We start from the raw sequence: 288,358 nt of genomic DNA on the forward strand, positions 1-288,358 counted from the left end.
TCTTTTTTTCCTCCTTTTTCCAGTTCCTTTTTCTCTGGGAGACTGTGACTGCCCATCTTGGCAAGGATGCTTGTTCCACTGCTGCTTCTTAGCCTTTATGTGTCCTGGGATATACCCCTTCTGAACCATTCATGGACTTGCAGCTGAGGGACTTCTGCTGGGATCAAGGTGCTGATGGGTCTCAGCTTTGTATTTCCCTGAGCCAGTCCCACTGTCTGCTGTTTTTACTTTTTCCTGATGAGGAAAAATTAATAAAGAAAGCAGAGGCAGACATTGGCAAGGGAAAACCAGTCATTAGGGAAAGGGAACACATGAGAGGCAGCCCATAGTGCTAGTGGGGTGCAAGGGCAGGGGAACGTATGCTTTGGGGAATCATAGAATAGTTAGGGTTGGAAAGGACCCTAAAGATCATGTAGTTCCAAGCCCCCTGCGATGGGCAGAGACATGCTGCCCTAGTCTCCATGCAACCTGGCCTTGAACAACTCCAGGGAGGGAGCATTCGCAACTTCCCTGGGCAATCTGTGCCAGTGCCTCACCACCTTCATCCTGAAGAATTTCTTCCTAATGTCTAATCTAAATCTTCCCCTCTCCAGTTTATACCTGTTCCCCCTCATCCTATCACCACAAGCCTTTATGAATAATCCCTCTCCAGCTCTCTTGTAGGCTCCTTTCAGGTACTAGAAGGTCGTGATAAGATCATCTCAGAGCCTTCTCTTCTCCAGGCTGAACATATCCAACTCTCTCAGCCTGTGTCCATATGGAAGGTGCTCCAGGCCTCTGATCATCTTTGTAGCCCTGCTCTGGACCTGTTCAAACAGTTCTGTATCCTTCTTATGTTGAGGATTCCAGAACTGGACACAGTACTCTAGATGGGGTTTCACAAGAGAGGAATAGAGGGGCAGAATCACCTCCTTCGACCTGCTGGCCATGCTTCTTTTGATGCAGCCCAGGATATGTTTGGCTTTCTGGGCTGCGAGCGCATATTGCTAGCTCATGTCAAGCTTCTCATTGACCAGCAACCCCAAGTTCTTCTCTGCAGGGCAGCTCTCAATCACGTCATCCCCCATCATGTACAGAAATCGGGGATTGCTTCAACCCATGTGTAGGACCTTGCACTTGTCCTTGTTGAACCTCGTGAGCTTCTCACAGGCCCACTTCTCCAGCCTGTCCAGGTTCCTTTGGATGACATCCCGTCCTTCCGGTGTGGCAACAGCACCACTCAGTTTGGTGTCATCTGCAAACTTGCTGAGGGTGCACTCGGTCTCTCTGTCAATATCATTGATGAAGAGATTAAACAGCACCAGTCCCGGTATGGACCCCTGAGGGACACCACTGAATGTACCTGAGAACACAAGAATGCTCTATTTTTTATATTATAAAAGACATGTATAAATTTGTTTTGAAAATACTTTAAAAATCAATGCAGATGGTAAGAAGAAATGATGAGATTTTCAAGATGCTAACAGAAAGTGCTCTGCACAGCAGAGAATACATCTTTTCATATTGTCGTACAGTGCAGAGCCTCTGCGTTGTTCCCACAGGCTACTGCTCTCCCTTTCACTGGTGTCTGCAAGGCCTATAATGACACTAAACAAACCCAAGGATATTCTGAAGCTCAGTGCACTGCACGGTTGTTATCCACACTACTAACATGTGTGGAGCAGACCTAGAAAGAGCTTAATAAAACATTTTGAGTTTTCCAGAACTTGATATTCCTCTGGCAAGGCCTGGAAATATCATGACTAATATTCTTTGGAAATCTCTGATCTGCAAAGGCAGGGTCCATCACAACCAGGAAGCAGAGTAGTATTAACAGCCATTGGAGCATAAAAAACTTTTACAGCTTTCCATGATACATCTAAAGTTTTGTGCATTGCCAAGAATGTAGCTAACACAGAATTACTGATCTGCCTAAAGTTGGGCACAAGTGGAAAAGTTTTGAAGGCTGAAATGCTCTGAAGTAAAAACATTCAGCATATTGACCTAGGTGTCCGGTTATTATTCTGTTTCTCTTACGCTACTGAACATGATATTCTCATGAAAAGAAAACCCTGAATAATATGTTCCACCCTGATTTGGTTTTATTTTACACTGGACTACTGTGGAATGGAATGGAATGGAATGGAATAGACTAGACTAGACTAGACTAGACTAGACTAGACTAGAATAGAATAGAATAGAATATTTCAGTTGTAAGGGACCTACCATGATCATCTAGTCCAACAAAACTGTCTGACTGATTCAGGGCTTAACAAATTGCAGCATGTTGTTAAGGGCGTTGTCCAAATGCCTCTTAAACACTGACTAGCCTTGAGCATCAACCACCTCTATAGAAGACTGTTCCAGTGTTTGACCACACTCTTGCTAAATAACTGCTTACTAATATCCAACCTGAATGTCCCCTAGCACAGCTTTAAACCATTCCCAAAAGTCATAGACTCATAGAATAGTTTGGGTTGGAAGGGACTTTAAAGATCGTCTAGTTCAAACCTCCCTGACATGGGCAGGGACACTTCCCATTGGATCAGGCTGCCCAAGGCCCCATCCAACCTGGCCTTGAACACCTCCAGGGATGGGGCACCCACAACTTCCCCCAGCAACCTGTGCCAGTGTCTCACTACTCTCATGGTGGAGAAATTCTTCCTTATGTCTAGTCTAAATCTGCCCCTCTCCAGTTTATAACCATTTCCCATAGTCCTATCAGTACAAGCCTTTGTAAACAGCCCCTCCACAGCTTTCTTGTAGCCCCTTCAGGTACTGGAGAGTCGCTGTAAGGTCTCCTCAGAGTCTTCTCTTCTCCAGGCTGAACAAACCCAACTCTCTCAGCCTGTCCTCATATGGAAGGTGCTCCAGCCCTCGCATCATCTTTGTAGCCTTCTTCTGGACCTGTTCTAACAGTTCCATATCCTTCTTATGATGAGGAGTCCTGAACTGGACACAATGCTCCAGATGGGGTCTCACAAGAGAGGAATAGAGGGGTGGAATCACCCCCCTCAACCAGCTGGCTGTGCTTCTTTTGATGCAGCCCAGGATATGGTTGGCCATCTGGGCTGCAAGCGCACTTTGCCGTCTTATCACTAGACATCAGGCAGAAGAGATCAGCAACTCCCTCTCCACTTCCCCTCTTCAGGAAGCAGTAGAGATCAATGAGGTCACCCCCTAGATTCCTTCTTTTCAAACTAGACAAACTGGTGACTAGAAACTTTTGAACAATGCTGTTGATAAGTCATTTTTACACTGAAATTCAGCAGACTGACCCAATTGTTTTCTCAACACATTTTCATGGTAATTGGCATATTTCTGTGAAGGATCTCATTGTTAATAAATTGTTTTCAGATAGAAAAGATTCAAGCAGTCAATTAAGAGAACTGGAGGTAAAAAAGTTGCTCTTATCTTAGTGATCTTACTTTAGTTCAGAATCTCCCAGACGTGCTTTTACATACAAACTCATGATACTTAATTTGCATTCCCTGAGCCCCATCCATTTACAAAAAAAAATCCCCAAACCACCCCCACCGTATTACATCTGAACTGCAAAACCGCAACATTCCAGGCAAATCTGAGTGACCATGCAGGCAGCACACTCAGGCACCCTAGGAGTGTATTCCTGCCAAAAGGCCTCTGGAGTGCTCGTATGCTGCACAGTCAACATAAAATCACTTCAAAGGTCACGCAAATAAAATCTTTTCGATTGTTGACAATCAGCTCAATCTAAGACGTGTTATATTTAGTAGTTTTGGCTACTAAACTATGAAAAAGATTGCTGGAAGGGTTTGGTTTTGTTTTTTTTTTAATTCCAGTACATATAAACAGCTTCACTTTGCTGCTGCTGTGGTTAATCATTGTCAGATTGTAGGATTGCCTTGATTGGTTTATATGTATTACATTTCAGTTTTCTAATTCTAAAAGGGTGTTTTATTTATTTGCTTGCCACAAACTATAAACACCTATTAAAAGTGTAGATAAGGAGAACTGTACAAGATAATACCCTGCTATAAAACAGCAGTGAAATAAAACTACATAGATATGCTGTGCCTAGTAAACTAAGCTGATGCCCTAAAATTTCAAGCACAGTAGTTGGGGCAGTTGGGTAAATTAATGCTTTAATCTGCTCAAGCTGCTGTTCAAAAGCTGTGTGTTCAAACCCTGGCCAAGATGAGTCAGGGTAATTTCCCCAGGGACAGGCATCAAGCCTCCAGCATTATAATGAGCCTGCAATTTACAGTATCCTGTGTCAATGAAAGTTTTCCAAAAGACCTAAACCCAGGTATGTCTGCAGGAGCAGGAGGCATATGAAGACTTATAGCTAGGCTGAGCAGCAGCTAAATTTGAAATTAGTTTGCTCTCTCTTCACCGATTCACTGCCTTGTATGGAAATGAGAAGTTATTACTTGGCATTTGCTTGGCTTGATTTGTATGTCTCTTTCTTTTGGCTGTTGGGAAGGCATGGATCTTTAGAACAGTGTGAAGAGCAAAACATAACAAGCTAAGCATTGCAGGGCGTTCCCTCTCTATTGAAGGCCACAGTTTCTGATTTCACATACGTTTTCCAGATCTAGTTTGCTTACCAGCCTTATGTGTTGATCTTTGCAGAAGTTGGAATCCATGTTAGAATCTAAAGAGGCAAGTTTGCATTTCTGAAAGGGAAAAAGAAATCCAGGATCCTGAAGTCAGTGGAAATGCATATGAGCTGAAATCATGGCATTAAAACAACATATATGTCTATAGCTTTTCAGAATTCTCCTTTTTTTTCTATCAATAACAATATGTATTTATTAATCCATGCAATGAATATCAGGGAGATGTTTATTGTCAAATGCAAAACCTGCAAATATACTCATAGATCCCGGCATCTAAAAAGAAACATTTTCACAGATGAACCAATGAAAATATTGATCACTCATTCAGGCTGTGGTATTGAACAGGAAATAAAATGGATTTTGGAGCCTGAGTGTTTTAATTAATTTAACTTATTTTTAAATTGTTCCTCTTCAGTTCAGAAAGGGTCCAGGTTCATGAAAACTGTGCCATTAGTCCAAGAGTTTAAGCTACCATATCTCATTGTCCTCACCATGATCCTCCCTCTGCATGGGTAAATGACACATTGTGTTGGCCACGCCAGCGCACTCCATGGACAAGGGTAATTTGCTTTTCTGTTTCTCATTTGAAGTGTCAAAATGTGAAAGGGTTGTGCATTTCTAAGTGCTCAGCACCCTAGATTAAATGGAGTTCAACATATGATAGAAAGCATTTCAACAGCAAAGAATTAAAAACTGCAAGAGAACAAGCGGTGGTGTGACTAGGAAGAAAATTTTCAAACAAGTAAATATTGTCCCAGGTACAATGTGTGATTTAATGATTAGGCCATTTTATCATATCTGGTAGCGTATTTGTGAGATAGAACAATAGTGCCACATAAAATTGAAAAGTGCGTGTTATAAGGCATAGTCTTCCACAACAGAGAAGAAAATGTGATTGTTGCACATGATGTGTATTGCACTCAGAAAAAAAAATATCATCACCTAGGCCAATACTTTCTTATTTTGCTCACTGACCTGCATCAACTGGGTATGAGGAAAACACACCATTAGAATAAAAGTGCTTCAATGACTGGGTAACTGAACCTGTCAGCATTAAAATGTTCTGCAAAACCTGAATATAAAAAAACCCCAATTTTGCGTCAAGTCAGAATGAGAACAGAACTATTTGAGGTCAACACAAAAAAGCCCTGATTGTGCCTATATCTAACAAATTAAGAAAACCAACTACAATCCCCTTCAAACAGAGGTCAGAACTGGGACCAGAGTTGTTTAACATCTTTGTCACAGACATGGACAGTGAGTGTACCCTCAGCAAGTTTGCTGCTGACACCAGGCTGCATTGTGTGGTTGACACTCTGGAGGCAAGGGATGTCATCCAGACATACCTTGATAGGCTTGAGAGTCTGGCCTGCACAAACCTCATGAAGTTCAACAGGGCCAAGTGCAAAGTCCTTCACCTCAGTCAGGGCAATTTGAAGCATAAATACAGACTGGCTGGAGAATGGATTGAGACTAGCCCTGAAAAGAAAGACTTGGGGATGTTGGTAGATAAGAAGCTCAACACAAGCTAGCAATGTGCACTTGCAGCCCAGAAAGCCAACTGTATCCTGGGCTGCATCAAAACAAGTGTGACCAGCAGGTGGAGAGAAGTGATTCAACCACTCTACTCCTCTCTGGTGAGATCTCACCTAGAGTAGTGTGTTCAGTTCTGGAGTCCTCAGCACAGGAAGGACATGGATGTATTAGAATGAGACCAGGGGAAGGCTACAAAGATGATCAGAGGGTTTGGAGCACCTCCCATATGAGGACCAGGTGAAAGAGTTAGGCTTGTTTAGCCTAGAGAAGACTCTGGCGAGACCTTATAGCAGCCTTCCAGTACTTAAAGGAGACCTACAGGAAAGCTGGGGAGGGACTCTTTATCAGGGATTGTAGTGGTAGGACAACGGGTAATGGTTTTAATCTGAAAGAGTGTAGATTTATATTGGAAATTAGGAGAAACTTTTTACTGTGAGGGTGGTGAGGCACTGGAACAGATTGCCCAGAGAAGTCACGGACTGTCCATTCCTGAAGGTGTTCAAGGCCTGACTGGATGAGGGTTTGAGCAACATGATCTAGTGGAATGTGTCCCTGCCTATGGTGGGGGACGTGGAACTAGATGATCTTTAAGGTCCCTTCCAGCCAAAACCATTCTATGATTCTATGAATACACTTCCCTTCTGAGCTGACACATAGTTGCACATGATGCTGCCAATGTTCAAGCAATTCTGCATATAATTTTCTGAAAGGCTATTGAAGATGTCTGTCATTTTGGCTTTCACATCTTCTACTGACAAAAAATGGGCATCTTTGAGAACTGACTTGATCTTTGGGATCTCTTCACCATAAGCCTGAAAAGTTTTTGGTATGGTTTTCTTCGGCTTCACAGGGAACTTGACATTGTCTCGCTGTTCACTCTTGAACACCGACATTTTCTGACTGAGTGTAAGAAAACATCTATATTTGAACACAGGTCCACTCATACAGAGTGAAGTGAGCAAGCTGAGCCTTGTCTCACTGTGACAGGTTAGAACATATTCTATAACCATCTCTTTGTCTCATTTTTGTTTGTGTTGAACCACATATTCTGTAAACCAAGCTGTTAAAAACATTTTTAGGTCAAGGAAACTGTAAATTTCAATTCCTTTTATTTCAGATATTAATCCGTATATTCCAATATATAAAGTGTAAAATAAAACATATATTTTCATGGTAAAACTCAAAAGCACACGTATCTTGTCATTCACTTTGAAAACAAAATGTTTTTAAAATCAGCACATTCCTCAGAAACTTTTGATCTTGACAGAGCAGCATATCTATTAAAAATTTATAGCCAGAACCAGTATGCAGCCATGCATAGCCAGAATACACATTCAGTTGACTTTGCCTTTTCCCATGTATGTAGATATTTCTCCTTTCTGTAGCATATGTTAATGCTACTTTCTTTAAATTCACAAGTGTTATGTCCCAGTCCTGCCACTTATTATGTATGAATGGGTTATTGCACCTATGTATCCTTTGAAGTCATGCCTGTTTAATAGATTAGTCAAGCATATGTGACAAATAGATTTTCTTTGTGAAACACGTTATCTAATAAATCTTTGATAGATGACAAAATCACTGGTGTATTTCTGGCTGGCTTCAGTCTTCCTCTGAGATCAGAAAAGGAATGTTTTGATAAAATAATCAATCAAATACATAATATTTTTTTCTGTTCAACTTCAATGTTTATTAATGTGTATTAACCGCTATTACCGTAAGGGGTAACAAAAATTCTTTTCCTGGATTTTCAAAAATACTTTCAGCACCAAAGAACTGCATCCATTCAAAACCTTACAAGGATTTTTTTCATGGGAAATGAAAGTGTAATTGCTGTAACATTTACATATTTGGCAACTGCTATGGTGAATTCTTGGAGCTCTAGAAAATGGGTAATGTGAAAGTTCTCAAACAGAACACAACTAGTCATAGGATAAATTAAACTATAAAACTACTTCTCTTGATTTGAAACACAGCAATAAATTCTAAAGCAAAAGGAGAAAAGACATTTTATTCTGTATGTTTTTATGAAATTCACAAAGAGTAGTTTCTATATAGCTACTATGAAAGAGGTTCTGTTAATGTGGTTATAGTCTGTATGTCCTTAATTAGATTAAAAGTTTGTTTCTTTGGGGAATTTTTTTTTTCTCTTTTTTTAATAAAATGTAGAGAGCTGTAAGGAACTTGGAGAAAGGAGTGCAGTACTCCCTTTGAGACTTACAAGTGTCTAGTTTGCAGAAGGTATAAAGAATCAGCAGATCCTCTAAATTGCTAGAAATGGGGAAGCCCTTTCTTCTTCCCAAGTGCATTCAGTTCCACAAGTCCAGACCCAAACTCGTATCACAGTTGTGTGTGTGGATCCTAGAATGAGGGAAGCATAGGTTCTCCTTAGGGTCGTATTCCCTCTTGCTATGCACTGAGTGCTGCAGCATCGTTCCTTCTGTGCACCATATGTGAGCAGTCTGGTGCTGGTTCGTCACCTATTGCTGAGTATATCTCAGAGTTGTGTTTGTAGGGCAAGGGTTGACTGTCTTCAGTTAGTACAGCAAATTTCACTGTGTACATCTAAGCTAGTTGCCCTTTCCATATATCTTGTCCTGGGATACCTGCCTCAAATAAGGAAGATGATTTGCCTCTGCTTACTTAGTTCTACTTCCAATAAAGGAGGTTTGAATTGGCCAGCCAAGAGTTAAGTTGTTGTCAGCATTAGCAAGTAACTCAGTGCAACAGGGACATACCAGGAGACCAAAGTAGCTTTGGTGCTCAGGCCCTAATCCTGACACTGCATGCAGTTCAGGGGTGTTGCTGAGGCTCATGTTTATAGTTCAGAGAAGTCCAGAGGACCAGTCTGGAGTTAGCATGATTGTGTCCCCACTAGGGACTGGAAAGCATTTGGTCTTTGAAGTAGCAGTGGTTCTGATCTCATTTCCCTCTAAAGGAATCCCACTTCCCTCTAAAGGAATCCCACTGTAACTGCTCTGCAAACTAAGCCAATGTGTAGTAAGGGGCTCGATCAAAGTATACACTTTGAAGCCAGGCTACTGCCTGCAAACAAAATTCTGGTGTAGGCATAGCCTTAGCCAACCAAATTTCACATGTTTAAAGTTACATGAAGTAAATTCTGACTAACAAATATGTTAGAACCTTACCTAAATGCCTATTTTCTCATGGATGCATTTTGAGATAATCAAAACTAAAGCAAAAGAGCACCAGCTTTTTTCAGGTATAGGTTCACCGTTTACTGTGGCCTGTTCTTACCATGGTCAACTGAGGGGATCTAGAAGCCACAAAAGGTCGGGGTGGGGGGTGGAAGGGGACGACACACCTTCAGGAGCAGCTGTATTCTTGAGGGTGAAAGAAAAGCAACCAGGAATTGAACTGACCATGCAAAGATGGGGATTTATTAAAAATGCCTCTTTATACTTTAAGCACCTGTTTTCACAAACTGTCTGTCATTTTGTAAATATGTATGGAACACAGGCACTTAATCTGAGGCATGACAGACTCTGAGAAAAAACATGAATTTGAGTCACATAAACCCTTATGCAGTAGTTTTAATTTCTCATCCATCCTTCTCCACTTAAGAAAACATCTTAATGTAATTACAGTGAAGTTGTGAAAATTGTTGGAAGAGATCATTAAGATATTCATCTGTAGTCTTCAATTAGCCAAAGTGTATTTTGTAGCCCTATATTATCAACAACTTTCTTGGAAACTGTGCATACATTTGCGTGTATGCATGCATAGCTGTGTGTAACAGAGCCCTGGATATTAGATTATATCTGCATATCCTCATCTATCTCCTATGGTCTCTGCACCTTTTGAGTAAGATCATGTATCTCTTTCCAGCATAATTTGCAGGGCCGCTGAGGCATAGGGGGACTTTAGTTCCAATTGAATAGTAATTTTTTAATTATAAAAGAAATCTCTGAGCATGATTTCATCTTCTCTAGCAAGCAGATCAGCTATTTATACACACACATACATTTTCCTTTATCTAAAAAATATGCTGTATTGTGGTCTCTGGCTGCGTTGCCCAGCCCAATATTCTTTGAAGCCAAGAAAAAGAAATTCTTTCATTTGGCAGCAGTAGAATCAGGCTCAGACACAAAAAGTAGTAAAAAAAAGGCCTTTCATGTAGAATATCTGGTCTTTCCTAAAGAAAGTAGTGCTAAGTATTTCACAAGAAAGCCTGATCCTGCAATCTAATTTTAGATATGATGTAATAGGAGCATGTACTAAACAACACGAGAGAAGTGGGGGAACTGAGGACAAGGATAAAAGTAATAAGAGCATGCATTTCTCCAGCCTTGTTACTTGTGCATATTGGTAGTGCTGCTGAATGCAAAGATGTAGTTATTGATTTATTTATTTAGTACTTATTTTGTCATACGTACTAATAACCCATAGAGGCTATGCCTGCTGTTGTAAAACTTATTTTCTCTTTTCACAGAATCACAAAATGATCAAGGTTAGAAGGGACCTCCAGAGATCATCTATGCCAACCCTCCTGCTAAGGCAGGTTCACCTAGAGCAGGTTTCAGAAGATCATGTCCAGGTGGCTTTTGAATATCACCAGAGAAGGAGACTCTTTTCTAAAGGACAGTTTCTATACAGATATGATGAACTAGATAGGCATAATATATAAATTCTGCTGAACATTGATCCTGACTTCCTCTATCAGGTCCTGTCAGGCATGTCCCAAACAGCAACATCTGCTATGTGTACATAGCAGGTGGGAAGCAGGAGGCAGAGCATGTCCAAGCCTTTAGGAGAGTCTTTTTCTCCTCTCACTTGCTTGCATTGGCCAAGTCAGTGAAAGATAACAAAAAATCTTTCTACAAATATATAAATAATAAAAGGCGGACTAGGGAGACCATACAGTCCCTATTGGACACAGAAGGAACAACAGTAACAGGGGATGAGGAAAAGGCTGAGGTACTTAATGCCTTCTTTGCCTCAGTCTTTAGTCGTAAGGAGGGTCTTTCCGTCTGTGTACTAACCCAGGAGCTAGAGGAGCATAATGAGGCTCCCATGATCCAAGAGGAGGTGGTCAGAGCCTTGCTAGCCCGACTGGACAGCCACAAGTCTATGGGGCCGGATGGGATTCACCCTAGGGTACTGAAGGAGCTGGCGGATGTGCTGGCCAAACCCCTTTCCATCATCTTCCAACAGTCCTGGAAGACTGGGGAAGTCCCACTGGACTGGAGGCTGGCTGATGTTGTGCCCATCTACAAGAAGGGTCGCAGGGAGGATCCAGGAAACTACAGGCCTGTCAGTCTGACCTCAGTGCCAGGGAAAGTCATGGAACAGGTGATCTTGAGTGCTATCATGAAGCACATGCAAGAGAACCGGGTGATCAGGCCCAGTCAACATGGGTTCACAAAAGGCAGGTCTTGCCAAACTAACCTGATCGCCTTCTATGACAAAGTCACTCGGCTGCTGGATGAGGGAAAGGCTGTGGATGTGGTCTTCCTGGACTTCAGCAAAGCCTTTGACACAGTTTCTCACAGCATTCTGCTTGAGAAACTGTCAGCCTCTGGCCTGGACAGGCGCACACTCTCCTGGGTGGAAAACTGGTTGGATGGCCGGGCCCAGAGAGTGGTGGGAAATGGTGTGAAATCCAGCTGGAGGCCAGTGACAAGTGGGGTTCCGCAGGGCTCAGTGCTGGGTCCAGCCCTGTTCAATGTCTTCATCAATGATCTGGATGAAGGCATCGAGTGCACCCTTAGCAAGTTTGCAGACAACACTAAGCTGGGTGGAAGTGTCAATCTGCTGGATGGTAGGGAGGCTCTGCAAAGGGATCTGAACAGGCTGGACCGCTGGGCAGAGTCCAATGGCATGAGATTTAACAAGGCCAAATGCCGGGTCCTGCACTTGGGGCACAACAACCCTATGCAGTGCTACAGACTAGGAGAAGTCTGTCTAGAAAGCTGCCTGGAGGAGAGGGACCTGGGGGTGTTGGTTGACAACCGACTGAATATGAGCCAGCAGTGTGCCCAGGTGGCCAAGAAGGCCAATGGCATCTTGGCTTGTATCAGAAACGGCGTGACCAGCAGGTCCAGGGAGGTTATCCTCCCTCTGTACTCGGCACTGGTGAGACTGCTCCTCGAATCCTGTGTTCAGTTCTGGGCCTCTCACCATAAGAAGGATGTTGAGGCTCTGGAGAGAGTCCAGAGAAGAGCAACAAAGCTGGTGAAAGGGCTGGAGAACAGGCCTTAAGAGGAGCGGCTGAGAGAGCTGGGGTTGTTTAGCCTGGAGAAGAGGAGGCTGAGGGGAGACCTCATTGCTCTCTACAACTACCTGAAAGGAGGTTGTAGAGAGGAGGGTGATGGCCTCTTCTCCCAAGTGACAGGGGACAGGACAAGAGGGAATGGCCTCAAGCTCCACCAGGGGAGGTTTAGGCTAGATGTTAGGAAAAAATTCTTTACAGAAAGGGTCATTGGGCACTGGAACAGGCTGCCCAGGGAGGTGGTTGAGTCACCTTCCCTGGAGGTGTTTAAGGCACGGGTGGATGAGGTGCTGAGGGATATGGTTTAGTGTTTGATGGAAACGGTTGGACTCGGTGATCCGGTGGGTCTCTTCCAACCTGGTTATTCTGTGATTCTGTGATTCTGTAAATCTGTGATTACATAGCATAGACTTCAGCTTAGTCCTGGAGGTGGTACTGAGAGCAGTGCTTGCAGAGTACCTTGCGATGGGCTTGGCTGTCATGGGCTGGTCAGGAAGCAGATGGGGAAGAAAGATTGCAACCATTTGGGGTTCAACAGTACAGCAGCACTAAAACCCTTAGTGAGCAATAAAAGCACTATTTTCATGGCAGCTCCAAATCTGTTTCCACTCCCTGGGTGAATGACACCAGTTTTTAATTGCAAAATACAGTGGTTCTTTCTTCAAAGGAGCCTGCATTCTCTGCCTGCACTTACAGCAAGTGTGTCCGCTGGGTTAAGGGCTCAGCGTGGTTCTCACAGTCTGGGAGATGCTGCTTTATGCAAAAACGCATGAAACAGCATTCTTTCTTCAAGTGGATTTTGCAGTTCTCTTCAGGCCAAATCAAACATTAATAACATTCATTCAGCATTTCCATATGTAGATATTTTTATCAAACCACATTCTCTTCAACTGTTATTTTTCAGTACTGCTTTTGTCTCTTGCACTTACACATACTTCGCAAAGTAAATAGCAGTGTAGTTTTATGAAATGTTACTGAACATTTATGAGTGTTTTTTAAAGTTTGTGATTTTGTTACTTTTGCCATGTAACATGTTTCAAGCCCTTCACATGTTGCTTTGTTTATAGTAGAAACACTAGATTTTGCTGAGGAGTACATCTACCTATCAAAAAAAAAAGAAGTTGAGGTTTTATTAAATGAGAGTCTTCAGAGGAGTCAGTTGCCTCAGAATAGTTGTGTGCAAGAAAAAAAAGTTTATGTCCATTTTTGTTAATGACCTCATGAGTTTTGCCAGTTAAAACTGAAAGCAAAGAAACCAGGACTGATGCTTAACTGGCAAGAAGCCAGTATATTGAAATTATTAACATATGTTGAAGAACCCATTTGTAACAATTTTTCCATTTAAAAAAAAAAAGTGGCAGCTTAAAACCACTGACAGGACTGTCTTTTCTTTTTTCCTTTCTTTCTCTTCTTCCCTCCCCCCTTCTCCTTTAGTACATGGGACACTTTGGCTCATGTCCAACTGTGCGGTACCAAACTTGTCTCAGAGTTCAGATTAATGCTTTATGCAATTTTAAGCAATCCTCTTGCAGCTGCTGCTCAGGGGAATATTGTAGTGAATGTGTTTGCTCTGAGGAGCTGGTGGCAAAACCACAGATGCAGCAGCCTCCCCTTGCCAAATAACATATGTGGCATGTGCTGCATTCAGGCCATCCTTAGCACTTACCTTACTCTTGAGCAATGCATGGGACACTGTCCCAGCTCGCTGCCATTCAAGCAAAAATTCATCTGTAAAGCAATTAGCTTGTGAGTTTTTTGTCTTGATTGTTCTCTGGCCATGTGCAAGTGAATCTTGTTTCTTGATACCCACAGGCTGGGTTGAGACGTAAGGACATTGGCCCCAGGAAGGTTGCCTTTGTCATTACGCTCTGGGATATGTCACCTCTATGTATTTTGATCTTCTTTCTCAGTCTTGTCTTGTTTTTGTTGTTGTTGGGTTTGGGTTTTTTTCCCACTCCCTCTAGAGACTGTATTGTATGTCCTTTAGGGCAAAGCACTCTCTCTTGCAAAGTTCCCCATCAGATTTTCTTTTCATGTGAAATTCCCGGCACTCTGGGGCTTTTGCACAAATGTAATGGAAGTTTTCTAGACAATTAGTACTCATAGTTAGCTAGGAAAACAAGTCAAGGCCTTTGTAATAGTAGACAGAGTTCCTTTTCATGTAATCTCACTAATGTCAGTGGATTGTACAGGGTGGTACAGTACTGAATTTAGCCCAAAAATCAAAAGACAATTAAGTGCAGCAATCTTGCTGTGCCCTGACTTGGAAAGAAATTACAGGGACTGGGGATGGGAAAATCTTCAGTCATCAGTTCATTGTATGACTTCAGTAGAAAAGGAAAACAGGTGGGGCAGAGTGGAGGGAGAAGACTGAGTGTATGAATGAGGAGAGAAATCCAAATTAGTTCCAGTGTTCGGAGACTGTATGAGGTGCTAGCTCCATTTCCTCTGCAAAACTGGACACTTCGGGTCTCCTCACAGAAAGCTCATTGCTCTGGAGATGGGACAGTGCTTGGGAAATATTTGAGACACTAAAGTTGTTTTCCACTGGAGAAGGAAAAACAAGATAATGATGTGTGGTATTTTTATAATTAGTGGCCTGCATGGGCTTGGTCGACACCTACAAATATAATTTCTGATAGAAAGGAATAGGCCAGGCAGGTGTTTAAAATATACTTAGCACCAAAAAGAATGGAAATCTTTTAAAATGTTTGGACGGTGAGAAGGTGTCTAGATCACAGCATAATCACAGCAATGGCTAACCCAGCCATCCAATATTGTTTAATATTTGCATTGCACCCTGGCCAAGGTGCCAGTCAGATAAAGGAACACCACTGTGCTGAGCCCTGCATGCAGAATTATAGAACATGTATATTATTGGCTGTACACAACTTTTTATTAAAAAGTTGCTGAAAATCAGGTGCATAAATGACAATACAGAAAAAAAGGTGCTTACATAAATCTTTGGAGTACAGGTAGAGGCTGGGTTGAGGATATTTAGAAAAACTGTTGCTTTTTAAAAGGGGTGGGTAAGTCAACTCTGCATTTGTAGGTATGATGCTGTTTACAAGGGCACATGCTTTAGTATCTAAACATAAAAGGTCACCTCTTCACTGTGACTTACTGTGCATATTCAAGCTTAAGCTACATACCTATTAACTTTTAAACTCCTTCTTATTGTTATTTCATAGTTTTATTACTGAACATCTTGTTCTATCTTAATCAAATGTCTAACTTCAGGAGTCAGCTTTTGCAAATTTCATCCATAAGTTGGAAAAATATATTTCCAGGCGCATATGTGTTATCATATATAAATTATATGAAGGTTCTCAGTCTTGCCATCAAAAAGAAAAGGAGGTCACCAATTTGTATCAAACTGGAACAGAATTTTTTTTTTTTTGGATAACGACAAACAGGGAAATGAAATAAAAGGATCGTTTGCATAAACACAAAGATTCCACAAACCAAAGTGAAAAATCTCATCTTCAGATGGGTAAGCTCACTGTTCGATTGCAGTTTAACCTTCATTCATGCTGCACGGAAAAAAACTGGGTTTTGTAGCAACCCAGTTTTTCATTCAAAATTAGTAATGGAATTAAACCTTGCTCAGCCCTCCAAAGCTTTATCTTTTCTGACAATTACTTAGATTCTTTTTCTCACAGATTTGGCTTAGATTTTTATTTTAAGATAAACATGATTGAAATATTGACCTCATTAAAGTCAGTAGCCAAAAGCCCATTGACTGCAATGGAGTCAAAATATTGTGTATGTGGTGAATTACTCAGGAAAATTCTGCTTAGTCATTGTCTGTTCTTGTCTCCTTCAGCTGCTCATGGGAAGTGCAGCACTTAATTCCTAGTACTTGACTTCCAAAGTTAAATTAGTGCAACTGTAAAAAGGAACTCTGTAGACCAGTCTTTTAATTTTCAAGGTAGTTAATTGGATGGAAGTGAAACTGAGACATCATTATTCTGCATTTTACTTTGGCAATTTTTAGCCCCTCTTGTTTTCTTCTTTTACTTGAAAAATGCATAACTTACATGCACAGATTTGCAAATTTCTCTTTTATTCAACTGTTAAAACAGTTTTTCTTAGACTTCTGCATATTACATAAAACTGTTTTTATAACAGTAATTTATTAGGTTAAGTTTGAGAGCTGTTACTGCTCTTTATATAAAAAGACTGGGCTGATTTTGGATCTCTTTAATATGGCTCTTTAGATGTAGAAGCTCTGACATTTGAACTTACTTGGAATGTATGCCCAGTAGCTTGGTAACGTGCAAAATATGCCAAAGCAACACCATTCCCTTCAAAAAAAGGACATTGTGAACTCCTACATTCTTGCACTATGCATAGCCCAAGATGTAAAAATGTCAGGTGAATGTCCATGGAAAAAGTGTCTGATATCTGAAAAGACAGGTTTGTGGCCTTCTGTGCTGAGGCAGGTCTGCAGTGAAAAGGCTGGATGAAACAGGGAAATGATCTGCTAAAAGAAAAGACCGGATTATGTTATACACTTAAAAAGGCTAAGATGAAAATATGTAATCAACTGATACAGATCTAGTGACAAGAAGAAAGCTCATATAAATGCATTTTGCCACCCTTCTACTGGAATCCTCTATGCCAGGTTATGTCCTTTCCACCTCACCTATAGGATATCCTTCAAAAGATATCTCTATGTCTGTCAGCACATAATGCTAGGTCACTAGACCTGTGAAAAATTTCAAACTGATCAGGTTAGGTCTAGCAAGTCATTGGCAAACACTGTGCAATGATCCAGTCTTCCTTCCTTTGCATGTATAATTTTAGGAATAGATTCCTCTCATTGACTCAGATAATTTAGCCTGGTTCCATAACAACTTTATAAACCCAGAATGAGGAGACATTTCCAAATCTTATTTTATTTTTATTGGTAATTGAAGAAAAGCAGCAATGTAATCTGAATTTTCCCCACCATGGCCAAGTCTGAAATGAAATGCTGAGGTGAAAATTCATAATTATATCCAATTATCTGTGGCAACAAAAGTCTTGCTTTGTGTGTCAAGGTAGGTGGTTTGGCATATAAAGCATTCATCCCTCTCTTCATATCCTTCCTATCACGATGGAAGAGTGCTGAGGAAACTATTACTCCTTCAACATCTCTGCGGTCAAGCCCAGTGCAAGACTGTCACAGAAATGAGATATTATCCTGGGGCTGAATGAAAATCCTATCATGATTAGAGCTAACCACATTCCCTTTAATGATGAAGCTGGCATAAGACTTTCCCCCTTCAGGTGTTTCTGCAGTTTTACAGTTCCCAACTTTCCTTTGCCCTCTTCCAGTTGTTTGCAGGGCTGTGCTTTAAAGTTGGACCAGTGAGGTGATATTAGTTCAAAAGAAGCCCTTAATTTTAATGTTTACTGAGCAGTACTTGAATCTAGTCATCCCCTGCTCTTGCATTTTTGAGGGCATCTGTTTGACTCGGATATCAAAGTCATGATGTGCCATCCCTTCCTGTGGTGGAAAGCCATTTCAAAGCTTGCATTGTGCAGGGAGTTGAAAAATGCAAGCGTCTAGCCATTTTTTATGTTGTGTGTCAAATGATTTAATGAGATATTTGTGGGTTACTTTAAATGAGGCTGAATTCTGGCTTGCACTTCTTTGTGGTCTATGTTGTAAATATGGAACCAAGCTCTCCAGAAGTGAAAGTCAGCACTGTGTGGCATGCATGATCTAACACTAGGCTTAAGGCATTTTAACTTTTGCTGAACTCTTCTAACTAACCATTTTAGGGCAAAATTGCTATAAATAATAACATTTGAAAGATGTAAATCAAAGTTGCAAATGTTCACTTTAACCATTCAACCTAACAAGGAATCAACACTGCATACTGTAGCTGAGATGAATATCTAAATTAATAGTAATGCCCCTACAGTTCAGCCTTACAGATCAAGTTGCCTGGCAGGAACTGTAAAGCAAAGTGGAAGACTGAGATAAAATATGAGTGTATTCATTCTCTTTGGCTTCTGAAATTGCTGAAAATACGTAAAGTGATAATGAACTTTATCAGCACTTCCTGCTGTATTTCACAGTCTGTATTTCATTTTTGTGCTATAGTAAGTCTTTTCAGTACCAAATACTTGATTGCTTTCCACTGGTGATTTATTAATTTTTAACGTGGAATTTGGGACTTGACTAATACACTTCACCATATTTTTTTAAGAAGTGAGCTATCCTCTAAAGAAACACAGCAATATTTATCGTAGAAGTTGTCAGGTTTGTTGCCTTTTAAAATCAGAGGTATGGGGTGACATTTGTTTTACAAGACTGAAATTAAATAAATGCTGCATGAAAATACAGCTACTAAAGTGGAAAAACCACAACACATACTGAAAAGGGAGGCCTAATTTACTTTTTTTTAGGTCAGGAAGTCTTTACATTAAATATAATCTTGCAACCTCTGAATTCCTATTGAACAGTTACAGTGAAGAACCAACCTGCATGAATGGGATTATCATAACATTATGGCTTCAGTGCTTCAAATGCTATTATTTCAGACAGAAAAGTCATCAACAATCATGGCATGTAGCAGCAATTTGATTTTTTTTACAGTTTACATGAATAAAAGCTATAGCTTTGTTAATATTTTGTTCAAGTAGGTTGACAGAGCTAATCACATCTCCTAAAGCAGTGTCTTGCCTCCTAGAAGTTGAATACCTCTCCGCCTTCACAGAAAGGTCCTGTCCATATAACTTTGTAATGTACCTGGGATGACTTTTGCTGATTCATTCAGGCTTGTCTTTAAGTCCTAGAGCAGGAAAACAGGCCAAAAACAGGCAGTGCCATTTGGCAGGTCAATTACACAGTACACAAAGATTTGGACTGGGGCAAAAAAAATGTGAGCAAAAGAGTAGGTTCTGAATTCAAAACTGTGAAAAAAAGCCAACCGTTAGGGATTTTCTCATTTGCGCCTTTGATGACTTACAAAGGCTTGTGGCACTGTTTCAAGAAAGCACTTTTGCACATGGTCAGATAAAGAAGGCAAGTCCTCCTCTAATGAGCAAAGAACTCAAGCACGTGCTTAACCGTAACAATGTTAAATGGTTCCACTGAAGTCATGGAATCATTTCATCATTTAGGTAGAAAAAGACCTTTAAGATCATCAACTCCAATGGTAAATCTAACACAGCCAAGTCCACCACTAAACCATGTCCCTAAGTGCCACTTTTCCAGTTCTTTAAATCCAGGGACTGTGATTCAACCAGTTCCCTGGGCAGCCTGTCAAATGAATATAAAATGATTCAGAGCAAGACTTAACTTTAAGTTCATTTTTCATAGATTGATAGCATTTAAGGCCAGGAAGAATGATAATAATCATGTAGCCTGACCTCCTTCATAACACAGGATGAAAGAATTTTGCCAGGTCTTCCCAATATGAAATCCATGCTACTGCCTGAACTGCTAACTGTGCTTTCAGAAAGTCTTTGATTTGGAGACTTCATGGGAGACAGAATCCACTGTCTTCCTAGATAAGATTTTCTTCAGCAGTTAACATCTTTCATTGGAAAGAGCTGTACGCTTGAACATTAATCTGAATTAAGAGATATTCAGCTTTCTTCCATAATGACCTTTTCTGTTAAACTGAAAAGTCAGATTATCTAGTTTTCTTTCTATAGAAGTACCCTCAGGCCATTATTTTATCACTTCTTAATCTGCGCTTCTTCATGACTAAATTAAGATGCTTTTTTTCTCTCACTTCAATTACTGAAGTTGTGTTTGTAGCTGTTTTCTGAATTTTTTTCTAAATTGCTAACATCCTACCTAAATGTGTACATCAGAAATGGACAGAGACAACTCGGTGATGATCTTAATAGTTGTTAATAACTTGCAGTAGTAAAACTCCTTAGTTTCCACCTGGAAGTCTTCTTCAGTAATTACATCCAGCATTTGCTGGCTCAGCTTCTACGTTGCCCTGTAAGTTCTTGCTCTTCTGCTCTCATGGAGTCATGTTGTGCATAACGGCTGTCAACAATTCTGTAAAACTGATCTATATTTTTCATTCTTAATGAAAGGTGTTAATTAACAATCTCCTCTGGTATTTAGCAGTGAGAAAGGTGAAGCCAAATCTACCAATCTACCAGATTGCTGTGCAGCACTTGTATATTTTCATTATTACTCTTAACTACCAATTTTGGTGTCATTTGCAAGGATTTTTTATCTTCCTCTACACCCTTTAAAGTACTGAATCTTATTGAGCCACAAATCTATGCTAGAAATGTGCTGATTAATTAATTTTTTCTTATATATTCACTTATTTTGAGATGCATTACCTATGAAACCGGAGGAAGAAAGAATCATAGAATCATAGAATAACCAGGTTGGAAGAGACCCACCGGATCATCGAGTCCAACCATTCCTATCAAACACTAAACTATGCCCCATAGCACCTTGTCCACCCGTGCCTTAAACACCTCCAGGGAAGGTGACTCAACCACCTCCCTGGGTAGCCTGTTCCAGTGCTCAATGACCCTTTCTGTGAAGAATTTTTTCCTAATGTCCAGCCTAAACCTCCCCTGGCGGAGCTTGAGGCCATTCCCTCTTGTCCTGTCCCCTGTCACTTGGAAGAAGAGGCCAGCACCCTCCTCTCTACAACCTCCTTTCAGGTAGTTGTAGAGAGCAATGAGGTCTCCCCTCAGCCTCCTCTTCTCCAGGCTAAACAACCCCAGCTCTCTCAGCCGTTCCTCTTAAGGCCTGTTCTCCAGCCCCTTCACCAGCTTCGTTGCTCTTCTCTGGACTCGCTCCAGAGCCTCAACATCCTTCTTGTGGTGAGGGGTCCAGAACTGAACACAGGATTCGAGGAGCGGTCTCACCAGTGCCGAGTACAGAGGGAGAATAACCTCTCTGGTCCTGCTGGTCACACCGTTTCTGACACAAGCCAAGATGCCATTGGCCTTCCTGGCCACCTGGGCACACTGCTGGCTCATGTTCAGTCGGCTGTCAACCAACACCCCAGGAATGCTATGCTATTTTGCATAGAAATAGAATTGTTTTGAAAAATAAAGTTCAGTGTAAACCAATGAGCCAACATAGTACACAATGTAAAGTAAAACAGGCCATAAAATGTCTTTCTTATTAATTAATAGTGTTGATGGCAATTTTTTCATCCTGAAGATAGTTATTCATGTGAACTGCTTTAACAGTAACTATTTCCTATGACTTTCATCACATTGTTTTCCACAAGAAAGTGAATTGTGTGATTGTGGGTGAGTTTTCCAGGTTTAGTGACTTGTTAATATCATGGAGTACAGCTCTTAAAAATATGTGAAGATTTGAGAGTCAATTGATTTCACTGCAGATCACTGATTGAAGAGAATGTGACAACATAACAGTGAGAGCTTAATTAACCTTAAGAAATAACTATGTCACACAAGTGGTTAGGTTTTAATTGCCTTTCTTAAATTCGACTATTTCCCAGCTGGCTGCTTTCCCCTTTCTCTTGCTTTCTAAATTTGAACTATCAGGACAAGAAATGAAATGGGTTTTTACATCATGTATGAAAAACAGGATCAAGCCTGAATAACAGAGTTCTATTAATGCAATCATTCTTTAACTGCTGAATCTCACTGGCACTGATATGTGAAGAGTAAAATCTCATTACTGGGTGAGATATTAAGTAGAGTGCCTCCTAAATACAACCCTGACACTTTACAGAAAAGAGTTTTATAGTTCCCCAAGTCACTTGCCTCCTTCCACATTTTCCTTTTCCTCCTTGTGCCTGAGTTTTCAATTTATGAAACAAGAATAATAATCTTACTTTCTTTTATAAATTGCTTTGAGCTCTGTCATGGAAAAGTGCTTTGTCAAAACCAAAGTTATTCTGCAGATCCTCTGTAGCTTCACTCTTTTCAGAGGGTGGGTTTATTTTGGGTGAGGATACCTATGTGGAGACAGGTCACTCCAGCCTGTCTATTGGGCAGCTTCTGAATTCTTCTGTGTATGTACCTCAGATGTGAAGAGGAAAGCTAGTTTAGGAGACTGGCAGATCAGTCTGTAAAAAGAATAAACAAAAGAAGAATAGAAACAGAGAAACGGAGATTTATTTCCCTTTCCAGAAGGTCCAAAGGTGACACCAAGTGACTATGACATGCTTGCTTCATTTTTGTACAAAACTCCCTCCATCTCTAAGCAGCTCTGTTTTCAAATAGCAATTATTGTTCACTGTGGGGGAAGAAAGGGATGTGAAATAGATGAACACTGGAGAGTCACACAATGTCCAGAGAACTTTTTTACAAACTGCAACTTACTAAGCAATAGCTTCATCATAAGCACATAATTCTGAACTCCTTCCCTGCTCTTCCTACAGTCTCCAGAGCTTCAGTGTGCTTCGGGCTTTCTCTTTATTTCTCTCACTTTTTTTTTTTTTCTTTCCAGAAACATATATCATAATATGTTTTCTTTCTTTTTTAATAAAAATATCAAAGGAATACTTATCAACTACTGAGGAGGGAGAGCTGCAGTGCAGTCTATTTTTTAACTAGAGCATGCACCATGCTGTGACACACTCATCCAGGAGCAGGAGAAGATTGATGGCTAGACATGTGGAAAGAACTGCCACTGATTGAAATCAGACAACTGCAAGCTGTGAGGGAGATCCAGGGGAAACCATTTTAACCACAGCAGTGCAGTCATAGCACACATGAACAAAGTCTTTCCTCTGTCTGAAGTCTGCACTACAGGACACAAAGAAACTAGGCAATATAGTGAGGCCAAAGGCAAAATATGAAACTATGACAATTTGGAAGATATATGTGTATGTCTTTATCTATCTCACCTCTGTAAATTATTTCCTTCACCAACAGATAATAGATCACAAATTTCATTCCTCAAGTACCAGTCATCTTCTTACACCCTTCAGATTCTTTTGCAAAGACCAGAAGAAGGGGGCGAGGGGGGAGTGAGGGGTGGGGGGAAGCGGGGTTGTGGAATAGGAAAGCTTTCAAGTAGGAAAAAAAAGAACTGGAAGAGTATGAGAAACCTGATTTTCAGACATGCTGAGCACCCGGAGTGTCAATTACAGTTACTGTGAGCTGGAGCTGTTCACCTCTAAAGACATCAGAGTTCTGCAGAAGAATAATCATGAAGTATTAACTTAATTCCATTTTGGAAACATATCTCTTATTTGCTGGAAAATAGAAGTGAAAAAATGACGGGGAAGAGTGTGTTCCCCAGCACCCATCACTGGGGCTGCCAGGGGGTGGTGGGGGTTATGGGGATGGGTGTTGGTAGCAATTGTGCAGTCATTCACTTGCACCAAGACATTTTTATTTCATTGTGAGTGTCAATTTACAGCCATTAGCTAAGCAGATTGGCCAGGACCTAAATGCCTCCTTTTTATGTGCTTGCAAGTGTCTTATCACTAGATCTCGCTTCCATTATTCAAGTCATGTAAAAAAAAAAAATCAAAAATGGGAAGAAAGGGGGGGAAAAGGAAAGAAAAGACAAGAAAAAAAAGGCTTTAAGTGCATTAGATTTTGTGGCTTGTTTCTGTCCTCTAGCCAGAACAGTCTGAAATAGGTTTTATTGGAAATCATTATGTAAATTCCAGCACTGAGGAGAATATTGATCTTTTGGGCGTAATGGTTACCAGACTGAGGAAAGTAGCAGAGGGGGCTCCAAGTGGGCCGACATAATGTCAGTGACAATTCATTTTTTTTACCAGTTAGGATGCTGGTTTAATATCCTGCAAAAAGCACTTAACGCCAGCCCTTTCATAGCATCTGTCTGGTCCCAGTGGAGGCAGCAGGGGCTGCTCCTGGGGTGGTGGGCTGGCTGGCATGTTGGAGACCTGCTTGGCCAGAGGCTGCTGGTGGAGCCCCAGCATTCCCCTGGTGCCCCACACACAATCACCAGCTGTCCCAACTTTCCAAGGCGCTCCTCAATTTTCTAAATATGTGCCACATAAAAATAAAATTTTGAACAGCAATGCGCTGAGGAGCCCTGTGCCTGCAGTGCATAATTCATTCATAGTGTTGGTAGCCCATTATTCTCACATTCCTCCTGCAGAGATATCAGTTTCATCTCCGGACAAATTTGAATCTGGATAGAGCAGGGAAGTGGTGGTGGTGGTATGGGTCTACTGCTTTCCTCTATTTTTCTCCCACTCTTTCTTGACTGTCCCATTTGTTATATTTGGTTTGTGTTCACAGACATTAGCTGCTTGGAAAGAGCCATATGAGTAAATCCAGATTCTCAAATTCGGTAGCATTTAGGGGAATAAAAATTTGCAACTGTCTATTAGATGCTGAGCCACAGAGAGAAAATGATGGTCTTCTTCCAAAAATAAAACTGCCAGTTGTTGGATGCATCTCTCACCCACCAACTCTCATGGGAAAACATGGCAAATAAATATTTTGTTAATGAGGTTTCTGCTCATCTCCTAAGAAGTGTGATGATTTCTGAAACTTTCTCTGTGTTTTTCATTTCAGTAACCAGAGGCAAAAAACTTTCCACAGATATCAGTGGCATTTAATTAACATCACAGCTTGGACACTTGCCCCACTACTGAAATAAGCTGTGGAGAATGGTTTGTACTGCATTTCATCAAGCCAGCAGCCAGCATGCTGTGAGCACACTCAGAAGGGTACCAACAAAGTACAGCGTAAATTTGGCTCACATCTCCTAGCTCTTTTTTCCCCTTTGAGCCACTTTGAAGCTGCCTTCAAAAAACTGTCAGAGGAAAGCTAATCCATTGCACTGCAGAAACAAAACAACAACAAAAATACTGCCCATATGAAGGAAATTGTGACAGAAGAGCTTTTGAGGGCTAATGAAGGACCTGGCAAAGCAACGTCATCATGGGCTTCTAGTCTGTTTTTTGTATCCAGATCTACTCTTGCTTGCCTTGTGCAGCAAATAAAATCATTTCCCCCCTCAGAAAAAGAATGTTCTCAGCTAAACCTTTTGTATATTTCTTTGAAAAAAACCCCTTCACAGTAACTTAAAATAAATATTAAGTGAACAACTATGTTTAACTAGTAATAGGAAAATCAATAGCAGTGGATCTAAGATATTCGAAGCCCACTTGGACACAGTGCTGGGCAACCAGCTGTAGGTGGCCCTGCTTGAGCAAGGTTGTTGGACCAGGTGATGCCTTCCAATCTCAACCACTGTATGATTCTGTGATTCAGATGAAAGATATGTAAAGTTTTATTTAATTGATATTAATGTGTTTGCACAGAACTGCACATTTCTAACACAGGAGCACTTAAAGGTCAGAGTCAAATGCTAATAAATTGAGACAGACAGACAGATGATTATTGTTATTCCTCTTTTACAGTGCAAGAAGCATGTAAAGACCCAGTGTTAGAATTCATCACATTTAATATTAGCTATCTCAAAGTTAAGCATTTATTCCCAGACAGAGGTCTCAGCTCTTCCATAATCATGTCTACACAAAAATAACAGAGGTTGCTGATGTGGGCCATATCTCTTGCACGGAGTGAACCCCAAGGCAAAGCACTCTCTTCATTCAGGGTTTGTTTTAGAAGAAGCCCCAGAAAAAAAACAGCACCTACACAGAATAGACTATCAGAGACATACAACCATAGGAGATTCAGTTGATGCAGAATCTAGAAAGGGAAATAAAATATTTTCTAGCTCAAGCTTGATGAAGGACACAGCCTAAGGCACTAGCTTAGAGCAGAAATTTGCCTTCTAGATGGTAAATTAGGTGAGATAGGTCTGGGTCTGCATAGCAGGTAGAAATAGAAGTTGAACTGTGTTCCAAATTCTAGTCTGGCAAGACAGACTTTTGCTAACGATGATTCTCCACCATGAATATGTACTGGTTCTTGCTTATAATTTTCCAAAGCATAAATTCAGCAGTTTAACACATTCTTTCCTCTTTTCCCCTTAATTTTATTATTTTTATTTATTTTTTTTGCCTGAAGTCAAGAGGTGTATGGAACTTGTAAATGATACTGTAATCTTGAAAGAATTCATATGTACTTTCCAGGAACAGATATGTTACAGAATCATTACACTATTAGTGTCTATCTGTAGCCTTCTAAAAATCATTACAGCTTTTAAAGAATTCTAATTAGGCATGTCTGAAGTGCCAAATCCAGGTGGATTTTCACCCACTTCCAATAATATGGCTGCTCTGAGCCCTTGCTGAAATAGATCATATCTCTGGAATCTAGCTGTAATGGAGATCAGGTTCTGACTTATCCCATAACCTCCCAAAATAAAGTTAAGTTGCAGGCTTTTTTAAAGCTCTGTGGGGCTTACAGCTGTGTGCCTGTTAACATATCCTCCAGTCATTTTCATTCAGTAGCTAAGAAACAGCATTAAAGCAGAGAGGAGAATGACGAGATGTGCCATTCTTCTCCTCTCTTTCCTGCAACTAATTTTTTAAGACTTTCTGGGTTTGTTTTGTACTAATATGGTACTTACCTGTACACACCTATGGAATATAACTATATTATCAGCATCTGCTTCTCACTTGATGCACTATGGGATCTCAAATCAAAGTGGAAAAAAAATCCCATTTCTATCATAATTTTGAACACAGTCATTCTTTTCTTAACAACTGTTCCAAGATACATGTTTTAAGGTGAGCAAAGTGCCCTTTCCATAATAAGTCCCTGTCATCAATTTATTGAGTACCTGAACCTACATTATGTCAACATATGCTACTATTAAATCTTTCTAATGAGTTAAACTAAAGTGATCTACACAGATCAATTCATTGTAGCCAGCGTGAAATTAGTTCAATGAAACAAGCTCAGTGGTCTTGGTTTTGTACTGATCACATCTCTGCACTCAATGTAAAGAAGAAAAGACCTGATGGAAATACACTATATTATATAGCCATACTAATGTTAAGCTTTCATATTTATATCTCTGCTGCTCAATTTCAAGACTGGACTGTATGTTTACAGTAGCCTTAAATGACTTAACGGGAAGAATACAAGAGGATTGTTTCACAGGGTGCTGGTATAAGGACTCATTGCACTGTACAGATCCACGTTAACGTATACCACCTACTTAATAAGAAGACTCAGACTCTCCTTAGAAAGCAGTAGATAAAAACCCAGATAACATCAAAGTTAATGAGCAGTCTGGGACTGGGATTTCATGCAGTATTTTCCTGATTTCCCAATTCAGCAGATTTCAAACAAAGACAGTAGGATAGCTTTGTAGCTGAAGTAATTCCTTCTTTTTTTCTTTTAAAGGTTCAATTATTTCAAAATCAAAATCACTGCTCATGGGCTTAAACCCAGGCAAATTCTACATACTCTGTTGGTCAGTCACAGTCTGTAGTGTTAGCACGCCCTCATTTAAAAAAGTCTGTGAGTACAAAAGGAGTCAATCAAGATTCATCTGTTAAAATAGGTCCAGAGGAGGGCTACAAAGATTATCAGAGGTCTGGAACACCTTCCATATGAGGACAGCCTGAGACAGTTGGTCTTGTTCAGCCCAGAGAAGAGAAGGCTCCAAGGAGACCTTATCGCGACCTTCTAGTGCCTGAAAGAGGCTACAAGAAAGCTGGAGATGGACTATTCATAAAGGCTTGTGGTGATAGGATGAGGGGGAACAGGTATAAACTGACGAGAGGCAGATTTAGGCTTGATATAAGGAAGAATTTCTTCACCATAAGAGCGGTGAGTCACTGGCACAGGTTGCCCAGGGAAGCTGTGGCTGCCCCATCCCTGGAGGTGTTCAAGGCCAGGTTGGATGGAGCCTTGGGCAGCCTGATCTAGTGGGATGTCCCTACCCATGGCAGGGGGTTTGGAACTAGATGATCTTTAAGGTCCCTTCCAACCCTAAATATTCTATGATTCTATTACTATTATTACTACTACTACTACTTTCATTATTATTAAGAAAAAATAATGTAAAATCTGTGAAGATGTGTGTTCTGCAACCAAGCACATCTATATATAGAAGTTCTCTCAAGCAGACAAAATAACTCAGGGGATTTTTTTTTTAAAGATTGTTACCTGATCTGATTCCACTGTTGCCTTGCCACAAGAGGAAGTGGATGTTGGCAGAAACAACTTCAGTTTCTCAGTTCACCAAGGATTTAGCACTTTAGAAGAAGCTGTAGCAGTTCTTCCCAACCTCCTCCCAAATTCCCTTCCTAGATTTAGAGGACACATGCTTTTAATGCCCCAGTGTCCTAAAAGTGACGATAAATCTGAAAAGTTATTCTCAAAGAGGCAATGAAAATTCATAGTGTATTCATAGATATACTATGAACACATTCATCATTGTTTAATAAATGTGATTCAAAGACAGAAAAAAAAAAGAAGATATCTGTTCCAAATAGTACCGGTCAGGCCACATAACTGCAAATATGGTCATACTTTTTTTTTTTTCTATTTTATAAACTATCCATTATGTTGATATTCACTGGAGGTGAATCTTAAAAATGATATCTTCAATTATGAAAGCATTCAAAGGAATGAGAGCTTATAAAAATTTTTATGTCATAGCAGAACTGCCTAAGAAGTGGCAAAGGCTGCATGATTGCTCACACATGCCATTCAGAGTGCTTTAATGAGGGATCTATAAGTGTTTGGAATCTGTCAAGACACCTGTTTTTGGGTCAAGAATAGATTGGTGAGTCTGGAGACATATGAGCCTTTCCCAAACAATGCTTGCAGGACAAAGTATGGTATAGGAAAATGTCTCTTCTATCATGTGCTGAGATATTAAACTGTGAGAAAAAAAGACAAACTATGGAACTTTTACCTATCTGTATGATCTTAAAATGGCCCTGTAATATACACTGCTTAACCAGGGACACATACCGAATTGTGTCACTTTTGATTTTAGAAAAATGGAGTTATGATTAAAGGCAACAATTATTATAATCATGACCAGACCATCATAAGCTAATGTTCTTGCTTCTGTGCTGTACAAGAGATACATAATGAGCTAACCAACGGTGCAGAGACAATGAGTGCTCTCATCTAGGTCTTTGTGGGCAGCAGGGAAAATGGACTTGCACTGCTGTGAGAATGGCCTGTTTCGTCTGAAAAGCTGAAATATATTCTATGCATCACTGTGCAAAGCAAGACTGGAAACAATTTTGAGGTTACACATTGAGCTGGTGTCCATGCTACCAGGATAAACTGCACAGCCTACAGGACTTCACAGGTTTTACTCTCAGCTCTGTGACTGTGCTACTAACAACCAAAAAGCAGTAAGACTGACAGCAATTGCAACAGGTGAAACAGTTCCCCAGCAATTCTACTAAAAGGAAAGTCTATGTAAGGGCAAGCTAAATAGCATTTCCTGAAGATAAGGCACAAGGGATAATGTACACTTGGTGACATACGACTTGTGTTTTTTCAACTGAAATCAGTAATGATTGTTACGGCTGTAATGTGGTCGCTCTCCTTAGCTCCAAATACTACTAACCATTTGATACAAAAAGGTGAAAGTGGCTGCTAAAATATTATTTTTACTGTCTCTAAATATCCATCTTTGTTATTGCATCTATCACCATGGGACAACCATTAGCTGAATCTGTGGCACTGTATGTATGAACCTTATGAGCAGAGCACTTCAAGATTCCCATTGCTGGATACAAAAGTGGCTTAGCAATTTTTAGAAGATTCATTGTACAGGATCGGACAGTTGGATTTCACTAATGAAGAGTATCAGGATGCAATAACCTAATGGATTTGCTGTGGTTTAAAAGTGTTAGGCAGTGAACTGTGCCAACATGGCAGCTCAGCATGGGAATTTTGCAACATGTTTCTAATGGTTTTGCAAACTAATGAAAAAGGACATTGATGAAGGTTATATTGATTGTCATTTGCACCTGTCCACCTCCTGGTTTCTCCTTTATACTTCAGATTCTTTCAGAATCAACAGCTCCTTTAAATCTAAGAGGAAAATTGAAATAGTGATGAGAGGATAAAACTTACTCAGTTATGAAATTAATATATGAAGGAAATGTTATCTCATTTAGTCTTCCTAGATGCTGTTCCTTCAGTGTTAAGCACCTAGATTCTTATTTTGACTTGCATGTTTTCAGTGGCTTTTTAAAACGTATCAACCCTCTTAAAGTGCAGTGATAGTTCAACAGTGCAAAAGGAATGTTATGTTATAATTCTATTAAGTTGTGTGAGTAGCATTCAAATTCCTACCACTAATGTAATTTCAAGGACTACATATAAGTAATTAACATTGTCAAGGGCCTTATTTTCAAAAATAGATTCTAAATTTGAACCATTATAGTTCATGGATGAAATTGCTTCCTTGCCTCTGAAACAGTAAATCCCAGATCCTGGAAAGCCATTCCATCCACTCGAGCTTTTGAGGTGTATGGCATACCTCTAACTAGCTGCTGCATTTTTCCATATGTGCAAGCTTCCATTCATATAAATCTCATTGCAGTTTGTACTTTCTCCTCACAGAACAGCACAGAATGCTGTGCAGAATGATCTGCTCCTTGGAGGCAAAAAAGAGAACAGAATAAAAAGTTCTTGTGGGTCAGACAGCTCAGCACAGAGAACTACTAAAGATGACAGAGATGAAACCAGCCTAAGGTGACCACCTAAAGTAAGATTCAATATTTGCCAGCTGTAAGAGTCCTCACCTCCCCATACAGAAAGAATGAGGGTCATCCTGGAAAAGACAATCAGCCACCCCAATGCGACTCACCATTCCTTCATCATCATGACACACAGGGGAGTCAAATTGACAGAAATGTGCCATAAGAGGAACATATTTTTGGAAATGCTTTCAATACACGTGATTCCCTTCATAATCCCATGTCTGAACAAATGCAAAAAATGTCTATTTCTTTCCCAAAACTGAAGATTTGCATATGTCCTACTTGTCAATGAAGTATAAAGGATGTCACACAAATATTGGACCCATTTCCAATATGTTTTTGTTGTGTCACACCATAAGAAAAATGTACCATGGCCAAGTATCATTAAGCTGTTGTGTCCAAATATTGCTTGTACACCAGCTCTAGGTCCTCACTGACAAATGTATACAGGCCACAGAAATTGACTGTCCCGTACTGTTTATGGTGTGTCAGCTGTATCACAGAGCACTTCTACTCAGGATAAGGAAGAAGCCTCCTTGAGAGAAAACATTTAGAAAGCGTTGTGCTACCATTGGGGTAGCAATATCAATATACAAAGGCATACTCTGCCACTAAAAGATTGCTGTAAGCATGCTTCCCATCACAAAACTTTTGACTACACTTTTAATGCTTCACACTTTTACCCAGCTTGTGAGATAATATATAAGGAAACTGTTGCACAGATTAGTCTTTTTTACCTGTGGCACAGTCATTAAAGTCTTAAAATCTTTAAAAAAAGTCAGTCAGTGCTGGGCATGTTGTTTCAAAAAGGAACAAGTAGATGAGGTTATAAATGGCAAGCAAAAATAAGTACAGATAGAGGAACGGTTTGCGTAACGAAACTAAAAGTTTATGCCTGTTTGAAAGGAATCATACTGAAGTTTTATAGTGCAATGAATACGGAAAAGAAGTAAATCATAAAAACCTATACATCTATTCATACGAAGGTACACACATGTAAACATTAAAAGGTGCCAAAGGAGAAAAGGACCGATTCTTCCAGCACTAAAAAAGAGTTTTATCATTCTGTTCAGTGGGATTAGAGCTGGTGCTTTTTTTCACCATTACTTTGTGGGATATCTAGTAAAGCATGACTGTACTTACGCTAAAAAAGTGTGTGGTGAAACACACTGTCCTAGCCTGTAACACTTAGTTTATTGAGAAGAGTCAAGTGAAGAAATGACAAAGCACGCACTTTTAGATATTTTACTTCACAGTCCTTGTTTCTTAGAGAAAACTAAATTAGGGTATTTTAAAAGATTGAATTTTTCTTAGAGAAACCTAAATTAAGATATTTTAAAAGATTGAATATTCCATGACATAACAAAAGAAACATAGAGATAAAAAAGTGAAAATGTTGTTTTCCCCAAAAAAATGTCACAAGAAAAGTTCCGTGGGGACAAAAGTGTTAAGTGAAAGTGTGCTATCTTTGAAATGAAGTCCTGAACGAAACAAGAGTTAATCAAAATGGGTTTTCAATAGAAAAAAATAAAAAAAATTACATAGGTTTCAGAAGGGAAATACACAGTTGAGTGAGAAGAGCAGAAGTAATTCACAATTACGTTATATGAGACAAAACTTTTAGTAAGGTGAAATCCTTTACATTGCAGGGTATAATCTGGGTACTAGCTTCTACTCAAAGTTAGGGAGAAATATCTGCCATTGTTTCCTGTACTCCTATTTCTAGTTAGGAAACAGTTGTACCTGGAAATTCCATATGAAATTGATCTGTTTCAGTTTTGAATGGAGAAAACAGATGCAGTAACTAAAAAGTAGTCCTGAAAGAAATCTGCATTCTATTAATACTTCCCTGTCTTGCTCATTCTCTCTAAGTATAAATAAAGACATGTATATCCATATATATATACACACATATAGACATATATGTATTTAGCAAGAGATAGAGAGAGAGATAAAGGGATAGAGAGACCTGTGTCATAGGAACAGATACTAGGTGAGCACAAGCTGTGATTCTGATGTCATGCAAATCCTTGTAAATTCCTCTCACAGAAAAATGAAAGAAAGTGAGTGTCAAAGGCTACACACACACATCTAGAAGAGCAGGGCATATATCATCCTGCTTGTAAAGCATCTATAGGTTGATGTCAAGTTCAAGGCTAGCCTTTTCTCTTTTCCAGATTTCCAGTACCTTGAATTTGAGATAACAAGTGGAGCTTCTGCCCACACGGCTGGAGTTTTAATGCTGTCCAGCACTCTCATTGCTGTCTTGTTGTCTCTGTAAGAAATAATTTTGGGCTAATTCTCATAGGCTCAACCACAAACAGTATAGCAGCTTCAAATAAAGCCCAAGTGTTCCTAACTTATGACACTGCCTCTGCATTGTTAACTCTTTAATAGCATTTAATGGGGAGAAATAAGCCATGATCTACATTTGCAAGTCTTGTAAATGGTAGAACTGTATTTTATTGCAGAGAAGTTCTAACTCAAAACCATCTTGTTTAAATAGTGTAATTTATTTGCCAAATAGCCATTTGACAAATATCATTTTTTCTTCCCCAAATGGCTTCTTCGGCAAGGAATGACCAAAAAAAAGTCGGAAATCATTACATCAATTATACCATCTTGAAGCTACTATAATAAATTGCTACTTCTTTAAAGTGCTTCGTAGAGATTCAAAGAAGAAACCTCAAAGAGTATAATGAATCTTAAAAGTCATGTTCTGAGCTACTTCAGCAGGCATCAGAGTGACAAAAAGGAAAGAGGTTCTGTCCCAAATTAACCTTGATGCAATGTTACCTAAGGATATGTATAAGTCATTCATTTTCTTCTCCCCATCTACTGTTGGGACAGAACGGAAAACATGAGTTGTCACCAAAGAAGGAGATGTCCAGAGGAACCAACATGGGCACGTCATCTAGCACCATGAGATTAAGTAGTCGGATCAAGATCCTGACCAACCATAAAAACATACATGTGTGAAAGGATCCTTTCTATCCAGTGCACAGGCTGATCCACAGCCTATGGAAATCCATCTGGCTTCAACAGGCTTGAAAGCAAGTTCTCATGAATTTCCTAAGACATTGCCTTATAAAGCCTGTCTTGTACGCGAGACTCTTAAGGGAAAGATACCAGGAGATTTGATCAGCAATAGCTCTCATCAGTTTTCCCATCTGCCAAAGCATTCTCAAGTGTGAAATAAAATATCAAGGACTATAGGTTTGGAAAGCTTCCATTGATGTCCTTTTCTAATTTCACTATACACTATATACTTCCCATCATGTGGACTTCCAGGAAAGCAAATCACTATCCTTGGCAACAGCATCATACGGACAGCCTCTTACAAAATGTGAATTAGGTACAACCAGTGAGTACTTTCAGGAGTAAGATAGCACATGGCAAATATTTCTAATTTCCTTTCTCTTATGTAAGTCAGAATAGTTTACTCTAGTTTGCCTTTAAAAGATATTTTGTCTCATAGTCAGAAAAAATCCCTTAGTTTCTATTACTACCCTTCTAGTGTTTTTTTAATCCTGTGGATTTAAAACTTCTTTCTTGTTGTTTTTAAATTGAATTCTTTATGTTTAAGTCTAGTACATTTGGAAGAGATTTTTTTTTAAGACATCTGAATTGACATGTAAGTAAAAAAATAGCTCTGTCTGTTTGTAAATGGGGTCCAGGTTGGAGAAAATGCTCCATTGCCTGCCTATGAACAGAGCTGTGAAAGAATAAAAATAAAGTACTTTCTGGCTCAGCTTTGTAAGTCAAATCTTGGGTGTCTCTCTATTACACACAACACTGCAGCAGAAGAAGGAACAGATTGTCTCTGTGTATTAGAAAGCATTTTCCACCTCATACATCATTGTCATTTTGGTGCTATGATTCTTGAAAGTCAGCTAATCTTCTTCTACATTCACATCAACACAAATAATTTAAAATAATAATTTGAGGTGTTGGGGTTTTTTTTATAATTTGTCTCACTGACAACTCCTCCTGCTTCTCCTTCCCTTTACAATAGATGGATGAAACAGATGTGTCAGTAGTGAGAATTTTTAGCCAAATGCCTTGTTGAGTTCAGCCCAGGTGTCTGCCTAACAACAAGTAGATCATTCCTGGTAGTGGCCTTGGTGTATTAGAAAAGGCTTTACTGTCACCACTTTCCAAGCTGCATTACAAAGCCTTGTAAAATATTACAGCAAATAATAAAAGGACTGCCTTGTACACACCTCAGCTCAGAAGCAGCCATACAAAAGTAAGCAGAATAGCTGAAAAGGGAAGAGGCACTTCAGAGAATCATATTGTCTGAGATTCTTTTAAAACACCAACCAACATCCACGCTTCACTGGCCATGCACAAACTGCTTCTTGTGGAGACAGCTGGAAGAGGAAAGTTGAAATGAGAGTGGCTGCAAGAATAGTAGAGAAACAACTGGTGGCTTAGGACTCTGAAAACAAAAGGTTAGCATCTACCAGATTTATGTAGTCAAACAGAGAACAAAGAGGGAAGGACAGTTCTGTGTGCATGGGGAAAGAGGGATTGAAGAGATGGCAAGAAGGATTGAAGAGATGGCAGTAGGAAGGAAAGAGTATCCCTGTGTTGCTTATAGCTGAGAAAGGAGGTGTATGCTCAGGGGTATGAGTAGCATCGGGTTTGGCAGGCAGGCAAAAATTAACCTGGATGCTTGTGAGCAGAAGGCTAACAGAAGACTTTTGTAACTGGTGAATCAATGATCCCAGCTGGGGAGGTCTAGGCAGTGAAGAGATAGAGGAGGTGACAGAGAGACTCAGCAGCTCTGACAGCGGCAAGTTTTTATCTGTAAAGACTGAAGGAAGGTAAAACAAAGATATGTCACATCAGGCACTCAGTGGATTTATAAAAAGAAGGGAAAAGCACATGAATGAACTCTACTTAAGTAGAGTCCTCTGGGCTATCTGATGCCTAAACACATAGCATCTGATTTCCAGAACCCTGGTGTGTTTTGCTTGGAAAACTTCATGCATTTCTAAATAGCACAAGTTAAAAATGAAAGCTGAAACTCGTGAAGAAACAGCTAATTTGAACCTTTTAGATAAGGGGACAAGCCAAAGAGGGATAAAGGGCCTCACCCTTGGGAGTGCTGAGGTTCCATCACTTTAAAAGGCATGAAGCTTTAAAAGGCATAGTGTCTTTCAGCGTTAGCCTTCTGCCTCTGCTGTTGTAGAACAGCATGGCTCTTTCGTACTTCAGAGCATGACGGAACTCCATCTCATACCTAATGCAGGGATGCCTCATTCAGTTTGTACAGTGTGACCTGAACCGACACCATGGTGATTAGTGAGGTTCATATTATTGAACTCCTCAAGCACACACTGCAGACTGCAGGGTAGTTAGGGAGCATTTGGACTGCACACATCTGTCTATGTGATCAGAACGACCAGTCTATGTTTATGAGATTCTTATAAAACAAAGAATGGTCTTTCTTAGGCCCTGGGGGGCCCTTACCAGCAACATGAAGAGTACTTATTAACCATAAAACCATGTTTAAACTGATAATATTCAATACTCCTGCAGGGGAATGAAAATCATATGGCTTGCTTGGGTAAAGGCAACTCTGTGATACATGACCAACAGACAGATACACATCAGAGACCGTGGCCCCAGACTTGCCAGACATGACTGCTACTCCTATTTTGCTAGACTGGTTGCATCAGAAGTGGCCTCCCTGTGCAGTTTATGCTAAACTTGGGTTCTGAACATGCAGTAAGTTAATTCCCTGACTTCAGGCCTGCAGTACTTCAGTATAGTTGATTTCAAAATCACTTCCATATTTCTATGCAGCCTCCACACATATAATTACAGTTGTGCTGCACCATTAGGGCTGGCCACCTTACATTGGCTCCCCTGTATAGGAGAGGAGGAGGTTTGGTCATCTTGAACAAACACCTATTTTTTTTAATCCTTAGCTTTCAGTGGTAACAACATTGAAACAAAACACTGAGATATTTTTGAAGGTCACACAGAAAAAAACAGGCTTTTCTTCATTAATTTGAGGCACCACTCCCCTTTTTCCCATGTCATCAGAATATTCATTTTTAGCATAGAAAGTTGTGATCATTCAGAGCAGGGTGAGGGGCTGGGGAAAATATGGAGAAGAAGAACTGTTGAACTAGGAGAAAAATGCAAATATGATAAAAGGAAGCCAGAGAGGAAATATGGAGCAAGGAGTTAGATGGAATTATTTCCAAAATCTAAATGCATATGTCTTTATGTCATGTGATTGTCAGTATGTGTTGACACCACCATCAGTATTGTCTCTTTGGGATTCAACATTTGAAAATGTGCCTTGGCTAGAAATGCCACAGATGAGAGTCTTGTATCTGTCTGAGTCTGTATTTATTTCCAAAAGTGATATGAACAGGAAGGCATAAATCTGGGAAGGAAGGTGAAGCAAGGTGGAAAAAATTATTTCACCCATCCCATTTAATTTCTGATTATCATTCCTCTTGTACCTCAAGTGCTTGCTCTGGAGGAAGTCTCATTTTAGTCCTGCTCAATACAAGTAGACCATGGAAGGGACTAAGGACCAAACTACAGAAAAAGGTCATGATTTATCTGTATAAATGGGAACTAGAGAGGAGCCTCAGTAGCCATCCTCCATAAATCTGTATGCAAAATGGTATATCTGGTGCTGGTGAGGGGCTGGAGAACAGGTCTTATTAGGAGCGGCTGAGAGAGTTGGGGTTGTTTAGCCTGGAGAAGAGGAGGCTGAGGGGAGACCTCATTGCTCTCTGTAACTACCTGAAAGGAGGTTGTAGAGAGGAGGGTGCTGGCCTCTTCTCCCAAGTGACAGGGGACAGGACAAGAGGGAATGGCCTCAAGCTCCGCCAGGGGAGGTTTAGGCTGGACATTAGGAAAAAATTCTTCACAGAAAGGGTCATTGGGCACTGGAACAGGCTGCCCAGGGAGTGGTTGATTCACCTTCCCTGGAGGTGTTTAAGGCATGGGTGGATGAGGTGCTAAGGGGCATGGTTTAGTGTTTGATAGGAATGGTTGGACTCGATGATCCGGTGGGTCTCTTCCAACCTGGTTATTCTATGATTCTATCTCTTCATTTTATAAGCTCAGAATCAGAAGTATCATGATATCATTTTACAGAATCTTGGAAAGCTTTGTTATAGACACATCTGTTATAAAATTGTTCTATTTAATTTGAACTAAACTTCACTGGTGGGTTGGCAGTTTCATAGTAGATCTCTCTGGGAGTTTCATCTGACTGACAATTCAAATTTTCTTTCTTCACTGTAGTCACATAAAGGTAGGCTGGGGATAACACCTACAAACTCTCAGCACAGGAAGGGAAATGATAGTGAAACTTACCCTGTTGGATATGACTAATACTGAAGAAGTACAAAATCATGGATATCTGTGAATCTTCCCTGACAAACAAAAATTTAATATACGCCACAATAACAGCATCTCTCTTTTCTGTGAGACCACAATACATGTCACAGTCAGAGTTGGAGGTGGCACATACAGGTTTCATAGCTTATCTGTAGTTTAAAGGGCTATGGAAGGTACAGTACCTTTTAAAATAAAATTAAATTCTTGCTACTTAAGGCACATGTTTATTTAAGTGGAAGAGTGTCTGCACAGTCTGATTATTGCAGTGACTATCAAATATAAAAGTACTATCATTATACAATCTGAGGTCAGATATTGAAAGGAAACCACAGCAGAGATCAGGAGTGGCTGAACTCTTAACAGGTAAGTCATTGACAGCTACAAAAAATATCTAAATAACCCTAGAATATCTCATTTAGATGTCTTTGTGCAACTAGGAGATATCCATTTCAGCCTCTGAAATACTGGTTACTCTTATAGCAAATTTCTGTATCAGACCTTCTTCAAAATGTGGACAATGTCTGCTATTGTGCTGTGACAACACAGACCACACAGGAGGGTGAACCTGTACTTTCTGTTTGTGTAATTGTTAAAAAAAAAAAGAGGCCAGTGGCAGTGAAGCAGCGTAAGTTAAAGCTATGATGGGTGTCAAATAGGAACAAGAGTGTCAAATACAGGAACTGTGACTGCAAGTGAAATCATCTATTAGTAATCACCATAATTAAAAATAGGGTTGGTGATGCAGATTACTCAAGAGAGGCTGCTTTGGTTAATAAAAAAAAAAAAAAAAGAAAGAAAAAGAAAAGAAAAAAGAAATCCCTTTATGCCTAGCTGTGGAGTTCTGCAGTTCAATTTGACAGTGACTGAAGACTGCCCTGCCATTAGCCTTCTATAACCCTAACCACATGCTTCCCCTTCTAGCTCCATCACAAAAATCACAACCAGAATAAGTATTAACTACCTTCTTCCTTCATTCACAGGTGCTGAAAAGAATTCAGTCTGAAAACAGTATACACTTTTCATTTTCCTTGAGCTGCTGAAGCTAGCAACTGAAATGTGTGAATGGGAGATGCCACCAGTGTGGGATCTACTGTACTGCTCCAGGAACAATTAATATGTCCCTTAAAGATTTGTGGAGTTTATTTGGAAGAGATTAAGGCAACCCTAAACCCGCTAATGCATGGTGCTGCTGGCAGAAGCTCTACCCAGCAAGTGTTGGGCTGAGCTTCATCACACTGGAGATCTGAGTTTCGCTGGGGTCACGTGGCTGTGGTGCCGTTGTTAGGGAACATGCTATGAGGTGGGACAGGGTGGCCCCGTGGAGGTACCGGGCCAGTGCATGGCACCACAGGGAGCTCAAGTTGCCCAGGGGTCACGTTGGCACAACACCGCTCCTCATGGTTGGCATTTGTGAGAGAGAAAGGGAACTGGAGAAACATGCACCCCTCAGAAATAATGGAGAAGCCAAATGCACCTTTGCTGCTAGGTTTCTTTTGCATTTCATTTCATTCCAATGACACAGAATTCCAGTGAGTCCTCATCATCCCTGGCTGCTCCTAAAATCTTTTCCACAGACCTACGCTTCCTCTCCAGAGTTAGTTCCACCTCACTTGTGTCCACATGACATGAAAACCCACCTTCCCCAAGGCAGCATTTTCAGACACTCAAAAGGCATTTTCTTTGTGTAAATACCTGATAAAAATAATAAGGATTAATAATTTTATCCCTAAAGCACTCCCCCTGCTGATAGATGCTGAGAGAACTGTATTATGTATTTGAGTATATGATAAACTGTAGGAAAACATAAGAATAGTCACTGAAATCTCTAAGAGGGATAAAATACGACAAAGAAAAGGGACTGAATCCCAAGAAACAAAAAACAAAGAACACGGTATGGAGACATAAATACAGAATAATCATATTAAGAATTTGCTAAGACATAAGAGAAGTTTCTGACATTCCTTAGAAGAAAAAGGGACCTGTCACTTCAGTGCAGAGCAACTTTTCAGCTTAGGTCCACTGCTGGCTGCTGGAGAATGGCATTCCCCAAAATGACAGTGCTTGGTAGAGGTTGCTGCATGTGGAAGGCCCAGTGCATGCTGGGCTAATTCAATTGGTATGAGTCTCAAGGAGAACACCTTGAAGGCTGCCAGGGCACAGACTGTTCCCAGCTCCTAAAAATCTTTCCCTGCCTCCTCAAATCAAGCTGCTTCTTCTCATGAAGGCCATGTAAAACAATCCTGTAGCACACTAACAGCCAGAAATGGAGGCTTGAGCAAGCATGGATGTTGACAGCTCTGAAAAGCAAGGAAAGGAGTGGAGAGCAAGAGAGAGGTGCGGAAGGGGGACTTACTGACAATCATGATAAATGTTTGTGGCTTTTCTTTCACACTTGGAAGTGTAACAAACACCAGGCTAAGCGTTCACAGGTAGGAATTTGGGCAATCTTTATTTAATGTTACACTCCATGTGTAATACTATTGTGTGGCTTTATTATTACAATCTGTTCCTAACTCCCCTCTCTTTGCCCCCGTCCCCTTAACTCCCAGCGCAGTAAGACATTGAAACCATGGATGCCCTGTTTCTACTGAAACCTTTCTCTCAAATCTCTAGAAACAATTGTGCATTTTTAAAGGGCTGCAGAAATAGTCCCAGCAGCGTTGCTGAGAAAACTATCCAGCTTTTATTTTCATAGGAACTATTTTTCATGACACCCAAGAGTAGTTCCTGTTGGCAGTCTTTCCAAAAGATGGAAAAGTGTCATGATGGTAACTCATTGAAAAAAGAAAATAAATCAGAAAGCTTCTCCAGGGCATTAACCACATAATCCATTCCGCACATAGCTCCACATACAAGCAAGCAATTCCGTGGACTGAAGCAGGTCTATGCACATATGTAAATCAAGGCAGAATTCTTCTGTTTGCTGAGATCTGCTTCAGTTCTGGAACACAGTAAGATTCACATGGTTGTGATTCACATTGAATTTGAGCCTCAAATTTGAACACGCCAGCTTGTCATCAAGCTAGCTGCCTTTTCTTTATTTGATTTTTGGCTTTTCCTTCGGCAGTGCAAGCTTCTTATGTTTCAGACATATATACATATTGTGAGGCAGCTCAGCCTGCTGAGCCAGGATCTTTCACCAAGGAAAGAAAAGTGCATTCCTTGATTCTTAGAGAAAGAAGAAAATATTGCTTACTTTCTGAATTACATCCAAACTGTCTGTGACACTTTTTAAATACCATACAGGTAGCGCAATTGGTAATAAATAAAACTATAAATGGCCTTAAAATACACATAGTCTGATAAGCATGTGACCAATACAGCAGTCAATAACATACACTTACTCGATTCTTCAGCTCTAGTTGTCTCGAAGGAATCTGTTCCTGAATCTTCTGTGTTTTAAGTAATGAATTCACTGAGTTTTACAGCATAATTCACATTTCAAGAGAAAAAAACTTATAGAAGCCATGGTTTGATGCTTTTTCAGCTTTGTTTCTCAGATCTTAAGAGGCAACAAAAAAATCCCCAATCCAAAACCTTGACTCTATCACTATGTTTAGCCTTGAGAAGAGGAGGCTGAGGGGAGACCTCATTGCTCTCTATAACTACCTGAAAGGAGGTTGTAGAGAGGAGGGTGATGGCCTCTTCTCCCAAGTAACAGGGGACAGGACAAGAGGGAATGGCCTCAAGCTCCGCCAGGGGAGGTTTAGGCTGGACATTAGGAAAAAATTCTTTACAGAAAGGGTCATTGGGCACTGGAACAGGCTGCCTAGGGAGGTGGTTGATTCACCTTCCCTGGAGGTGTTTAAGGCACGGGTGGACGAGGTGCTAAGGGGCATGGTTTAGTGTTTGATAGGAATGGTTGGACTCGATGATCCGGTGGGTCTCTTCCAACCTGGTTATTCTATGATTCTATGATATTTAAAAGACATACAAACAAACAAGGAATTCATTCATATATTCTCATAAGAAAGTCCAAACAGCTATAATATTTCCACAGTGATCAGTGAGTAGAAAGAATTCTGCATCACTTTTACACATAATCCTGTCACTATGGGCTAAATGCTGTGGCCTAGCTTTGTGATTCAGGCACCGCGCTACACTGTCATGACTGCATGGGTTGAGAAGAAGAGTATGATCACATCTGGAGAACTGGGATTCGAAGCTGAGAAACTTGCGACCATCTGTGATGGCTGTGAAGACATGACCAGTAAAGGAAACCATATTTCTACTTCTTTCCTCACACATACGACAGCCTTGTAGAACTAAATTTCAATTAAGGGATGTGAATGTAACATGTGGCCTTGCTCTATTCAAGAGCTCCATCATCTGCTAGGAAAGCTCACCCAGTTTCCTCCAGGTGGGTTCCCTCCTGCAAACCCGCCCCCCAGATTCATACTGATTATGCAGGATTAGCCCTGGGGACCATTTTGGTGAACGCAACTCACATAATAGGATTCAAACACACATTTTGCTTTTTAAAATCACTGAAAACTTGAGTGAGGAAAACTGAAAATTCCATCATAAAGATTCAAACTGCTTTTCTGCAGAACCCAATTAGATAATCCAAACTCTCTTTCATCTTTTTTGTCTTTTTCTTTTAATTTTGTCTTCCCTTACAGCCCTCTTCATGCTACTTTATAGTAGTCACTGGCTCTGTAGCCCTAGAAAGCAGGACTTTTTATCTGCCTGATGACACTCAACTTTGTATAGAGGAGAACAATAAAGCTGAGGTACTTAATGCCTTCTTTGCTCAGTCTTTAATTGTAAAGAAAGTTGTTCCATCTGTGTACAAACCCAGGAGCTAGAGGAGCATAATGAGGCTCCCATGATCCAAGAGCAGGTAGTCAGAGCCTTGCTAGCCCAACTAGACACCCACAAGTCTATGGGGCCGGATGGGATTCATTCAAGGGTATTGAAGGAGCTGGTGGACGTGCTGGCCAAACCCCTTTCCATCATCTTCCAACAGTCCTGGAAGACTGGGGAAGTCCCACTGGGCTGGAGGCTGGCTGATGTTGTGTCCATCTACAAGAAGGGTTGCAGGGAGGACCCAGGGAACTACAGGCCTGTCAGTCTGACCTCAGTGCCAGGGAAAGTCATGGAGCAGGTGATCTTGAGTGCTATCATGAAGCACATGCAAGAGAACCGGGTGATCAGGCCCAGTCAACATGGGTTCACAAAAGGCAGGTCTTGCCAAACTAACCTGATCGCCTTCTATGACAAAGTCACTCGGCTGCTGGATGAGGGAAAGGCTGTGGATGTGGTCTTCCTGGACTTCAGTAAAGCCTTTGACACAGTTTCTCACAGCGTTCTGCTTGGGAAACTGTCAGCCTCTGGCCTGGACAGGCGCACACTCTCCTGGGTGGAAAACTGGTTGGATGGCCGGGCCCAGAGAGTGGTGGGAAATGGTGTGAAATCCAGCTGGAGGCCAGTGACAAGTGGGGTTCCCCAGGGCTCAGTGCTGGGTCCAGCCCTGTTCAATGTCTTTATCAATGACCTGGATGAAGACATTGAGTGCACCCTTAGCAAGTTTGCTGACAACACTAAGCTGGGTGGAAGCGTCGATCTGCTGGAGGGTAGGGAGGCTCTGCAAAGGGATCTGAACAGGCTGGACCGCTGGGCAGAGTCCAATGGCATGAGGTTTAACAAGGCCAAATGCCGGGTCCTGCACTTGGGGCACAACAACCCTGTGCAGTGCTACAGACTAGGAGAAGTCTGCCTAGAAAGCTGCCTGGAGGAAAGGGACCTGGGGGTGTTGGTTGACAGCCGACTGAACATGAGCCAGCAGTGGCCCAGGTGGCCAAGAAGGCCAATGGCATCTTGGCTTGGATCAGAAACGGCATGACCAGCAGGTCCAGGGAGGTCCTTCTCCCTCTGTACTCGGCACTGGTGAGACCGCTCCTCGAATCCTGTGTTCAGTTCTTGGCCCCTCACCACAAGAAGGATGTTGAATCTCTGGAGCGAGTCCAGAGAAGAGCAACAAAGCTGGTGAGGGGGCTGGAGAACAGGCCTTATGAGGAGCGGCTGAGAGAGCTGGGGTTGTTTAGCCTGGAGAAGAGGAGGCTGAGGGGAGACCTCATTGCTCTCTATAACTACCTGAAAGGAGGTTGTGGAGAGGAGGGTGATGGCCTCTTCTCCCGAGTAACAGCAGGCAGGACAAGAGGGAATGGCCTCAAGCTCTGCCAGGGGAGATTTAGGCTGGACATTAGGAAAAAATTTTTCACAGAAAGGGTCATTGGGCGCTGGAACAGGCTGCCCAGGGAGATGGTTGATTCACTTTTCCTGGAGGTGTTTAAGGCACAGGTGGACGAGGTGCTGAGGGGCATGGTTTAGTGTTTGATAGGAATGGTTTGACTCGATGATCCGGTGGGTCTCTTCCAAACTGCTTATTCTATGATTCTATGATTCTAAACAGTATTTAAGCCCGATGCAGACAGAAGTGCTGTCTGTTATGGACGGGTTATTTGGCTATATCTGATTTAAAAACAGTAAGGCAAACAAGAGTAGGATTTGAACACAGGAAGAGTCAGCAAAAACCACAAATGTCTCACAACTAACCACAGTCACCAGAAAGAACATGAAAAGCAAGTTTTTCCTTGTTTTCCTTTTTGTTTTGCTTTGGGAACTTCACAGACATCAGAGACTGATTTTTCCTGACTAGGAGTATGTGTGCATTCTTTTTTCAAGTGTATGCTTAGGATATTTACGGATACCACTTCCAAATGTAATCATAACAATAAAGATCTTTCTCTGGTATGAAATGCTTGCTTCATTGAAGAAATTCAAAGTAATGCTGGTGATTTTAAAGACAGATTTGGGACCCCTGCCATAGGTCAAACAGCTTTCACATCTATTGGTACTCAGAATCAATAAAGTACACATTTGCACATCTGTTTAAACCACCAAAACAGTCGGTTTGTCTTTTGTTTGATTACTGACTAAGGCTCAAGATGCAGTTAAGGCTCTGTGTTCGAATTATGTTCAAACTGATAATAGTTAAAAGTGTATCTGATGGTAAAGGTTTACAAAGGTGAAAAAAATAAGACACATTTTGGTTGAGCTTGTGCTTCAGGAAGCAGAAATCTGTCATATACTGCCTGGTATATGAGCTTAACTTATTGTTATTCAGTTACAAAGTTCACAGTTTTGGCATCTCTGGCTTTCATTGTGCCTTACAAGCTTACAATACATAGGTTACAGCCTTTCCTGGTAGGCTCTGGAAGCCCTTCCCTGCAAGGAGGCTGTTCATCGTTATATCTCTGGGCAGCCTGGGGTCTCTAACTTTGGTACCTAGAGCTGCCCTTTGAGCAAAACAGAGCACACACTGTTAACTATTTAACTGTTACCCAAATGAAACTCATATATTACAGTCTTACAGTAAAAATAAAACAGAACAACACAGTTTTAATTGCTATTCTACAATAAAATTGTGGCTTATTTATAAGTTGGGATTTTATTACTTACTGCAATTTACATCCACTTTATCTGGAAGTTCACAGCGGGCAACAAATAATTGCTCACAATTTTTTGGTGATTTTTCCATGAAAACATATCTGTGTCCTATAATATGGAAAAGCAATTTATAAGTGAAATTAAACAAGCTTACATGGAAGATTACACAAAATACGTCTGTCTTTGCAAACCATTGAGATATATAAACAACTTGTTAAAAACTGAAAAAGCTAAAGAAAAGGACAAGAGATCTTTTAATGACTAGACATTTTGAGCAGAATTTTTTCTGTCTTTTTGACAGGACGTTACTTCATTCCTAGGAAGATGATCTCAAATGAACACAGAGAATACAGAAATTTCAGCAAGCACTGTCCCTGAGGGGGCTTATGTTAAAGCTTTTTTAAAAAAAAGAAAGGTTGCAAGTGGAGATGTCATTTTAAATAGAATCCAGGCTCTTATTTTTCCATTGCAAAGACTTTTCTTTTCTGTCAAATGAAATTTTAAGATCACCTATGAATTTGCAACTGAACCCTTTACTGCCAAATCTGATTCCAATCCTTAAAAATCTGTTTCTGTAATATGGCCAGCAATGCACTAACTCCTAAAAGGTAGCCAGACATATTGGCAAAAAATATATGTGGTCAATCAACTAAAACTATGTAATAGTTTGGGAACAATCAATCAACCTCCAGAATCTTTAAGACATGTAGTCGCTGTGAGGATATCCCATGAGTGATAGTGATAGTAATACTAATGGCTAAAGTACACAGATTTTTTTTCTTTATTCTTTATTTTCAAAATGCTTCTACACAAGCATAGGCTTTAGTATTAAACAAACATAAATCCACCACAAATAAATTCCAGATAATAATACAAATATAGAGGGACAGTAGGTGTCACTTTGCACCAAGTTATAATAAAATAAGCAGTGCCAAAAATGAGGTTTGTGTCTAAACAGTGGTGTTGTCTTGGTCTGTGCTTATCCATCCAAGGTCTTCGGGACTTAAAGTTGGACTTATGCAAAAATGTAAATAACTGGATGCAATACTGGGACTCTGAAAACTCTCTCTGAATTATTCCTTGAGGCATTGTAGCTGGTAACTTGAAAGACCCCTAAGCACTTGAAAACATTTATTCTTTCTATAAGCAGAAAATGTCTCATTTTTAGCAAGCAAAGCTGAGCTGCTCACTTCCACCTTCACACTTAAGCCTGCCTGGCATCCAGGAAACCTCTGCTAAATTCCTTGAGGGGTTCATTAAAATACATTGCATAAAGTGACTCCTAAAGCACAGCAGTAAGGAACCATAACCCATAAAGCATTGTAGCACTTTCTGTACTTCTTTAGAATAGCTGAAGTAGGACTCCCACCACTCTCATGCTCCTTTCATACCCTAACACAGTGGTATAACAATTGACCAAAGAAATCTGTGACCAAGGTGCAGTTCTTGGCTTTATCTCACAGGATTTTAACCTCTGTTTCCCACTTCCTACCTTGACTCTCTATCCATCAGGTTGCTGGCTTCCACCCTGAGAAAAGTTTATGTATGTGCATTACATTAAAGTCTTCTTGGATAACTTAGTAGAATGAGCGCAGGAATGAAGAGAAATATAAAAGCAGCATCCATGTGGTATCTAATTCACCATGTATTCTACTGAAAATTATGGAATTGCTTTTAATCACCTTAAAAATGTTTTCAGAAATCTATGATCAAAGCAGATGTAAGAACCCTGTCACATGAAATGGAAGCCCACGTTTTTGTACTTAAATTACCGTAGTCCTGTTTAGGTCATCTGAGAGTGAAAAAGTGATTGAGTTTTACAGTTTTGCTGTCCCAGATGCAACTAGCTTACTTTTAAATCTAGAATCCTGATTCTGATGGGGGCTACTTGTTCCATGGGTGACAAACACCTCAGAGATGGTCTTGGCTTGAATTGCCTAGTAATTTTGGGTTTGTTTTCTTTATTGGGATCAAGGGGTATGAGATTGTGCCCTGCAGGCAGATGAACTCATTACTTTTGTAAAAAATCTATAAAGAATGTGTGCCAAATAAGCAGCTTTAATTTAGTCAATAAATGTGACAAGTTAGCATCAGTGTTAATATGATGATTTTTTAAAATCTGCTTAAGATTTTTCAAAAACTACCATGGTCACTGGGATCAAGGTGAGAGTTAGGTAAAGCTACTTGAGGATTTTGGTTTGCTATAGGTTCACTTGCCTCAGAGGTCATGGTTACAAATGTAAAACATTTTCAGGTGATTTTGGCTTGCATTTCCTTGATAAACTTTAATAAAAACCCTCTGAATTAGTCTGCCCTATAAGGCAGTCAGTTAGCATTTTCTATAACCATCTACACTCCTTTTTAATTAAGAAGCAGTTCTTGTTTTCATGTATGTAAAAGCATTTTGTAACCTTTAATATTTTTTTCATTTCTCCTGTACACAGAACATTTGTGATTCCAAGTTATTAACAGAATCTGTGTCTAGACTAAATACTACATTTTAAAGCAAAATATTTCAAAAACAGCTACTTCTCAATTTACATATCCAGGCTTGTTTCCACTGCAGGAGATGATGATGTCATTAACACCTAAACCAGGACAGAAAAATGCCCATTTTTAGGTGTCAGTGACATCATATATAACGCAGGGAGCACATTGCACCCAGAGGTCCTAGGCCCAGTGAGAGAAAGAACTGATGTCAAAACACAACTACTGACTTTAAACATAAACTGTATTCATCTCTACGTTAAAAACCACCCAAGATCTTACTGTGCAGATCTTAAAAAGCTGGGGAAAAAAAAAGGAGGGGAAAAAAAAAGGAGGGGAAAAAAAAAGGAAGGAAAAAAAGGCAAAACAAGATTTTACTGTTCACACAGAAGAGAGTTGAAAATATGTTTAAAATGTATGTTTTGGTATTTTGAAGTGGTTTGCTTCTAACAATAAAACTGCACACTCAGCACTGCTCATGGGATAAGTGTGGTCTGGTGATCTGTATTATGCCAAGACACAAAGCATTTAATATGAGCCTTATATTTTTTGAGGAATGGCAACAGCAAAAGGGAGCTGACATGCAGACAGTGGTGACTTCAGGCTTCTGAAAGTTACGAGATCACTTAGGATCCAATGCTTCCTAAAGTCCCACGTGACATGAAAACATCTGACCCACTAACTAGCTGCAAGACTTTCCCGAATTCTCATCATCTCATCAGCAGATGTACCTTCACAAGCTTTGGTACAGCCCAGTGGATAGTAAATCCCTTCCGGCACAAGTCTTCTGCAGCTCTCACTGGACTGTGCTTTACTTCTGTATCCTGGCTGACTGGTTTATGACTGTTAATAGCTTTGTACAGTGTCTCTTGGGAGGAAAAAACTCAAGGGCTGCTGGTGCATGCAATGGTTAGCTGGGATGGTGTGCCAAGAGGCAAACCAGCAATGACATAAAGCAAAGACCTTTTTTTTTTTTTTACCACTTTTCCATTAATGCATCAGCAGGTCTCTTCTTTTTTACTATATTGCTATTTAAAATGCCTCCAAATTCCTTGTGTCCTCAGGCTTTATATGGGTTTATTCATTCACTATGCATGACCTTTGCAGATCACCACTGCGAGGTCATATTTTCCCAGCAGGGATGTAGCATAACAGTTAAAAACTAAGGATGGTAGTCAATTATTTTCCAAATGCAATGTACATTTTACACATACTTAAATGTTGTGTGATTATGGATGTAAATCCAAACATTTAAGGATGTATATTGTGAATATTCTATCCATTAATCAATATGTATTCTCTGTTTTGTGTGCACATGCATACATACACGCACTTGTAGAGCACACGTATGTTACATGCACATGGGCAGCTACTGCTGTCCCTGTTCAGTTTTATCCTGTCAGGCTCCACTTCCTATTTGTAATGGGAGATGATCTTCTACAGAGATATAGGGCCCTCAAGAGACTAACATCTCTTAATGCAGCCACATCTCTTATTCTTTAAGAGTCCCTGCCCCTCACCCTTATGCCTCACAGTGCTTGAAAATCTTCCTAGTCATAGCTACAAAGGCCAGAACAGACAACGGGTCTTCCAACAGAGACCCAAGTGCTTCACAACAAATAAAGAATGAGGAGAGACAGGGAAGGAGAAGGAAAGTTCTCATGAATCATGAATGGAAAAAGAGTGGCAATAGCATCAGTTGTTGAAGAGCCAGTTATATTCGTGATAGTCTCATCTATTTTATTTAAAGAAGGTAGAGGCAGCCCCTCCATGTCCAGTTCTCAAGTCTGCATATTTCTGTAATCTTTCAACCCACTTCCACAATTTCCTGTAAACATGGATTACTAAACTGGCAACAGACTACAAAAATAAATGTTTTTACAATATGCCCTCTAGATAGCTTTACTGCCATGGAAATAGTTTTGCTGTGACTGTGGGCTGTAGGAGCATAAGTCTGGGAAAACTACATACTTTGTAATGACAAAATCCAGCATATTTTAGCAGAAAATTCTGCTTGTAACCTACAGCAATTTCACCTGTGAAGTGTGCTTATTAAGTTCCTTTCATGACGGCGGGACCTACAATTTATAAATGCTGCAGGTGTGAAGGCATTGTGTGGCACTTATAGGTTAGTGAAAGAACATTGTTATTCATGGCTGAAATATTCCATTTACTCAGTGGAAGAGGAGTAATGTGAGGGGGCGTGGAAAGTGTGAAGTTGATGATAGAAAGACATAAATAGAAACAGACATCTATGGAGCACTTCAGTCATTTCATTGTATTGCTGCTTCAAGCTTTTAAATCTCCCAGTAATGGCCAGGTGCTGGGATTTTTCTTCTAATGATGCAAGCTTGCTATATCTCCTGCCACTAAACTATTTTTAAAAGGTTACCTAATCTTACTTAATTTTTATGGAGTAACAGTGATGGTGCCAGACCATACTAAACCAGGGGCTGCATTTAGTTAGAGACCCAAGTTCCTGTCAATACAGATCCTAGCCTTTTGCTGTCTTTGTAGATGTCTATCCCAGAAAAAAGTAGTACCCCACAGAAATGGGCACTAGGATTTCTTGAGGTTAAAGGCAGGGATTTAGGATTTAGAGCAATTGATGTACATTACTGTTACTGGAGAGTACTACATCTTACCTTTGTCTTCATCCTCTGGACTGTTTTCCATTAGTTATCCCCATTCTAGTTTTAAAGAGCTGACAAGGGACAGTTTGAACACAATGAAATTTTAATGCAATTAACAGACTTAAGAATTTTGTGATAGCTAAAGGTCTTTTTTAAAGGATATACTTAGTTAATGATTTTCACTCTGAAGAAACTTGGATAAACAGTTGAATCTAAGCTAAAGTATTAGTGTGACTATAACATTTTATAGCTAAACCCACCATGTTAACACAGAAGTTAAGGTAACTATCTGGCAGGAACTGTGATTTCAATCTGTATTCTAACAGCATCTCCAAGATCACCTTTCATCTTTATGCCCTTCATTACAGATGCACTGTTTTCCTTGCATGTCTAGATCTTCTACAGATTTTAAGTACGATTAGACTGTGAGCCGCTCTTATTCACATGGGAATATATCCCCAGAAAATTATTATACAAGTGACTGAGAGAAGGCTACATGCTTGGAGATTGGTGGAGGACTTCTGGTGGACAAACGCAGTGTTTGAAACACTGTCAGTGTCTCTGATGCATCAATACTAAGCTGTTTAGATAGAATACATGAACATTTGCTGAATTTTTCATCAGAGCAGCAATGTAAAAAACAAGTAGCAAAAGATGTAGACTCACCATCATCAAGAACAGTGAAATGTGATTTAAAAAAAAAAATATACTTAACCCCTCATATTTCTTTTTTTTTTTTCTAATTTGGCTACAGGAACTTGGGGGTCTCAATTTTTCAGCTCTGAGTGTGCTGACTTTTTAAGTCGGGGGGGGTGGAGTGGTGGGAAGAAGAAAAGGCAAACATTTGTCCTTGTTCCTTTTTAGCTGGAATAAAGGCTGATAGACTGGAGTATTGACACACACCTTCCCATTACCACACCAAAAAAGCATGCCAAAGTAGGTATAGACAAACAACTAGAAGTTCATTAATTTTATGGGTTAGCACTGAAACTGCTTATGAACAGTGATTAACTGTAACATGGAAGATTCCCTTGTTGACCTCTCTTTCATGTTACTGGCAGCTGCTGAGTAGACAGTAATATGACTTTCTGATTAAAAGCATTTAATGGAGAATATTCTATCCCTGTGAAGCTAAGAGAAACTTGAGCAACATCTGAATTCACCTAGAACTGAAAGCAAAAGGGGCCTTGAGTTGGCCAGGGCCCCAACGTATTTTCTACTAGATCATGAAATCTTTACAACTGTCAGAGCCTCAACACCTCATTCACAAGACACAGACATGATTAAGTACCGATTCTGGGAGACTAATACCTCCCATCCAGTTACCAGCCATCCCCCTGCAGAATTTGCAAGATCCTTAGCACTGGTGGGAGCAAATACTGATCAGCTTGCAAGATTTCAGCAAATCATCATCAACAGTGGTGAAGATGGAAGTTAATAGTTGTAATAACAGTAACAACAATAGCACATATATTTGTTTTTTAACATTTTCTTTCTGAGCATTTCAATACATTACAGTAAGTTGCAAGTCTGCATCAAAAGACAAGTGGAAGAGATTTTTTAACTCCCCTCCTCGCCTCCCAATCCCCGCCCCCCCCCATTTCTTTCAGACACACATTACTTCAGGCATTTGTAGAAAGTGTCAAGCAGCTTCTCCACCCACTTTCTCAAAGTGGAGGAGAAATTGCTCTCAAATGTTGGTTATAAACGTGTAATCTGAACTCCAGCCACTCGGCAGGGCTGCAGAAGAATTTACGATGTGCTAAATATTTCCTTTGTTCTTCCCAGTGGAAGCCTGCTGGAGCAATTAGAAAGCAACTGGCTGCACATGTAAACTTTGGCTGTTTTCTAAAGAATTGTTGATAACTGTTAAAAGCCTTCCTAAGCAGAACTTGCTCTGCTAATAGTGCAATACTTTATTTTTAAATGTAATCTATATTAATTCTCCATATATTTTTCTCATCTTCTAATCTTAGTCATGTCCTGTAGGTACCTTACTACTGGGATAGAAAGCAGACACCTTAAAGCACAGCCTCCCAAATCACTCTCTCTTTATTGGACAACTATATAACTTCCACAGGAACAATGTGTTCATGTAAATTATCCAAGCACTACAATAACATTCATTTCCATTTCTGCATTAAAATAAAACAAAATAAAATCCAATGTCAGTCCGGTTTTTCTCACTTTCAATAAAGGAAACAGTCTCCTAAGCCATTCTGCAGCACACTGAGAGCACAAGGCACCAGAGCCTTGAAGTAAGCCTATCATGAAGGAAATTGCCAAGAAATGCACCTCAGGAAGTCTACAGGCTTTGCAAATGGGAAAGATGGCTTTAGGAGATGTCCCCACAACAACATCCATTTGCCCAGCCATGGCTACAGAGAAGGCAACAAGCAAAACAAAGTAGGCAAATTGATAAAGCTGCCGTATGCAGGAGCATGGGCCATGCTGGAGGTGGATCCCACTAGTGACAGGAAGCATCAATAAACAAATGCAGCAAGAAGCAAGATCATTGCTTTTATGGAAATGGAATTTCAGAGTGAAGAATATGTTAGTTATGCTAGGAGAAGCTTTAGCAGGTCATTTGTGGTCCATCTTCTTCAGCACAGGGCTCACATGTAGGTGCTGGCCAGGAGCCAACAGCAGTCCAACAACCTTGCTGCCTGTATTGCCTCTGCAAAAGAGGAAGCCAGAGAGAAAGTTTCCTCTGTGTGCCAGCACCAGGATCCACGGAATTTGGCCTTGAAATTCCTGTGAAGTCCTAACCAATACATGAAAGTCAACTTCTTGATATTTGTGTGCTATTGCTTAGCCCCCTGGCTTCCCTAATCTTTGGTAGGATATGTCATTGTTTTCCTCTGAAGCCTGAGGGAAAAGACAGTTCCCTAGTCAAAAAGAAACAGCCAGCATCCATTGGCATGCCAGCAAAACAGCATCTCTGTCAAGTGGCCTTCAAGGTAAATCACCGGAGTTGAAAGGAAACTTTTGGATACAGGATTTGAGGAGAGCACACTCTCCTCTGTGGTGGCATTTACCTCGTTATACCACCTGGCAATATCTGGAATGAATCTATTTGTTGTCTATACAATGAGGTGTCAAGTGAGTTGGATGTTTCAGGGTTCTGGAACTGGGATACATAGCTTTCTCCTTTGGGTTTGTTGTGTTTGTCCTAGGCCAGAGTGCTAATGAGTGGAAGTCACTGCCATCCTATTGCTTCTCAGTGATGTGTGTTAAACAGGCTTGGTTTAGTCACCCTTTCTTTAAAGGCTCTGCAGACAAACTAAGGATAAAGGCAGACTGAGTAGTCTCTTTCTTCCCTAGTTTTGAGCCTTGCCAGGCAGAGTGGAGATACCCTACAGCCAGCCCTTTAACACCTTCCTGAGGCTTTGGTGAGACGTGTTTCCAAAGCAGATCCAAACTGTGCTGAAGTTGGTGGGATGAATCCAAACTCGTGCTACTGCCTCCTATACTACTACATTTTAAATGTAAGCATGAATGAAGAGACGCCGCAGACCGATCTTTGCATTCACAGCTATATCCATTTACCACAAGAACAAGTCATGTAGTTACTCTGTGCTAAAGGATTGGTTTTGGTATTTTAAACACAATCTTAGCATTTGGCCAACGCCCTCAGCCCCACAGTGTGAATGTTGGGGTGTCCAGGAGTTGGACTTGATGATCTTTGTGGATCCCTTCCAATTCAGGAAATTCTATGAGTCTATGAGTATCCATTCGTTCATTCAGGACAACGACCAGTTTGCTTCAACTGGTCACGTTCTCATCACGTTATCAAGTTGCATGTATTTGGATTTTTAGGCCAAACGAAGAACCTCTGAGAGCAAAACATCACCCGCACCTGTGTAAATACTTAATATTTTTGTGGTTAGTCCCTCAAAGGACCAATTGATTCATCAGGCCAAGACTCCAATCTCCTAAGATGCCTTGAAACACAACGCATCCTCAGCCACCACCTTACATGGAGAATCCTGATGATTCCATCTTTTTGCAGTTTTAGTAGTGAAATGAACAGGAGCTCCCTATTTGTCTCCTTTTGTGCCATCAGCCAAATTTTGTTATGTGTGTCCTGGATTGATTTTAACATTCAGCAGTGTTGCTTACTCTTATATATATAAAGAAAGATACAGCAAGTAATATAGAATCATTAGGTTGGAAAAGACCTTAGCGATCATCAACTCTAACTGTACCTGTCTAGTACTAAATCATGTCCCCAAGCACCTCATCTACCCGCCTTTTAAACACCTCCAGGTATGGTGACTCAACCACCTACCTGGGCAGCCTGTTCCAGTGCTTGATAACCCTTTCTGTGAATAAATTTTTCTTAATGTCCAATCTAAACTTCTCCTGATGCAGCTTGACGCCATTCCCTCTTGTCCTACCATGTATCACTTGGGAGAAGAGACTAACATCCACCTCTTTGCAACCTCCTTTCAGGTAGTTGTAGAGAGCAATAAGGTCTCCCCTCAGCCTCCTCTTCTCCAGGCTAAGCAACACCAGTTCCCCCAGTCGCTCCTCATGAGACTTGTTCTCCAGCCCCTTCACCAGTTTCGTCGTTCTTCTCTGGACATGCTCAAGGACCTCAATGTTTTTCCTATAGTTACGGGCTAAGAACTGAATACAGGATTTGAGGTGTGACCTCATCAGTGCAGAGTACAGGGGCAGAATCACTTCCATGGTCCTGCTGTCTACACCATTTCTGATACAAGCCAAGATGCTGTTGGCCTTCTTGGCCACCTGGGCACACTGCTGGCTCATGTTCAGCCAGCTGTCGACCAACACCCCCAGGTTTTTCTCCTCCAGGCAGCTTTCAAGCCATTCTTCCCCAAGCCTATAGCACCGCATGGGGTTTTTGTGTCCCAAGTGCAGGACTTTGCACTTGGCCTTGTTAAACTTCATGCCATTGGCCTCAGCCCATCGGTCCAGCCCATTCAGATCCTTCTGTATAGTCTCCCTACCCCCTAAAAGACCGACACTTCCTTCCAGTTTAGTGTCATCCACAAATTTGCTAAGGGTGCTCTCGATCCCCTCATCCAGGTCATCGACAAAGATACTGAACAGGACTGGACCATGCACTGAGCCCTGGGGAACATCACTTGTGACCCACCTCCAGCTGGATTTAATTCCATTCACCGCCACTCCTTGGACCTGGCCATCCAGACAGTTTTTAACCCAGCAGAGGGTGCACCTGTCCAGGCCAGTGGTAGCTGGTTTCCCAAGTAGGATACTGTGAGATACTGTGTCAAAGGCTTTACCAAAGTCCAGGTACACTACATCCACAGCCTTTCCTTCATCCATCAAGTGGGTCACCTTGTCATAGAAAGCGATCAGGTTAGTTTGGCAGGACCTGCCTTTTATAAACTCATGCTGAGTGGGCCTGATCATCTGGTTGCCCCGTATGTGCTGTGAGATGGCACCCAAGATAAACTGCTGCATGACCTTCCCTGGTATTGAGGTTGGACTGACAACCCTGTAGTTTCCTGGATGCTCTCTCTGGCCCTTCTTGTAAATGGGCATAACATCTGTCAGCATATGATAGGAAGAAATGGGAACTGGGAACAGGGAACAAAATTCAATGGGAGTTGAAGAGAAATGCAGCCCCTAGCAGTTATGTTCACAGAGTGCAATCAACACAGGGATAAAATGAGATCTACTTTGATGTTCTCGGTGTTCATTTGTTACTTGTTTCTTGGAGATGTATGCGTCTGTCTTTGCTTTATATTGCAGCAGCACTGACATCACACACATTCCCTCACCTTTTTTTCTTGCTTTGACCTACTGAGAGGAACACATTTCTGCAGCCTCTGCCAGTGTAAGAGAATATCACTTGTCGCCCGGATTGTAAGTTTCCATCAGACTGTAGTGGTAAATCTAAATACTAAATTGATTAGTTTTTAGCACTATGTGTTATGGCAGAGCCAACAGGGCCAAAATAAGATTGACTCATTAGGTTCCACAGACATCTTACAATAGTCCTTGCTGCAAAGAGTTTCCAATCCAAATAGAAAAAAGAGACCACAGATGCAAGGGAAAACAGAAGAAAATTGAACAAAGGTAACTCATCTATATTCCAGAAAGAATTCAGACTAACATAATAACTTCTGAGGACATACATTTATAACAAAATATCTAAATAAGATCCTACATTTGGTCTTTTTAGCAGGACTGCATGAAGGTGTTTGAAAGACATCGAGAATAAAAGAAAATAAAATCATAGAATCATAGAATAACCAGGCTGGAAGAGACCCAACGCATCATCGAGTCCAACCATTCCTATCAAACACTAAACCATGCCCCTTAGCACCTCGTCCACCCGTGCCTTAAACACCTCCAGGGAAGGTGACTCAACCACCTCCCTGGGCAGCCTGTTAAATCACTATATTTCATGTTATTTATTGTCTCTTATAAACAGGCTGTCTATATCCTGGCATTTATGTAAGCACTTTCTTACCCAAAGAGTTCAAACAACTACCATTTAGTGCAGCCTTCTCATTCTCCAATGGTATGGATAAACACTGTTCCAAATTACAGTACGTAGCACAGAAACTCAATTGACTGGCTTAGCATCCTCCTAATGAATTCAAGACTTCAGGAGCGAAGATGTGCAGTCTTGATTATTATCTAGGTGACATATACCTTGCATTCTACTGACATATTTTGCAGTTACACAACGTCGGGGTCATCTCACTCAAGTCTTAAAATATGTTTCTGTAGGTTCAGAGGAGCAGGAAGAGTGGATGGAGACAGAAGAGTAAGTCATTTTCTCTCACACAAAAGATAGAGCAGAGAGATGGCAGAAGCAGCACAAGTCAAAATGACAGCAGTGATTTAACAGTTTGTGCGATGAAAGAAATATCCTCCCCATTAGCATGTTGAAGTAGCTTTCATCAAACAAGCCATATGATATATTTTTACCTCACTGACCACTGCACTGACCGATGCATAGAACATTAGCAAGAAACACTGCAATAATGAAATTAAAGTTATCAAAGTGCTGTTAAATTTCACCCACTTGTATATCAGCTACAGTGTCAGTAACTTCTGCCATCAGTCTCTGATTATTTTTATACTTTGTTTGACAGACACTTCTGGAAATGTCTTCTTGTTTTACGTCGTCAGCAGAGCTCCCAGGCTAAGTTCCTTACGTATCTTTCAGTGCTGCTAAGCTGATTGGCATTTACTTGTACCCCCTTCACTATAAGAATCATGGGGTCTGACTTGGCAAGTATTACCTCTTTTTTTTCTTCTTTTTGTTTCTGAACAGAACAGCTGCCCTCCAAACTTAAGCCCATCTGGTCTTATTTGAAAAAGGAAGAAGGAAAATTTAAAATCAGTTTTCACTAATTAGAGGAAAACTGTGTGTAAACAATTGAAAGGTCTTTTAATACTTACAGCCTGACATTTCCACAAAGAGCTTAATTACTTGCATGGGCCTAAAGGGTTATGTTCTTTTTTTAAGTTGCATATGCTCTCTGCCAAATACTAGCTTGGACATGCTGTGAGTGATTTTTGGATCACCAGCAGCTCTTGCTATTTTAGGCTCTGTCACAGCTTGAAGTTGTAATTAATTTTGAGGAACCTGACAATCATAATTATGACAGTCCTGGTTTCTGATAAGGCTCACTTAGCTTTTTCTTTTTGTAGGGAAACCTTTGGGTTTAGTATTAGGAAAAGAATGTCATACTGCAGACTATCACACTGCAATAAATTCCCAGTTTAAAGAATAAGCACCTGCTGTTCAGTTGGGCAGGAAACACTTCTTGTCACACGAAATTTGTCAAGTTTTCATAATTTTTCCCATCATAAATCCTTACATGAAATCAAGATTCTTTGAAGCTGTATAGATAAAATCAGGTAAATAAAAAGCTAGTAAAAAACAACCCGTCATAGTAGTACTGTTTTGGATGCTCAAAATGCATATGAGAGACAATTTCCTTTCCTTTTGTGCCACCCTCTTTATCTGAAAGTGAACAGCTTTAAAGAATAGTCTGCTATTTATTCTGTAAGAAGCCTCTCCTGCTGGAACCATCTAGGTTACACAATGAATAAATAAGTGGAGCAGAGCCTTTAGTTGGTGTTTTTCTCTGTCCAAGTTAGTGTCTGATTAAGTTGCTCTTTGCTATTCTGGGGTTTCTAAAATTTTCTTTTCCTATCACTTCCTTCAGTTTTTCTCTGGTTTTGATCAAGAAATCAAGTTTTGGGCTAGAGAGATACTAAAAATATTGTACCGAAATGGTATGTTCCTATGGAAATCTTCCTTTCCCCTGAATATTTTTGTGTGAGATTAAAAAAAAAAAACTTTTTAAACTTTATCATTTGTTCCCTGAAACTTAAAAACAATTAAATTCTTTCATCACAGATGAAAAAGCATGATGCTTACAACTCCCATTATGGCTTGCCTTCCATCTTCACATCACTGGTAATTTCTAATAACAATAATGGCAGGAGTATTTTTACTTTCAGGGTTTTAGAGACATTGAACTAAAACTCCACTGGACTTGGTAGTAACACAAGTATGCAGTGAAAATAAAATGTTTTCTGGACCTTTGGATGCACTTCTGATGGCTCTGGGAAACAATAACATCTCCCTCAACTGTTTTATGGCCCTTGAAGAGAGAAAAGGCACACTGCATTTGCCTCATACCCCAAACTAAGCACACGCGTCATGCTGTAGTCACTGTTTTCTGAGATTTATCCTCCCTCTTTAGCAGCTCCCATTAATAGCAGAAGGAATTACATGGTTAGGGAAAGGAAGATGTCCCTTCTGACAGAATATTGTTGGGTGTTATTTGTAATACAACACTCAAGGCCAGCTTGTACCTTACAGGTTTTGGCTGATTTAGGGTAGTGCAGGGCCTTGATATAAGTAAGGAAGCAGCTCAAGGAGTTTCTTAGGGCACGTATTCCTAATCCAAGGAGCAACCCAGTTAAGTAAGAGAAGACATGCAGTTCTGTGCCTTCCCCTGCCCTCAGAACAACACTGCTTGTGTACACAAACAGCTTGGTTGGCCCAGTGTCCAAGAAAGTAAGAAAAGTGCTGCCTGCTTTCTCACCTACTCCATGGCAAAAGACTTCTCTCAGGTTCAGCAATTTTACCCTCAGTACAGCAATTTTACCTGCATTCATAGCATCCTTTTGCTTTCCCTTGAGAAAGAAGTACCAGTCATAACCCTTAAGAGATCAAATACAGTCTGCATCACTATTAGTACCAAATTCAGTGTTCTTCCAGGGGTCTTGAGCCCTAAAATCATGCAAGTTAGAGAGGATCTCTTTTTTTTTTTTTTTTTTTGTCATTAATGGAAGTTTCCAGCTTCTCTTTCTTCACCAAGAAGCACCGGTCAGTGTAAGCTAAGTAGGTACTAAATGCCGGGGGAAAAACCCTCAAAAGCAAAGCAGCAATGAAAAGATCACATTACTTTTTATAGTTTTTCTTAATTGTTTCTAAAGAAATTTTGTGATTTTGTTTGCTTGAGTCTATTTTTCCAAGCCCAGAACTGGTAATCCTGGCTAAAAATTTACTAAATCAGAATTAGCCTATGTAAAGCAAGCCACATTTTATTTGGAATGGGTAGGGGACAGCTTGGAACTTGTTCTCTCAAATCTAAAGGTCCAGCTCTTGGATCTAAACATGGATGTGAGAAATTCAGTCACATCTGTGAGGGAATAGATGGCTAATTGCATCTTCCAGGACCTCAGTCTGCACAGAGATTCTCAATCTCTTTCTGAGTTTTTGCCTAATCTCATTTAAATGTTTTATTTTAACATTTCATAACTACCAAAACCTTACTGTTGGATATGCTCAGAAACCATCTTTTTAGAGGACTAAGCAGTTTCATAATTTACTTTTTCTTGAAGCTTGTCAGGATTTGCAAATTAATTGTTGTCTCACTGAGCTCTCAACTGAGCTTTGCTTTGGTAGCCAGTTTTTGAATATCCTTAGCTATTCAAGCCCAGATGTATAGCCACCAAAGAGGTGAGTAGTGATTGGAATATTTATGCAACTTTAGTTCTATCCTTTATCTGCCTATCTCAGATGACAAGGCTATTGGCTGCCCTGAAATACTTAATTCCCTCCTTTTGAAACATCTCTGGTCTTTCAAATGAAGTTGTCACTATTAGTAAGACTGGAATCCAGGGCTTCCTTACTTATGTTGGGTGGCCTTCTGTCTTGTCTTGTTGTAGTCACACTTTCCCTTTCTTTAGACCAGTAATTGAAAATATTCATTTTTATCTCACAACACAGCCTCTGGTCTGGATGTTGTAATATTTTCCTGAGGATGCAAATAAGATACTGAACCTAGAGTGGGGAGTTCTCAAACTATCGAATGACTAATAACAAAGTAGGAATGAGAGGCATGATAGCCATCAGCTCTAACCCTGTACTTCCTTAAATGCCTCCATAGTTATATCAGTTTATTTCACCTATGATTTTTACAGTGTGCACTTGCTTAAGGAGCAAGATAGTGAAGTTTTAGAGAGAGACTTCTGGGTCAAGTTCCGGGTACTTGCCCTGTTCTCCTCTCCCTCCCCACAGCTGCCCAGGTCCACTCAGCGCAATTTGATTTCAGCCTCAAACTACTCCACTTCAGAAAGCCTAATACATGTTCTTCAGTCTCTGAGAAGATACTAGCACACTAAATATCACACACTGTGGATCTTCCTTGCATGTGTTTTGTCAAGTCTAGAGATTCTGCTGTATGCCGTCTCTGAACATCTGTGCAAAGCCTTTGGGAGTACCTCGCCAGTAGCAGTGATAGATATAAGAAAGAAGTTCTTACGCAAACATGGGTCTGAGGGTTAACTTCTCTCTTTGCACTCCCTATATTGCTAGGTTTGGAGATTCCTGAAACACAGGGAATATCACCATCTCCTTGTACGAAGCCTTCAGGAAGGATGAAACAGTGAATACTTGATTATTAAAAAAAGAAAAAAAAAAGAAAAAAGAAAAAAGGAAAAAGGAAAAAGAAAGAAGAAAGAAGGAAAATTAAGAAGAAAGAAGAAAAAAGAGAAAAGGAAAAAGAAAATATACATAAACATCTCACTCCAGGAGGGGAGACTATGAATCCCACTGTCCTGCAGCTAGTGTAAGGCATCTGTGCCCTAGAAAGTACTGACACTTAAGAAACACCATGTCCTCAAGGCTTGCTCCCATCCCTGGTCAGCATACTGGCTGCTGTGAATTCCTCTGGGTGCTGAGACAGGCAGGCAGGCGCATTGCATTTCTACAGCAAGGTGCCTGCCTTACAGGCACTGCCATGGAAGGAACTACAGGGCTAAAGTTTCTTTTTTGGCTTTAGCCCTAGGATGCTTGAGGTTAGACACAGCACTGCTCAGTTTTGCCAAAAACCCCTTTGCAGGCTTAGTATTTAGAGTACAATTTCTCTCCAGATGTGAATGTATAACAGGCGACTTAGGAGGTAATGGCTTAATTGTTCTTAAGCTAGTAACCCTCTGTCCTGATCATTAAAACATTTTATGTACTGGTCAAAGTTTGTACATTGTAGTAGCAATTATATTGAAATAGATAAAATAAACCAGACATAAACTTGGTTGGTTTTTTTCCTTAGTTTTCTTCCCAGACCTGTTGTAATTGGTAAGCAGAGAAAGAATAACAATAATGCTGATCAATAGGGTTATTATTAAGGCATGGAGTGGATTCTGCTCATAGCTCATCACTGAATTCCCATGTGATGTGGGGCAAAGCTCCCAGTGCTCTTTTCTCTTTTTGTAAAGGGAGAATACCACTCCATTTTCTACCTATTTTATGCATGTCTTGTTCTTTGAGAGTTATTGTGTTAGGAATTAAACTTCAGACTTGCCTTGAAAAATCTGCCTTAGATGGTTGTATTGCACATTCTAAACCCAGTTGACATAGAACCAGTCAAAAAGCCTTCCCTCCTCCTAGGAAAGATTCTGCCATCCTACAGCCAGTAATTGGTTATCTTTTTTATCTAAATTATGTTCAGGCAACTTGCAAATAACAGCTTGCGAAGCTGGGGAGAGATGTTAGCCAAGTAAATTACATAAAAGCATTAAAACTAATAACTTTTAAATTTATTTAAATAAATTCAATATTAATAACTAATGCCACCAATAAAACAAAACAGAACAAACCCCCAAACCTTAGTTGTATTAAAGTTTTCATTCTCACAGGAACAGAACCAGAGAGTAAACAATCAAATTACTATTACTCACATTATGACAAACATGCAAGATTTATAGACTTTAAATCTAAAAGGAACAATGAGGGATGATGATGCCAAGAGGACATAAATTATATAATTTCATGTAGCTATAATTCATAATAAATGTTTTTGACCATAGCATCCAGACTTGTTTAGAAAGATATAAGGAGATGGTGAGGTATTATTTCCTGTCAGAATTTGTTTCACTGACAAACACCTCTTACATTTGAAAATATGTTGATTTCAACTTGAATGGCTTTAAATTTTACCCATTTGTTCTTCCCACTGTTTTTTTTCCTTACTAGATGCAATAGGTAACTAGTACTTCTTATTTCTCCCTGTAAAAGTGCCCAGGCACTGAACATTGACAGTATGAAGCACACCAGCAGCGGTCTCCACAAATGCTAAAATCCAATTGGGCTTTCTGCTGTGTACCGGGAAGGAGATCTGTTTCCAACTAGTTCAGACTATGCCAAAGTCCATGGCTCCCACAGAAAATCCCTTGCATGCAGTCAAGAATATCAAAGTAGTTCTAAGATTTGAAAAGCAATTAATCAGGAGGGCAAAAAAGCCACAACTAAATAGGAATTCATATAGTGAATTTTATGAATAAGAAAACATAAAGAACAGAAAAATATCGTAAAATATATGAAATGATTAAGCTCCATTCTCTATTTATTCCTAAAGAAATAAATTATTTTACCATAAGTAATTAAAATTGATCAAGTACCCTCGAATATTTGGGCAGAAAACAAAAAAATTATTCCTAACATAAAGCTGACACAAGAAGGTATCCAGTTTATTCTGTGGATCAATTACTTGTTTCTTTGTAGTTTATGAACTGGGATTACAAAATGTGGGCCTTTAACTCAAATGGGTTCCCAGTGTTTGTGGTTGGAGTACTGTGTGATGCTCATCCATTGAGCAGTTGGTTACTACAGTTTCAGGGTAAGACTGCAACTCCTCCTATGTGGCTGCCTCAAACAGTAAAGGTGTCCAAGCAAGTCTGATATAATGGAGCACTCCAACTTTCCTCACTTCTGCGAGCTAAAGTTAAAGGTCTAACTCAGCAGTTATTTTCTCCATTTATTCAATTAGATTTTTTAACTGACCTTGTTTTTCTTTTATCTCCTTTAGTTTCCAACAAATACACATTTTTCTTCTGCTGGGCCATGTAAGTTTCTACTTTCTGAATCACCTATATATCATATAGTCACAGAATAGCACGGGAGAAGCCCTCTGGTTCCAAGACCCATGTTCTTGACAATCCTGGCTGGCTTTCAGCTATGATTTGCTTCCTATTTACAGCCATGGAGAAGATAAAAGGCTCTGCTCTAGTAGAGATGCACTGCCTAGATGGGACTAAAAAGGGTCTTGACAAAGGCAAATTCCCAAACAGCATCATGGGCCCTCGTTTTCATGTAACATGATGTGCCATGGAGTACCTGAAGAAAAGCCAAGTAGAGTTTATTTCTCATTTTACCTGATGCTGTCTTACTTAGTGCCTAGTCTTTTGTCATTTCTGTAGTCTTGGGACCAGAGTCAGGGCTCAGCCAGCTAACATTAAGAAATTGCCCTACTAAAGCTGCTGCTTTCCAGAGAGAAAAGGTTTGATGTGCAACTGTGTTTATAGGAACACTATTTTGCTGAGCCATGGTTTATCTAGCTAAATGAGGAACTAAATGAACTACTCATTTAGTAGTCCTCACATCAGCAAAAGCCGTGTATTGAGAATTTCCAAAACATATTTAAACACAGAGCAGCAACAAAATATGCAATAAAAATACAACTGTAAAATATCACTAAAAGGACATCTTCTTAAAAAAGAAAAGAACTTGGATATGAACTTAGAATGAGCTTACACTGTTTTATAACTCAGGAATGAAAAAGAAATATATATAGCAATGAATGATCTCTGCATTTGGCCATGAAATCCTACACCATCATAGATGTTTTTTTAACTCCTTTAGTCAACTCAGACAATCCTTCTAGAGGGAAAAATGTGAAGGTCATAAAAAAGTGCATACCAGAATATTACATGTAGGTATTTAGAGCTGAATGAACTAAAGGCTTTCCCACTAGATTCATTTACACTCCAAAGCAGCCCTTCCTAAAATATAGGTCTGTATTATTAAAATATGGCCAGCATTTTGGAGTAAGTCTCTACTACTTTACAGTAGCTAACTCTACAGCACATTTCAACTCCCATTCAAGTGATTCTTTCTATTGACTTTAAGGGGAGACGGATTGAGCCTTTTAGCAGCAGCCTTCTGGCCTCATGTGCACTTATGTAAATCTACCGTTACTGGATTAGGTGACTTCATGGAGTCTCTTCTAGCCTAATTTTCAAGTTTACTTTGTATTAAGGTGGAGTAGTTTAATTCACATTACAACATTTGATTTCTCAAACCTGAAATTTCAGTTATGTAGAGCAAAATTTTATTTGGAAAGTTTTTTATTGGGACTATTTATAAAATTTTAGTTCTTTATTGAAATAGTACTGCATGAAACATAAATTTTATTTCCTATTTGACTCTAGTACTTATTTATATTTTGTTTTACAAGTGTATAGCAATTGAATAGTCTGAGCACCTATAAGAACATTAGATTATCTTTCTAAGCCCATAAATACTAACAATAATTAACAATATTCATCCTGAAGGTTATATCAAATTCAAGCAAGAAAAGTGAATGCTTACTTGAATCTCATTTTGAAAATTAATAAAGAGTTTGAGATAAGGCATTTAAGAGCATTATCTTTTAAAAATTATTTAGACAGAGATTCAAAATAATTTTTTACCTTCACATTGATCTATTTTTAATCTGCTTTAGATATAATAATGAATCCTATTTTATTTTCCTTTGAATGTCAAATTGTATTAAGCAGCACAAACTGTACATATCAGAGACAACATATTAAGACAGAGATGATTGCATCTCATGTTTTGTACCCAGGGCCTGACTGTAATATTTAGTGCCCCCAAGTATAATTTACTCTCTAAAACAGTCATATGTTTTCATCAATGGATTTTGACTATACAAGCAATTTAGGCACTGCTAAAGACAGTTGAACTATCAGTATGAACCAGACTGAGTCTGTTTCAACACTATCTCAAAACTCAGTATTGTGGTGATTCTTTCCATGAAACCTCTTCTGACATTAAAGTCACAAAGTACCACCCAGGTAGAGGCTGAATACCCTGCAGAAGTCAGCAAAGCCAACCTCTGCGGAGCCAGTCCTGTGTGTTTTTTAGCAGAGAACAGTTGTTGCTCAGTGTTTCAGGAGGCCATCTCCTAACATACTGAGTTGGAGCTCAACAGCTACGTCTGCATGAAGCAGAGGCAGAATACAGGCCTAAGCATTACCCAGCCATTGCCAGTACTAGTAAGCTACTTGGCATGGGTTTGACCCACAGTAGCTCACACTTGGGTTACGTCAGGGCACGTCTGGGGAGAATGTGGGCATTCTGGGCTTCGTGGCACCCCTAGGACAGTTGTTTTCTTAGCTGCTTCATTTGGTTGTACTGAAATGTTAACCCAGGGAAGGGACATCAAAACATTTTACTCTTCTACTCCTGTTAGCACCAGCTGCCTCTGCTTTCTGATGTACTTGCTGTAACACATCTGTACAGCTTTTCAGACTGGGCCATTGCAGTTGCTGCTCAATATTGCTTTCCTAAACATTTCTGCTCCTATAAAAGTTGAAGAAGTTTCCTGACAGGCTCTGGTTTTGGTAGTAGGAGGAAAGTATTCAGAAATGATTATAGTACTTAATTTTTAAAGAAAGAGGAAAGGAAAGAGCACAAAGATATTTCTTCTTAAATAAGAAGTGGGCAGAACATGTGATGGGTCCCAGCCAGGTCCTTAATAAAACGAATGATGTTTGTGTTCCCCAGAGGGCTCATGACGCCACTTTGGAGTTTGCAGTCAGCAAGAAGCAGCTCATATTGCACACCGCATGACACTGGAATATGACTAATAAACATCAGGAAGTTCCCAACGGCTGCAAATTTGGCAGCACTGTCTGAATTGGCCTGTCATAATGTTCATGAACTTTGTGAGCATACTTAGGCCCAGTTTCAAGTGGATAGTAGATCCCTCGTTTTTTATTTAAGGCACCTTGCTGTTTAAAAGAACCTGACAACTGAAATAATAGAGGTGTTCCCTGTGAAGCCGGAGGTGCACCAGCTAAGCAACAGGGAGCTGAAACTTGTGCAATGTCTATCTAGTTTAAATAAGGCGACTAACATTCCTCACTAGCATTTGTATACATGAATTTGTATTAGAAATCTAATAAAAAGATTCAAAATGCATCTGGGAACCAGTATTTTAGGTCAGCATCACTTTGTAAATTTTCACAGCTAAGTCACCAACTTCTCAAAAAGATTTTCTAATGGAAATGTTGATAGGTCATTACCTAAGCACAGTGGTGAGAACAGCACTGCTATAGTAAGAATGACCACGAGTCAGTTTAACAAATAATAAAATACTGGTAAGCAGATGAGGACTTAAGCCTATTCATTAGACTCACTTTCTGATGAATTAAAACAGCCTGCCTATTTCTTGTCTATAAACACCACCAGGCAGTGGAAATCTGTCACGGATAAGGCTGGTGTGACAAAGTTTGTTTAGCTCTAGAATACAGTAGTCGGAAAAATGCATGGAAACACATATGGTGACATAGTACCCTTAAGTCCGCAAAGGCAGAAGGAAATTTTCTGGTTAAAAATTCTGATATGTTAAAATAATATTTGTTATCCTACTAAAAATTAGATATCTGTGGGACCAGTTTAGAAACATGGGACTGCTAAGAATATCATTACTAAAAAAGTGAAACCATTGTCTGAAATAGTCTCCGGATGGAGGGTTGTGTGGTGGGAAAATATTTTAATAGGGTTTCCTATTAGTGTGATTGTACTTGAGATGTAACACTGGTATTGAAATACAGTGGAATGTTCACCATGTGCGTCTCTTTAATAGATGGTAAGCACTTCATGGTGATTTTATTTTTAAAACCTTCTCTTTCTGACTTTTGCTCAGTATTGCAATTAATAAGTTTACAGGCTAGTACGGTGCATGCTTACATGACGCATTTATGCTAGAGTGGCAAACATGTTACAGCACTGGATAACCAGATCTGGGGAAGTAAAAGAAAGCCATTAGAGTTTATGATGCTTACAGAGCCAGTGGTAGCTCATGGGATTCAAAGCCAAGGCTACCCTACAGCACACAGCAAAAGACTCTCAGCCTGCAAACCATGATAATTTGTAATTATTTACCCAAGAAAGTATTTGCAGTACTGCTCTGCAAGCAGATAAAATATAGGCAAAATCTGAGAAAAGTAGGAGGTGAAAAGACTTAACTGGCGCATTTTTATTAGTTCCATCTTTCTGTCACTTGCCTATTTTTCATAGTATATAAACTCACAGCAAACATATTCTATTAAAAGATTTATTTCTACAGCAGTGTGTTTACACCCAGTTTTATGTAGAGTGGATTTTTATATAGATAGTGGATTTCTGTACAACATAAGAAATATACACTATGATTTAGCAGTTTTGGTGTTAATGAATGCTAAGATATATGCATGTTACAATATTTAATAGTTCACTACAATAAGATGCCTACAATTTTATGGCTAAACCTTTTTATACTCTTGTACTTTATCCAGCCTTGTGTTAAATACATTTTCCTTGAATGGAAATGGCAAAACTCATAGTTGCCTCAGTGGAGATCTTGGGTTAAACTGTTGCCTACATTTGTTCTTCTTACAAACCCAGTCATTATTGTGGGCTAACTTAAGCACACTTCCATGATAGGCAAAGTGGAGGTCCTTCTTGAGAATGAGGTTCTCCTCAAAGTTGAGGTCCCCTTTGAGAAGATGAAACTGAGGTGTTTCATCATCTTATCTAAGCATTATGTTTGTAAGTGGTCCTCTTCCACTTCGCCTGTACTTAAGATAGCCCACAATAATGATGGGCTTGAGCTCTCTCTCGTGCTTCAGATTATAAACATGCCAGTTGTATAAAAGGACACTAGTTCAGCATTATGCAAACACCATATGTATGCACTTCTGCACTTCTTTGGAAAACACAGAATTTATGCTAAGCTTTGTGTGAGTATAACCTGTTTCTGTCTTACAGAAACAAACCTAGACTGCAGAAATTATTCATGCAGATGTTTTGCCACAGCTCTGGCTTTAGAAACATTTGACTCTGATCACACTATTCATATAATTTGTGGAAGGATCTACAACTATCTATGTTAGCTAAAGGACACAGTAAGTTGGCACCATACATATACTAGTGCATCAATGTCGTGGTCCTATGGTGTTAACATACACCAAGAAGGAAAAAAAAATAGCAATAAAATGAAGATTTAAAAGAAATTTTCTCCTGTGCCAGATTCTGCTGTGCTTCTGTGAGACAGTCTTAAGGAGACTCACTGAAATCTAGGGGACCGTTCACAGAGAAAGGGCTAAAGTAGCTAAAGCTATTTAACCGTCTGGCCTGGGTTTTTGCAGAAGATCAGGCTCTTACTGAGCAGCATCTGCTCATCTTCCAAATGCACAGTCTACTGTCACTTTGTATGGCTTGAGTACACTCTTCTCCAAATAACTGCCAAAAGATGACTGGCCTTCTTGTTGTGGTTATTGGGGCTGTAGCTCCATCCCTCACTCCAGAAAAGTTACCTGACCTCTTCAGACCTCCTCATGGAGGGCCATGAAACTTCAAAAGGGAATACAGAACAGGAGATAATTTTGCATTTGGAATGTTATTCTATAACTCTGAAAATTAGGAAAAAAAAAGATCAAATACTTTGAGAGTGAAAACTTTTACTTATTATGTTCCTCATACTTAAGGTACAGGGACACAGGATTAATACATTTTTAGAGGAGGCATAGCATCTGTTGCAGCTACTGGTGCTAAGGAATTGTTTCACCCTGGGGAAGTACTTTAACTGGTCTATGTTTGTTTTCCTACACCCTTAAAGCTGAAGCCCTGCAGGGAAGTTCTTGGCTTTTCATTAGATGGTCATATAACACCCAATATAACAGAGCCCCGCCCTGGACTGATATGCATTTGATTTCCCAAAGCAAGAATAAATTTGGAAGTGTCTACTGTTTTCACACGGCAGTATTAATCTGAGTTGTATAAATCTCTGTGATACATTTCAAACTTTGAAATGGAAGCTAGAGAAAGATAGCATCATGTTTAGCATCACTTTAGCTGCCTCTGCAGGATAATCCCACTAGCCCTGTGGGGACTTTGCTTGAACACCTTTGCTTATTCTTTCCTTAAAAACCTTTCCTCAGGACTCATGTAATATGTTGCATTGTTCTAATTGATGTGGGCTGTCAGGATTCTTTTCAGAGCTTGTCAGTGCTCCTCTTTAATCAGCCAGAAAGACCACTGCTGAGTGACAGTAGTGTATACTTCCCACAGATTTCCCACCCCCAGCTACTACAGGGCATGAGAGATGGGACCTGAGGGTAGCAATCAGTTTCTGGTTTCCAGAATAACATTGTCAGATGATAACCATCATGAGGTCATAAAGCCTGTATTACAGGTGATGGAAGATGTTGGGTTTTTTTAAATTAGAGACTTCTAATACTGCAAACATACCCTCCTCTCACAGTAATTTTAGCATAACTATAATCAACATGTAGAATGAAACAGCCACTAAACCTGTAGATGTTTGAAAGATTCTTTTCTTTTACATATCTGTGGTTTTCTTCTTCCACTTTTCTTGAATTCTGGCATGTGTATTTTTTCATATATTTAGCATTTACAACCTGCACAAGCACTAGGGCAAATACTAGCTTAGGATTCCTGTGGTGGTGGAATAAGTCTCACTGATAACATTCACCACCTATTTCTATCGTGGACAGAGGATTTGTTAACAGCCTTACTACATGAGGTACATGGGTAACCAAATCTCTGTACCACTGCACGGTCTGTCAAGCTCAGACCTCATACAGTTCTCTGAAAAGGATAATTAATGCTTTATTATCTTGTCTTCTGCAAAATAGTGTCAGAAATATTTATATCCCTTACAAGGGGTAAACTTTACATCACTAATGTATAACTAAATGCCAGGAAAACCTCAAAAACCCGCAGCTTCTTCTTTACAACAATAGTAATTGAATTATTTGACAATGTGAGTGGAAGACGTCAGAATAAAAACTAAAAAAAAAACGGAGAAAAGCACCGGAAAATATATGTCAGTTTCCAAGAGATTAAAATAAGGCAAATGGTGCCTTACTTTTAATGAAATTCAAGTACTATTAAGCCATCTATTACTCTTACTAGAGTGCCTCCAAAGTCAAATCTAACTGTAAATATATATATATAAAATTAAATACAACATGAACAATAAATCTCTCAAGCATTTGTGTGTGAACTGCAGATGTGGTATTTGCAATACAAATATCATACATATTGAGTCACTTCAAACATAACATGATCACAAGGGGAAAAAATACGGGCCAATGTCAACACCTTGTTATCTCAACAGTATAAATGTCACCAAACTCAGCTGTTACAAGAGTGTAAGTCCTTCTTCCATGGGCATTTCTTGCAGATAATAATACCAGCTGCAATTACTGCAGAACCTCAGAAGAATTCAGACCAAGAACTCCCTCCTACTGAAGGCCTTAATTAAATCTGTTCTTCAGGCCTGCTTTTCATCATTAAAACCTCTAACAATTTTAATTTCCAAGTACTTACCAAAATTAAAATTAGAGATTATTTTTCCTTCCTCTAATTTTCATCAAAATATTAGTTAAAAAAACAACCCGCACGTCTACCTATACAGGATAAGAAACTTCTTTTTCAGGTTCTTTTTTCTGATGGAGGAAATCTACCTCCTCTACAGGGAACCAGCTGCATTTATCCTTCCGACCTGTCTTTTAGCTGTATGTTAGGGCAGTCTTGTTTTGCTTTTCCTGATTGTTTGGCATGAGAATAATTGCTGAAACAAACCTCACACTTTCTCTGACACAACCCTTTTTGGTTTATAAGAAAGTATTACTTCAGCAATACCTCTCCCTTCCAGAAATCCTGTTTGATGTTACTATTCACTTATAGCCCTATGTATGATACCAAATGGGACAAGTAAGAAAGTTTCTGGATACCTGAGCAAACTACTTCACTGGCCCTCTGTTAACCTTTCTCTCCTGAAACACTTCCACCGTAATAACACACTTTCTAAACTTTCAAATAGATGTAAAGAAATCTGATATAAGAGTATTCCTGTTTGTCTCCTGGCACTATGATATAAATGCCATTACTATTCATCCTCAGAAGTGAGGGTACTTGGAAGGAATGTGGGAAAACATCTCTGCCACATCATGCAGAAGGTACACTGAACTTGGCAGTGCCCACTCTGCTCCTTGCCAATTATTATCTCTGACTTTGCATAACTAACTGCATATTTACCCAACTAACAGAGCATCTCCTCTTGCTGCCAGGAAAATAAAAACCCCTCTTTTCTGTAAAAAAGAAAAACAGTATTAACAGGATACACAAGGATGAGGACTACTATAAGGATTTTACTATTTGTTTGCAAAGCCTGAGTAAATTGCCCACAAATTATGCAGTCTTCAAAAGCTTAGAGCAGTAGAAGTGTTACTACACATTGCACACCATGTATCCTTCATACTCAGTCTGAAGGTCTTTTATCAACAATCACTCTTGTATAAACAATCCATAGAGAAAACTGACTTATTTTCACTTGTTACTGATGGTCTTTCAAAACTCAGAAGCTGCCTCCTCTTCAATTTCATATCACTGAATTCTTAGGTAATCACCTCATCAATAGTACTCAACAAAAATAATTGTTTCTGGGGCAAACCTCTCCCAAGATTTTAGGCCTTTTAAATTGGTTCCTCTCTCTGCTTCAGAAGTGTGACATATATGCATATATATATACACATACACACACAAATCTCAGAATGTGTATGTGTTTTTATTAAGTCAGAAGGGGAGAAAAGTTTTCCCAGAACAGGATATGGGGCAGAGAAAATGAAACATAGGCTTCTACCTTTTTGATTATGATATACTTTTTTTCTTTTGACGTTAAGTTCAATTTTCAGTTTCATTTACATAGCAGTATAGGTCATTCAAATGCTAATAAGGCATTCACAGCCAATCCCATATGTGCAGTCAAATAATGCAAAAAGTGAACAGGAAGAGAACTTTCTATGTTTTTTAATGAAGATGTGTACCATAGAGCAAGGAGTGGAGAACTACATTAACTAACAGCTTTGTTCTCGTTTGTGGTCCACATCCCTTGTGTCACTTTCCTGCAACCCGTCTTTTTACTGCAATAGCAAGGATGCCCTGAAACCAGAGCTGAAGCAACCACTTGTAGGTCTCAGAACTTAGGAGCTGTGGTAAAACCAACACTGTTTGATTTCAGTTCTTTAAAAAAATTAAACTATTTGTTACTAGGAGAAAAATAATAGAATGTGAGAGGGATGAGAATGGATAGAGGTTCAGGAAAACACATTTATCTTGGAAACCTGCTCTGCCTCCTGTTTTAACCTACTCAGGACTGCTTTGGAGACTATTGTCAAAAGTGCTTTTTTCCTGTCCCAGAACTGCTGATGCCTAACTGCAAACAGAGAAAAAGATTTGCATGTACCATTGCATCAACACTCAGCCACCCACAGCTGGGTGGCTATGACAAGCTCCTTGGCTATGACAAGCTCCTCTCCCCTAAAAACGGAACTGAGGAGGCATGTAATCTTTACATGTCTGATTTAGGAAAATCAGGTGTCTGCTGCCCAGGTAGATCTAAGAGCTCTTAGTTTATCAATATTGTTCAGTTAGCTGAAACAAGGCTTTATGGACTCAAGTAGTTTCACATTAGCATCTTTTTATCTTGCTTATGATTTTGAGTGGATAGTTTCAGAAAGTACACCAAACAGCTGCTTCTCAACTGAAAGTCTGTTCCATTATACATGCAGTCCTGTATAATTACATTAAAAATTTCTGCATGAAAGCTACAGACACACATCAAGGTATATTTCAGTTAATACCAAAATTGAAGTATTTCTTCCCATTGACTTCAACTAGTGGATGACCGTTCTAGAGGAAATGATATTATTATATCTTTTGTGCAGCTTATGTGGGGCTAGCTTGTAGGATGCTGGGGCAGGGACTGTGCCTTTATGTTTACAGAGCGCAAAAAGATCTCCAAGCAGAATATATACATTATGAGTAAATGGTTAAAAGTAACCAAATATAGTAACTATATTAATAACTAATGATACATTACATAAAGAGGCTGGACTCATTGGAAGAATGCAGGAGCCATAAACACTAGCGATTCTTTCAGAATACATTATTTGACAGCCAGAATGGAACAAACTTACCTCTTGCTGATGTCTTTAAGATTTCAATACATAAAGAAAGATTTAATAAAGAGCTTGCCCTTAGGATTAACTCACAGTCATATACAAAACAGATCTCTACAACTGCTGTTTAAATGTCCTTAAAGTAACTTAAACAGTTTATTTCTAATTGATATCTCTGAGATTCAGGATGAGGTCGTTACAGAAACTAACACCTGAAGAGTCTAGTCAGGAATATCCCAACACATGACAACACTGCAATACTTTCTGAAAATGAGGAATAAAGGTCTCTAAGTGCTCTGCCTGGCTTTCTGCCTATTACCATACTTAGAGTGCTGCAACTAAACTACCAGCTTAAAACTATATATGCTTTTGAAGCTGTAATTTACAAGTTCAGAAATGTCTGAAGTCTTTGAATAGAACATTTTAACAGGAGAAAGAAACTTGTACTTCGAAATAAAACAGGTTTTCTGAAAACACTCTTTGACATAATTTTTTGGAACCTCTGCTTTTCATTTTATAGTTTTTCTGTGTTTCCTTCCTCTATTGCACACCACCTGCAAATAAATGAGTGAAACTGCCTGAGCCTCATTTAATCTTATACTAGTAGGCGAATCAAATTCAATCATGCTTCTTGAAGAAACAAAGTTATTTTTGTGTAATGGTAATATATAATGCCATTTGTAGCATCATTTGGCAATCACATTTTAACTTCTACAAAAGATGTGAAAAAGCTCATGACCAATTATTCTTTACTGAATATATTATTATATTATAATGCAATACAGCAACAATATGATGTTACAGTGTAGTAAAAAGTTCTTGGCATGAATCTGGTTTTTATTTTATTGCATAATGAACTCAATCCTGCTGACAACATTGATGAATGCTTTGCCATCAGTTTCACTAGAAACCTCAACATGCCTGATAGCTGACTAACAAACACAAGTACTCACAAACACAGTCCACTTCTGATCAGTGACAGTAAAATTATTATATCAGGTCCTTAGTTTATGCTACGTGTACATGTAAGCCAAAACTATTTTAACAATGCTGGGTTTTATGTACCATAAAAATAGATTTATAGAAATAGTATGGTAGCCATCTTAGAGTTATTCTATGGAAGAATGTTGTACATGGATATAAATAAATAGAGAGACGTCTTAAAAGATGGCTGAAATTCTTACAAGTAATCACAAAATCAGGAAACTACATTTAATGTGAAACAGATTAAAAAGCCAAGTACAAGGGAATTACACTAAGTAGCACAACTAATGTTTAATGAAACAGATTTAGATGTTCACATTTTTATAAACCATCTGAGGATTGCTCTTTATTTTATTTGCCATGAAATGAAATCTAGGAGAAGATTCTACTGCCAGAATAAACACGAATAGATGTAGGGCACACCCTCAGTCCTCCCCTAGTGCCAGAGGCTCTAGAGGTGAGGTAACACCAGCCCTGACATCTCTTCCACCTCTCAGACAACCTGACACAGTGTTGTCTCTGGAACATACCTAAGAGAGACTTTCAGGCTACAGCTGCACTAGGAAATGGTCTGGGGATTGCTCCTCTGCCTTGAGGCCATCTCCCAGAGCAATGTTTCTGTAAGGCTAAAACTTTCATTACCAACTCTCTTATCCTCCAGTACAGGATGGCTGGACCAGACAAAGCACCAGGAATGGTCCTTGGTGCCTACCACACTCTGAACTGCACCAGGGTGCTTTATTAGTAGAACACTAACTGGTGAGAGCAAAACCATGCCAAGAAGCGGGCTAACAGATCTGCATGCTAGGCTCAATCACTGCAGACATAGTTTTTGTACCCCACAGTGACAGCGAAGACATAAGCCATCACAAAAAAAAAAATGCCCCTGCATTTTCTCTAGGTAGGGTACATAGATTACCTAAATGAAATACCATGAAACTCCTCGAAAAATGAAGAAACGGTATCTTGCTAGAGGCTGAGTGGGTCTCTCCCAGGAAGGAAAGGAAGATTCTGCTATAATTGCAGGATGCAAATTAAAATTATCACGCACACCTCATTCTGCCTGCATAGCCAGCTGAAAAACACAGGTTTTCCTTTGCACTTAGCCAGCTTTGTTTCAAGCAAGCTTTAAAGACGAAACCTGCACTAATTTCAGTGGGACGTAGCCTGTGTTTGGGATGCAGAACAGAGCCCTCTCCTGGTAAGCACTGAAGGTAATTGAGGGCACCCCGGCACCGTATTTGGCACTGTCGGCAGCACATATCTATGCGATGAACTATTGAACGTAGGCACTCAAAATAAAATCGTAGAAAAGCTTAGCTATTTGGAGCTATAGAACCTTATGATTGAGGTCAGGTTTTTTTTTGATTTTTAAAAAAATGGAAATCTAAATGATACTGAAATGATGGCACACTTGAAAACTGAAACAGGAAAAAAAGGTTGTATAACACACTCAGAGGCACAGTTGGCACTTCAAGTCCACAATGACTGGCCAGTTGTAACCTGCTTTTGAATCCACAGCTGAACTCTGCATGCTGAATTACTGAAAAGGGTGGGTCACCTTCTTTTTAAACCTGAAATCTGATAACCAGGGCAAAAGTACCTCCATTCATTCTTTCTTTTTATGACTATGAAGCCATGAAGCACCAATAATAACCTCCAGTACACAGATCAACAAACTGTGGCTAATTAACACACTTTTGGATTTCATACTTGAACCTGAAAATAAAGAACTGTATTTCAAAGCCCTGCTTTTGTAAAACAAAATTTACAACAGGTACCCAAGTTAGATGTGACATATGGTTGGCACTTCAGCAAATCATAATAATGAAACGTTGCCAGAATAGTGGCTGTCATTAGATTTTCTCAAAATAACTAAGTATAATCCCTTTGCTTAAACAACAATGCCTACAAAACCTTTTTGTCATTGAGGTGCACTGTAAAAGTACATTGGTTTCATTTCAAAATTCTTTATAAAGATTCTAAAGCCCATATTGTTTGTAGGAACATATGCAAGCATGATTATCTGGAACCATATTACTTATGGCCATAATCTCATTAGATTTCACAAAGTAAGTAGTGTTGAGTCTATAGTATTTGCATGGAAAACCTCCAAGGCAATTCCAAGTTACTGTATGAACTGGTATTTGTGCAGGATAACATTCTTCTCCTGACTCAGCAAAAAGTATGTGAACACAAATGTTGTCATTTATACAAGAGGTAAAATCACGGATATCAAGCACTTACAGTCATTAGACTCAGTGTAGTTTTTGCAAGTGTAGGAGTGCCTGGCCAAATACCCATCTAGATAATTACAACCTGCCTACTTACATTCCTCTGTTGCTTTAAATGGATAAGGTATTATTCTTCTATTCTTGTGTAAAAGTGGATCCTATAGCCCTTCCCTGGGCTCTGTTAAGACTTTTTCTAGCACAACCTTCTCTATGCAGGACTCTATGTGGTCACACAGAATCATTTGTATGACTTGGTATATTGCACTAGATTTTGGATTTCCCACCTTCTGTAATCACTTCCACTGAGCTCACTACTTCGGCCCAAAGGAACTGATTTAACCAAAATCATCATTTAATTCCTACCCGTGAAAGTAATTTACAATAACAGACTTGAAAAATTAGTGTTTGGTTATGAGATCAGTTTCTAGAAGACCTTCTTTGGCACACAAGACCCAGGCCAAATGCTCATTAGTTTTGGGCAAGATCCTACCTACTGTCACCAAAACCAAAAGCAAAATAGCAACGACAGCAAGGCCAGGACTCTTAATGGAAGACCTGCCTTGGGTCTGTACCATGTAAGTAGAGTGCAATTCTCTCATTCCTCCTCAGTCTGAAACGTGTTACATCAAAAAAAGATCATACATAAGCTTTTCAAGTCATCTGTATCTTACATTTTAAGAGAAGGTGCAATGGATGGTTTAAAGCTTGCTTTAAAGTGATGTCTATTCAAACAACCCATGTTACTAGGGGACTCTTCCCCATAATAGGAATTTGCTTCACTGAAGTAAAGTAGGAGGAAAACAGGCTTCAAAACCCCTTCATTATTGTGTTTGAGTATCTCATGTTAGACTGCTGCTGTTCACAAAAGTCCACTTTAAAGGAAGGCGTGTTTAGCATGCCCCCCTACAGAAGGAGCCTGTTAGCAAGATGGGTGCTGGTGTTAGTGTGTTACTCTGCAGCAGGGTTGTCAATTGCAATTATTTCCTGCAAATCTGAGTTTCCCCCCTGCCAGTTACTCTCTAAACTCTCACTTCCAAAAATCACTTCGTATTTCTGGCTTGTCCTACACTATGTCAGTTTGAAGGCTGGCTTTTGGGGGCTTTTTTAAATGTAAGTGTTTTTCTAGCTGTATTTGTGTAGGTCAAAAGAGTTTTCCAAGTCTGTTCTCTTTCTGAGTGGCAACTCTCCCAAGACAGTAAATACAAGGTTTTTATAGACTTGTTTTCATGAAGATTTAGTCATCTTAAGTCTGAAATTATTTAGGAGAAAGATGACGACGTTAGAAAAATTTGTTGAATGCAAATTATGAAATTCAAAGGCAGACAGCTTGAGTAAAGTTATGCTTCAAATAGCATCACCAGATGTAAAGTAAGCAAATAGAAGGCAGGTAGGAAAAAATCTTCACAGATCTGTACTGCTTTTCCTCATTTCATGTGATCCGCTGCTCTCAAAAGCTTTGGACATTCAGTACTTCTGAAAATCAGGATTTTCCTCTTACATCTCTCTCCATCTACAGGGGCTAAATTTTCCCTCCTCTTTTGAATTTTTGGCTCTACACTCTTTGGAGAGTGAAGTTAATTGACAGAAGGACCAGCTGCAGGTGTTTGATCAAGAGCCACCCAATCCACTCAGTGAAATAATACTCAGGAGGTAATAAAAGGTGAAAGGTAACAGCATGAAACGTGACTTGGCCATTAATGATTTTCTTCCACTTACCCACACCAGATAGCAAGGAGGACCAAAGACAGCTGCTGAATTTCCAGGAGAAAGGAGTGTTCAGTTTCAAAGCATGAAAGGACTTTGTCATTATACATACTGAGAGGAAGGAGACAAACACATCCTATAAGAGAGTACAGAAACGGGTCTTGCCATGTAGTGCTTGACCAGTCTCCACGTACTTCTAACCATACCTAAAACCCAGGACTCTTTTACTGCGCGGGTTTATTGTAAAAGAAACTAAAGGACAAGGTGAACCGCCAACTTTGGTGCCTACAACTCGAGAGGGTTAGTGTCGGTCAATTATAGGCTGGCTTGGGACCCGTGTCCTTCTTTGCTCCCATCACCGCTGGCTGTAGCTGCCCGGCACACAAAGGGGAGCGGTGAAGGCGAAGGGTCCAGGCTGGGGGCTGCAGGCTGGGGGCTGCGGGGCAGGACGCCCCCGAGGTGCGCGCTGGCCGGAGCGGGGGCAGCGCCGGCACAAGGCTCCTCTTCGCTCCTCGTCCCTTTTACCTCCCCGCTCCCTGGAACGACTTTTTTTTTTTTTTTTTCCGTGCGGGAGGGGGTTACCTGTTCTTAGCAAAGCCCCGTCCCTCTCCACGGCAAATTTCTACGTGCCTGTGCGCGAGAGGCAACTAGTTGCATTCGCTGAAGTGCGAGGAGTGTTTGGCTTCTCCCGTCCCAGCCTCCTCCTCCATCTACCCCCACCCCCCCGAATCTCCCCTCCCGTTTTGCTCCCAGTTGCGCTTTATTTGTGTGCAGGGAAAGGGGGGAGGGGGGGACACGGGACGGGGCTTGTAGAGGGGATGTCCTGTTTTTGCCGGAGGAACAGTGCGAAAGGGGAACCTCGGCTTGGAGACGGGGCGCGAATAAATAAATAAGGAGCAGCCCTAAAAAAATAAAGGTAGCGGCGTATTCCGGCAGCGAGAAGGTGAGTGTCCCTCCGATTCCCTCGCGTCCCCCTCCCACCCCTTCTGCTCAGAGGTGGAGGAAACCCGTTCCCTGCTGCCTGTGCGTGTGTCCGTGGAGATCGATGGGCGCCCGCGTGTGCTTAGGGTTCGTTTAGCGTTGTTTTCGTGTTGGTCGGATGACAAGAAAACCCCGCAGCTGCAGCAAAACTTAAACGGGACGGGGTAGAAGCAGCGGAGCCGTCCCTCGCGGGGCAGAGCCTGACGCGGGGAATCAACGCCTCGTTTCAAGACGAGGTTTCGCTCCCGGCCCCGCTCCGGTTTAGTTGCAAAAAAAAAAAAACCCAAACCAAACTGGTCTCCGGTCCAGACGGGGTGACTTCTTGCCCGGCCGGCCGGCCTTTCTGCCTCTTCCCAGGTGCCAGCGCTGCCGTGCTGCCCTCGGCCCGGTGCCGGGGGGAGCGCGGGGGTCCCGGGAGCCGCCGCCGGGGCTGCCGGGGGCTGGGGGGGAAGCTGAGACCAAACAAGTTGTTTTTTCTTCCAGCGGCCGAGAGCGGAACGAAAGCAGGGAGCGGGGGTAGCGAGCCCCTTCCCGAAACAGCAGCTCGGGGCGGGCGGGGGCGAGGATGCTGGGCGGAGGGGTCGGTGCCGCCCCTGCTCTGCCCCAGCCGCTCGGGGGGCTCCGTGGCTTTTTCCCTTCTCCCGGCGGCTGGGGCAGCTCCGGGCTTCAGCAGCCGCTTTTCCCGCTGTCCGTGGGGAGCGGGGACACAGCTTCCCGTTGTTTTAGTTCCTCGCCGTTTCCTCTCCCCGAGGGATCCCTTTCTACCCTTCCCCCCCCTCCCCCCCCCCAGTCCCGGCTTGTTTTTATGGTGGTTTAAAGACAAAACGGTGCATTTTCGGGTTGTCCCACCTCGTCCCCGCCGCGCCGGGGGCTGGATGGGGGCGCGGGGGACTTATCGAGCGGTGCGGGGGCTTGTGTTTTGGTTTCAAAACGTTTCCACGTGGGGAAGCCTCTGCCTGCGTTTGCGTGCGTGCGAGCGTCTGTAGGATTAGGATTCTCCGTGTTCAAACCCAGTGGGCTCTTGGCCGTTCCCGGACCTCTCCGGCCGTCATTAAAGACGCTCCCCAGATCGGATAAAACGCAGAAGAACGCCGGCCGGGGTCCGCACGGTGCCGGGCCGCGGGGAGCGCCCCGGGGTCGCAGCCCCCGTTGGTCTCCGCCGAGAAGGGCGAGCGGGAGCCCGCGGCGGCGCCGCTGCCAATCGGTAATTGGCATCTAAAGTTTCATTTACATTTATGAAACCGCCGCTAAGCGCCAAGTAGGTGCGGTGCTGCCTTCCCGTTATCCCGCGGGCAGGGTTTGAAGCGGGGCAGGCGGAGGGGCGCGTTTCTCTCGCCAGGGGCGATGTGAAATAGCTGCTTCTGTACAAAAATCCAGGGAGGCAACGCTGCACCGGACCAGGGAGCACCCTGGCCGAAGCGAGTTTAAGCACGAAGTCATGCTAGAACAGTAAGGAACCGGTATTTAAAGCTTTCTGAATTGTGCTTTCCGTGTTTCGCTTGCTGAGAAGAGAAAGTGGGTCTAAGATAAACTTCAAGAGTTTAGATTTTCTAGTGGGACGCGTCCCAGCCCATCGCAGAGGGGGTGGAACTAAATGATCTTTAAGGTCCCTTCCAACCCAAGCTATTCTGTGACTCTATGATTTACTGAAGTATACAAGGCAAGCATCTTTTCTTTGTGGCAAACATTTTTGTTGGTCTGACCTCAGTGTTTATTTGTTATTTGACGAGTGTACTTGACATTAAAGCTCAGGTTGTATCATTGTTTCGTTTCCTTAACACTCAAAAGGGAAGTTCCCTGAAGTTACTGTGGGTTTGACTTTTTCTCCGAGTATTTCTGGAAGTGCTGCCGAACAACAAATGTTTGCATACCTACAATATGTATCATACTGTGAGTAAAGTGGAAATACAGATTGACATTTCTCTCTCTTCCCTGTGATTCTTGCTGTATGTTTGACGTCTCATATTAGCTGGGCTACATCCAAAATAGCTCTTCTTGCTTTCTTTTGAAAATTCTGATATTTATGTTACCAAATGTTCTTCAATCAAATTTAATAGAAGTGAAAGAGGAGTGTGTTGACTAATCTTTTATGTCTCTTTGTGCAGATAATGGATATGCAGTTTTAAATTATTATGTGCATATGGTTGTAAGTGCTAATAAATTTAGTTGAAGGTTACTCTGGCTGGATTTGTGTTTATTAATGCATTCACAACGCTCTGCAACAGAAATTTATTCTGCTGTATGGACAGTGCCAGTGGGATAGATAAATTCTAAACAAGGAATTGAGAATGAGTAGAAAACCAGTGGGTTCCCAGTTAACTGCAGGTCCCATTTAAAATGTTTCAAGGAAGGCAACTAGAAATACAGCTATAGATAGAATCCTGTTGCATATTTTTAGCCTCTGATGCAAGCTTTGAGAGCTGCTCTTGAAACTTTATGCAACTTTTACCTTTCAGTTCTAGAATAAATTAATGTTAAGCACTGGCGTTTGGCATGGGGAAGTTACCTGTCTGTTTACTTAATGACCTGGTGGTATTGCACAGTGTTCAGTGAAATCTTCCAGTGTTAAAATTTAAACTATGTTTCCCTCTATTATATGAAAGTTAATTCAGAAAGAAGAAATAAATTACTGGAGTTTCTGTCAAATGCTCTAGGACATAGCTACTAATTTTTTTCTCTGTTATCTTTTTCTTTCTTGAAAGTAAGGCTTTTATGAACTCAGGGTAAAACAGGTCTCCCTTTTTATACGGAGAGTTTATTCAACATACTTCTGTATTGCAGCTGCTGATCATATTTCATAGAGCTGTTAAAGCACTTAAAACCTAAAATTAGGTACTGTCTGGTAGTAAATATTTCAAATCACTCCTTGAAGAAATAAATAGCGAAAGGGGCTCTAAAAAAAAGGCGTTTTGAAATATATCATTGAACAAAAGTAATTTTGCTTTAATCATGTTTTGCTTTTACTCAAAATAATGCAATTATGACCTAAATCACTGATTTCCACACTGTGTGCTTTTTTCCTTAAGTTTTCTTAATTTCCTGCACTTATATTATGATCTTATACTGACTTTATTTGATAGCATAACCTGGTACTTTGTTCAAGCTATGTTTACTGCAACAATGCATGTATTAACAGGTATTGAATTAACTTATAGTATACAGGGAGTATTCTTCTGATATTAAGAACTGAAACGCAAGTTCCCGTGCTTCCTCGTATGCATGTTTCTGTATAGCTTTTAATTGCAGAAGGTGTACATATGCTTTCTCCAGATTTAAGATGAGTTAATTTACAGATTAGTATTTTTAATTTGTGGGGGTCTTTTTGTTGTATGGTAATTTTCTATTTATCTTTTAGTTGAACGTGGTAATAGGTTCATTTGCTCATTATCATTAATTTTTAGTATTATCAAGGTTTGCAAGAAGTGTGCAAGTAAGGGCATCAGACCAGCAGACATCTGTCAAGTTTATCAAGTATTTTTAAAGCTTTTTGAAAGTTTGGCACTAAACTGGGCCTGGCAGCAGAAAGAGTCAGATTTCTTTGGTTTTTACTTTGTACTTGAAATCCAATGTTATTTTTGCTGTATAATGTATCTATAATCTTCTTGCCATTTTGCATTAGAAGAGCAGTATTTATGTTGTGCAAGTGGAAGAAGAGTTTTGGTATTTCGCCATCGATTGAGAGTTTTATAAGTGAACTTTTAATATGTGGTATTAACTTACTATGTGCTATTTTTCTTCTTTTTTTTTTTACTATTTAAATATTGTGTAAATGTGTGTCCAACTTAACCTTTTCTGTCATTGAAAAGCACTAATTGATCTTGCTGGCCCTGACATAATAGTATAGTTTGATATTTGAAACCTTTCAGCTTTGGCATGGCCCTTTAATCACCCCTGAGATTTCAGGGCATGGTTCTATTGAAGGCATAAACTGCTACTCTTTTTAAAATGAAATAAAAATTGTTATTAAAAATAAATTATCTTTATGATCTTTTAAAGTCAGTGGATATTTTACCTATTGAAGCCCCAGGCTTTACAGTATACATTAAAAACTTTCTGCTTTACTTGTACGTGTTAGGTGACATCTTAGATGTTGCTGTACAGAAATCAGATTTTTATGAAATAATTTTTTTGGCCAAGTCCACACTTCTGCATTGCAATGTTATTAAATCTGTCATTAAATCAGAAGTGCTTAAAGAAACTTGGACGCACTTTGCAGTGCAAAAGCTCAGATTTGAAGAGTGCTTATCTGTCAAGTAAAGAACAAAATTTATTTGAAAAGGCAGTAAAACTTACATTTTCAGTCCACATTGCAGGTTGTAATACTGCCAGAAGGATTCCTTTTGAGATGCCTGTAATACAGGGCCCTGGTGAAAACTATTTTAAAACAGATTCTTCGTTTTGTCTCTGAGCCTGAGAAACGTATCCAATAGCTGGCCCACCTTTTGTTTTAATGTTAAACAATAAAGTAACTTTGATGATTGATTATCCTATATCAAAATACATCACTTGGTAGTCTCACTCGCAGGATTGTATATAGGCTAGTTGTCAGACTTTTGAGCACAATGTCAAATGCTAATGGCCGTCTGAGGAATATTGAAGTTTAAGCATTTTATTCTCAATTTCTTCATGATAAAAGAAGATTATAATGTGGAGTGATTATCTTCAGAACTTTCTGAGTCCATATACCATTGAGACTTGGATATATTTGGTCTTAAACTATTAGGCTTAGTTACTAGACACTGAACTCTCATTTAGACTTCAATTACTATGAATTTGAAAAGCAGGATTTTTCGGGTTTTCTGTGCTAAATTCCTTTAGGGATCTGTGTCCCTTTCCTGGAATTAAAAAAATAAACAAAATTATGATGATTTTTCATCAAGCCGTTGTCGACTGAACTACAGCAGTGAATAATGTTGCAGTACTCTTTGTAGGGCTGTTTAATTGTGCGTAACTTAAGTGCTGTCTGTGAAGAACCGAGTCTGTCTGGGCTGAGTGAATGCTGTATCTTTACAATACAGTTGCTTCCTATTGTGGCTGGACAATACAATTTGACTAATTTGGAGCAGCAAGTTGCAAGGAAACCTCTCAAGGCAACCTGGAAAATATTTGCATATAGGAGACTAATTTTCGCATAGGTGATAGCTTTTTACTTGTGCATTTAAGTTGATACGTAGTAGATTTTTTTGGGAACTTTAGAATTTATTACTGTTGTGACATGACACAGTATAAATTGACATTGTCAGCAGTATAAAAACTTGCTGCTGCTTTTGTTTTTTTTTTTAATTGGGTAAATGCAACAAGTAATTATTCTACTCTTGATACATATATAATTAAACCAGAAAAACCCATATTAAAATACTGGTCTGATTTACACCACAAAAGTAAAAGAAATACAGAGCTGAGTTTGCAACTTTTCAAATAATTCTCCTCTATGACTGTGTGTATATAGCTATTGAAATCAATGCTGGTGCATGAGGTAATTGGAAACTTAGCTTGATGTTTTGTGCCAGATCCTTAGCTGCTGCAAATTGGAGTAGGAATGTTGAAATTACTGGAGTGGTCTCACATTATGCCAGATGAGTATCTAGTCTTCTATTCTTAGCACAGTCTGTTTTTTGGGGGAGGTATTGCAGAATACTTCATATGTGTGAGATCACATGTACAGAAGGGTGACCCTGCACTACTTAGAAAAAGCAAAGGAGAGTTAAGAATAAAAGACTAGATTATATATTCATCTTTTCTTACATTTTATCTTTTTTCATACTCCTCAGTTTGAATATAATTTTTTTATAGCACTTTATAAATAACCACATGAATGCCTTTTACAGTAATTACATTCCTGAAAAGGGCAATTGTTTATTAGCTATGTACTTCTAATTCTTATTAGGCAACTTTGTTGGTCATAAACATGAATAGTCAGGTGAATGCCAGGCCTATTCAATGTGAAGTCTGTTTACAATGTTAAATCCCACCTGGATGTTCCTTTTTATTTACTGTAGCATGTTCCCAGAGAATCACAGAAAATGAAGTTCACCTTATCCCCAAGTGAGAGCAGCTAAACCAGCCTCTGTACACTCTGGTTTATGTGTCCTGACATCACACTATATGTGAGGTCTTCCTTCCAGCTCCCCTGAGTGTCTCAGCTTAGGCATGGCTTTAGAAAACCAGGCGTAGCTCAGGCCGATTATGCGCATTTTCTCTGCCAAGTTCTAGCAATGCATCTCAGACTCAATCTCATTCCTGTTCTGGTCTTCTTAATGCTCCTGATTAGGGAGCTGGAAACAAATAAGACTGAGTAGTATAGAGGTTTTACAAATGGAATTATTGTATTCTGGGAAAGGGTCTCCAAAATAAAATTTCCAGGTTACCCAAGGCAAGATTTGGAACTGTAGCAGATTTTCCATGTGGAAAGATTAAAATACTTTTCCACTCAGCCACCTATTTTTATGTTTGTTCTAATCTGGTATGATAGAAGGAGCTAGTGTAATGTTCATATTAATTTAGTTCAGTTGATTGTTCTTACAGAGAAGCAGTTTTTGTGTTCAAAGCTCCATCCAAGGGCTGAGCTCACTGTGCATCACTATGGCTGGGAGTCGCCTGTGAGGGGAGAGTTAGGGTCTTCCAGCAAAAATGGCCAGCTGATGTGTTTCCTAATAGTTTCTTGGTAACTATTTAATCTATGATTCAGCTTGTTTTCCAGTTTTCTGAATGAACTGTAGTCTAACTTCTCCATAGTAGTCATATTTCTGGCTTAAGACAAATGAAATGAAAGGAGTCCGTAATAGTGGTGAAACTACCCACCTTTTTGGAGTCTTGCTTAGGTCTGCGTTGATGGCAGTCCAGGATTGGAACTGCAGCTTGAGAGATGCTGTCAGATGAGCCTGACTAAGCCTACAGCAGTTAAGCTGTGAGAAAGAGGGCCATAATTTTGCTCTGTTTTTACGTAGTTTGCTAGGGGTGTTGGTTCGTATAAGCAGTAATAACAGTAATCTACGTGTGACTCATTGCTGTGTGTGACCAACTGTATCTGCAGTTCCTACATCCTTCTGTTCTCTGCAGCAGGGAACGGAAGAGTGTGAAGCGATGGTTTCATGTTTGGTGGCAGGCTTCTTAAGCAGCCCTTTACCCGTCTTCTGTCAGCCACTCATTTAAGCTGGATCTGTTCTTTGCTGTGGTTCACAGACAGCTGTGCTGGCAGCAAGGCAAAGGTCGGAATGAGAGGCAGCACCTGTGCGGCCAAGCCTGGCACCAGCGCTGGAGAAATAGCTGCGGAAACACGGCCTCTGTTACCTAATCTGCCACCTCTATTAACTGAAGTGCAGGATGAAGTCTGTGGTCTTGGTGGAATTTTTCAGAATGAAAACATTGTCTACAAAAGTGATCTCTTGATCTTGAACCAAAAGGGTTTTGTTGATGTGGTGTTTTAAACTAAAACTAAAGTCACTGCAAATAATTTGCAGATACATGTACAATAGGGAAAGATAGAGTACATTTGGAGGGGACAGCTATATATTCACAAAGGAAGACAGGAGTTCAAGTGTGGTAGCAGACGACAGAACTTTTCCAGGTCTGTGCACTGCTATCTAAAACCTGGCCTCACAGGGGACAGGCGGAACGTAACTGCACCACATCATCACCGAGGGCTGCAGGGCTCATGGTGGGCTGTGTTCTTTTACCACTATTTCTGGGGAAAGAATAATTTCTCAGAAGTAGTCATTACTTAGCTATAACTGTAGATAAGTGCTTAATTTATGGCAACTATTTTTTTTTTAGTCTCCAGTGTCACAAAGTATTAACTTGCATGCTACCATGTCCCAAATGTGTGTTGTTCACATATAACACCAAAATATACATGCTATACTACATCATGGGTTTATGAGCACTCAACCGTGCCAAACTAGCGGTATTACTTTTAATGTGAGTACAAGTTTAATTTCTAGAGATAAGAGTAGTGATCTAATAAGTTCTGTAAGGGTTTTGAGTTGATGTGACTTTTTGATTAATAAACTTGAAGGATATGAAGTTAACTTGGCACAAATGAAATCAATTAAATAGCAGACTAAAGCAGCTATTTCAAAAGTACTTTCCAATGAGTCTTTAAAGAAGATACTAGTACAAATAATTTTTCAGGTGCTAGTCATCAAATCAAAAGCTATTTATTATTTTACCTGTGACACAAAGTAAGTTCTATGAGAAGTAATGCATTTGATAGATCTATTGCTGACCTAATAAAAGAGATATTTCTTCTTAGAAACTTTCTTGTACTTCTGTTGTTAGACTGTAGTGCTTACAGTACTGCTACTACAAAGTCTGAGGGAAGAGTAAATAATAAAGAGAGCAGATTGCTAAGAGTGGTCTGGCTCATTGAGCAAACTGGGAGCAAGCAAACAGTATGTGCTTCACTACAAGCCAGTGGTTTATTTAAGAAGGCAACTGGAGGCCATAGCAAGTGATCACAATGGTATCACAGCCAGAAAAGGAGTAGTAATTGAAACAAAGTACCAGGCAGACAGAATTAAGAGAGGTCACGTTTTCTGTGTAGCTAGTACAGGTGCACCTACAACTTGAGAGCTGTGCCTTCTTCCAGCTGTAGAAAGGAAGCTTGGAAAACTGGAGAAATTTGAGATATAAGACCAGAGGAATAATTTAACGATTGGAAAAATTATATTTTCCAGGGGATGAGCACATTTTAGTTTACTAAAGGAGAACGTAGCATAGTTTGATCACAGTGAATAAATACCCTAAACAGAAGAAAGGAAATTTAGTAAAGGATCCATTGTTGAAGCAGTTGTTAAAACTAAAACGTGGGAGTACTTGGTTTTCACAATTTGTGTTACATGTTTAGTGTTGGTTCTCAGTATATGATTTCTATTTTGTCTTCCGTGGAATGGTGAGCTGTTCATGGACTTCACGGCACTTCAGTTGTGTATGGGGGCTGCTGATGGGTCAGGAACTGATATGAGTGCGGACAGCTTTTGTGGAAATCAGCAGGAAAAAAAATGTAGACAACACAGCACTTCTTATATGAGTTCTAGCATTTTCTTTCTGCTGGACAAAGGTGGTACATGGGAATTTTGCTACTTTTTATTCACTGTGTTCTGATGGTTTCAGATTAACTTCAGAGCCCCGGTGCAGCAGCGTTAAGTTTGATGAATAATTGTCCTTCCATTCTGTCAGAAACCACCTGAGCTGTGTGCTGGCAGAATCAGGAGTTCCTTATTCTGGGATGGTTTTTCATTCATATTTTTTTCCCCCATTGTTCAGTAATTCCTTGAGAACTGAACACTTTCTCAAATGCAGTATTTAGGACTTACTGTCAACTTTAATTTAAGAAAAAAGGTTGCACTTCTCTTACCAAACCAGAACCAAAGTACCAATGTTTGGCTTTGGTGGCTTTTCTTCCATATTTTTTTTCTGTCATTTCAATATATTCCATTGAAGAACTGTAGGTGAAACACTTGCAGCGATGGGGATGGCAGCTGCCAGCCAGGAATGGGCAATGACACTGATAGCTGAAAAAGAAGAGCATGTTGCAAGCTTCCTCCTTCATCAGAATGTTTCTAGGAATCTTTGCGAGTATTTGAACTTCGTCAGTAGCTGTCACTGTTTAGTCATAACTGCTGAATACACTCTTCAAGCTGTGGCATGGCTTTTGAAAACAGATAGGACTGTAAGTCATGGGTTTAATTTTAACACGTGGTTGGATTCTTTGGGTTAATTTAACTAGCCTTGTAAAACTGGTGATTGTTTTTACCTTAAGGATGTGCTTATTTTCATGTTCTCCTAAATTAAAAAATGTTAAGTAGGGTTTCTGTTTTAGAAATAAATTTTATTGTTAACTTTATGCTACTTTTGTGTCACAAGGTGATTTTATTTAATGTGAGGAAGGGAAATTTGACATGTTTTTTGGGAGAGAGGAAATAATAAATAATATTTTCAAGTTGTCTGTGTCTCCTTAAGCATTCTGGCTAACAAGCATAGCCTTTTCTTTCTGTTTTCAGTGCCTTGTTTATGAAGAACTGAAATATTTTATTTGGTTTGTTTTCAACTATTTTCTGAAAAAAAAGAGAAGGAAAATGTATCAGAAATTACCCAAAATATGCCGTGTAGTAAAAAACCAAATCCTTCCCCCTGAAAAAATCTAGTTTTTCAAAACATTGAAATGGCCAACTTGTAGGAAAATAAAACTAATTTTTTTTATTAAAATTCTAAAAGAGTATGCTTCAGTCTGTGGTATCCTTATATTAATTTCCCCCAGCCCCTGGGAACCATCTTTCTTTTTGGTAAGGATTGTGTGGATTTTATCAATTGTCAATTTGAGAGCACCACAGTTAATTCTTTATGCAATGAACTTCCCTTTATTTTTAAGGGAACACAGAGGGATTCTAGATTAGATTATTTTTTTACAAATGCAGTACAGAAATAGTCTCAGTATTTGTTCTGTTTATTTCAGGCTGGGATAATCTGTGATTGATTAATCTGGAATGAGTCAGAAGAAGTCTATGTAGCTGCATGTAAGTGAAGAGGTCTACTCACAGTTGGGAAGCCCCAAAGCATCATTGAGTTCACAGCTCTGGTTTCAATCTTAGCAATTTTGCGGCGTATTGTGCAATGTTAGAGTAAGGGAAGAACTGCCGAGTTTATAATTCTGTATTCTGAAATTCCTAAAGCTAATCCTTCTTATTTGTTGCACAGGTGTGGGATGGGAGTGATAGGAAGAGTAGGGGCATCAGTTTTAGCAATATTTGACCACCTGTAGAATTGATACCCAGTTTTGCAAGAGAGATAAATGCTACCCTGAAGTATTATTTTACATAAAGTAAATGAAATACAGTACTTGCAGTTATTTACCATTTGCCAAGAAGTCTTTCTGTTTTCCTGTTTCCCCACTTGTTGTATTGTATGATGATAATAGGACAGCAGGCAGATCTCTTGTCTTGCTGTTTCTTACCTGTTTTACGCACTTAACTGATCCAGAGACCTCATGGTCTGTGTTGCTCTGCTTTTTTGTCTTAATGCATACTTTTGACTGGTACCAAATAGTCTTATGGGAGTGTGACTTGTTTCCAAGTCAAACATATCTGATGCAGAGTGGAAATAATTAATTTTAATTTAATAATTAATTTTAACTTAATTTTTCTTGAAAAAATGTCCAGTAATGTCACACAAGCGATGTCACCCTTCAGGAAATTCACTTCAAGGAAATAAACTGCACTAAGATGACAATTATACAAGTGTTCACCAAAGACCATGTAGAACTTGCAACACTGTGTAACAAATTTATAGTGACTGGCATGAAAGCCAATTATTTGACTTGAATGTTGAGGAGTTTTCAGTGTACTACAATGTTGTGGCATGAATTGTGTCTGTTTTGACTGCTGTATTTAAAGGCTAGCGTGAAATCACATGCTCAGAAAGGAAGACGGAAATAAACTATATCCCAGTTATAGATGTGCAATTTTTCAGGGAAGGGAGAAGTTAAAAGGAAATGATGGTCAGCACAGATGATGAGCACAGAACTACAAAGGACTGATGGGTGTTGAAGAGCCCTTCCCTGTTCTTAACATACATGATAACCCAGTATATCTAGGATTATTCTGTCATCTAGATGTGGAAGTGGCTGAGTGGAGTTACCAGGAAAAAAAATTCATTAAAATTCCAAGAGTATAATTCTAACTGTGGCATCTTTGCATTAGTTCCCTACCCCTCCTTTCCTCCCATCACTAGGCTATGTGTTTCTTATTGATAAAGATCTATCCCTCTTCAGCAGGAATAACCGGCAGACCCTAGTGCGTTTGTGTAATTAAGCTTTGGAGTTATGAATGTCCTGATGATGGAATGGAATACTAGGATGTTACTTCTAATTCCTAATTTGTTGTTGGGGGGTTTTGTGCTATTAGTGTCTGACATGGCACCTTGAAATGTATTTGTTTCAGAAGCATGGTTTCTATATACATTAGAATATATATTGCATAGGCAGTATGTATATATACATATAATATACACAATGTATGTATACACATATAATATATATATGCACTATATATATATGCATATATATACATATGTATATATACTACATATATACACAAAAATATATACAAATATAATATAAATATGCACATATGTGTGTATATATAATATACATTTTATATACACTCAATATACGTATTATATATACCATATACATATTATATATGTATGTGTGTATACATATAATATATGTATTATATACACTCAATATACATATTATATATACTCAATATTAATATCCAGTTTAGATATATGCATGCTCTTATGCGTACATCTCTCGCCATGCTGAATGCTGTGCCAGGGTGAGTGTGCTGAGCAGACCCTGAAGGGTGGCCTGTGTAGCTCCCTCCATCCAGCTGCTACGCTGTCATCCATGTGTTTTGCTGTGAGGGTAAGCACAGAGGAAGCAGCTGGACCCGTTCACTTTTCAGCTTATCCTGGAAATTTGTCCTTTATTCCTTCCCTGTAAATAAGTAGCAGGAAGGTCTGTGGGGTTGCAGTGGCCAGGAAATTTATCAGTGCTCAGTAGCTTGCGGAAGTTACATGAGGTGTTGCATGAACTTCTGGAGTGATCCTAATAATTAGAAATAAGGGATATCCTGTTTTCTGTTCTTGTGCAGTCCATCTGCAAATGCAAACTGATGTAGAAGGTGCTCAGAAGACAAACCCCAGCGAGGATGCTTTCCCTCCACCAGGGGCCGCTGGACCTGCTCAGAGCCCAGATGAGCTGCATGGCCAGGGTGGCAGAGCACCCTGTCCTCTGGGCAGGGACATAGGACCAAGGGCTCTGGGCAGAGAACAAGCTCGGCGTCTGGAGGGCACTAACAGATGGAGGAGTGAGTCCTGAGTGCGTTCCGAAGGGTTCCAGAAAGCTCTAGAACTTCTCTAAGTGGAAAATTCTCACCCTCAGCAAGCTAAAAATGGACCGAAACCAGATTGATCCAAAGAGAGGCAGTTCTAACCTTCTAGATGTGAAGGCCTGGGGAAAAAATATTGGATGAGGAGGAAAGGAAAGATGGGTATTCCTTATTTCCATTAATTCTGTATACTGAAGAGCAATATTTGTTTCCACTATGCAACATGAGTTTTTCAGGGGGCTAATTTCACTCGCCTTGATACCAGGCAGTAGAGAGCACTTACCTCAGCCAAGCCTAAACATGTGTACAAGGTTCCCAAGCCACTTCTACTTCCTGCAAGAATCCTTCTGATCAAAAGGAATCCAAAATTAAAAACTTGAGAGCTAAAAATAATAAAAATTTCTATATGCAGTCTTTCATCCTGCCAATTTTCCTCAGGAAAGAAATATATGTCCCTGACTAGATCATACTGGCTTTTCTTGCTTTTTAGATTATTATGTTTATGGTATTTAAAATGTTAGTCATTTTCTCTCCCTTGAATGTACATTGAGATGATAATGTTTGTTACTGTTTTTTTTCCACTAAAGAATTGTTTCTATTAGGGTTCACTCTCCTTTCAAGAAAACACAGCACCTGTAGAAGAGAAAACACAAAAGCCTATGAAGCTGAAATTAATTAATCATAAGAAATAAATGAAGTAGTAGCTTTTCTGAGATTATATTAAAAGCTGAATTTTCATTTTACCTTACAACATAGGATAAGAATGCTGACGTCTTCTTTTTCTACCAAAACAAGGGCAGACGCTGATGTCCAGTTTCTAGGAAATCCTATAGTTATAATTTCTTTTTTTTTAATTTTGCATTCATATTTTTTTCTTATTGACTTAACTGTTAATATTTCACTTGAGTTTTGAAGAGAGCTGGGTTATAAAGCACCTCAGTGTCATTCCTCATCTGAGGCATAGATCTTTTTTCTTTTCCAAATGTGATACTAGTAAGGTCTGAGAAAACAGTATGTTTTTACTGTGCTGAATACAATTTTCTATTGTAGATATAGGCTAAGTTGAAATTCTAATAAATCAGCATTTGATTAGCTTTTAATATAATTTAGGTGGTATTTTCTCTCTTTCACATGAGACTACAGGTTATATGCAGGCTGTGATCATTTGTTGGTACCTTACTGCTGCACACATTCAGTTGCAGTTACAAGCACTAACTACTTCTGCCATCACAACTTTTTGAAGTAGAGCACTAGAAAACAAGAAATGAGAAAATGAGAAACTTCTCGCTTAATATTTTGACTTTTAACCTGTGACTGTAATAGAAATTAGTTCTTCTTTGTGTTAACCAGAGAAGCACTCTTTCTGTTTATTCTCTAGCCATCTTATGGATGCAATTCAGAATGCAAAAACAATATAGTAAGTTTTGCTGGGATCGTGCAGCTCCTGTACTATACTGCCAGAGCAGTATGCCAGAGCATCAACATGGTATAACATCAATAGTAACAGGTGTTCTTCAGTTGGAAAATAATAAAAACAATCTGACAATGTGCCCAAGGGATTGTCGTGTGAAAAAAAAATCATGGTAGAAAGTGAGGACCAGCCCTCCCAATAATTTCAATTAAGAGGACCAACTCCTAGTGAACCAAGAGAGGATTTTCTTCCTCACCTTTTGGGTTGAAGTGAAAGGGAGGAAAATTTTTGACGGATGGCCAAACTCCTCTTTCTGGTGATGGATTCTTCTTGGAGCTCCCTTTCTCCATCTGGCTGACAGAGGGCCTGGAGCAGCCTCTGAAATACTCCTGAGAAATGTCAGGTGCTTTATGGCTGTTTTTTACCTGTGGATCCCCAAGCTTCATTTTCTGTCTGGAGCTTATGAAAGCTGCAGCACAGAATCTTGTTAGACATCCCATAGAAAATGAAACAGCCTCAGTCAGTTGTTTTATTTCTTGCGATCCTAATATTCTGAAGAAATTATTGCAAAGTGAGAGATCATATTCTTACTGTCTTACATTTTCAGTCATTTACAAACTGGTATACAGCAGATCCACAAGTATTTTTATTTATTTTTTTTAACTTATGGGTGTATCTTTGGGAGGAAACACATGTTTCTCCTCATGGTCAAGTCCTGGAAGTTGCAGTTTAAATTTGATGAAGTGTTTTATTCCCCCAGGTAAAAAAAAAAAAAATAATTAGATTTAAATGCAATTGTTGATGAGGAAAGTCAGGAATCCTCCTAATTAAGACATTTCTTAGGAAGGTAAAATTTTTATCTGGGAGCATAAAACACTTCATCAGTTTTAAAGCCACATCTGCAAGGAATGGATCAAGAGCAGAAACAGGCATTTTTCTTCACTCCGGCATGTCAGTAAGATTAAGACTTTTAACAACAGTTTTAAAAATATTTAAACCCAGTTAGAAACACTTACAATATAATAGGGATAAAAGTGCCCCCCTCCCTCTGTTTCTAATCTAGTTCTCTTGACGGAATAAACTACAAGGTTGAATTGGTAACTGGATTATTGCCTCATAAAACAGCACGAGGTTACTATTATCCTTTAATTTTATATCTTTATTAGGGAGTATGTTGGTCTTATTTAAATCAGTAACTTCTCTTATGTTTTTTTCCCCTCTTTTACAAATTTATAAAACTGAACCTTAAAGGATTTGGTCTAAGTGCCATTATAAAAATCATTGTGTTAGCAGTTGGTTATAATCAGCTACTTTAACTGGGCTCAAAATATAGCAGGATTTAGCTGTTGATATGTATAATAATGATTAAATATTAATTCTGAATTCTGTTTAAAAAAAGCTCTATTTCCAGTAAGAGTGTTTGAATTTTGAAGCAGTCTGAAGATTAACAACAGAGCCCCAGAAACTATTATAATATACCATATTCATGCAAAAGACACACACTGTATCTTTCTGCAAAGATTAAACATGCTTGTCTTTGTCTTACAATTCAGAAAAGTGAGTTCAGAGGTTCATGAAGGTCAGTTTTTTTTAGAAGATGACTAGTACAAATGGCATATTTAATGATGAGTTCCAGTGGATACATCTACCTGAATTTTTGGGACACCACACACATATTGTGGGTGAGTCATATGCAGTTCTTAATAGTAAAACTACTGTTGGACTTACGTGGTCAGGATGTGTTTAAAATATTGATACCCTACTTTTTAAGGCAAAGTGTGACATCCATCTGTTGATGTCAGTGTGCTTTGGTTAAGAATATGATCAATATGGAAAGAAACATGCATATGCATCTGTAGTGGTACAGCACTATAGTTGAGCCAGAAAGTGAGGGATCTGTCACCTTCAATGACCAACAGAGAGAATTAGAGCATTTAATGTTTGAATGCAAGCCAGGTACTGACTTCCAGTCAGTAAACTTGGAAACTAGTTAAACGCTTTGTTCCAAATTTTGTATTTAACTGTTGAGCTCTTGACCATTTCTTTCTGCAGGCAATCTTGCTAATGCAATAGCATGCACACACTTCAAACTCTTAATTAAATTAAAGCAGATTTTGTGCTTAGGTTATTTATGGAATATTTTAGGATCCGTTGTGAAAATTTGCCTTTGTGTTTGGAATTGTCTCCTTTGGCAGGCACTGCCACAGGAAATGCCATGTAAGGCTGCTTTCTGTCAAAAAAAATTGTCCTTGGTAGGCTCCTCTTTGAAATTTACCTGGAGGTTTTTAGAGAAGCCTTTCTATTCCCCTTTTGCCTCCACTGGACAAAGACTGCAGAAGATGTTTACAGACACAAGGGTGTGGGCTCCAGATTGACCAAAAAAACATAGGAGGTTGTTACTGTTTTGGTGAAGGCATCGTGCGTGAAGAAGTCAATGTCTTGAATACCTCTGAAATTGAGAGGAGACTGCAGCCATTTAAAAAAAACAGGAATTACTTTCAGTTTTCTGATCAGGTGAAATCTGTGCAACACAATTTGCTTGTGATTGGTCTTTTCCTAATGCAAGACAAAGGCAAAAATTAATGAAATGTGAATGAAAAGTATTTTTGAAAGTTAGAGGAAAGGGAAGGGAGAAAGGAAGGTGTAACCTGGTGGCAGGAAAAGGGGGAAATAAAGGTAAGACTGAAAGAAAGTAAACTGGGGCTGTAAATGTGCGTGTGTGTATGTTCCAGGAAATACCTAATGCAAAACACAAGGAAATTTTGAGAGTTAGTATTTTGGGGACTAAATGGAGATATGGCAAGTAAGTGGCAATTCACACTAAGAGGGGGCAACAGAAGGTGGTGGGTAGTGATATGCGAGTGCCATGGCTTGTAGCTCCAGTTTCCTTCAAATGTTCTGCAAGTGTCAACAGAACTAAACATTGTTTAACCTCTAATAAGTAATGATTATGTTTATGCAGGTTGGAGGTATCATAAGTGCTTGCTTGTTGGAATTTAAAACCAAGATCCATACTATGTTTATGTTATTGGGCATACTCCCAGGTGATGGTTTCCTGAGGTGCCTTGTTGATAAACAAATCCAGGTTGTTAGGGTTCCTTAATCTATATGTTTACACACTGTTACATATTTTGTTTTCTTTAAAATGTAACACTAGCTTTGATAGATAGTATTATGAGTATTGCATATATGAAATATCCCTGGCACTTGTTTTGTTCTAAATTATGCAGATTTGCATAACTCCAAAGTGTATCTTTTCTGAGAATGCTAATACAATTTGGGGCCTTTATAAATTAAGGTCATTGTAATCATTCATATGCAGAGCTTTTAGAAAATGCAGTTTTCCTATTGAGGATCTCAATATTTGGTGAGAGTTACTCACTCTGCGAGTAAAGGCATAGACATAGTAGATAATTAGGGTAATGTCTGTCATTTAGCACTTTGTAGGGCGCTGGTTGTTATAAACCACTTTGTGTTTTTTATTTAATCCTAAAGGAATTAAATGGACCTTAGAGAGGGGACTGCATGCTGATAATTGCATAATAATCTTTTTCTGCCAGACACTTAATGACCAAGACGTTATCATTAAATGTGCCTAAAGCAGTGTTGTTCGACGTTTCCGTAATCGTCCTTCTAATATGTTTTCCCAAGGGTTATCTTTTATTGTCTACTTAAACAGCTGCCTGTATTAAAAATTTTAGCTTTTTTATTAGTTTGGTTTTGCAACTATTTTTTTCTTGTAGGAGTTGAAGAATTATTACATAACTGTGTTCCTGATTTGCCTGAGAAGTGAAAACCATGGAATAACACATTAATTTTTTTCTCTATCTTTTTTTTTTTTTTTTTTAAATTTAGACTACCGAGCTGTAAATTGAAGGGACGATAATTTCTGCTCTGGGGAAAAAGAAAGGTGAACAACCTCCATGGAAGACTCTCAGGATCTAAGTGAACAGTCAGTAAGTACAAATGGTGCTAAACTGAATGGAATAAGTTTAACTATGTTCAAGTAGTGTTTGAAGGGATTTTACTTGGGATATGACAATTGTAGTAAGATCTTGGCAAAGCTTCTGAGCTTTTAGATTCAAAACTTTTTTCAATCCATACATTAAATGAGAAGTTTTAATGTTCTTTTTTATCCATTGAAGGCAAAAGATCATAGTTGTACAGGATTTTGCAGAACTGAAAGTGTTGGAGGGCTGATAGAGTTAATTGAGGTACACCGGAAGAATAAAATATTAAAATCTTGCACAGTGGTATGTCTTGTTCAAATAATTACATCAAAATTTATATCTGTAGTGGTCTGTTAGTTTTGCTAAAGCAAAAGTAACCAAACATGTGAACAAGAAATTTCATATGGTCGAACTATGGCAAACGACATATGTGAATTGTTTCAAGACTCTTGGATTGCATGGGCACTGTGAGAATTGGCAGTATATCGCCCTGTCCCATGCAAGAGGGAGTTTCCATTTGTCATTGATGAAATAAGTGGTAAAAACAGGATAGACATTTCTTCACCTTTTCTCTTTCTAATTTTTCCTTTCCTTTAAGGATGTGATCTTTAGACTTTCTTGCCTCCAGGCTGCAGTTCTGAGGAGGCAGCATGCTCCAACTAAATTTAAAGTTGATAAGGCTTGCCATCCAAAGTATTGGTTTTAACATCTTAATTTCTAGTAATCACAATACTGGCAGATTTTGTAAGTATCATGGTACCCATGAGCCTTGACTTGGGCTCAGTATGCTAAAGATCAATAAAAGAATTTTGTATTTCTGTTTCTGACATGCTCAGAGAGGTTATCCATGTAGTAAACTAGCTTTAATATATTTTTTTTATAGCAGAGACTTTTATGGGTAACAAAAGTGCAAGAAACTGAGAAGAGTGTGCATGTTTTTTTAAAATGTCATTAATTTTTTTAATAAGGAGTACTTTGCTCCTGACTGGCAGCTACTATCTGAGACTTTATCTTGGACTAAAATTTTATTGCAGATTTAAAATGGTACAGAACTGGAAAGTCTTAACAGTGTCTTAAGTCACCATGGTGGCACTGCTTGGGACAGCTGTGTTTACTTATTTAAACTGTTCCCAACCAAAACTTTAGAGCGTGTAAAAGCTACATGGCTTCATAATTGCGTAAAGTTTTATAAAGGTCATAAAAGATTAAGCAGAAATTCCTCTCTCATAGTCTGTGAAACAATTATTATGTGCAGTAAATATAATATGGTTATTAATAGGAAGTAGATGAACCAGTCTGGCTTAGGCAAAAATGTGGTTTTGTAGTAGTTAAAATATCTTTGTACCACTGGATGCCTGATAAATTCATGCTTTAGTAGACATTTTACTACCTTATCATTTACTACCTTCTTCTTACTTCTTGCTGAACAGTGGCAGAACTTCAACATAACGAATGGGAACAGTCCCCTTTCATTGCTACCTTCAGCCAGGTGTGCACTCAGACTAAGATCTCCCCTAGATGTTGGTCATTGTCCTTGGGAAAGATACGGTGGTGTGAGACCCATCTGCCTAGAGCAAATATTGAACCTTCATTTCCCCACTTCAAAAGCATTTTCATTATTATATCATGGTTCTGTTCCTCTCACAGCCAACTTCAAAAAAATGAAGTACTGTTTCTGGCTTATTTCTTTAAAAGCTACAGGTCAAGACTGTGGTCTAGAGATCCCGAGTAGAGGAGGCTGCACTCCAGCCGAGGCTTTAGTGGTTTAAGCTCCATGCAAGTATCAGATGTATATTCTGCATCCCTTCTGCTTGTACTGCCTTGGTGTTTTGTAGTGGTAAATGTGTTCTGTACTGGGTAGCTCTAGGCAGTTTCTACTCATCATGCAGGATTTCTGGTTCTTGACATGCTCAAGGAGCCTAGGTGCTTCATTTTGGATTCAGAATTTTTTTTCTGGAAGCTGGGTGCGTAAGATTTAGATCATGAAAATTCAAGGACCCTGAGGATCTACACACTGCTGCAAATATTAGATTGTGAGAATAAGTATGAATGCAAGACCTATACTCAACCTTGGGCTGGCATCTTGCCCTGTAAATATTCTATTCCTTGGTTACTTGAAAAGACTACCTCTCTCTTGAGTTGGGTTAGAAGGTGTTTGCTCTTGGATGGTATGTTTGATGGACAGTTGAAGTTGTCAGAACAGAGACAGATTCTTTTATTGAATAAATTTTCCTTTGCAGTCTGTTAGGAGCCTTTCATCCTTGGAAAAGGGGGGCAGGCACAGTTACTTGAGACAGTTAACAAGGTTAATTTTCAAGTTTTGCTTTAAAGAAAAGAATTTATGCTAATTTCTGTGATTAGATCAATCTCCTGAAGTATGATGGACTTTAGTGCAGCTTTTATTATGACAATCTTCTCCATAATTCTAAGATCACTACTACTGTTGTGACTGGAGTTTTTGTTGTCAACTCTGTCTTCAATTCTTTTGAAATACACTAATAAGAAACAATTGGTTCTATGATTCCTGTCCTGAAACTATATCACAGTTGGGCAAAAGTCATTGTTATGAGTAATTCTACATGATCCTTGTTGCCATATAAGAAATAAACTTTTCCACTTCTGTCTCAGAGCAGTGACTCAGCGTGCTGCTTCATGAATCTAAGTGCACCTCTGTTCCTCAAGCTTCAAAAGAATTATGTCTGACTGAATTGAGCAGCTACTGTGTTTTCTAAGATATCAACTTGATTAGATGTAATATATACACGATTTATTGCATTATGTCAGTAATTTATTTTTTTTTCCTGGTTTTATTTCCAGTAAATTCCTTGCCCCGACTACATTTAAAATCCTTATGCAATGGCTGACCAGATGTCAGTCTCCTTGCCTGCTTGTTGCATTACAGACCCTCTCTACTGAGAAGTCTGTTGTGCCCTCTTTCCTCACCTCTCCTAGTCCCATGGGGCAGAGATGGGGGAAGCAAGTCTTGATGTAGATTACATAGTGATAAAGAGTGAGAATCAAAGTAGAGTTTATTATACGTTGATTTTCCGTTCTTTACACACAACTGTGTAGGTAAATAGCTGTATTTTGAAGATCAGCAGGAAAATTATACAAGTTACTGTCTGACATGGAGGAGAGCTGGGATCCAAGAGGTGCAGCTGAGATCCAGCAGGTTTCTGCTGGAATGGAGCAGGCTGAGCTGGGGCTTACCATGGTACTGTACTTCTCGGGGGGGTGGGGGTGTCCTAAAGTGCTCACAACTCTCTTTTTTCATTTCAGTTCAGATGCAGAATATGCTCATCCATCTATGCATAGGAAGGAAATTTTCTGCTTGTTGATAGAAAGGTTCAGTTTATGGTATTCTGAAAAGAAAAGAAGAAAATAGTAAGACATGTATTTCACAGACAGAATAAAATAACTGAACAGCCCTTTTTATGTTTTGGTATGATGTCTGTCACAACAAGTAGCAGGCTGCTACTTATCAAGTAAAAGAATATTTAAAGCCTCATAAATTGGTTTTGCACAGACAAATGTAGCTAGGTGAAAATACAATTTTAATAGTTGTGATTGCCTTAGACTTCATACACATTAAATAAAAAAGTAGAAGACACAATAAAACACTTTAGATTTTGTATTACTCTTATTGCTACCCTTCAATACAAATATGCTGATTTTTACTGAATTCTAAGTAGGAATACTTTTTTCAAAAGATACATTTTAAAAATCCCATTTAGTTTTGAAATGGGAGAGAAGGAAACTTCACAGGTCTGTATTTTTGAAGATGCTAGCAATCAGGAGATGAAAGGTCTTTTAGACTAATCTTGGAGATGGTAAATAAAATAATGACTATTTACCACTTAAATAGTCCTCTATTGTGCCTTGGTATAGCAGATACACACAGGATTTTGAGAAGTAGTTTTGCAATCTATTTTATGTTCTTCTAGTTGTTATTTGCTGTTCAATCTGTATTAGTAGAAGAGAAATAACTTGGCCACAGACTTGCTAGCTTAGTGTTTCAAAGGGTCTTATTAGAAACTGGTGTAATTTCATCCCCTGGCCCTTTTATATAACAGCGTACATATTTAGATTACTTCATTTGAACCTAGAATTAAACAATAGATTGCAGTGCTGTAGGACGGGACACTAGCAGATGTGAGGCTAAGCCTGAATGAACAGGTTTTCTTTTTTGTGACATTTGGACAACCATTCCCATTGTGCCCTGGGTAAGTCATTTGTTTTTCATCAGATTATACCGACTATCATGTCTGTAATTTGGATTTAAGCTGTGCTTGCAGCTGGGCAATCTCTGGCAAACTTTTAAGGCAGTGTCGTTTCCCTGTTTTTTTGTTTTGTTTTAACATGTGAAGGTGTCAGATGTGATCCCCTTGCAGATCAGTTGTCGGCTATAGCTACCACTCTGTGGTATGAGCCCTATGCCTGCGGCATTTCGTCTTCCTCCCTCTGGGGTGGGCAGCCTGCTTGCACCCTGGGAACTTCAGCTGAAGCCCACTAAAATGAAATGGAGAATAGTTTAAACTCGTACTGAATTTTATATGTCAGTCATACTTTAGAAGATTGTTTTGTATTGCAGCATAGCACATGGTGGTTCATATCTCTGTGATATTATTTGTAGCACTTGGAATATTACAGATAATTCATCTTGCAAATTAGCAATGTTGGTTGGAAGAGACCTCTGGAAGTTATCTGTGCTACCTTCTGGTCATGGAATACTAGCTGCATACACAATTATTGCACTGTTAGGAAAGCAATGAACAATATTAAATATCAGTAAGTGAATACTTTCTGAGGAAATTACAACTTTAGCAAGCAAAAAATAGTTACCTTAATAAGTGATTATTTGCCTTTAATGAAAAATGATCACTGAAGAAAAATGCCGTAACTTGAAGTCAGTTGAAGTAAAAGAAAGTCAATGTGTCTTTTCCAAAGTATATTTCAGAACATTTCTGAGAGTTGCTGAGGTATTTTATCACTCCCTTTCTCAGGTATCAGAGAGGTGACTAGCCATAGATGAGCCAAAATTAACACCCTCTTTGAAATATAGTGGATCATTAATAAAGTGTAATACCATAATACCTTGTCTGTAATCTAATAGGAAAGTATAAAAAATTGACAGGGCTGAATCTTTCACCTTCCAACAAATTTGAGGCAGAAACATCACCGTTGTTCTTTCCCTGCTGCAAGAGCTTTAGTTGTGGCATAACAACCTTTGTGAACACACAGATACTGTTTTTCTAATTACTTTGCCTGTGACCGCTTCAGCACTCTTGTAATTTTTATTCCATAATCCACCAGTGATAAAGCCAGTGGTGCTTTTTCCACACTACATTAATGGTTGTGTATGTGTTTTATTTTTCCCATTTACCAAATGGGACAGACAAAATAAGGCAAAACTCAGAAAGAGATAATGTGTTTTGACACATGGAATAAACTGAGCTGATTCATGTTTCATGTGAATTGCATATCACTGAAAAAATACAGTTTGGCATTTGTCAAGTATACAAATGCTTACTGTTGACACACATGTTAACAGAAATGTGCAGTTCTTTCTGTTTTAATTAAAATTATGATGTGAAAGCACTTTTCTTTAAAAGGTAAATAGGCAATCTCTTAAAAAAAAATCCAAGAGAATGAAAGAGAGTAAAATTCATGGCTTGTAACTTTGCAAGATGGGATAAGGAGAGGGGTTGGCAAACAAACAGAAATGTTCCTGTCATCAGTATTGTCACATCTCCTCTGGTTCGGCTCTACATCTATCTCTTGGAAGATGTTACTTAGTTTCAGAGGTTTAAATGGAAAGGCGCATTGTGCGGGCTGTGTTTGATAACAAGGGAAACCAATAAATGAAATATGTTCTGTTGTCACATACTGTCGTTGGAGTGCTGACCAGGACTGACACATAAATGCTATATTGTGTCTTGTGAATGGTATTCCAGGCTCCAGAGAGGCCCTAGACTGGAATTCTAGGGATTAAGCTACTTGGGAAAACTGCTGTTTCCATAAGTTACATCAACTTCCTTCAAAGTAGATACTGCTTTCTGCATGGAGGGCTCTAGGGTTCCCGGAGCATGGAATTCTGTATTAACAGTGATGTTACAGCTCTAATACTATGGGGATATCAAAGTGGACTTATATTATAACAGATAATAACACTAGGGAAAAAAAAAACAAGGAAAAAAGTTTGCAGATACAAAAATGGCTTTTCAGGGCCTGAAAAGTGGGCCAACTTAGACCGTCCTTGGAGCTTTAACAAGGGCTTATTCAGGTTTGTATATATATGCATGTATACATAAGATTTGGAACATATGAACCATACTAATAAAAGGCATTGCCTCTACTGTAGATCTCTGCAGATGGATTTTGCTTGTAAGAAATGATACTTCTTCAAGCATTTAAAATGCCAAATTTGTAAATTTTGTAGTTCTAGTTGATTTTAATACTCTATTTTATCTTAGAATTACTCATGAAATTTCTAAGGATGTCCATGTCAGTCCAATCTGTGAATGCAAAATAAAAATATGATTTTGTTAGGACAGTCATTGTACATCAGGTTAGGCTTCTGATTTTGACAGAGTCCAGTTGATGTTAACATGTCCAGAAATACTTTCTTCTTCAATAAAAAGGAGTCAAGAGTTCTGTAATGCATGCAAAATATTTGACAAAATGACAACGAATCAATCTTCTCTAGCCTTTTCATTTTGTAAGGTTAAAAACCTAGTACTTTCATGTCTATTAAATTACTATACCTACATTTTCATGTGAGAAGTATGGATTACCCTGAATATGTATTTGGTTTATTCACATTTGACTATTGAAAAAAGTCCAGATGCATCAGTGTGATGAAGAATGTGTGGCATATAAGGGATGTGATTAAGCTCACTGAAATCAATGGGATTTCTCATGTGCTCTAAGTCAGGCACGTGCTTAAATACTTTTTTTGGAAAAGACTTGGTAATACAGTACAAAATAGAAGCAATAATTCCAGAAATATTTTATTAGTATGTACTTCTGAGTGATTTGTGGCTATGACTAATATTTATTCAGCATCATATAACAGTCATGGTTTCTTTCTTGTCCCTGAAGTAACTACCTCAGTATCTGAGTGGTTGACTTGCAAGTAAACTCCTGTTAAAAAGGGAAGAATGACAGGCAGAAGTGTTACATTTTTAAATAATAAAATTACTCTAGATAAGGAATCTAATTTCATATTTTATGAAGTAAGTCCTAGACATATTGAGAAAATGCAGTCCCATTAAGCACATGCAGACCCATTAAACCACAGTCACATCCATGTCCTCTTTTATATTGGGTTAGGTCTTCAGAAACTTAGAGGATGAAAAGTTAAGTGTGTTGAAATGTTTTGGCTCCAGTGAATGGAAATAGTTTTCCTGTTTCATAACTTCAGGCAGAACTTGTTCCAGAGAAGAAACTTGTCTTGTTGAAGAAGCAATAAAAAAACTTGTGTTGCTTATTTTCTTATTTATTAATTAATAAAATAATGTGTTTTAATGTTGATTCATCCTCCCTGCTCCTGAAAGCAACACCTGATGACAGATGAGAATATTGTAGCTGTAGCATGCTTTGCAGCAAGCCACATGGACTTCAGCAGTGATTATGCTTTAGTCCAAGAGGTCCACCGGCCCACATATGAAGCAGCATTTCAGCTGAGAGACAAGAGTTTTTTATTGAAGTGTTACTTTTAGAAAGGCAGCTTCTAGGTGAGAAATTAAATTTATCTCAGCAAAGACTAGGGCTGACTGAACAAGCCTTTACTTAAATGTGACAGCAAGCCTACTTTATCATCTCTCTCTCTGTGTATATATATTAACTGCATCACAAAACTGCTTTAGTGGTATTTAAGGAAAAAACAGACCAGAACGTTGTTGAACAGAGCCACTAATAAACTGTTTGTCACAACAGGCCAGAGAAATACTCTGAGAAGGTCTATAGGCCTGTACCTGAAACTGAACAGGTTTGGTTTATTTTTCAGAAAATTTACTTAACCTGGAAAACCTAGGCCACGTATAGTAAAATTTCTGTTGAAACAAGAGGTTTCCCAGGCAGTGGTTTATGCAGGTGCCTTTGGATAAGCCCGAGTCTCAAATGCAGTAGGACTTAATGGTATGTTCTCTTGCTGACACCAGTCAATAATAGAGCTGTATCTGGGCATCTGGGCAATAGGCAGGTAAGATTTTTCTTTTCTGTGTTTGATACTGATACATATTCTAATCTGAAAAGTTCAATATGCTTTCCTGTAGTGGAGAATGTTTTACTTTTTAGCTTGTTTTATTTCAGACATGAAGTAAATGTGATAGTGTGATAATTTTTGAAACAATGGCATTAAAATAATTCTACAACTGAACCCATGGAGTATTTCTATCTTTTCAATGGGATTTACTATCAGAGAGCGCAGTGTGTTCTATACTTAACAGTTATCTTGTTGTCCTGTGTTTTACATCAGCCACTGTTAACTGCGTTTATTTAAACAGCGTGGCAGGTGTTGGTCTTCAGGGACCCTGACCCATAATGGGCATCTGAACTTCACTTGATTGCCTGCTGGTCACCATGGGATGTTTTTAATCTCACTTATTTCAGGGACCAGATTCACTCAGCCTTTACTGCATTAGACACAGCAGTCTCAGTTCTTGGGGCAGTACAGCACGCAGCAAGATGGAACGGTGTATACTGTCAGTCAGATTATATATACAGTGTTCGAACTGTTCAGGAGGTTGAATCCAGCTACAGTTTCCCTTTATATACATTTAATCAGTTTCTTGTACACTAAATCATAGATTAAGTTCTTGTTATCATCTTCCATTATGTATCTTATTTTCTCCTTTTCAAGTGATTCATTACTCAGACTAACCTCAAGTGCCATGAACGTGTTCAATTTATGCTAAGTAACTTTAAGAGCTGCATTTGTTTATTTCTTCCTCTGTACATTCTCTTCCATGTAGTTGTAATGGTTTTTGTAGTGATGCTAGAGCTGTGATGGACTACAGACACTGGAATATCCTGCTTTTTATCCTGTTACCTAACTGCTTGTCTGTCGTATTCTCAAATTCATTAGTGAAGTTAAATAGCTTTGATATCCTGAGTTGTAATGTTTTTTTAGTACTTCAGATTAACCTGTAGCTCTGTAATGTAGCACCTGTATCTAGAAGATTAATAAAAGTGAAATCAATTTTATCCCCTTTTCCCATAGCTTTGAACTTGCAAGGGGCTTCTTATCATCAGTTTACTATTTCAAATAGAATGCATTTACGTGTTTATTAATAAATGTTGAAAATGACAATTCAAACCATACTCTCAGAGCATCACAAGTGAAAACTGTAGGCTTCCAAGGAGGTGATACCATACTGACTTTTGAGCATGACTTGCTTTTAAGGATTCCAGAATTTAATTAATTGAAGAAAATTCTTACATTTTTTTTAAGGTGCTAAATTTGATTTGGAGATAATGGCAAAATTAAATTAGCAGTAAAGAAAGTAGTCTTTGTGAACCATGGTCAGTTACGTGATGCATTGTTGGTTGCTTGTTCATAAACTCTTAGGTTCTTTCCTGCTAGAACTAGAGTTCAACAGTACTTAATTTTGACAAAAGTTAACATTTAGTGGTAAGATTTCCCTGAAGATTCAACATCAGCCTGGACTTTACAGGTTGAAATAATATCTCATTTTAATTTTAATGGGATAGAATTAGCTAACATTTTGAGAATCTTATCCTGAGCTAGTTACTTAAAGTGCATGTAATTTAAACTATTTTAGAATATCACCGTGGTAGCAGATGCATTACAATGATAATGGTACACAGCTACATTCTGATGCTATTGGATGTCTTCTGTTTTGGACATTAACCTTGTAAAGAGTTCTGTTGAAAGTTTTAGTTGAGCTGTGATGAGTAAGACTCTGAATAATTGGCCAACAGGAGATCTGCCAAATATAATCAGGTTTGAAGAAGTGACTCATTTGACTGCAGTTGATAGGTTTGGGAAGCCTACAGACCTGCTTTATATTTTAATCTAAATGACTGTGTATTGATTAAAGAAGACTTAAAATTATTTAGCATATTGGCAGTTTACACATTTTGTAGCCATGCGGCTATAATTAACCTGTTAGTGTTTCTTTTTTATGTCTACAAAGATTGAATACATATATAAAGCTTGATTGCAACATAGTTATTTCTGCATCATGCAGCACTAAAATTCGTAAGTGCTTATGTGAGCGCTTAAAAAACCAGGACAAAAAGAGGTATGTTTAGATCACAGTAATGACTACTTTCATCTTCTGTGGTGCATAGGAAATTCTATATTTTGTCATACAAGGAAATCTTGGTGTGGTCTACATGCTGAAAAATGTGACGATAAAAAGCAGATTATAGTGGTTAATGAGCTTGTAGTACATATTCCGTCACAGATAAATAGAATTCTGATGTTTATGAAGAGCATACTGAGCATCACAAAGACCTCTGTAAAATTTTATGTCTAAATGTACTTAACACTATCTTGCAATAATAGTCAGATTGCTGCAGATATGATGTGATTGTGGATGTGCAAATCATGTTGCAAAATTCACTCTGTTTACCAGTAAGACTGTGGACCTAATGAATAACTGTTACTATCTCAGAGGCGGTGCATTATTCTTTGCTGTATGGGTTCATTTTAACACGAGGAAGGATGCCAGCTAGTTGTAAAAGGGCTGGCGCTTGGCTTCTTTAAAATCACTAGTTACAGAAACCCATCTGCTGTGTCCTGAGAGTGGGAGCTGACCTACTAGCTGTTCTCCATTTCCAGCAGTCTCAAGGGACACTCTGGAGGCCTGTACTAAATACAGGATGCAATGACTAACCAGGAATAATGCAGTATTTTCAAATATGTGAAACTTTTGGTTGAGTGCTTCGTAGTTCTCAAAAATTATACTTGCTGCTAGCGTAGTTTCAGAAAAAGATGAGAGAAAATATCAACATTCACAATCCAATCTAATCAAGAGTGTATTTTTAAAAACATTTGCCATAAAGAATACACTATAAAACTCAGCAAAAGATTAAAAGAAAGAAAGAAAGAAAACGACACAGCTGATAAACCCCACTGGAAATCTCCCCTGTACTATTCTATGGAAGTGGGCATTTCCATTTTTGGAGTTTGACACGTTATTGTCATTAGTAGTAGCCAGTATCCTTTGATCAGACTTTCTTTGTCTTCTTTCAGTTGAGCCATTCTTTGGGTAGTGAGAGGAAGAAAATATAGTAAAGTTTCTTTTTCTTTATGAGTATTTTAAGCTATTGTTCAAATGAAGGGACTCAGTTTGTGAGTTTTGTCTGCGTATGGTTTGCATGGTTTCCTTCCTCTGTCTATGCTGTGCTGGTTACTTTGCCCCTTAGAATGGAAAAAAGTTAACTGGAGCCATCACTGCGTGAGCACTGTAATTTTAAAATTATTTCTAAGCAAGGGTGTGCTGTAACCCCTAGCCAAAACGGAAAACATCAGCGAGGTTCTTTATTCTACTGAAACAGTATGGCAAGTTTAATTTGCTGTAACTTCTTACCATTTCAGTAGCAAGACTTTATTAGCAATGGCATCTGTTAATTGCTCCGAAGGAAAGGATTTCGATGGAGAGATAAGAAACAATGTCTGAAGTGCAGAAGAATGACACAGTTTTGTGTGCAGTATTCTTCTCAGCTTATAGCAAGTGCATTAAGTGTTGCCCATACCCCATTTGTGTATGATAAATATTCTATACCTTGTGCTGTTGAGACACAATGCTGTTTCTTCATGAATTATCTTCAGATATAGAACATGGCTTAGGGGAAAGGTGAACCCTTTTCTCAATTTCTTTTAGCATGTAATACTCATGCCATATGTGATACCTAGCTCACTTCTTTTTGAAAGATTTACATTTTCATTGAGGAAATTTTCAATGTAAAGGATGAATAAGAATGTATACGTTACGGGTGATTTTACACATTTTTAATTCTGAAAGAAAGCGAAAGATGGAAAATTGCAATTTGCATGTATAAATGTCAACTGTGAGGATACTTTTACAAAGTATATAAAGTAATGTAGAAATGCAGCATGGCTGCCTGCTGGGGTCAAGAATACAGTTGAAAGACATAGCTCTTTTACTGTTGGTTTTGTGAAACAACTCTGTTTACATGTTCTATACTTTACAGTGCTGCTGTAACAAAACATTAAAATGCCATAACTGAGTACTCATTAGGGGCACAGACTGGTTAGATTAGATAAAGGAATATCTTTAGCTGCTTTTTTAATTTTTTTTTCCTACCCTTCCCTGTAGTTTATAAGAATCTTGTCTCTTAGGGAAGGGTAGATAGTTTCTCTTGAAATTTGGAGTTCGAAAATGATCTTTATCAGATGCCATAGTACAAAGTAGGCAGCACAGGTTTGCCTGTAAATCTGCCCATAAGAATAATACTTCTATGATGGTGATGAAGATCTATGGAGGAATCTTGTCTCTGCTGTGACTACTGCTATAGTGGTGAAACATTTGCATTTTTGTGTGTTTTGTGAAAACCAAAACGATGTTTTTGCCAATGTCTTCCCTTTCTTGGTCTACAACAAGCTCAGTCCAGTTAGGGGGAAAGACTAAGCTGTCTTCTTATCTAAAAATGTTAGTAATGTCACCTTGTAAGTTTGGATGTGTGACTTTTCCAAAAGAAAATGCCTCCATTTAAATTAGAGAAACACAGTGAGTGAACTACCCAAGGCCAAACTCAGCTGTGCTTGTTGAGTTTGACATCCATAAATTGCATTCTACCTTGACTTCATTCCAAGGACTTCCCATTTGACATCATATTGTACAGACTGTGAGGTTATAATGCCCTGTAAGTCATAAACTTAGTTGTGTCAGTTTAACAAGGAGAAATGAAGAAAAGATCCATCTTAAAAATAACAAGAAATTCTAGCTGCCTTCCAAATGGAAAGACGATGATGGAGTAAATAATTTCTCACTTCTGGAGCTGACAAGACTATGCTGCATCAATAAAAAGGGAACACTAAAATGTATTTTAGTAATAAGGGTGTTGTACAGTATGTAGTATTTGGCACACTCTTGCACTAAAAGGATATGTAACTAGATAGATGCCATGTGGGCTTGCAGCCACTCTTCAGCTTTCTTTGTACTTACACTTTTCTTAGTTGCTTGAAGGAAGCTATTAATTACAGATAATTTTAATAGCAGGATGTACTAGAACAAAGGAGATAACTACTCTGCTTGTTCTACCCAGTGTTCACAGAAGTGACATGTAAAAAAGGGGACACGCCTTTTCAGCGGAAAGGAATGTAAATCACTATGACACAACCAGCATTAAAGGGTTCTATTTGGATCCCTTGCTACAATAAAGACATTGAGGTGCTAGAGTGCATCCAAAGAAGAGCAATGAAGCTAGTGAAGGGTCTAGAGAACAAGTCTTAGGAGCAGCTGAGGGAACTGGGGCTGTTTAGTCAGGAGAAAAGGAGGCTTGGAGGAGACCTTATCACTGTGTACAACTGCCTGACAGGAGGTTATAGAGAGGTGGGTGTTGATCTTTTCTCCCAAGTAACTAGTGATAGGATGAGAGAAAAAGGGCTCAAGTTGTGCCACGGGAGGTTGAGGTTGGATATTTGGAAAAAATTTTTCACTGAAAGGTTTTTCAAACATTTGAACAGGCTGCAAAGGGAAGTGGTAGAGTCACCAGCCCTGGGGGTATTTAAAAGACATGTAGATGTGCCGCTTAGGGTCATGTTTTAGTGGTGAAGATGGTAGTGTTAGGTTTACGATTGGACTTGAGGACCTATTCTAGGCTAAAGCTTTTGTAGGTGATGTAGTAAGAAAGAATGGGAGATACTGCATCTGCTCAAGCCAACCCTCTTTCTATCCCCTTGTACCTTAAGAGAACAGAATAAAGTCATCTATGCAGAAGAAAAAGCTGAATTTCTCTAGCAGTGCATTTAGGCTAGTGGGAATGTTGTGTTTAAATGGTCTACTGTTTTCTTTTTTCCCTGTTCTATACAAGATCACTTTGCTCAAAATATATTTGAGGAAATCTTTTGAGGGAAGGCAATTTTCCCAGAATCTAGTTTATGATAAATAGCAGTCTAAGGTCCATTAGCAGTCTCGTTGTACACCTGCATATCCTGGATCCTGTCTCTAGTTGGTACATTTTGAAAAACATCCAACATCTGTCTTACTACTAAGAGATTTGTAGTATAGTTCCAGCAGATCACGACATCCATTTTCTGCCCTTATAAAGAAACAAGTGCTTGAATTTTGATATTTAGATACTCTAAAGACTTACATGTTATTCAAATGTACAGTCCCCTCTTTTTATAATTATGCATAAATGAGTAAATCTTTACATGTATTGAACATATGCAAAACAAACATTGATAGTTAGCAGAAAATGTGTATTAAGTGGGAAGCATAATTGTTACCATGCCAGCCAAGGTCTCTGTGAGCGTCGTTACACATATAATTGGCCATATATTATGAACGACTTTATACTCTAGTATGGTATTGTTTTATGGTATTATTTATAATAAATAACTAAAATTCTGGGATGTAAAACTATCCTACTTAATATACAATGTACACAATTTGAAATTATTATGTTGTTTTAGAAAGAAATATTATAAACCATTCTCTACCATCAGTTAAAGACCTCCCCCATTCATATGACACTAGACTCTTCTGAATAGTTGTAGTCATCTTTGTTTAAGCTTTATTATTGTACATATTGAATAGAAGACTAGGTGCCTAAGACCAGCATTACTTTTTGGCTTAAGAGTTATTGCTTCCCTGGGACTTTAGTAATTTGCAAACTCTCTTTGAAGAAAAGTGATCATGGATTAAAAACAGGGCCACCACAGTTTTATGGTGGATCCTACCCTTGATTGGAATAATCTGTTCCATTTACATGTAACTTAAATTTGCTTGTATTCCAGGGAAGAACTCATCTGAGGGTTTTGATCTCCCCTTATCACATGCAGAAATACACTTTTCACACTTGCTGTCAGTCTAAATATTTTAATGCGTGAAATTTAGTGGAAATGGTTTTGAAGATTTTTTATTTTAATTAACCAGTTTAAACACCTGTTACATGAAAAAAAATCACTGTTTAAATACTGAAATATGTTAATATTTTAAATACTGAACTTTGATAAGCCAGTAAACACCTGCTAATTCAGCAGAAAATTCTTGACTTCCAAAACAGCAGTAAACAAAGAAACAAAATACAGAGTAACCAAAGCAAACTCTACAGATCCCTCACTATGTTATGCAGTGGGATTAACAGGTGCGTGCACCTTATATGCCAGTGTTTTGTAGTTCATACTGAAAACGTTTGTCACTTGAGCAAATTCAATGTGAGGATCAGATAATATCTAGCACATTTTTTGAGATTTGGTTATACTTGTTTGAGTTATGATGATGTGTGTGTGCACGTGCCCAGCACATATCTATAAATTCCTGCTATGTATGTGCATCACCTAGTAAGAGAAACTGATAGAAAGAAGGAAGAAATTATGGAAAAATAAAATCCAACCCAGCTGATTCTGTAGACTGCAAGTAGTATGGCAGTAGGAGGTTATGAGTTTTGAGGGCTGTGGAAAGAAGCTGCATGAGTTTGTGATTTGATATGCAGTGCCTTAGAGGTCTTTCAATGATTATTGCCTGATGAAAATCAAAGCCTTCAGAAACTGTAAGTCATTCGATGGTAGCAATGCTTTGACTGGTCTACAGAATTTGCCGCCCTCTGGTATTTCTATCCTACTTGTCATGTTGTTGCAACCTGAAAAGAACCTTGCTTCCCTCCCTGAAATACATCTGCAGCCCTGTACAGGTTACAGACCTTTCCATTGCATAGGGTTCGGTTCTTAGTTTATGTATGTTGCCTTCTTGAAAACTATTCCTTTGGTTTAATTGCATGAGATTATGTTTTATTAAGTATAAGTAGAAAATAAGATTTCATTAGCCTGGCTTTTTTTTTTTTTTATCTTTCAAGATTATTTCACAGAATTATGTTTGACAAATCAGCTGATTGCAAAATGTCTTAGTAATGTTGTGACAGTTCATGTAGCTTCTGTCTTGTTAAATCCAGCATTGAAAGTGGCCAGTACTTTACTAAAGTTTCTGCTGATTTCCAGTGTTAATAAAACTAGCTAAGGGATGAAACAGCAGCTTTTAATTTCACTTTCCTATATTAAAATTATAGTTTCTTTGCAGTGAGGGAGATTCAGAATCTAGGCTTTATCATTTTGATCAAAACCCTTATGAGTATGAGAGTATGTTTAAACTTTGTGGTTCTCAGTGGAATGTTCTAGATAGTTCTGCTATTACATGCTTTTAGTTAGCTTAATATTATTTTTAAGTGATAGAAAATCAACATAATCTAGGTGAAAAAAAGTAACCTTTTCTAGCAAAATAATTACTTGACACTAAATAAGGTGTCTGAAATTCCCATACATACATATAATTATCATTCTTAGATTTGCTTTTCTCCAGTGGAGACCACAGGGTTTTCCTACTGGCTGATAATCACATTCAGATATGACAGCATATTAAAACTCAGAATTTTTCAGACCTTGCTAGTGGCTCTTAACCCACCTGGCCCATGTGCGTCCTCAGTCGGCTTCCTGCTTTGCTCAAACCAGCTGCTGGACAATGTTGTTGCTGGTGGCCACCCTCTTTTTCGGCATTGGATTCCTCATGAAGAACTGAAGAATTGAATGGAAGGGAAAACAGAAAACTTTTACTCCGTGGTGCTGCTAGTGAAAAAGAAGGAATGACCTCTTTGAAGCCATCTTCTTGTGCATAATTAACACATACAGAGCACTTTCCTTCCCTGTTTCCTGTTTTTGCTAACTCTAACTAGGTATGTATCAGTAGCTCCAAACCACTGTGACAAATAGCGCACTGGTCACCTGCCATTTATCTCCATTATATCAATATCCCTGAAGATGTCCATCTGCTAGAAAATAAAATAACTCAGAAAAGGGGCACTGTAGAACTTTAGAAGCACTTTTTGCAGTGGACTAGGCATGTGAGATACTAAATGGGTCCTGGGCTATGGTTATACCTGGGTCTCCTTTCAGCCACGCTGTATTTTACAATGGGATATGCTTAGCTGTGCTGTGTTTTAAGCAGTGCATCATATCTTAAAAATACAGAAGTACATAAATGAAAGCTTATGTTATGGAGCTAAGTTCTCAGTTATTTTTACTCCTGCATTTTATGTCTGTTATACCCATTTCCTATGGTACCATGGACTTGATTCAGAAAAGCATATAAGCATGTGCTTAATTAAGTGCTTTCCTGAATAGGTATGTTTTCTGAATTGAGGCCTATAAGAGTGACTGGCATGTGGGCTGTAATCTCCCACCTGGGACATTCTGGTAGTGGATACTAGAAGAAAAACTTTTTTTTTTTTTCTCCTATTCCTGCTTTCTGGAAGTCTCCTCCTGCTCTAGATAATTTCAGCTTTTGATAAGGTGCTTTCATCTCTGAGCTGAGTCAGCATTTATATTTATGGTATTCATCACTTAAATCCCTTTGTTTTGAATAAATGCAGGTTGTAATTGATAGAAAGTATATTTGCATTCTGTGTTAGAAAGCTAGATGCCATGGCAGCTGTTAAATAAATTAAATAACACCTTCTTCTCAATCTGGAAATCACCTTTGTACCCTCGGCTTTTGATATTCAGTGGGGTTTCATTTTTATCTTTGCAGCAAAATTAATTTAGTTATTTTGAAAATCATGTGATCGACTGCCGAAAGTGTGTTCTTTGGCACAGTCCCAGATTCCTGTTCTCTTTTGGAAGTGTTACAGCTGCAATAAATTTGATTTCACCCTTGATAATTCCTCTAATGTCTAGTAATAACGTATTGCTGATTTAGTGTTGTTGTTTTCTCTCCTACTAAAGAAAAAAAAAGGTCACAAATCACAAAATCACAGATTTTATTATATTTACTGTACTTAAGTAGTGTATATACATAAAATTCAAATCCATTTCAGGATTGTTTGGTGACTAGTTTTGGGAGGTTATTCAAATAACATGAATTCTGCAGTACGCAGTTATTTGTCACTTATGAGAATTCTGGTAGGTTCCAGTGTTTCCTTTGAGATCTCTGTTGAGTAGTTAATATAAAAAGTACCATGCACAGGGATCAAGAAGCTTTGTCTCTATATTCATGAAGCAGAAAACATTCTTTATACTTGGCAATGTAATAAAATATTACAAAATGCATATATCAAAAATAGTATTAGGATCAGTGGGAAAAAGTTGGCTTTTTATTTTGGTAAAGTCATTTAACTTGTATTTTTTTGTGAAGCTGTTCTGTAGTCTTTGTGATTAAGCTTATTTCATAGTTGTACTATTTCAAACTGTCTTTCAGTTGCATGATTAATAGCATTTTTAACTATCACATTGCTTTGTCAGACATCTTAGGCTTCTTTTTTCTTGATGAATGCTGCATAACCGTTGCTAAAGCAATTCCCTTAGGACAGAAATTTAGCCTGGGAGTGGAAAGGGAAAATTTAAAAAGGAGAGTGACCAGGATGTCACCCCCAGACTCCTGTGTTCTATGTGATAACATAGAGCATTCTCTGTGAAGGCTGGTAGTACTTGCTGGTTAAACATTACTATCTCTGAGCTTAGTCCCATAAGAATATTTTTGGTGGGTAAGGTGGTTAGCAGCTGTTAACATGTAGGTTTGGACACTGCTTTTCAGCCCTGTGGGAAATAAGTTGTTCAAAGGGTTAACACAAGCACCAGTCTTCCTCCTATGCCCATGTACCACCTCTATGTGGTCATTGACCCTTTCTTTTCATATTTACCTTTGCTAGAAACCACTGTTTATAGCTCATGTTCCTGGCACTAACGAAGGGACTTTGATTTCCTCTGTTTTCATGGTATTTCCACCTGCAGCCTACGTTACAGCTTTTCATGAGGAGGTAACTGTAGAAAAGGTGCAGATTCCCCATACAAGGGAATGTGATGCTGTGATGACGCTTTTGCAACTGTGTGTTCAAGGCCCAAGTAGTACTGAATATGGTGATGATTATAAGACATTATGAATGAAGAAAACCATGAAAAATAATGATTTCCTGTTGGGAAGAAATTTATAATGAGAAGGCAACTCTGCTGCTATTATTTCACCCATTTTTTATTTGCCTCTTCTGTAAGTAGAAAAATAAGGTAAAAGGCATGAAACAAAACTTTCAAGGGCATCTTTCCTTAACTGACCATTCAACCCTTCAAGTTCTGTGAAACCAGAACTTTCCTTTGCTTCATTAACTGCAAAGGAAGATTCTTCTTTTCTCTGTTGTTCAAGGCACATTTTAAATAATTTAATAAGCACAAGTGATTAATGCATTAAGAATTAAAGTAGCTTTAGAATCAGGCTGTGATAATGAAGAAGCCTAGGTTCCCAGCTGAGCAAAAAATGGCAATAGCCTTAACTATTCACCTAACTCATGTAAAACTGGCAAGGGTCTGTTGGAAAGAACCTGACTCAAACCCACATTTTTAGGAAAAAACTTCTGAAAGAACTGTAGTCTTTCCTGAACCGAAATTTCAGGCTGTAAATTCATGCTTACAAAGTGGCCATATTTTTGGCAGCATGTATTTAACTAAGAGATTCTGAAGTAAAAATCTTCTCCCTTATTTTTTAAGTTTCTGGTGTCAACCTAATGTACTTCCATCTTTTCATTAATAAGTTTTTAGTTCCTTCATAGAACAGCAAATGGACAAGTTACAGAAAGACTGTTGATGAAAATGTTTGTTTTATTGTTCAGTGGATGCAAGAAAGATGTATATTTTGAGGGGAAAATATTTACATCGAAATGTAAATGCATTTTTTTTCACTTTATATACAACAGATGATGAATTATGTTCTGCCTGTAAGATAAGGCATCAGAACTAATAAATATCTATTAACTTCTTAGCCTGCTAGTGAATTGCAGTAGTTTGTAAGACTCTATGAGGTTATAATTTGTACTAAGAGAATTTAATATATTTTGCTGAATTGATAAAGCTTCAGGAAAGTCATTCAAAGCTAGATCAGTAAGAAGCCAGTCTATTTTTTGGTGGTGTTCCCATAACTACGTATAGTATAAAATAAAATTGGTTCCAGGAAGCCAGTTAAAGGAAGCAGTAATCAATGTCCTTATTGGATTAAAAGCTCCTAACATAGGTGAAACGAGCTTTTTTTTTTTTTAAATAGACAGAGATTTGAAAGTCCAGGGCAAAATTACGGAAGCAAATCCTATCATTTCTTGCTCCACTCTTTTTGCTCTTCCCCTTCCACCTCTGACCTTTTGAGTTCATGGGTAAACTGGTAGAAAACAGTTGTGTATCTCATTTCTGCCATAGCATTAAGCACCCAACTACACAACCCAGTTTAATTTCTTTTTCCTGGCCGTAGTAGGCCAGAGGGTATGTAGTCTGGCAAGTACAAGAGACATTTGCTAAAGGCTTCTTCAAGAAAGAGAAGAAAGAATAACATTTAACGTTCTCACTAGTATATTATGTTGAAGGCAACAATAAGATTTAGAAAACCACTTATCTGTGTGTTATATATGTGCCTTTATTTTCAACTTCTCTATATTTTTTTTCTGTCTGGGTTCTCTGTCAACCTGGAACATCCATTTTGTTTTGGCTTTTCTTTCCATCCTTGGAATTATATTTTGTCAGAATAGATTGCCTGGTGGAAGAACTGGATATGCCTGCACCATGCAGTTGTGCAAAGTAGGAATACACGGTAGTGTCCATGCTAGTTAACAGAGTAGAAGCATGATGCTGAGCCCAGCCTGGTAAGATCTGTGGAAAAGTAGATACAGTGGGAAAGCAGAGACACTGAGCAGCATCTTTAACCATCAGGTAAACAGTGAGGGAAGTCCCAGAAAATGATGTACTATGTTTTTTTCTATAAAACTACTAATAAAATTATTGATAAAAATATTGAAACCAGAGGAACAGTTAAGAGGGGTATTTTTCCCGTCATATTTTTCAGAGGAATAGGGCCACGGAATCATGGAAAATAAGAACATACCTGACTTTTTGTCCTTTTTAGTTTTGTTTTTTTTTTTTTTTGTGGGTAGTTTTTTCAGCATAGGAATTATAATTTTGATAAGAGGTACGTATCATACCGCTCAAAAGGTAATAGATTACAACAACCATAGCTATCTTGAAGTAAGCTTACCTTTTGGAAATTTTCCATAATAGCGTTAAAATAACATGTTAATTTTTACTATATTATTTGGGGGCTATAGTTTCCCTAGAAATCACAGCTCAAAATAGAAAAGCAGTAAAAGAATGTAGCTTCTATATTATATTCAAATTTTGTATTACAAACTGACATTGTACATTTGTACCCACATAGTCCACATCCCTTTTAAAAGGATATAAACCAGCTCTTTGACTATAATTCTGGAGCAAGTCCAGAGAACAGCAACGAAGCTGGTGAAGGGGCTGGAGAACAGGCCTTATGAGGAACGGCTGAGAGAGCTGGGGTTGTTTAGCCTGGAGAAGAGGAGGCTGAGGGGAGACCTCATTGCTCTCTATAACTACCTGAAAGGAGGTTGTAGAGAGGAGGGTGCTGGCCTCTTCTCCCAAGTGACATGGGACAGGACAAGAGGGAATGGCCTCAAGCTCCGCCAGGGGAGGTTTAGGCTGGACATTAGGAAAAAAATTCTTCACAGAAAGGGTCATTGGGCACTGGAACAGGCTGTTGAGTGAGGTGGTTGATTCACCTTCCCTGGAGGTGTTTAAGGCACGGGTGGAGGAAGTGCTAAGGGGCATGGTTTAGTGTTTGATAGGAATGGTTGGACTCGATGATCCGGTGGGTCTCTTCCAACCTGCTTATTCTATGATTCTATGATAATTTTTCAGATAATCTGCAAGTGTTTGGAAGCAGAGCAAAGCATCTCTTATTGAAGGAGATGACTATTCCTCTTTTCCTCCTGCCCTCTACCCTGTCTGGTGGAGAGTAGGTATCAGAGGCAGGTAAGACATTAAGGAAAAGAGATAAGTTTCTTCCTGGAGAAGTGTATTTTGTAGGTGGTAAGAGAGGGTTAGAATGGATTTATAGAACAAAGGTGTTTATTTCTGTAGTATTTAAAAATAAATTATATATATAGATGCTTTAAAAATTCATACAGATATTCTGTGAATTAGGACAATTTATGTTTATAGAAGCAGTTTTCTAAATTGCACAGTAATCTGGTCATTTACTTTTTTTTTCAAAAAAAAAGAGGAGCAGTTGTATATTTCACAGAGTTTGTATATGACACAAAGCAGAATTTGTGATATTTGCAAGAATACCAAAGATCTACCATTCTGTGATGCTCTGTGGAGATAAGAGGTAAGAGTTGTCAGGTTTTCAACATAAGACATTTCTGGCTTTGTACAGACACAGCGATACAATGTCAAGAAGCATAACAGCCAATAAGCAGGGGGACTGCGGAGTGCAATTTTATATCTTGGCATGTACTACTTCAGTCTCACTCTAGATACTTGTCTCACATTTATGTATTGTCCTCAGCACTAAGTTTTTAACAGTGAAATCTTGCATGACTTTGTGGGACATTGGGAATTAAGACATTTGTGGGCATGTCTGAAGGTGCACAAGTCCATGGGACCTGATGGGATGCATCTGCAGATCCTGAGGGAACTGGTGGATGAAATTGCTAAGCCCTATCCATCATATCTGAGAAGTCATGGTGGTCTGTTGAAATTTCCACTGACTGGAAAAGGGGAAACGTAACTCCCATTTTATAAAAGTTAAAAAGAAAGCCCTAGGGAACTACAAGCCTGTGCCTGCCAAGATCATGGAACAGATCCTCCTGGAATCTCCACTGAGGCACATAGGAAATAAGGAGGTGATTGGTGGCAGTCAGCATGGGTTTACTAAGGACAAATTGTACCTGATGAATTTGGTGGCCTTCTATGATGGAGCTACAGTATTTGTGGATAAGGGAAGAGTAACTGACACCACATATCCGGACTTGTGCAAAGCATTCAACACTGTCCCACATGACATTCTTGTCTCTAAATTGGAAAGACATGGATCTGACAGATGGATCACTGAGTCAGTAAGAAATTGGCTGGATGTTTGCACTCAAAGAATTATGGTCAATGGCTCAGTGTTCAAGTGGAGACCAATGATATGTGGCATTACACATGGGTTGGCATTTGGGCTGTGTTGTTTAATATCTTTGTCACAGACATGGACAGTGGGATTGAGTGCAACCTCAGCAAGTTTGTGGATGACACCAAACAGTGGTATGGTTGACCTGCTGGAGGGAAAGGATGCCATCCAGAGGGACCTTGACAGGCTTAAGAGGCGGGCCTGTGCGAATCTTATGAAGTTCGACAAGGCCAAGTGTGAGGTCCTGCTCCTGGGTCAAGGCAATCCCAAGCACAAATACAGACTGGGTGAAGGATGGATTGAAAGTAGCTCTAAAGAGAATTACTTGGGGGTGCTGGTGGATGAGATCAACATCAGCTGGCAATGTGCGCTCGCAGCCCAGAAAGCCAACTGTATCCTGGGCTGCATCCAAAGAAATATGACCGGCATTTTGAGAGAGGTGACTCTCCCACTGTGCTCTGCCCTCGGGAGACTCTGCCTGGACTACTACATTCAGTTCTGGAGTATTCAGCACAGGAAGGACGTGGATTTGTTAGAGCAGGTCCAGAGGAGGGCCATGAAGAATATCAGAGGGCTGGAGCACCTCCCATACAATGACAGGCTGAGAGAGCTGATTTTGTTTAACCTAGAGAAGAGAAGGCTCCAGGGAGACTTTATAGCAGCCTTCCCATACTTAAAGGGGACCTGCAGGAGTGATGGGGAGGAATTCATTAGCAGGGAGAGTAGTGACAGAAAGAGGGGTAATAGTTTTAAGCAGAAAGTGGGTAGATTTAATTGAGACATTGAGAAGAATTTTTTTACTGTGAGAGTAGTGAGACAGTGGAACAGGTTGCCCAGAGAAGTCATGGATGCCTCATCCCTAGGGGTGTTCAAGGCTGGGTTGGATGAGGCATCAAGCACCCTGACGTAGTGGTAAGTGTCCCTGCCCGTGGCAAAGTGTTTGGAGCTAGATGTTCTTTCAGATCATCAACCCAGAGCATTCTGTTCTATAATTCTGTGTCTGTATGCGTGTCAATCTGAGGGTTTCTTTCATTCCTCTGGGACATGAGAATTGAGCACCTTTTATGTTAAATTTCTTGCTGTGTATCAGACTGAGAGCTTAATGGGGCCAGGCAGCCAAGACACAGAGTGGTGGCTTCCTGGTCTAACTGGCTTCCTGGTCAAACTCAATTTGTCTGTTCAGCATTTCCCACTGGGAAGATGATTACAGCATACTGACTTCCTCGGCACTGCCTCTCTCCCTGCACGCATTGTATGTAGAGCCCCAAAAGTAAATTAGACCCAAGATTCTAGTTAGTTCTAAATACCTACATCTGTTCTTGATACAGCCCTTGGTACCAAGCTCGTGACAGTTTCAGTCACACTTCTGGTTGTTCAGTAAGTTTATCTGGTGATCAAAACAGCCACCAGATTTGACACCCTTAAGTGAGTGCTTACTTGCTTGTTATACAACGGAATCGGGAACAATGATCTTACTTCCACTGAGAGTGGGTCTAGGACATGTCTCCACAGCCAACTCTATGCAGGGAGCACCAAAGCCTACACCTAACCTTAACCTTAACTCTAAAACCTAACCCTAACCCTAACCTTCCCCGTGTAGAGTTGTCCCATGGAGAGCTGTCCCACAGAAAGTTGGCCATGAAGACTTGTCCCTTTCTGATGACGACTTTGTTAGCAGCAGTCCTGTGGCAAATGGTTTGAATGGGTCAGGTGCAGCTTCAACTTTCAAAGTATTCTGTGTGGTTATTTTAATCAAAAATATCAGTACTACAGCTTTTCCATGGTGATGGAGAACTTGCATCTGTCTGTATTTGGAGCCATCTCTGTTGTGAATGGTTGCCTGAAGTGACAACTTTGGCTATGACTTCTCACTGTCTAATACATTCATGTATCATTTGGTGATCATGAACTTCAAAGTATGTGGTACTTTCCATACACTAAACTGTGTTTGAGGAAAGCACTAATATGCAGCAGATTGAGAGCAGGCTGCTGGTCATGCCTTAGGCAAAGGTAGCTGCCTAAAACTTGCACCATCACCCCACAAATGTGCGTATTGGCATGATGTGCTCTTATAATCCAGTTTCATATTTCATTGGTTTTTCCTTGCACTGAAGTGTTTTAAAAAGATCTGTGAGGTTTTGTAGAATATAACCTACCTCTGTAAGATATGCTACACTGGGGAATGTTAGACAAAATGCCTTCCCGCTGTTTTGAGCCTTTTTGCCATGTTATTTCATGTCACTACTTGTCTTCCTTTCTGCTCTTTGTTTTGTTTGCTCTATGGCTTATGAAACAAACTCATTAGCTCTTTCTGGGCTGTTCTAATAGTCCTGATTCCCTAGCAGCTGATATTCCACTGTGGTTTTGGGTTTTTTTTAGTTAATTAGCAAGAGAAAACTTGTATAGCATTATGAAAAGAGTAGTGGGAAGTATGGTTCATCTTCTGTTACCAGTGACATGTCTTCTTCATCTCTCTTTTCTGGTTCTTTTAAATCTTAAGATACTGAATTCAGAAATCCAAAGTAATGTTTTGTTAACCAATCTGAAATATTTTTTTGCAGCTGTCTTAACTGCTTTGTACTACAAAGAAGTATTGCTTAAAATACTAACATGTAGGATCCTCACAAGTGTTGATGTTGGAGTTGTTTTTAACAGATTCAAAGCTGACCTACTGCTGCTTCATCACGACATACACAGACACATATACACCCCTACTTATACTTGGAAGCACCATCTCTAACCTTATCTGAATTATATTTCAGATTGTGTGCCTTGCTTGAGAAAAATTGCTATAAAGCTGTTAAATAATATGGCTTTTCAAGTTAAAACTGAAACCTTGTAAATCTGTGTCATCATCAGCATCTTTTAAAACACGGCACAAATGGTGACATCTGGGAACCAATTCTTCATTTAATTAAATTATCCTGTAATGAAATCTGCCTTAGTGAGATTAATTTTAATTATTAATCAGGAGCTGACATGGCCACAAGGCACCATAAATAATAGATGGAAACTGTGTCTGCTCTGTTTCTAAGAAAGGACCTACTTTAGAAGAGCAGTGTTTTTCGTGGAGCTGTGGTGGTTTTTCTGTGCTGTCATGGTCTCTATTTTGTTGAGTTTGTTTTCTTTTTCAAATGTTAAGGCAGAATATTAGTCCTGTCTCTGTTGTTGAGCAACTGTTGATATTTTACTATTTCATTTCATTTAGTCATTATATAACCAGTCAGCTTCATTATTCCAGGAATAAGTTGTGGGCTTTTTTTCATCTATAGTAGTTAATTATCATAAATCTATTTTAGAAGTAAGTAATGTAGGTATAATTTATTGAGGTTGTGCGCAAAATTTGCAAGACTTTTGGCTGGTCTGTGCTATCATAGCTATGTTTATACGTATACATGTGCTCACAGACGTGCAGCTTCTTCATTGTTATGCTGTAATACCCATCTTCATGTGGATTACATTAGTGTGTATCATGAATGCTCTATTTATAAAGACTTTTGTTGCTTGGCCATAGCATAAGTTTATCTGGGAAGCGTGGCTCATGTAGGAGAAATGATCCTTATGGATACCAGCCACAAATGCTCCATGAGCCTTGTCATGACTGTCTTACATGAGAAGTGAACCCTTTTGCTTTACCTCCAATAACAAACACCATTGCAAAAATGGAACACTTCCCAAAAGCAGACTAGTTCCACAAGGCCAGAGCTATTTGTTCACTGCTCGCAAAGTGATTATTTCTTTGACCTCCTGGGCTGTGCGTTACCTGCCATCTGTATTTGTTTTGAAAGAACTGTCATTTGTTTCGTATCAGCATTCCATTAATATTTGGTTTCTCTTCATTGTCTCTTGTTGAAAAATCATTATACTTCAGAAAGAATGAGAAGACCAAAGTTAGAACAAGAGCTGTTGATGCTGAGGAGTATCAGTAGCACCTGCCACATACAGGATTTCCTTGATAGCAAAGCCCACTTCTGGGCCTCATTAGATGGGGGAGTGAGTAAACACATGGAGACCCCTCTCTTTAAGCTGAGGGAATTCCTTCTTCTGCAGCCATTATGGACTGGACTCAAGATCCTTTTCTTGATATGTTTCCCTTCTGTTGTTTTTTAGTACAATCAGAAGATTTAAATCTGTGATATCATAATCTTACTAATTTCTTAATATATGCGATTATAGTGTGTGCTTGGTATAACATACAATCATAGAATTGTTTGGGTTGGAAGAGACCGTAAAGATCATTGAGTTACAACCCACTGGCCATGATCAGGGCCATCTTTCACTAGATATCTTTCCACAATATATAGTTAAAAATTAACTTTTCATTCAGCAAGTAGCTTAACTCCTCCGAATTCCTCTTAATGTGGTGTAAGGCAAGACAGTAAAGATTTTTCATACCTCACTGTTGTTTTAGAATTCTCTCAAGAGATCAGAGATCTGGCTGATCTGCTCTTCATACATTTCCAAAAGGCATGCAGTGGTGTTCTGCATGGAATGGTTAAGAGCCTTAGGAGGACAGGGTAGGTTCTCACATGGATTAAGTTCTGGTTGGAAGACAGGAAACATTTAAACAGTTAACATTTAAAGATCCCACTATTAGCTGATGAAGTCTTCTGGCTAGTGTCCCTGAGCTAATGTGGTCCAACAACTGCTGCAGGGTTAGAGAGTAGTTTGGTCAAGAATCACTATGCAATTTCCCTGTTTTTACACATTTTGAGCATCTGCTGAAGGTGGGATATTAGGCTCAATGCAGTTTTCTGTTATCTTGAACAGATCTTATGTTCTTATGCAAAGACTTGCAAATGGCTGAGAACCCATTTGCTGCAGTACAGTCATAATTAGCTCTATCACCAAAATAAAAGATGTTGGTGCTTCCCCTTTTATCTTTCATAGAAATGAATATCACGATTTCTGCATCAGCATAGTAACTTCTTGCTATCTGGAGTTTGTTTAGAAAATCAAGATGAATTGTTCACCGTAGAAAAGTTTACATTAACATGGATCATGCCTGAGAAACTTGTTGAGCATAGTGCAATAGTGTGATTTTCCAAAAAGCCTGCAGGGATATCACACAGTCTAGGAATGCAGTGTGACCCATTCTGCTAGCAGGGTGCTAGGATCTGCATTTGCCTCCAAAACATTTGGGATGTGCATGTACCTCCAAACAGAATACCTCATGCCTTACTAAAGGAGCACATTTCACTTAGTTTTGAGCCACGAAGCTCAGAGCTGTAGCTTCTCTGGTGCTGGCCAGTCAGCCCTTGTGTCACTATGTTCTGCTAAATGCAGGAGGTTCCTGCATGTGTTAGCAGCTAGTTTTATTATTCTGTATTTGATGGGTTCCTACGTACATCTTTGCATTACAATCAGACTTCAAATTGGCTTTGCTCTCCAGGAGCTGATCCAAAGCCCACTGATGCTTAGAAGAGTCTTCCAAGTAACTGCTGTGGGCTTTGGAACAAGTGGAGTATTAGAATGGCTGGAAACATTCAAAGAAGAGTCACTATTTCACATACACAACACACACACTTATATGTGTTCAAGGGATTTATTATCCAAGTGCTATAGAGAATATTTTGTTCAACAGCTGCACATAAAAATAATACTATCCAGTCAGAAAAAAAGAAAGATCACTTCTGGCATGGTGGCCTGGCAGATGTTAGGAAGTCTGGTTTTGAGTGTGGGTGTGCACCCACACCAGGGTGCGGATGTGTTTGCAAAGTTGTCTGCTGATCCAATTCATTTATAGCTTTTTGGGAGAATTATTGCAAGATTTCAGTGATCTGTGGATTTATTTTGAAGGTTTTAGTTTTCTGTCCAGCTTCTCCCAGATGCATTCAATAGATGACAGATCTGAGAGTAATACTGGCTAGTTTTTATATATTTAACACTCCATCCTATTCTTTCTTCAAGCACATACTGAGATCTGCACAAATGTTTAATGTCATTGTTAAGTTGCAAAATTAAACCTTGGCCAGTTGGACATGATCAACTTGGAAGAACACAGCTCTGTAGAACTTTCTGGTAGTCTTCTTAGGCAGGACAGGCATAATATTATGCAGTCCCCTAATTACTTTGGCTCAAAGTTAGAACAGTCCCCAGGTCATCAACTTAACCTTTCCTCAGTTTGTTCCCCCTAGTTAGCAGGTGGACATAAACCCTATGTGTTAGGACTTGTCCCTGTATTTTTTTTTTCCATGTTCTGAAGTCCCAGTTGGCTTCTACTGAGTTTAAAATATACCATTTGAAACCATGTTTTCATCAGGCTTATCGTCCTTGCGTACAGATCTGCTTTTGATCTCATTGGGTCTGTGTCTGTTCTATAATTGGTTTGTCCACATTTCCTAATGTATAAATGGATAAGGAGATCTTAGGTGAGATATCTAACTTGCCAAGAAATTGGAATTTGTAAGTTCAGCCAATCTAGATTTCCACCCTCTTTCTGATGTATACACATGAATGTAAATTGGGTTTTGTCAGTTTAATTTACATACCAAAGAGCCAGAAGAAGGTGTAAGTTACTATAAGAGTGGATAGCTAACTTATTAATGTGTGCTCCTTTTAGCTGCATTACCTGTTTATCCTCTCTCCTGCCTGTTCACTCTATCAGCAACACCTTTGTAAGCTCAAACATGTTTAATAATTCAGATTCAGACATAATACATATGGAGATATAATCTACAATTTGTGAATGGGTGTGGATATAAATTTGCCAGTTTTATGATTCTAGATTAACTCATTTCAGTCTTAAGACTTGTCTGCACCCTAGACTGTTCAGAGCATTCTGGATCTGGCCTGTGAGATCTGTAGTAGATTTATTTTTTACTTCACTGGTGAAGGATCAGACCTTCAAATTAACAGTTGTCTTACTCTTGTTTAAAATTTCTTAGCATTAATTCAAGTCATTCTACTTTCCAAGGTTGTCTGGCTTAAGTCAAAATCATTTAAAGCACCAATTATAACCATCATTTGAACCACTCATCAGAAAAAAAGGCCTTTGTCTTGCCTTTTATGAGTATTTTAAAACTATTTTTTCTTTAGAAAATTCGTCATTGTCAGTATAAGCATGAAATATGTACTTGCCTTGCATGACACCAGAAAAACAAGCAAGCGATCTTTAAAGCAATTTTATGGGCTTACTCAGCTTCTGAATATCAGTTTCTATTTTATTCAAATAAGGATACCATATTTCTTACTTTGTAGAAATTTAAATCTGAACTCATTGTATGAGTCAACCTGCAGTTTGGATGCAAATCAAAATTCCACCCAAATGCAGAAAAGCAACATTTGATCTCCTTAATGAAATAAAACAGCGTTAAATAGTTTGAGTATATAAGAAAAATATTTTCATGCATTTGTTAGACAAGAGAATTATTAATCAGTTACCAAGTGAACAAGTCATCACATTGGGAGAGATTTTTCAAAGCTGTGTGGATGTATAAAGATGTTGAAAGGTATATAGAAGGATTTTCAGATGTTGCAAATGAAATTAACTGCTGACTTCTGAGAAAAAATGAGTTTGAATAGAGAATTAAGTTTCCTCTTGCTTGGACACCATTGATGTTCTACGTACCAGAACCCTTCAAAAATTACTTTTAAGTAGTGAAGCTCAGCTTCTATTTTTTCATTTGTTATATGGATTGGAAAAGAGAAAATTTCCTGCTTTTGCATATCTTAATTGAAATCCTTTACATTAGAGGTAGAAAAACATTATTTCCCTTTGCTTAAAAATATGTACATTTTAAATATACAGTGAATACCAATTATTTAATATCAGAAAATACGTATCCTTTACAACGTGGTTCCTCTACCAGTTTTACATATGATAGACACAAGTATTTTGGAATAGTTTGGTACTTTTAATTATTAGTGCTATTCTTTCTAGATACTACAACAGCACGTTAAACAAGCTGTCAAACTGTACCAAGACAATCCTGTAGAAAGATAGTTATATTCACTACCCTTGAATATTTTTGAATGAGTGATATCAGGCCTGCTTTCTTCCTCAGCAGACTTTTCAGTCTTACCCTCGTTGACTTTCAGACCATCTTCTTAAAGTTGGAGGGACACTGAGTCACATGAATCAGCTGATGAATTAACTCTTCATAACTCGGTAACTTTCAAACCTTGCACAACTCAAATGTTGAGGCAAAATCTGAAAGTTGCTTCTGGGTAGCAGGCTGTATGTCGTCAAGACTTGTGAATATCAAAATATCTGATCTTCTAGATTTTTAGTCACAGACTTCACTGCCAGTTCTTTTATGTGGATAAAATTAATTGCTTGCCCTTCTATTTAGTCTAACCAGTGTGATCAGTCCCTGAAAATTCCGTGCTTGAAATGAAACTTCAAAAAACCTGCATTATTTAATGTCCAAATTCCTGTGTGAATTCTAAGAATCTTGTATTTTCTATTTTCTGCCTTTTCACTGTTACCACACCTCCTGTTTATATTCGTTCTTGTTTTTAATTACCCTTGAGTTGAATTAGCTCTCTGGATCTGCTCTCTAAACTTCAAAAAATAATTGCTGTTTAACTTAACTTTTCAAAAATGCTCTTCAGCTGATTTCTTAAATCCCAGAAATCTGTGCAGTATTTTAGTATGAAAATAGCATCCTAATGAAAAACTCCATCTTCCTACTTAAGTTTTAAGGCCCCCTGGTTTCATCTTTATCTGTGCTGGTAAACTAATGAAGTTCATGTGATACAGATTCAGGAAAAGTAAAGTAATTTGTTTCATGCAGTATGAAGCTGCATGATCTTTTCACACAGTGTCAAATGAAACACATGCATTAGTGTTTTCCAAATGATCATGTGCATTCACACATGGTCTTCTGAAACAATCTGTCAGCTCTTTTTTAGATTTGATTTCCTTCATTTTGTCGAGACAGTAGCTGTCTCAAGCTACTTGTCCACCCAGAATTCCTCTTTAAGCTCCTTAGTTTATTCTTAAACTTGGTGTCCCTCCAAGTCCTATTTGTGTTCCTTTCCCAACAACTAACTCTAAGAGTATGTGTCCTTCTGAGCTTGTAAAACTAACCTAGTAATCTGTGGTCATCACTCCCTGTTGGTCTATATGGCAGATCTTATTATAGAAACCAGAACGTCAGATTTTGTTTAACTAAAAACTAAAGTATCAACCTCAAGGTTCCCAATGTTGCGTTTCTTTTTCACTGAAGCAAAATCTTTGGTTATACTACAAAATTCTTTGTCTGTTTAAATATGAAAAAAGGAGAGTTCACTCCATTTCTGCAGGCGTCTAAATTTATGTAGGTATTCAGTGAACAAAAATTCAGATTCATCCTACCTAACTGCAACTCCCTTTTGAAGAACCCAGACTAGAAGTCAACTGATGAAGAGATGTGGCCTCTGGAACAGCAATTTGGGAATTGGTTTGCTGAGTTGCATGTTAGAAGAGTCTCAGGACTGTTCTGCTCCCTGAAGTGGGCTGTTAGACTTTATTATTAACTATTCAGAAAAAAATAGTAGAGTTGTATTGTAGTTCCCTAACTGTGAGTAGAACCCTCTGCTCTAACACCCTCCTTCCCTACTGCTGCTTAAATACATAAGCGCTTGGTACTCTACAGGACAGAATAAGTGTCCTCACACAGAAAACTACATGAGCATACCTAGTGGTCAGTTTTGAGTCTATACTAGTCTTTCTGTGCTGCCACATGAGGAAGGGAGGGAGGAAGAGGGGGAAGGAGGGAAATCCATGCTCTGTGTTCAGTTCTGTTTACTCAACCTGCTATGGATTTGGAAGAATTACAGAATTCAGATACAGGAAATGGAAATTAATAAAGATATTCAAAAGCCCAACCCTCCTTTATGGACTGTGACAAATATTATTGACAGATGAGTTCAGTAATGTATATGCAGTAATCAGTGGGATAGAGATTGTAAGTCAACTGCTGCAATTTAGGGAGTATTAAGAGAAATTGAAATATATTTCAAGCTAATAAAAGGAATATTTTTCTACCAACACATAATAAAGTTTCAGAATTCATTGCCTCTTGAGAACATGGAGGCTAAATGCTTAGGTTTTGTATGACTAAGATTATTTCATGAAAAATGAGACTATCCACAAATACTAAGTAATTTTATTTTGGTCAGGTATGAATTTGCGTATTTCATCTACCAACAAATCTGTATAGAGGCAAGATTGAAATCCCTGTTCTTAAAGCTTGTTCAATAAATTCATGGGATAATGGGGGCACTCTTGCATCTACTCTTCAAACCATCAGCAATGCCTACTTTCATAAATATGTCATTGTATCCTGTATAATCCTACAATATAATCTGGTAATCTAATTTGGAATAGAGACTGAAGGCAGAGATACCGTGGTTGGTATCTTCTGAACTGAGCTCTAAGACAACTCTGGATGGGAGCACTCACCGGGGAAAAACCTCGCAACTATTCCCTCTTCTAATGCTGATTATCTCTGCTCCCCTCTCAAACAGTCACTCTTGTCAGGACTTTACTTGTGACTCTCTTTCTTTCTACATTGCTCTTCTGCACAGGCACAGCCAGACATTTATTTAATTTTTTAAAATACACTTGGGAGGTTCTTTGAAACTTCATTTTATCCCTCAGTGCTTTTAATACAACTCTTGGACACTCGCAGCAGTAACAGAAAGCAGACATATAACAACAGGGTACGAGATGTCCAGATGTGATTGTTTTGATACCAAATCAGCATAACCCCTGCATACGTGGCTTTCCCAATCAGTAATGCTGTGCACTCTGAATGTGTGATACAATTTTTCTTGTAGTGAAATATTTATGCTTTATGATAGATAGGTATTTTACCTACCAGCTTGCATAGTTCTTCTCTCTGTTGCACACCTCAAGATATTTAAAATATTGCTTAGTATTTTCAGATACACCCTTGAACTCTTGCTAAAACTGAAGATATTTGTAGTGGATTCAATACAAGTGGCTATATATATGCTTGAATTGTTTCCAATTTTTGAAGCAATACTTCCATGCACTATGTAATTTTTCTATTAATATCTCAAGGTGTTTGTAGATCTCCAGAAATATGTGTGAGGATTAAGTCTCATTTCTAATTGCGCATATTACAGTGTGATGCCTTTTTCACTGAAAACAGGAAGTATTACAAATCTGGAAAAGAGAAGACACCTGAAATCCTTGGCAGATATGTTAAAACAGTATGCAGATTTATGCGATGATTTACATGTATGCCAAGTGCACACTGTAATTAATCTTATTAAAGCCAGTGAAACAATTCATATGTGAAGAAATAAGCATATGCATATGCTTTTTAATAGGTTATGTTGAATACTCTTATTGGCATAGAAAGAAATACTTTGAAAAAAATACCTTGGTTAAATGTATATCACCAAACCACTTTCTTATATTTTAAAAATTACCAGAATACAGTTGCGTCTGTGTAACAGAGAAGAAAAAGGATTTGTAGGGCCAATGACAAGAATCACTACATTGCCTTCGAAGCTGAGAAAAACTAATTTGATGTACTACAAGGAAATGCCATTAATGTTATTTGTCTATGTTCCATTAGGATTGGGTCTTGGTTCCCAGTTCAGACAGAAATTTTCTTGACCTGCAAAAGTTACCAGGTTCTCTTCAGATTCTTTCATTTTGTGTGCATTTCAGTTCATTTCGTTCTCCACAGAAAAAAACACTGAATCTTCTACCTTTTATTTTCAATCTTGAAAAGTTTGATGAGTGGAAATGATCAGAAGCCCAGTTGATGAAACAGAATGCAAAGTTCCCTATTTAGGCCATAATATAAATTTTTAGAGGGCTTTTTAAGGAAAGTAAATTTATAGATATACAAGAAAATAAAACTCATTATAGGCTTCTGAAATTATTGGTTTTTTGTTACTGATTTTTAATCACTATAACTAATGCCTCATGACAGTGACAGAAATCTGATTTTATTAAAGCTTCTGAATCTTGTTATGAAATACTATGAGTTGTGATCTTTGATTCTTCGTTTTTGTATGCAAGTCTAAATAGCATGCAAACCAACCGATCTGCATTTCTGTACTTGTGTCCAGAAATAGAGATCACTATTTAAACCACGTTAATTCTTCCAAATGCTTGTGCAGACACTGAGAAATCAGTTATGATGATGAAGGATGTTTGCTCTCCAGCACTAGACACTTGTAAGATGATCCACCTTTGAAGTTTCAGTAAAACCTTTGAAACACTATATTTTTGAGTAGGGTGGTGTTGAAATCTGTATCCTGATCCAAATTTTGCTCTTACTTACAACAGTGCAATCCCATTGACTGTAGTGGAATTGCAAATCTTATGAGAAGAAAACCGGATGCAGTGAATTAAAACTTTATACGCAGAAATGCTGGACAAAAAAGTACAGGAAGGGCCAAATTTTGCTACTATGTCATGAATAGTTTTGTAGTGACACTGCAGTAAAGGAGAGTGTTGTCATAAGAGAACATTAATACCATTATATTTCCAGTTGTAAATCTGCCTGCATCCTTCAATACTGAAGGATTCTTTCATATGAAACTATGTAGAAATTTAAGGTGTTTTATAAACTTAAAAAGATCCTGGAGTTTTGGAAGTGATCAGCTTCATACAATGATATTTTGGCAAAACTATATGTGGAAGCCAAAACCCATGTTCTGCTCTTGATTATTGTGGTGCATTCCACACAAAATTGATGAATGCCTCTAGAGACAAGAGTATGCCCCTATGTTATTTTGTGTTGCAGATGACTAAAAACCTACGCTTCAGGATGCAACAGCTTAAAACAGAAGAGTGAATTAAATAAAATTACAAAAGAAGGAGAGTTGCATTTTAGTTAAGCAGTAGGCTGTCACTGGAGGAAAAAGGAATAAAAGCCTATAGTGTAGCGCAGAATAAGGAGTGAGCTGCTGAAAGCTGGATAATTTGGTGATATAGAGATGTCACTTCCTCCCTCTGCAAGGCTGTGAAATTCTTTGTAATTCCCACTGGTAAAGCTGCCAACACCAACAAAGGAAAAAATGGAAACTTCGGTGAAAGTCCTCCTTTGATGAGTAGAACATGTACACTTAAAGGAATAAATGTAGCAGCTCCATGTTTGATAAAAGTTTTTTGTAAGCATTATGGAAAAAGGACAGAGATCTCACCCAAATCAAAAAAGCATATAAGAAATTTAAGAGTAAATTAAATATCTAAGGAATTATTTTAGCAACAGATGCACACCTAAAAATGTGGAATGTTAATTTACATTAACAGTTACAGTGTCATCCTTAATTTTGGGAGAAAGATGGCTGAAGTATGTTTATTTCTGATTGATACCTGAGGTTTTCTGTTAATTAGCTAGCCGTTAGTCACTTTAGATTAAATGATTGAGAGCTGAATAGTTAGTATGGCTCAACAGTACTTTTCAGAGTATGTGCGTTTTATTAACATACCGGTGACTCTAAACATAAATGTAATTGTACAGAAGGATCTATATAAAAGCTTTGTACTAAAAAAAGTAATCTATTAATTTATATTTTGTCCAAAATTATAAAGGACATTTTCAAAGGAGTGTCTCATAATTGTATGAGAATAGCTGTTTTCAGTAAAGACTTAACTGGCCTAGGTAAGCTAAGTATCAGTCTGAAATGTCCATAACTAGACATGGAGAAGCCCAAGAAATTTCATTGCAATATCCTATATAACTCATGTAGGGCATTAATTTTAACTTAAGACTCCCTTTCAAGGGTTTTCTACAGTTAAAAGCATTTCCGTATAAAGTGACTGGCTTCCATAAATTTATGAATTATAAGCTTCATTCACTCACAGCCAGCTCTTTTAATTTAGTTTTGTTTAATGGATTACTGTACAGGCAATTAAAAAGCTTCTGATTTTTTATTTCCTTTTTTTTCTTTTGTAATTTCTTATTTGTAACAGTTTATTTTTAATGCATATGTAAAACATATCATGTTACTTCAAAAAATGGACAATGAAATATTTCTTACATACTTACATATCATCCTTTTAAGGGTAGTGTACTCAGTCAACTTGTTTTGTTAAGCTGTTAACATGATAGTCTAAAAGAAATTATTTGCTAGAAAAGAGTTGTATATGGATGATCTTTTTAAGTGTGAGTCAGCCATTCCTTAATTCCCATGTCTCCTAAGTCGGAACCTAAACACTATCTTTTCCTTCATGCAAAAAACACTTCCTCTACTATGCTAGGCTTGCCTCCAGGCGAAAATAAACAGTGTGAGTCCTAGCACTGTGCCCAGAAAGATCAGGATCTGTGGCTGCTGCTCCCGCTTTTGCCTGCCCCAGCACAAGAGTAGTGCCTTGAAGTGGTTTGCATACCACAGCTTAGGAATCCCTGCTTTGGTTTGTCTTGGGCTTGATATTGCTTTGGCTTTCTGATGAGGCTGTCCATGGTTATTATAGAGGTGTCAGTCAGCTTTCAAAATAAGCAATAAGTTAAAACAATAATAGAGCCCTTGTTTTATATATATAAAAATCTATTATGCCATTCCTCAAACTATCATTTCCGAGTATGTACAATGAACTAGCCATGTGTATACAGAGGGAGGGGGGAGAAGGAGGAGAGCAGGTCCTGTCACAGGAGCAGAGAAAAAGCTGACTCAGTACAAGAGTGTTGTACCCATCTGAAAAAAAAACCCCAAACAACAAAGAGAGATGTAAATGGACAGCATTTTGTTTATTTAGACAGAATGTTAACTACAGTAGGAGGCCTGGCAAAGAGCAGACAGATGCTCAAGAGGTCTTATGAGTGTCTTTGAATGTATAACGGTTAAAATGATGGAAAATGTGGTCTGATGAGTGGAAGTTCAAGTCAAAAACTCCTAACAGTTTGACTTCTTAGTTCCATTGCAGCTTTCAAGGGCTGTTTAAAATACTTAAACTCCTTCCCAACTTTCACATAACTGTAATTCTCCCCTGCACTTTATTTAAATAAGCTTTTTATTTCATCATAGAATAAACCTGGAAGATTATACTAGAATTGACTCTCTAGATCCATAAGAAAAACTAGACTTTTAAGCTCTCAGTGTTGAGATATTTGTGCCTAGCACTAAGCAGCGACACACTACTCAGCTTGATTGGAGCCCTAGAAAATGTGGTAATAAAACCAGGTAATAATTAGTGGGGGCTTGAATTATGTTTACCTTGAATACCTTTGAAAGATAAGGCGTTACATGACAACTTCCCTTTAGGAGCAACAATACGAAAACTCTTTTCACAGAATTTGTACCTTGAACTTAACATGCAAAGTTGAGGAATTTATTTTGCTATTGTATATGGGAATTAATATCAGAGACACTTAAAATGCCTGGTAAATGAAACATAAATCAGTACTGTTTGGAGAAGATTTCAGTTCTGGGCCCCTCACCACAAAAAGGATGTTGAGGCTCTGGAGCGAGTCCAGAGAAGAGCAACAAAGCTGGTGAAGGGGCTGGAGAGCAGGTCTTAGGAGGAGCGGCTGAGAGAGCTGGGGTTGTTTAGCCTGGAGAACAGAAGGCTGAGGGGAGACTTCATTGCTCTCTACAACTACCTGAAAGGAGGTTGTAGAAAGGAGGGTGCTGGCCTCTTCTCCCAGGTGACACAAGACAGGACAAGAGGGAATGGCCTCAAGCTCCGCCAGGGGAGGTTTAGGCTGGACATTAGGAAAAAATTCTTCACAGAAAGGGTCATTGGGCACTGGAACAGGCTGCCCAGGGAGGTGGTTGATTCACTTTCCCTGGAGGCGTTTAAGGCACGGGTGGACGAGGTGCTAAGGGGCATGGTTTAGTGTTTGATAGGAATGGTTGGACTCGATGATCCAGTGGGTCTCTTCCAACCTGGTTATTCTATGATTCTATCATTCTATGTGGAAGAAATGGAGAAGGAGATTTTGAGGCAGAAATTACGGTGTTGCCCATTGTGACAATTTTATTGGCTTTTTATGGCATTAATATTTCAAGGTGAAGGCTTAATATTTCAAATTAAAGACATGAAGATGTATACTTGCATTTTACAGAGTTACATGTAAGGCTGCAGAAATAAACTGCATAATTTGAGTGTTGAGAAAACACAGTGACTTAAGAACACCTCAAAACTTTTTAAAAAATTCTGATGTTTTAGAAGTCTATCAGGAATGTGATTCATAAATATCTATAGGTTATTGATGATATTAACTTACATTTGCAATGTCTAATTGTTATTTATGCTTATAAACTCCTTCAGTTATCACTGTTTGAGATCCTGATATATTCAGAGGGCTGTTTTTTCCTTTGACCTCAGAATTTAGCTAGCTTCCATCTGGTTTTGAATTTTTTTTAGATTTAATAGAACATATTTAAGGTTTTGGTAGCAGTTTCAGGAATAAAGACAGTGCACACCCTGAAATCCTGCTGTCGTCTGCTGTTTTGTTGTTCTCTGTATCTGAGATCTGCCCTCGCTGACAAGAATAAGAGGAGGGAAGGTGATTGGGGCTGTGATGAAACCATGGTCTTTGCTCTAAGGAGCTGCTGGCTGGTGAGTGCTCAGGCAGAACATAACACAGTGTTAGTAGTGGCTGGAGAGTCTAGTAAATGCACTACTGATGATAGACAGAAGTGTTATAATAGTAATAGTTTCATTCGTCTCACTCTCCTGATTTTACAGACAAGTCATGGAGCACACGGGCAATCATGGCATGAAATTAAAAGGATTGTTTGTCTTCCTGTAAGATCTATGCAATTGCCACAGATACAGCTCAGAGTAAACAAACCAATAATCATTATGAGACAACAAACCAATTTCAGAGAGGGTTGTGAATATAAATTTCTTGAAGAAGCACAGCACTTTGGATCTGGGAATTTATTCTTTCTTGCAGCTTGTAAAAAAGCAAAAAAAAAAAGCTTCAGGCAGTTGAGTGAGTGAGTTTTTTGTAAAAGCTTCGTTGGTTGCTCCACTGTAGCAGCCTGAGTAAAAGTTGACACCCCAGAGCCTGCCGTAACCCACCAGAGCCTGTCAGCCAGCCAGGGAAATGCCAAGAGGCCCCGAGGAGGGGAGAGTCGGGGCTGGCACAGTCCTCTTGATCAAAGCACCTTCAAACCCTCTTTGAATGCAAGATCAGAGTCCACTAAAGTATTTCTTTGGCATTGAATTTGATCTCCACTTATGAAACTGTTGACCAACCTGAAATCTCACAGGCAGCCTTTTCTCAAAAATTGTCTCTACTTCTTGCACTATTGTTTTTATTACTGTATTGCTTGAAAAACATATTGACTCAAAATGTGGAGTGGTTGTGTGGTGGCTCTCACAATGTATTAGACAAGGTTGCTCAACAACACTAAAACCTTCTGCTACTGTGTGTTTTTCCCTCTAATATACCTGGAGAAGTACTTCACATAATATAATGAAAGCTGAGGAATAGTAAAAAAAGGTAACTGCAAAAATGTATTCAAGAGAAGCATATGTTCCCATTGGTATCTTAAAAAGATACTACTGTTTATATAAACAGGGCATTTTCCTTCCCTCCAGTTTCTCCACCTGGAAGAAAAAGGGGAAAACCAGGTAGAGGAATCTTTCATACCTCCACTACTATTTTTATTAGTCTGCAAAGCTGTGGATATAGAAGTAACTGTAGCTTATGTGGTCCTACATATTTTGCTAGTTTGTGACACTACTTAAAATATAAAGGCATACTGGTAAGCTTTCGTTTTTGCATGGTATTTTCTGTAGTGCAGGAGAACAGAGAGCAACAATATATAAAGCAAACTGTAGAAAAGGAAAATGAATATCTGAAGTAATTTCCACTACTGTGGCTGTAAACCAAACACGTTTGGTTACAGAACTAATGAAGAAATGCAAAATGTTTAGTATTTCATGCTTTCATATTTTCTCAAATGAGTACAATTTTTATTCACTAATGTCTGCTATTCTCCTTTCTGTCACATTTATGTCCTTAGGACTGTGGTGTAAATAAAGGGCATGAAGAAACTTGTGATTTATTTGTCTGTAGAAAACATCTTGGTAATCTCAATTTGCAGACAGAGCTGATCATCAGTTACAAGGATGCTGATACAGTGATTTTCCCTCTCAGCCTGAGAAAGGAGCTTGTGCTGCTTATGCCATTATTTTCTCAGAGAGTCTCTTGACACTAGTGCTATGGGCACAGAATTCTGGCATAGACTTTTTTTTTTTTAATCACTAATATGCAATAAACACCTTTAAATGTGTATGGGACTCTACTTTGCCTCCAGGTGGCCAGGCCTGGCAAATGATAAAACCATCTTGTTCTGCTGGGAGGAAGGAGGAAGGCTGATGGTAACTTATTTGGTCCTTGCATTCTTGGGAGCAGAGAAGTATTATTCTGTGGCAGAAGGCAGCAGAACAGAAGTGAAGCGATGGCAGGGTGTGGCAATTGAGTCTGCTCTGGTTTGGAGCCACTGAGTGAAGACCTTCTGACATATTGTTTTCAGCAGTTAAGAATGAGGTTATGCCCAATACCAATATCACAAACAACAGCTGAAATCTGATTAGGCTCTTCCCAGCACTTCATATATGCTCCAATGGGTTTTCATTGTCAAAGAGGCCTTTATTATGCCACATAATGCAGTAAAATGAGGATTACTTGGATTTCAGTTCATGAGATAATAGCACCTGACAGGCACCTATTTACGGAAGTATACTGTACGCCCAAGCACACTTTTTAAATAAAAATTAAATGAGATTTCACATGAAAAAAAATGGTACTTCAACTTCATAAGTAGGCTTAAATATATTAAAAGAAAAGGCATTAAGGAAGCTGGATGGATGTATTTATTAGTGGCCCCTACAGTCCTGACAGCCCATTCTAATAATAGTGTGGGACCTGTGAAATGATGGCACAAATATTCTAATCTGAACTGACATGGCTTTCTAGCCCAGTTCATCGGTCATGTTTTATTAGCTTTAACAGGGCCAAGCTGCTATCTGTCATTTTGATGCGGTAGTGGTGACAAAACCTGGTGCTGAAAATGTGCTGCAGGTGTAACTTTCACTCAAAGAGCATTTCTGAGCAGCAGAAGTTTGTGTTTGCATGGGGAGAGAGTGCCATCTTCAGTTTCACATCTCCACATGAAACAAGTCTGAACTTCCTAGAACTGTTCAATAGCTAGAAGTGAGGAAAAAAGGATTAGTCAAAATTTGGAAACAGTTCTCAATTCTTATTTTTATGAAACTTTAGACTTATGAAGAAGAATGCTAAATATAATGTTCTTGTCGTCTTTTTAAGATATAGTTAATTTAGATGTGTCTGTTGTGATGAGTAATTTCCAGTAGAGGAGAGAAATGTGAGGCTGGGCTTTGTGCTTTTTGGTTTGCAGTGTTACATGAAGTAAATAACAATTGCCAGTTGGATTGCAAACCCCTAGTAACCAGTAGCATATTGTATGCATAAAAAACAAGAGCTAGCAGACTGTACGCTGCTGCATATTTGCAGTGTTTTGTAAAAGCCATCAATTCTATGTATTCTTCAGCTCAGAACTGAATTGGTGTTTGCTTTGGGGTCCTGGCACTTGACCCTTGTTTTTCTTGGCTCTGTGTCATTTTGCAGCAGAGCTTGAGGACACTCATCTCTTATTTCCAGCATGTTAACATACTGAAGTAAATACTATCTGGCACAAGCACATGCATTATTCTTTGGAGGAGTATTTGTAAAAGTTTTAAAGTCCAGATCAAACAATGGCAACCATCTTCCTTCCTCCTGAGTTTCTTTTATTCACAAGATTATTCACAAGATTTATTCACAAGAATATTGCTGGCAAAATTCTCCCTTCGATCTTTAAAAAGACTTTATTTTGTCTGCATTCGCAGATGAAGTTGGTGCCCATAAGCCTCAGTATTACTTGCAGAATATATGCTCAGGTACATCTTTTCTGTATATTTTAACACTTAATGGGACTTTGCACAATAAGGAGCAGATGTGTCATAGCGACAGCAGGCGAGTAGGGACCAGGAAGGTGGTTTCACTAAAAGAGCCTTGGGATAAATGCAGCACATTAGATACCCACTGAAAGACAGGAGCTGTTGATGGGGTGACCTCTGAATACAAGTCATCTTACTATAAACAGAAGGGTGTGGAAAGCCATTGGACAGAGCCAAGCTTGTTTACTATCCAGATCTCCTGTTAGTTAACTCAAGTAACCGGACTGTGCAAGGCTCATTCTGACAGTCCAAGGAAGAACAAAGTGTCTTCAGTGCTTCCAAGTTTAAAAAGTCCTAGGTGACCGATGTGAAAGATTTTTGGTCTTGAAAATCTGTTTGCACACTTTAACTGCTGAACAGTGGAAGTTAATTAGTGCTAAACGTATCAGATACTCTTTTTTTTGTTGTTTTGTTTTGTCCTGGAAACTGACTTTGCACATTTGGGGAATCATTTTCCGTTCTTCAGAGGCCACAGAGGTAAGGTTCTGATGGATTTTAATTTGTGATATTGTTGCAAGTCTAGTGATAAAATGGGAAATATAAGTGGGTATTCATTGCACAGTCAGATTCTATTATGAAAAAGAAATGTTGAGTTTGTTTCTGTAGTAGCAGTTTCAAAATTGTTTTTACAACAATATATTTGTTTGTAGGGGCTTTAAAGGAGTTTAGGTAAGTCATAGGACTGAATTTGTCATCTTTTGGGATCAGTTTTTTCTTGAGACGGGAGTTTATTTGTTAACTGCTGTGAGAAATGAAATGTGGCATTCAGTAATATACTGTGAATGTCACATTTTGTCAAATTTGTGAGCAGTTTGTTGGAATGTTTTTCAGTCCATCATTGTGAGAGGCACTTAAAGGCTAGTATGCTGAGACTGGTGTCTAGATTCAAATTAATTAACTCTAAACTGCAAAAACTTTGGTTACAAATATAATTAGTTTAATTTGCTAATTCTTCATTCGAGTCCATTTAGTCTGTTTCTAAGCTGATTAGATGTAAGTTTGCAGCAAATAATGCGGCAACGTAATTACACTAAAGCGTCAGTCCTACCCCCTCAAAGTTCACTTTAACTTTTTCAGTAATGTTACCTGTCAGTTGGCACTAAGAGTTTGTATTTGAATCTTACTTCATTTTAAGTTTGTTTCAAACTGCTTAATGCATTTTGTTATTGCGCGGATCATTTTTTGAGGATAAATTTAAACCTTTCAACGAGTCTGTATACGCCTGCTGCTTTGGGGTCCACATAACACGCAAGTGCAACCGTGCTGCTTGTTATGCAGCATTCAGAGGGCCACGATGGGAGCTGGCATAATGATTACTGCGTCTTAGATGTCCATTTCATTCAATGAAATGCTGAAGGGGTTTACTCTGGGAGTAGTGTTTTGTTGTCCTAGTAACGCAAAAAAAGTCCCTGGTCTGGTTCATCTGTAAACAGCGATTTACTACTATAGGAAACCTTAATGTGTACAGGACCTGGTTGGAAGGAAGGTATGATAAATTATTACAGCAAAAAAGTTCTTCGGTTTTGTGCCTGGGGTCTGGCGAGCAGCAAGCAGCAGGATCCAGTTACGCTTCTTTTCTTGGACTGTTCACTGCTTTCTGAAATACATTTCAGCTAAGCAGCTTTTAACTATCTCCTTGCCTTTTGTGACATAATTTCTTTATCTTTTAAAGTAAATGAAATGTAAATTTGAAAAAGATTTGTAAAATAAGTAATATTTTTAATTCCTGAGTTAAATATATAGTTCTTGCCAAAGCATTTTTCCAAGATGATTTTAGGTTTATTAACAGGCTTAGTTTAGCTTGTGAAGTGGTGCAGCAAATCAAGTAGCATCAACCTTTTATGTGGGTACTGACAAGCAAAAGAACTTGAATTTGTCTTTGAGGAAATATCTGTATGTTTGTGTGATCGTGCAAGCAAGTATACGCATGTTAGAGTGTGTATACAGGGAAGCTAGTTCATCTATTACAGGAATGAGAAGTCAAGGTTATTTTCTTCACTTAAACAGATTGTGGTTTGATAGTGTCCGCGTATGCTGTAAAATAGAGGGAGCAAGTGAAAAAACATACTGCATACTGTCTTGTTCACATGCTTCCCTAAGTAAGAATTTGATAATCTTTTTAAATTTGAATTTTAAAATTTATTTAGTAAATGTTATTTACAAGGGATTAAAATTTAAACATGATATAATATTTCAGTGTTTTTAAATAAAAGGAGAGCATGACTGTATTACATTTATATATGATAAGTGTGTCAGTAGTTGGTAGAATTTAATGCTCTGTTAATATGCTACTTATTAGCTTTTTTTGTTCTATGAATTCAATTTTCAATTGTGCTGCTGGAAAAATATAAAAAAATTCTCTGCAATAGAAAATTTTTGTAACAAAAAATATATCCTAGGATAACATGTGGTTTATTTCTCTACTCTATGCAATTGTTAAACTGCCCTGAATTAATACACAATTAGACAGCATTCAATTAGAAATAAAGATCTGAAGAAAATGTGAAGATTTTTTTAAAAATTAGTTACAAAAATTATCCTGTTTTATCCCCAAAAGAATACACTTAAAAATAGATATTGAAGAACCTGGATTGAATTAAAAAGCATGATTATTTTGTTGTTTATGCTAGATTGAACAAACAGTAGTAGTCAGTATCCTAGAACAGCAGAATTTATGTGTTATTTTAGCTAGAGTAAATTGAAGATTTGCTTCCTAAATATTAAAGCAAAAATTCTCTATGTGTTCTTGTAGTAAATCTGTAACTTTACAATTATAAAACTGTGGCAGATCATCATAACTTTCGAGAGTAAAATCATCTGAAGTGTTTTCACATAAACAGAGGTTTTATATATATTAGATATATTTATTTGCACACATGCACGAAAACACATTCTTGTGTGGTTGCACACATGTTTAAACAATTTTTATTAAGGATTTTCCTCTGGATAAAATAAATTATCTCATAATTAGATTTTTGCTGTACTTCAAGTATTTGTACTGCTATTCCAGGTGAGTTCTGCACTCTAATTGGAGTCGCAGCTAAGAACCAAATATGCATGTTGCTCTGAACACTCAAAATGTTAGCTCCACTGAAGCACAGTTTAACTTGATTGATACTTGGATTTTAAAGCAAATAAGGACTAATTTTTGCCTGTGGCAAAACATCTTTGAAGTTTCATGCCTGTGCTGAGGTTGGATTAGTTAAGCAGTAGGACTGGGGCTGGGACTGTGACCCTGTTGTGCTTGGCAGGTTGTGATAAATGGGGGAGTCTTTCTTAACCTTGTGGCCAAAACATTCCAGGATCAGGTTGGGGAGACAGGAGAGAAGGGAGGGGGGTCGAAAGATGCAGGAGACTTGGCATGGTAAAGCTGGAGACAAAGGACACTTGCCAGTTTGTCTGAAACAGGGTCAAACATGTAGATTCTTGTGGGAGAAAGTATGGCAGATGCGTCGCAATATACTTTATTGTTATTTCTGACCGTTGACCTTACTGGATGAAATTAATCCTTCACTGTGAAGATGTCTCCTTTTATTTTTGTTTCGATTGCTTTCAGAGCTTAGAGAATCATGTTGTTACATTTTCCAAAGCGAAGAAGAGGTTTTTTTATTTAATGTTTGAAATGTGTGTATAAAACCATCCAAAATATATTGGAAGAACTTCTTATTCCAAGTCTGCTGGTTAAAGAATTTATTGAAGGATTGCAAAAAAATAAAAAAGAAAACAGTATGAATTTGAAAAGAAAAAATCCACTCAGTTAATTAATTGCTTCTGGAAAGCTAGTTCAACTGTTTCGTTTATAGAACATTTTTAAAAGTAAAACATACTTTAAAATATATAAAAATTATATATTTTAGTATAGCAGTATTAGTAAAACATCTGAAAAATTATTTGGGAATGGAAAGTAGTATACTGAGATAATCCAGTCAAATTTTCAAACATGAAAAAAGAGGCAAAATTGACTTGCATGTGAGCTGAAATGTGATCTATCAAGTGGTTCTTACTTGTGACATTTTAAGAGCTGTACTGCCTCTGATGTTGTCCCTATTGACTAATAATGAAAAATATGTTATTAGATGATGGTTTGAGATTTATTCATGTAATTTAGATCATAAATACTATTCTGGATAGTGTTAAAAATTATAGCATAAAGCAAATGAAAGAAAAAGGTAAATATTCTTAACATGTTTTCTAATTGTGGCTGTTGTTGTTACTAGCATAGAAGCAAACATATGCTATAACTCTGTAAATTAATAATTCCTCTTTTTATGACAATTTAACAGTATGATATTAATGGGCTGTTTGATGAATGTTGTATGATAAATGTTTCCAGAGTTTACCTGTTCATTAATATTTGAGTAATTAAATTTAAATCATATATGTAAAAAAAGTCTTACTAAATAGGATTTTGCTTCACTACTGTGTACTAGCATATAGTAACTATGTGTACATTACTGTGCATTTATTAAAAAGTATTCTATCTGTAGTTTGTCTCTGATAAACTTTTATTCTTTTTTTTTCCTACCCTTTTAAAAAAAAGAGACTAATTTCTTAGAAGCATTTTCTTCACTTTTGTTGAAGTGTTCTAGAGGCACTGAAAGCTAAACCAGAAGGAAAGTAGGTTTGGTTATATGATGATACAAAGGCACATGAATAGGTCTTTAGGTTATATCCACTTGTTTGTGAGATTTTATACTATAATTGTGTGCCATTTTATCTTTCCTCAAACAAATGATTTTTTTTCACAAGTTAGACAACATATGGACCACAAAGACCTGATTGTTTTATTTTGACTAGCAAGTCGTTTGAGCCACAAATAATTTTTTTGCATCCTTACTTTAATAGACATGGGTTGCCACAGTTTTTGGTTATCTGATGTACTTTATTAATGTTACAGCAGCTGCTAGAAATTATTGCTACATTGCTAAACAAAATAGCTTTAGTAATGAGGAAGAACAAAAATGTATGAAACTGAAGAAGGACAGCTGTTCACTGTAAATACACAGATGATTTACTTGGTAATTTTCAGGCTGGAATGCGATATGCAATTGCTAATTGCCTTCTACTTCTACTTTTTTACCAGTTTTGAATACACTTTTGTTTTTATTTTGAAATGTAGTAATTTCTATACATTTAGGCAGGTGGTTTTAACTGGAAGAGCCTCTGTGCATTGTACAAAAAATACTACTGTTGTACAATTAGCTGATGACTTCTGCTTGGTCATACTCAGATTCATAGGTATTTCTGTTGGAAAGGCAGGTACTTATAGATGAATGTCTTTGATCAACTACCAGGAGAAAAACTACCACGAATAGCAGAATGGTAGTGGTGGGTATGGGTGTTGCCTTTTTTAAAAAATAAATATTTTATTTGAATAGTGTTTTAACATGGTCTGCGTCTAATTTCCATCTTCCACAATGCCTACAGGTCTCTGCCACATGATAATGGGTATGCAGGTGCTGAGCTAAAATTGCGTTCATATTACCTACTTATATTACCTTGTTCATCCTCCCTACAACCTGTCTTCTTGGTCTGTCCACCTGTTGCTTTCTGGCATTAATTGAGTACCCCATCCCACAAAAGCATATTCACATACTTACCTTCTTTATTCTGAGTCATTTTGTCGAAGATCATGGGCCTGGCCACAATGTTCCTGTTTAGACTTAAGCTTAAATCTTTGTAGGCTTTTCCCAAGCTTTCCAACTCCTAAGATCAGGGAATGCTTTTTTTGCTGAAGGACTGAATAGACCATAGCCTGCTAGTCATTGCAGTTACCCTCAATGCTGTTGAAGTGAGGTGAAAGCACCAGTAGAAGTCCATGCAAGCCAAGGTGGGACTCGGACATTTTCTGTAGTTATTGCAGTTAGTCAGAAATAGCCTTTTTGTATTCCCCAATCTCGGTATACGCACTCAACGTGGAGGTACTCCTTCCTTCCAGGGTTGTGAAGGAGAGCAGTGAACAACTGCTTATAATAAACAACAGTTGATTATTTTAGTCAGAAAGGGCAAAATTGTCCTGACAGCACTTAGAGTAGGAATTTTCCTTTTTTTTCCTGTTAAACATCCTGTAATTCAAATGAAGACGATGAAACCAATTGTCTGGAGTGATCCTTGCCTGCAACTACAGTCAAGGCTTTCCTTTCCTGAGCCCAATCACAGTAAACTAACTACCTCATGGCCAGTTGCAACATCATTTAATTAAAGTTGACATTTTAGAGCATGTACAGTCTGAATTCTGGTGGAACTGAATTGCTTTAATAAAGAAATAAGATGATCTTTATTGCTCCTTGAGTAACAGTCAGTTACATTTTCTCATCTTTCTGGTACTGTGTCACATACAACATTGTCCACTGAATACAGTCGTCTCTCCTGAGAGATGAAGACATATTCAAAACACACATTAGTGAGTTGAGTCCTTCTTAATAGATACATGCTAAACATTGCAATGAAAAGCTGCAGTACAGCACAATTTTATCTGATTTTCTTAAGGACATCTACAAGGATCAGTATTTCTTCTGATTCTGAATGACATGCACTGGCTGGACTAGTTACACATCATGGATTGTGCTGTCAGGTACTGCCGGTAATACACTGATGCCCTACCATTACATCTTGTTTATATAGCTGCAGCTGTATGGGTTTGTGATAAGACCAACAATGCAGAAAAGTATATCTGTGTAAGAGTAAAAGTGGTACTGGTGAATGAGTAGCTACACATGCAAGAGCTTGTGTCTATCATCTTGTCTTCAATAGTTCAAGTCTCAACTTAGGACCTTTCATTGGATCATCAATAAAGCATCTGCAAGTGAACTCTCAGTGGAGCATAGAAACCAGAGACTGTTGACCAAGGGTATAGCAGGGTTTTGGGGGCTGATTTCCTTTAATCTTATCACCTAGCAGTACTTATATTGAAAGCATGAAAGACAAACGAGAGTACCAGGAGAGGAAAAAGGGCTTCTTTGCTAAACAGAATATTCTACATTTATGTGTTTCATCATCTGTGGTGAAAATGAGTATTTGATGGATTATGGTGTTTACTGCACTTGGGTATTGGTATGCTCCTGTGTAGAAAGCAGGATAAAGAAGACAGAAAGGAGATGGTTGGCAAGGCCATTTGTTTAAATTTCCCTTAAGTGAGGGATGGAAAAGCTGTGACAAATATTGTTTGATCTTAAGGGAGAAAGATCGATTATGTTCTGGTGAAGCAAAAGACTCAGGAGAGAAGTTGGCCTTTGTTACTGAGGAGGTCAGCATGTAAGCTTTTAGGGGAGCTCAGGAAAAGCGAGGTCTCAATAAGGCACCAGCATCTTCAGAAAAGAGAGTCACCTTGTGGCAGAGATACTTGGCTTGTGGTAGAGAATCGACATTAGTAGTAGAAATACACTGTACTATTACTCATACAAGATGCTTTCCACATGAAAATGAAACAGTATTTTTATTATGCTTTATGGCACAGAACTATATGCCTTTAACAAAATAGCTTGAAACATTTGCAGGATGTGTTTGCAACATGGCCAAGTTAACACAGCCATAGGAACATTAACTTTTGAACTTCCTGACTTTCATTGCTTTAAATTTAACTTCAAAGTTTACTTTTTTTTCTTTGCATTTGTTGGCCCTGGTTAGTTTTGAAAAGTGGGAGGAAAGAAAATAAGCTCAGGTTTTCTGAGCGGGCACTGAATCTTATACATATAATGGGAGATCACTTGCAGTTCCTTTGAATATTAACTGATACCTCTACAGCAGTTTTGATGCACCTAGTTTGCTTACGAAATTTCTGTGTAGCTGCGTTGCTCTTTTCATGCACCGAGAATGCCAAGATGTAAAAAGCACTCAAAACTAATAAACATGGTGTGGCCGCAACAAATCTAAGGGAGATAATGGGACCATATCTGGAGTAAACAGGAAGCATTTTTCCATGTTCAGACTAAAAGCAGTGTCTTCTAGCTGATTTCCAGTTTGGAGATACCAGGAAGGCACCAAGGATAAACTTGACAGTTCACCTGCAATGACACAGAGAGCTGATTTGAAAAGGCAAAATGCCACGGGTTTGTCTTTAATGTTTGTTTGTTTTTTTAAATTGAGAAAGAGAGAAAACCAGAGGAAGCAAAGAAGAGAAAAAGACCATGTGTGAGAGAAAAAAGATATTCAAACAAGATATTTCCAGTGCTAGTGCTTTAGTACTTATTCTTGAATCTGACTTGGACAATAAATGAGCTGCTCCCAGGTCCAGGCTGGTGGAGGTTCCCTCGCTTTGTGACTGCTGAATGAGGAGTTAGCTCCTTTTCTTTCTTTTTTTTTTTTTTTTTGTTTCTGGGAAGGGAGCCAGCCTGATGGCCCATCCTCCCAGCAGGGCAGGGGAAAGTGTTCTGTGAGCTCTAAGCTATTAGGTAACCCAGGCTGAAACAGAAAGTTCTATTGTGGTGTGGCATTTGCCCTGCCAAGTTAAGGGAAACATATTTCCTTCTTTCATCTAACACAAACAAACAAAAACAAAAGAAGAATGCCATTTTTTTCCTACAGTGCATGTATAAATGCATTTCAAAACGTGGATCGTTCTTGACAGGTTGCAGTTGCTTAAATTATTACTTGACTGTCACACTCTCTGGTATTTTTAAAGTTTCACTTGTGCCAAAAGCAACTTAAAATGTGTTCTAAAAATGTTTGCAGGTATAAAAGACTTGAAAGAAGCTTAGAGTTCTGAACTGAGTGAACTCATTAATCAGGTTGCGAAAACAAACATGTAGGAAATCCTTCCACTAGTAAGCAAGTACCAAAGAAGCAAAGTTTTGACCACAAAGATGGTCAAAAACTGAGTTAAGGTTGTCTCAGCTTTTATCATTTAATGCTATAAATATATCTTAATGAGACCTCCTTCTCTAAAATTTTTCAATAGAAATACAGTTTTGCATTGGATAAATCTTTCTGATTTAACTAGCACAAAGGCTTGTATCAGTGCTAAGACTTTCTAGTGTTCCTGAAAGAAATGCCTTGGTCTCCATGTAAGTATGAAAAAGGCATTTACTTGGATTCATTAAATCTCTATTTACTTTTTCTATATACTGTGCACACAATTAAGGGCTATAGTGTGTTGCTACTAATCATCCCAAGCGGGTGAAACAAGATCTAGGGGAAATGCAGCGCCGCTTTGCATCTTCCTTGCCTGTGTATAGGCAGGTTCCTGTCAGATTTTCATCCACAGTGATGGATGTTTCCATACAAACAGGGGTTTGTATGGAAAATCTAAATGACTGTGGCAGTGATGAAGAGTGTAATCTGGAAAAGTGGAAGCATTTAGCGAATTAGTATATGCTTTGTAAGTGATAGCTCTTTCTTAAAATAATTAGAGTCAATTACTGGTTCAAAGAAGCTGAGGCTGTAAAGCACAAAACTTTAGCAGGAGCTGTCTATTGCCATAGTCAGTGTTGCAGTGTTTCACAGGGGATGTAATGAAACATGCAGCTGGGGGCAGTGGGAACTCCCTCACTCTCTAGTAGCACTGTTCCAGTTCCTTAATGTTTTCTCCATCACCTATCTTCTTCAAAAGTCAGTGGAGAGTAGGAGCAAATGGTATTCACAATTCATCTGGGCGTAATTCCTCTCTGTCTCAAATAGGTGACTATTCTAGGTCAGGTGAAATACATCTATGTCTTTCTATTAGCTGTAAAGGAAGATTCTGGTGGCACACCTAGATAGATTTAGGTGCTTAAACTGCAGTTATTTGATACTTGATGTATTTTCTCTGGATTATTTTTCATTGCAAGTTAGACATACACCGAATAGTGTTGCCGACCAGAGTTACTGCTCTATTAGTCTAGGGAGAGGTGGGGGAGACAGGAGGGCAGCAATGATGCATTTCGTCATGAACAGATCTGTCTTAGGAAAGGTTTGCATGGAAAATGGAGAGAAGCGATGGTGGAACAGCAATACCTTTTCCTGTCCCATCCCTTCCTCTCAGCCCTGCTCTGTGCTACACATTAGAAGCTGCCATGCAATATCCGCAATGTTCTTATTTCTCCTAGCTCTTAAAGACGTGGAAACATTGATCTCCTTAAGTATGAACTGTCATCTACTTTACTACATAAAATAAGAAGGTCAACTTCAGCAGTCTTGCTTCTATACTCAAACCTTATAAGTAACTTGCACTGTACTTTTGTTTAAAATAAAAACAACTTGGTCTATTTTGATTACAGTTGTCAATTTTAGTTGACAGCATAACAATTTCACAGAATCACAGAATCGCAGAATCACGAGGTTGGAAAAGACCCACAGGATCATTGAGTCCAACCATTCCTATCAAACACTAAACCATATCCCTCAGCACCTCGTCCACCCGTGCCTTAAACACCTCCAGGGAAGGTGAATCAACCACCTCACTCGACAGCCTGTTCCAGTGCCCAGTGACCCTTTCTGTGAAAAGCTTTTTTCTGATGTCAAGCCTAAACCTCCCCTGGCGGAGCTTGAGGCCATTCCCTCTTGTCCTGTCCCCTGTCACCTGGGAGAAGAGGCTAGCACCCTCCTCTCTACAACCTCCTTTCAGGTAGTTATAGAAAGCAATGAGGTCACCCCTCAGCCTCCTCTTCTCCAGGCTAAACAACCCCAGCTCTCTCAGCCGCTCCTCGTAAGACCTGTTCTCCAGCCCCTTCACCAGCTTTGTTGCTCTTCTCTGGACTCACTCCAGAGCCTCAACATCCTTCTTGTGGTGAGGGGCCCAGAACTGAACACAGGATTCGAGGAGCGGTCTCACCAGTGCTGAGTACAGAGGGAGAAGAACCTCCCTGGACCTGCTGGTCACACCGTTTCTGATACAAGCCAAGATGCCATTGGCCTTCTTGGCCACCTGGGCACACTGCTGGCTCATGTTCAGTTAGCTGTAATTTCATTACTAAAAAAATGGAAGATACTATGGAGTACCTAAATGTAGTTTAGAAGATGAGTTGAAAACATGTTTTCACTGAGAACTAGCTCATATGCCCTTCAGTTTTGGAAAAAGTATTACTTTAATACTGAAATAAATCTCTGTAGTGAATCCTCTTGATTTCTCCTTGAAATGAACTTGATTCCTATAGCATGGTTTTCCTCATTCATCCATTAGAATGACTTTCAGATCTGCTGAGATACAATAAATCTACTTTAGGATATGATTAAGTTAAAATATAGCTATGTACAGTGCCACACTCTGAAAAATCAGGAGAAAAAAATTTAATTTTCTGTTGCTTCAAGGTCTTTCACTGAACAGTAGCATCAGTGTTTGGGTTTTTAACTAAGTCAGGAACATACTCAAGATTTGGTGGTGAGTAATCTACAGTATTGCATTTTTAATACACACTTGCATTTAATTTTGTATTAAATTTTCCTATTTTTAAAAATATCATTATATTATGAAAGGTTATTATGTTAGACTTAAGTAATTGAAACCTTTATGAGATCTGTGAAAGTGTGACATAACAGTGATTTACGGTGAAAAATTCAACTGAGAATTTGGGATTATTTATAATTCTTTTCAGATCTTTCTCTAGGTATCTTAAACATTTTTGTTTGGCTTGCAGAAGCTTCACTGAGACTTCGTGTTCACCCAATTTATATAGCTATATTACTATTTGAATTTAGCCATCAAAATTGCTTCATTCTCAAAAATATTTGTTGCTTGAAATCAGTTTGAAAGCGTATACATTTTCAGAATAGCTACAATTTGTTACTAAGTGCCAGCACTGTATCCTTAAGCCAGCCATTGACCTGGTGTTGTAGAGCGAAATAATGGCATTATTTGTTTTATGGTAGCAGTGAAGTGTGTCATGGTAGCAAAGGAAGTCTTTGTTATGCTAGGCATTGTACAGACAGAGTCTGGGCTAATGATAATGTTGTCAAGTTGTTTATGAAACTATATTTAAACATTGTCAAAGGCAACATCTAGAAAATATTTTACAGAGAAGCTACTTCTTTGCTATTCATTCTCATGCAGTGTCACAGACATCCTGAGCTATATTATTGTCATACATTTCCCTCAAACTATTCCCCTGAATGTCACATCCTTTCCTGGAGCCATTCCACAGGCATGGTCTCTTTTCCTGGACAGTGAGTAGAAGCTGGTGAGCTTCTACCAGGGTAGTTTGCACCCAGGCAGTAGAAATACACTTGGCCTTGCCCACGCTCCCGTCCAAACTGAAGTAGCATTAGCACAGCCCGAGTAAGCACAAAGATGTGCTTTGAGATGTTTTGGGATCTGCAAAGAATACTTTTCCCTCTTTATTCTTGTCTCCTTGATGTTAGAGCTTCCATAGCTCCACCATGTGGAGCTGCTTCCTTGAGACCAAAGCACTGAAGGCATGGCTCAGCCCAAGTGCACACCTGCCAGTTTGGGAGGGATGCTCAAGGCCATATTTGATGCAGTAAATGAGGGAGCTCAGCAGAATAACTTACTGCTGATGTTGTAAGATTTTTCACCTGTGCTTACTGTAAGTATTAGAAGGGATTTCTTACCCGTGTTGCATTATGAGTTTAATGTCACGAGTGTGTGTGTGAGAACACCTCATAGAGCAGGATCAGTTCATGGTTTAACATAGTGTTATGAGGTCCAATAAAACCATGTTAAGAGGATGTTAATGTCACAAAGGAAAACATCAGAAGCAAGGAAATGACAGAATTAATATGGCCTGTGGAAATCCAGTCTCTTATGCATTATGGTGTAGCTCTTATTACATGACATACTAGGCTTTCCAGAGGATGTCTGTTTTGCTTTTCAGTGAATGTGTAGTTAGATTTTTCTTTTGGTGTTCCTCAGTCTATATTTCTTAAACATGAAGGATTCAAAGTCCATTCTTAATATAAATTCATTTGTCATGTAAGTATTTCTCATATACATTAAAATAAGAACATTATAGTTTAATAAATGCATATCTTTTTCACAGTGCCCTCATAGTATCAGACACAGTGTGCATGCTTGAAATCTGCTGAACCAGTGTAAAGATGAAGGCAGAAATAGTATAAAATATTGACTGTTAATCCCCAGTTTGAGTCAAATTAGACCTTAATTTTTCTGGATAACCATAACATTTGTAGACCATTTGTAGAGTTTCCCAGCTTGGATCGTTAATTAGGTCTGCAGTGCAGCTGTTGTAGCAGAACTAGCCTGTTAGTCTGGGCAGGCTGATCACCAAAGAGTTTTCCTAGTGAGTTTCACAGATACTTGATGAATGCTTGGGCTTGTGTTTATGGTGTGAGTCCCAAATCTAATTAGAGAAAAGGAGAGCAAACTGTGCTGTGCTGTCCCGAGCCAGCCCCAGTACTCTTCCACTGTTCACATTCCACTTGTATGTCTACCACACTTTTTCACCTGGCTTCTGCTGTCCTCTAATTTTACTCCCTGCAGATCCCTTTCTTCTTTTGTCCCCCCAGTTTCCACTACTTCCCCCTGTTCCTTTCTTTCCTCTATTCCTCCCTGTGTTTGAGTGTATAGGGGTTTTCTGCCTCAGGATATTGCCTCAGCACATGCATAGCAGGAGACAGGACTGACAGAGCAAAGGGGGACAGTTTAACCACTGTCAGTCCATTTCTTAATGTCACAGGTGCTCCTGCCACTGAGGAGAAGTAATCCTAAGTTTTACTCCGCATCTTTTAGATGGAGATGGAGAATATTCAAAGCAGAAAGGTTCTTTAAAAATTCATCTGACAGACTACAACAGAAGTCTGCTAAATATAAACCGAAACAAATTCAGGCACCATTTCACAGAGATGATGATTCCTGGGTAGTGGTACACCTTGGACTTCCCCCACTTGCATTTTTGGGATTCTGCCTCAAAACTTGCAGGCACTAAAGCCACACAGAAGCATATTGGCATTACTTCTAAAATATGAACACAACAACATGATTTCTCAAAAATTTGGACTTAAAGATCTTTGAGCTGAAACATTTCAAACATGATGTAATAGGGAGCAAGGATAGGAGATTTCAGCGCAGTCTGCCAAATTGAAACTGCTGTCTTACCACCGTTGTGAATGATTCTCAACATAGGTAGAGCAAAAAATGTTGAGAAAACCTGTGTAAAGAGAACAAAAAATTATAAAAAGGGAAAACAGAGCAGGAGTAAAGAAAGAGGTTCTTTTCATAGCATTTAACACATGAGAATGTAAATAAATGTGATGTTAGTGAAAGTTAATTATTTTGAAAACAGTCAGCAAGGCAGATTAGGAGGAAAAACAGTGCAGCTGAAGACAAAGGAAACAATATTTAGTCTTTGATCTAAAGTTTTTACAGTGATTTTCTGTTCACCTTCAGGGGTGGCATAACTTTATGAATAGCAATATGTGTTTTGTTACTTGAGTAGCATTAACCAGAAATGGTGTTCATTCCACGTGGCCACTTCACAGAAAATCACATACCTGTTCCTCCTTTAAGAAATAACATTCGTATTATGTTTAACATTATTATACACAATTATACACATACATTCAGTCTCAGAGGAAAAGACAAGTCCTTAATGTGTGCTTATGCTGCACATTTCCTTAGAGAATGATCATAGATGAACTGCATCATCTATTTACCAAGCTGAAATACTTATTTTAAAAAATTATTTGGTTTCATTGCAATATTCTTGAATACAAAATACCTTTTTTTTTTTTCCCAAGTTGGTTGTATCTCACAGGAGGTGAGTCTTTTCTGATGCAGTTTGTCCCTGATTTTCTGGTACTCCTTTTTAAGTTATAACAAATTTTCTTCAATAATTTTTATGTTCACCACACCGGTAGATCATGATATTTAAGCCATTTCAATTGGTTTGCAATGTTGGTCAAAGCAAGATACAGTAGTAATATGAGCAGGGGTAGAACAACTTGCTTGTGAGTACCCAGCTATTATTTAACTGGGAGAAGAAGGTCTTTTCATCCCTGTCCAGGAAAGTGAGGGCTCTTAATAGGTTGTGTATGTTAAAAGTGCTTGGATAGGGTTACTATATGTTTGAATTGTCTTTGGGTTTCTACTGTAATTGCCCAACAAAGGACTCACCGTCACTTTGCAAAACTGGGGTGTTGGGATGTGCTGGGTGGCTCTCCAGCAACCGTTTAAAGTCAGTGGTTGAACTTGAACTTTCCTGACTTGGGGTGCGAGATCTGGTCCCCACTGCAAACGTGACAGACAGTGCTACTGGTGGCAACCACATGGATGGCAAAGGAATTGAAAAGGAATGTTTAAATGCTTGTAAATTTAACAGCAAGAAGTCAGCAAAAGTAGCCTGGATGGGAGTGTATGCTAAAAGGACAAAGAAAGAGGAGCTTTGCTAGGATTTCAACAAATTAGATGTGTTCATATTTTGAATTAATTTAAATAGTGTTATGTTTACATATTTTATATTTTGTAGTTCTAAATACATTATATTTTTCATTCTTTTTAATTGTATGTTGAATGGCTAAGTCCATCTGCAACTGAGTTAAGACAATCTGCTTCTGCAAGTACACATTTCCTCCCAATATTGACACATACTGTAGGCATTTTTCTTGGTCCTCCACTATGTGTGTATATCTCAAGTATTTTAATATATTTCAGATATAACATTACTTTAATAAAAATGTAATGAGCATAAACCTAGAGCAATGATGTTTGCATCTGAATGTTTAGGAAATAGTGCCTGTGAGTTTGGGGTTTACGTGAGCCTTTGCTGTCTCTCATTGCTGAGCTGTTGCACCATCGCATCTCTCTGTGGCACAATGTGACTACCAAGTCTGTGGAGAAGCACAACAGGAACCATGAAGTAACAGTCCAAAACCAGGAAGATTAGCGGTGATGAAAGTGAATAACTGGATAGGTTTAAAAAAGTTTAGTGAAGTCCAAGCAAAGCATCATTAGAGGATCCTTTGTGTTTGCTACATTTTTAGTGGTTTGGATGACACCTGTTACAATAATAAAGACAGTTTTAATTTACTGTCATGGGGAAATTTTCATTATTGCTACTGAAAACTGATTTCTATTAATAACTGTATATGCAACCATATTGTTTTTTCAGTATCTAGAATGCAAATCATAGAATCATAGAATAGAATCACAGAATAACCAGGTTGGAAGAGACGCACAGGATCATCGAGTCCAACCATTCCTATCAAACACTAAACCATGCCCCTTAGCACCTCGTCCACCCGTGCCTTAAACACCTCCAGGGAAGGTGAATCAACCACCTCCCTGGGCAGCCTGTTCCAGTGCCCAATGACACTTTCTGTGAAAATTTTTTTCCTAATGTCCAGCCTAAATCTCCCCTGGTGGATCTTGAGGCCATTTCCTCTTGTCCTGTCTCGTGTCACTTGGGAGAAGAGGCCATCACCCTCCTCTCTACAACCTCCTTTCAGGTAGTTTTAGAGAGCAGTGAGGTCTCCCCTCAGCCTCCTCTTATTTATGAAGAATAAAAATGACCATCTATAGAATCATGCTTGTACTTAGACACCTATGTGTGAAGTTGCATGGCATTCAGTTGAGTTATTTAGGGAAAATAATTAGCATTACCCTAATCCTTTTTCTGTTAGAGTTTGTATTTTGCCAATGATTTCAACTGAAGTGAGTCACAGTCACAATTATTTTCTCTGAAATGCTTTTAAAGTAGCAAAAAAAGTACAACACTTGCTGGTTGTGATGGAAATGTTCTTTGCATTGTTTCAGTCACATCAAATGCATTTGAGTGACACCATTGTTTCTAGGTGGCTTTAAAAATGGAGTTTTGAAACCTCCCACACAGACCTGGATTCTCCATTACCACACAAATGAGCGAAAGGTTTTTTTCTCTGATAGAAGTACAAGAAATGTAGATTACCAGAAGGGATAATTAAATTTTGCAGGAAATCAGGAAGTTCCCAAAGTCTGTAAGGAAACAGTTTTCTGTTTTTGTTTGAAAGTGATGCATTTTTTCACCTTCAGTTTGCCAACAGCAATGCATTGCAAAGATTAAATTGGAAGTTGGAATACCCTTTATGGAATTGTATATTGCAAATATGAATGAAACCAGTGTATATGTTCACTGATGCAGTAGGAAAATATAGTTAACGTACAGTTAGCAGGTTCACAAAATGAAAATTAACCTATGAATTATTTAGCTAACACCGTGCTTTGCCCCAGAATCTGCTGTTTATTATTGTGAGATTTAGCAGGAAACAGAACCAGTATCAATTGGGAAAACATTTCTTCACCGAGCTACGAACAGTATGGCTTTCTCATTTCGAAGTGGGGAACCTGGTTCTTAGGTTTCTTTGTTCCTAGTTAGACGACTCCCAAGCTATTTTAGCTGAACATTTTACATACTAATGTAGCCTGGGGAAGTGCAGTTGGCAGCTGTTCATGGGATAATAATGAAACACACTGTTTAGTCCTGCATACTGCTGCTGTAAAATGTGGGAAGTATTTTATAGAGATCATGGCGAGCAGAGCTGGGTCCACTTTAAGCCCTGTAAGTGCGTGAACTGTGAGCAAGGAAGTTGTGTTTCATGTGAGAGTAACTGGCACTCCTTTGCTTTTGCAGGTAAAGAAGCCGTGTACAGAGTCAGATGGTTCAGAGCCACAGAATCCCAGGTACAATACTGGAGGGTAAACGCCAACTGACTGCAGCATGGTGGGGGGTGCAAGGTGGAACTGTGCTGTGGATAGGTAGCATCAGAGAGCAAGAGTCGCATTTTGTGAAGAACGAGTGGTTGGATCAGTTGTAATAGTTTTCACTCTGGAAGGGTATTTTTCCTTTTCACCCTCCATTTAAGAAAGCCAAACGACTAAATAGTGTAAGGAAATCTGTGTAATCAAGTCTCATTTTCTTTGTTTATCTCTATTCTGCATACTTGAGTCTTGAAGTTTATCCATAATATAGTTTATATTCGGCGTGGGTAATTCAGTCATCATTTGGGAAAATTAATCTTCGTCAAAACTTCTTTGTTTTCACCTGTGAAAAACACGCCACTGTGTTCATAAGATGGGAAGACACAATACATTCTTTAAAAAGAAACTTTTCAAAACCAATCTTTTCTAATTTCATGTACATGAGAAAAAAGGAAATGGATTTAACTTCCATGCTTTGCACATGTATATATGTGTATGGATAATTTTGAGCAGGTGAAGTAGTAATTGTTTCAGATGTGCCATTAAGCATGTATCTTCCTGTTGATCAGTAAGCTGTTGAGCTACAGTGGATTATTTTCTTCAGATTTTGGTGCTTTGTAGCACTTCTTGTCTGTCTTTGTCTTGCTTCTGCTTAGAAAACCTATTTCAGTTTCACAACAGATTAAGAGGCTTTAAATGTGATGGGAGAGCCACAATCCAAAGCCAACATCATACTAACTTTGTGATTAAAATTTAGAAAAGCAAATTAGTTCAAGGTATGCCCCCCCAATCCCATCCTTAACTATATGTTTTTGCCACTGTTGCAGCAGAATCCTTTGGGGTCAACTGCAGTATTGAAGGCCACCATAATATATGTGGCTTGAACTATGTTGTGCAACATCTGAATTTCTTTGATTAGCTCACATTACTAATACATTCTTTCATTTCTTTTGGTAAGAACTGAATGTGTGTAAGGGAATACAAAATTACAAGTCCAACTATGCTTCCAGTGAAGTCAGTAGCAGTTTTGCCCTGGACTTCACTGAAGGCATGTTTTTAGTCGTCGTTTAAAAACTTCTAAATGAAAAATGTATCTGCTGTGCTGCTGCTTTGGATTAAAATTTATTATAAAGGTCAAGTTCTTTCCAAGTGCTTTGACATCATGGCAAATCCCAACTTAGCAAAACACTTCCACGTCTGTGTAGTTTTTAGGGTCTTGCTTGCCCAAATGAGACTGTTGTATCTGAAGTCTTTAAAAATTTTGAAGTCCATAGTCTGATGTAGTTTCACCAGAGTATGATATTGCAACAAGCCTGAGGACACAGAATACAATGTACTGTCATTACCTTTGCACATCAGGAAATTTATTATAAGCAGTAGTTCACTCTTTAATACCAAGCCTGAGGAACAGGGTACTTATTTTCTTCCATGTAAAAAAAAAAAAATAGTCAATCAGGAGGCTAAATCTGGTAGTTTCATTTTTTAAGGTGCATTTCTAAACAAAAATGTTTTTGATTTTGAGCTCCGCAGCCTCAGTTTTAACATATATCAGATACAGTTGGAATTAATGTTCCTGGCCCGAGCTATTGCAGTGCTGTATATACAGCCTGAAGCGGGTTTTTTTTGATCAGATCTCAATGTGCAAAGGCTGGTCTTGCAGAGGAGACTGACAGACCTTTGGCTGGAGCAGCGCTAGAGGGCACCGCGTGGCATGTAAAACTTTAAAGCCTGGAGCAAGGTAATTCTTCTCTAAACAAGGCTTAAGTGAAAACATTACACATAAAATGAAACATCAGCATAAAAATGAATGCTGGAGACACACTGCCTCACAGAATAGCTCCTGGCTTGGGACCTAAGGCCAATATCATTCATTTATTTAGCTAGCTTTATAGTCTGTTGGTTTTGGATTTGAAACTATTACAATAAATGCAGATGGAAAGTGTTTTTACAGTAGGGAAGTAATTAAATTGGGTGTGGGAACTTTGTCAGGAGAATTCTTGGAGTGACATGTGTGTATCAGCAGATTCTTTGTCTTGCTTGGCCTTGGTTTGTTTTATAGAAAGGAACATTCAAACTGTAGACGTGACTAGTAAATTTTTTAAGGAATTTAGTAACATATGCAGTGTATCAAAAAATGCTTTCCAGAAGTATCCAGCTATACATGCAGTAAAAATCAACCATTGCTAGAATTTATTTATAGAAAATGATTGTGGCCTTAACAGACAGGTAAGCTGCACAGATGGAGAGGCAAGTGGAGTTAAGAATTGAAGATGTGGTGGATAGGTGATTAGTAAACACAAAAAGAATCATGTATGACTTCAGTATGTGTCATAAATTTTGATTCACAAATGACTTTGTTTTACAAATTATCTCAGTGTTTCTTGGGAATTATTTTGCCCGATCTTTACGAATTGTTGTGAATATTGCCTTTTATCCCTACATGTTTATATGTTGTACCTAAATGGTGGTATTATATGTAATTGTGGTGGTATTATGGCTGTATAAATATTATGACATTCTGTCTTCATAATTTTATAATAAAAGTCAAATTCACTCTGCAAGTCTTGATAGCCATCCAGTTGTGCAAAATGCTTACAGCTTTCTGGAGCCTCTGGTGTGGGAAACAGGCAGGCTGGAACTTGCCAACCATTATTCTAAAGGTCTGGATGAGAAAGGAGACACATGTAGGGGTGACAACTCTGGCACACTGACCTTATATGATATTCACTAATGAATTAAGGAAGAGAGAAGTTTCTGTAGTCAGAGCCTATAAACATACGTTACTCTTGTTTTTCTTATATGGTGGGTATGCTTTAAAATGGTATCAGTCTTGAGTATGCTCCTAGATTAAATATAATATCGTACAAGAATAGCTGAAAATCTAGTGCAATGCATGAAAGTTAACTTGTTTGCAGCTATTAACAATCTCCCTTTTTACATAGATAATCAAATAAGCCATTTTGATTCTATTTAAAGGAGCATTAAAGGAGCCTCAGAACTTGTATGCTACACTGATAGCCTCATACCCCAAGACCTTGCTACAGAAATTAGTTAAACAGTAGAATACGTGTGATTCTGAAGTCTGGTAAAATGACAAATCCTAGACCCACACTTCTTTTCCCACTCAGCTACAGCATGTTCAGTTTGGCTGCACAACCAAGGGTAGCATCTTTCTTTAAGACAATTGACTACTTGATGAACACATCTCTGTTACCCTCAAATCCTCTTTCCTTCCCTGTATGAGATTCCACTCTGAGACTGTCACACCAAAAGTTGACATCTGACAAAAAACCTAAGTTTTCTGGGCTATAAAATGAAATAGGGAGAGAAATGAGGGGAGGGAGAATTCCCTACAAATGGGAATTTATCAGGGTCTTCTGCCACTTCCTCAAAGTCCACTGGTTACAGGAAACAAATCATGCTTTTTTACTCTCTGGAGAGGATAGAAGGCTGAAGAAAAATGAGTGGATTTTTCTGACTGCTGAGACAGTTTCTTTTTTTCCTGAAAGGCAAAGGAAAATGGCCATATACTTTACAGACTTTCCCTCTTTAATCTATTATCTTTTTATTGTGAAGATGATGTCTGTGGGAAAAAAAGGGAGAACTTGAAGATTTTTACAAGTATTGTTGTAAGCTTGGGATGAAATTTAGCTAACATTAACTTGTGATAATACATAGTGTTGTCAAAAAGACAGTACTTGTGTGTTCATGGAAAGGCAGTAGATCTTTGCACTGGTACGTGAAAGCTAACCCCTATGAAGTAAGAAACCCTCTATTCTTGATGCATAATTTTTACTACAAACCTGTAGATCTGACATCTTAAGCTATCTTCATTCTTCCTGACTTGCCTTTTTCTGTATGTACTTTTCTATTTCTGAAAGCAAACAGGAGGTGAAAGAAGCCACTTTATTAGATACTGCAAGATGGATGTAATCAGAGGCATTATACCTATTGCATTAGTGCCAGATAGACAAAGTTTGCTTCTTTGTGTTACTGAACTGTGAATTAGCCAGTGATGATCACTGATAAATATTGAATCACATGCATACACACTTGCCAGATAAACAGGTTGTCCAAAAAAAAAACCACAGGGGGAGTTTTTAGGTGTTTAAAAAAGGTCTCCGATGCTTCAATTTAATATGGGTTTCAGTGAGGTTCTTAGCACAGATTTCAGCTGTTCATCAGATGATTACTGTTCTGTTCTTCCACGCCCACATTTCTCAGTAGTGCACCACATAGTAACACTTAAAAGATATGAATTCCTGTTTCTGTTCCTTCATCTTAAAAGTCTCTCTTAAAACTTTTGAATGTAAAATAGGCCTTCATATTTTGTCCCTGGTATCATTTTGACACCTACTCATGGATTTTCATTGGTCAGAATACAGAATATGTGTACATGTCCAGAGACAATTACTGTCCTTAATGTATTTACAAGTAAATAGATGGTATTGAATACCTGTCTTCTGCATCTTATTCTGGACAACCAGACCATCAAAATGTTTTGTACTCAGCAGTTCGGACTGTGTAAAATACACCTGAGGTTTTTATTTCACTGGCAGTTTCACCAACTAGACCTTCACATTCTTATCTTGGGATGATGATGGTTGATTCTTTCAGTCAGGCATTGGCTTTATTCTAATAGCATATAATTGGCCACATTTACCAGATCTAACATTTTAATTCCTCAACCTGAATCCTTGCTTTACAGGCATCTGACTGATTCTGTGATGAAGCTGTCATGCCTTTCCCTGTCATGACTGTTTGAACACTGCTGACCCTCTGCATACCTATTCCCAATGGCACCAGAAGTACCTTCTCATTTATTTGCAGTTCAAGAGATGAAAAATGTTTATTGTTATATGGTGAAAAAGAGCTTTATGATTGAGCTGCTGAACAAGAAAAGCCAGCAATAGCTATGGAAATTGTCATTAAAATTTCAGCAACTACAACAGAAACAATAAATATCAGTTGTACAGTAAAAATGGGCAAGCTCAGACTAGCAAACTTTCATATGTGTTGTTCAGCCTCATTACGCCTCATTTTCTTCTCATCCATGTCTTGAAAGGGTTTTTAGAAGGGTAAGGATTTGTTGCCTGTGAACCATATGTAGGTTATCTTGACCAGAGAGAAATGTAAATGCTTTTCTGAGTCAAGAGTAGTGTAACTCCATTGCATCCCACACTGAATTATCCATAGATCATACTGATGTTATAATTGGGCTTCATTTGAGGAAATAAGGTATTGGGAGGACTCTAATTTAGACTCTGAAGGTGAGATTTGTCTCACCTTGGAGAAGATTCTTTCTATTGACTGTGAACACAGCTTACTATATCCATTTTCTCTTGAGCAACCATTCAGACTCCACCAGCAGTCACCTTTTGCACTGCAGATTTAATACAAGAAAACCAGCTAGATACACAATATGAGCAAAGGCATATGAAGGCATTTATTTTTATTTTACAGATTCTGCTTTTCTGCAAATCTGTTCAGTTGCAGAAGGGAATACATGCAATAAAAAATATTCTTCAGCGGCCAGGAAAAAAACACTTTCTAACTAGTTGCTAGTATTTCTTGTATTTGGGGCAAACTCTAAAGAGGAATAGATACAGCAACTCAAATTTTCTATGAGAATACAGAATAAACAGAATATAAATTGAAAGCTTGCCACAAGTAATTTTGGGAACTAGAAGAAGAAACTGAGTCAACAGGAAGGGTAGTATATGTCTGTCAGAGTATAGCATTCACGTCAGTAAGGCCACTAGAGTTATAAACACTTCACCTAAGAGAGATGTTTGGCAGGACCAAGCCCAGACTTCTCAGTCAAGGCAGCAGCTGGCAAAAAACGTATCGCAATTTTCCAATTATAAAATAACTATGTTGTGGAATAAGATTTCTCATAAAGACTACAGTCTGGGACACACAAGCTTAGCTTGCAGTCAGGAGAATTTTTTATACAAATCTGTTACTTATTAAAGGTTTGGGGTGTGTGTTTAGTCCACATGCCACTTAAGCAGTTTGAATCAATCAAAATAATATTGTTAGTAGATGAGTATGCTGATACATGTAACTGAATGACACACAACATCCATGACAATTGGATGACAGTTGTTGCAAGAAGTATGCTGCCTTGGTATCTACACTGTCTTTTCAGTGTAGATAGTTTTCAGGCTCTGCACATCTTTCCTATTTTTAGATCAGTCTGTCTCTCTGCTGGCTGTACACTAATGTTCTCATTCATTAACTTTAAAAATTCAGTCTTCTGATTAACCAAGGCCTATTGAAGCTGGTCACTGTCTACCCATTGGTTTCTATTGGCTCTGGATCAAGCCTCCAGAGACTTCTAAAAATATATTTGATATGTTTACAGACATTGCAATAATCTATTTAGAGTGCAAACATATGGTAACTGATGACATCACAGGAATGCATTTGCATGGTTTATATTAACAGATCCCTATGGCTTTAATAATGAAATTAATGTATTTTTTTATATTTCACGTCTGTTTAAAATGCCTAGTCTTTTTGTTAAAATGAGGCATAAAATATTTTCTGTTATATTAGTAATACTTTCCCTGAGTGATCCCATGCCAGATCATGGCAGTGTTAAGACTCCCACTAACCCAAATCAATGGTGGGTCAGACTTTGGAATAAATGAAAGCAAAAAAACCCAAGAAGTTTTGAATGCTTTTTGGAAATTTATTTTAAAAGAAGTGTTAGTAGACATAATTTGGGGAATTTAGAGTTGCCCTTAAGTGCAAGTACATATTCTTTTTGTCTAACATCACATACTATCAAAGAGCTTTCTAGTATGGATTTGTGCTCCTACAATGTGAGAACCAACCACCGCTAATGATTTAAAACCTGTTTTAAAGATAGAAAAAATCTAATACATCTGGAAATGAAATAAGGGTCTCTGAGAAAGAGGCAAACCTGCTGTTCTAGAAGGCCTGAATTTATTGTTAATTGTTGCTAGGAATATGTCCTATTCATGAGATAGAGGAGATAATACAAAATCCTGTGCAAATGCATATTGAAATGTACTAAGGATTTATTTTAATTGCTGTCCCCTTAGGAATGGGCTATTATTCCCATTTGTTTAGGTGTATTTTTAAAATGGTTAAAATCCTATTGAATGATGGCTTGAACCGCCTTCTTGAACCACTTATATTTTTCATGTCTCCTGATTTTTTCCCAGTTTTCATTCAATGAATACTAAAATATATGCATTAAAAAGTAATTGATATTTTATATGTATTTATTCATTGGATATGACCTTGTCTTACACATCTTAAGTAAATGTCCTAAAAATTAGGCAGTTATGAAACCCATCCTACATGATACAAGTAGTGCATATTTCTTGGAGTGGGTATTTGAACCAGTGTCCTGTAATCAGCACACGTAAATCTAGGTCCTTTTGCTATTCCAGACTCATCTGTGAGAGATTTTTCCATCATCCTGAGTAATTCCTAGCTTATACACTCTTATATGAACAGTGGTGGTGACACACAGGATATTGCTGTGTCCACATCTGTTTTAAACTCTCCTCGTTGTTCTTTCTTCCACGTGCCCTTCTTCAGAGAAAGCAAGTTTATTTATGTGAATGTTTGTTGTAAATTGTGAGGAGGGCTGCAATCACCCCATATATTTGTATAATTAATAGTTTTGACAGAATTGTGACTTCAAAAGCACCTTGTGATTTTTGAGCCTGCTCGTGAATGCAAGTTATTCAACAGACCCCAGCCATGAAACCATCCTCAATATGCTGAACACGTTACCTGTATTCTGCCATCATAGGCAATGGGATGGTGAGTGCCCTTCAATCTAAATGCATGCAAGGTCTGGGGAGGCTGACAAAAATGAGACTGTGGAGCTTTGTCAATAACTAAGTACTATAGGCTCTTCAAAAAGGAAATCCTAGCAGCTCAAGAGAAAGCCATCCCCATGTTCCGGAAAAAAAGCCGGCAGGAGAGAAAACCAGCTTGGTTGAGCAGAGAGATCTTGAGTGATATCAAGAAGAAGAGAAATGTTTATGGGCTCTGGAAGAGGGGACAGGCCTCTTGGGTGGACTACAGGAGGGAAATGAGATTGTGTAGAGAAAAAGTCAGAAGGGCTAAGGCTCAGCTAGAAATCAGATTGGCAAAGTCTGTGAAAGATAACAAAAAATCTTTCTATAAATATATAAATAATAAAAGGAGGGCTAGGGAGACCATACAGTCCCTATTGGACACAGAAGGAACAACAGTGACAGGGGATGAGGAAAAGGCTGAGGTACTTAATGCCTTCTGTGTCTCAGTCTTTAATTGTAAAGAAAGTTGTTCCATCTGTGTACAAACCCAGGAGCTAGAGGAGCAAAATGAGGCTCCCATGATCCAAGAGGAGGTGGTCGGAGCCTTGCTAGCCCGACTAGACACCCACAAGTCTATGGGGCCGGATGGGATTCATCCAAGGGTATTGAAGGAGCTGGTGGATGTGCTGGCCAAACCCCTTTCCATCATCTTCCAACAGTCCTGGAAGACTGGGGAAGTCCCACTGGACTGGAGGCTGGTTGATGTTGTGCCCATCTACAAGAAGGGTCACAGGGAGGACCCAGGAAACTACAGGCCTGTCAGTCTGACCTCAGTGCCAGGGAAAGTCATGGAACAGGTGATCTTGAGTGCTATAATGAAGCACATGCAAGAGAACCGGGTGATCAGGCCCAGTCAACATGGGTTCACAAAAGGCAGGTCTTGCCAAACTAACCTGAACACCTTCTATGACAAAGTGACTCGGCTGCTGGATGAGGGAAAGGCTGTGGATGTGGTCTTCCTGGACTTCAGTAAAGCCTTTGACACAGTTTCTCACAGCATTCTGCTTGAGAAACTGTCAGCCTCTGGCCTGGACAGGCACACACTCTCCTGGGTGGAAAACTGGTTGGATGGCCGGGCCCAGAGAGTGGTGGGAAATGGTGTGAAATCCAGCTGGAGGCCAGTGACAAGTGGGGTTCCCCAGGGCTCAGTGCTGGGTCCAGCCCTGTTCAATGTCTTTATCAAAGACCTGGATGAAGGCATCGAGTGCACCCTTAGCAAGTTTGCGGACGACACTAAGCTGGGTGGAAGTGTCGATCTGCTGGAGGGTCGGGAGGCTCTGCAAAGGGATCTGAACAGGCTGGACCCCTGGGCAGAGTCCAATGGCATGAGGTTTAACAAGGCCAAATGCCGGGTCCTGCACTTGGGGCACAACAACCCTGTGCAGTGTTACAGACTAGGAGAAGTCTGTCTAGAAAGCTGCCTGGAGGAGAGGGACCTGGGGGTGTTGGTTGACAGCCGACTGAACATGAGCCAGCAGTGTGCCCAGGTGGCCAAGAAGGCCAATGGCATCTTGGCTTGGATCAGAAACGGTGTGACCAGCAGGTCCAGGGAGGTTATTCTCCCTCTGTACTCGGCACTGGTGAGACCGCTCCTCGAATGCTGTGTTCAGTTCTGGGCCCCTCACCACAAGAAGGATGTTGAGGCTCTGGAGCGAGTCCAGAGAAGAGCAACAAAGCTGGTGAAGGGGCTGGAGAACAAGTCTTACGAGGAGCGACTGAGGGAGCTGGGGTTGTTTAGCCTGGAGAAGAGGAGGCTGAGGGGAGACCTCATTGCTCTCTATAACTACCTGAAAGGAGGTTGTAGAGAGGAGAGTGCTGGCCTCTTCTCCCAAGTGACATGGGACAGGACAAGAGGGAATGGCCTCAAGCTCCGCCAGGGGAGGTTTAGGCTGGACATTAGGAAAAAATTTTTCACAGAAAGGGTCATTGGGCACTGGAACAGGCTGTCGAGTGAGGTGGTTGATTCACCTTCCCTGGAGGTGTTTAAGGCACGGGTGGACGAGGTGCTAAGGGGCGTGGTTTAGTGTTTGATGGGAATGGTTGGACTTGATGATCCTGTGGGTCTCTTCCAACCTGGTGATTCTATGATTCTATGATATAATCAATGTAACCCTGTAGTCTTCATTTCAGAACAACTTCTTGTAAGCAGTGGTACAGCAGTCCCTTGATGCAGTTCTTCCGCCAGGATCTCCCATTCTCTTTATCACAGAATCACAGAATCACAGAATAACCAGGTTGGAAGAGACCCACCAGATCATCCCTTTTATACTTGAGTGCTGTTGTACAGCATAATTTGGGCAACTATTGTAGCTTTTTTCATACCGGGCAAAAATGATAACATTATATGTTCTACTGCCCTTACTACTGGATAATCAGGTGGCACAATGTAACATACATACAGATAGCAGCAGTTAAATGCAATTTGGAGTCCATTTGCAAGGTTATTGTCACTCTCTCCCATCCACTTTCTCTAGCCGGAACTGCAGGCGTATGGAGGGAGCAGAACTGCAGCCATCCAAGGGGCATAGTGTGCTCGTGGTTGTTACTCATCTATTTTGGACAGATCAGATACTAGTGCAGGTGAGAGGGCCAGAGTCCTCCCGACTGCCTGTGACACAGCGTATTTCTGCCAGATAATAATGTGGGCACTAGTAGCCCAGCATACAGCCTAGTTACGTAGATAGATGGTATTTCAGTTCACCTTTGTGTGTATTCTTCATGCTGCATTATAGACCAGCCAACGTTTGTCAGGTTGCTGCAGAGTGCCCTTGGATTGCCAACAGTTCCAAGACGTCAGTCTAGCAGTCACTGGCCTGGATGAAATTAATTTCTGTCTAAAGTGAGTGTATTGCTGCTCTGCAGAGTGGGTGGGCAAGGTCCAAGTTATTGGCTTTCAAAAGATGAGCATTCATTATACTTTCCTCTCCCTTTCTGCTCTTCCCCCCCCACCCCTTTTGAACAGTTTATACTGAATCTGTTTAAGTCATGGCAGTTTTTGGTATATCTGGTCTTCTTGCGTTTCGAAGACAAGAAAAAGGAGTGCATGTATTTATCTGTTAAATAGTGTATCACCATTTCACATTTCTGAACCTTCAGGAATGGCTGGGGATAGGCTAAATAGTATTTTTGAGTGAAAGAAGATAAACTAAGGTTATACCTGCAAGTACTTTTACTTAATACAATAGTTTCTTAGTGCCTTATGCTAAAATTTAATCAAATTTTGAGCCTTGAAATGACAGTGCTGGTTCTTCAAGTGCAGCATATGCAATCACAATGAGAAGGAGCTCTGTTTCTTTCTTTCTTCCCTTGGTCTATTTTTCACTCTGTCATATCACATTACAGCAGTACACAGGAGAACTAATTCAGTCTCGGTTCCAGCTTCTTTGACCTCTTGGATACTCCAACTATATTTTACCATTGGTGAGTCTGAATAATAGAAGTTTTTGTTTCCACTTGCTTTGCACTTTAAATCCAGTTTAACATAGTCCTAGAAGAATGCAGACATTAAAAAGTTGGCCACGTAGATCCAAAACCCCTGTTCTGAGATTGCTATAGGTTACTTTTTTAATTAATCATGTTTTCCCTCAAATATTTTTAAGTGTAAGTTCTTGGTTAGGTATTTCACAACCTGTTCGGACACCATTTAAATACCATCAGTCATTCTGTGTACTCAGTAGGCATTTAACTAGTGCCATGCAGTTAAACTAGCGCCACTGTGCTAGTATTTAGCATATCAAAATTACCTCTTTGCCATCCTACTAGGTCCTGATCCATCACAAGAAAAAAGAAGGTAGGAAACAAGAATAGAGTTAACTAAAAAGAAAAAATATAAAGAGACCACATGCAAATTAAGTAATTCCAAGTTTACTTTCTGTTTTCTACCATCTGCATCTTCTATACATGATACACGTGTGTCAAAATGGTTTTATTATTTCAGACTTGATCTCCTCTCTGTATGTTTTAGTAGACTTACCAGAGAGTGATTCTTTGCTTCAGCTCTCTCCACATACAGTCTAGTCTGAGCAGCAGTCATTTTGTCCTCCTCTGGGAACAGAAGTCAGAGGATCCAGATGACAAGTAGGGGAAGAGACTCCCCCATAAGCAGCATCTGGCTCTTTGGCAGATTTGTCAAGCACTTCTGCTAATGGGTTTGGATTTGCCCAGGGGTCTTTCATGTGGTTACATGGCAGATGGTCTGTCTGTTCTATCTTCTCCTTTTGAATGTTTTTATTTAAAAAAAAAAAACAAAACTTTCATCTGATCCTTAGAATTTACACACTCCTTTCCAGCTGATAAGCTTCTTTATGAGTCTCCTAAGATGCCTGTGCAGGCTTCTTTCTGGTAGAAATTGCAAAGCTTTCCAGATATCCAAATGTGTGTCTTGAGTTTTGTTGGCAATGCTGGACTTAGTTCTCCAGTTTAGCTGCCAAGTGATATAATTTACTGTGTTCTCAGTCCATATTATTGTCAAATTTTGGGGGGAATTACTTTATGTAATTTGTAGAGCAGAGGTAACTTTACCTCCCCTTGAAGCATGAAATCCACTTGCCTTCCACTAACTTTTGAAAACCAGAGTTCCAATCTGGATTTGTTTAAATGTGAAAATGAGTATGATGGCCTCAATCTAATTCATAGGGGATTCTTGTCTGCCACTTAGGAGAGGCCCAGGACTGAAGCAGCAAGTCTGTAGGAAGCTATGTTTGACAGATCTGTGGAGAAAGGCATACACAGTGCCCAAATAAATAAAGCAATTTCATGGCTTGACTTTTTAGCAGCATTCTTTATTGCGTGGCATGAGCATGGAAGAGAGCAGAGGGGGAGAACATCCTGTTCAGTGAGCTTCATGTTAGTTCTGTTTCAATTTAGAACTGAATGTCTGTCACTTTAATTTTTAAGGGTTTGGGGGATTTTATTTGCTTTTCAGTGTAGAAGTAATTGGCAGGTGACTATACATAAGATCATGTTTTATCCTTATGTTATTTCAGGCTTATGTGTTATTTTCCTTCTAATTATGTAGATCAAATTAAACAGTAAAGAGCCCTGCATTCTCAAAGATTTGCTTTTCATTACTTTCTCTAAATAGTAACGGAGAAAGATGTTCATTCCCCTTTGTGTTTCATCACTATACCATGTTTCACAACAGTAATATTTAAAAATCTGCTGAGAAACAAAAATAATTGAATTGCAAAAAGCAATCATTTTAATTAATATCTCCTACCTCAGTGCCTTGTCTTGCAAGCCAGGTTCTTAAGCATTGTGGAACTGCAGTAAAGTTACAGTCTTAAGTCTGTGATATAGATGTGTGTGAACTATAAAACAACAACACTTCAGCATTTGTTTCCTGCTTTTTCCTCAGGACTTTGACAGAAGTGGATATTGCATGATTTTTAGAGGGTGGCAAACTGTCAGAAGTCATAGTGAGGTCAAATCATTTGGCTGAGCTGTAACTGGAGGTGCTACAGATTTGCAGCTGATACCTGCCCTTTCCTGTGGTTCAAGGGGTAATTTGGGGGAGATTGTGCCCTAGAGCCCTCAGCGACTCTTATTTATTGACTCTTAGACAAACCAACCTACTTCACCTCAAATTAAAAAGATACATAAAACCTGTGTGCATGGTTTAAGACTCAAATTATAAAAAGACTTAGGGAAATCAAATGGCAGAGCAAAATTTTATATCAGTTGTAAAGGTCAGTCGGCATGAGTATGTTATCAGGGCATCATTCTCTCTCAGAATAATAGAAATTGGTTTGAATGTACTTAGTTATTAAAAGCAAATGGAATAATCTCCCTATTCTTTCACGTGTGCAGGTAGTAAGGTCTCCTGGACAAAATGAAAAGGATATAAATGTGTGCAAATCATCTAATGTACCTTGCCGTCCAGGATGGTTAGGCCCAGCTACCCCTTATTACTTAACAGGAATGATCAGATGCTGATGCAGTTAAAGCACAGGGCAGTCAGAGAATTGCATATATTTATTTTATATTCTAAACCTAGCTCATTGTTGTGACTGCGATTAGAGAACAGAAATAATTGCTCTTGACACAAAATGTTTCGGAGCCAAATATAACGTTCTCCACATGAGGTAACCTATAGAATATTTGTCTTGGGAGCCAAGGTTCAGATCAGGTTTAACTTTTAAGGGGAACTTCGCTGTTAAAAGTGAGATGCGTTAACGTTTCCCATGTTAGATTGCTTGCCAATAACTCTGTGTATTTTGTATTTACAAAAAAAAATCCCCCAAAACCTAGAGAAGATTCAGAATGTTTGCATTAAAACATGAAGTTTGAATGGAGCATGAAAACTACAACTTTTTGGCAACTCCTGGATTCTGCAGTTTGTCAACATAACTTCACCCTTTATGGAGATCGACTAACTTCTTGCAGGCCACTGTACTGGTGGCTAAAGACATTACATTGAAATGAGCTATGATCATGCTAGTACACCACACCTGAAAGAGCTTCTTTTCCCTTGGGCAGTCACTGATGAAGAATCACATTCCAATAACTAGTTTGAAATTTAACAGACATTACTTTTCAGGTTAAGTTGGACGTAATCCACTCTCTGCTCTCTTGTTATGAAAATGTTAATGCGTACTTGCATCATACGGTCCAGGCTCCATTGAAGCCAATGGTGAAATTCCCAGACTTTCATGTTGGATTTCCCAGTTTTGATTTGCTTAAATATAGTCATACATGAATAAAGTTGATGTTATTATATTGTAATTAATCATGGTATTGCTATATAACATAATTAATGTTATATATGAACATCAAAGCTGGTGAGGGACCTAGAACACAAGTCTTCTGAGGAGCAGCTGAGAGAACTAGGGCTGTTTAGTCTGGAGAAAAGGAAGCTGAGGAGAGACCTTATTTATTGCTCTTTACAACTACCTGAAAGGAGGTTGTGGCAAGGTGGATATCATTGGTCTATTCTCACAAGTAACTAGCAATGGGATAAGAGGAAATGGCCTCAAGTTGTGTCAGGGCAGGTTTAGATTGGATATTGGGGAAAAAATTCAGTACTGAAAGAATGATCAAGCATTGTAACAGGTTGCTCAGGGAAGTGGTTGAGTCACCATCCCTGGAGGTATAGATGTGGCACTTAGGGACATGGTTTAGTGGTGGACTTGGCAGTGTTAGGTTAATGGTTGGACGTAATGATCTTACAGGTCTTTTCCAACCCAAACTATTCTCTGATTCTGTGATCCTGTGATTCTGTATTGCAATTAATAAATGCAGATATGTATCAGGCATCAGTATCTGGACCCAAGTGTCCCTGGTGTCTCATCTCTACTGGTGGTGGTTTTTATGTGGCAGGTGAAGAGAATCAAGTATGTTCATTCCACTGTGCTGAAGTGTACCTCCAGCTACTGCACAGACAAGTCCAGAATTAAGGGTTCTGGAGAGGTATATCAGATACAAAGGGAAGAGCTCCCACATTGCCAAAACAGTTCTCCAGCACGCTAGGAAAGGGTATGAGGATTTGTATCCCCTTCTCTCTGAAAAAGGTAGTTGGAAGATAGGAAATGCATTTATCCTTAGAAATCCTTTCTCAGGTGTGAGTGAGTACCAGGGATTTGGAAGACATTCTGTGCTTTGATGCTTCTTTCAATCTCAGTCTGCCATTAACATGTGGTTTGGAAGAGGTTATTTTCTCCCATTCAGGAGAGCGCACCTATACTCATTCTTCATAGGAAATCAGGGCTTCAAACAACCCTTTCAAAAGTCCTAGCATCATTCCACTTAAAATCAGACTGCCGTTCCATCAGGAACGCTGTCTTGTGTTTCCCCTGAGATGTTTTGAAATTCTGTGCAGCAAGAGTGTGGCTTTAGGCTTAGGGCAGATTAACAATAGGCTAGCAATTGGCAGAGCTGATCACCTCCACATTCCTCTGTATATATGAGAAATTGTCTTTGATGCTCAAATTAGACTTAAAAGAGAAACTTGGTGAGATTCACCAGTCATCGGGTTTGTTACCTGTTTCTTACCTCTGACCAGGTCACCTGTCAGACATGCAGAAAGGACTCTGAAATTCCTAGCATATTTTTCAACCTGAAAAGATGTTCTGCAGAAGTTGTATGTAGGAGGGAAGGCCACAGGCTTGCTACTTGCATTTCAGCCATCTCCACAGAAGTGTTTGTTATTTGTTTATGACACAGATCATCATGTTGTAAGAACCACAGAATTTGCAAGTGCAGATCACATCTGGAAGTGATCAGAAGTGGAAATGGGAGCTGTTGGGTGAACTACGCTAAAAATGTGTCCCTGTAATCCAGAGACCTGCTTTTAGATCTTACGTATCTGTAAACCTGTCTGTATTTCATGTAAGTTGTATATTTGACAGCTCCCTGTGGAACTGCAGTGTCATTAGTGCTTTTGATTTTTTTTAAATGCTCACATAATTACTTAAAAAACTACTTTGGTTACCTTTTTTTAAGTAGCAGGTTAAACATGAGTTTAACCTCCTGTGTACCATTACATACTTTCTATTCACACTGGGACTATGACCTGTGTAGTGAGCCCATGTGCTGCGTGCTATGTAGCCAAGCTTGTGGTAGAGTGTGAAATGTGCCCCTGCCTGAGCTCAAGCTGTGGCATGGGATTATTGCTGTTGTTGGGGATGTGCTAAACATGGGTTTGGTGCATGCCAGATGGTGGTCAGCCATGGTCATGTACAGCCTGGGTTCAGGATGGGCCAGCCTGTATGTGGACTAAGAGAATTGAGCTCCCTACTATTCTCTCTGGTATTCCATCAGTCTCTGGTCCTTACTTCTTATTAATTTAGATGTTCTTCGTCTGGCTTTTGGTGTGGTTTTCTCCAACTAGCTGTTATTTTCTTTAAGAAGAAGGGAAATATCTGTTCAGATACCACATTACTTCTTGCCAGATACTTCCTACAGTGCCTGGAGAATAGGCTCTGAGCTAAAATAGTATCACACCAAACTTGTGCCTGTCACATTCAGGTAGCCCAGAAATAAGAACTCAGAGGCTGGGATCCAGCTGGATAGAAGGTGTTGCTTTGTGTAGTTGTGCTTTTTACATGTGCATCCATTTATTACATCAGACTATAATAATTTCCTATATAAAACTACCATTTGCCTTCGTCACATCAAACCAATCCCAAACTGTAGGGTGGAGAGGTGAGGTGGAAAGGGAGTCATGCAGAAAAGAAGGCTTCCTGTTATCTACCTTTTCAATAGCAATTTCCCTGTTTTACTAGTGTAGACCTGTATTTTGTAACTGAAGAAATCTCTTGAGTATTGCAAGGACAAGCTGGAATTTTCTGCTGAGGTCAATAATTTAATGTTTCCCTTCTGCTGCTTCTGCAATTTGTCTTGGTTTTTATCTATTCATTTTAGTACTGGTTGGCTTTGGACAAATGGACTACACATCCAACAGGAGAATCCAGAAATGGTTCTTAGAAATTATTTTATATTATACACAATTGTGGAAATGCAAATTGGTGTTACATTGTCTTTTAATTGTATAGAGAAATGTTACTCATTCCCAATAAAAGTCAGAAAGCAGCGAGAAAACAATTTAATGTGGATTTATGGCCAGTTGAACTGCACTAGAATAGACATTTTCTGTGGTTTTAATGGAAACCATATTAATGACATTAAATTGAAATAAAATGTCTCAGTCAATCAGAAACCAGGGAAACCATACATTTACTGACTTCTAAGCAAATAATAGTTTTCAGCAATTATACAGCATGACAGTCTAAGCCGTCTAAATTCACTGCCGTGTTTAGTCATCACCACAGCAAATCGAACCTTTTCACCTTTGTTATATTTCTCAGGCAGGAAAAGAAAATGTCAGTTTTTCTTTTCCAGCAAAATAACCTTCAGTTTGTAAGCAATTATTTTTCACTGTTTAGTCATATTCTCTCTCTGGACTCACAAAGAAGATATGCGTATAACCCTTTCAGTAAAGCAGAATCTGCTTATTGCTATAGCAATACCACATGCTAGATTAACAAAAGCCATCGTCTTTGGTGTTTTCTCATGTGGTGAGAAATGACAGAAGCATAGATTTAGCAAAGGCAAAAAAATGTCTGACACTTGTCAGGAAGCACAGAGGACCTCAAGGTGGCACAGGGTCAAAAAGAGAGGCTGATAGCAGAAAGTTTACTGGGAAGATGGGAAATGGGGCTGGGGAAGAAACTGCAGTGCTGTTAAAGGAAACATTTTTCTCTAGCTGTGAATAGCATAAGGAGACATCCTACAATGCTGGCCTTTGTCACCAAACCTGCTTGCTCACGTTCTCAGCCAAGTACTCTGCACTAAGTGCAGCCCCAGCACTGATTCTGGCTGCCTGTCAGACAGCTCCTGTAAAGTAATACTGTCTGCATGAGTTGCTTTTTATTTCTCCTGGAATTAGAGCTTGAATAGCCAAGAGAAAGACAATAGGTATGAAAGGAAAACTGAGATAAAATCACAACCAGTGCCACTTTATGCCCCAAAGGATTACCTAAGAGTCCCATCCTCTGCAAGATAGGCAGTATTGTTGAGTTTGAAAAGGCTATTAACAAAAAATCAGGCAGTTTTGAGTTTTCCTCAAATTAGTGTCACTTTGTACTAGAAGGATCCTCTCCACGGTGCTCTTACTGCAGTCGTTTGGTACAGGTTATTTCCCTGTAAACTTCCAGAACTCACGTACTGGGAAGCTACATGATGATATTCAAGCTTATAATGAATCAACCATGTTCCTAATGAGTCCACTACAGTTGTTACTGTACACTTACAGTTCTACAAAGCGGAACCTAATTATATTTTTATTACTTATTACCCATGTGGTATTTTTTAACATGGCAGAAAAACTCAGTAATGTCTTAATTTGTTTCACGAAGGTTCCCTCCCTTTGATAGTGTCTGTTTGATATCAGCTGTAGATTGACAGAGGAGAAGTATTCTTTTGGAATATCAATCTGGCATTAGTTTTGCTGTTTCTTACTTTTTTCATATGAAAGTTGACAACCTACTTACAAACCATGAGAAACAGGAAAATCTACCTTCCGTCCCCAAATGGTTGCAAAAAGTTTAGCACTTGTTTTCTGGGTTGTTAAAAAAAAAGTAATAAAATTAAACTCTGAAGAGCATTTTTTAACTGCTTCTTAGCACTGTATCAGATCACTTTACAAGTTAAGAAATGTGGCCTCCAGGAGAGTGGTAAGAAGGTCATGCTAGTGTCCATCAGTATTATTTGTTTTTAACTTTCTGGCAAGCTCCCAGAACTCGCATGATGGAGGAGTATGCTTTTGTGAGATTTTCACAGAATCACAGAATAACCAGGTTGGAAGAGACCCACCGGATCATCAAGTCCAACCATTCCCATCAAACACTAAACCATGCCCCTTAGCACCTCGTCCACCCGTGCCTTAAACACCTCCAGGGAAGGTGAATCAACCACCTCCCTGGGCAGCCTGTTCCAGTGCCCAATGACCCTTTCTGTGAAAATTTTTTTCCTAATGTCCAGCCTAAATCTCCCCTGGCGGAGCTTGAGGCCATTCCCTCTTGTCCTGTCCCATGTCACTTGGGAGAAGAGGCCAGCACCCTCCTCTCTACAACCTCCTTTCAGGTAGTTATAGAGAGCAATGAAGTCTCCCCTCAGCCTCCTCTTCTCCAGGCTAAACAACCCCAGCTCTATCAGAGTACAGAGGGAGAATAACCTCCCTGGACCTGCTGGTCACACCATTTCTGATCCAAGCCAAGATGCCATTGGCCTTCTTGGCCACCTGGGCACACTGCTGGCTCATGTTCAGTCACTGTCAACCAGCACCCCCAGGTCCCTCTCCTCCAGGCAGCTTTCTAGACAGACTTCTCCTAGTCTGTAGCACTGCACAGGGTTGTTGTGCCCCAAGTGCAGGACCCGGCATTTGGCCTTGTTAAACCTCATGCCATTGGACTCTGCCCAGCGGTCCAGCCTGTTCAGATCCCTTTGCAGAGCCTCCCTACCCTCCAGCAGATCCACACTTATTTCTTATTTTTTTTGTTGGTGCGAAAGGCTTGTGTGAGCTAGTTCAGACTGCATATGTACAAGAGAAGGGCTCGCTAATCATGTTCAGAACATGGCTGAAAGATAAGTCTAAAAAATGTTCTGTGGGAAATGGAAAAAAACCCGCCCCACTTGTCTTCACAATTGTGCAGTTGGTCAGAGAGCTGAGCTGGCAGCATTAGGAAACAGATGTAGCTAAGTCTGAACAGCTCTGTTGTTACCCACTTTTCATGTTGCTCTAGAAGGTAATTTTAAATAAAAGGGGAATTCGCTATTTGTTTTAATTTCAGAAGCTGCAACTCCCATCTTTATTGGGCAAGGCTCCAGGTTTGTTTGAGAAGATTGGGATATGTAAGAACTGGGGTTACAAGGAGCAGTCTAGGAAAACCAGAGGGGAAACTAACCAAAGAAAAACCCCGGATAATATGGATTTTGCCATGGTGAAGTTTAGTAAATACTCTGCTAAAGAAAATTATATAGAGAATTTCCTATCAAATAATTTAAAAATTTATTCTAATTAACTTATAAACTATGTTCATTTCAAGCCTTGGAGCCTTTGGCCTTTAGCTAGTCCTTCTTTCAATTGTCTTTTGGATTTGCTGCAAATTCTGCACAGTGAGGTATTTTTTATAAAATGTTCTGCTTACACTAGGATTTGAAGTACTTTATTTTCACATTAAGGTATATATTCTTTTATAAATCTTTGATAAATTATTTTATTCTTTAAAACTTGTCAGTTAAAAAAAGTTTAAAATATAGTAAAAGTACGTACCAAAAAGGTTATGCAGCAAAAATTTTACATTTTAAAATATGATCTTTTTAAAGAAGAAAATTATCTAAATATGATCTACTTGTAGAATCCATAAATAAAGAGTAGAGTTTTGAGTTGTGGAAGAACCCATCTCTTAGTCCACGTTTATAATAGTTTAATTGGAAATGCGAATGGATAATGGAGTTATATCAACCCAGGTTTTCTGGAAATACATTTTAATTTTGCTGAACAAAAGCAGTGCACAAATGTATATGTGATTGTAATGAGAAAAACAATAAAAATGAAAGTAGGAATTTTAAAAACAGAACCCTAGAAGCAAGGCTTGAACATTTTACCTTTAAAACGATATAAAAAAAAGCTATACAGAAATACAGTGATGCAGTTGTCAAATTGAGCAATCATATTTAGCTAAAACCTTACTACACAGGGTTGGATTATGATGCTGGATTGTACTTAAGTGGTTTGGTGTGCATCACAAGTTATGTTTGCCTGCCCATTTAAAGATTGGGGGGGGGGGGGGTGGAGGGGAGAATTTCTCTTGTTGACGCTGCTTCTTAACCTGCTTCAGTTTGTTGGGCCTGTTCACATCCAGGTTGGAGTTAGAGCCCACAAGGATCTGAGGGGCTGTTCTGGGATGTTTTGGAGATTTTTCCAGTAAGCCTCTAAAATGATCCAATAAGCATGTGCAAATACCAATTTTCAAAGACTTAAAGCGTAGCCAAAGCATATTAAAAGATAAATCCATCTTGCCAGGTTTCAGGTTTTCGCTCAGGAGCTTGGAATCATGCCGAAGTTCTTCAAACAAACAGCCAAGAGAAAATTAAAACAGCTTCTTAACAAGTAATCAGTTTCCTCTCAAAAATTTATCTTTTGATGGAATTCAGCATTTTAAATAATTACTCTAGAAAGTAGTCTGAGACAATGCAAGAGGGGGGAAACTAACGATCAAACAATGAGATGTCTGGCAGAGAAAAAAAAACGGAAAATAAAGTTGTATAATACAGTTTTTAAGCAGTTTTAACAATAGGCTTTATTCTGTCTATACTGAAACACACTGCATTTACTAGAAAACAGTTTTTAATAAATAACTGCATAAACTTAGAAGTATTAATTAGTCCTTCAGAGATCACTCTTTTTTACATTTTTTAGCGTAGTAAAACATACTGTACCTGAACCTGCTTCTGATTAAGTCAGTGAAAGCAGGACTCTGATAAACAGTTAGTTTGACAAAATGAATTCAAGATGTTGGAATTATTTCATGCATTTTATTTAGCATTTTCCCCAAATCCTCCATTCACTGAAGTTGTTTGATTTTACTAGGTCTGTTACATCTTCCTGAACATTTTTTAGGCTAAGGGTAAACTAATAGCATCCAAAACGGTGAGTGAAATGACATCTGTTGTACAGAAGGTAACATGTGGACTTGAATAAATACATCACATAGGAATATATTAAAATAATCCATTTACTTGTTCATACAAGGTAGAGCACCCATGGTAAGTATAATGTATTCACATGGTTTTGTGAAACTTTTTATTGGCTTGGATATCCTTTTTATCCTTAATAAACTACCAAAAAGTGCAAGATGTCTTTTACTCAACAAGAGAAAATGTCTTTTTGTAAATGTACTACTTTTAAAAGCATACTAATTAATTAAGTTGCCATGTGTCTGGGCTGGGATGTCATTTGTTGTAGGAAACAAATATAAGGTGAATAAAATACTTATCTACTCAAAAGGTTACATGCTGGTATGGAATTAAAATTATTTCTTTTACAAAATCTGATTTTTATATTCTTTGCCAAGCAAATGAAAATCAGTGGTCTCATTTTTTCTGATTATCTGATTCAATTAAGAAAATCTAATTCTTTTGAGTGTAAAAAGTGCTTGAGATGAATACTTCTTAAACAGACTAACTAGGTAGAATGATGACTTTGCTTATGAAATACTTTTGAAGCATTTACATCTGTGGCCATGGTATAGGCCTGTCTGAAAAGAAAAATGATTGTAATATTTATAACAATTAAAAAAGCACATGTGCACTTCCTAAGCTAGAACTACCCATTATCTTTCTCTGGGATCAACAGAGAAATACTTGAACAGGAGATCATGACACTTAAACTGCTAAGTGAACATGTGGGGAATATTACACTGTATATGCAACGAAACATACGTTGTTTATTTTGTGTAGCATTCTCCTGCTCCCTTAAGTACATACAAGATGAAAACTTACAGACTTTTTTTAACCTTTAGCTGCTATCCTTGTACAGAAACTACTAAACAAAAACAGACAGACTACGAAACCATTGGAGTTAATTTTATTTCATCTAACACTGATCACATTTCCAGTAGACAGTAAATATAATGCACTGCTGACAGATGTGTAGAAATGTATATACAATTAGATGAAGAAATCCAGGTCAAGGCAGTTCAAATCTTAGTTTATGCCTTTGCATTTCCTTGAATATGGCCATAAAATTCTTACCTGCTGATGCATGGCCTCCTGCCATATCAGCTTTACCCTGCTCATCCAAACTACTGCTGAGGAGTCTGCCTTGCCAGTGGAGTGTCAGTGCATCTCAGGTTTGTTCTACTGAATTAAATGTGACTCTGATTCGTGTGCCTTTGTGTAAAGCCTTGCTGCATTTTCCCATCTGAGATGCATTTCCTATATTTTCCAGGACATATTCAAGACATGAAAGTTCTGAATCTGTATCTTGGGTTAAATTAATGCAATGAGAGGCAAGCTAAAGCATCTAGGAGATCAATGAAAGTCAGAGCACAAAATGGGCAACATTTTCCTTCTGTAGTTTTATTTCCTTTTATTCTTCTTGGAGAAGAAAAATGGATTCTGAAAGGAGCCTCACATTGGATGGAAAGATGGTGGGGTTTTGTTTGGGGGATTCTTTACCTCGTAGGAGGATGTGTGGAGCATGGAAGATAGGTAAAATGAAACTTGCAATAAACACTTAAGATGCTGGGTATTGCCTTAACAATTTGCCATTGATTTTCCTGGTCATAATACGAATGTACAGGGTTAGTTGTTCTTACTGAACTATCCCAGCTGTTCATCTCTTTTCCTAGCCATTTCAGTCTCTTACAATGTAATTGGGCTTTTACTGGTCTGTAAGACAATCTTTCTATTGGCCTTTGTAGTATATATACGGTAAATCATTCTCCTGTAGCAGATGGGCTGGCAACTTTGCTTGTACTTAGCAAAAATGTTTCTTTGGGGGAAAAAATCTGTGTAATTAGTTTATAAATGAAGCAAAGAATAGGTGAGCACACACTGCAAATTGGATTGCAATTACCGATCTAAAAAGAAATGCTCCTTGTCTGCTTTGTCTCCTTAGTCTGCTTTGTCTACTTTGTCTGAGAAAGGTAGTTTTGTTGTCATTGAATAAAAGCCATCCAAAGTCCTCCAGTATAACTGTGATGCTTTGTGGTCTAAATCCACTTGAAATTTTAAAAGTTTGCTACAAACTACTCAGAATAAAAAAAAGATCAAGTGCGCTAGTAAGAATGTATGCATTTGTAAGCGTAAAAAATCCTCCAAATGTACATGAAAGTTCTGTTCATTCAGCTGTATGGTCTGTTCTTATGATTTAGTGTGAATGCAGTGACTGCCTGTGGTTGGAATACAGATATTGGAAGACAGAAGTTTCTATTCTGACTTTCTGTTTTATGACTGACTTCTCACTTAATTTCTCTGTTTTCTTCTAACAAATACCAGTATACATGAATTTATCCATTTATCCCTCCACCTGTCCATCCATATACATGCATTCCTTCACGTACATGTTTGAGCAGTTTCATAAACCTCTGTCATTTACTTTGTAATACCTAAAGGAACAGTGAAAAATACCAGTGTTGTTGGTGTTCACTTAGATTGTTAGCTACTTTCCTAGCTTTGGTAAAATGCAAAAAAGACCTTAAAGAAATCTCTATCGATTTGTTAATCAGGCTGCATTTAAAATTTTCCATGTAAATGAAGTTGTTATAGAAAAAGGAGATTATTAGGAAAGTGTCAGAACTGTCATTTTCTTCTTTAACAGGTCTATGGAAATGCAAGATCTAGCAAGTCCTCATAATCTTGTTGGAAGTACTGATGCGTCAGGTAGCTCCAAACTGGAGAAACCTAATCTCAGTAGCACATCAGTCACAACAAATGGAACAGGGGGTAAGTATAAGACACTGTGGGCACATAGAAAGTTTTGGATAGTTTTTAGTCATGTGCATTTTTTAATGATGAGCATAAGCCCATTTTTAAATCCAGCAAGAATTATGAAAAAATGGCAGCTATCTCAGCATAAATCTACTAATTGCAACAACACTTTGATTTTCAGCAATTGAAGTAAGAAGTAAGTAACTGTGCAAAGGTGAAACAGAGAAAAATCTTGGAAAGGTTGATTTGTATTATAAATAACTCAATGTGATTTTTGTTATTTGTAGAAGATTTGGTTATACATGTTGGTAACTTGAAATTGATTGCATTTTCTGCATCATACTTAATTGCTGATTACTGTTATACCAAGTTACACCTATTTGCATTCATTTAAAATCTCTGTCAAAAGAAATGCATCAAAATTAGGCTCAGGTAATTGTTTTACGTGATGAACATGCTAATTCTATTTCTTGGCAGGTAATGAAAGCTTGTCATAAAGAGATCTTTAGATTTTCGTCAAAACTTGCTGGTTCTTACTCCTGCATCTTTTATGGTAGGGACAGCACTACCAAGCATCTGTTCCAATGCTTTTGGATAACAGACACTTCCATAGCTGAATTGGAGCAGTGAGAGGCAGGGTACCACATTCTGAGATGGAATCCTGTTCCCATTAGTGTCTGTGAGGGTGAACCATGGATACAAATCAAGCTAGAGTTTCAGCTCTCTTTTTGGATTTTATACATTGCCATCTATTTTAACAACTGACACCAAGAAAATTTTTTTTAGTTTGTTCTTTCCAGCCATAATGTAAAGCATTTTATTCACTTATACCTATTTAAAGAAGAAATCTGTCAATGTTAATAAAAACTGCATGTGCCGGTGAAGGTAACAGAGCTCTGCAGAGAGAGTCATTACTGTTGAGGTTCAACCTACTTATATTTTTTAATAGAATCCTTATTCTGGCATAAACAGAAAGGAAAACCTCAAGCGTACCATCAAAGAACACTAATAACTAGATGTCTCTATATTATACTTGCATAAATAAAGCAATTAAAATAATACTCATAAAAATAATACAATGCAGTTAAAAGACTTGGCTCAAAGTGCAAGAACAGTTATTTACCTTGAAGACTATTCCCGTACACTGAACAGACGTTGGGAGAATGAACCATTATACCATTCCTGTTCTCAGGAGACAACATGACTGTGTTAAATACTGCAGACTGGTTGCTGAGTTGCAGTACTCCCTCTTCTGCAACAAGTATGAGAGACCCTGGTACAGTGCATGTGTGTGGTGGTGTGTCTCTGTGACTGCTGTCTAACATCTCTCCTGGTTTGCTCTGTTCTTTTGTTACTGTGGTTTGAACATTTCCGTGGATTGCCTCCCCAGTTCTTTTCCATCCCTTCTCAGAGGCCTTTCCCACAGCCAGAAATCCAGTAGGAAGTTGAATACATAGTTATCTTACCATACTTTGAGAGTCATTTGATGAGCAGGGAGAATTTAACCACTTAAAATTAGCTTAAACGTCTACATATTCTGAAAGACTGGGGGTGCCCCGTGGTGATGAAGATTTCTGGGAAGTACGAGTAGTCAGCATTGCTGAAAAGTCAGGCCAGTGGATTTTCTACAGGATGCCTATTTGTTTTTCTTTTATTTTTAGGTGCAACGTTGCATGATTACCTGATCACAAATCAAGGTTGACATTGTTGTTACTACTCCTACTACTACTTTCATTATTAATTAAAACTTATTTCTAGTGTGCTACTACATGGAACTTGCCACTTTACATGTTTTCCAAGCTGTTGTTGTCATTTGTTTGTTTCCTCTCATGTGTTGTTAATTCTTATGGGCTAGAATGGTTAGTTGTAACTGTATTTGTGACACTGTTGCAGTACATATGTGTTTATTCATAAGTGTAAACATGCATCACCATGACTTTCCATAAGGCATTATACAGGTGCTTAAGCTGTGCAGGTTTGGACTAAAGTTAGGAAGAGTTTAAAAAGTTTCCTTTTAAAAAAACCCTCAAAATCAGCTTGTCATTTGTAAGTCTCATATCCAGAGAGAATTTACCCCCAAAAAAGTTCAAATTTAGCACAAAAGGTCATTTGCACTAGAATAACTGATTCCATGTGAGTGCTCCTGCTCAGTTACAAGAATTTTAGTTTAAGGAAAGACTGAGCTAACTTAATCTATCACCTCAACTAACTGTCCAGCATGTCCAGATAAATGTGGAAGTTAATAATTTAAGTACTAATGATCAGTAGTGAGGAAATGTAATGTGAAAGTCCTCGCATGTCTTGTGTTAAAACTGTTTTTCCATAGGCAAAATGGAATGTTTAGATCTGTACTAGTAGTTGAGTGTACTCCTAGGAAAACCCTTAAAGCTTACTAAAAGAAAGAGGAAAATTGTTCTTATGACAAGTTTTGTGGTTCAGTGTTTTATACAAGCTTTTAGTCAGATTTTTTTTTCTCTAACAGCTATTGCTTGTCCTGCTTCATGCATCTCTTGCTCCTAAAACTCTGTGTTCGTTTTCAGTTCTTAACGCAGCGAGGTTGTTAAGGAAAAGAAGAATTGTGCAAAGTAGTAGTCATGTTGGTCTGCTAAGTCCTTTCATCAAGTAAAGAAGTTATATTGTAGAAGCTATTGCCTATTTGGAGCTGTATTCAGAGTTCATCTTAGATAAATTAACCCCTTCTCAGAGCAGGGCCAATTTTGCTCTTAGATCATGTTGCTCAAGGCAGCATCTAGTTGAGTGTTGAGTATCTCCACAGTGGAGGTGTCACAGCCTTTCTGGAAGCTTGTCGCAGGAACTGACTACTGTCTCAGTGAAGAGTTTTCCTCCTGCTGGGTAGCTGCCGGTAGCTATTACCTTTCCCCTCAGCCTTCTCTTCCTAGGGCAGAACAAGCCCAGCTTCTTCTGTTTGTCCATGACCATCATATGCCCCATCTACTGACCGTTGTGGTAGCTCTACTCTGTCAGCATGTACAGTCTTCACTGTTAGCAACACTCAAATATATGTCCTGCTTGAGATGGCATTTAATTTTATTTTTACTCTTTCAATATGTAAGAAAAAAGTTAAAACTAATCCACACTTTAAAAAAATGGGATATTAAATGTGTCTTCTAAGTATTACTGTAAAATGGTGGTTTAAACTCTTAGTCTGCATTAAGTCTAGAGCAGTTTCTCTAGTAGTATCACAAGCATGCTTCATGCTTTATTTCACATGTGGGAAACATAGGGATGATTCTGTGTTTTTAATTGGCGTCAGGTTTTATTTTGATTTCAGATATAAATATGTCTGGGTTTTTGATCTGATGTTAGAATTCTTTATTTTTTTTGTTAGCTTGCTTTGTGCTTTTTCCCCTCTTGGTTTAATGACATGCCACATAAAGAAAAAAGTTATAATCCAAGTGTCTAGCTACACTGAGGAAAGACCTTGATGAATTCCTTACCGTCAGAAAATCTGAATGTAACAAAGTAGAACTGTTTAAAATCAAACACATATAAAAATACTTTTTACATGTACTTTTCAACAAAATACAGTGCCAATATGATGGTTTTTCCTCAAGTTAAGTAAATGAGATAATTTCTTTTGGTTTAGATACTTTTCTGTTTGACAGGAAAATTAAAAAATGGTGACTTCAGCTGGCATGAACCAGAACTAGACACAGTTCTAAAGCAACTATTTCAATTAATTGCTGAAGTTTTTGTTAAATAAAGCAGTTAGGCACATCCTGGAGTGTCTTTCTGGATGTGACACTGAACATAGGTTTGTATCTTGGTATGGACAATAGTGGAATACATTCTTGAATAGAAACAGAGAAGGGTACTAAAAAGTACAGGTTTTTTTCATGTGCACACTCTGCAAAGGAGACATGCGTCTTACAAAGTAAAATACGACCAAAGATCTTTAAAAAGGAAAATGCAAGTATTTCCAGCTTAGTGTGATTTTTCATTCTGCAATTGAAGTGCACTCAGACAGCTGTTTACTGTAATCAGAAAACACATTAATGTGGTTACTTTTCGTGCCTCAGGCAACAATACATGTTACACATGACAGAGAGGCCTGAGGTTCAGTGGAGGCAATTGCTTTGTGACGAATGGCATTTAATGTTCCTGATGTTTATTGATCTGATGAAAGTAAAATCACATCTTTCTCATCTAAACAGAGGAATGGGAATGCTTGCTTACTCTATGACTTTGTTAATTTTGTGTATTTTTTGTCACAGCTTTTTAAAAAAAAAAAATCGGCAGATAACAGCCAGCAAAATGACAAGGAATGCACAATGGCTTGAAAAAAATGTGGCTAGAATTCTTCCTTGATGATTTCATATTGAATTAATATCCTTCTGCTTGCAGGGAGAATATATGGGTGTGGCAGTTCTGTGAAAAAGAAACAATAATGAAAAGAAATTTACATTTAAGACACACGTCAAAATATTTTGTAATCTTGCACAGTTGATATACAGGAACGATACAACTGTGAAGAAGTGCTACTTGGTTTCCTTGGCATTGGGGCACCAGCAGCAATTCAGGGTACTGTCCCTATCATAGAGACAAATACATCCTGGTTTCTCAGCTCTTCCTACTTGATCTAAACAGACATCCCTTTGAATTCAGCATACGTTACTTGTGCCATTGTAGACATCTGCAGAATTGCATATGACTTACCAAAGCAAGATCCTTTAAGCGGTGTGACTGGACATTGGTCTGTGATATCATCAGACTTGTATTCTGTGATTCTATGTAACTCGTGCAGGGCCCATTGCAGGCTGCTGTGTTGGTAGCTGTGCAATTTCTGGTGAGGTCCTCATTGGGCTCAGAGACACAGGGAGGAATAGCAGAATTTTTCTGTAAGTGGTGTGATGGACGTTTTTCTCATGAGAAAACCAAATCCTTTATTTAGGTCATCCACTACATTTTCCTCTAAAGGCTGTAAGAGGGGTGGTAAATTTGAGGGAAGCTCAGGCTGTATTTGCACTGACTCACCCTATGGATGTACTTGTCATTATTGACTGAAAAAGGGAGATTAGTATGCACCTTTTATTTACTTAAGTTAGGTGATTTGAGTCTGAGCCATAGTTTGTAAATAATTTCCAGCTTAGAATATGAAATTCCCCTCCTTCTCCTACTATTGCCATTGAAGTTAAATGTGAATGCAGGGATGCTGACAGACAAGAGCTTTGGTCAGCTTAACTGACTTCCCTCAGAGACATCGGGTAACTAGCTGGCAGAAAATGCCTTTGCTTGGCTTATATTAGACTTGCTGAGTGGTGCTCTGCCAGCCTGGTTGTCACAGCAAAGTCTTGTCTACAAATCCCAGGCCATCTCCTTGGAATTTCAGTAACTGGCATACCACTGCGGTAATGGCCCGTGCAGGTCCTCTACACTCCCAGACAGCAACCAGTCCTGTGTTATCTATAAGCAAGTTTCTTATATTTTTGGGATAAATGCTCTCACACACCTAACTGACCTTGGCTAAGCAATTGCGATAATGCATTGATGTTTTCCATATTTGCCAGTCAAACACCTAATCAAAGCTGCAGTGTATTCTGTACCACTGTTTCTTACAATATGAATTAGAAGGGCAGCTCCCAAACTCCATTGCAAAAGTCAATGCCTGATGGTCTGTTCAGGTAACATATTAAACTATAAAATCTAGATTGCCTCTTTGGTGCTTTTGGTTAGAGCTTTGATGGTAAGAATGTATGAGGATCTGTAAGAAATAATTTGAGTTCTAAGCAGACTCAACTGTTCAGTAACCTCTGAGTTAGAAGCTGACTTTTTGTGGCTGTTGTTTGTGTCCTACTCTAGTTCTTTTGCTTTCGTTTTAAACTTCTGTCTTCATTTATGGAAAATTGCTTGCTGGAGACCAAGCTCAAAAAGCTCCCCACAGACTGTAAAAGGGGAAGAGGAAAGACAGAATGCTGGCACCGTGAAAGTAATTTGCTTCTATATGAGCATAAAACCATATTATTATTATTATTATTATTATTATTATTATTATTATTATTATTATTATTATTATTGTTTCACTGGTCAGGCAAAAATATTTTTGTTATGTGCTGCATCCCATGACAGCTAATGTTCCCTTCCTCTCTGCTACTGTCAAGGAATTATAAGAAGCAATTAAATTTAGGTTCAGATCTCCCCAGAAGATATTCCAGTTGCTTAAACCAGTAGATAGATGAATGCACAGATAAAAAGCTGTGTTGATGCATGGTCATTCCAGATGGAGCAAGTGTAGATTGTTTTAATATGGTGGTAGAGTGAAAGCCGAAGCCGTTGCACTGCATGCTTGTACTAGTTGGACTACTGCTAGTGAAACTGGCATGAGGACTCCAGTATAAATTTAGAAGTAAAACTCATGTCTACTTATTCTTCTATGTAGTGTCTCTTCTTGCAGTCAAAACAGAACCCATGAACAGCAGTGAAACAACAACAACAACTGGAGATGGATCGCTTGACACTTTTACTGGGTCAGGTAAAGCCATAATAAGATCACATATTGTTAGATGCGCTTAATATAGCATTTAATAACCTTCACTAATGAACATTTCACTGCATAGAAGCAATCTTTAAAGAGCTACAATAAATTAATATCTAAATAAATGATAATATTAAAAAACAATAGCCTTTTCCATTTTCGAGTGAAAATCTACAGTTTTTATGAGCAATGACCTAAAAGAAGTTCTCGTGTTGCCTAAGAGGGATACTATTACTGTATGCAAAAATCTTATAGTAATAATGTTATTATTATGCTGCACATTTTTCTCAGTGTTAGTCATGTGTGATTTTAGGAAAAAATACGGATTTTACTTGTAACAGGCATTCCAACTTGTAAAATTCAAAATCTTAAGTGTTATATTTAAGTGCTAATCGTTTTATTACTATGAGCAGTGTGTTAGGTTTAACAGTGACCAGATTGCCATAAGCTACTTTCTTGCCATGAAAATAAAGTGCACATTTCACTTTAAATATTCAGTTTCAGTTACTTCTTAAAAAATTCAAATAAAGAGAGATTTTTAAGAAGGTTCCTAGAAATTATTAAAAGGTGATGAACTGTGGAAAAGTGCAGATGTTCTGCTTTCTAATTGTTATGCTGAATCCTGCCAATAATAATATTAATAAAGAGAAGAGAGAGAATACTTTTTGCATCTGAAAACACAAGTTCAGTGATGGCCTGACTGAAATGTCACTGAAGCTAGGAATTGCGACTCCACACTGATACTACTTTGGTACTTTGGTAGACTTAAGTAGTCAAGGCCTATTTAAAGTATTTCATACATCGCAAAGTTTTGTGTAATGAAAATGTTTTTAAAACTGAGTGTGTGTTCGTGGAGATGTTTTTTAGGCATCAGTATATGCAGATATGTTCAGAATTTGGTTGTTCAGAATTTGGTTATTCAGAAATCTATAACAAATCTAGTCCCTGAAGAAAGGTCTTTTGTGAGATGCAAAATAATCATATACTGTTTCTTATTAGAAAAAATGAAGATATTATCCTCATTATGACCATAGTGAAAGGAACCCCATCAATTAAAGTCTAAGAAGTTCCAAAAAAATAATTATTAGACTTGGCTAAAAATTAGCTTTTCTTTCTCACTCTGTTGTTACTTTGTCCTAAAATTTTACTAGTTATGATTACAGGTTATAAAATGTCTAACCATATAAATGATTTGGTGATTACTGGTGAAATTTCATCAGCTTCTGCCCTGTATTTAAGACATCTGAGTTGGATTCCTTGTGTAAAACACGGCTAAGGCAACGTTTTCCTGAAGGGCTGGCAAAAATTCGAGCCTCATGTTCAGGTTTAGATAGCTCAGTAACAGCTTGATTTCCCCAGGTGCCACTCACCTGTTAGTTTCCACTGACTTCAAAAGGAGTGTTGAGATCTCTGCTCTTTGGAGATTTGGAAACAATCAATGCTTCCAAAAAAATGGCAGGAATTTGAGCCTTATGCAATCATTTTTTTTTGTCCGTTAGCCACCTGCATACTCAAATGAATTACGAACCTGTTTCTCAGTTTAGGCCACAAACTGGTATTAAATAAGTATGATTGTTCACAGGAGAAAATCATGTTTGCCTGCTTAGGTGATGTGCAGTCTTCATCATCTGAGCTGCCTTGATAACGCATTGAGCCTTTCATAAAGAGTAAATTCATTACGTTCGTACTTGCCTTGTACCTGTACTTGCAAATTGGACAGTTCGGTTGACTCAGATTTGTGGCAGAAGTGTTAAACAATAAAAACTCACCAGAAAAACACTTCTCTGACATCTTAACCTAACTGGTTATTTGGGAAGTTTAGAGGGTTGCCAAAGACAATAAATACTAACTGGTAGCAAGATGTCTTTTGATACAAACCAGCTGCAGTTGAAAACAATGCATAACTAAGCCCAACATTGAACACTGTTTTTTCCTAATAAACAGTTACATGTTAAACCCCTAATGTGTTATTCCCAACTGCAACCAAGTGATAATGCTAGTACTTTCTTGCAGTTTTCAGACCACTTGTGAACTCATTTCTTGAAGATGCATAGATATATGATGCAGACATTATGACCTTAAAGATCCCTAGCAACCCAACCCATTCTATTAGTGTATGATTGTGTGATTCTATCATTCTATGATATAGACCACTACAAGGGATATCACCTACTCTGTCTTATATAACCACAGGTCAAAAGGACTCAAGCATCCTTTGTTAAGTAGGGAAGGATTTAGATATGTTATTAAACACACTGTGAAATGAGACACGCGTGAAAAGAGAAGTCCTTACTCTGACACCCATTTGAGAAGCTGCCATGAAGGAATCCTTTCCTTCAAATACTTTTCCCTTTAAATTGATTTCCATGCTCCAAGGGCAATCAAAACCCATAGCGTGACCTGGGGCTGAGCAGAAGACTCAGTGAGCCCTGTAGGTAGACAGCTCTGTCCCTAATGAAGAGCTGTAACACAGAAAGCGATGGCCAAGCAGACTGTGAGAGTTGTAGGGCAGGAATGACAGATTAAGGCTTACAGGTAACTGTGGTGAACCCCAATTTTCGATGGGTTAGCACTGCAGTATTTTAAAGCTGCTCTGAAACACCCAATCTTGCTCCTTTCCTGGCATCACAAGTGCCTCTGAGATGAACTTGCTGGCTTCACAGTCTCCTGGAGATAAACTGCAAGTTGATACTGAATGTACTAGACTCAAATTGCAGTCTGGTACTGTAAACAGAATATGCTGGATAAGAAGCCTCACCTCTCAAGTCCCACAAAGCAGTGTTTAAGTTGAAAAATAAAGCACAGAGATCTCATGAAATTAGAGTGACAGTCACCACTGTGACCTTGCCCAGGCTGCGGTGTTGCAGTTTATGCTCCTGGCTCCAGTTCCTCTGTCCTGCAGAGCTGCCAGTGGGAGAAACTGTGCCTTTTCACAAGGGTTAGCCAGGTGGAGAGTCATGTTGTGCACCCCTCTTCCTCCTCCTTTTTCTTCAAAGAATGACACTTGGTAATTAGTATCAGTGTACTCGAAGTGTTGTGGTGCAGCAGCAGACTCCTGTTGGGTTGGGTATTCACAGGATGTGGAGAGCTGCAAAACAGCGTTGAACGAAGCATTTTCATATTCTGTGAATTTTCTGCAGCTGCTGTACTGTGAGTGCATGCATTTTTGTGTTTAAATTGCTTACAATACTAGATTAATTTTAGAGCTGTTTATCTTTTTAATGGAGTAGGGAGAGAAACCTTTGAAGTTCTCATCATTGTTTTTACATAGTATTTATTACACAAAAAAAGATATGGAAAACAATTTCTGAAGGCTGTAAAGGTGGTTAGGAAACTCCATGGCAGTATAACCTACGTTTGATCCCCTTGTGTGTAGACATTGTTATTTGTTATTTAAATGAGATCCTTTTAACCTAAACTCTTTGCACAGAATTTTTCATGTGTAATGAAAAAATACAAAATTCCAGCTTGTGTTAATATACTGAACCCAATATATGCTATTAGAGCACTTTATAGTCATTTTAAGTCTTAGAAATATTTCAGTTTTTCAGAGGAGAAACATTTTTTATTTTGTTTTTAATATAAGCAATATAAAATATTGCTTAGCTCCATTCTTATAAATGGCTGTATAAAGTGGTGCTGCTATAAAAAGCATTACAACCTGGCTCCACCATCTCCTCCATTGCCAACAGTCTCCCGAAGTACGGTGAGGAGGCTGTCCAGCAGTGAAAATTGTTTAAGTCTAATAACCCCTAGAATTACCAATCTGATCTATGAGATACAAGTGTAGTCCACAGGCTCTACTCAGTCATAATGTACTCTTATGATAGGTGTTACACCCTGTGTTCTCAAACATCTCATAGTCTAAAATATAGTACACAAATCAATGAGACAAGCTACCAGAGAAAGAGTGAAAGGAACAGACCTTTAATTGGAAAGGCTCAAAATTTACTCTGGGGGCACTTGCCACTTTTTCTCTCAATTCTCTACAACCTGCAGTATCATCAGGGAAACTGGGGTGGGGGTGGGAAAGGAAAAATTTTAAACCAGGCACATCCCAAAAATATTTTATTTTCTTGTCTGAATTTATAAAAGGTATATTCAGAAAGAATTAAAAAGCAGGCAGGACAGCTTTTGCTGAAAATCATTAGGTTTTGATAGCTTAAGTTATTTAAATGAACTGTAATTAATTTTTTGTAGTTTACATTAGATGTGGTGGAATGGTAAATGTGCTTTAACCAAATGGATTAATCAAGTGAGCTGTCATCCAGCAAATGATCAGACAAAAAATTGGAGCAGTATGGGCAAATAAGACCTGATAAGCCTGTAATGGATCATGAAAGTTCCTTGCCCTTAGAATCACCAAAATCACTCTGCTAGCTATTGCTTGTCTTTAGAAAGGTCATAGGGATACAACAGGGAAGACTAATTACTTTTCAAGCCTTAAATAACTGAGAGCGTCTGTTAAAGTTCTGTGGGCCATTTTTGTTGATATATACAGCTATGGGTTTGTCTAACTCTGGGTATAGCTGTAAGTACACCTACCAGATCATTCTGTGGACTTAGCTTAAGCGACGGAAAGGCATTCAGAAAAGAGAATATGCACACAAAATGAAATTCAGCAGATTTCCATCACAGGCAAACCCTTTATATCTTTTTAGTCAGCAACTTTTTTATGAAATCTGGTGGCACACGTTCCAAAAATTATTATCCAATTCTTCTGTATTTTCAAGTCATGCTCAACTGCACATTTTAAAAAGTAGCTAATTTTTTTTCTTCTACTGTATTTTCCTACATGTTCTAAATGCGTTTAAACTAGCTTTAAAAATACGAAGCTCTGTATATGTTAAGTGCAATAGATCTCAAAGACATTAATTAAGCCTGGATGCAGAAATATATCATGTTTCATAAAATAGTTGAGAACCTAAACTTATTTGTCACTTATATAATTCTGAAAATTCATTTTTACTACCATTACAATCAACACAGGAAGAGGGTACACTTTGAAGTACAACTATGATTGATTAGACTAAAGAAATTCCAGTGCTTCATTGTGTACTACTTTAATCTTTTGAAAAGTGAATGAGCAGCAGATGGCCTAATAAAGACACTCTGTATGTTTGCCCAGTATGGATTTGCTCTGAAGGGATTGGTTCAACACTTTAGAGTACATATATATTTGGAATACATCTGTCTTAGTCAAGACAGATGGCTAAAGGAAAGAGAAACTTCCAAACACTTGGAAATAATCCAGCATGAGAACCACTTCTGAATGAAATTTTAATAGGACATGACTATTGTTCTGTTAGCTTTCTTGGAAGAATGCAGCTGTGGATAGTAATTTTGGTGGCTACTGGACAGGACTGTTTATGCTTACTTTTAAAATAAAATTGTTGTTAGTGGCTGCATTCTAATCGAACTGTTGATTTGTTTTCTAGTAGTCAATCCAGTATCTTCCATCATCTAAGCTGTCTAAAATTAACTACACCCATATAAAATACCCAGTATTAAAACTAAACTTGATAATGTGAGATTTTAAAAGTATGTGTATGTTATTTCAATCCTGTGCGATACCATATGTTAAATCACAAGATTATTTTTAACTACCAATTTTAGTACAGCTTGCAAATTTGAAAGATCTATGGTGTGTGGTTCACAGATTAGGTATGAAGCATATGGCTCTGCAATACACTCAGAAACATGTCAGTCAAGCTAAAAAAGCATGGCATACCCATACCATCTGAGGAGTTCTGTACCAAGATGAATAATTTGGGAGGCTTTAGATTTTTGTAATAAGATGTTGCAGTTCAGGTGACATCAGCTTTGTCGAAAAGCTGTCCATTTCACTAAGCTTCTATGCTAATGTTGCTGCATTAGTGTTCAGACTGTTCAGCTGTTTTGGTCTCATGATGTTTCTAACTGCTGTACTCTTGTTTTCTGTTTTGCAGTAATAACAAGTAGTGGCTACAGCCCAAGATCAGCGCACCAGTATTCTCCACAGATATACCCCTCCAAGTTAGTGTCTGCACCTCTTCTAGTCTTTTATAGGGAATTGACCTTGGCTGTAGGCAGTTCTGTGGTTTGTTGCAAACAAGTGTTCATCAGCAGAAAAACCAGAAAGAAAGGAAAAAACTTCAGCTTCAGTATTGACTCCATTATAGCTCGCTCTCCAGTGTTTTTTCCTCATGTGGCTGCAGACTCAGATCCTGCTCTGTACAGTATTTCTGCACAAGAAATACTCTTGAATAACTGCACACAACAGAAGAAAAAAAAATCAGACTATTACATTCTCAGACATCAGCATCTTAACAGTGTTGGCAATGTATACAGACATATTTTGAAGAAGACAGGTTATATTTAGAAATCACAATTGCATGTGCAAGATGCATACTGAGGAGTAACCCTGTCACGGACCCTCCCTGCATCAGCATTGCCAAAGGCTTCCAAACATTCCACACTCATGAACCACCCTTTCCTCCTCCTTCTCTGGTATCATAAGATTAAAAAAAAAAAAAATCAAATAATTTGGATTAGTTTTTGATCTCATAATTTTTATTTGTAACCAGTGAGTGTTGTTAGGAATAGAAAATTTCTTTCGTTTTCTTTTGAGGAAAGCAGACTCTTGGTCAATCACAGGAATCCAGGAGTGGAAACTTTAGGGAAAAGCACCAAAGGTGTTATGCGAAACTGCTGCAGTTGTCAGGCTATTAGTTTGCTTGTCCTACAATTAGTGTTGTGCACAAGGGTGCTTGATATCAGTATGCCATCTATTTGTTTCCATGTATTTGATACAGCTACCTATGTGACTTTGATACATAGAAAACATTGAAACTGTAGCTGATAAGGCTTTTTCAAGTTTCTTAAGCAAATTGGCATTCATATCACAATAGCCAATACCTATTCATAGAGAAGGTAGATGCCTGAAGTAAGAACATTCCACTTAAAACAGGTTTTGGCAAACTGTATCAGATACTTTTGGCCAAATACATTACAAGGTGTAATAGAATTTTTAATCTACTGTTATAATTTACTGGCATCTAAATTAAAGAGTAATCTTTTTCTGATAGTAACAGCTGCCAACTGTACTGAACTAATTAGAAAGAAAAAAAATAAAAAAAATAGAATCTGAAATTTAGTCATGGCTTTTAATGGCCAGGTTTCAGTTAGCATAATTCTGCAGAGTGTGTTTATTCAACTCTTGGTCCATAAAGTGTTATTTGACTTACAAAATAATCCAAGAAAAATGTTTCTCTGTATGTTTTTGCAACTCTGGAGGGCAAAAAATTTGAACACAATTTTATTCAATCTGCCTGTAAAACCCTAGTATTCGTAAATAAAAGACCATTTTATTCCTATTCTATTTCCCTAGCCCAAATTTTCCGAATGTTTAAAGTCCATCTGGTTACCAAAGTATTGCTGTCAGTATTTTTCATGCTGTTCTCAATGGGCACGATCTGTTTCCCACTGAAGTCAGAGGCTAGATATCAGTTGAAGAAGAAACATAGACAGAGGACATACTGTCGTAACTTTAATGTTCACCTCTGTATTTCCTTTGTTCTTCTAGTCCAAGTTTCCTTCCACTGGATTGAAAAAGCATGAGGGTTTTTCTGTTTTAAGCATGCTGATCTTGGCTTAAAGGGGTCAAATCCAGATAAAGCCACAGAGTGGTGGCACAGTCCACCTAGAGCTGGAGGCAATAGCTTATGAATTAAATTGTACTGATGTGAGAACACAAAATATTCACCACGCCCTAGGGAATGTGAGCTGGAGTGTTTTCAGCTTATTTCAGTGGGGGATGGAGTAAGTCCCAGAAGAGGAACAGTTGGCAGAATAATGAACTGCTTTTGGACATCTCTAAACCTTTTTCTTTACTTTATTGCTTGAATCAACATACAAAGTATTTGTTGCCACAGTAATGCTATTTTTCCTGATATTTAGGCCCTATCCACACATTCTTTCTACACCAGCAGCTCAAACAATGTCTGCCTATGCCGGACAAACCCAGTATTCAGGAATGCAGCAACCAGCGGTCTATACAGCCTACTCACAGACAGGACAGCCGTACAGCTTACCCACTTACGGTATTTGACCTCTTATTCCTTCACCTTATGTAGAAGTAAAAGCAATGTCGACATGAATGTGTTTTGATCTTTTTTTATATTTTATTTTCCCAACCGTAAGAAAATATTTTGAAGAATCAGTTGAAAATTAATTTCTTATACAGATTTGGGTGTAATGTTGCCAGGCATCAAGACAGAAAGTGGGCTCTCGCAGACCCAATCGCCACTGCAGAGTGGGTGCCTCAGTTACAGCCCAGGTTTTTCCACCCCTCAGCCAGGCCAAACACCCTACTCTTATCAGATGCCAGGTGAGTAGCCACTGCCATCAGGGCTCATCCCATCTCACTACTGATGACAACCCCTTCTCTCCATGTATTTATGACATATTTTTCATTCATTTTTGTGAACTAGTATGTTTATTGGCAGCAACTTTTGCTGCTAAGATGTAAAGTATTTTTTCCCAGTTTTGATACACATGTACGTATTCGTTCTGATCATCTGTTAATTTAGATCTGGTCGTGCAATGAAGTCCCTGTTTGCACCTTGATCTTTTTATGATGTGAAATTACATGGCAGGACTGGAAGCATTTGTTGTATTTGTTAGCGTACACAAGTCACTTTTTCTTGTTTCTGTGTTTTTGAGTATCATATCATGTGATACTTGTTAATCTTTGGATTAACATAATTGTTTAGAATTTATCCTTAATTTGTATTTATTCTTTCATTTATTATTCATTTATGAATTCACTTATTACCATTTGATCGCTGATAATCTCTTCTATTTGGATAATCTTTAAGTTTCTTATACAATGGTTAATATTTTAAATGCTACATATTAAAGTATGAATCATCTGACATATTGGAAACAAGGGCATGCCTCATCAGTTAAAAACACCTAGGTCATTAAACTATTCTTTGAAGTTTTTTGTTTCGTAAGTGAATAGACATTAAAGTGTTAGAACTTAGAAATGAAGGCAAAAGAGAAAAACAATAATTGAGGAGAAGTGAGACAATAATAAATTGAAAAATTCATTTTCAATCAGTGTGATGACTTAATGCCAGTACTATCTCTGCATGGTGGGAGAGGAATGTATGCCTGTATGTGTGGAAGTAGTATTCATTTATTTTAAAGTTTCATTGCAATGTTTTAGTGTTTAAACAGAAAATAAAAGTTATTTGTTCTCTGGTTCATCTATATCTTAACACAGAATGTTGTATTTAGAATTTTATTTCTATTCACAAGCAAGTTCTTCTCATAGATATTATTTTTTAATTTTAGGTTCTAGTTTTACACCATCATCCACTATTTATGCAAACAATTCTGTTTCAAATTCTACAAACTTCAGTAGTTCACAGCAGGTATGAATATTAACATTTTTGTTTGCCAGTTACAGAAGGTTTTATATAACTCCAGTGACAGCATATTATTTTAATTTAGATCGATTATGTTGAATTAGAATCACTGTGATTCAATGCTGTTTTCTGTGAACAATTATTAAAATCCCGATGGAGGCCTAGTTGCATCTTTTAGCACTTATATACTTCACCAGACTTGCTGTAGTCTTTTATTAAATATCCTTAAATTAAAAAAAAGAAGTTAAATGTCATTAAATTAAAACAAATCTAAACTAAGCACCCAAAACTATTGCAAAAGTCATATAATTGCATACTTAGAAATACTTAGGAAAAGTCACTCATTACTCTACTGAATTAATCACTCTGGTGCATTTGCTTTTTTAGGACTATCCATCATACACAGCTTTTGGCCAAAACCAATATGCACAGTATTACTCAGCATCAACATATGGTGCATACATGACCTCAAACAACACAGCTGATGGAACTTCATCATCATCATCAACATACCAGTTACAGGACTCTCTCCCTGGCCTGACTAGTCAACCAGGTACAGATCTACATTCAGGTGAAAACAATTTTTGTATTCTATTCCATACTTGCATAAACACAAGATTTTAATTTCCAGCTTTTTTTGAATATTGACATTTTAAGCTCACCCCTTTCAGAAAAACTTTATCATGCGGACCAGCCGAAATAAGCTGTTGGAAAACCTGCCTAGTTTGTTTGTTAATTAAATGAAGCTCTTTGGAGACCAAGATTGTTGTTTGTGGAAAGAGAAAGCCTCAATAAAGTTACAACAGTCTGGTAGAGATCCGTTGGTACTGAAAACAATGGTAACAAACCTTAAGTAAATTTTTAAATAAAAATTAAGTGAGCTCACCTGTTACTGATAGTGGAACATTCTTATATCCACCTACACATTCTTATGTATTGCTGTAAAGAATTTAAAACAAGATACTGTTGTTCATTTAATTATACCCCAGTCATGCTAGCAAGCCTACATGCACTTTGTTTAAATGTATATAAGACATACTTGTTAATTCAAAAATTTAGGTAAATAAGAATAGAGCAGTCACTTATTAGCACAAGTGCCTTTAGAAAAAATAGCATTGAATTAACTTAAGTCTGGAAAATAAAGTTCTCAGAGACATGAGGAGACTGAATTTTCCTGCCCAACCCTGCCCCCTTGTGCACATCCTGTATAACAAACACAGTGTTCTGTAACAGTTGTAGTCTTAGGGCATCACTGCTGGGTAATGGCAGCTCTTACTTTTTTCTCATTATCATTATAACTCAGTTCACAGTCATTTACCTGCTTCATTCTCTGTTTTGTGAAAACACAAATGTTAATGCATATTTCTTAACTTTATTTTCCATGCTAGATTTCTAAGTGTCTGAACACCTCACCTATTTCTTTTCTTCCATTTAATTTATATATATAGATATGTATATATATGGGACTAAAACATAATAAAGGAAAGTTTAAAGCTATGTATATGAAATTACGCATGGTATAGTGCAGAGCTGTGAAGGTCTCAGTGGGTTACTTTATGTATTCACGGCCACTGTCAGACAAGTGTTGTATCATTACTGGATGAACACACTACTTTACTGTATTATTTCTATTGTACAGAAAGTTCTTAAAGATCTAGCTCAATATTATGTCATATAGTCATAACCTAAGCAGCATACTAAGACTGTGCATAGCGTTTATGGGAGAAGTCAGTTGCCAGCTGCCTGGCTCAGTGTTGCTAGACCAATCTCTTCCAGGGACACTGGTTTCACTCATGCAGCATGGGTAGAGTCTGCCTTACCCACAGACTGTGAGGATTTATAAAAAAAAGTAGCAAGTGGGGTTTGGATTAGGCTATGAATAGGGTGCAGATGGGCTTTAATCACAAAAACAACTCATTGCATAAATCTTCCTGATTCTCGCTTTTCTAAGTGCAGTGTCTCACTGAAAAGTGCAGTAGAAAACCTAATGTATTATAATAATGAATTTGTACAAAGGAAGGGTAATACTGTAGAAAAGCATAAGCAAGGCTTCATACTTTATATAAAGCTACTTAAATTTACTAAAACTGTTCGAATTTTAATTGCATGAGTTGAAATTTTTCCTTAGCAGCTGTGTTCCTCAGACCAATGTTCAAAGTGTGCGTGTGTGCACACATGTATTTGTGATATGGTATGGAATGGATGTGGGGAGATACCCATTCCCTTGTTTTTTGATGAAAGTGTTAAAAATTATTCAGTAGTCTCAGAATACAAATTGAGGAAGAAAAAGCTAAGAAGTAACTTGAAATCAAGTGAAATTTCAACAGCTGCAGGACATGTATGACAGATGAATCATATGTAAAGTATTTTTCAAAGAGTGTAAAAGGTACTCGCAGGTGATGTTTTTCTGTGTACTCCTCTTTGTTCTTTTGTTATTCCTCCCTATTTTTATTTAAGAAAATCAGAAAGTGTTTCTCATATTGTGTCTCCCTTGTGTGTCTCTGTTTCCTAGAAATGCTGTATAAATTTATTTTGCAGTAGAAACTCCCTTAGCACTGAATAGCATTGACAAGAGAATCTTACATATTTTGAACAGCTTGGATAAATATTGAAGGCTTTACATCTGTGAAACAGGAAGATTTTTTTTGTTTGTGGATTATTTAAGCATATGAACTTGTTTTCCTTTTAAGTAGATTGTGCATCTGAACTTACAAATCTGCCCACACACTCCTTATTTCTGTGAAGTGTTGCACTGATCATGAGACCCTCTGCTGAGAGTGCAACACCCACTTTGTGGATACATGACATGCCTGTGCCCTTCTGTGTCACTGTAAAAATAAATTTACATCAGTGAATTGCAGTGTCTTAGAGATCACTTCAGACACAGTAGATCATCCTGCAGAACTTCAGTATTCACTGTGTTCACTTGCAGTCTGACAAGACTTTATTGCTCAGTCCTTAAGACTTCCTCCAACTAAAACCTAAGATTAAACACAGCAAAGCACTTCAGTCTTCTGCCATCTCTGCTAGCTATTAGTTCAAATAACTACTTAAAGATTCTAGTACTCACCACACATACAGGATTTCTCCTTTTCACAGTAAAGGCCCATCATATCAAGAGTTAATATTAGTTACGATTTAATTTATTGACTGAGTAAAGAAAATGAGATGAAACTTGATGTCAGTAAGGACACCGAAGGCTGTGGAGCGATCAATAAGGTCACATTATTTTTGTTCTTTCTCTATAGGAAGAAAAACAGAATATAGTTCAGTAAATGTACAAACATTTAGACTTTACTCTTTCTGCTACTCATAGCAAGCAATAATACATTACAAACCAAGGGAAAAAAAAAAGATTTTTAATGTTGAAACCATCTGCTTGCTGTTGTTACTGGTAAAAACATGTAGCCAGTCAAACCATAAGGAGAGTATGAAGGGGTTCATCCCGCATCTTGTAAGGCTCAACTCCTTATCCTTCCCAGGGACTTGTCTTCTGTGTTTGCATTGTGCCTGCACTCCATTAAAATTTTTCAAAGTGCACCCACTACCACAGACTATCTGTGAGACAGAGAAGTATCTCCAGAGGCATTTCATCTTATATTGGCATGTCAGGAGAACCCTTAAGTGATTCTGCCTCAGGAGAACAGTACATTTGAGTATATTCAATGAGTACATGAGTACATTTAATCTAGGGTGGATAAAATTCTAGCCCAGAGACAAGTTTGTAGGAAGCCTAGGTAAAATCTTCATGTTTAGGCAACTCACTTTCATATAGCTATATGCAGGCTTTTCTCCTGTCTTTGTCACATATCTTTTCACCTGCTTCAGTGGCACTGGCACAATTGTGTTTTAACAGGGAGGAGTCGATGTTCAGATCAAACCAGAAGTGGGAAACAATGTTCTGGATATGAAAGACCTCCATTTGTAATATTCTCTGTCTGCTAACAGGAGCTGCTGCAAGGCTTCTGCAGCATGGGAGGCTTCATGGTGGTCACAAACCAGTGTATGAACATCTGTGACAAAGTGGTCGTTCCATGTTCTGGTTTTAACATTTTGCTCTTTATTTTATTGGATCTCTGATGCTGCTCATAGTTCCAGTGGGAGGAGGCTGTGAAGTATATTTATTAGGCATGTGTTGAATATTGGAAAAGCTAAAAAATTTCAAGCATTGCAATAAAAAATTCAGCCTCATATGAGCTGCAGTAGGAAATCTTCATGAGGGTAAGGTTTTCATTACTTTTTGTATTAGGATTTCTCACATTCTTTTATGTTACATGGCTAATTTTTTAATAAGTTTTCCTTTTATCAGTATTGACCTCATTTCTAAAGGAAACACAGGAAAGAAAATGCAGTTGGTCCTTTAGCCTGCTGTTGGTAAAAAGCAAGCCAAGCAATTAAGTCTACAGTTGTTCAAAAAAACATGCACTACTGACTTCTGCAGTTCTAAAATAGATGCATACCTTGCATTCAAGTAAGAGACAGCTGCTCATTCTGATTTGGAGATTAGCATAATGAAATAAAGTTGGCATTATATATCTAGAATTTACAAGGTACAGTGATTAGTTACAGTACTGAGTAATGGATAATTATGCAATCATGTACAGCATTGACCCAAGCAGAAGCCTGGGGCAACTGGTGATGACTAATGTTAAATGAAAATAGAAGTTTTTTATTTCAGTTGTTGCATCCTTTCAGAGAAAATTTAGAACAGGGTGCGTTTTTGTATTTTTTTTTGGTAGATTAGAGTAAACACAATCATTGAGAACAGATGTTTTAATACATCAATATGGAAATGAATCTTGATTTTGTTGTACAATGTTAAAATGTTATAAATATGAAGATTTTTGTGGTAAGAATGTAAACATTTATCTTCACTTACTTATTTTTTTGCCTTTTCATTTCTGGAGTTTTATTTTGGGATATTTTTTCCAGTCAGCCAGAAAAATATAGGGCATTATATTTTTGTACAGAACTCTTGCACACCCAGAACTTCTTTTGAAGCCAGTATAGGTTTTTGCTGCACAAGGATTCTGGTTTTGATTCTGATCTGAAGCATCTTTTTGTATGTTTGTATATTTTGCTGTTCTTCTCATGGAGAAAGAACTAAGATAATGTGACCTAATTGATCGCTCCACTACCAGCAGTGTCCTTACTGTCATCAACACTGTGCTTGGAATAGAAGTGATTAGTCAACAAGAACTCTCTCTCCATTCTGCAGTGACAAAGTGAAAACAGCATGGGCACATTGTTCAATACATATTATTGCTGCTCAATTTTCCTATAATGGCTTTGCAAATAAGAGTTTTAGCTGAATGAGAAAATACTATAGAGTTCATATTATATGCACATATGCAAATGAGGACAGACATACTTGAAATGATATCTGGAATAAATTCTCAGGCTGCTGTTCTGAAAATCTCTTTTTAGGCACTGCCTGAAATTTTGTCTCTGTTCTGTGCAAGCAGAGAAGAACATTGGTTTTGCAACATTGAACTAGTCATCACCTAGTTTGAGAAAAAAAGTAGTATTTTGTTCTTCTGGGCGATAGCAGAATAATTTGAGTAGTTTCCCAGGAAGTGACAGTGACAGATTTGATTTCCTCCTGTTTCTTGGAGCATTCATCACCTTCTATTTCGGGGTGCAGGGATGTGAATTCTAGTTCATGAAAATATCTTTCTACTTCATATTTATCAGTCATTTGGTCAAATAAACCAGTGTGCCTTGGAGAAGGTTGTGGAAGCTAGGTATGTCTTTCTTCAGTAAATGTCCTAACCAATAGTCTCAGAATTAACTTCCTTCTTGTTATCCCCTTCCCCGGAAAACTGAATTCTTTCCTGACAATGTCTAGAGCTCTCATTCAGGAATGTGACATTATGGGCTCACATCTTGTTCTTCCAAGAAATACAACAGTATTTTTCCAGTCAAGATATATAAATATATCTTCCCAGTGTATTTATTTTAATAATCTTTATGTGGTTCATTGTAAGGTATAAATAAATGATGGAAGATATTAAGAATTCAACTGTTGTCTTATACATAGACTCTTAATTGAGATTACAGTCTGCTTTTTCTTCTTAGAGCATGCTAAACTAGAATTGAGGTTTTTTTCTTTGTTGTGGAGGGAGAATTAGGTGAATGTCTCAGGGTGGATCACAGAAGCAGTTAATCATTCATGTTGGAAAGGACCTCTGCCCGTCTTTTGGTCCATCCCACTCATGGATGAGCCAACTTACATCATGTTGCTCAAGGCTGTGTCCAATCAAATTTTGAGTATCTCCAAGGACGGAATGCACAGTCTCTCTGGGCACCTGTCCCAGGCCCTACCCATTCTCATAGTGAAGAGTTTTTGTCTTGTATCTAACAGTAATATCCTTTGCTGGGATTTCTGTCTGTTGCTTCTTGTATATCTCTGTGAAACGGAGTCCCACAGCCTTTGCTACAGTGTGCTCTGGCCCTTAACTGCCTTGGACTAGCTCACGTGGACTAACTCCAGCTTGTTGATCTCTCTCTTGTATTTGGGGGCCCAAAGCTAGACATTTTTCCCGAAGTGGTCTTGCAAATTTGGAATGGAGCAGAAAAAAATCACTCTCTTTTATCTACTGACCACTTTCTGTTACCTGGTGGACTTCAATGACCTTAGTGCTCCTTTGTAAAAGTGAATAATGTTCAGATTCCACCTGTAAATCAGCCGCATCATAGGTGATTCTTGGGAAGTGTTTGTACCAAGTTTTAATTTATTCTGCAGATGTGACATCATGAGTACTTTTAACAAGTATTACTAAAGTGGCCCAGAAATGTAAGATCACATACAGCATTGGGACTGCCTTGAATCAGATTCTGTAGTAGATGTCAGATCTAAGTTGCACCCTTTCCTTCTTTAATGGAGAAAAATCAAACCATTAATAGAATAGGTAACGAAGGAGGATTTATGTCATTTAGGACTTGGGAACCTAGATAGACTGCATTTATTGCTAGCAGTTTTAAAAGGGCACTGAAGTTACTGTGTTATGAAGAAAAGGTTATTTTCTGTTTATTGAACTGTGGCATGAAAGTACTTTTTGTAAGGGGAAGTTCCATGCCATCCTTCTTGCAATTTGTGTGTCGTACTTGGCTACTGGTTTGTGATCACACCTAAAACCCTTTGTTACCAGCAGAGGCAGCGTAGATTAAAAGGGCAAGTCAGGGATATGCCCAAATGTTAAGAGCAACTATGCGATGCCAGATCAAAGGTCATAGAATCATAGAATCATAGAATCACCAGGTTGGAAGAGACCCACCGGATCATCGAGTCCAACCATTCCTATCAAACACTAAACCATTCCCTTAGCACCTTGTCCACCCGTGCCTTAAACACCTCCAGGGAAGGTGACACAACCACCTCCCTGGGCAGCCTGTTCCAGTGCCCAGTGACCCTTTCTGTGAAGAATTTTTTCCTAATGTCCAGAAGGTCCTTCTAGTGCATCTTCTTTCTGACAGCAGACTAATAATACTTGAAGAAAGGCTATCAGAATACATTAAATATGACTTCACTCTCTTTCTGGTAGTAACTGAAATATTGTATTTAATAGATTTAAAGCTGGCCAGCACTGTGAAGGGTAATAAAAAGGGCTTTTTAAAATATGTTAATAACAACAGGCAGGCCAGAAATAACATTGGCCCATTACTTGATGAGTATGGACACCTCATAAACAGGGATATAGACAAGGCAGAGACATTTAATGTTTTTTTTTCCCTCTGTCTTCAATATTGATGATGGGCTGATTGCAGTGGGTGAACAGTTGGCTGACAGGTCAGGCTCCAGGGGTCATAGTGAATGGGGTTACATTGGGCTGGCATCCAATCACTAGTAAGGTTCTGCAGTGATCTGTCTTAGGACTAGTGCTCTTTAATATCTTCATAAGTGACCTTGATGCAGGACTTGAAGGTTTACTAACCAAGTTCACTGATGATACAAAACTGAGGGAGCCGTTGACTCTTGAGGGCAAAGAGGCCCTGCACAAGGATCTAGACAAATTGGAGAGCAGGGCAATCACCAGCCACGTGAAGTTTAACAAAGGCAAGTGCCATCTTTTGCACCTGGGACACAGTGATTCGGATATGTATGCAGACTGGGAAGTGAGAGGCTGGAGAGCAGCCCTGTGGAAAAGGATCTGGGGGTTCTGGTTGATGGTAAGTTGAACATGAGCCAACAGTGTGCACTGGCAGCCCAGAGGACCACTGTGTGGTGCATGATGTGGGTGCATCAAGCACAGCATTGCTAGCCACTTGAGGGAGGTGATTGTCCTGCTGTACTCCACACTGCTGCAGCCGCATCTTGAGTATCGTGTGCAGTTTCGGGAACTGCAGTATAAAGAGGAGGATCTAGAGGGGAGGCCATATGAAGAGTGGCTGAAGTCACTTGGTCTGTTCAGTCTGGAGGAGACTGAGGGGGGATCTCATAGCAGTTTTCAGCTTGCTCACAAGGGAAGGAGGAGGAGGAGCAGGTGCTGATCTCTTCTCCCTGGTGACCAATGATAGGACCCGAGGGAATGGCAGGAAGATGTGCTAGGGGAAGTTTAACTTGGATATTAGGAAAAGGTTCTTCACTCAGAGAGTGGTGGATCACTGGAACAGGTTCCCCAGCTACGTTAGTCATGGTGCCAAGTCTAACGATATTTGAGAAGCATTTGGACAATGCCTTCAGACACATGGTGTAAATTTTGGGGCTGTCCTGTGCAGAGATAGGATTTGGATTCAATGATCCTTGTGGGTCCCTTCCAACTCAGGTCATTCTGTGATTCTGCAATTCTGTAATATTATGACTTTCCTCTGATAATTTATGGGCAGATATAAGGTTGAAAAAAAAGTGAACTCTACTAAAGAGCAGGTGACATGGGAGGAGGAGATTAAGCAGGAAGCTGACTGGCTCTTCTGGTGCATGGGTATGTGCCAAAGGGTGTTCTGGTAAAAGTAACGCAGGACTTGGAAATAAGTCTAGCTGAACTCCAAACATGAAAATTTAACTTTAACTAAAAGGCACTTCATGTTTTGAGAATTCATTAGGGGCACTTTTAAAAGATATCTTCCTTGGATCTATGAATGTTTTGTATGTGCTTATACGTATTTGTATATAAGACTATACATGTGTATGTGTCATTTGAATCTTTCTCTTATTCTGACAAGGTTTATAACATTTCCTTGGTAAAGTCAAAAGCGTATCTGGCATCTGCAGATTTCCTTTATGTAAGACAAACCATGTTACCACTCGTCTTATCCAACCTTTTAGGTGCATCTTATGGTTGAATTTACATACAGGCGTTTCTAGCTGTGAGAAAAAAAAAGTTTATTATTTTAAAAAGCAGGACTAATTGTGCCATGGATGGTTGATTTTACAGGGGAGTTTGAAACAGTGCAGAGCCCCTCCACGCCAATCAAAGATCTTGATGAGAGAACATGTAGGAGTTCTGGGTCAAAGTCTCGGGGTAGAGGGCGGAAGAACAATCCATCACCCCCTCCGGACAGTGACTTGGAGGTATGCCTGCAGTAATTGATGAATGGTAATGTGGAGATTTCTTCTCATGAAAAGTAAATTTTGAAAAATACAGCTGTGGAAATAGCTTAAGGCATTTTAGAAAAGATCACGGACTCAGTCTTGCTAACTGAATATAACAGATACTGGTTGCTGTTTTAACATGGATGTACAATGAAACAGCACTGTTCTTGGTGACAAAGTTAGGCAAAAAAAGTAGATGTGATTCAGCCTTGCACGTTTTAGCTCCATGACAGTGCATCTTTCAGTTTCTCAAGCAATTGAGCCCCACAATTGAGAGACTTCTGTGTTCAAAATTGTCAAATTTTCTTTTAGTTTTTTGAATAGGAAATCTCAAATATATTGTTCAACTTAATTACGTGTATTTATGAATGCAATGTAAATATGCAGAATTGTCTGGCAATAGCCTTTCAGATACTTACAGGTTTGTCCTTGTACTTGTGAGCAACGTCAGTGGATTTCAACAGGGCAGCTTACATCAGTGAAGTTATTGCTGTACTTAAGCATGTGCAATATCAGTGCCTTAGTGAAGAAATTTATCTGCCTAATATATGGGGTGACGATTTAAAACACAGATGACCACGTGGCAACAGAGTAATTATAGGCTTATGACTCTTGTGTTAGCAGTGTGCTGCCTTACAGTGACAGGAGGAGGAGTAGGAAGCAAAGTGCATGCGTGTGTGTGAAACACTGCAGCTCTGGCATCGGGGGAAAATGCTGCTTGCTGCTGCGCTGTGTCCCCTCCTGCTACCAGAGCCGCCCTGGTCACCCCACTGCTGTGCCTTTGCTGACCAGCTCTGGGCCGCAGAAGACAAGATTGTTGCTGAGCCTTGGCTGGCCACACAGCTTCCTGGGTGGCAGGATGGGCTATTGCTGTGATACAGAAACTTAACAAAATTTTTGCTCTTCAAAGGATTTAACTTTTCCAGTGAGAAGACTCTTAACCTTTTACACTGCAGTTTTCCTGTTACTTTTATAATTTACCAGTAAAATCAAATCCTTATCAATAAAGGGTTTTTTTTGTTAAAATATTCAATTCTATCCTATAATATTGTTTAAATTCTGAATGACATTACACGTGGCATGTAGCACTCCAGTAAGACTTGCAGAGAAGCATCTGAAAGTACTGTTTATCTTTAAGTTAATAATTACATTTGACCCCCATCACATTTCTGAAATTTTTCTGTGTTATGCAGCTATTTAGGAAAGCTTTTTAGGGGATAATTAAGAAATGGTTGAAGTGTTCTGAAGTTGCTCTCCTTCTGTCTTTTTATCATGTGTGATACACCATTCTTACTCATTTTCAGAGAAAACCTGCTTAGTTAAGCAATTAGTTAAACTTCAGTTCACTTTTCAGTTTTAGCCCCCTGAGTGGGATGGTGGTGGGAATTTGATATGATTTGTTTAATAATACTGTCCCCATTTCTTTTTCAGCGTGTATTTGTTTGGGATTTGGATGAAACAATCATAGTTTTTCATTCGCTGCTCACAGGGTCCTATGCACAGAAGTATGGCAAGGTATGTGAACCATGAATTCGATGTAAATTCACTGTGTCAGAGCAATCTGGCCTGTACATGTACGTGGTGTTCACCTTCTGTGTTCATCATGTCTTGGGTGAAGGTAGAGGGAGATAAATCCCATTTTCAGAGGGTTATTGTGAAAAAGTCAAGGAAAGGAATGAGACACAGACCATAAGCATGATGTATGAGGCAGGGCTGAAGCAGATGCTGCAAATGAAGGAAGAATTTGTAGAGGAACCAGGATGAATTCTTGAGGTATGTTGGAAAAGACGTTGCAGGGAGATAACGGAGACAATAGGCAAGTGGAAATAACTGTTTGGAATCGTAGAGGAAGAAATAAGAACTAGCGTAGAGTGATTGGTGAATTTATGGAGAAATGGGTGAATCAGAATGAGCAAGTAAGAGACAGACTTGTTTCAATGCCAGCTGCAGATGTTATTCTTTGACTCCTCAACTTTTCCATTGAATCTTTAGTTCCCTTGGCCAGCACTAGGGTGAGTAATGCTGGGGAGTGAATGCCTTTCTCATGCAGACAGTTGTACTCATCCTGTTCCCTCTGTTAAGATCCAAAAGATGTTCAGGTTCCAGAGCAGAGAGCAGGAGAAAGAGCAAGGGAGGCAGAGAGAGGTAGTAACAGCTTGCAGCAGCAGGAGGTCCCCTGCTAGTCAGCAGCGAGCCCTGCTGTTCTGTCGGCAGGAGCCCAGAGAATGGTGTTTGGGCAAGAGAGAAGGGACTGGTGGGAAGATTGGAGTGTAGCAGCAGGAGCGGACTGTTGGGAGGGTGGTGTTAAGGCCTGGATAAAACAAAAAATTAGGGTAAATATATGGAAGGAAGAAAATGGACAAGGAGCTGCTTGTTATATATGTATGCAGATATAGGTTTTGTAGATGTTATACCATTCACGTGTAATTGGTAAAAGGTATTCCCTTTTAAGAATGTAATAATGCCCTTATTATGTCAGACAGAGGGCTTGTTTAGCACAAATTTGCCACCTCTTTATTCCAGCCAGAATCAGATGCTCAAGAAAAGGAGGAGAGAAACAGTGTATTAGTGAAATGCTTTCCATACCCACCTCCACAGACAGTGGGTTAGAAATGTCCAAAGCCAGACCTGTGTATAATAAGCATGGATGGGCCAGACCTCCATCTATTTAGACATCTGTTCATGGTTATTAAAAGAGAAAGCTAATAGGAAAACTCACAGGTCCAAGCAAAAATCTGAATTTCTTGAATGCTAAGATAAGGGTAGTTATTCATGTCTTGTGAAAAACAGCCTTGATTGTTTTGCAGCTTCACAGTGCCAAATCAGTGCACGTTTCAGTACTCTGTCAAAAACTCCTCTTCTGATGTTTGTCAAACACTATGACAACAGTGAATTTGTCAGTACCATTTCTAACTTATAATTATCAAAACAAGAGAGAAACCTAGCTGAACATGAACATGTATATCACTTTTAAGTGTAGCCCATAGACTGCCACAGAACTTGCTGAATTGCCTCAGCAATGTAGTTATTCCTTTCATCCTTTTTTGACTGTGCCCTTAGGATGTTTATATCTCATGTGCCATTTCACATAGTATATGAATAAAGTCTCAGTCAACTTTAATACAAATTTGAAAAATCGGAGCACATTTTATAGCTTACAAACATCTATGAAAAACTTTTAAATTTGTCTTAGGGACATCAGTAGAAATGTGAAACAGAAACATCTTGGTTTCTCACTCTGGGTAGGGATGTTTGAAAAAATCCCATTACCTCTGTTGGTTAAGGGCACATCTGCTGCTATAATGGACTCTCCATACAGAGTCCTTAGAAACAATAATGACATATTAACAGCTAGTAGTACTGACAGAAGACAAAGTTGGCTTGTATAAATCAAGAGTGTCTCAAGGGCAAGTGAAATTAATGTAGCCATACTGATGAGATCAGCATCAGTAAATAAATGTCATGAACAGTAATGAAGCAAAAGGAAAGGAATTCCAAAGTAAAATTCTTTTTCTCTTGTACTGATTAGGTGGTATCCCTACAAACAGAAAAATGTGTTCCTTTCCAGAGTTGGTAAAATAAAAGTAATAGACCTTTTCCTTCCTGCAGTGACTACCTTTGCCATATTTATATAAAACTTGGGAAAATAATAAGTCATTGCCAGTGAAACTCAAATATAGATATTGTTGACTGTAAGGAGGCTAGAGCAGTAGGAAAGGGAATAAAGGAAGAGCTTATTTTAAGCGATCTTTAGTTTTTGCATGCTGTTGAAATGTTGTCTCAACTTAAGATGGGATGTGTCTCTCCCTACGTGCCTAAGAGGTTAGCTATGGGAGAGGGAAAAGATAGCACAGCTGCACTTCAGCAGGTTTTTGGTGCATGACCTCTTTAGCAGATGTGGGCCTTATCTTTTCTGCATATGATTTCCATCTGTAAACAAGGTCTTAATCCAGACTAAGGCCTGGATTGTTATGAGAATTTGGTTGCTATGAGAGTAAATACTCCATGAATTGTGCAGTTCTTGGTGGAAGTCCTGTGAGCACACAAGTTTTACAAAAGCGTTAAGAGAAATGTTCATCCTGGAAAGGTGGTACAAAATTGTCACTTCACAAAGAAAAAGATTTCAGCATAGTATAAAATGGTAATGATATTGAATTTTTTATTTGTGGTGATTTCCTATTTAAAAAATAAAGGTGTGCAATATTACACAGATCCTCAGCTGTGCATACTGTGTTCTTCCATATATATTTTGTGAGCCCATTTTTTGTAACAGAATCAGGTTACTCCCAAAAAAGGAACTACAAAAAAAACCTAAAAATCAGGGGAAAAGCAGAGTTTTCCCCTTCCCCCATATTTAAATGTTCTGAATGTGATTAGTGAATTTTAATGTGAACATCGCTTTAAGGGAAGACATGTTCTTATACCAAGTGTTCTCACTTTGTATTTTCAGGGGGTGAGAGACAGGGTGTAGGGCTAGTGTAAATATACAGACAGACAAAGATAGTCACTTTCAGTTCTTCCCCATCTTCTCCTTGATGTGTTAACTTTTATTCCCCTTTTCCATAGCTCTTACCCTATTTCTTGCAGTAAGCAGGTGAAAAAAAAAATTCAGGACTGAGTCTTTAATCTCTTAGCTCTGCCACAATTCAGGCTGAGCAGGGAATGCAGTGAGGGAAGGTGCACCATGTGGAGGAGGTCATCGCGCTGTTATGGCCCAGCAGAAGGACCAATGGATGAGTGCAGAAGCACCTGAGAGCTGCAATGCTGCCAGGAGACTAACAGTCTCTCTATCAAAAGATTTCTACAGTTTAACAAGCAGTTGAAGTAGAAGAGAAAAGGGAAAGGCAAACCAAGCATCCTTGAGTAGAGACAGGCAATGGGGGCATTCACTGACGGACGATACATTGGAAGGCCCTGATCCAGTCATCAAGGTTCATATCATGTATTTACCAAGAGAACATCAGATTTCTTAATTATTCCTGAGGACTTCTGAAGCTGAGAATGGAGACTTTTTTAGTATATGCATGTCCAGCACTTTGCACAGTGTGATATTATTTTGATTTCAGAAATATATAACAAAGATGTTATAACAAAGATGTTAAAAACAAAACTAGTGATTAGGTGATAGATTTAGTATGTTGGATGCAGCTGTAAGCATCTCGTTTGAAACACAGGGCACATTGCTGCTTCTTATCTAGGCATTTGTAGATTATAGCTGTAAACTACATTGAAGTGGGACAGGTTTGTCCAGAGGTTGGTCAATGCATCACTCTGATATTTAAAATTTAATACTTACCCAGGGGAATATTCTGTGGCTTGCTGTTATCTACCTGTAGCTGTTTCTGTCTGACATTATTCATATAATGGTTATTTTACTGGGCTGGTCAGAGCTAACATAAAAAAAAAGAGAATAAAAACTACCCTACACCTTTGTTTGGTTTCAAGGAAACTGTGTTGCTTCTCAGCAGTGAGAGTACCTCTCATTGTTCAGCTCATTTGCTCTTCTGTTTTGTACTTCATAAAACTAGTACATTACTATTTTTAATTATTTACTGCAGTGGCAAATCATGAACGTTGGTATTTGAGCTGTTCTATTATGACTTGTGTGGCTGATGATGGTTTTTGCAGCTGAGCACCAGTTGGCAGATGCAGTTTTCTACAATGCTGAGCTCTTAAGTGAGGATTTGTTGATGTGACAGGACATGTGTTAGGAGATGTCATCATCTGTTAAAAGTTTATGAGGTACATTCTTATTCCCTGTGAACAGTGTGTATTCTTTGTTCCATTACAGCCCAGTTAGTCTTCCTTATTTAAGGCTGATTTAGCTGGAGTTTTGTCTACCTCTGAGCATTTATAATTTGTTTATTTCTCCCAGAGGGCAAGAATGCCTAGATAAATGCATTGACTCAAGCTGCAACTGGCTAAAAAAGAGTGAAAGTCCCTTGTGACCTTTGAAGGAGGAGAATATGCTTTCCAAGTGCAAAAATCAAAATAAATCCACACTTGATTTTTGATAGCATTGTCAATTACAGAAAATAGTTGGAGAGGCAACATTAACCTGGTATGCTTCTCTGGAAAGGACTCAGAAGGTTTTTATTGCTTGCTCTCTGTTTGTCCAGTTATTAAACGGAGAAACTTTGTCACCATTAGGACTCTTATTGACATTTCAAAACTGACTTGCAAATATGCATTTTTTTTTTCGCATTTACTAGTAGTCTATCTCTCATGAGCTCCAATTGCCCTTTCCATTCACTTCCTCACTGTCTGAGACCTCTGAGTCCATTTTCTGATCACCCTATAGAGATTGTGGAACAGAAACTCCTTGTGGAGTGTGTGAGTTTTCCTTCATCAGCCACCACATATGGTCATTAAGAGATGTATTGTCTTCCTCCATTGCCACCCACATGAAGCTCTCCTGGAAACAAGTGTCCCCTACAAAAGACTAAGAGCTGAAATTAAACCTTAGATTCCTACATAATATAGGGAAGGGCCTTCAAGCTAAAAATACTAGTACTTAACTTAAGCGTGTCCACTTTTTCCAGAGGCTGCTTTTGTTGTAAATCTGTTCAGGACAACCATCCAGTGAAAATCTATTCTTACAGAATTGTTCATGTATTTTCTAGCTTATTTTTAAGGCTCATGCATACAAACTCATGTTGCAATGAGCCTACCTGTCAGCCTATTTATCTATTTGTTTTCTGAAGTTGTATAAAAACGAGTTTGGTGTGCTTGTGGCATTTTTTTCCAAGTAAAAAATGCTTTTGAATGTCTTGTACTGAAACCTGACCTTCCAAGATAATGTGAAATAGATTTATTCCACCAATGGACACTGAGCTTTTGAGGTTTTATTCTACTCACTTTGCTCTTGACCAAAACATTTAAATATTGGTTCTCCCAGGATATTTTTACCTAGTCTCCTGGGAAGCATTCCTGTGAATGGATCTGGCTAGTACAGAAATCCATAGACAGACAGTCTGGCTCCAATGTAGTGCCTTCATACTAATGTAACTAAAGACATTTGTATTTTGGTATACAGGAGTGCTGTAACTGTTCTTGTTTCTTCTGCATTCTAATGATATCTGGCTCAAATCATGCCACTGTGGGCCAAAGAGTTGTGCTTCCTTATTCTGCAAATTATCTAGGGAAAACTTCCAGATTTTTATTTTTATTATTTTTACTTCTTTTGTGTATGCTTGTGCAAAGTAGCACAGAATACTATTTTGGCAGAAGTTCAGTTTGCCTCTTTTTCAGTTTCTCAGTTTGCTGTGCTTAAATCTGTATCAGCTGCACGTTTCTTGCTTTCTTTTCAACACTCCATTCTTTGTGCAACTTGAGTCAGTCTGCAACTTCTGCTTCCAGTTGAAAGACAGTAAAACGATGACTGGGATGTTCCTCCATGTTGTGCAAACATTATAAAACCACATGACCCAGACAAATCTGCTTTCTCTGTCAATTTTTGTATGTGAAGGAGTGGACTTACCATAGCAAGAGTTGTAATGCTTAATTCTTGTTAAACAGTTGCAGTGCAAGTTTGAGCCAGTTTATTACAGGAAGAATTGCCCATGTCTTGAGAATACAATTCTAATGATTCTTATTAGCAGAAGGGGTTACGGGAAGATCCCAGGCTGGTTTCGTGCTCAGCTGAAATGAATTCTCTTTGTTTTATTTATTTCACATGTAGTACCTGGCAATATCCTATGCATGCCTTTGTCAAAATAGGAACATAGGAAATCTCATTTTAACAATAATAAAGTCAGGCATAGTCAGTTACAAAAATACTACTAATAAGAAAATCGTAAAGGTTTTGTCACATTTATGTCTTTCAACTATACTAGGCAAGGCAGGAAATTGTGATACATAGTTGGTAGTTTCTGTAAAAATAAATTGGATTATAATGGAATATGTTATAGCAAATTTCCGCATTTAAATCTGCTTCTACCCAGGAAGGGGGAAAAAAGAGTCTGAGAATCAAAAGTCTGAGATTCCGGTCTTGGAAGCACTCCAGTGAATAACTTAACTCACATAAATAATAATGAGTTACCACCTGTGCTTAAAGTTATGCACATACCGTAGTGTTTGTGGGATTGCTAAAAAAAAGCATACTGCAAATACTCTTTATTATATTTTATCTTGGAAGAGAAAAAGTATAATTTACTGTGCACAGAAAAAAAACACAAGAGAAAGGAGAAAGAAACACATGTTTATATGTGATGACATTTTGATAAAAGCATTATGGCTTGCGAGGAATCTCAAGAGTCAAGAGTATTTTGATGATTTGTGTTCTAAATATCTTACATTAGTCTTTCCAATTCTGTTAATGTGTGTGACTTAATCATCCCCTTGGAAAACTAACCTTTGCACTTGCCTTCATCCATGTGACTTTCAGACTCAGGGATCACGACTGTAGAAGATGTAGGGGATGCAGTTATGTTACAAGGGACTGCATTTAGGTTTTACTTCTGAAGGGTAGTCTAGACCAGTTCAAGGGTTGAACTAGAAATATTTCCTTTCACTGGCAGAAATATTTGGTTTAACTTTGGATCATTACAATTTCTTGTATGCTGTTCTCCCCTTCAAGTCTGTCCTTTTAATGAGCAAGGGCCAAAACTTATCTATGTGTCACATTTTCTATTAGTTTTTAAGTGCTTGAGGGCAAAAGCCTTCTCTAATTCTTTTGTTGTGAAGTCCTGGAGCAGTGGATGTCTGATCCGGATCGGGAAGTTTGATCCAAATATTAACAAATGAGCATAGGCAGTGTTGTGTGACTTTTTTGCCAGATGCTGGTAAACTTTCAGACTTTTAATCTCAAGGTATTTAAGAAAGGATTGCTGAAAACTCTCTAGTATCAATCAGCATTTAAAAGACAAAATACAGCATTCCGTATCTATTTTAGAAGTCCATTGCAGTAAGTTAAACATAAAAAGTTAACTGAACTTGTCGAAGTCAGGCAGATGATGAAGACAATGATAAAACTAGTTACAAGGTGTCAGCTAAGCATTAGGAACTGTCCATGTGCATTCTTATCTTAAAACAAATGAAGGTAATGCAAATTGGCTTAATGTCTTTCCTAGTGAGCCTAGCAAAGTCAAATTAATTATCTCACATTTACTGTGTGCTAAATGCTCTCAGACAAACAGATGAGTAGATTTCTGGTATCTTGCTGAGGTAGAGTGATTTAATACAGTAAAAGCAGACCTATGAACAGATGCAACATTTTGAATGACACTCACCCAGGGACGGGAATCCCATCTTTCATCAGAAATGAGGAGATGATCTGTAGCAAACAAACAAACTTACATATGCTTTCCCATTCCTGTGGACCACCTAAAGAATTATGCCATAGATTGTACGCATGCTGAAGACTACTTAGAAGAACACTTGCAGGCACTTTGTTGAATGAATACCTGCAACAAAACCATAAAGGAGAGTTCAGAAATTCATCAATGAGTGCCTACAGGGAAGAAGGGTAAATACCAAGATGGAGAAGGACAGACCACAGGGTTTGAAATAAACAGTGGAGCAGCAGAAAGTGTGAGAAGTAAGTAGGCTTAAGCATAGGCGAGGCAGTGATGATTTCTCCAAAGTAAAACTCAGTTTGGGGAAATGGGCATGGAGTCAGACTACCTTTTGTATTTTTATAAAGCAGAGACACTGAAATTGAAAAGGCCTCTTAAAATACACCTTGCTACAGTGTAGCATAATTGGTTATAAAGTAATCATTTGGTAGAGATGATTACCTTTCCTAGTCCATTTTAGTATGACCTTGGTAAGGTGTGCCCAAAAACTGTGAAGAAGAGCCAAGAGATCAGAGGTATTATGCAGAGGACTTGATGTCACGTGGAGTAATTTCATTCCTACTTCTGCCGCTGACTCAGTGCATTGTGTCAGAAAAATGAATTATTGCTCCATGATTCAGCTTATTTCTGCCCACAAATTGATAGGGAAGTTACTTCTATATTTTTATAAAAGGCTCAGGGGCAAAAAAATCAGTATATTCTTGAGTATTGATTTTTCTTACACATATCTTTTGTGATAAGTTCCTTCCCTTTTTACAGCCTTCTTTATGCAGATTTGCATATGACCACCAGGTTTTCCCTTGTCAGTTTTTGTAGGTTACAAATGCCTCATCTTTCAAAAACCTTGAGGTTTCAACATCCCCAGCTCCCCAAACATTCTCACACAGGTTCATTAGTCTCTTCCTGTAGTATTACAGTAACTTAATAGTGAAAGGATTCTAGTGAAATTTCTTTTTTCAAATTTTTTCAATTTTTTTCAAAACACTTAGTATATAGCAGTTTTTAAAGTAATGATGATACAACTTAAAGGTATTGAATAGTTAACCTTGCTTTCTGTTTTTTAAGGATCCACCAATGGCAGTGACCCTCGGACTGCGAATGGAAGAAATGATTTTTAATCTTGCTGATACACACTTATTTTTTAATGATTTAGAGGTAAGAATCAAAGGAATATAAACACCTTTATGCCTGGGTTTTTTAACTTTGTGGTTTTGCTGTGCATTAGTGCTTGTTGTATTTGACACTTTTTTGCCTTTCCCAACTTCGGATTTGTCATACTCTGAGAGATTGGCCAGGTGGCAGTGACTGCTAGTGGCACCAAAGGCCTTCCATGAAACTACTCCCTCCTTTCTTTGTCATATGGCCATCGTTTCAGTTTCCATGAAAAGGCAGAGCTGTCTACAGCCATCTCCATGAGGCAGACATGTGCCTACCATTCTTTCTCTTGAAGTTCTCTGTGTTTGCTTTTAATGGTGCCATAATCTGACCACGAGAGACTGTGCTCTTCTCTTCACACACCTTTTGGCCACAGCCCCTCCACTCCCCTTCTTGCTTAAAAGAAAAATATTCTTCATTTATCTCAAAGACTGCACCATCAGAAAGCTGGGACTATGATAGATGGAATCATCAAAGTTGTCTCTTCCTGAGGTAACCAGGCAACCATATGTTTTCTCATAATGTACCCAGGGTATGAAATTTGGCATCCAGACAGAAACGGGGGAGATCTCTTCCTAGGAACTGACCGCTGTGGACTGCTCACCTGTCAGAAGGAGGCAGATGGACTGCTGCAGGGACAGCGGTCTGGGAAGCAGGGCTGTCAGCTGGTGCTTCACAGACGACTTCTTTCACTGCAGAAGTCCAGATCTATTAACATGGAAAGTGACAGTCTTAAGAACCACGTGTGTCACCAGATAGGGAGTGAAAAGCAGTTTTTAAAGTACGCTCTGGGCTTTTCAGACCTTTCCTGGTCTAAATCAGTTTTTTTCTTACTCAGAGTCGATCACAGAATTCCCTCTGTGGGCAGATGTTTTGGATACTTTACCACTAATGACAGTTGGAGGACCTTGAGGTTTTATTTAAAATGCCAGGGAAAAGTCTGTGGTGAATGAAAACTAAAAATGAGGATAAGAGACACATTTTCCGGTCACCAGGACTATGAATTTTTACTCTTGTGCACTTTTATTCCTTTGTCAGCTATAGACAATAAGAAGAGTAGAAGTTACCAAGCTGTGATTGTCTTTGTCATCTCTTGAAGATCTAATTTATTCTTAGCTCTTCTTAAATCAAGAAACTAGGATCTACTTCACCCTATACCTGAGCTGCACTTCCTCCTTCCAACAGCAGAAACATAAGACAGTGAAGTTCTGAACTTCGCTGTGCCTTCAACGGTTAGTTTTTTACTGCAGTCAGTCCTAGTGAGTGATAGCTTGACAGTGCAGACGTATTCAGTGAATGTTCTCTTTCTGGTGTCCTGTATCAGGGACAGATTCAAATCAGTTATTCAAAGCGTTGCTTAAATTTCTTTTTAGCAGAACCCCCGTGTTTTCAGATTTCATGTGGCACCCAATGAACTTAAAGCCATTCAGTAGCATGCGCCCAGATTTCTTCAGGCTGGTGCTGAGTTCAGGTGGAAGAGTTCAGCAAAATGGAGCTTTGCTCTTTTTCCATACCTCCTTATACTTGCTTTTGGCCTTTCAAGCTTCATTCTTTTCTCTCATTATTTATTTTCTTTGTAGATCTCAGGTGGAGCTGTCATAGGTGGATCACTACATTTTGTATATTCTTCATAGGGCTTGAATATGGCTTGAATATCCTGCCCAAAAATTCATACTCCAGCTCATTCCAGAGCTTGAACTGTATCCAGTTTTCAGTTTTAGGTAAATCAAAAAGTACTACTTGGAGACTCTCTTGAAAAGTCTCAGAAGTCAATCAGTTTGATTTGATTGAAAATAATTTCTACAGTCAATTAAGTATTCTCTAGCCCAGAATTCATTTTTCTTTCAAAACTAACACTCTTGTAAGATTATCAAAATTCCAAACTTCTTGTTCTGAAGTAAGCTGTATGCACACATTCTGGCATACGCAAGATGGCAAATAAGTTTGTGTCTTCTTAGCAAGTAGGGTATAATAGCCTGGCACCCTGTGCTAAACTATGCAGAGGCATCCTTTTATATGCAGATTAATAAATCTGTCTGTTTAAATATGTTTGCACAGCACATGGCCATTACTGAATATTAAAGTGTATCTTCATGATGGCTGTGTAATGAATTCTGAGAATTCCCCTGTTCTGACCTGGGGTGTCTCTTCATCTCTCTGTCTTCCTCTTTGTATCCTCCCCCAGGAGAGGGAAGGTGAGTGCTGAGCTGCTGAAGGTCATGGCTATCAAGACACAAAGCCTTCAATTCTTACTGGAGGAAGTGAGATAGGCCTTTATTCAGTAGATAGATTGCTTATCCTTTCATCATCTCCCTTTTTTAATGCTGAGCCATCAGATTCCATTCCTTCTGTCATGCTTTCATCTTCATCCCATGAGAAACCTTGTGGCTCCAGACAAGACAACTGTAGTGTACTAATGAATCTATATTCTTGTAACATTGAATCTAGTCACTACGACCTCTAAGCTTTCCTTTTTCCCTGTCTTTCTTGGTTGAAAACACCACATGCCAGAGTCTAGTATTAACAACCAAGTTATTGAAAGCTATTACATACAAAAATAATGTTTTCCTTCCTCCATGTAAATCTGTCTCACTGCAGTGACTGTTGATGCAGAAATACTGATCTGCTGAGACATTCCCTGCTGACCCAGTAACCCATGTTCTAATCAGCCAAGATGCATTTTTATTTCAGGCTAGGCTGTTCTCCAACTATTTCATTCTCAGTGTATAAATTTTAGTTAGCTTGGGAAGTATTGCTTGGGAGGGCAGTTGGTGTTTTGCCGTGAAAACAGGAATCTGGTGCTCTAGAAAGTTCATGCGTCTAAACAATGCTTAAAGATGGCATTCAGTTCCATAATAATATCCAGACAAATGCATTCTACTCTCAAGCAGGTAAGGAATAAATGGGAAGTTTTACCCCTATCTCAATATTAATTTTAAGACAGCTTTTAGACATGTTGGTAGAGAATACTGTGCAGGCTTAAAAAACAGTTTCTAGAAGTTGCAAGCAGAAAGTTGGTCCTGAGTCTTACAGTTTCAATTATCCCCCTCCACTCTCAGTGTGATGATTAAAAAACTGTTTATTTCAAGCAAACTGAATTGCATTTCTATTTTTATGATAATGCTTCTACATTTTCAATAAGATTTTGTCATCAGTTTTTTCTCATTCAAAATTTAAATGAAAAAATAAAAAATTAGATTTAGGTGAGTCTCAGAATTTGGGAGGTGGGTCAAAATATTTTTAACACAGACTGGCACATATACATAAAAAGAGGTGTTCTGTGTAGACTGAAAAAGCGTAGTGCTGAATATCCTCTCAATAATGACATTTTTGTGTTCAGTGTGGTGATTCATTGTTTTTACTGGATAATGAAATTACTGTCTGTTCCAGAAGGATAACTTTCATGGATGATTTGTTGATTCTGTACTCTCAAACTTTCAGGCTCTAAAAATTGCTGCAGATAATTGACTGCACTCAGATACAATTTAAATTAGTATTGTTTCAAGCAAAACCCAGTTATTGTGCCTGAATTCCTCTCCTGTACCCTCAGTAACAGAAAAGTTTTAACTTTGCACTGACAGGGAGCCACTGTGACTTGAGTGTAACCAGTACTGTAGCTGTTGTAAAAAATTTGTAACTTAACAAAGTGACAGATTGCTTGCTTGCTTTCCTCCCTGCAACTGTTCTGTCTCTTTTACAAGAAAACTCAAATATAGCATGTGCCACCAGTTACCTGTTTCTTTTTGAGAAAAATAGAGAACTAACTTATATCTGCTCAAACCATCTGCTTTTCCTTTTTTTACAGAAAGCTTTTTAACACCTTGTAAGTGAATTTGAAAAATGTAAATGCTTTAGTTTAAGTAGATAAGTAAACAAGAAAACAAAGTAAAATGAAGCAAGGAGTGATGGGCACATGACTTTGGTTTTGGTCAGCAAATATGTATTGCCAGTATGGCCTGGAGTTGAGCTATAGATCCAAGAGGAGAAGAGGAAATGAGAAAAGGAGGAGGCTGGAGAGTGCTATTGGCTTTGATCCTCTTATGTGGCTGGAAACTTAACAACCTTCTTGCAGGGACAAGGGACAAATAATCAGAAAAGGGCATGTTGCCCTTATCTCCTGTTCCTGGAGTCAGTGAACATCTGAGTCTTTGCCACCCACTCTTATTTAACTTAATAATCAGCAGAATAGTTATCTGGAATTACGAGGGCGGGAATGGTGTAGCTGGAAGACTTAACATCAACAACAGCAGACCCTCCTTAACCATCAGGGCTTCTGTGTGCCCTCCCTTTAATTCGTACACCTTCAGACCCACATGACTGATTCTTATGCTTTAAAAATTTTACTGCAGTTTGACCAGTTCCAGGGAAATCTGTGAAGGTAATTAGGAAACCAGATATTGTTCAGATTTTGCAAAACATAGAGTTAGAAGTTGGCCCAGTGGGGCATCTTGTCTCATATTTGAGTTCTTGTCCTACACTGGGTGGAGAATAGTTGATTTTTTTTTCTCAAGTGTAAATAATAAATAAGAATAAAGAAATTAATATTTTTTAACTTCTAAGTTCAACTATCACTTCCCCTTTTCTTTGCCTTTTCATCTTCTACTGACATCCAAAAGCAGCTTTTTTAAAAATATTCTACAACTCAAGATAATCTCCTGAAATAGAACCAAAATAATTACCCACTTCATGTGGGTAAAATTCTTTTAGTTTTCACTCAGTGCAAAGCAAACAAAACAGAAAGAAGAAATGGTAATTCCCTATTTTCACACTTTAGGAACTTGTGGCATACACATTTGGAAGTCATTCCCCTGTTCAGATTCATGCTTTTTCTGGACAAATTAGCACTGGTACAGTATTGAGATTAGAAACTTAGAACAGTGTACTTCTGCATGTCATAGATAGTCTGAATTAAGTGCTGCTTGTCAGCAACTTTATTTGAAGTAGATGACTCAGATGACTTTATTTGAGGCACAGAGCTTTGCACTTTGAAAGCTCAACTTCATTTTGTCTTAGTGGTAAGATTCTATTATCTGAAAATATTAGGGAGTCATTTTATGTAAAATTATAGTCCTTAAAATTTTTCATAAATTATATTAGGCTTTTCTTAACATCTGTTATTTAAAATATTAAAAAAATACCTACAGGAAAGTAAAATCCCTGTACACTGAATTTCAGGTGTGTCTTTGGTTAAGATGTTCATTCTAGGAACTACAGAAAACAGTAGCATGATGCCTGTTCATATTTACTGTTGCATGCTGGCTTGAGTTATTTACTTATTTGTGCCTCCCCCTCATTTTCCTATCTTTCTTCTATAACCCCTGGGCAGAAAATGATATTTGATAGCTATCCAATTATTAAACCATCGTTGAGAGGAGTTCAGTTTCCAGTGCATCTGAGTTTCCTGGAATTACCTCCATTCCTTCCAAAACCAGGAAATAATTAAATTTTCCAGGACTTTTCAATTATCTGTGATTTTCCAGCCAAAGGCATTTGGATAAATCAAGAAAAGAATCTGATAAGCATCCAGACTCCTAGAATCTAACAGAAATTACATGCCTATGGAGGTTCATCATCATTTGCTTTTAGGAAGTGGAAAAGTAACGTTTAGGTGATTTTGGAATATTGGCATGCTAGAGAGACTATAAATAAGACTTGTTGGGTTTTTTCCCGATTAAAATAATTATAATGTAAAAATCACGCTAAAATTATATGTCATCTTTATAAGGCCTTTTAAAATTAATTTAAACAGTGTAGAAGAGGTTGAAGGTCCTGTGATTGTAAAGACATGTATATACACTGCCATCTTCTGGTGCACTTAATGGCCTGCACCACTCATGTCTTCGATATGTATACTGATCATATGGAGAGTACATTCTCTTCTAAGATAATTTATCATTTGGTGGTTTTTTTGCCAACAGGAGTGTGATCAAGTTCATATAGATGATGTTTCTTCTGATGATAACGGACAAGACCTAAGGTAAGACAGCATTTTTTTCTTTTTTTTTTTTATCTTTTAAAGATTAAATAAATTGAGCATTTACAGGAATACATTGTATTTATTTTTACTGTATTTTGGGTGTTTGCAGTACCTACAGTTTTGCAACTGATGGCTTCCATGCAGCTGCAAGTAGTGCAAACCTTTGTCTGCCAACAGGTGTAAGAGGAGGGGTTGACTGGATGAGGAAGCTGGCTTTCCGTTACAGAAGAGTAAAAGAGTTGTATAATACTTACAAGAACAACATAGGAGGTGAGTTTAATTATCAAAACCAATTTAGAATTCTGATCAGGTTAAGCAGCATGGTGATAAATTCACAACAAGGGAATACGCTTTGGAAGCCACAAAGTGAACAGAAAAAGATATGTCTAGACCTTGGGCTATTGAAGGCTACTTTTGGCAGAGCCAACATTGTGCTGTTGTGCTGGAGAGGAAGAGGAGGGAGGGGAAAGAGATCAGGTTTCCATTTAGCTTCCACAGAGCTTGCTTTTCTCCTTCAGACCCACATCAGCTATACATATCTTACGGACTCGTTGAGCCACTTATTCTACCTGAAATATACTGTTATTCTAGGAAAGAAGTTGTATAGTTTCCACAGGCCAAATTATTTGTGGCTGGCCTATTCCGTCCTACATTTTCATGAAAACATGATATCACCCTATCTGTTAAAGTCTCTGCTGAATACCTGCTACTCTATTTTTAACAACAGATGCAAAAAAAAAAAAAAAAAAAGCCCTACTACTGCCATTCCACTAGCCCCTTTTGTTGACTTTGTAGCTTACACAGTCAATTGTGTTAGCAAAAAATACGAGTTTTATTTCAGCTGATAACTGTTTTCATACATGAACTAACTCATGTCCATGACAGCAGACTTGTAGGAAATAAAGCAGCAGAACTGAAAGAATCTGTTCTGGAAAGTCCTGTGTGACTTGCAGAGGCAGACAGCCCTCTTCCGAGGAGAGAAATTTGTCAACTGACTCCCTCAAGAAGAGCCTTTGAGATTATGGAATACTTAAAAGTTTTCAAGGATTACTACAGCCACAGTTGAGGAGAGGATGAAGCCAGTCCAGTCAGGAAGGAGCGCAAGTGAACACTCTTCCATTCCATAGCATGGGTTTTTTTCAATTCATCTGCAATTTATTTCAAAGGAAGCTGAAAAGCTCACCTTCAGCAAAACCAGTCTGATGTTCACTTCCTGCAGTCTCTCAAAAATGGGAAGAAGTATTACTAATACAGATAGTGAATTAGTCATTACCTTAATCAATTTTGAAATATATGTTTTCTTGTAGAAGTTCAGAGTCTGTACTTGCTGCATAATGAAGTAGTAGGAGCAAAGGGTGATAGCAGATGATTGGCTTTCACTTGTCCTGCCTTGCCCTTCATTGGTGTTATGAATGGAGTTTTTATCTCTTAAGAATACTTGTAATAGTATTATCCAAACCTATAGTGGATTTTGTTATATCTCCTAATGCATCTAAAGTTATAAAGATGTGCATTTCATAAAATCTGGAACATTAGTAAGAGTGCAAGAGCACAGTCTAGGGAAACACACTAAGAGGAGCTACTGTTGGAAAGGCGGAGTGCAGATATGTGGTGTGTGGTACTAAGGTTTTTATTCCTTTCCACAAATCCTACTTCTGAAATAGATTCAGTCCTTGGTGGACATACATTCTATGCTTCTTAGCGTTTTTAATAATCTGTTTATTGCATATGTATCTGTTCATTTCAAAGTAGCTGTTCAAAGGCAACAGAAGGCTTGATCAAACTAGGTATTTATAGGTCGTGCCATTTCAGATTTTTGAAGACAGTCATCACTGCTTCTTGGGAATATGGAGTGTGAAAGAGAAGAGGGCTACTAAGGGTCATGAAGCCTGCTTCCTTGCTCTTCCAGGACCAAATCCAAATTTAAAATAGCTTGGTTCCAAAGAACTCATGTCTCAGCATTCAATAGGCTGAGTATTTTTATACATCTGATTATTCATAACCAAAAGAAGATTTTAAGATGCTTCTAAGGACTAGCTGAGATATAAGAACACACAATGTACAGATGTTTCAGGGCTGTAAATGCTCTGAAAGGAGCTATCGTTACTGACTACAGCAGGACATGAAGAGCAAACCATCACCAAACAAATGTATTTCCCTATATGTAAACTGAGGTTCATCTGTATACAGAGTCATAAGCCGGGCAATTTTAGACATGCACAGATATCACGAAGGAAAGTTCATTCTAAAGTCTCTTATTTTATGAAGGTCTCTGCCTGTGGTCCCAATGGTGTGGATATCCTTGTCACTGCCTCTTATAATTAGAGTAAGATGTATGTGGGAGCTGGTTTAAAAAGTGTCTGAAAGGTATACTTTGAAATGTAGTAAAATAGTTTGACTAGATGAAGAAAAAAAATCAGATGTCTAATTGTTAGGATCTGCAATACTTTCTGACACTGGTTGATATAGTGGAGTGCAAATAAAAACAGAGAATGATTTACTGAGCCTTGACGCAATAGATTTTTTTCTGTAATGATTTTCAAGTTCTAGTAGAATATAAAATAGAAACAGTGACAATAAAATCTATACATTCCAACTGATACAGAATTTATTTTGTTTTTTTTTTTTCTTTTCTTGCTATTTTACATAAAAGGACTTCTGGGCCCTGCTAAAAGAGATGCATGGTTGCAATTAAGAGCAGAGATTGAAGCTCTGACAGACTCCTGGCTAACAAATGCACTTAAATCATTATCAATTATCAGCACAAGGTATGTATTTGAGTCTACTATAAAAAACTTTCTAGTTTTGGATTTGTAATGGCTATTTTTTTGACATTTTAGTTTACAAGAAATTAGTGCCATTAAGGAACAGAACAGGTCTAATATGACTTTTAAATAGAACATAGGAAAAGTTCCATGCAGAGTGATTTCATTTTCAGTAATCCCAGCATTTACTAAAGACAGAATGAAGTGTCTTCTAAAATGTGATAAATGCCCCTGTGTGTATATTGAAATTATTGTATAATTCTGACCCAGCCTTTAATTTATTATCTACTAGGCAGCATTCTCTGAACTCCATATTTCCATTTTGTCCTTCAATGTTTGTGTCTGTTCACACTGCTACCTAAATACTGTGTAGAACCCAGAACACAAAACCATTTTCCTTCTGCTCAAAAATTGTGGTGTAAAACTATAAAAAAAAAAATGTTAAGCTATCTTGCCTTCTGAATGTTTCTGGGAAAAGACTTGAGATCAAGAGGAAAGAAGAAACTTGGAAAAATGTGAAAAAATTATTTTAAATGTACTAATTTTTTCAATATGTTTATGTCTTAGTTGTTGTTTATTCAGCAGTGTCTTAAGCACCTCAAGAGAAAAAAAGTAAAATATTTGCATAAGCCATTGTGTTTAGCTCTGTATTTCTTTCCTGAAAGACATTTGATAATGAAGACCAGTTGAGCATTGGTGGATGAGTCTCGAAAGCTGTCAGCAGTTACTCAGGACTGTTAAACAGTAGTCTTTTGTCTTGTCTTCAAAGAATTGTACAGCTATAAGTCCTCAGAAGCTACCCATGAGGCAGCTGAACACTACCTATGAGGCAGCTGAACACTACCTATATGTTACTGACAGGAAATTGAGATACATTAAGGCTGAAGTAGTAGCCTACGATCTTGCTTGGAGTTTGTGGAAGAAGGAGGAGATAAAAATCACAAATACTTGCTGTCATCTCCATGCTCACACCATAGTCAAGCTCATGTTTGAGTCTGTCAGTGCCTAAAGTCACTGGGCTCTGAGTTTTCTCTTGTGTCATTGTTAGCACAACTCCTCCATTCAAGATTTCATCCTCAGCTTTTGATGCTAGCTTATTAAGATGATTATACTTATCTCTCCCTGTTCTCAGAAATATTACTCTTGAAACATGAAGCAAGTGATGTCGTTGTGCAAAAATGTGTATTGGCTGTTTATTTCCCCTGAGGAGTAACAAATGATGTTTTTACATTCTCCTAACACTTTTATTTGGCTAGTAGCTACTGCCAGTTAATTCCCAGCATAAAAATGCAGTTGGTAATTTTAAATATCTGGATATTAGTAGACCCATCTTCAAGGACCCGTGTTTTTTGAATAAACCAGTGTGGAATATTTCCTACAAATCAGGCCTGCGTATTTTTTAAAGGATTTTGCCGAATGTTTTATGTACATTTTTTGGAAGAGATGGTGCTGAACACTGCTATGCGAGTGAAAGTAATTGTAGAGGAATCCTGAATGTGCTTTGCACAGCTGGTTCACCTCATCAGTATTTGGGCACTGGTTTTAAACTATCTAAATTTAACCTATTTCTCTGATGTTAGGAGTAACTGTGTAAACGTGTTGGTTACAACAACTCAGCTTATCCCAGCACTTGCAAAAGTTCTGCTGTACAGCCTAGGAGGAGCTTTTCCTATTGAAAATATTTACAGTGCAACCAAAATAGGTAAGAAAATTATTCTTTCATGCATTTTGACTATACTGCATTACCAATATTGTTTTGCCAGTAATGGATGGATTCCAGATCACTTCTGTGACACTTGTCGTGAAAGTTATAAGATATAGGCAATGCATATGTTTAGAGGTATTCATGTGGATAAATTCCAAATTCAGCTTATTTTCAATGATGCCTGGAGGAATAAGGGTCCCCATGCTGATTAAAAGTCTCAGAAACTCTAAAGTATGGTGCAGAAAAGAAAAAAATGTGCAGAAAATAATGAAGAAAAGTGTTTTGTGAAATCAAATTAAGCAGAACTTCTGTCAAAATAATCTCTGCTCTGACCTTCAGCTCTTCATAAGCCAGATCAATGCTTCTCAGTCATTGGTGGTTATGGCAGCTGTTACCAACAGAAGCTGTGTTGATGGATGCCACAAGAGTGGTCCCCTATTCTGTTGAAAACTCTGTACCTGTTGAGTATTACAGTTTGGAAATGTAGAGTTTTTGGAAACTGCATCCAAAACTTTCTTGTAAACCAAAAAAAGTTATCACCACTGTGAAATCTGGCTACAGTGACTAATGATTTTGTCAGATGTCATGATTTGCCAATTCTTAATTTAGGAATGCTTAATTTCTATATCTAAGACACCTCATATATATAACATGGAGTGTGACACTTCATTTTTCCAAAGCATTGTAATATATTTCTTAACTTATTTTCACAATTGAAAAAACAATGCATATTCTAACAGTGTCAGGAAAAACTATTACCTCAGTCATCCTTTAATAAGCTGTAGCTGTCCTCTAGATGGAAATTACTCAAATACTTCAAAAAGTTAAGTCAAGGCACAATGTACCCTAAATACCATGTGGTACTGAGCAGCCTCTGGAATGAATGTCATCTGCCATACAGCCTGTGTATGTTGGATTCAGTCACTGAGATTGCACTCCGACCAATGGAAGGAGCATTCTGTGCTGACAGCACAGAAGTGGGTGGTGAAGTGAGGCACAGTCTCTGGAGACTCTGTTGAAGTAATTCTGCACCAGGAAATCCTTCTGGGGACAGTGTGGCCACTGCTATACTCCTATCAGGAGCACAGAAAACTCTGTTCGATACAAGATCTCTCTCTACTTTTCATCTTGAACTCTGCACTGTGCTGAGCACAGGACTGTGGTTGCAGCTGTTGCTTGCATGTGCTGAAAGCTGGTCCTCACTCAACAGTTAATGCACACAATGCTTTTCCTAATCATAAGCTTTTATTGTGGGCCACCTGGAAAAAAAACCCAAAACAACAAAAACAGTGGAAAGCAGTAAGAATTGGACATGTAGAAATTATGAGCTTGTGAGAAGAGACCAAAAAAACCTAGTGTGGGGATAGACATAATAACAAATGATGTAAAAAGCTATTGCAGAGAAGAAAGAAGTAATCTTTCTCTATGTTGATGGGAAGTATGACAATAGGCGAGATGGGGTTGTTTAGCCTGGAGAAGAGAAGGCTGAGGGGAGACCTTATTGCTCTCGATAACTACCTGAAAGGAGGTTGTAGAGAGGAGGGTGCTGGCCTCTTCTCCCAAGTGACAGGGGGCAGGACAAGTGGGGAATAGCCTCAAGCTCTGGCAGGGGAGTTTCAGGCTGGACATCAGAAAAAAATTTTTCATGGAAAGAGTCATTGGGCACTGGAACAGGCTGCCGAGGGAGGTGGTTGAGTCACCATCCCTGGAGGTATTTAAGAGACGGATGGATGAGGGGTTGAGGGGCATGGTTTAATGGTTGATAGGAATGGTTGGACTTAATGATCCTGGGGGTCTTTTCCATCTTAGTGATTCTGTGATTCTGTGATTTCTTTGCACTAGGGCATGAGTAAGTTGTATGTCAAAGAGAAACTTCCTAATGGAAAGCATTAATTCAATACAGAGATTACCTGTGGAAACAACTAAACCATCATATTAGACCAGTTTTAGGATCGATAGCACAAGCACAAGCATTTGTTGGTAAACCTGAACCTGCAGTACAATGAGAAGATCAGTAGACACCTTTGCTTGGTCCCTTTCAGTCCTGTTTATTGTTGTTACTGGCTTAGCCCGCTTGCTTCCACATTTGTCCCAAGAAGCCAAATGCTTCATGGAAGTTCCTCCAGGAACCTATTGTCTAATTCTAGTTCTTTGATCACATTTTCCATTGCTACTTCACTTGTTGCAGATACATCAGAATTAAAATTGCTGCTTTACATTAAAAATTTATTATTACAATAATACGGAAACATGTAAGTTCAATTATTAATTCATTGGCCTATTCATTTTTGCAGCACTGCTAATGCCTTTATCTTTGTGACTTCCTTGTTACTCTTAAGACAGAGATTTAGTTTTACCTGGAGCAGCTTAATGTCACTAAGAGAATTATTTGTTTCTCACCAGCTTGAGCTTCAAATCCCAAAGCTGGGAACTTTAAAATAGTAGTAGTAACAAATTCTTATCACTGCAATTATATTTTGTCGGGATTCACCATAACTCACTTGATAGCTTGAATAAGTGCATTGTTTTTCAGGCAAAGAGAGCTGTTTTGAGCGTATAGTGTCCAGATTTGGCACTAACATAACTTATGTTGTGATTGGAGATGGCCGAGATGAGGAACATGCAGCTAATCAGGTAACTTCACTCTGAACTCTTATCTCATTTATCTTCCAGGAAAAGAAAGTTGCTTTGAACGAATAATGCAAAGGTTTGGCAGAAAAGTAGTATATGTTGTAATTGGGGATGGTGTAGAAGAAGAACAGGCAGCAAAAAAGGTAACCCGTCTCCTGAAATGTTGGTGTGATACATAGCTACTAATGCGAGCCAGTCTGTTTGCATTTTGCCAGTGTTGCCCAGTGGTAGAATGACAAATAATTTCAGTCCACATATGCAAAGCAACAGAAGCATGATGAAATCAAAACTTAGAGGAAAATGAACCATTTGGATTCTAGCATTTGCTTCACTTAAGTTTGGAAATAAAAAACATGCAACATTATTTTAAAAATAAATTAAAAATGGTTGCAACAATAATGCCTGACTAACTTCAAGAAAATGAAAGATAAACAGAAAAGGTTGAAAGGGCAATGACATGATGATTGGATGGTGGTTTTCTTTAAACACTGAAATCAGGGAGGTTTCAAGAGAAGCGTTAGAGATACTGTGGAAAAACACTAAATGACTGTGCAAATTTTTTTCAAGAAAGGCATATCAACAGAAGGAGAAAGAACACAACATAGACGTAGTTCACCAAATCTGTATTTCTTAAAAGGAACCATATCAGTTTTCTCATGATAGGAATTCAATTCTAAATGTCATCAGGCAAGTTGCAATGCTCAGAAAGAGATCAAATTAGTAAATTGCACCATACTTCAAGCATAGCCCTGGAAGTGTGCACAAACTGAAAGCTTTTGGCTCACAAGATCTACACAGGACAAGTGATATAAATGTCATTGTGCTAGGAGTAGCAAAATGAAGAACCCTTTTAGTGTTGTAACGGAAATGGAAACAAAATGAAAATAACCAAAATGCTCATTCCAAATGGTTCCTTAATATAGGTACAATACTGGTGATGGGTCTTCTATAGTTTGTGCTAAACAAAGGTGGTTGGATTGTGTACTTTCCAGTTTGGCATGCTTTTTTCTTAACATTGGCTATATTGCATGGATAGATACAGAATTCAGAGAGATGGATGTATATATCACATTACAAATAGATCTGAACATAACATGAACGTATGGGTTTTTTTCTTTTCTGACAAATTGCTGAAAGAGTATTGTGCATATATCTGCATCTCTTACAGACACTGATGCTTTCTGCAACACAATTTATCTTTTTTTAAACCAGAACTGTATTATTTTCTTACCCAAAGAGACGTCTTTTTTCCCTCTAGATGGAAAAAATGTAAAGAAACTCTTCTTTAGTTTTGTGTGAAGCCTTTTCTAATGACAGTCTCATTGCTGTTTAAATGATCATTTGGTGTTTTGCAAAGTCTAAGGCATGGAGCAGAAAGGGATGTTCTATTAATGCTCCTTCATGTGGGTTTGCATGCTAACAATAAGCAAATAGTCTTTTATAATTAATGAGCATTTGCCAAAGAGACTTTTAAGAAAGACTATCTAATTATTCTAACTTCAGTTGAACTATTAAGCTCAGATCTATTTTGGCCTGATTTTTGTCAGTACTTTACTAGCAAAAATCAACCCAGAAACATAGTGGTGTGAAATATGTGATGGTAATCTGACTAGCCTCGTGCATCATATAGCATACTGTGTCAGAGTGTTCATCTTTCCTGACCTTTTCCCCCCTCTAACAAACACAGCACAACATGCCTTTCTGGAGGATATCCAGTCATTCGGACCTCTTGGCTCTCCATCAAGCACTGGAACTAGAGTATTTGTAACTGTGTTCTAAAGTTGGCAATCCTTTTTCTTTTTTATATATATATATTTCAAGTACACTGAATTTTTATGTGTGATTCAATGCCTCTGGCTTTACACATATGAATTGTCTTAAGAAGGGAAGAAATATTTGGAATTAAAAATTCCAAACTGAAGAATTCAGATTGCTGAATGGAGTTAAAATGTTAGTGCTACGTAAGGAAGCTCTATGGTCTTATATATACAACGTTTTCAAATGAATTAAAACTGTGGAGGTTGCTGGTACACACCAAGTGAACCCTGACAGGAGTGAACAAAGGACTCAAACTGGCAAAGCACCAACACGGGTTTTCCAGCCAGCAAGGTGGTGTTCAACAACATTCCTCAAAATGGGATATATTCTCAGCACTGAGGTTTGAACCAGACTTTAGCCTACCTAACCCAGAAAATCTGAATTGGAATGCACTCAGACTGTATAATGACAATCCTGTCTAGACCTGTAATTTGTGTAAATTATTGATGAAAATAATTTACTGTGACTTTATTAGAAGCTGATTTTGGAAGTGGATGCAATTTTTCTTTCTTTTGGGAGGGGCAGGGGAGGGAGAGGGTTATATAATATTGTCTCTTTTATAAGTTTGGCAAACAGAATGTGCATAATGATGTGTTGTGCCTTAAAGAGAAGACTGTGTTTGTGTGTTATTGTGTAATTTTGGTTAAAAAGTATGTAGATAAACAGAAAAAAAAAACCCTTTCTGATATTTTTTGACATGACCAAATCTGAAATTCAAAGAAATTAAAGAGCAGGGCTGCACCAAAACATTTAAGTTTTTGTTGCGGTAAAAAAAAATAATAATAATAATAAAGGAACATTTGTGTTTTTATTCGGATTCTGAATAATTCCACTGATTATTTGAGGAAAGTTAAGAGTATGTTGGGAAGTTGATACTGGGGACCGCTACCTTGAAAGCTAAAAAGAAATGTATTTAATAACTTCAGCATCATTTCTACATCCTCTTGACAACAGAACTAAGAGCCATATTAATTAGTTACTTAGTCCACTGCAAGCCATACAGTGAGTGCATCTGCTGTGTATAAAAGAACAAATTCCTGCCCAGCAGACAACGTGTGCAGGTGGCATTACCAGAAAGTAAAAGTGCGGAGTTAAGCCGAGCTGGGGAATAAAACACAAGTTCATTAGGAAGGAAAAATTACTAAAGAACCTCTCACCATTCAGATGCACAAATGATGCTACATTTAGCATATTCAGCATCAACACAAGCTGCTGAAGTTGCTGGCGTGATGACATTGGCCAATTTGGGAGCACAGTCCACTTTGGTAAATGTAACACTGTTTTGGTAGCTTTTCCATTTTGTTCCACATTTGTGTCTTCTGGTTTGGGTCAGCATGTTTTTCCTCACCCATTTTTGATTGCACAACAACATTACACAGGAGCAACCCTCCATGTTTTTGAATGAGAAATTTCAGTAGCATGTCAGACACCTGAGGAGAGGATAAAGTGGAGATTTTTATGAAGAAATATTGAGAAGTATATGACCTTAATTTTCATCATTTCTATTAAAAAGTGTGGTCAATACAGTGATAACTTCCTTGCAAGTTTCAAACATGCTAACTTTCAGCTTTGGAAAATAAGCAAGGTCCATATTGCACGCAGGGTTCCTAGTACTCCATGGGCAGGTTGAGCACTCTGAATTAACAGCGGTTGGTGCGTCGTGCATGGCAGATGATGAAAACTGCTTTTTTGATTTTTTACACTGCACATGGAGGTACTTGAGGTTGCCTGTACTCTGACAGTGTAAAAGAGGTGTGTGCAAGAGACGATGTTAAATGTAAACTCCAGGATGCCTACACAAGCACAGTAGTCAGCACTGAGGTGAAGTTGTGTGGAATGTCGTGTTTGCAAGTATTTTGGGCAAATGAAGTATAGAATATAATGCCTTTTGCTGATACTCTAGCAGTTCTCAGTCAGTACAGAACTTGAACATTCATTAGGCTTTGAGTAGTCAGCTTGCAGAATATAAATACAGTGTGATTGCAGTCACAAGATAGTATCTTAAATAGATAAAATTCTGTGCAGTTCAATATATCTGCCAAAGAGGACAGAAGAAACTAAAAATTATGCTTATTCTTAGATGTCCATGGAGATGGTGCACAAAGATATAGGTGGCACCTAGCTCCCAGACCTGTTTTCGTAAGAATTTGGTGTGAGCAGCAGAATTTGCATCTAAAGCAGGTGTGGATTGTGTTCCAGTGCAAGCACTGACAAGGGAGATGAGGCCAAATCAAAGTCCTTTGTACAAGCACACTTCATCTCTGGGCAGATTAAATCCTGCGCACAATTGGAATTGTAGAATCTATGGTGAATATGGACTTGGCCCATGATCAGAAGACTAGATTTTAGCTGTGAGATTGTATCCAGATCCGGGGTTTCCGTTCAAAAATCATCTCTGCTTTACAGGATTGACACCAGGCATATGCACTAAATGAATATAGTATTTAGCATCTCTGAAGAGGAGCTGTGGTGACATGAGCCAAAATCCTAGCAATAGCAGAATTTTGGAAATATAATTTAAGCCAAGGGTCTCTGTCATCTCTTAGCAGATTATAGTTTTTAGGGCCTCCATGATTTAAGAAAATGTAAATTAAAATTAAAGCGTGTAAAATTATGTACATCTTTACTATTTCTCAATAAATACACTTGGAAATGTCATTTTTTTGCACTGTACCATGTTGTAAGTAGCTTGGTTTGTGGTTGAAAGCCTCTATTCACAGTGTCTCTTACAGGAACTGCATGTTACCTTGGAATCAAAATTTTAAGTGTGTCTGTGCTGCCTTTGTTGTTCATGCCTGAAGCAACCATGTGCCTATGGGGTCTAGTAGAGACTGGCTCACCTGAATACTGTTTGCAGGTTGCAGCCTCTGGAGGCAACCTTCCTCTTCTCTGCACTGAGGTTTCTTCACCTAGAACACTACATGTCTTGCTCCAGACACAGCCTGAGCAACAACATTTTTGTTGCGGTGTCCTTGGGGCAAAATGCAGAGCAAATCACTTTGATGGTCTAAACACAGAGCATATTCATTTAAATTCCCTTACCAATTCACTAACTAAAGTTATGGTAGTATCTTTCTTATGGGCATGGATTGTTCAGGAGACTGACTGGGCTACTGAAGAGAAGCAGGCATTTTAGTCGAAGCTGAGTCTGATGAAACTTGGTCAAACCCTTTGGGAGCAGTGCTTTGTGTCATAGTGAGGTGTTAACCTTGGTTTGAAGGGAGCAGTCCCTCCACAGTCTGTTTACACAGACTTCAAGGCAAAGTGGGATGCAGGACTATCAATCAGCACACATAGGCATGACATTATGATCTTGGGAACAAAGCAGCATATGGAAGAGTAGCCACAGTGGTAACCAGAGTGCTTCAACCATGAAAGACAGCTTGTAAACAGTCTTTTTTTTTTCCACAGGAGTTAGATGAAAGCATGTCTGTTACAAAGATATCTGTTTTGTGTGTAAAGATTCCCAGCTGATGACAAAGACACCATTTTCTCCAAAATTGTTCTGGTGTTTAATTTTGATGGGTACGTTCTCCCAGTGCCCATCATTACATATGATAAAATGTATGTCCTATTTGCGACATCATATACATGACTATGTCCGTCTTGACATTGCACAGGATATTACACATTACTGGAAGCAGAGATTGACAGGCTAAAAAATTAGAAAATTATACACATTTTCAAATTTCCTAAAAATATGTAATGAGTTTCTCCTTGTTTACAGGGGACACAGGAATGCAATTTGCAGTTTTTGTGGGTATGTAGTATGTTTACCTTCTACTCCAATTTTAGGAATAAAATAAAGGGTATAAAAAATAGTGTAGACAAAATATAAAGAAGACCCATCTACTGAACAGACTGACTCATAGTTAATAGATTTAACATTGTGTCTCCCAGATAGAATTGCACGTGACTCTAGAGAAGAGAATCCAATATTCAGTACTACATCTGGAAAGTGAGATGAAAGGTGGTCAAAGAATTGTTTTCCTCCCCATCAAAACTGTGGGAGATTTCAGAACTTGTCCATTTTCAACATCAGAATAAAAATGAGATATTGCAGGCATTTTACTTAATAGACAGCTACATTTCTCATTACTGAGAAATCCAGTGATCTAAGTGGCTGTCAATAAATCTTGCCCATGATGTTTCATGGCATTAAACGAAAGTAAAAACATTATGTTAAGAGCAGTTATAGGTGGAGAAATATTTCTTCCTCATTTGGGTGCAGAAATATCTCTCCTCATTAGCTGTATTCATTACCTATAGTGAATGCCCAAAGAAAACCAAACAGAAATTCAGAATTAAATTACTTGTTATGTCTCTTTTCCGTTGTTTGCCATTATATCATCATCTCTAGAGGATTCGCATTTAAGGTTCATTTATTTGATCCATTTTCTTTTTTCCAAACAAATAATGGATTCAGAAACATTTTGCAGGTGTTTATAAATTTAGGGGAATTGTTTCAGTTGCCAAAAGCCCAGGCAGTAGGAAAAATGCTGAGAAAATCAGAACATATCAATAGTTTGGGTTTGTGTCTTAATTACGTTACCAGTTCCATGGCTTGATTTTCCAACAACTGAGCCTCTGACTTGGAACCACTAATAAAAAATGAAGAATTTTTTTTCTTTCTTGGGGAGGACGTAGGGGGTGGAGAAGAAAAGGGAGAAAACATCAGTAAGTTTCACAAATGGATTTTTATGTGGACAAGCAAAGAAAGTTCTTTGTTGCACAAAGAACCACTTTTCAAATTTGCCAGATGAATTACTCATCAAATACCATGTAAACATGGATTATTAGGCATTCAGATATGCACTTCAAATAACATGAAGTAAGAGAGCAGAGAAGCGTGAAAGACAGGATTTAAATTAACTCTATCAATGGGTCAGGCTGAGAATGGAGTTTAATTAGACTTGATTTTTCTGTTGTCCTCTCAGTGTCTGGGAAAATTAAGTGCTGCAGAGGAACAATAAATGGAAAGTGATTCATGTTTCCTAGACCACACTACAACCTACTGTGGCCTGCACCAGGAAGCACACATTTTTTTCAACCAAACAACTGGAGCTATTTGGAAAGTATTAGAAATTGTTGACTCATTTAAACCAAAATGTGTTTTAGGACTGTGCACACCAACATTGATGAATGAAACATTTCTGGTCCTGTTTAGAGAAAGAATGAATCAGGAGCCTAGTAGATGAGCCAGAAAAGAAGTCTAAGCCATTGCAGAGTCTGGTGATTATGGCTCTCAGCTGGCGTATCAAGCCCCTGTTCTTTGCTTTCATCTTGTCTGGGTTTGGATCGTGGTTTCTAGCTTTCTGACTCAAAAAGGTCCCAGTTTTGGTCCAACAGTGAAGAGGAATGTTTCTGAAATCAGAAAAAAAAGAAGATGAGAGTGAAAGATAAGAAAGAAAAAAAATGAAAAAAATTGTGCTTACCCAGCACTAAACCACTATACCCATTGTGAAGGATTCTGGAAAAAGAAGTCTTATGGGAAAGAATTTATCAAACGAGAATCTGCAGTTAGTTGGTCGGTTGGCTGCAGGGTGAGTGGGATCAGACAAGACAGAAGAAAAGACCAGCAGCCACAAAGGGCATTTTCCCTGGAGAGTTTGTGGGCATCTTTCCTGTTTTATAGCACAGCCTCATTTGTGTTGTTTGTGCTAAGAACTTCTACCCCACACAGGTACCCCGTCCAACTGTCCTGCCAGCTCTGGCCCATGGACTTTTGCAGGCTGATCTCTTTGCTTCCTTGTTTGCCTCTGATTTCACACCTTTGTGTTACCTCACTGCAGGTGCAACGATTTTCTGTCTATGAATTTGCTGCATTGCCAAATAGCCTTTCAAGTTTGGCAGCTCCTTACAGCTTTTGCAAGAAAAAGAAAGAGGGCTCCAGTGGTGTTACGCTACATGGTCCAGAGAGGCAAGGGAGTCCCTGCAGCCCTGCTTTCCTGCCCACATGGGATAGCAGGGCTGTAGGAGAATAAGATGCACAGGAACAGCTGTAGGCAGCAACCCAGCCAGATGTGGCACTCCCCCTTTTGCGTGCAGGGCTGTAAATGCTTCCCTCTGCCATTGTTTGCAGCGAGCATAATAGGGAGCAACTATTCCTCTTGTAAGACTAGGCAGGCAGGAGGTGCAATACACTTTTTCAGAGCAGTAGGATACAAGTCAAGCAAGAGTTGTTCTTCCAGAGTGGGAGCAGAAGCAGAAAACTGATAGCAAAGGCTTGTGCACAAAGATAAACATAAGAGGTTTGTGGAAGAAGCAACACAGAATGGATGTGTCCCTTCGTGGTGTTGAGGGCTGGCACAAGCTGGTACAGCTTGCCAGGTTAGAGTATGTCTAGTATCATACAATCATAGAACAGAATCATAGAATGGTTTATGTTGGAAAAGACCTTAAAGAGAATCTATTTTCAACCCCCCTGCCATGGGCAGGGACATGTCCCACTAGATCAGGCTGCCCAAGGCCCTGTCCAAACTGGCCTTGAACACCTCCAGGGATGAGGCATCCACAACTTCCCCCAGCAACCTGTTCCAGTGGCTTATCAACCTCATTGTGAAGAAATTCTTCCTTATGTCTAGTTTAAATCTGCCCCTCTCCAGTTTACTAGTCCTATCACTACATGCCTTTGTAAACAGTCCCTCCCCAGCTTTCTTATATGCCCCCTTCAGGTACTGGCAGGTCACTATGAGGTCGCCTTGGAGCCTTCTCTCATGAGCCTCCTGGATAGCCAAGCTAACTCCTGGCATTTAGCAGCAGACCCCATCTTCTCCTCCCAGAGGCCACTCTCCAGCTCTTGCTAACAGATACTGGGCACCTGCACCCAAGATGGGGTGGGATAGAAAGTGTATCTCAAGAAAACCCAACACAATGTCAAATCTCAGTTTCTGCATGGTTTGCATGAATGTGGAAGCCCTCTGGAAAAGGACAAGTCTTAGCATATGAGGGCACACTAATCTAATCACAACCAGAAGAGTGGAGAGAGACGTGGGGTTTTCTTCTGCTGTCCAAATTACCCATAGCCTATAAAGAGGTCCCAGCACACCTTAAACACACTGCTAGAGAACTCCCAGATATGGTCTCAGCAGGTCTAACTTCTGATCTCTGGCTGAGAAAGGCATTGCTGTAACCTGTCACCTCTTGCCTATCTGCATGCTTCCTGCACAGTTTCCCCACACCATCTCCATTCCCCACCCCAGCCCCATTACTAGTACCTTCATAGCTATCTTGCGGATGAGCACTTTGTCTTCCTCAAGACACCAGGCAGGCCTGATGTCCCATCAAAATGCCCATGTACACAAGAGACTCCTCATGCCCTGTACCACCTCCTGGGTATCAGGATCTGAGTGTGTAGCAAGCCATATGAAAAGTGTCACCCGAGCCATTCCAGCCATTTGGCAATTAAGCTGTTTGCTTTTAGCAACTCATGAGGGTATGTTAATTCACAGCCTTATGATGTCTGCCACATGCGGACAGTTAAATAAATTAATTCTTCAGGAAATAGTTAGCTGTTACGGTGAAACCTTAGTAACAGTCAGCTTCAGTTGATTTAATCCATTGCTATTATTGCAACACACTAATGGGCTAAAAAGATGGGTTTCATTTATTTATCTCTGTTTATGTGTTAATATATATTTAAAACTTTTCTGGAATAAGCAGTTTATTTGGTGGAAATGGGCAGTAGTGGACAGGGATGGAAATGGATATCTTCTAATTCTATTTTTTAACAATTTATGAATATTCTCTTTCACCCATGCAGAGTGCTGTCCCAGTGATGACAAATGCATGCACATTGGTCTGTGAAACTTGCTTCAGCATAAAATCCATTGCTTGTGTTAGCAGGCACACTCCTGGTCCTGTGGGGGTCTCTGTGCCACCTCCTTTAGACAGTCATCATCTGTCACCTTTAGGCTGTGCTTTGCTTAGGGGAGGTTTTGGACACGACTGGAGGTGCTGGTCAAGCTGCCAGCTCAGTCCCTCCAGCCACAACTCATTCCTGCTGGCAGGAAATGAGATAGAAACAATGAAATGCTTCTTTTGTTCCTGTTTTAACCACAGGGTGTAGGAGCTGCTAGCGTAGCTTGCCATATCCCCACAGTCCCTGACCTCATCCCCTTTATTCAGGACCCCAGTTCAGGGAGAGCAGTCTCCACAGGCTGTCCCTGCATCCTTGCCAGCATGCTCGGGAGCAGCTCACCTGCCAGAGAAAGGCCACATGTCTTCATGCTGGGGAGGTTTGGTGCCATGGGGGGGCCTCTGCCTATATCTCACCAGCATATCCTATGAACAGCCTATAATGCTACGCTTACAAGTGTGCATTAGCTTCAAATTCTACCTTTCTCACATGGAAAGCACTTAGTTTGGTTTTATGGTACAAACCATTACTGGAGCCTGCGTTATACTTCTGCAGCCCATGTAAAGGAGTATTTATCAGAAGCCTTTAATGACACCTGTGCCTCATGATCGCTTGTACTTAAGGCAAAATAAAACCAGGACAAAAAAAAAATGGGGAGAGGAGGAGAACGGAGCAAAGAGCTGGGTGCTGCTTCACTCAAATAGCATATGTATACTGATTTATGAAATGCGATCCTGTTTTCAGCAATCGCCATAGGCCACTGACACACAGCAGCTGATGGAGGTAAGTTAATTAGCAAAGCTCAACTCCTCCTGTTACTCGCTGGGAGCTAAAATGAGGGGTTTATCACAAGCCCAAATAGTCTTGATGAAGAACATATTTGTACTTGACATTGAACCACCTGGTGGCTAAAACAGAGGCTGCGTAGCCACCTGACCCCACAGACAATTGAGAGAGGAAAGAGCTGAACCTGCCCAAATGCATTCTCATAGTGAGTGCCCACCCCACCCACCTGGCCTCCTGCCTTGCCCTGCAAGCTTCACTTGCCAGGATCATGGTGGGAAGAGGGCAATGGCCAGGGCAGCATCACCCCTGAGGTCAGCCCCAAGGAGCAAGGAGTTCAGCTCTCATTGCTTTACTGATTATCTCTGAGTTTGTTGTACAGCCTCCTTGGACTAAGGTGGTTCTTAGTGGATCAGGGGCCCTAGCTGGGAGGAACATATTCTCAGAGGAAAAAAAACTGCACTGAATTTAGACCCTGAAGAAGTCAAGAACTGCTCAGTCCAAAGGATATCCAAGCACTTGCTAGTGTTTTTATTTTTCCACTTTACCTAAATGCTTACAGTGAGCTTTCTTCTCTGGTTAAACTGCAGTTCCTTGAAAGCAGTTTGTTTATAATGGAAAGGCTGACTCAACCTTCACTCTAATAACCAGGAAAACACAACAGTAAAATGAAACAACAAATCATTGCTCCGACAGTAATGAGGCGCTTGCTTAGACATTTATCTGTCTTTTTAAAGGGCAGTAATTTTATGCTTGAAAAGCCTTGTTTTTAAATTTCATGTCCAGGAAGAAATCGCCAAGCCCTGGCCAAAATTGCCTTGTGTAGCAGATGGTAATGTTATATATATAATTAATGCATTCATTTTCATTCTTAAAAACTAGTAAATGCAGCTTATTTGAATTTTCTCCTGAAAGCTAAATTTATTAGCTACAAAACATAGAGCCTGTGCCAACTGTTTCAAGGAGATTACATACTGTAATATTCCCTCCGTTTTCTGTTTTCTACCAATACCACCTGGGTGGCTCTTCCCCTCTCTAAAGAAAACTTCAGAGCAGGTGACAGCTTTCTCCAGTCCCTTTTATTGCTCCATATGTTTTCATGATAAAGGTTTCTTTCCTTTACCTCCATGTAAAAAGCAGAAAGCCTGCCACTTGTTTGCTGAAAACAAGACTTTAAATTCATCAGCTCTCTCAGACCTAATAAAGTGACATGTTTACACTGTTAAAGGATATCAGGTGTTTTAATCTTAAATGAAAAAAACCCATATTTATGTAGTGTTATAATAATACCATTTGCCTGGCCTTTCTCAGTCAATTCATCACACAGCAATCTCCCCACAAGGTGCTGTGGAGTCTGTGTGCTGGAATGCCATGCAATAATAAGCACAAATTCACCATAAGTAACATATTGTAGCAGTCTCCCCTCTTGCTGCTGGCAGCCACGGTATGTGTGTGGGGTGCACACAGGGAAAGAGTCAGCACCCAGGCATGTGGTGATGTGGATGAAGTAAAAGAAACCCACTGGCGGGTGGGTACTACTGCTACAGACCCTTCAGCTGCTCAGGCAAATCCCGTTTGTGCTACTGGTCACACCATAGAAGTGGTGCTGGGCCCCTTCATGCTGCTGGTCCCGCTGCAAAGAACTAGAAGCAGAAAGCCTGGACTTTTGCTGGGCTTCTGGCTCTTAGCTGCTGATGCCCTCTTCATTTGAAGATCAGCCTTCACTGCTGCCTCTAGAGTGGGGACGGTGCGCACAGGTGGACTGTAACATTTTTTTCTGGCATTCAGCTGTGCCATTCCCAGCTCTGTGTGCACTCTTAGCCGTTTTGTTTACCTAAGTCCAGGTAGCACTACTGCCCCAAGTGAGAAGAGACTTCACTGCTTGAGATTCTTCCTTTAAAAGACAGAAACCTGTCCCATCCCGGGCAGCAATATAAGTGATGGGAACCTCTGTTTTTATAATGATTTCTTCCTGAGAAGTTTTTTTTATTTCCTGATGTAGTTTGTAAACTCAGTGGTTAGGTGTGCACCTCTCAGCCAAAAATCAGGAGGACTCAGTCATTTCCATTAAAGTGGATAACAGCAGAGTCCCTTTGAAAAGTAGCACTTTCCCAGCTGTGGTTTATGTGTCATTTCCCAAGATAGGTCCTACCTCACTACAGCTGGGCTGAACACACTGTACTCTGGAGGCAGCTATGCAAGAGAACTACCTTGTTTATCTCTTACACGTCACTTGTTCCCACGCTCTGAAATACACCATCACACCTCACCATGTTCACAGAAGTCTGCTCAGAGGTGTTAATGGCACAGGTGAATTTAGCCATCTCCTTGCACCTTTACTTACTGCTGGGTCCCAGCAAGGTTACTCTCACAAATTCTGTAGAAAAGAGCAGTCAGAGTAGGGAAGTAGAATCTTAATTTTTCCTTTCTTTTCTGTCCCTTTGTATTAAATTACCCTAAAAGGGAAATCCTTCAGTTTCCCAACAAGCTAAAGCCGTTCATGGGACTCCCCACCAAGAGGTACAGTGCTCTACTACTGAGCAAGCCTAGGGAGGGAGATTTCAGGGAGTGAGGCACAGTTTGCTTCTTCCCTACTGAGTGGAAAGGCACCATTATTTTGTTCTAACACATAGGTAACTGAGGCACTAAGTGATTTGGCACTGCTTGGCAAGCTATGAATCACAAATCCCAGACTAACCTCGTCTCTCTCCCCTTACCTGTTGTTAAATCCAGTATCTGTTCTTCAGGCGACGTCGCATGTGACTTCTTTTATCCTTGTTGAAATTTTCTGTTCTGCTCCACGTGCAGCAATTGGCCTAGGCCTATAATGAAAACAGGTTGTATTTTACAAGGGATTGCTAAAGGAGGTGCTGGATTTCTGTCTAGTGGTTTAACCGTCTTCATAGAGGTAGATGGAATATATATCTTTAGCCATCTCTTGTACCCGCTCCTGCTGATATACCATCAGACTCTGCTCTGTGGTTTTATGCTAGAAAACATCTGGAGAACATGTGGTCTCCTGCTTCCTTCAGCTGGCTGTCTTTGTTGAAGACCAATTTCTGCCTTCCTTGTAACTCCACTGGTAGTCCTGAGCTTAATCTCTTTTCTTGCACCTGTAGATCTCAGAACCAGCAGCTCCTGCATTCAGATATGCAAAGCTACAGGCACTTAACACTGAAACTGACTGCTGGGATTAATAAAGAAATCTTGTCTATGCTGTGAAGACTCTGCAATAGCGATGTCTGCAGTGATACAGCAGCGGTGAACTTTATGGTGATGCAATAACACCACAAAACAGAACATCTGCCTACAGAAAGCAGCCACTGCATCCAGTGACAATAACTCCTTTTAAATCCTTTAAGAGAATGAGGTGTGTAAAGAAGTGACATCATTTTGACATGTTTCTGAATTAAAAGGGGGAACCACTTTATCTCTGCTAACTATTGATTTCAATATTAAGAGGTATTAGAAGAAATTTTTTCATGATAAATCATTCCATTATACTCCTACTGCTGTAAATGGAAGTTGGTTTTACCATTAATTGTTTTTTGTCTCTCACAGTAGTAAATTCACAATCAGTCTTCATGATGCTTTTTTATGTGGAGAGGCAATGCTTTCAGAGCTTTTATCATTGTGGCTTTCAGGGTAACGTACTGAATAGAAGAAGCCAGAACTCTTGTCACACTGTTGGGATTTATTGGAACAGTAAGGAAGAAAAATGAGTTGATATTCACTTCATTAAAAGCAGCAAACTGAAAAACAGCATACAGACCCTGTAGTGTTACGTTTCTTTCCTGTTTCTCCACCTTTGTACTTAATCCAGAACTCCTTGGTGATTTTCAGTGTGTAGATTACTTCCCAAAGCAGTGGTTTTCCCATGGTCCAGCTTACCTTTCCATGTCCACATACCTCCCTTTCCACAGCAGCTTATTGCTATGTAACATTAGGGTTTGGAAGAGTCACAGTCATGTATGTTGGTTTCAGTGTAATAAGTCTGACCAAAAGGAAAAAAAAAAGACTGCTTTTTTTTCTAACAGATGTGAGTAGATGCTTGGAGTACCATCAGCAGTCACAAACCCATAGTTGTGGAAACAGCTGCTCTCTACTTGTCTGCTTGTGGTCATTTTTTCAGATAAACCAATCTCCCCCGCAGAAGATTCTATTATTGCCCTTAAAAATATAGAAATCATTACATCAATTGTCCTTTGAGAAAACCATCTCCATGGAGGGACAAACCCTAGCAATCAGATGAGCAAAAGGCCAGTTTAAAATCCAGGGCCAGAAATGGTGAGAGTTGAACTTCCTCACCAGCTCCTTGCAGTCTGCTGTGGCCCAGATGTTCAAAGCTTGTCCCACTGTGGTGGTTTTTCTGCTTCAAGGCTCTCTGGATGCTTTCACAAGTGGAAGTCATTTGAGTCTTTCTTCCAAAGTTATTCAGAAGAACTGAGGTAGGTGCCACGTGGTTTAGGAAAAGCCCTATCAGATCTGATTAGACCAGCTATACCTCGGGTCTAGCCTGTCTCTGGCAAGGACCAGCACCAGGTATTTCAAGGAAAAAAGGAAAACTTTTCAGGAAAGATGAAGATTCTTTGCTTCATCTGGAACGAGTTTCTTCCTGTCTTTCAGCAGCTACTGGTTTAAGAAAGTAGGCTGGCAACTTGCAAAACTACCTGCACTGATGGAACTGATAGTATTATTATTCATCACCTAAAAACTTGGTCTTTTCTGAAACTTGTCATGCTCTTTCCTTCAAAACTTTACTTGGCAGCCAACAAGTCAGCTATAACTGTTTTGAAAACAGTTATAAGGCCCACTTACTGAGAGGCAGCGAGTGTCTGAGAGAGTTGCTTGAGAAAACCTCCTGGAATTGCTGTCTCTAAAGTCATCCAATAAGCTAAGCTCTCACATGCATAACATTACAGAAGTGTCAGCTCCATGCCATGCTGCTGCAGTGAAGTTTTCTCAGAGTTGTGGAAGCAATCTTGTCATTTGCTTGAGAGAGGAGGGGAGACGTGCACTGTAACATTTGGCCTCAGCCAGAAGACGATGACTTAAGTGATGGTAGACAGTCCAATAAGTACATTTGTTGTTACAATACACCTCTTATCTGGGCAAATGCTTCTGCTGTAAGCCAAATTTGTGTCTCAGAAAAATCACAGAATTTATCAGCAAAACAGAACAGACCTATTGTTGCCTACAGAAGAGAAAGAACCTTCAGAGATGACAGGAGTGTGGTCCAAAGAGTTTGCACTGCAGCGTGTGGGGCTTTCCCAGCTCTCAACTTGCTAGAACAGACAGAGATAAATGGGCAGATTAGGATCTCTCTAACTTTATCACCCCATGCTTAACAAGGCAACAAGCTGGCCGCAGAGATATTCCCAGGAGACATTCCATAAGATCTCTGAAGCCAGGACTGGAGTTTCAAAGAAGCCAGGACAAAACCACAGTATTTTTACAGAATAAGTTTCCTTTCAGCTGAGATCATAGCATATTGAGAGTGTATAATTCATCTGTCTGCAAAAAGTTCCTGAACTGTCCCTGGCTTGTCCCTGGCTTAAAAGAAGAAACAGCATTCCTATGATCTTCCTCATAGACAGGATTTGTGCAAAACAAATTGCCAGTAACCTTAAGCAAGCTGTGGCCCTGTCTTCTTTCAGATACCTGTTTGAGGTAACAAGTTTTCTCTGTATTGATTCATTCTAGGAGAAACAAGTGAAATGGAACTGATGGGCCCATCTCATAGACACCTGATGTCCTCAAATTCCTTGGACCTCAGCCATTTACATAGTAGGCTTAGTCATAGCATTATTCACAGTACTTGATGCTTTCCAAAAGACTTTGCCAATGCTGTTACATCTTTCAGCATACGTCAGTTCAATTGATTGAGAGCATCTATGGGGTTGAGGAGAGATGTAAGACTAGATATAGTAAGTTTGTTTCCTGGAACATGAAGTTGTACTCAATGCCTTTCTTGTCCAAAGGTTTCTAGCTATAGTGACTTCTTGAAGTCTGCTTTACAACTTACAGCTTTGGTAAAATTGGGGTCAATAACAGCAAACCAATGTGTGCTGCTGTGTTACAGTGGCAATCCTTCCAGGGTTCCTTTAAAAAATTCATAGTTTCTGCCATGTTCTTCTATTGCCCATTTATTCTGGGAGCTGACTGAAACTTACTGATAATAGCAGAAATCTAGATGTTCTGAAACATAGCATAGAATTTGTATTTGTAGCATGTAACAAACTTTTCAACAGCCTCAGTGGAAGACATCCATACCAGTTTTACTGATCCCTAGATCCTTTGACCTCACCAGTGTTCAGCCCCTGACACAAACAGGTTGACACAAATGGCAAGCAGATAACACCTTTTCAGTTTGGAAGTAGAACTCATCTTAATAACATGATGCTCCAGCATGGGACTTGGTGTAATGCTTCAGCACTTCAGACATAAAAAAAAACATTAATAGAAGCACTGACAAATGCACTCATTCACTTTCTGAACAGACTAGCAGTCTCAGATAGATGCGTTACTAATGTTGGACAGAAACACGTCAGATCTCTTTATCAAAGGTGATTTAGACTATCTGTGGGAAAGTCCTGAAAAGTCTGGGTAGAGAAAAGCAACTGATAAAAAAGACAAATCCAGAGATAAATTTTCTACTTTTGAAAAATATTTCCAGGAAAGAAGGAAAGACCTTTGCATAAAACTTTGTTGTTGTTAAGGAAAAGAGAAAATAGAGGGTCCATTAGACTTTCCTACATACACCCTGTGAGTCCCTTAGACCTGAGGGGCTGCACAGAGGGGATGTCACGTGGGATCAGCTAAGGGAGGAGACATGCTCACAGTGAAGAAGACACTGGGAAATCTGGACCCTTGTCCCTACTGAATTGATCCAAGTGCACACAGAATATGGGACTCTCTGGGAATGAAACTGGGATGGGAGAAGCACAGAGCAGAGCTAAAAGAGGGATTGGGTCTAGTACAGATCAGGGCTTGAGATCCATATGTGGTTACTGCAGCAGGACTTGGGGTATGAACTTTTCCTGAACTGCTATGCCACTAGAAAGAAGTTGTCTTCTCAAGCCATGCCTGGTGTTGAGGTGGAGAATACCAGCCTCCCTTTCTGCTTCTTATTGAACCGCCAGAAAAACCTGAGTTATGTCTTCTATCACTCAGCCCCTGGCAGCAGGGATAAACCATAACAAGTGACAGGTGAACAGCTATGTAATTGTTCTTGTCTAAAATATTGAAGTCCATGAAAATTTACAGTATGCTATTTGCCCACATTTCCCCTTTTTTTCATAGAGGCTAATCCCAAGCAGATATTGCTGCAATCACTGAAATTGTGATTCTCAGCACTTGAATTATGGGAAGGTTTGGGTGGGAATGTGAAATTCAACTGCTCAAGCATCTGTCTGGTTGTATGTAGTATTTATAACCAGCTGCATTTTACCTGCTGCTCATTTCTCTGCACCTTCTGCAGCAGCAATTGCTGCCTTCAGCTCACCAGCAGAAGGGAATTTCCAAAGCTCCCTGCATTGATTTAATAATCAATATTTGTGTAGCTCAGAAGGAGTGATTTCAGCCTATTTTGGAGCCTGTGTAGAACCTGACCCAGCTGTCTGCTAAGTGTAAGGAGCAGAAAGCTGACGGTCCATGTCCTCCAGACCAGCCCTCATCCGCATCCCATGGGCAGTGGCAGAAGGGTGGGCAGGCAGCCTAAAGGCTGGGGAAGAGGGAACGATGACCCATTGCATGGCAAAGAACAGACCAGATCAGCAGGTGCCAAAGGCTGGTCCTGATGCTTTTCCCCAGCCATCAGCCATCAAGCTTCTCCTCCAGCACCAGCTTATTGTAGAATCATGGAACAGTTTGGGTTGGAAAAGACCTTAAAGATCATGTAGTTCTAACCCCCTTGTGATGGGCAGGGACACCTCACTAGGTCAAGCTGCTCAAGGCCCTGTCCAATCTGACCTTGAACTGTTCCAGCATTGGGGCATCCACAACTTCCCTGGGCAACCAGTTCCAGTGCCTCACCACTCTCATAGTGAAGAAATTCTTCCTTATGCCTAGTCTAAATCTCGCTCTTTCCAGTTTATGCCCACTGCCCCTAGTCCTATTATTACAAGCCTTTGTAAACAGCCCCTCCTCAGCTTTCTTGTAGGCCTCCTAAAGGTGCTGGAAGGGTGCTAGAAGATTTCCTTGGAGACTTATCTTCTCCAGGCTGAACAACCACAACTCTCTCAACTGGTCCTCAAATGAGAGGTGCTCCAGCCCATGGATCATCTTTGTAGCCCTCTTCTGGACCTGTTCCAACAGCTCTGCATCCATCTTATGTTGAGGATTCCAGAAGTGGACACAATACTCCAGATGAGGTCTCACAAGAGAGGAATAGAGGGGCAGAATCACCTTCCTCAACCTGCTGGCCACGCTTCTTTTGATGCAGCCCAGGATACGGTTGGCCTTCTGGGCTGCGAGCATGCATTGCCGGCTCATGTTGAGCTTCTCATCAACCAGCACCTCCAAGTCCTTCTCTGCAGGGCAGCTCTCAATCACACCATCCCCTGTCCTGTACTGAAATCGGGGATTGCCTTAACCCAGGTGCAGGACCTTGCACTTGGCCTTCTGGAACCTCATGAGGTTCTCACAGGCCCACTTCTCCAGCCTGTCCAGGTCCCTCTGGATGACATCCCATCCTTCCAGTGTGGCAACTACACCACTCAGCTTGGTGTCATCTGCAAACTTGATGAAGGTGCATTCAATCTCACTGTCTATATCACTGATGAAGAGATTAAACACCATTGGTCCCAGAATGGACCCCTGAGGGATACCACTTGTTATGGATCTCCATCTGGACATCAAGGCATTTGACTACTCTCTGAATATGACCATCCAACCAATTTCTTATCCACCAAATAGTCTACCCATCAAATCCATCTCTCTCTAATTTAGAGAGAAGGATGCCAGTTGTATTATACAAACACACAGCTGAGCAAATTTCAGTGTAGAAGAAGATGAAGGTTTGCTGTCACTGTGGTGTGTGCTGCCACAGCCCTATTTGCTCTGGCTGCTGGTTGGGGTGCTGCAGTTGAGGCTGTTGAGCAGCCCTTGGTGAGGTCACACTGCCATCTCCCGACACGGGGCTCCCAGTAGATGGAGCGTTCTTTACCCACATCTTCTGGGGAGGCTGTGGGGAAAGCAGCAGGGGGTAAGGTGCCTGGAGCCCCAAGCTAGGTCACACACATTTTGGTTGTGGGGTGGGGGAGACCTGTCCACAGGCAGCCTAGAAGCCATAGGTGGGAATGTCACACTGGGGGCTGCCGAGGCGGTCACAGGCTGAGGCTGAAGTTAGCACAGTGAGACAGAGATGATACAGGGAGACAAGCCCAGATGGAGCAGGGAGCCTGGGAGGCATACCAAAGAATTTGTAGCTGAGAACTGAGTAGGCTGTCACAGACCATACCTGGCACCACCATTAACAACAGGGCAGGCAGGAATCATTAAATTGCCTGTGTCTCTTCCTGCCCACATCCCCTAAACACACACCTGGACCACTTTCCTGAGGGAGGAAAGCATTCAAAGGAGGCAGTAGCACAAATTTCTCCTCCAACTCTAATATGTGCTGGAAATAAGCAGAAAGTCATGCACCCTTATGTTTAGCTATTGAAAATACCACTCAAAACCAATTAAATCAAAGCTTAGGAGACAGAGATGTGATAGTAGGTCTACTGTGCCTGTAGGTGCAACCTCTGTGCCTGTCACTGCTTCAACACTTCTGTGAGACGCTGGTGTAAGTGCAATTTGGGGCTTAACTGAAGGCCGGTAATTCCCAGCCGAAGCACCAGGGGTCATTCCAATCTCTGTCTCCGCTGTAGAGTGGATTCTCAGCACAACAGCACTAGCAAGACCTCTCCCCTTCTCCTCTCCCTTCCGACCGACTACGATAAACCTGAACTTCAAATAAGGTTGTGTTTAGACAGGAAAGTGGTGGGAATTTTGTCTGAGTAAAGACAGGAGGATCTGTCCCGGTGGAAAGGCTTTTGAGTGGTTTACAGTATTTGCCTGCAATTGTACACATTCCCTGAGCAAATCATGTCCACTCATTTATTATCTGTGCTAAACAATGCAGTAGGTCTAGTACACAGGTGTGTCACTCACCCTGCTTCAGGCTAGAGATGTCTGTTATGGTATGTAATTTTTCCATCCAGAGATTGGTTATGTTAATGCTAATGTGAGGAGAGAAAGGAATATGGGAGGAAAAATAAGCCAAACAAAATGTTCAGACAAACTTGGAATAAAATTACTGAGACCACATGCTTGCTTTTTCCCTTGATGTGCAAAACAGTGATGGATTTTTTGTTTTAATAATAATTCTTATTTAAAATATAATTAATTCTCTAGCTGGTGATGGTTTGATTTAAAAGGATTTGGAAATCAGTGAGAACTTTCCCTTGGCTTTGGATCATGTCAGATGTGATAGCTGGATTTATTTGTCACAGGAGCAGTAATGAGGTATAGATAGTTTGAGGCTAGAGTACCCAGAGCTTTACTTCTGCTTAAAGCAGGTTACACATCTAATAAATGTGCACTTCCTGTCAATTACCGTGAGTGTTTTCCACATTAAATACAAGGTGTTTGAAGACCAGAATACCACAAGAAAAGAGATGCAAGTTTAGGGGAACGTAAAAACTGCATGTGCACACACATGTAAGTTCTGTGCCACTTTTCTATGTCTACAGATTTCATCTCATACATGAGCAATACTGTCCACAGAACTGATGTTATTTGGGCAAAGAACTGAGTGCTAAAGCCCAACCATACACACCAGAAAGTTAACTACTTCCTTCCTGACCTTCCTCTGTACTTCACCAAAAAATGATAGGTCACTCTTCTCATGCATGTTCTTTTTTTCATTTGTTTGGTTTTTTTCCCAGGGAGAATGGCTAGAAGGAGAGGGAGATCTTCATATCATCAAGTGGGTTTTTCTATTCTCACAGGCTTAATATTTATTTGCTAGAGTAGGCTCTGGTGCCTCAGTCCATGTCTGTCCAGCACTTACACAGATAATGTTGCCTGAAACCTTTAATGGATGCCTAAGATTACACCATGTCGACGCTCACTCCTTGGCTTGTCTGTAAGTTTTTCATCATCTTGGCCAAGACTTTCCATTCTCTTCAGCCCCCAGAAACATAAGGTAACCCCTGTGCAATTTATTGCAGTTTATAGTTTCTCCACATGGACGTCACTTCCAAAATATTCATTAGAAAAATTAGTCATTTACAATAAATGTTACATTTTTACAAGAAAATGCAATGATTATTTATTAAGCATCTGGATTTTTTCAGCACCACCTCATAATGGGGATGAGCCTGAACTGGAACACCTGATCTAAACCTTCTCCTGACTTTTGGAGAATTTCAGATCCAAGTTCTTGAAGCTTGGGATTGTCTTCACGTCGAGTCTTCTACAGCTCTGAGCACATTATTGGCACTTAACAAATAAACAATAGTAATCCAATTCTGGACAAGAAATTAATGGTTAGAGCATATCTGTACTTTATGAAAAATGTATACATCGTCCACGTTAGCCATGCTATATCAAATGCAATGCCTTCTTTCTTTTGTAACCGTAAACGATTGTGATTAGAAAATACAATTGCCAGCCCACGGCCCAGGATGTTATCAGGGAAAATCACCATCCCACATGGCAGCTTTGGCCATAATCCAGAGGTATCAACTGAGCTGATGAAGTGGCTTTTAGGCAAGTACTGCAGAGCAACGAGAACTTGAACTATGGCAGCACCTGCTGCAAAGCCCCCAGCCTCTGGCCAGCAGATACATCTAGCAGATAAGGAATGAGTTGCATGTGATGGCACAAGGGAAACACGAACCACTGGCTGTGTCTCATCACTTAGGAAGCGAACCAATTGTCTCATTCATTCCCAGCTCTCAGAGAGGATAAAGAAGGTGGCTTACTCAGACTGGATCTGCAGGGATATAGCTTCATATCAGCACTCCCAAGAAAATTAGCACTTCATATGAAGGAAGCAATCTTGGGGAGCTTCCCCTCACAGTTATCTGCCAAAGTCTTCCTGCTAATGTCACTTCTGCTTTATGTGAACAGTAAACCTGGGGTTTAGGCCACTGTTTGGAAGTGTTCAGGTTTGTGAACTGGAAAAAGAATGACTGAAAAGCATCATACCTTGTCTTCCCTCAGGAAAGAGAAGTGCCCATATTTAACAGGGACAGGCCCAAATGCAGTAGTACAGTAGCATTTATTGTCATCTCTCTCGCTTTGCTCCAAAAGCTATATTGTATTTTCCTGAGCATCTGCTTTTGGATATTTGGCCTTCTCTGTGCTTCACAGTGGAAATGAAGAAACAGTGAAAACTTCTGGCAGTTTGCAGGGAACAGAAGGAGAGTACATAGATGGAAAAGTGCTCCAGGAGAGGTGGAGTAATGGCAACTGATTGCAAGAGGAAGTAATAGGAAACAATGCAATCTAACTTGTTCCAGCTGCCTGAGCAATCACAGGGACAGTGCCAGATGTAATATAGCTCTGGTTAGCATGAGCTGAAATGTGGGATAGCCTCCAAAAACAAGGACTGGGAGAAGAGAAGCAGCAGCTTGTTTGTGAACAGAAGATTAAACTATTTGGTTGCTAAAATACACTCAAAGGAGGGTTGCCCCATGTGCAAAACATATCTAATCTAGGGAAAAGACAAAGAAAAAAAAATTCAGTTTGTGGTTGTGCTAAATTCGTATGATAAACAGTGGAGGCTGTGCTAAATGGGGAGGAGAGCTTGGGGAGTGTTATTTCGGTCGTGCAGCAGTTGAGTCCAAAGTTTTAACTAACTACTGCTGCTCTTTTTGAGAAACCACATTTTTAAAATGTGAATCAACCAGGACAATTCACAACAAGAGAGCAGCTCATACACACCCTCTGTTAGGTTTAGGGTACATTGATTGCCAATTCATCCCATGATTATGCTGTAGGATGGAGGGCCTGAGTTACCTGGGAATAATTACGTAAGGTACAAATGGCCAAGGAGTATGGTAACTGAGCCCAGCCTATGTGGGCAAGGAAAAGAACAAATAATCTTACTCTGAACTCCATTCTATTGATTTTTAATCTGAATCTATCTCAAATCACTTTATATTATGTTTGGTCGTGTCTATGACTGTTAAGTTTACCTTTCCTCCAAGCCGTTTAGACAACGAGGGAAACCCAGAAGGACCACGTATATCAGATTGTTTCATCCATCCAAACACCTGCTTGTGACTGTTCCACAAGCTGCAAGAACACAGGCAGACCACAAAGTGGAAAGGACAGGCAGCAATTTCAGTGCTTCTCTATAAATCTTTTGCAGAAGAGCCTTGCTGTAAGAAAGGATGATTTCACTTTGGTTTCCAGAGCACCTTCAAGAAGTTTATTTTGAACTTGCTTCACTTGCCTCAGTGAGGGTAGGACCCAGCTGTCCAATTTGCTCAAAGCAGGAAGTCAATCTGTGTAATATGGTTTGAAGGAAAGGATGCTAATTTGGCTCCAATAAATTTCAAAGTGACTTGGCAATGATTGCCATTATTGATCTGTATTAAAGCGGCAAGGTAGAAGGAGATAGAAATCATTATTACTATCATTTTACAGAAAGAAAGGAAGACATGTGGAACTCAGACAATTTACTTGCTCCAGGGTCTTGGTCCATCTCCATTCTTTCTATGACAGAAGTCACAGCTCTGAGAAGGGTGGAAGGTGCTTCACTAGTGTTCGTCTGCCACTCGTCACCATTCCCAGCTAGGAAAACAGGGCAGGACCAGATCACTCAGCTTTTCAAGATGGTGAAAAAAATCCCTGAGAAGCAGAGTTCATCTTTCAATGTAACAACAAAATGGTTTCAATAGCAAAATCTCTACTCTGTTCACAGTTTCTGAGCACTGCTGTGATTGCCCATCCTGCAAATATGATCAATTATCTTATACTTGTTAATATTTATAGATGTTGCCACATAATGTAGATATGGTTGTTTCTTCGCCCACAGCCACAGTCTATTTGAGGGATAAAAGCTGTTGCTGTCTTACAATCAAAATGCCATCCATCTTACAAATATCAGAACTGCATTGAGTTCTTGTCACAGGAACGCTTTACATTTATCACCTGGCATGTGCCACCTTTGTGCCCTTTTCTCCAGAGACAACACTTCTGTGGAAATATTAATAAAAGACAAATTGCATCTGTGTAATCTTGTGAAATGTTTTGACTACTAAAGTCGTTCCATAGCAGTTCATTAAAGGATACATAAAGTATTTAAGTTTACATTTTATAAAAAGATCAGGAATGCTCTGGCTGATAGCTTTCTTTCTATTGAGCATCTGTTTCCCATTTTTTTAACGGCTTACAGCAGTGGTTGGCCAGTTCTGTACTAATAGTTGATCTTAACTGGATCAAAACATTGTAATTTCTTAACGAAGGTTAGAAAGTGTCCTTCTAACACAGCTTCCTATGGCTGCAAGCAGCAATGTCTGTGCATCAACATCTGGTTTTGAAATATTAAAAATTATAAACACTTCCAGATACAATCCATCTGGCCTTCCAAAATTCTACATCTGCATAATTTTGCTTTCCTTTGAAAAACCAAACACAGACTTGGTTTGGCCCTGCTACCTCACTGAAGAATTGTCCTCCTTCTAAATGGATGGCAAAGCCTGTGGTCAAGTGTTGTTGGATGTGGCCATCTGTGTCTGGATGACTGTTTTGTCTAATGTTGACTCTATTAGTAAGTGATAATTGGCAACCCTTTGTTTGGTTAGTCTACAGTATCTGACTTAATCAGAAGGGAGGCTGCAATGAAGAAATCATGGTGAACTGAAAGAGCAGTGAAGTCCACAGTGCTGGCTGTGATGGGGATTTTGAAAGCTGTTTGCTTGCTGCTCATCCACATCTTGTCAGTCCTCTCAAAAGACACCAAACGTGCAGGACAGCTGCCCAGTGCAAATGCAATCATGGTGTGTGATTCACTGCTTTGCTCCAATGTCTCAGGCTTTCTTCAGCAGCGTATTCCTTGTCTACAACACCCTGCAGACAGGTCTGCAACACTGCAAGGGTTAGAGCAGTGGAAGGGGGACCACCCCTCTCCCTTTTGGCCAGAGATACTTCCTGTGGGATGGTTGTTGCTGCTGTGACTAAACAACACCAGACTACTTCCTCTGGCCTCTCTCCCCTTCCTTTTCATTTTCTATGCCAATTCTAGGATTTCTGTACTATTGAGTCCCTGACTGATTTAGCCAGATGGAAAGATGATTTTTATTTCATATGCGTGGAGAAATAACAAATGATTGTTAGGGAAATAACTGAGCGTGCAGAGTATGAAATCTCATTGGTTTCATTAGCTTTTAATTAATGATTCCACTTACTGTTCAACATTATGTATATAAAGGTATGGCGAAATTAATGATAATATGGAAATTAATAAAGGTGTGAGAGATAAGTATTCCAAATTTGGTAAAAGTCAGAAGTTCATCTTACCATTTTTGTGTCTCTTTCAATGGTCTAATTTGTGATGAAACAGTACTTTCCCCAGAATTTTTAATAAACTGAACAGGCTCCAGTAAGCTCTGGAGACAGGGCAGTGAACGGGCCTTTCACCTCAGCTGGAGTGCTCCAGCTTAAAGCTGAAGAAGTAATTAAGATGGGAATTAACACTTCTTTTACTCTTAAAAGATTTAACTGAGTATAATGAGAGCATCTTTAGGTTAAAACCAGGAACAGACAGCATCTTTCAGACCAGGAGAATGCTCCAGAGAAGTCACTGCAAGGATCCATACTTGGACTCAGCTCTTGGTTCAGAGATACCAGGTACCCCATGGTCTGTCACACCATACCCCTACCAAAAATTTACCAAGGATCATGGTCATACCCTAGATGGAATGGCTGATAATGGCAGCCATGAAAATTTGAACCACATAGATAAAAAATCACAGTTATGGATATTCATTTTGGACAGGCATACCCTTTGCTGGGTTAAAAACCAGCTGGGTGGCCAAGCCCAAAGAGTCATGGTAAATGGAGTTAAATCCAGTTAGAGGCCAGTCACAAGTGGCATTCCCCAGGGCTCAGTGCTGTTCCAGTTCTGTTCAGTATCGTTATCAATGATCTGGATGAGGAGATTGAACGCACCCTTACTAGGTTCACAGATGACACGAAGCAGGGAGGAAGTGTCTGTCTTCTTGAGGGTGGGGAGCCGCTACAGAGGGATCTGAGCAGGCTGGATCGATGGGCTGAGTCCAACTGTAGGAGGTTCAACAAGGCCAGGTGCCAGAGTCCTGCACTTGGGACAAAACAACCCCAGGCAGCGCTACAGGCCTGGGGAACAGAGGCTAGAAAGCTGCCTGGCAGAGAAGGACCTGGGGATGTTAGTTGACAGCCAGCTGAATATGAGCCAGCAGTGTGCCCAGGTGGCCTAGAAGGCCAATAGCATCTTGGCTTGTATCAGGAACAGCGTGGCCAGCAGGTCCAGGGAAGTGCTTGTGCCCCTGTAACTTGGTGCTGGTGTTGAGTTTTGGACCCCTCACTACAAGAAGGATGTTGAGGCTCTGGAGCGTGTCCAGAGAAGAGCAGCAAAACTGGTGAAGGGGATGGAGAACAAATCTTATGAGGACCAGCTGAGGGAACAGTAGTTGTTTAGCCTAGAGAAAAGATGGCTGAGGGGAGACCTTATTGCTCTCTACAACTACCTGAAAGGAGGTTGTAGCGAGGTGGATGTTGATCTCTTTTCCCAAGTAACAAGCAATAGGAGGAGAGGAAATGGTCTCAAGTTGCGCCAGGGGAGGATCAAATTAGACATGAGGAAAAATTTCTTCACTGAAAGGGTTATCAGGCCCAGGCAGGTGGTTGAGTCACCATTCCTAGAGGTATTTAAAAGATGGGTAGACGCAGTGTGTAGGGATATGATCTAGTAGTAGACAGGTACGGTTGGATCTGATGATCTCAAAGGTCTTTTCCAAACTAGCAATTCTATGATTCTGTGATTTATTATGGAAATAAATCCAGGCAACCCAGCCAGTCTAAATGTTTAACGTGTGTTGTCTTGGGTTCCTTAATGAACTTGAGTTGCCAAAGTCACAAAAGACAACCATCATAGCAGTATCACTGTACCACACTGGAATTTAATTAATTCAGTTATTTGATAAACAAACGATAACCACGTAACATCATCATACATAGCATCCCTGATTTTCACCTCCTACAATGAACATTTTTTTAGTGTTAATCTTCAGAGTTTCTCTTCGTTTTTTTTTTTTTTCTTTTCCTTACTTTCATCTCCCCGAAGTTCTTTTGTCTTCCCTTTTCTCAAAAAGAACATTTTTCTCCATTGCAAACCCAATAATTTTACTGTGGTAAGGGCAAGGAGTTTAACAAAAATTATTATGTCCCTTTCATTTCCCATCATCAGCTGAGGAAAAATAGCTCTGAAGATGTCTGGATTAATTTGTTTAAAATTGTCTGTAAAGGAAATCAGAAACAATGTTCTCTGGGGTTTTTTTAGGAGGGAGTAGATAGCCAGTATGCACTTAAGCAGTCACTGCTGCATCTGGACGTGTGCTATCCTGCATTATTCCCATTGTTCAGGTGTGCACAGGGATCCACTCTGTCTGGTTTGACTGGGCAGCCATTTCAATATAAGGGAAGCTTAATTTCCTGAACAAAACTCTTGTGGATACGAGAGGCTAGTGAGGACTGCAGTGACTGTTGTCAGCCTTGTCAGGGTGGGATGCTTGAAGTCCCTAGAAGGGAGATACTGAGGACTGGATCTGGGGATGAGGCTGGGAGATGAGTCAGGGTATAGGGTTCAGAAGAAACCAGAATTTTAAGCAGTTATTTCATTATTGGTGTGAGGTTACAGAGTCTGTCTTCCCACGCGGAAAGCAAAGACTTTACCCTATGATTCCTGAGAAATAACATTGCAGTGGTGAAGTAGTTTCTGCCCTTAGTTTAAGATAGCCACTCATTGAAAATAAAAGACTTGGTGAAGGTATTTTGGGAATCTTAATACTTCTCTTTTTTAAAATATAAATAAAATTCTTAAAAATAAAATAAATAAAAGATTAAACTGAATAATGTAGTCTTACCCCTAAAGTCTGCCTCACAGATACCTTTATCTATTTGGCATGACTTCAACAAAACATGATTGACCTGCACAGAGGCATAAGCCCTTGTGTGGAGACAGAGGGAGTACTGCCTGGAGCTACATACATACTACCAATTATTTTGCTTGTATAGATGCTTAGATAAAACTGAATTAATTTGAGATTAAGTTGGGCCAACCCTATGGTCACAATTTTTTCTACTGACTATATTTGCTACCATCCATTTTCACTAAGAAAGGGATATAAAGGAAATGTTAGATGTTTTATTTGATATCAGAGAACAACCAAGTACACAGCATACTGGATTGTATCAGCCCTGGAAACAGCAGTATAAGAGGCATGAATAATTCCATAATTCAATGTAGTGAACAAGTTAAGAAAATAAAGTAACCTCAGCAAATTATTTAGTTTTCCTAGGTAGCTCACAAAAAGGAAAAGAACCAAATCAGATGATTTGCTGTTACTTATTTTTTAGATCCAAAAAGGATTTTTTTTCAGTTTATTAAAGAGAAATAGTATAGTCACAAGCTAGTTTGATTTCTGTTGAGACTAATAACAATAGTATGATTTCCATAGTATGGAAACACATCTATTTTGCCAGAGTAATGCTGTAAAAACTCGTCCATGCTCTCTGACATGCAGATAACATTATCATTTATTTTTCTTGTCTGACAGCATTGTTTCAGTATGAACTTCTTATTGCTTTGGAAGACTTCCTGTCTGACCTCAAGATCCTTGAAGAGTGATAGCCTAAAATTATTTCAAATAAGGCTGTCTGAAAATTAAGCCAAGCAATAAGAAAATTATGCTGGCTTCAAATTCATCTGCTCAAGTGTCCAGGTTATCAGAAATCAATTTTAAAATGCACAGAAGCATTTAAAAAATAAATAAATTCCCTCTTCAGTTGTAATTTCCACAGTCTGCTTTCACTCACATTTTAGTCAATAACTAAAGGCTGTGAGGCAGGATAGTATTAATAGAGATCAGAAAAAATATTTCCAAGCTATAACTCAGAGGAACAGATTATATATGCAAATATACAATCCAGTTGCTGAGAGACTTCCTGGATGCTCATAGGTATGAACATTCAAACTAACATTAAGAACTTATGGCCTTAGTTGTTCAGTGATGCCTTTAATTAAGCTCTTCCGTTGCCCTTTAGTAATAGATTTCTGTCCATTCCATATGTATTACGTGTTTCTTCAACAGTACAAGTTTGGTTTTATAAGAAAGGAATGTAAATATGTAACCTCTTATGGATCATTTATACTTGGAAATTATCTTGACATAAATGTAGGTGGGCAACTAAGCACAGTAAGTATTTCTGTGTAATTCCACATGTAGATATTGTTATTAGACATTAAAATTGTCCACTCATGGAATTATTCAGGAATGTTGATGCAGAATAGCTGCCCCCAAAAAACTGCTTAGGTGCAATTGGGAAAAGTCCGTCTGATCTATATTAAAGTCACATAAACCAGAAGAGGATCAGGACAGACAGGCTGGCAGAAAATGATTCACAGAGATGGCCAACACCCAGCCTAACCTTGATGCTTAGTTCCAAAGGATTTTGCTCATTTTTGCAGATTTACTGTGGTGAGTATATACCACTGATGAGATCAGAACAATTATTCCTTGAAACCAGCTCTGCCCCTGCCTAATTCCATGTTACCTCTCCTCAAGATAGCTAACAGACTCAGGGGAGAATGTGAAGTGCTTTTACTTCATGCACTGAAATAAAATTGACTACCATATTGAAATGATCATATATTGACCACTGTATTAAAGGCTATGACTTAATCTCACATTTAGAGACCGTTGCCTAGAGAGACAAAGAGGGAATCCCTTGCAACACTTAACTGCTCCCTGTTGCCTGTCATCTTGTACAGAGGGAGGGATTCCTGTTCCTTCCCCCCAGCCTCTGTAGACTGAACCGATCTGAGGACAGCACAGCTGAATTAGATCAGCTGTCTGTGGCGTGAAAAGGGTTGCTGAGATTTTGTGTTGATGAATCTTGATCATGCTCATGTAGTCAAACCTAGGACCAGATGAATTAATGATCCCATCTATTCCTAACCACTGGGAAACTATGCAAGTCTCAAAATGTTCCTTTCTTACAGAGACACTGGTATGTTGCACAACATCTTGTTCAGCTCACAGCCATTCTGAAATACTAACAACTGACTTTGGGCCTGTCCTGGTGACTGCATTGTCTGCAAACATCTAGTCAACCACTGAGAAGTCCTGCAGAGTTGCAAGCCTGTGACATTTGTGGAGAAACAAGCATTGAATTGAGCATGTTTCAAGACCATAAAGTACCTACTGACAGCAAAGCATTTACACCTTATTGCTGCACCCCTCTTTTGCCCATTTTGGGCAGAAAAAGTAACAGGAATATTTGTGTGTTTGCTTGCCTGAAGACAAAAATACTTTGTTAAAATATAAAATCTGGAAACAAGCTGACTGGTGAGGTCTTAAAATACTGGCTGCAAATCAAACGCAAGAAAGGAATTGGTGAAGGCCATGTCTCACACAGAAAAGAACACAGTGATATTCAGCTTTGGAACCTTTCTTGGGCTGTGGAAACAAATCAAGCTTCATTTAATCAAAATATCTTCACAACTAGACAGAGTTGCTTTGGTTTTGTATCTTAAATGTAAGCATCAATTTTAAAGGGCATTGATACTAAATGAAGTTGTGTATTTGCTTTTCGTACATGAGGACTGTATTTTCCTAAGGCCTATGCCAATCACATCACTCAACAACACCCATTGCAAAGTGTCTCCTCTTAAAAATAAAAAAGGATTCAATAATATTCATATTATAGCTCTTGCTTTGATACTGCTTGGTCCTACAACGTACAAAGTGACTTCTGAAACTAGGAGTTGTACAATAAATTGACCTTGACCTCTAAAGGTCAAATTCATCATTAGCTTAACTTTTCCAAAAAACATACTCGCAACAGCTATTGTTTTTCTTGCTGAGTGCTTGCCTACTTTGAGATTGTGGCAAATCTTTAAATCTCTATGAGGTGACTCCAGGATTATCACATAGGTAAATATATGCCCAAAATGTCATCTTTACTCTCCATTAAGAAAGAGTTAAATGAAATGTTTGAATGGAAGGTTTAATAACAAAAGACATTTATGATGTTTACATAAATTTTCTGGACCATTAACTTTAAATGACATGAGTTATTGCATGCTATATCTGGCCAAAAAATCTTTTTGACCAGTCTAAGTTTTACTACATGCTGAGCTGCCAGCATCCCTATTGGGAATAAAAAAAAAAAAAAAAAAAGTGGTCAAATCCTAGTTTTCTCAGTGAAATCTGGATTCAGAGTAGCAATTCATGCCAGAAAGTACCTTTGAAGTTTACTTTAACATGGATATTTATTTATTTTCCCTCTGTAACAATGACAGTGGTTGAGATAAACTGTTTAATTCTAAATAGAAAACACATCTGCTGTTTCTGCATTGTTTGTGGTTGCTGGAGGGGTGACAATTTAAACCAAGTAGCACACATGACATTTTAAGTGAGATGTTGTATGAGGATTTGCAGCTGCTGCACTTTCCCATTTTCTTCTTGCCTGACGGCACTGCTGTGTTACAGGGTCTGTGAACCTTTCCATCCCCAACACGGGTCTCAGAGGGAAAGTTTATACATATCCTTACATACATATATGCATAAGTTCATACATGTGATATTTTTGACATGCTTGTTTTCATTTCTTTTGAGCCAAAGAGCATTTTCTACACTGACTAGGTTTTTCAGTGGCTAGCACAGCCCTGAGATCATCTAATTAGGCTAGACTTTGCTAATGGCTGTTTTACAAGCAGGCACCTCAGAGCTCCCCAAGCAACCTGCATCTGAGTCCTAACCCACTGGTGTTGGACATCATGGCCCACTTGAGGAAATGGCATGTTTGAAGTACCCCTAGGCTGCAATTTGTTTGGCACTGGAGAGCCACAAAACCAGTCCCAAGCTGGCCCCATTCTCTCCAGCAACATCCCTGTTATATCAAGGCTGCTGGACAGCATTAAACAAACAGAAAGTGCTGTGGGATTGGACTGAGCAAGGTAATTGGAGGTTAGAAAGGCTGGCCTCACTCCCACTAGGGGATCTGTGAGAATGAACAGAAGCATCACCCCAGCTCCCTGCTAGCATCCCTTCAGGCTTTAATGCAGGTGAACACTGGCTGAATAACAGATTTCATTCATGACAGAGAGACTCAGAATTGTAAAGACCTATGCATAAAGGTGGGCACCTCTGAATGACATGCTGCAGTGCTGACACATAAGCTAGGGTTAAATGATCTCTTTTTCAGTGCCTGAAGTTCTTTATTCACAGGTACGCACTGCTCGTTTTGGATTAATCTACTTAGGCTTAAATAAACAGGGGCTACATTTCTGAACCATTTTGATAGTTTGGAAATTTTGCCTGCTTACCAGGCTGAGACAGCAAAACTCCCCATTTCATTCACTCCAGTGTTTCTGCACTGCTTCATCTAAAACTCTGGGGGCTGACAGTGCAGTAGTGCAATCCACTAACCATAAAAACAGTGTGGGTTTTATTTGACACTTATGGATGGAGAGACTGAAAATCTTCTCAGCAGTGTGGAAAACTTGTGTGAGCATCTAAAGGAGTGATGGGACCTGTGAGCTCCAGGTACACAGCCTCTGCTGCATTTCTGCTGATTTTTAGTCTTCAGTTCAAAGAAGGCTGTTGGTATTTTATTTTGCCACAGCTTGAGAGAGAAGATCCTTCCTCTTTCCCTTCTTGAAAAATCCTGCCTTGGATCTCAAGGGAACGTTATGACATTTTCTTTGCCATTATGGGATCTTGCAGTCCCTTCTCTCTGCAGTCCCAGCAAAGCAAGAGCTTCTCTTTGGAGCTTATGAAATGCGTTGAGTACAGCAAATTATCTCTCTTGGGATGGACCAGATTTCAACAAACTGCAAATGCTAGAAGAAAAAAAATTCCCAGGGAGGAGCCTCAATATTGACCTCCAGGTCATCTTCCTCCACGGACATCTTCACATCATACAAACTGAACTTCGTCCCGCACTACTAAATATGCCCAGTCCAGTCTTCAGAAACAAAGCATAAACACCCCCAGCCAAGTGCAAGCTTGATATAAATGTGCTGCCTCTTCCTCCGGACACAGTTGTGAGAAACTGTTTGTGTTTTAAGAGGGGATATCTGTTCCCAGGTTGGGTGTCACCGCGGCTCACAGGCTGGAAGGAGAGGCCAGCGCTGGTGCAGGGTGTGTGCATACACTTGCCTTCAAGCGCTGTTAATGAGCCATACCCTGATGGGTTGTGTGAGCCTGTGTGCTTTCACAAGGTCACTGCATGTTTGGGGTTTTTTTGTAACACTGGAACCTGCACGGCATCTACAGAGAGTGAGGCCGTGGTTTTCTTTCAGTTCAGGGAATCACTGGGTTACCAAAGAAACCAGACAACAGCTTTTCAGCAGACGATCTCAAATAATGCCACAGCACTTGGGTGGCCATATTTATACTGGGCTAGCCAGGAATGTCAGGATTTCAGCATTCACAAAAAATGCACTTCTGGCACAAACTATCTCTGTCATTTGAGCTCCACTCCTCAGCCTCAAAAGATCCATATTGTTTGGGCTAGCATGTGTTTCCCTACTCCATAGGTTTCAGGAGTAAGGAAACAAGCCTTGCCCAGCCATCTTCCTCAGCAGTTCTGCTTTCCTCTAAGTAAGCAATGGCAAAAATTAGATGGGCTAGAGATACATCTGAACTCATGCAATCTATCACAGCATAGCATCTCCTGAGCACAGGCTTTTTACCCTTGGATCTATCCCATCTCTATCTGCACAGCCGTATTTCAAGGATTTGTCACAGGTCACATCTGCCAGCAATCATGTGGAAGAAACACAGAAAAAGAACAATGCGTGTTAGCTCTACTCTCTTCCTCCTGTGCTCTTGACAAATGGAGACACTTCCATGCCGAAGACAATCTGTCTAATCCTCACCCTAGACAAGTGACTAGGAAGCTACCATGAGCTTCACTGGACTTCATCCAACAGGATCAGAAACATGTGAACCCTGCTCACACAGGAGGAGGCAAAGAACTAAGACTCAGTCCCACAGCTCCCCAAAACCTTCAGCCCAACAAGGAGGCTCTGAGCACTGCAGTGGTCAAGGTCACCATGAAAACTGTCTTACCACTCAGAAGTGTAGTCTAGAAAGAATAGCAGGGAATTTTAGATTGTTCAGCATACCTGGGCATCTGGCAGACCAGGGGAAGCAGATCTGTGCTCCCTCTTACCTAACTGCTTAATGCTTAAAAATCCCAGGACTCCTTGGCAGTGCAAAAACAAAGCAGCTGCACCAGTCCTCCCTGTGACTCCAACAGCTCCTACCGGTATCAGTTTAATTGCACTTGAGCTGTACAGCTTATTTACACTTAAGGACATAATCCCATGTACTTTGAAAGCCTAAGATTTAGTGCACATGTGTAATCTGTCTCCAGATCAGATATCTTCTGGGAGAAATGTGTTGTTCTATACACAGCTTCTAGGCCAGGAAATCCCAGGTAGGAATACGGAATCCCTGATTCTGATGAAAATGTACAAGTAAAAAAAACCCTGAAAACTGAAAGATGAGGGGTATCACCCTTTCAGAAGCAAAGGTAGATTAGAGAATTCTTGTGGATCTTCCAGTCTCAGTGCCCTGTCCAGATGGACAATGGTGCTAGGACTGCTTTTTCAGAGTTATTCCACTGCTCCATGCTGTCCAAACTCTAGCGCTATGGGGTCAAGTAACTAAGGAAGTTTTGTATAAAAAATAATATGTAAAATACTGTTTTACAATGTTTAGAAGAACTACAAACCTAAATATCAGAGTACCAAAACCAAGCACTTCCAATTTAGAATTAACTCATGTAATTTAGCCTTTGTTAGGGAAGTTTTGCTATTACATACCTGTTCCATAAAATAGTACTGATGTTCCCTCTGATCATTTAAGAGCATTAATCACATCAGGAGAAATCTTTCATGACAAGGTTTTCTGAAGTATTAGAGGACTTGGTAGGATCTTTTTGGATGTGTAATCCATGAACCACTGAATACAGCTGGTGCTGACACAAACATATTTTGAAACCTGGAGGCTTGACACACAAAAACATCTCTCTATAGCCAAGGCAGTGGGCCAGGTGTTTCAGATACAGGATTTGCCAAATTGCTTGGAGCTGAAACAGGAGCAAGACCAGTGAAACATTCAATATGTTTGCAGTACTTTATTGTCTCTTTTACAGGTTTTCTGTTTTATGTTCTTCAATTTGGCAAGTTCAGTGTAGAAGAGAGCCTTGCGAAATTTCAGTTGAACACCTTCCTAAAACCAAGGAAGAGTATCTTGAAGAAAGCACCGCAGCTTATTGAAAGATTCATACCAAGGCATTATTGTTGTTCAAGAAATATGTTATCAACCAGAAATTCTGAATGCAAATAATATACAAACAAACAAACAAACACAATCACCTCAAAATCCCGGCAATGAGAAACTGATCCCATCTCTATTCAAGTTAGTGGAAAGTTTGACAGACATTTCCAGGGAAATCTAGATTTAATCTGCAACATGAAAGGTTAGTCCTGAACTACAAAAGATAATTCAGTAAACTCTGTGGACATAACGGATGACAAATGAAGACCAGGGAAACCCACACACTGTTCAGTGTCATGTTTTCAGGCATTGTTCTGGAAACAGGGCAAGGATAGGAAGGCTGATTGATTCAAGCCAACTATGTTCACTAAAAGCCAACGTAGGTGTGCTCAACCACATATGTAATAATGGACAACACATTTTGTTGTCCCTTTGAGGTGGCTTCTTCCAGTCAGTAATGGTATATTCGAAGACCTGGTGGGCGGATGTTAAAAATAGGGACAGAAGCACATTGTACACATCAGGAAGTCCCTTAAAAATCAGTCCCCTAGAGCATTCAGTGTCTGTACATGCTACTCAGCCCAGTAGGCTTCTTCACCTGTGCCACTCAAGATGCTTTAAACAATGTTGCCCCACTAGTAATGCACATGGTATGTGAAGCTGGAAAATTTTGAAATATTGGAAGTGCTATTAAATCTCTGATAATATTTAAATTAAAGTCCCTCTTAGATATGGACAATTTCCCACTGTATTTATGCAGTGCCTAGGGAAATTTGGGAGGGAGTGAAGACTGAGGCTGTGATGACTTCTCTGTGTCTATTTCAGTGTGAATTTCTGTTTTTATTTCTGTTGCTCCTATATCTAATAAGAGTGACTCAGACTATGTTGAAAAAAATCCAAGGAGCAAAGCTGGTTTTCCATAGTACTTTTCCATATATAGCTGGGATTATTAACATGACCTAAATTTTACAAATTCCTCTGAGTAAAGAGGTATCAAATAGAGTGGTTGCATGGCACCAGAATTAGCCACAGGAGCTGCCTCTGCGTGCCACTTTTCTTTTCCCAGGGTCCTGTACATTGGGGCTAGCACATAAGTGTCTATTGCCTCTTAGCACTGGATCCACAGTGCTAGTGACAGCAGAGAAAACCTTGGTTGGACCTTCTTTGTGCTGCTGCTCTTGTCTAAGTAGATTTCATGTTGGACAGAAGTCAATGTCCCAGGAAACTTGTCCAGGATCAAAAAGAGCTTCAGTTTTCACATCCTGCTTCTCTGGTTTGATACTGTGAAAATGGGTTGCTGTTCCATGTTACGGGGATGGAACAAGTGTGTGCAATCCAGTCTTGCAAACTCCTCCACTCCTGCTGCTTGTGTCTCACAAGGAGAGTCTTGCTGAAGGGGTGCAGCTGCCATTTGCAACCCCACATAAATTGGAGTTTCAGTCATGCTATGGAGCAATCAAGGCTCCTTAGTCCTCAGCCTTTCTGCTTCATACAGAGGGCTCCAAGGATTTCTCCAGTAAATCCAAATCCTTATATCTCTTCTCACCCTAATAGCTCCTCCTTCAAAGCATGTCATCTTCTGTGCCAGCAGCATGGAAGTACAATCTGCAAGGTCACATCAGTTGTTCCAGTGATTTCATAATTGTCACAGAAGTGGCAAAACTCCCTCTTACAGACTGGGAGGATTACAGTATTCAAGAAGTTTGTGAGTGTCAGATTTTCTAAAGCCCTTTAGTTTTATCTGCGCCTGCCTCTATCCATTTCAGATGGTGCAGTTTTAGGCTGGGCTGAGTGAGTTACTGAGGTGGGACTCATGCACAGTTGCAGCATCATGTGATTATCCCCATCCGTGTCTCTTGTTCTGAGTTTTTACACAGTATATTACACTACAGAGACTGTAGAACCAGTAAGACTCGAAAGGTGTATGCAATTGTTTGGATATTGTTTGCAATTTATTAGATGCATGCTCCCAGATTTTGGCTCTGTCATGGTGATCAAAGGGGAGATGACCCAAAATGCTGGAGTTAGCTACCCATCCTTTTTGCCTGATCTGAATTATGTCACCACAAAAACTGGAAAGTTCCTTTGTACCGAGAAATACTCTCTGTTAACTCCAGTAATTGTACTCTACAATATACATTTCCAGTCAATGGAAGACATTTGCTCCTGGATGGATGCAGCTGCCAGAAAGAAAAAATTATACATGAGGGTCCAGGAGAAGATTTTAAATCCTAACAGAACATGCCCAGGAAATATCAATCAATTCATACAGTAACCGATCATCGTCACCCTTAAAAAACCAATCTAACAGCTGTGCATTGTCTCTTCTTCCAGAAATGAGTCCAGATCCCTTTTGACCTGGTGCACACTACTCATTTCTATTGTAGATTTTGGCAGTTTGCTTCATACTTTTAATTATACCCTCTGAGCAATGAAAGTCATCCTGAATAGTTTACAGCCCGTGCCTCATCTGCAAGCTGTAACCTCTTTCTTTGGAATTAGCAACAAGTCACACAACTTTTTATTTGAAACAACCCATTCCTTTTCTGTTGTGTACTGTACTGTATTTCCTGCAAATTCCTATCCCTTCCAGCTGCAGGAGAACTTCAGTCTGTATTGACTTGAACCCAGTGCAGCGTTTACTCCATGGTTCCTAGATATTTAAGGCCTGAAGAAGCAATTGCATTGTCTAGCCTGACTTCTGGTAAAATTAGGGCCTTAGAATTTCATTTAGCTACTGCAATGTGAAGCCTAATACATTGCACTGACTAGAATGTATTTTCTTCTATTTTTATTAGAAGTTAATATGAGATACTGTGGTCATGATTGCATTCCAGAATTTCCTATTCCTTATACATGCTTGTAAAAGACTCCACAATATATTAGGCAATGAAGAATCAGACAAAACCAGTCAAATATCTGCAATCTTTCCTTATCAGTTTTCATATATCCCTGTGCATAATGATTTAATTATCTCACAGTTCAGGTTTCAATAGTGTTTTACTGCAATCTGTATGTACTTTCTGGAACAGAAAATCAAATAGCTCCAAGATAAATAACCATAATGTCTACATAGCACGGAAGGGATCTCACTAAAACTAATTTTCAATAGAAAAGGCTTTCAGATGGAGATTATTTTTTTGATTCTTTGATTAAACAAATCACTGTTTAACAGTGAAAACATTCATATTCAAATGGCAGAAAACATATCAAATGATTCATTTATTGGGCTGAAAAAAATTAAATGGTTCAAAAATGGAAAAAAGAAATACTGGAGTTGTTTCTGAGTAGGAGTTTCATGTCTCTCATCTGAGACCTTCCACTGTGAACACCACTTACAAGGGTGGCAGCTTCAGATTCTTAGGTTGACATTACAACGAGAAATTTCAGAATGCCTTTTGAAAAGCTATCTCAGTGTGAGATATCATTTCCTAAAAATGTAGAGGCACTTTATATTGAAGACAGAATTGAAATAAAAGAATGGTCATGACCTCATTGCTCTCTACAACTACCTGAAAGGAGGTTGTAGAGAGGAGGGTGCTGGCCTCTTCTCCCAAGTGACAGGAGACAGGACAAGAGGGAATGGCCTCAAGCTCCGCCAGGGGAGGTTTAGGCTAGACGTTAGGAAAAAATTCTTTGCAGAAAGGGTCATTGGGCACTGGAACAGGCTGCCCAGGGAGGTGGTTGAGTCACCTTCCCTGGAGGTGTTTAAGGCACGGGTGGACGAGGTGCTGAGGGATATGGTTTAGTGTTTGATAGGAACGGTTGGACTCGATGATCCGGTGGGTCTCTTCCAACCTGGTTATTCTGTGATTCTGTGATTCTGTGATTTAGATCACTGTTCTCAAGTATCCAACTTGAGTGAAAGAAATAAGTCAGGGGAAAAGAGTTAAAAGCAGGTTATTGTAAAGACTGGTATTTTTGCAACATTCAGTGTAGAATTAAAACTTAAAATATTTTTCATCCTTCTCTGGTTTTCACTGTCAGGTTATATATCCTACTTTTGCCTGAAAAAAATTAATGCTGGGCTATCTGCTGAAGTTAAATTTTGATCTTAAAAGCCACTTCCATTTTAAATGTTTGAGAAAGTTGTCCCAGCAAGCTGGAACTTTGGAGATTATCCCCAGCGTAATTTAATAAATAGAATCACAGCACAAAAAAACTACTTAAATCTGCGCAAGAAGTAAATACACCATTCCAGCTGAGGGATCCAAAGGGCTCATTGGGCATGATTAAGTGAGTGTATTGCACAATCTCTTTCTAGATCTGAAAGACTTATTCTAATTTATTTAGTAACTTGGAGTGAATAAGCAGCATTTTGATATTGATTAAGGCATAAAAATCTTTACAATTCTCTGTCTGAAGCCATGGAAATCTGACACAGGAGCAGCTTAGCCATGCAGTATTAGAACATTTTCTTCCCCAGAGAAAGCATCAAACACAGCATTATCTCATAGAAAGATTTGGTAGAATGACTATTTGCAATCCTGTTAATTTTCTTCTTTTCTTCTACTAATATGAACCCATCCCCAGAATATTATCATGTGATTAAAAGAGAAATGTTAAGAAGTATATAGTATTAAATGGTTATAGTCCAACTCTTGCCCTCTGTCCTACTTGTTGTAAGCTCTGTTACGCAATTGAGTGTAGTGACACAAATAGGATACAGGCCCTCTTTATCTTTCTGGAAGAAGTTATAGTGTATTCAAAAGATTTTTGGTATGCATGTTACTTTATCTTCATTATAAAAACAACTTGGATGTGGGCTCTGGGGGAAATTTATAGTCTCTCCATGACACAATTAAATTACAAATGTCTCATTAGAGATTGCCATTTTACCTCAGATAATGACTTTAAAGCATTCATCTGAAAGCTTGTTTCCAGACTGTTTTTCTTTTGAACTTATTGTACTTGAGGATTGTACTAACTTTTATGAATAAGTTTTTAAGGGGCACTGTCCTTTAGGGCACACCATAAATACTAGTGTGCTTGGAGTAAAAGTTGTTAAGAGTCCAGAGAGGACTCTAAGGAGATAGGCTGCATATGGGAAGGATAAAACCAAACAAACTAGCTAAACCTGGTTATGAAATCTTTTATCAAGCACATGATCAAGAGAAAGAAGTCTTGAATACACAGGTACTTTATCCATTACAAACTATAATTAAACCACAGTTTCAGATGATGAAACAAGTACAACAACAGATTATATTTGCTGTGATTCACTTCATAAAGGAAGTTTAACACTAGTTATTTCTGATACTGACCAATATTTACAAAGTAAATTGGTGAATGCTTTCTTTTATCTTGGCTTTTTGCCTTTGGCACCAATAAGACACTTGATTACTGAAACAGTAAGTATTAATGAACCGGAATTTAATTCTTTCCCCCCACAACTCTGACATTGTATAATAAGTCTAAACATCAAGCTGGATAGACTTAGATTACTTGCTGGTCTTTTTTTTCTCAGTTCTTAGAGGGTACAACAAAACAATATTATTCTGCTTTTTAATGAATTCCAAGAAATGCATAAATCATCTCAATGCATCCTTTGTACAAAATCTCAAGAGAGATTTTCTGTTCCTTTTCATGTAGAGAATCCTTTTTTACAAAAACAGATGCCTTGTTTGTGAAGAATGAATTACTGCTTAATATTAAGTACACACAACCTACTTAAATTTAGTTCTTCTTAATGACTGCATTGGTGAGGGAAGACACTGGTCATCCTGAGATCCGTTCCCTTCATGTGTCTATCCAAAGGGAATATAGTGTATAAATTCTGTAGAAAAGAAGGAAGTGATTTTATATTCTGTAGTTCACCTGGAAAATGGAAGCAGCTCTTTACATCCAAACACCTCTGCTCCATACCTTCCAACATCAGAAACCTGAGCCCAGTAGCAGTAAACTTAATCTGCAGACACAGAGATGAAAGTGTTTTTCTGTGAACTCCCAGGAAGGAAATGTAGTAGTCAACAAGCATATAAGAAATCCTTCTCCCTAACTCTTCCAAACAAGTGATCCCCCTTTATTTTTGTCATAGTCTCATAAGGTACAAACAGAAGAGTGTTTGGCTCTTCTCCTGACTTTGTCTCTTAAACTGGATGGTGTCATGCATGCTACCCACTTTGGAAGAATCAGTGGTAAAGCAATCTATGACATTATTAATTTATTGAAATAATTATAAATGAATGCAAGGAACACTATGTGTTAAAAGCACCCTGCCAGGGCACATACAGGTGTTAACGTTATGGTGTATCAATACTGTCTGAAATTTTCCCCGAGTTCATACACTCTTCAGAGCTCATGAGCTGGAAATTTTACTAAAATTTCCTACTGTTAACTCAAGATACCAATTATTTTCTGAAAAAGAATTAACTATAGCTGTGAAAGAACAGGCACTGCTTTTTGCAGTGACTTATGAACTTCTTTCATGCATCCTCTCTATTTCCATGAACACAACAGAACACAAATGTTCAACCAACGTGCCAGAAGAAAGCATCAGAATTGCTTAAACTTATCCAGAGTGCATAGATATAAAAATAGAAACTCAGAATACAGATATGTGTGAGTGGGGAAATTATTCATGAGTAGCTGATATGCAGCACTCCACTCTCCACTAACTGTTCGTTTCTAGTGCTTTCAAGCCTACATGGCTGTGGAGAAGTGCTGACACGTGAGCATTAAAATCTCAGAAATCAGGAGACAAACAGAAAATAAAAAAGGTATTCTGGTCTCATAGTCATCTGTGAGTCTGATGCACGAATGACAGAAATTAGCAATACTTTATTATTATCTCTTAACAAAAAGCTTTTCTTCCCTTCCTCTACATATGATAATTCCAAGGGAGGTTGCACGTACTGTATCAGATTGTGGCTAGCAGTGACGAGAGCGATATAGCAGTAGGCTTTTTTTAAGAAAGTTAGGAATGATTACAAGTACTAGGTAGGCCAAAAAGGCATTTGAAATATCCCAAAGGCAAACTAAAAGAAACAGCCTTTTGGATGCTTCAGAGCAGATACTCCAAACAGCTCAGTATCTAACAGCTCCTTCCCAGGCACTTAGCAGCCAGGCTGGACTTTCAAGAGTACTAAGCTCCACAGCCCAATCACTGTTATTAGGAGTTTAGTCCTGATGGAACTTTAGTTTTCCAGCCTTGGATTTCTCTGCAAGTCAAATCTTGAAATCTCAGGGAAATCTTTATTTATTTTTTTTTGTTTAAAAATACTCCAAAACACTGTGTTTCCTGGATGTCTGTCAGGTCTCACGCTATAGTAGCTAACATCCCTGCAGATAAAGGTCTTTCACTGTAAAAGGAATCTAGATAAGGTGAGAGTTACCTGTACTACCTATTGCATTCTTATTGCCTGTATGTTGCATTTAAATATTTAGATACACGCAAAAGATCATCATTTAAGAAAAGGAGAGATTTATATGGCTATAAGTGAAACCATTCTTCTGGAATGATTATGATCCTAAAGTTTAGAAATCCTCAGGCTATTCTCTAAACAAAGATGTGGGAAACTATTACTGTTTATATTAAATATTCCCATGTGGATCTTCTGGTCCTTGTGGAATATGAATGGCAATCTCTTGTAAAATCCCTACTGGAGCTGTCAACACTTTTTATATGAGGCATTCCAGATACAGAGAGGAGTGGAGCATACATGCGGGTGGGACATACCTGTTTCCTTAGGAATTGCTCACCCCTCTGGTGGCAGACAGTTTTCTAAGGCTACCAAGATATCAGTGTAAAGTGATTTTTTCATAGAGGAGATGATGATACACTCTTCCTCCTTACCAGCTTTGTGAAACAGGCTCTGCAGTCAGACTACTCCTGATTTAAAGCAGAAGAGTTTGGGACTAAGAGGATGGTTCTCTGCCGCAGAATGTTTCCCTGTTCTAACAAGAACCATCTCTTATAGGCAGTGCATACACTTACCAGGCTCCACCTTGAACCTTCCCATTTTTATCTGCTGCTTTCATGGAAACCTGACCTGGAAAACACCTTGTGCCTCGAAGCCTAAGTTAATTCCTGGACTGTTTACAGCTATTTCTCCTTGTAACAGTATTTTCTATCTGATTAAAATCCTCTTATTGCTAGTAACTTTGCCTCTCTTCTTCCTTAGTGCATCTGTGGAAGATAATCTCGTCCTCCCTCAGGTTTCATTCTATTGCTGAACCATGCCAAGCTCTTCTGGTCTCTTCTTCTAAGATAGGGTCTTCATTGGGTTCTTTGTTAAACCTGCTTTTAGCTTTTAAACACTCCATGAGCTCTTCTCCGCTCTTTTTTGTTGCATGTAAGTCTGGTCACAGGTAGTCAAAAAAAGCTGGGTTCAAAGTACGCCGGAGAATCTCCTGCCACTACCTTGGAGAAGGCCAGTCCCTACCAGAAACACTTCAACCGATAATATGCAAGCTTGCGTTCTCATGGTCAAGACCCCATTACAATTTCCACAGTATTTTTTCATTCTATTATTTCCAGATGATGAGATCTGACTTTATCGCTTATAGCACTTACACAATTACGTGAGAGGTGAACCAGGGCAGGTTGTTTGCCAAAAAACAAGTAAAACCCAAACATTTTATGTCACTGTTTATTTTCACACTCCTCTTGAAGAAATACCTAGGTCAGCTACACCAAACTTTGATTTCAGGATGCCTTGGATAAGGCTTATGTTCAAGCTACCTTGTTTATACCTTTTTGAATGATTTCTCCAGAAGTACTTCTAGCCCAAAGTACACTTAGCAGTGAGAATTTAAACAAAAATCAAGATTAGAAGTTCTTTGTTTTTTCTCTATATGCAGAAATGAAACAATAACTATACTGTGCATATCTGGTCACTAGAACAGAGATATTTATTTTACACACACAAAAAGAAAAGTTGTTATTATTATTTTGTAGAGCTACAGTGAAAAGGTGTCTCCCTTGAAATCAATGGCAAACTTTCCACTTTGTTCAATGGACTAGAATTTCTTCCACAGAGCTTGATTTACTGTTTTGCTGCATCAGTGGCATGCCAGGGTACCCTTACTGAAATCACTGGAATTCCCTTGGCATGAAAGCAGTGAAACCAGAAAAGAACTGACTATACACAATCAAAATAATTTTTACTGTAATAAAAGGATTACAGCTGAAGGATAACTATTTTGGTAAGCATCAATTAACTGAGATCATAGAATCATAGAATCACCGGGTTGGAAAAGACCTCTTGGATCATCGAGTCCAATCAACCAGATGTTCTTGACTGGCTCATTAGACAGTTGCATACTGCTATAAAAGCTAATTATAAATACTTTTCATATATTCATTCTGATTTATAAAACAGGAATCTTGCATAGACAAAACAGGGAAACTGCAAGACTTACATCACTGCCAAATGAATTTCATTTTAAAAAGTACTCAACGTGTTTTGGACCAAGAGCCAAATTCTACCCCTTGATATACACACACAAATTCCATTAAAGTAGCTGGAACTGCACATTCATACTTGTGGGGATGATTTGGCTGTTTAAAGGCAATTCTGGGAGTATTGACTGCTGGGGCTGCTCAAGAATTTGCCAGTGAAATTGCTTTTTTTTTGTTTTACTTTGTTGTCAGAAAGTGTTGATTTGTCAAAACTAAACATTTCAGCATGAATATATATAGCATGTTTGACAATGATCACATTTCTCATCAAATTAAAAGAGAAAACTAATGTCCACAGCACAGCCAACTAGCACTTAGGCCAAACTGAGAGCTAATGTTCATATTTCTGCTTTCCCAAACTTACTCCTTTCTCTCCCAGTCCCTGATGAATCTTTTGACCAGGATAAGTCATCATCAGTCTCCCTCACTGGAGCTATTTCACACAATTCTATAAATTCAGCATTAATTGGGCAAAGAGGCTGACTAATCATCACTTCCCCATCTGGTAACTTTGTGTTCCTATCAGGAAAAGCAATAACTTGAACTTTACCCTCCCAGGGGGTTGTCTTCTTGATGGACACTGTTGTTTTTGATTGAACAAGGCATTTGCTTATCCATCACCTGCCACGAAAGGAGTAGTGGGAAAATGTTCGACTCATTGGCAATGGTCATGAGATAGGATATTTGTTTTCTTGTAAATTCAACCTACCTTCACCAAAAAATAGTAATGAAATGGTACTTGGTTTTAGTTTTAATTAGAAAACGCGGGGTTTTTTATCTCTATCAGTAATTTTTGATATATTCGTTTCCCACCTCTAGTATTTCAGGAATGGAATGAATACTTCATTAAGCACTCAGTTTTCAAGGTATTTGGGGATATGAACTAAGTGACAAACTTCTCACATTCATGTACTTAAGGCGAACAGCAAGAGAAATGCCATGCTTCTGCTGTGCTGTTTGCCAAAGCACCTGACAACTTAGGTGAGGGAATGAGTTAAGAAGATGGGAATTTAGCACTAATAGTGGATATTATGGATGGCTCATTTGACTGGCTGTTGGAAGGCAGCATGTCAGAGTAAAACACAGCTTGTCAGAAGTGCAGTCAGTGGCTTGGAATCTTAAGTCCTTCCTTGCATCGGGGAGCGAGGCTAAAACAATGCCCATATGCCAGTTCTGCTTAGTTCTTTCTTTGGGACTTTTCCAGTGTCTGAGCCCCAGGGTGGTGACTTTGTACCCCTGCAGGCAGGACCCCCCTTGAGTCAAGCACAAACCAGGTTGTTATGAGACATGAATGCAATTGCACACTGCAGTACTTCTTTGGCGTGAGAAATAGTGGTGCAATCAAATCTGTCTCCCATTTCCCAGTTTTGGCAGATCAGAAAGGAAGTCTCAGACCCCATGAGCAGATTTTGCTGGCTGGCAAACAGAGAGGACAGGGCGAGATAAACAAACTTACAGTTAGCTCTTTGCACAGGCTGAAATTCACTCCATGCCATTAAAAGTAGCACTGGTGACTTTTGACCACCATTAACCCTCCTTAGGGGTAACTCCTTAACTGTTTTTTGACAATTCTTTACTGCTTGTAAATTAAGTTCAAATAGCAGTTTTCCCTCTCTATTTTTTTTCAAAACTGTTCTCTTGTTCTGGAATGGTGGAGGTGCTCTTTTTGTACTTTGAACTTTTCTTTCTTTCTTTCTTTCTTCCTTCCTTCCTTCCTTCCTTCCTTCCTTTCTTTCTTTCTTTCTTCCTTCCTTCCTTCCTTCCTTCCTTCCTTCCTTCCTTCCTTCCTTTCTTTCTTTCTTTCTCTTTCTTTCTTTCTCTCTCTTTCTTTCTTTCTTTCTTTCTTTCTTTCTTTCTTTGTGTCTTTCACCTTTTACTTGCTCCCTTTCTTGCTTGCTTTCTCCCCTTCTCTCTTTGTGTCTTCCTGTTTCTTGATTTCTTTATGACTTTTCAGTTTTAACAGTTTCAGTTCTAACAAAAGCCCAGTGCCTGTAGAGAAATGCTTTCCCTTCAGCTGGGCCTCTTTCTATCTTATCTAACAATATTAGCTTGCACTCCATTTATACCACATAGAACCTTAGAAACCCTCATAGCTTTTAACCTGTCATGTAGATTAAGACCTCATTAAATTTCATACTACCTTCAGCATGATCACGTTACCTAATGCTAAAGATTTTGAGGAACATAATCAGTGCTGATACAGAATGAATGCAGAGGGATCTTTCATCATATGGCTGTTTGTGGCTTCATTTGCTAGAAGAAGAATTTACTGTCTGGTAAATTCAGTTAGGTCTGGTCTGTGTTTCCGCATGTGCCCTGTCTGGACAAAGCATGCTTTGCATTTCCCCTCATGAACTGATTGCATTACCTGTGCTTCTGAATTAGAATGAAATTGTCCATGCTCATAGATTAAGCATGAATATCTCAGCATCAAAAAAATGTGTGCATGTGTCTAGATACACGGACATGCTTACACATATATGTACACAGGATGAATGAGCATGAATAGATACAGGAATAATGTACACCTGCATTTTTTCTGGCACTTCTCATGTATTTGCAGAAAAAGATGTTCAGAGAGGAATAATTGGAACCAAAAGGGGGAATAAGCTCTTCTCTTGCTTCAGTGTTTGAAGCACAATAGCAAATATAGGTGACTGTTGACAGAGATTGGAAATTTTTGGTGTGAGCATTGTATGCACAGTGTAAAACACCAACACTGCTTCAGGAAGTTTCAGTTGTGGCATGTTAAATAAGGTTTTATTTGTAAGAAACAGAAATATCCAATGACTTGTTCTCAGTTATGTAGGAGATCAGTCACAAACTCCTATCACGGCTAATACCTTTGCTACTAGTCCTGTCTTTGAGCTCCACTCTCCTGGCAATGTTTCTGGTACCCTTTCACAGACACAGAAAATCCTGAGAAAGAGAGATGTCTCAGTATTACACAGCACATGTTCCACAAGAATATGAGCAGCTCACGACAGTTTTGTTTCTGCCCTAATAACAGCCCCCTTAATGGAGATGTAACACGCTTCTGATGTACAGATGTGGAGTGGAGGCAGTCAGCACAGGCAAGAGCTGCCCACAGCAGTTGAGGGAGTGCAGAAATTGAATGCAAATTTTCCCCAGGCTTGGCCTGGAGCTCAAGCATTTGGTTCACCCTTTCTCATCTGTGTGACTAGCTAACTATCCAGAAGTCCTTATCTGGACACTACAAGACCTCCCTACAGGAAAGCATCAATGAGCAATCATTTTTATTATTTCTCTCCCCTTATTTCCTTTCACTTTTAAAATTACTTTTGTAGTTCCAAAGGATTAGACCACATATCTTATCACTTTCCTCTTGAATGTATACCTTGTTGTGTCGGGGGACTCATTTAAGGAGCAGGAAGGGTAGGAGAGGAATAGGAACAATGCCAGCACTCTCACAGTGCTTGGTGCAATCCCCTTGCTGGTGGTAGTAGGAGAGACTACCCCTCTCAAGATCCCCCTCTGAGCCCTGTCTCCTTCCCTGCTGTCTGTCCATCAGTGGCCTTTGGACCGGGCAGGATGAGGCCCTCCCTCTGCTGAGCCCAGATAGCCACTCAAAGGACTTCCCCGTGTCACATCTGTTGTAAACTCCGCCATGCTTTTCCTGTGTCTGCACAACATCTCAGCTCATTAGGAAGACAAAAGATAGCAGAAGGCCCGATATGGCATGTTTCGGATCCCCTGAGCCCAGGAGATCCTCCTTCCCGTACCACACATGGGACCCTTAACTTTAACCCAGCCATGCCTTTTGTCTGAAGGGGAGAGACTATTTATGAGGAGTCATACAAAATAAACACAAAGAGTTCACCATAAAATATGACAACCACTTTAAATAATGTTGACTTAATTAAACTTTAAACTTTATTTATATATTTTATGGCCATAGTGTGAGCTCTTCTCGGATGTTTACTTCAGTGAAAAATCCATCATGTGAGGGCCTTGAAAGGAATTAATCCCCTTACCCCTGGCACAGAACTCAGCTCCAACAATTCAGATCTAAATATTTAGTGATGGATGATACATGTTTATAGAACAGAGGGCAGCATGACATTTAAATGGGATCCGGGGTTGCTATAGTGAGCGGACGTTGTTGAAAAGAAACTGGAAGCTGAAGCCGTGCCAATTATCAGAAGCCAATAAGTCAGCCCCTTTTTGCCTGATTTTTCCCTTCCATCTATCCCTTCTGGGTTTTCAAAAGCTTCTTCACAGAGGGTTACGAGCAATTTTCAGAAAGAAAAGTTCTGCTGACTCTTGTACATTTGGTAGTGCATCCCATGGTTAAACTAATAGCCTCATTGGGTGTCAGCCAAAGGTTACAGGCCTCTCAAAATATTCTTGGAAAAAAAAAAGAGTTTATCACTGAACTGAAGTTTCTTATTAGTAACCCTCTGTTGTCTAATCTGTGAAATTACATGATTAACTCTTTTGCAGAGACAGCTTCAGCCAGAGTTTGCAGTCCCACAGGAAGTTATTAAAAGTATCACCGAGATAATTTCCCTGCTTTGTACTTGGCCCTTAGGGTAAAGGAAATACATCATTAGATGAGTACGTTATAATAAAGCTATAGATCACTAACAATTATTAAATGGCTGTCAAGAATGATTATTATTTTAAAAGTTGAGCACTGCGCAATTTGAAAAACAAATAAAAAACCTTGAAGGAAATTACTTCCTTTGTTTTTGTATAGAAATTAGAAACATGCCTACCCCCCCATTCTCTTTGAAGTGATTATTGGAATATAATCTTTCTCTGAACACAGACATCTTACCTTCAACATTTCTTTCTGCAGCTCTAAAAATACTCATGCAAAGCAGGCATACGCTCTTGAGACAGTACTCCTCAGGGACCCACGAGACAGCAGGGTCTTTTTGCATGCGGTGAGAATGACACCTTAATGCATGAGCCCTGAATCCCTGATGCTTCAAGTCATTGAAGAAGAGGTGGAGACGTTCACCCAGAAGCAATCTTTGCTTTTGGTGGAAGTTGAATTTAGGGCTATCTGGGACATAGAAAACTCTCCCATCATTTATTTCAGCTGAAGTCACTTGCAGATGTTTTCCATGATTTGTTGGGCTTGGTTTTGGCTTTTTAATGAGTTACTCCCAGATCAATGAGTGGCTTAGTTTGCATCTTTTGGGAGGAAAGGTAACAGTTCAGATATGTATTAACTTCCCCAGTTACTTACCAAGGCTCTTTTATTTCTTCCCTCGTTTGTTTTTTTTTTTTAATCATTAGTGAAAATGTGGAGTGGTGAGAAGAGAGAGGTGCTGGTAATGTTGGCATGGTCAGGCACACTGTGAGCCTCACCTGGTGGCACAGTTACTCTCCAGGGACAGTGGTGGAGCATCTGGCCGGATTGTGTAAAAGACAAATAGTCATTAAAGATTTGACAAAGGCAAAGTGCATAGAAGCAAGAGCCAGTAAGCACTCTTAGTCCTCAAATCATATCCAGACAAACGATTTTGCATTATGATGTTCAGTTACAATCAAACAGAAAACTAAGCTGGAATTTTAGAAGTATCATCAGACCGTTCCTCTGTGCACCTAGAAAAGGAATACTGCTACTAGACACTTGTAAGGAAGCTTATTTGTGTTCCTGTGAAAAAGGCAGGTCTTTCAGACAGTTTGATTATAGGAATTAAATACATGCTTCTAAAGGCCCGTCCCTGAAGTGCACCGTAGGAACATCTTTGTAGCACAGCTTTTGTGATTTCATCTTGTTACAGTGCCTCAATATGACTAATGCTCACATTTGGTACAATCTAGGAGGTAAAAAGCATGGCTTTGAATCAGGAGAGCTGAAATCTAATCTCAGCTGCATAAAGTGCTATCAAGTCAAGATATTTGCTCATTCTGAGATGCTTTTTTCTTTCCATAATAACTTCTTCTTGACCTTAAATAAGCCATGATCTCACAGGAGAGAAGTCATTTGACTGTATAAACACAATATATGTTTATACATTTTCAATGTAAGTGCAGTTTCTGAAGAAGGAAGAACTTAGAGATACCTTGTTGCTCACTGATTTTTTTCATTCTGTATCACTTGCATTGGTTATAACTGGCATCCCTTTTAAGTGTTTAGAAAAAAAATTCACTCTGATCTGCTCATTCTTATTTTTGAAAAGCAATCTGAGAATGGCCTGGATTAATTCTTAATCCTCTTAATGCTTAGCCTAAGATCTACGTGTCTAACTCTTTTCAAAAATCTTGAAAAGGGGAGGAGAGTTTGTCTAAATTGGTGTATACATATGATAATATTCTTCCTATTCTACTTCTGGTTTCTAAAAATAATACAACTGGAAGCCATTCTGAAGTGCAAGATAGCATAATTCAGTTTGTGCAACCTTCCATGATCTGCAAGTGCAGAGAAATATTTTTTACTGTATTTTGTAGTTTAAAAGGAAAAGAAGACTGATAACATTTTCCCTAATGTTTGTTAACCAATTAAAAAGTGACAACTTATTATATCCTCAAAAATTTCAGATGTAAAAGGTTATGGAATATATTCAGATACATAGTGCTTAAATAAATACAGCCTAAGTCTTTTGAAGCTTGTTTACCTGAGTTCAAGCATGAGGTCAAAAAGTTTTGAATATCCATGGGAAAGAAGGTTACAGTGAGATCTGCAAAAGGCAGCTACAAAAAGCAAATATCAGGTCAAACAGGAATAGTTTAAACTGCCTATGCAGGTATCTGTATTTCCATGGGAAAACTTTCAGGAATTCACATACTGGAAAACATTGAAAATATTGATGTGCATCACACATAAATATTTTCAGAATGGAAAAGCATTACAAACAGAGCCGGAATGTTATTAGACAATCATTCACTTATAGCTTTTACTTTGAGCTGGGATTTTGTAACAGAGATCTCTCGGTTTGTAGAAGATAACCAAGCACGTGCCCCAGAGCTGATCAGGAAAACAATATCACACAATTTTGACTTGGGAGATGAATGCAGAGTGCAATCTTCTTCCTGTAGTTTCTCAGAATAGTGAGTACCTAATTTTGCCATTAATTTCTGCTGTGTATGAGGCATGTCCAGCAGACATATGAGTCTTCCTTTGATTTTACTGTGGATTATGTCTTTATACGTCTAGGAGCAGGTGTCATTTGGTTTTCATTTGAAAACCAGCTTGTCATAGGTGAAAACTGAGAAATATGCTCCTTTCTGCAGTATTGACTCATCTTCCTTCTTTCACTAATGATTTCTTTTATTTCTGTCATCCAAGAAAGAGATTACTCTTTACAAATAGAAAATATAACTCCAGAATCTGATAAAAGTTGTATTTTAAATCACTGCTCTTCCTTTTTCAGAAGACTTGTATAACTGTCCTTTCATTAAATAAAGCATATGGCCCTATTAGTTTTTAGATTGTGTTTGATGGCCTCCATTCTATCTGTTTGGAGAGGTATTGGCCCCGGCTGCTCTTGTCCTAAATGCAATTTTATCAGCAGATTTTATCACACTCTGTATGAATGCATGGCATTTGCAAAAAGTGATATCTGTTTCTTCTGCTGGAAAAGGAGGAGGGAAGCTCACCTCTGACAAGGATAGAGGTTTCCAAAAGCACCTCCTTTTCCTGTCAGCAAGTGGCTGTTCTGAATTGTGGAAGGCAGTAAGGTCAGAATGAATCCCAGCTCAGCCAGAACCTCCCATCTTGAAATCAAACCTTCAGGTAAAGGAGAAAAATGCTGTCATCACGCCAAAGACTCATTCTCTAAAGTATTAACATCTCTGATGCCAGAGATGTAGGAGTGGAGGGCCTTTCTTTTCTGCTAGTGGGTGCTTTGCTCGTATCCCCACCCCCCTACACACGCCCTCCACCCCCACCCTGCCCCGATACTTATTTTACACTTTTTGGCTGTACAGACTATCCATTTGTTTTTAAAGAAAAAGTATCTGTTTATTTCTGCAATTCATTGCCAAATTAGAAAATAGAATCACAAAAAAGCAGGATCATTGCTTATATTCATATTTGTAATTATTCTTACACTTCAGATGTGGGGAAAATCCATTATTCATAATACTATGTTTTAGTTGGTAGAGCACCAAACTCACAGATGACTAGTGATAGTTGATGAAATAAGCTTTCTCTAAAGTTCAGGGGTCTTGCATTATATAAAACTGAATTTCTAAAATCAGTGTCTTTGATGTCTTCCCAGTACAAATATTTTACTCACAATTAAGTACTTGGGACAAAAGTCTCAGAGAAGAGGGAGAGAGAAAGGGGAGGGGAATGTGGTTAAAGGCAATCCTCAGCAGGACAACTTGAAAATATGACTACGATTTCTCAATAGCTGCTACTGACTTTCCGGTTTATATGAATTTGCCAAATGTATTTTCTTTGGGTCAGATCTTACTTGTCTTGCTCACACAAATATTCTTATTGACTACCCCTGAGAATAAAGCAACACAGGTTTTGCTTACTCTTTCTGTTTTGCTAATGCCCTTAGGATCAGTTCAAAAAAACTAGGGTCCTATGTTACTGGATGAATTAACTGGCTATGAAACTAGACTAATGTTCATGTTAGCTAAAATTTTTCAGGCAAAATACTTGTGTTATTTTCCTTGATTCTCTCAAAATGAAAAAAAAAACATGCTACCCATGTGTCAGGCTAATCAGCGTGCTGTGACTAGCCTAGTCCTGAACGGATGCTGCCTCTTTTTTTCCTGCCGCTTTTCCTGCCATCATTTTGTTTGGAGTTTGATAGATTTTTTTGCACCTTTGTTTAGTCTTTGATCAAATTTTTTCTTTGTAGTGCAAAAGCCAATAGCAGTCTATCTGAAGGCTAACTTTATGCTGACAGCCACAAAGCTGCAATGAATCACGCATTTCCAGATCCCAGCACTCATACAGCCTCACAGTGCACCAAATAACTATCACTTGCAATTATACATTAATCTGTATATGCACCTGCATGTCTACATGTACATCTGTACCTGTGTTATTAAGGCTCTTTTTTTTTACCTCTATATGTTCTACTTCACACATAACAACAGTCTCAGATGGATCAAGTTGTACTGCTAAATCTATTCTGGGTAGAAAAAGAATTTGTAAGGACATAATGTATAGCCCTCATTGCAAAGTAAAGTAGGAGCAAGCATGATGAATGAATTAAGAGCATAAGACAGCAGAAATCTGCGAGTCCAGTCAAAAGGGAGCTGGGTTGAGATTCCTGGCACGTGGGTGCTATTTCTAGTGTTTCTGGCAGCCTTCTTGGGGAGGCTGGGTAAGTGGCTTCCCACATAGTTTTAAATCTTACTTTTCATCGAGCTTGGACTACCTCTCACTCTATTAGCCTAAAGCAATGTCATAAGCACACAGCTTTGGATGCATGTCTTAAGTGACACTATGATGTAAGTTTTCCCCTCAATGTCACCATCTTCTTTCCAACACACTATAGAGTGTTTTCAGCCCCTGCTAATTTGTTACTAAACACTTTAAAGTTTTTTTCTAAAATTGGTTGTTTTCCATGGGCTTTAAAAACTCATTGGCAGGAACTTTTCCACCTTAGGTAGATGTAATGTTGAACTGGTGAAGACATAAATTTATATACAAGGATGTTCAACACTACCTACAATTAGATCAGACTTAGGACTTTGACCTTTACTTGAACATACTGCCTTGCCCTTGCCTCCCTTGGGTAGTGAGTAGATCTGATGCAGGCAAGTGCATGTCTGGAAGAAGGCTTCTTTTCCTTGGGTGGTAGGAAGTTTCCCCCTGATGTTACATGGACATTGTCAAAATACCACAAAACTTGTCCTGCAGAAGAAATGAGTTCAAGATCTGATCTTTCTCCTGGGAAGCTGTAACTGAACTCAGGGCAAAATAGTTTTCAGTCAATAATCAGGAAGTTTGACCTGCTCATTTCAGCCTGCTTGCGTAAACAGATTGGTTCCTCAAAGAAGCGATGCAGGTTTTAGTAGGAAACGGGGCACCCTCCGCACATCTGAGACAGAACCTGCCTTGCTGCT

The 288,358-nt window shown here is 39.0% G+C and overlaps 1 protein-coding gene across 16 annotated transcripts; it reads left to right on the forward strand.

Annotated features, from left to right (window-relative positions):
* The first annotated feature begins 80,099 nt into the window (after positions 1 to 80,099).
* Positions 80,100 to 235,567, forward strand: EYA4 (EYA transcriptional coactivator and phosphatase 4). 16 transcript variants are annotated; one of them, XM_069851880.1, is made up of 20 exons: positions 80,100 to 80,281; positions 98,476 to 98,576; positions 159,119 to 159,168; positions 183,856 to 183,980; positions 185,158 to 185,241; positions 190,363 to 190,455; positions 196,407 to 196,473; positions 198,397 to 198,539; positions 198,683 to 198,826; positions 199,798 to 199,877; positions 200,259 to 200,442; positions 209,246 to 209,382; positions 210,835 to 210,918; positions 219,765 to 219,854; positions 225,773 to 225,831; positions 225,941 to 226,101; positions 228,485 to 228,599; positions 230,177 to 230,298; positions 232,835 to 232,935; positions 234,620 to 235,567. In XM_069851880.1, the coding sequence occupies exons 2-20, from the start codon at positions 98,544 to 98,546 to the stop codon at positions 234,698 to 234,700; spliced, it is 1,953 nt and encodes a 650-aa protein (XP_069707981.1). In that variant the 5' UTR covers positions 80,100 to 80,281; positions 98,476 to 98,543; the 3' UTR covers positions 234,701 to 235,567. The 16 variants fall into 16 exon arrangements, with proteins under 16 accessions (XP_069707981.1, XP_069707985.1, XP_069707988.1 ...); XM_069851884.1 differs by having other exon boundaries at positions 200,259 to 200,424; XM_069851887.1 differs by having other exon boundaries at positions 185,158 to 185,226; positions 200,259 to 200,424.
* Positions 235,568 to 288,358: the final 52,791 nt, after the last annotated feature.

This window comes from Phaenicophaeus curvirostris, chromosome 2 (assembly GCF_032191515.1).
Source record: "Phaenicophaeus curvirostris isolate KB17595 chromosome 2, BPBGC_Pcur_1.0, whole genome shotgun sequence".
NCBI lineage: Eukaryota > Metazoa > Chordata > Aves > Cuculiformes > Cuculidae > Phaenicophaeus > Phaenicophaeus curvirostris.

What these genes read in the sequence shown, in the direction of transcription:
- EYA4 (XM_069851880.1), top strand. Translation starts at nt 98,544, where the DNA reads ATGGAAGACTCTCAGGATCTAAGTGAACAGTCA. An exon ending in CACAACAAATGGAACAGGGG is followed by an intron (nt 183,981 to 185,157) that starts GTAAGTATAAGA and finishes TCCTGTTCTCAG; the next exon opens with GAGACAACATGACTGTGTTA. An exon ending in AGGAACATGCAGCTAATCAG is followed by an intron (nt 232,936 to 234,619) that starts GTAACTTCACTC and finishes TAACAAACACAG; the next exon opens with CACAACATGCCTTTCTGGAG.